General features: G+C 40.1%; 12 protein-coding genes, 2 non-coding genes and 1 pseudogene across 20 annotated transcripts; 9 read left to right on the forward strand and 6 right to left on the reverse strand.

Moving 5' to 3' along the window:
• The first annotated feature begins 6 nt into the window (after positions 1-6).
• On the forward strand, positions 7-2,759 carry psme2 (proteasome activator subunit 2). 2 transcript variants are annotated; one of them, XM_065949045.1, is made up of 12 exons: positions 7-15; positions 112-173; positions 459-491; positions 611-673; positions 918-1,004; positions 1,173-1,221; positions 1,322-1,419; positions 1,567-1,635; positions 1,717-1,784; positions 2,003-2,057; positions 2,273-2,359; positions 2,447-2,759. In XM_065949045.1, the coding sequence occupies exons 2-12, from the start codon at positions 126-128 to the stop codon at positions 2,525-2,527; spliced, it is 738 nt and encodes a 245-aa protein (XP_065805117.1). In that variant the 5' UTR covers positions 7-15; positions 112-125; the 3' UTR covers positions 2,528-2,759. The 2 variants fall into 2 exon arrangements, with proteins under 2 accessions (XP_065805117.1, XP_020503172.1); XM_020647516.3 differs by having other exon boundaries at positions 7-173.
• lsm5 (LSM5 homolog, U6 small nuclear RNA and mRNA degradation associated) lies at positions 2,760-5,254 on the reverse strand. Its single transcript, XM_020647518.3, has 5 exons — positions 5,099-5,254; positions 3,745-3,840; positions 3,604-3,631; positions 3,434-3,506; positions 2,760-2,991 (listed from the first exon to the last, which is right to left on the reverse strand). The coding sequence occupies exons 1-5, from the start codon at positions 5,148-5,150 to the stop codon at positions 2,959-2,961; spliced, it is 282 nt and encodes a 93-aa protein (XP_020503174.1). The 5' UTR covers positions 5,151-5,254; the 3' UTR covers positions 2,760-2,958.
• A 1,901-nt stretch (positions 5,255-7,155) lies between these two features.
• avl9 (AVL9 homolog (S. cerevisiase)) lies at positions 7,156-32,804 on the forward strand. The gene is made up of 16 exons (XM_065948686.1): positions 7,156-7,399; positions 12,459-12,579; positions 17,310-17,395; positions 19,040-19,111; positions 19,710-19,799; positions 19,880-19,946; positions 20,374-20,414; positions 20,526-20,564; positions 20,666-20,735; positions 20,937-21,412; positions 21,924-22,058; positions 22,154-22,373; positions 22,985-23,102; positions 23,496-23,549; positions 29,945-30,033; positions 30,436-32,804. Exons 1-16 carry the CDS (start codon positions 7,316-7,318, stop codon positions 30,561-30,563), a joined length of 1,890 nt encoding a protein of 629 aa, XP_065804758.1. The 5' UTR covers positions 7,156-7,315; the 3' UTR covers positions 30,564-32,804.
• A 1,706-nt stretch (positions 32,805-34,510) lies between these two features.
• Positions 34,511-45,921, reverse strand: kbtbd2 (kelch repeat and BTB (POZ) domain containing 2). The gene is made up of 4 exons (XM_020647575.3): positions 45,761-45,921; positions 40,988-41,516; positions 38,695-38,860; positions 34,511-38,293 (listed from the first exon to the last, which is right to left on the reverse strand). Exons 2-4 carry the CDS (start codon positions 41,158-41,160, stop codon positions 36,734-36,736), a joined length of 1,899 nt encoding a protein of 632 aa, XP_020503231.1. The 5' UTR covers positions 41,161-41,516; positions 45,761-45,921; the 3' UTR covers positions 34,511-36,733.
• A 1,462-nt stretch (positions 45,922-47,383) lies between these two features.
• On the forward strand, positions 47,384-50,957 carry buc (bucky ball). 2 transcript variants are annotated; one of them, XM_020647556.3, is made up of 7 exons: positions 47,384-47,626; positions 47,769-47,921; positions 48,010-49,458; positions 49,550-49,651; positions 50,365-50,454; positions 50,532-50,614; positions 50,697-50,957. In XM_020647556.3, the coding sequence occupies exons 1-6, from the start codon at positions 47,620-47,622 to the stop codon at positions 50,576-50,578; spliced, it is 1,848 nt and encodes a 615-aa protein (XP_020503212.2). In that variant the 5' UTR covers positions 47,384-47,619; the 3' UTR covers positions 50,579-50,614; positions 50,697-50,957. The 2 variants fall into 2 exon arrangements, with proteins under 2 accessions (XP_020503212.2, XP_020503213.2); XM_020647557.3 differs by having other exon boundaries at positions 50,547-50,614.
• A 2,040-nt stretch (positions 50,958-52,997) lies between these two features.
• buc2l (bucky ball 2-like) lies at positions 52,998-57,528 on the forward strand. Its single transcript, XM_020647569.3, has 4 exons — positions 52,998-53,456; positions 53,904-56,024; positions 56,117-56,218; positions 57,350-57,528. Exons 1-4 carry the CDS (start codon positions 53,186-53,188, stop codon positions 57,376-57,378), a joined length of 2,523 nt encoding a protein of 840 aa, XP_020503225.2. The 5' UTR covers positions 52,998-53,185; the 3' UTR covers positions 57,379-57,528.
• A 30,472-nt stretch (positions 57,529-88,000) lies between these two features.
• On the forward strand, positions 88,001-134,919 carry rnf152 (ring finger protein 152). Of its 2 annotated transcripts, XM_020647545.3 has the most exons (4): positions 88,001-88,544; positions 113,224-113,328; positions 119,104-119,175; positions 130,310-134,919. In XM_020647545.3, exon 4 carries the CDS (start codon positions 130,511-130,513, stop codon positions 131,153-131,155), a length of 645 nt encoding a protein of 214 aa, XP_020503201.1. In that variant the 5' UTR covers positions 88,001-88,544; positions 113,224-113,328; positions 119,104-119,175; positions 130,310-130,510; the 3' UTR covers positions 131,156-134,919. The 2 variants fall into 2 exon arrangements, with proteins under 2 accessions (XP_020503201.1, XP_065804952.1); XM_065948880.1 differs by lacking the exon at positions 113,224-113,328.
• A 3,054-nt stretch (positions 134,920-137,973) lies between these two features.
• Positions 137,974-142,570, reverse strand: LOC109994279 (E3 ubiquitin-protein ligase TRIM35). Its single transcript, XM_020647553.3, has 2 exons — positions 142,430-142,570; positions 137,974-140,924 (listed from the first exon to the last, which is right to left on the reverse strand). The coding sequence occupies exon 2, from the start codon at positions 140,905-140,907 to the stop codon at positions 139,525-139,527; it is 1,383 nt and encodes a 460-aa protein (XP_020503209.2). The 5' UTR covers positions 140,908-140,924; positions 142,430-142,570; the 3' UTR covers positions 137,974-139,524.
• Positions 142,571-157,528: 14,958 nt separating this feature from the next.
• Positions 157,529-172,494, reverse strand: LOC109994275 (cadherin-20-like; annotated as a pseudogene).
• Positions 161,614-161,685, forward strand: trnae-uuc (transfer RNA glutamic acid (anticodon UUC)). Its single transcript has one exon. It is a non-coding gene; the product is annotated as a tRNA-Glu (tRNA).
• On the forward strand, positions 162,043-162,114 carry trnae-uuc (transfer RNA glutamic acid (anticodon UUC)). Its single transcript has one exon. It is a non-coding gene; the product is annotated as a tRNA-Glu (tRNA).
• A 1,294-nt stretch (positions 172,495-173,788) lies between the features above and the next one.
• LOC109994280 (E3 ubiquitin-protein ligase RNF31) lies at positions 173,789-203,744 on the forward strand. Its single transcript, XM_065948649.1, has 32 exons — positions 173,789-173,965; positions 175,084-175,289; positions 176,164-176,310; positions 176,519-176,674; positions 176,768-176,824; positions 177,246-177,375; positions 177,503-177,670; positions 178,061-178,211; positions 179,190-179,341; positions 179,723-179,865; positions 180,542-180,787; positions 181,079-181,411; positions 182,474-182,659; positions 182,761-182,970; positions 183,756-183,929; positions 184,619-184,717; positions 185,182-185,271; positions 185,403-185,517; positions 186,157-186,269; positions 186,518-186,631; positions 186,947-186,995; positions 187,301-187,397; positions 189,491-189,671; positions 191,839-191,907; positions 194,046-194,180; positions 194,293-194,473; positions 197,255-197,424; positions 198,120-198,207; positions 198,623-198,682; positions 199,552-199,941; positions 200,188-200,303; positions 201,049-203,744. Exons 2-32 carry the CDS (start codon positions 175,086-175,088, stop codon positions 201,214-201,216), a joined length of 4,692 nt encoding a protein of 1,563 aa, XP_065804721.1. The 5' UTR covers positions 173,789-173,965; positions 175,084-175,085; the 3' UTR covers positions 201,217-203,744.
• Positions 203,483-208,428, reverse strand: emc9 (ER membrane protein complex subunit 9). The gene is made up of 6 exons (XM_020647537.3): positions 208,247-208,428; positions 207,841-208,043; positions 205,557-205,633; positions 205,335-205,404; positions 205,084-205,178; positions 203,483-203,983 (listed from the first exon to the last, which is right to left on the reverse strand). Exons 2-6 carry the CDS (start codon positions 208,033-208,035, stop codon positions 203,803-203,805), a joined length of 618 nt encoding a protein of 205 aa, XP_020503193.1. The 5' UTR covers positions 208,036-208,043; positions 208,247-208,428; the 3' UTR covers positions 203,483-203,802.
• A 999-nt stretch (positions 208,429-209,427) lies between these two features.
• LOC109994264 (putative uncharacterized protein DDB_G0271606) lies at positions 209,428-214,105 on the reverse strand. Of its 4 annotated transcripts, none has more exons than XM_065948650.1 (5): positions 213,984-214,105; positions 213,863-213,906; positions 213,646-213,797; positions 211,474-213,540; positions 209,428-209,635 (listed from the first exon to the last, which is right to left on the reverse strand). In XM_065948650.1, the coding sequence occupies exons 1-4, from the start codon at positions 213,998-214,000 to the stop codon at positions 211,510-211,512; spliced, it is 2,244 nt and encodes a 747-aa protein (XP_065804722.1). In that variant the 5' UTR covers positions 214,001-214,105; the 3' UTR covers positions 209,428-209,635; positions 211,474-211,509. The 4 variants fall into 4 exon arrangements, with proteins under 4 accessions (XP_065804722.1, XP_065804723.1, XP_020503188.2 ...); XM_065948651.1 differs by lacking the exon at positions 209,428-209,635 and having other exon boundaries at positions 211,230-212,108; positions 212,232-213,540; XM_020647532.3 differs by lacking the exon at positions 209,428-209,635 and having other exon boundaries at positions 211,230-213,540.
• A 1,381-nt stretch (positions 214,106-215,486) lies between these two features.
• LOC109994289 (neutral cholesterol ester hydrolase 1) lies at positions 215,487-224,783 on the forward strand. The gene is made up of 5 exons (XM_020647568.3): positions 215,487-215,984; positions 218,813-219,035; positions 219,408-219,477; positions 220,371-220,542; positions 221,218-224,783. Exons 1-5 carry the CDS (start codon positions 215,850-215,852, stop codon positions 221,836-221,838), a joined length of 1,221 nt encoding a protein of 406 aa, XP_020503224.1. The 5' UTR covers positions 215,487-215,849; the 3' UTR covers positions 221,839-224,783.
• Positions 224,784-225,575: the final 792 nt, after the last annotated feature.

Raw genomic sequence — 225,575 nt, forward strand, 5'->3', positions numbered from 1 at the left:
TCCTTCCTAACCTCGAGGGATATTGTTGAATAGGGATCGTTGCTCTTTCTTGCCTGTGCAAACTTCTGTTATTTGAAAAGTTAAACGTCTTTGTTTGTGCTTAACTTCCGAAGTTTCGTTTAGTCATGTCGAAGACGGCAAGCCTGAAAATCAGCAGCTCGGCTGCGGGTAAGGTAAGTTGAATCTGAGAACAAAGAACCATGCTCTGTTTTCACGGCTCACGTAAGCTACCTGTTCAAAGACTTGATATAACATGACATTACTGCAGAGAGTTTCTAAGAGTGTGAAGAACAATGTGTGTTTCAAATAGTCAGAGACATTACTCGTTAGAAGCAGAAAGTCCCCTTGTGGGAGGAGAACGAAAGTGAACGCAACAGACTTTTCTAACATGAGTCAGCATTTCAAATATTTACATCTTTTTTTTACCCTTTTCATCCCTTTTCACAAACATTTTACAGGTGGAAAAGTTCCGCCAGTCGTTGTATCAAGAGGTTTGTTGAGCAACAGTTATTCAACTCCTTCCTTTTAGTATCCACACTGGCACATTTACTGTAAAAACGCTTGAACTCAAGTTTTAAAGAACTTTTTGTGTTTTTTTCACATGTTTCAGGCAGAGAATCTGTTCTCCAGCTACATCCCCCAGAAGGTCACGCTGATGGATGCTCTGCTAAGGGTCAGCAACTTCTCTATTGTAACACATAAGAACATTTTAGCCTAATATTCATAACAGGGATTTATAGCCTACTTTTAAAAATCCATAACAACGCTCTTCCCAACTGCAGTCATTACATGATCAGGGTTTGAAGGTAAACAGATACATTATAGGAAAGAAAATCTAAACTCAAGCCTTTTATATTCATGTGGTTTACCTGGTTGTCGTGATTTCTAACCTGTCATGTGGACCCTTCATTCTTCAGGATGATGCGTTCAGTATCACAGACATGACTTCTCTCCAGGCTCCCCTGGACATCCCCATACCGGACCCTCCCTCTCAGGACGACGAGGTGAGACCCCTCTTCACCCTCCTATCTCTCTTTGACCATCCCATTAGTCTTAGCAGTAATTTGATCTCAAGTGAAACAAGCTAATCAACCAGTAAACACAACTCAAGTCATTCTGTAATCTCTTACACTTGTTACCCCCATTCTGAACGTATTCATCTTTGCTCGCAGGAAATGGAGACGGATACGAATGAAGACGATGACAAGAAAAAGAAGAAAGGTCAACCCTGTTTAATGTATTTGTGTGCAGCTATTTTGAATGATGACAGGCAGCACGTAGCATTGTGTACACATAATAAATGCCGCTCTTTGTTGTACAGCTCCAAAATGTGGCTTCATTAAAGGGAATGAGAAGATTCTGTCACTTCTGGAGCGGGTGAAACCAGAGATTGTCGCTCTAAGAGAGACCATCATTGTTGTAAGTGAATCACTCACTGTAAGGACACATTCTCACGGTTTCTCAAATAAGACAGTCTTGTCTCAAATACAGTGGAAATAAAGTGGAATTATTGACTTGCACGACTAGATTAAGCGATTTCAACTGGCTTCTTCTCTTCTGTTTTAGGTCTCAAGCTGGATTAATCACCTCATTCCAAAAATAGAAGACGGAAATGACTTTGGGGTGGCCATCCAGGTACTTCGCACGTCTGTGCATCGAGGTACGATTCAGTCCAATTCTGTGATTCTCTGACAAATTGTGTCATTTTCACCACAGGAGAAAATCTTGGAGAGAATCACAGCTGTGAGGACCAAAGTTGACGGTTTTCAGACGAACATCAACAAGTAGGTTGGAGATTAATGTTGAAAAAAATGTAGCAATGTTTCCCTCCAAGTGCAACAAGATTGTCTCTAGTTTATCCTGTTTTTTACATAACAGTTTAAAGTGTTTTTTATGATTATAAGACTGTTGTGAAAGTTAGGAAACTTCAGAAAGCTTTGTTTTTTTTCTCGTTTTGTTTTACTTCTTCTGAGAAAAGAAACATTTCTGATGCTCTTTCCAGGTACTTTACAGAGAGGGGAGATGCTGTGGCAAAAGCTTCCAAAGAGACTCATGTGGTGAGTGTCAACAAATCTTATGAAGACCAAAAACATCCCCACTCAGACGGTTGTTTCACACAGGATCTGTAGTCCACAAACTTCATGATGGAAGTCAGAAACTGAGATGTGCATTTTTCATGTTGTAGGACTTTGAGAAATTCAGAATAGCCTTATCATTAGAGCTTAAATGAATGTATTTGAAGTACCTTCAACAGATCTTTCTCTGATTCCAGATGGACTACCGCTCACTGGTCCATGAGAAGGACAAGGACATCTTCTGTGAGATCAGAGTGATCGTTATGGACATTCGTGGCTTCTACGTAAGTCACATATGTCTCCGATATATTAATACCGTGCTGTTGTCATCCTTAAATTCAAACCTCTCTTTTTCTACCTCTTCTCTTTAGGCCGAGCTTTACGACATCATCAGCAAGAATCTCGACAAGGTGACCAATCCCAAAGGAGAGGAGAAGCCCTCCATGTACTGAAGATCAGGAGGGGCAGATTCTACACTCACCTGTTTCTCTCTCTGAGTGGTTTCAGTACTAATCATCTGTGTTCAGTAATACTCATGTTCATCTGAAACAGTTTCTAATTTTCATTATTCTCCATAAACCCAAACAAACAAACAAATGGATGAACGTTTAGCTCTGCTGTGTTAAGATGGCACTTAAGTTTTTGCACTAAAATAAAAATAAACAAAGCTTGTTTTTCTCCAAATGGTTTGATTCTCATTTATTTGTAAAAAACAAAACAAAGTTTAATTGTGAAGTGCAATTCTCACTTATCTCAAACTTTTAATTGGTTAACAAGATAAAAAAAAAAAACATCTTCAAAAAACAATTACATCAACTAAGGAGCGCAACAAAGGAGGTTTGTATACACAACATAAGAATGTTTCCTCTTTGAGCGATGACTCTCATACTTCAGGGCCTTCTCCTCCAGGTATGAGCTGCACAAAACAAAGTGAAAATGTGTTACGTTATGGTCTCACAGTTACATTAAATACAATGCAATATTCATGGTACTGCTCAAACGTGCCAAAGCAATTAAACCACTTTTCTAGTACAAAATAAATCCTCTAGTGGTTGGCTTGAGGAGGATTGAGTAGAAGGAAACACTCGCGCTTCAGCCCCTCCACAGATGGAGGACGGTGATCTCCGAGAAGGACCCAAGACTTCCATACAAAGAGAGTACTGGAGCACACAAGTCAAACTGACTGAGGAGGACAAAGCAGACTTTAGTCCTTTGCACCTTAATTATTTTGCCGTGCGGAATTTGTGCGCTCCAGTACTTTCTTTGGACTTTGCGTGTTTGAAGGAGTCCAGTGAATTATTGCTGAGGTCTCCATAAAGTGAGTTTAATGGCACCAGACTTGGAGAATATCCACATACCATGGTGATGTTATTGCCATTGAGGAGAATCTGGTCCAGTTTGGTTATCCTCCTGCCCTCTGGTGTGATTTCACTAAAGCACAAATATAAGAGAGAGTTTATTCCTCATACAGGTTCAACACTGGGTTCAAATGTTTCTGTACTTCATGCAAAACAAGAGGAGCACTTACAATTCTGTCACATCTTCCAGGACCATATCTGAAACACTGAGTTAAGGGTGAAAACTTGGGACACAATTCAGAGCAAACTATAAATTCAAGCAGTGAGTTAAACACAAGAAGATGGTTTGGTTGTAACTCTTAAAAGGATACTGACGAAGTCATCGAACCCCAACAAGGTGCCGACGATTTCTTTGTCGGTTTTCATGACGATGTGAATTCGGGAGCCGATACATTTATCCACAAGCTCTGAAAAGTGCAAAACATAGAGCAATTACATCAGGTTAGAGATGCACCGACAGAAAACAAGGGCTGATAATGATGTCTAAAAAAACAATTTAGCTGTTCGCTTATACAAATAATGATGTTTCATTACTTCTTCTGAAGTTTGTCCAACAGGTGACTTCTTCTGCTCAATTAAAAAAAACCTCATGCCACATTTTTTACAGATGTGTTGATGTCTGTCAACAGGCTCGATAACGGATGATGCTGATGTTAAACTGATGCATCCCTATTTTAAATCAAAGTAAATTATTATCAAAAGCTTTTCTGACAATGAGGATTTTGTTGAATATTTTTCTCATAAGACAGATGCATCAGTATCAAAAAGTTGGCAAGGTGACTGTATTTTTATTATTCTTATTTATTTATTTGTTAGGGACAGTGCATATTAATGAACAGCTGTAACAATTACATCTGTAAAAATGCCAGATTATAGCAGAAGTGCTAGTTTCCATCTGTAGTCCCCAGGCAGGTAACAGAGAAAGACAAATTACAAATAAAATACAAACACAAATACAAAGGCACAAGTGACACAAGGCAATAATAGAGGTTGTACAAGAACTGTTTTTTGAGTGCGTGGTATTAAAACAGATATTTGATTTGTAGTAAAGTATCAATTCAAATGTTAACATCTGATATCATGACAACCCTTAGACTTTATTTTGGGGATTTTGGACTGTTAGTTCAACAAGTCAAAACATTGTAGAATATGTCAAAATGACATTGAAATTGGCTTTTTATTTTTATTATACAGATTTTTTTTTTTCCATTTCTTTATTCGTTTTCATCTATTTTTAATCGTTCGAAATAAAGAATAAATAAATAGAATAAAATAAAATAAATATTCTCCGACGTATTCAGGAAAAAACCGAACGATTGACTTAACCGGAAAACCGATTAATCGATAATTCGTTCACTATTTTCTAGTTTTAAGTAATACTATAATAAACGGCAAAGAACATACACACATTTATCTGGCATTGGACAAATAGTCTTTAAATGTATTTTGCTGTAAAGTTTTTTTTACAACAACGAGCATGTGTATATGTGTGTGCGTGTGTGTGTGTGTGTGTGTGTGTGTGTACACCTGAAAGCATGATGCAGACACAACATCACTTATATCTAACCTCCCGTCACAGACCCTAACTAACTCACTTTTAGTTTCCACCGTTGTACAAGACGGTATTTAAAACAGAAACTCAAACATTATCGATAATTTACAAACCAAGTGGAAGCAACTGCGAGGGGTTTGTTGCTGGAGTAGCCGCCATCTTCATTCAATGGTTTCCCCTCCAGCCAGAAGCAATCGAAAGAACAACGTCCGTAGCCAGGCTAAAGCAATCGAACACATGTTTATCAATCGAGCAACTGTCTGCGGTTGCCAGGGAACAGTCCATCAGTCCGCCGCAGTTTTGACATTTAACTAAAATATAATTCAGCAAACACACTCAAATTAAACAACTTGATAGAATGCACAATTGGAAAAACATAACAGCAATTGAAAAAACAACTACTCGAAGATAAACTGTAATTCAATCCATGTTTCACAAGGTGGCGCTTGTTTTTTGGTCTTGTGAGTACATTACGTCACTCTTTGATAAAGAGACCATTGTTTAGGTCAAGAGCATTCACCGCCACAGTCTTACCTTTTATGCGAGCTTGTACCGTTTGTATACGTACTTTAGGAGGGCATTTTTGTCCTTTTCTGTTGTTGCACGAAGAGGAATATTGAAATTGGTTAATCGTATTAAATATAACATAGTCTTATAAATTAGTCTAACACATAGACTGTAAAAACTCTTTAAACAGTCTATGGTCTGACCGGGGTCTGACACCAGTGTACCTTGTGTAGAATTTATTACTGTAAATATGATTTATCTATTCAGGTATCTATTTTACCTTATGTTATTTTATCTATTTTACCATATTTTATTTTATATATTTTACCTTATGTTATTTTATCTATTTTACCTTATGTTATTTTATCTATTTTACTTTATTTTATTTTATCTATTTTACCTTATTTTATTTTATCTTATTTTACCTTATGTTATTTTATCTATTTTACCTTGTGTTATTTTATCTATTTTACCTTATGTTATTTTATCTATTTTGCTTTATTTTATTTTATCTAATTTACCTTATTTTATTTTATCTATTTTACCTTATGTTATTTTATCTAATTTACCTTATGTTATTTTATCTATTTTACCTTATGTTATTGTATCTATTTTACTTTATTTTATTTTATCTAATTTACTTTATTTTATTTTATCTATTTTACCTTATGTTATTTTATCTAATTTACCTTATGTTATTTTATCTATTTTACCTTATGTTATTGTATCTATTTTACTTTATTTTATTTTATCTATTTTACCTTATTTTATTTTATCTAATTTACCTTATGTTATTTTATCTATTTTACTTTATTTTATTTTATCTATTTTACCTTATGTTATTTTATCTATTTTACCTTATGTTATTTTATCTATTTTACTTTATTTTATTTTATCTATATTACCTTATGTTATTTGATCTGTTTTACCTTATTTTATTTTATCTATTTCACTTTATGTTATTTTATCTATTTTACCTTATGTTATTTGATCTATTTTACTTTATTTTATTTTATCTATTTTACCTTATGTTATTTGATCTATTTTACCTTATTTTATTTTATCTATTTTACCTTATGTTATTTGATCTATTTTACCTTATTTTATTTGATCTATTTTACCTTATTTTGGTTGTATTGCACCGTGGGACGGAGACAAACGCAATTTCGATTCCACTGTATGTCTGGCATATTTTGAAGTTGACAATAAAGTTGACTTTGACTTTGAAAAAAAATAAGAAAAATGTTGTTTTTTTTGCAAGGGAAAATTGATTTTACTCCCCAACCACGGCGCAACAGTCTAAAAACGGTCTAAATCAGAATATATACATTTTTTGTAGAATTATTATTGGGGCACACAACTATATAAAGATGAATCACATATATCTACCTGACCACAAATACCAAATACACAAAATAAGTAATTAAATAAATAAACATTACAAAGGACACGAAGAAGCAGGAGACAATGATGGTAACTTAATATGTCAAGTCACAAAAGTTAGTAAGACAATTAAATGGTAACACAATTTTAAGCTTTACGGTCATTTTAAATGAGTTATGGTCCTGCAAGGCCAAATAATCTAAATTATAGAAAAGTCGCATGCGGAAGTGCGCAGCAGTGATAGCTCTCGCTTTGTGACGCAGCGAAACGAAGCGGAAGAGAAAAGCATCTCCGCGCTGTGGTTGTGTTGTTGCTCCTGCCTGGCTGTCTGTCCACTGCGGACGGCATCGATTCAGGGGGTTGAAGTCGGCTCTGTTTGTTGTGTTTCTATCACATCCCCGAGTTAAAAAAAAAAACCCTCCCTCACCAGTGAGACGGGAATGGAGTCTCAGGGCAGAGACGAACTGAAGGGTCCGGTGCTGCATATAGTGGTGGTTGGATTTCACCATAAAAAGGGCTGTCAGGTATGTGAACCCTTGCTTGGTCCTAATGAGGCTAACTGAGTGCTAACGCTGGCTTGATGACTCAAAATAAGGCACAACTCCGCTCTATTGTTTATATAATGTGTCTGTTTGTGTAGACGGATTTTAACCCAGAGCATATGGAGTTTATTGCCTCTCATGCAGTGCACACATGAACCCTGCAGGAGGAGAATCGTTGTCCTGGTGCAGTGAGGAGAGGTTGTAGTTAAGATCAGCTGTTGGCTCGGGGCTCATACGGTTACATAACATGTGTTCTGCTGCTGACTTGGGCATCGTTCCCCTTCAGTTCATCCACTGGCAGCGACACTGTGTGTTTTTAAACAGGCTCCATCTTGCTCCTACAGTTCCTGGATTCAGTGTTTACCTTTGCACAGACACTCTACCTGTTATAGATCTACCTGTCAGGTAGAGTTGGCTTATTTACTACCTGGATGTCAAGAATGCGAGGATACTGCTGTTGCTAATTTTAATAATAACTTTAATAGTAATAACTTTATTTATACAGCTCCTTTTAAAAACACAGGTTTACAAAGTGCTTTGACAAACTAAACCAAACACAGAAGAACAAACAAATGGAAAATACTAAAAATAATTAAATACAATTCAACAGAAAAGAACCCATAGTGCACGATACCCAACAGACATATATAACCCGACCATCACAAGAACCATGATAAGAACCCAGGCAACACAAGAACCATGATAAGAACCCAGGCAACACAAGAACCATGATAAGAACCCAACAACACAAGAACCATTAAAGAACCCAGGAAACACAAGAACCATTAAAGAACCCAGGCAACACAAGCACCATTAAAGAACCCAGGAAACACAAGAACCATTAAAGAACTCAGGCAACACAAGAACCATTAAAGAACCCAGGCAACACAAGAACCATTAAGGAACCCAGGAAACACAAGAACCATTAAGGAACCCAGGAAACACAAGAACCATTAAAGAACCCAGGAAATACAAGAACCATTAAAGAACCCATGCAACACAAGAACCATTAAAGAACCCAGGAAACGCAAGAACCATTAAAGAACCCAGGCAACACAAGAACCATTAAAGAACCCAGGAAACACAAGAACCATTAAAGAACCCAGGCAACACAAGAACCATTAAAGAACCCAGGAAACACAAGAACCATTAAAGAACCCAGGCAACACAAGAACCATTAAAGAACCCAGGAAACACAAGAACCATGATAAGAACCCAGGAAACACAAGAACCATTAAAGAACCCAGGCAACACAAGAACCATGATAAGAACCCAGGAAAAACAAGAACCATTAAAGAACCCAACAACACGAGCTGAGAGGAACCAAAGATTTAAAAAGATGTAAGAAACTAAAAGAGCTAAAAGCAAATAAAAAGATAACAGCAATAAGAAGGTAATTTTAAGAAGTCTTTATTAATTGTTTTCAGCCAAACTAATGTTTTCAATGATTAGTATGGTTTAACTTCAATATTTACTCCCCATAGTGATATTACAATAAGCGCTGGATTTAAAAGTTGTTACAGCTCAGATACCTGTCAGGAAACAGTAATATCTAGGGCTGGACGGTATGCACCAAAAATTACATTTCGATATTTTTTAGCTGAATGAAGACGTACGATAAATCTCACTGTTTTCTTTTCTGTAAGGAAAATCAAAAACAAAATACATTCTTAGTAAAATCCACTTGTTATATGTCAGATGCTGTGAGTTTTGAAGAAGTCATGTTTGTGTTTATTATTTGTTCTCAGATTAGCCAAAAGGGAGAGATTGATGTGAATGAAACTTCCCGACAGCTTCAACCTAACCTTTTTTTTCTTCCTGATGTTTTAAACTGCAGCTTTTCAAAGCAAGAAAAGTCAATATTTACACACAGTAATGATTATTACCATATTATTACCATGAAGACTGTTACAAACTTAACGGGAAACTGTGTTCTCTAAATGAGCTAAACAGGAAACTGTGATATCTAAATGATCTACACTGTGGTTTTTATTTGCAGCCATTAATCATTGATTATTTAAGAGATTTAAAATGAACATTCATTATTCCACACCTTACGTTAAATCAATCATAAGAATTGAGTATCTGGGGGTTTTCTTTTGCATATTTTGCTGTTTTCTAAATGTTTTAGACTCAAAATGTAATTTATTAATCCATAGATTTATAAAAACAGTGTACAGATGGATTTATTTTGAGAACAGGCCGTAGTTGTGCCCCATTCGTCTCGGTGTGATCTGTGCAGACTTTTGGTCTCTGTTTGCGACACAGATCTCAATCTCAGGTTGGTTTCCTGAAAGCGCTGAGTAGATTTTATTCTCAGTGTTTCCCAACATTTTTGGCTCATGACATCCCGAAAAACAAACCGGATTTCTTGCAGTTGCGTGATGTAATTGGTCTACGAGTTGAAACAATGACTGATTCTTCCTTTTTTGGCAAAGTTTTTTTTTAGAAGTTGGACCAGAAGTACAGAAAAAAACCACAAGATTATATCTATTTAAGAACAGGAGTGACTAATACCTACAGCACTTTCCATTGAAAGAAAAGAAAGTTCTTGTGTTTTGGTGTGTGGGTCACACTGTGGGCACCTGAGGTTATTTAGGTAAGAATGCAGAAGAGGACCAGCATGCACCTGGGTGGGCCTATGGTTTGTTACCAGCACAGGAGAGGCAGCAGAAGCCATGATTTTCTTACCTTTTGCCTGCGTGCACCACATCCTCAGGGAGCAGCAGTGGCCTTTTAAACAACTTAATAGAAGATGTGAAGTTTTTCTAAAGCTTCTGTACTTTTTTTTAATTCTATGGCCCACCAAATAAACCAGATTACATCATTTTGAAAACACATGGTATCAAACATTTTGTCAGTCTTATGAACTACAAAGTCCTTAAGAAGGCAGATTTAAAAATGAAATAACAAAGAAAATCAACAGGCCACTGATATGTAATAAAGTGAGAATTGAAAAAGTTGAAAAGTAAGAATGAAAATGAGGAACACATGAAATGCAAATGACTGAAATTGCAAAAGGGAGTGTTTGGAGTTATACTGAAACAAGTTAAAGGAGAACATTTAACATGATATAGGAGACAATTCCACTGGCTAGAAGAAATAGTTTGAAAAATGATCAATCCTGTGAAAAACGACCAGAGATCAGGAGAGGCGTCCAGTGCTACAGACGTTTAAAGTCAGTATTTGGTATAAAAGCTCAAGTCTGCCATATCACGATGATATATGCAGGAATCTTTACAGTTAAAATAACAATGAGAAGCTTCAGTTTTCTTTGTGTTTAACTGAATCAGAAACATGTTGCTGGTAGTGTCCCTGTAAACCTGTTTTTCTAAACCGTCCTGCCTGCTGCATGATAAAAGCCGTGTTTAACACCTGCTACTTAGTGAAAGTGTTGTGAGGCATTCTGTTGTACTGCCCCTAATGCATCATCTAATTATGACCCCCCCATCCTCCCCCCCCCCATCCTCCTCTTCGTCTTCAAACTTCATTAAATTTACAGGCCGAGCCGAGCCGAGCCGAGCTGAGCCGGCAGCTATAAAAACACAAACACTCCTCCTACTTGTTGTTGCTAGCTCTCCATCTGTCTCTGCTGCTGAAAGAATGAGGGACTGTCTTTTCTCGGCCTGTTGTGCTCAAGTCAGCAGCTGTTCCATGAAGGGGACGAAGAAAAACAAGCATGTTTTGGTGTGAAAATAAGAGACAGAGCGGACTGAGCTCTCTGTTGCAGCTGATGGGTCAGTTGCCTCTGCTGCAGGAGGAGGTTATCTGATCGGGGTCAGAGATCTCCTGCTGGGTATCAGATTGGGTTCCTGGCTATTTAATTCATCTTTTCTTTCATCCACTCGACCCCCCTCCACACACACACACACACACACACACACACACACACACTTTTATTCACCTGCCATCCATCTGTTTCTCTGGCAGGAAGCTTGTTAAGGAGAAAAGGGCGGGTTTGTATTTGGAGCATCATTTCTGCAGAGTCAGGAGGAGCACCTTGCCCCGAGGGAGTGATCCTGCACGAGTTTAGCCTGAAAGACTGAATCATTGTAGCCGGGGGTGTATTGTGTGTGTGTTTGTGAATATTAGTGTGTATTTGTGGTGTTCAGGTCCAGCAGGTTTCAGGTTAATCTTGTAACAGGCTGGGCTACAATGGCAGCTTCTTTTTGAGATCAGGGGAAACAGAACGAGGCCAAAGATGAGCTTAAAATAGAGCTCGTCATCTCGAAAAGAAAAAGAGAAGCGTGAACAGACTTAAAGCTTCATACTCATGCAGGGCAGGTTGTGTAACTTCAGTCTGGGAGAGGAGATTTAAAGTTTCTGAAGCTTTCTGCATGTTCTGTTTGTCCCCTCGGAGGAATGAGATTGTGGGTGACGGTGTTTAAAAAAAAAAAAAGAGACGGTGAAGAAAACATATACAAAAAAATATATATTTGTGTGCAAAAGTCTTCCATCAGTAGATTGATTGTTTAAGTAATGTTCATTTAATTCATCATGCCATTCATCCCCGAAAGCCCCTGATCGGGAACGTTTTCATTTTTCAGCATGACATCATCGGTACCTGCTCGATAAATCGCAAAATGAGCCCTGGCATCAAACTCATCGCAGAGGTCGGACTTTATCACATCAAATAAGAAAAGAAACAAGCACTGCTCTCCCACTCAGCTTGTGTACATTTAACACACTATCTCAACATTTAGTCAGATAAAACTCAATTCAGCTATCAGCTCCAGAGTAAATGTTGCAGATTTAGTGGGAAATAAAAAAGCTTGATTCATGAGAAGCGTGTTGCAAACAACTTTAACTAAAGCTTTAGCTTAAGCTAAAATGAGAAGATAATAATAAAGGAAGCAGTGACAGAAGGAATACATGAATAAATAAATAAATAGTAGCAGAAAGATGGAATATAAAAATGATAAAAGATGTAAAAGGTCGGAAAGGAAAGAAGGAGCGAGCATGTCGAGGAATAACCCTTGTAAGATTGAGAGCAGGAACTAAAGGGTGAAAGTGCTCATGTCTCCTCTCTCTCCCGTCTCAGGTGGAGTTCTCGTACCCACCTTTGTTGCCCGATGAAGGTCACGACAGCAACCTCCTGCCCGAGGAGTGGAAGTACCTCCCTTTCCTGGCTCTGCCTGACGGAGCGCACAACTACCAGGAAGGTACGTCACACCTGAATAGTTTGAAGGATGTAGATGTTGTTTGTGTATATTCAGGCTATATTACAATGGAGGAATGTTTTAGACGTTTAAATCAGCTGGGTGATTCTAGAGCCTTCTGGGCCCTCATCAAACAAAACTCTGCTGTCAAACGTTTTGATTTGAGTGCAGCGTAACTGTGTTGATTATCTCCTCCCATCACATTTTTTTCTGAGTTGTGGAAAACGGAGTTAGAGGAACACATTACAGAAAGAACTGAAACGTGATTTGTTTTTCTAATAAATTGGTGATACTTAACGAGTAGTGTGCAGGACTTTTTTCTTTTCAGGTGAATAAATTAGGTTGGAAATGGCAAAAGTGAGAATTTGAAAAATGAGGAAGTAGACATTTCTTATTCAGAAGTCTTTGTGGATGTTTTCTTTTTATTAGCTTTAGACAATAAACGGTTGGTGTTGGCCCTCTGTTACACTGTGCTGTGTTTGTTCAGTACACGGCCGGTGTCATGTTTGATCAGAGAAACAGAATCCAGTCTGTAGGAAGAGAGAGCAGGACTCTGCTGGTGTCTGCAGTGACACTGAGCTTCCTGTCAGACCGTCCCGTGTTGTTGTGGCTGTAAGTCATGTGACAGTGTGGTTCACCGCTGCTGTTCAGACCGACCTGGGAAAACAAACAGTCCGAAACTGAGCCAAAGTTCACTTCCAGACTGTTCTACTCAAACTACCGCTGCCACCTCTGTGAATTTACAGTCACAGTTTGCTCCTGTTTGTCTGACTGAGGAGTGGCCATGTTCAATTGCATGAATAAGCAAACACGTCCAAGAGCAGAAAGTTCATCCAAGAAGAATAAATTGTCACTTGAATCTTCAACTTTAAAACTTCAGCTCCCTCTTGCAGACAGCTTTTATGCACATTTTGCATTTGCAGATTTGAACCCATCTCTGACGTCGTTTCTTTATCTTTAGTGTCCTTTGTCTCTGCTGCTCCAGTGTGTGTGGCCGACTTTTAGCTGATTAAAAAAAAAAAAAAAAACAGGGTTGTGAGCGACTCCCTCTGCACTGCGGATCATCAAAACAGCAGCCACATTGATATGACTCTGTGTCTGTTACAGAGGAATACAGTAGAGTTAGCTCTGCTGTCGGAGTAGAGCTAAAGATTAACAGAGTCATCATAGGAGTACACACAGCTTGGTTTTGACCGATTCTTTGGAGACAAAAGACAACAGCAGTCAGATTTTCTTGACGTTGATGTTGCTTTAGATTAGTTCAAACTTCCTACATATTTCATAATAAAAGCATAGTGTGTGTTTTTTCCTGGACCCTGGAGCATAATGTTGTCTTTTTGGAACCACAACTTTTGTCACTTTAACTCGTTTACTTCATAATAATTCTAAACAGGTTAAAATAGTGTTCACAGAGGAAAGAGGGACAAAAGTGTTGAGTGTACTTTGGGTGTTGTCCCACAATGCAATGCTCTCAGGAAATGAAGACGCTTGCAGTTGCACAAGAACAGACGAGAGTAGAGATAAGCAAAGAAAAGTAGAACATAAAAAACATTGAATTTATTATTATGTAATATTAAACTGAGACTGTTGATCTTAGAGGGGAAATTCAGGCGTTGCTGCAGCACAGGGGCAGGGAGGAACACAGAGAGAACACAGTTTATCATCAGTTTATCATCAGTTTATCATCAGTTTATCATCAGTTTATCATCAGTTTATCATCAGTTTATCATCAGTTTATCACCAGTTTAACATCAGTTTATCATCAGTTTAACATCAGTTTATCATCAGTTTATCATCAGTTTATCATCAGTTTATCACCAGTTTAACATCAGTTTATTATCAGTTTAACATCAGTTTAACATCAGTTTATCATCAGTTTATCATCAGTTTATCATCAGTTTAACATCAGTTTAACATCAGTTTATTATCAGTTTAACATCAGTTTATCATCAGTTTATCATCAGTTTATTATCAGTTTATCATCAGTTTAACATCAGTTTATCATCAGTTTATTATCAGTTTATCATCAGTTTAACATCAGTTTATCACCAGTTTATCACCAGTTTATCACCAGTTTAACATCAGTTTAACATCAGTTTATCATCAGTTTAACATCAGTTTATCACCAGTTTAACATCAGTTTATCATCAGTTTATCATCAGTTTATCATCAGTTTAACATCAGTTTAACATCAGTTTATCATCAGTTTAACATCAGTTTATCACCAGTTTAACATCAGTTTATCATCAGTTTATTATCAGTTTATTATCAGTTTATCATCAGTTTAACATCAGTTTAACATCAGTTTATCATCAGTTTAACATCAGTTTATCACCAGTTTAACATCAGTTTATCATCAGTTTATTATCAGTTTATCATCAGTTTAACATCAGTTTATCATCAGTTTATTATCAGTTTATCATCAGTTTAACATCAGTTTATTATCAGTTTAACATCAGTTTATCATCAGTTTATCATCAGTTTAACATCAGTTTATCATCAGTTTATCATCAGTTTAACATCAGTTTATCATCAGTTTAACATCAGTTTATCATCAGTTTATCATCAGTTTAACATCAGTTTATCATCAGTTTATCATCAGTTTAACATCAGTTTAACATCAGTTTATCATCAGTTTATCATCAGTTTATCATCAGTTTAACATCAGTTTATCATCAGTTTATCATCAGTTTAACATCAGTTTATCATCAGTTTAACATCAGTTTAACATCAGTTTATCATCAGTTTATCATCAGTTTAACATCAGTTTATCATCAGTTTATCATCAGTTTAACATCAGTTTATCATCAGTTTATCATCAGTTTAACATCAGTTTATCATCAGTTTAACATCAGTTTATCATCAGTTTATCATCAGTTTAACATCAGTTTATCATCAGTTTATCATCAGTTTAACATCAGTTTAACATCAGTTTATCATCAGTTTATCATCAGTTTATCATCAGTTTAACATCAGTTTATCATCAGTTTATCATCAGTTTAACATCAGTTTATCATCAGTTTAACATCAGTTTAACATCAGTTTATCATCAGTTTATCATCAGTTTAACATCAGTTTATCATCAGTTTATCATCAGTTTAACATCAGTTTATCATCAGTTTAACATCAGTTTATCATCAGTTTATCATCAGTTTATCATCAGTTTAACATCAGTTTATCATCAGTTTAACATCAGTTTAACATCAGTTTATCATCAGTTTATCATCAGTTTATTATCACTTTCAGCAAACATCTGCACATCAGCAAATAATGTGGGATGAACCAGCGTTAGAAGCTGATGTTTATCTGCTGTTTCGAATCGGTTTAATGCTGGCATCAAGCACATAACTACTATTTTGTTATTGGGCAGAGGAAGTCACCTGTTGGACAAACTCTGATCTGTTTTCATGATCAAACATGAGAGAAACTGGGGCGCTGGTGGCGCTGTGGTAGTCCGCGCGCCCATGTACGGAGGCCATGGTTCTCCAAGCGGACATCCCAGGTTCAAATCCCACCTGTGACTCCTTTCCCGCATGTCATACCCTACTCTCTCTCCCTGATTTCCAACTTTATCCACTGTCCCACCTCTCCATTAAAGGCACAAAAAGCCCCCCAAAAAATCGAGAGAAACTATTGGCAGTGTGGGTTATTACAAAGACAAGTAATTCAAAAGAAATTGGTATTGGCAAATGCCTAAATAGCCATTTTCTGTATTCACTGATTATTCACAATCAATTCACACTCTGGTAAAGACAAATGATCAAAACAGAAGAAAATAAATATAAAATATTGTATAAGAAATAAGATCAAACTAGTTTGTATTGATTTTAAAAGGAGAAGTTTCGGTGTAGCAGCCAAGCAAGAATGGATTTCGAGAAAATAAGAGGAAGCATTACTTTTTAAATGCCCAAACCATTATTGTAAAAGTCTTATATTAAAATGAAGTGCGATACATCTGCAGGTGTATTTGCATTATTCTATAATGATTATTTATAAGCATGTAAAAGTTCAGGATCATAGCCATAGATTGCACATCTTCTGACCTTCACAGGAAACAACATATACTGTAGGTGTAAGCACACGAAGCGTTCATATCATACCAGCTAAATCGTCACTGAAAAAAGTCCTGGAAAGTCCTGGTAAATGAACTCCAAAAAAGAATGGGAACCCTGATAAATTAAGACGACAAGAAAATACTCAAATAATTAATAATGTAATACTTCAACGTTTGCAAAAATGTAGAAAATGCATTTGTATTTTTGGGCTAAGCATGCAGAAGATCTGGTTTGAGGATGAAATGAGTGAAAGAGTCATGTTATGAAATAAACAGGTTTGAGGAGTTTGTACATTTCATCCAGTTGAACCAGTTTAGCAGCTTTGAAGCCTCTCTGTGCTGGAGAATAATCACTTAGCTGTTCTGTCTTTAGGTTATTTCTCTCTCGTTTGTACCTTCTCTGTTATGTAATCATTCTGTCTCTGAACCTTTTATTTCACACTGTCAGGTGCATGCAGTGATGCAGCGGCTGAAGATTAGCCTGCAGTGTTGATGCAGTGTACAACCTGCACAAGCTAACCATTAAATTTGATGCATTTGATCTGAATGGCTGTTGGATAGTTAAAATGTCCCTTCTGTGTCCCACTTGTGTGCTCCTCTGGCTGAGAGATGCAGACGTTGCATGAAAAAGAAAGTATGATTCTTTACATGTATGTGACTCATCTTGTTGTTTTTGCAGATACGGTGTATTTCCACCTTCCACCGCTCAGTGGAGACATGAAGTGTGTCTACGGAGTGTCCTGTTATCGACAAATAGAAGCAAAGGTTAGACGTTTTATTTGTCCCTTATTTGATCTTAAGTTTGGATTAATCTGCTATTCTGACCCCGTTCATTCTCATCCAAACCTGGGGGACAAGAACAGATCATCTTTATTCTGAAAGTCTAGATTTCTTTGTACTATCCAATGGAGAAAGAGACATTAAAGATGATGTGCTGACGTCACACCTCATGGTATTGAACTATGAGGCACATGCTCATAGTATTTAGAGTTCAACTTGTTTGGTTTGATTAGTAACTTCACTGTTGTATCAGCAGATTATACTTCGATTTAGAATCACACGTCCCACATCTGAAGGGGATCATTTTCAGGTGCCCACATACCTTTCACTACCAGCACACTTCTTCTTCTCTTCCTCCTCATTTTTTCTCCTCCTCCTCCTCCTCCTCATGCTCCTTTTAATGATTTTTCTCCTCCTCTTCCCCCCTCCTTCTTTTTCCCCTCCTCTCCCTCCTCCTTTTTTCTTCTCCTCCTTCTTCTTTTTCTCCTCCTCATCCTCCTCATCCTCCTTCTTTTTCTCCTCCTCCTCCTCATCCTCCTTTTAATGATTTTTCTCCTCCTCTTCCCCCCTCCTTCTTTTTCTCCTCCTCCTCCTCCTTCTTTTTCTCCTCCTCCTCCCTTTTCTCCTCCTCTTCCCCCTCCTTCTTTTTCTTCTCCTCCTCTTCCTCTTCCTCCTCCTAATTCTTTTTGTCCTCCTCCTCCTGCTTATTTTTCTCCTCCTCCTGCTTATTTTCCTCCTCTTCCTCCTCCTGCTTATTTTTCTCCTCCTCCTCCTCCTCCTCCTGCTTATTTTCCTCCTCCTCCTCCTGCTTATTTTCCTCCTCCTCCTGCTTATTTTTCTCCTCCTGCTTATTTTTCTCCTCCTCTTCCTCCTCCTCCTCCTTCTTTTTCTCCTCCTCATCCTCCTCATCCTCCTTCTTTTTCTCCTCCTCCTCCTCATCCTCCTTTTTAATGATTTTTCTCCTCCTCTTCCCCCCTCCTTCTTTTTCTCCTCCTCCTCCTCCTTCTTTTTCTCCTCCTCCTCCCTTTTCTCCTCCTCTTCCCCCTCCTTCTTTTTCTCCTCCTCCTCTTCCTCTTCCTCCTCCTAATTCTTTTTGTCCTCCTCCTCCTGCTTATTTTCTTCCTCCTCCTCCTGCTTATTTTCCTCCTCCTCCTCTTCCTCCTCCTGTTTATTTTTCTCCTCCTCCTCCTCCTCCTCCTGCTTATTTTCCTCCTCCTCCTCCTGCTTATTTTCCTCCTCCTCCTTCTTCTTTTTCTCCTCCTCATCCTCCTCATCCTCCTTCTTTTTCTCCTCCTCCTCCTCATCCTCCTTTTAATGATTTTTCCCCTCCTCTTCCTGCTTATTTTTCTCCTCCTGCTAATTTTCCTCCTCCTCCTCTTCCTCCTCCTGCTTATTTTTCTCCTCCTGCTTATTTTTCTCCTCCGCCTCCTCCTCCTTATGTTGTTGATTGGATTAGAAGCAGAGGAAGTAGAAAGACATCGTCCCCTGGTCTAATTTAGTCCCTCATGACATCAGTGTCTTCTTCTCATGAGGTCTGTTTCAGGGCGATTGTTCACACGCTGACCTCGCTCTTTTTGCATTTTGGTCTTCAATTTATTTATATATTTTGTGATTTGAATTCACCCTCAGGCCCTGAAGGTCCGACAGGCTGACGTCACCCGAGAGACGGTTCAGAAGAGCGTGTGCGTCCTCAGTCGAGTGGTGAGTCAGTGAGTCAGACCATGAAGATGTTTTAATCTCATCAGAACAAAACAAATCTTGATTTCAGCGCTTCAGGCCGGTGGTTTAGAATTCAAGGGTCAGTCGCTGGACCGTGAAATATCAGCGTTACCGCTCCATGATCATGTGAGAGTGGAGGGAAACAGAAAATATGTCTATCTAACTTTCTGAGGGGAAAAGGCTTCAAATGAAGAACGTTCTGTAACTGCTCTTTATCTTTTCCTTTAATGTTTAAGAATAAATCCTGTGAGGCTTAAAGTGTTCGTGTCATCTTCTCTGAAGTGATAAAAGATTCAACACGAGGAGTCATAGGAGGAGACTAATCTTTTATCTCTATGCACAGAGATTTTCATGAGTTGCTGGCGACATTTTAATGGTAGGAAGATTCACAAAGGGACGTCAGCCTCTGAAATAATGATTTATAAGACACAGAAGGAGACATAATAAACATAAGTTAAGTGTTAACAGTAAAAAGTCATAACTGAGTGAAACTGGCCTTTAAAGGATTTAGAAAATGTCACATCTGTAAATGAGTCAGACACTCACATATGATCTGATGCTGACACTTTGTCTTTTCCAGCCTCTCTACGGTCTGCTTCAGGCTAAGCTGCAGCTCATCACACACGCCTACTTTGAGGAGAAAGACTTCTCACAGATCTCGATTTTAAAGGTTGGAGTGTGAAACCTGTCTGTTAATGTTTAACCTTGCTTTTATCACCTCCGCTCACCTCTTGCTTCCTCCTCCCGCAGGAACTGTACGAGCACATGAACGGCTCCCTGAGGGGCTCCGCCCTAGAAGGCTCACAGGTTTATCTCGGTGGGTTGAACTTAGTCTCAAACACTTTTCTGTATTCATTTCTGAAATAAAGAATAGTTAAGTGTTACAGCTGGTTTCCTCAGGAGTCATGTTGCACTAAGGAGGGTGCACTTCTTGTTAATTTCTGTTTTTTTTTTTTTTTAAATGCAGTCTTCTGCAATTTACCGCAAAGAAATTCTGTGACGAAAGACAAAGAGTTGAATATGAACGCATCCAAATATGTCTTCTCTTATTAATCTGATATGTTTCAGTAGACGTAAACATGTTAAAAAGCAACCCAGAAACTCTCATTTTGAACAGTTTCGTTGGTCCTCTGATGCAAAGTTCCTAATCACAGAACACTTTGTGGTTATTGGGTCTTGACTGGTTTTCTCTACTGAGGATAAATTCTTCATTTGTTAATGCTCCGTTTGTTTTCTTTGCTCAGGGTTATCACCAAGAGATTTAATACTACACTTCAGACACAAGGTAAAAAAAAATCACAGATTGAAGGATAATGTTACGGTTTAGAGCTGTGTGCTTGTTAATGTAAAGTTTTAATTAAAAGTTATTGTCATTCTCGTTATTTTACCTTCACAGGTTCTCATCCTTTTCAAGCTCATTCTGCTGGAGAAGAAGGTAAAACTGGAAACAAGTCTTTTCTCCTTTCCAGAATCTCACAATTTACAGAAAAAAGACTCTTGAGTGTTTGTTTTTCATTTTAATGTTTTTGTCTGCAGGTCCTGTTCTATGTGTCGCCGGTCAACAGACTAGTAGGAGCACTGATGACCGTTTTATCGCTGTTTCCAGGTCAGTATCGCCAAAATAAAAGACTCTTATCATAAACGTATTGTTAGGCAACACTTGGAAGAGTAAAGGAGAGGGGGGGAGGGGATAACATGATATTTGTTATTTGAAGTAAAGAATGTAATGTGAAAGCTTTTTTTAAAATTAAGACTAAAAACCGTGAGATAGAAGTTCTAAAGGTTCTGATATCTTTATCTGGTTCAGGTATGATCGAGCACGGCCTGGTGGACTCGTCTCACTACAGGCCAAAGAGCAGCGTGTCCGAGGACCTGAGTCTGGTGGAGAGCGTCTCAGGAGCCGAGGAGTTCGTCTCCGTGTCAGTCACTGACATCACGCTGGAGGGGGAGGAGCCAGTCCAGCCCACTGCAGAGTCTCTGTCCTCTGGGAACAGCACAGAGGGAGACAACCACCTCCTCAAGCCCCCGTCACGCTCCTCCCCCGAGTCCTCAGAGAGCGACTGGGAGACCCTGGACCCGAGCGTGTTGGAGGAGAGCCCCCTGAAAGACGCAGCCGAGGGGAAGGAGGCGGGGTCTGAGCTCAGAGACGCCTTCGACTCGAAGCCGGGGACGCCCATCACTGTGCAGCCACAGTCCGCCAGCGGTCAGGGAGCGGTCGTCCAGGGTCTGGTGTCCGGTCTAGAGGAGGACCAGTACGGCCTGCCACTCCCCATCTTCACTAAGGTAAAAATCCTAACCCAAAGCAAAAGTCTTTGGTGGTGCTAAAAAAATTAATTAAAACCATCGGATCATGTTTGAATACTAAGATTCGGGAACAAGTTTGAGTTTCTAAAGAAAGATGAAACCTGTTCCTTTAATGGTAGAATCTAATTTCAGCAATACACCTTCACTGTGAGGATTTTAAATTATGGGCTCTACATGGCGTAAAAAGAATGCTATGTTGAGAATATTTGCCTTCATATCAATGCTATGTGTAGTTAGTTACAATATCAACAAAAGAGCATATAGTTTGCGTGCATGCTGTTATTACATCTTTTTTTACATCTAACAATAATCTGTGTTTCAATTTGAGTTCCAGCAGGATGTTAGTTCAGCTTTGAAGCAGCTGTTTGCGTCTGTGTGTGTGTTTACCTCCAAAACCGTCACACCGATCAGAGCGGACAGTGTGTCTGAGACGGAGATAAAACCTTTCTGACAGTCATATGCACAGGTGACCTTTGTCTTTTGTTTCCAGGGTTACCTGTGTCTCCCCTACATGGCCCTGCAGCAGCATCACCTCCTGTCAGATGTGACGGTGCGCGGCTTCGTCGCCGGGGCGACAAACATCCTCTTCCGCCAGCAGAGGCACCTGAGTGATGCTGTCATTGATGTAAATCTAGAATTCATAAATGCAAAATGTGGATATTTATGCTTAAAATAATATTGAAGTCTAAATTTAAACCTCGCATGTGGTTTGTTTTCCAGGTTGAAGAAGGTAGCATCCAGATCCAGGACCCCGAGCTCAGAAAGATCCTGAGCCTGACGACAGCAGACCTGCGGTTTGCCGACTACCTGGTCAAACATGTGACGGAGAACAGAGATGACGTTTTCCTGGACGGGACGGGCTGGGAGGGCGGAGACGAGTGGATCAGAGCTCAGTTCACCCTCTACCTCCACTCTTTACTCTCCTCTGCAATTCAGGAAGGTGAGTTAGTCTCATTTTTGTTTTGGTGAGTCATTCATGTCTTCATTTACTGCAGAAGCAAACATTCAAACACAACCGCTGATATTTATACTGCTGCTTTGTTTTTCCATGTAACTTATGGTACAGCAGCTCTTTCCAATGTTTTGAATTTGGACTGCAGTACCCATTTAAAACACTAGGTGTCAGACTTACATACTGTATTGCTCCTTTAAATACATGTAAAGTAAAATGCTTTAAATGTAAAATAATGGCAATGTATAAGCAGTTAAATGTATTCAGATTAAATTATAAAAACACATTTTATAAATTATTATTTATTATTATTTATGAAATGCATGTATCATTTGATCATTCTTTACAATTATTTAAATGAAATAATACAAATAAATCCATTTATTTCAAATTAAAATCTAGAAATTAAATGTAAAATACACTAAAAGTAAAAGTTTTTGATAATAGAAAAAATTAAGATGACAAAATAAATGATAATGAACACATCTGCATGAATAGTCAAGGTTGAATATTCATTTTCCTAACCACATTGTTAGCAGGAATGTTGTTTAACTCTTTACTCTTAACTTTTGATTGGTGATTGTTTACTATTTCTCCAGATAACGAGAGACTGCTGGCGGACTACGGAGCGCCTTTCGTCTCAGTCTGGAAGATCTCTCACAACTACAGAGTGTGGTACAGCAACAAGCACCCCGCCATGGCTGCCATCACACCGGGGTAGGTGAACAAGAGGGGTGCTGACCCCCAAGTGAAAAGTAATTGGGGCTTTTTTGGTAATTTTTTGCCTTAACGGGATCATACAGCTGAAGAGAGACAGGAATCTTTGGGAAGAGAGATTAGGGGGTGACATGCAGCAAAGGGTAGAGGTCGGATTTGAACCCATGGATGCTGCTACGAGGACTAAAGCCTCTTTACATCGGGTGTGCAACATAACCGTTAGGCTAGCCAGATGGCCTAGTGGTTATGTGGTGCCCCATGTACGGAGACTTTAGTCCTCCATGTGGGCGACCCGGATTGGACACAGACCCGGGACTCCTTCCACTGTCCTGTCAAATAAAGGCAAACGGCCAAAAACAAATCGTAATTGATTTCTTTTCCTCTCTGTTGCAGACATCCGTTCCAGGGTCAGTACAGTGTGGCCGACGTGAAGCTTCGACTCTCACAGTGAGTATCCTCTAGTTCCTCTGCTGTGTCTGCATCATCTCCAGCTGTAAAAACCACCATGTGGCTTTCATATCCACTGACTGTACTAATGAATGCACATGTCTGCAACTATAAGACACAAAAACTGAGAAACGGCAAGAGAGGACCAGAGTGTGCGGCAGAGCTAGGTTTCCTTTTCACTTTTTCCTCAGGTGATTTGCTCACTGTTTCATTCATGCTGCTGCCCTCTTGTGGTAAAAAAGACAGATTCAGGAGCTGAACCGAGTTTTCTTAATTTCTGTGCCATGTTCCTTTAAAAGAAACTGTCAGAAACAACTTTTATGTTGGAAGTAAGAATTGATGCAGGAGGCTCCGTATCACCTGATGAATTGCACGTTCATATCTGAATAGTAGACGTAAAGAAAGCCTTAACCTGTTAACCTTTCGACATGATCTTTGAACGCCTACAGTTGTAAAGGTAAAATGTTTTTCTCTGAAGCCTTCGTTGAAGTTTGCAAAGATGAACACACAAAATCAGCAAATAATTCAAGTTAAATTTATACAAAGATCACTTAAAATAGCGATACACAGCAGGAAGTGTTGACACCGCACTGCTGCTGTCTTGGTATAAAGACCTCACGATGATTTCATTTCCAAAAGTTGTCTTCCTCGTTGCACTTCAAGCTGTGAATACTTCACGACTAGTGTGCGGCCGGGTTTTACCTCCCGCTGTGCTTGCGGGCGGATATACGGCAGCTCTGTGCTCTCATGTTAAAGTTGGAGGATGTTTGAGGGGGCAGCGAGGGTCTCATATTGGCTGAAGTCATTAATTATAAGCGACTTTCATTCTCAAAAACGGAGCTGGAGACTTCTTCGGCCTCAGATCTGCTTTCATTCAGGGAAGTGTGGATGAAAGGCGACTCCGTCCACAGCTGGAGTGCTGCGTTTACTGTTACACGTCTGATAAATGGCCACAACACACACACACACACACACACACACACACACACACACACACACACACACACACACACACACACACACACACACACATAAAACACACACACACACACACACACACACACACACACACACACACACATAAAACACACACTTAGAGCAGAGTGTGTCCCCGTCCCTAACTTAGCTTTACAGTGAGGACGCAGCTGATGTGCTTGGCTGTGATACTCGGAGATCTCGCTTTACCTCCGGGTGTTTGGTGACACGGCCGCTGTGAACTTTTTCGCAAATCCTGCGTAAACAAACACACAGAGAAACAAACTGTGGAGGAACCGTCAGCTGGGGTCGGTGTACCTCTGATATCTGAACAAGAAAAAAACAAAACTTTTTAAACACGATATCTTTAGACATGTTTACAACAAACTATTTCTGCACTAATGCCTAAGATCTGGTTTGAAATTCAACCCAACAATTCTGTTTACAGTTTACAAAATGAACATGAACCAGCTGCAGGTCAGTTACTTTGTAAATGTTGCAACAGTTTTATATTTCCTTCCAGCCCCCTCACTTAAGTTTCAGCCAGAAGTCAGGGTGATGTGATGTGAGAACGCAGCAGGAGATATTCAGAAAAATGCGCAGTGAGCCTCTGGTCCGGGATAATGAAGTTCACACCATGGGACCAGTACACGACTAGTGTGATCTAGTGAAACAGCTTTATACTCAAAAGTTCCCCTCGGGTCATTAAAGTCTAAAATTAGAATTTTTAATATGAGGTCATAAAAAGTCTTATTTTATATCGGGGGGGAGGTCTTACATTTGAGATGGCACTTTGACATGTCTGAATACTTCATCAAATCTGCCCTTTCTAGCTAGTGATGTGTGAATTCGTAATATTTTTTTTGTTCACATGACAATTTACATCAGCTATGTCAGAATATAAAGCACCCATTCACAAACTACAAATTTAAACATGAAGGAGAATAAGAGGGAAAATGCAAATCCAAGAAAAGTTGGCAGAGGCAAATAATGATTATGAAGCAACTTGCAAGAATTATAAAAAAGCTTAGGAATTTAGGAATCAAAGCTGTTGAATCCCACATAAAAGCTCAGACGCTATGCACAGTGACAATTATATATATATATTTTTTTTCTTTGGGTTTAAAAAAAATCTTAAATTGAATTTTAAAAGTGTGCAAGCAACCCTGTGCCCTTTATGTTCTACTTTTCTTTATACTGTGAATACGATCTCTGACATGTCAATGTGAAAACAGGATTTGTCAAGTTAATGAGAAAAATCAGATTAGATGTTGAAGAAAATGACGGACGTGGACTCATTATTGATGGAAAATGAAATTTGTGACATGTGACTGCTTGTCCGCTTCGGGCTCCCTTAGCAGTTTTTAAAACAAAACTCCGAAAATAATCTAGTTCAACTGAGTAGAAAAGGGAACTTCTTTGGACTAAGTACATTTGAATTCTAACGTGGGAATACTTATCAGATTGGTTCTTTGATCAGACTTGAAGATGTGTTTGACGAAGCATGCAAACTTGCAGTGAATAAACCACAAACTCGCTGACACAAACAGTTTGTAATCCGGTTCTGACTCTTCAGATCTCAGATGATTGAGACTCCATATTTGTGCTTCATGAGACTCGTTCAGTTCACAGAGTTCATGGAGCAGCAGGGGGTTAGAGGGGCGGCTCTCCGCTCGCCTCTCTGTGCTATAAAACTCTGGATATAACCGGCATGCTGTGTCGTGTGTGTACGTGTGTGCAGTGTTTGTAAGTTGGTGGTGGTGGTGGTGGTGGTGGTGATGGTGATGGGGGGGGGGAGGGGGGGTGCAGGCAGGAAGTTTGGCTCTCTGCCATTGGAGCTTCTCAGGAATAAACGCGTCTCATTTCCTGCCTCAGCTTTGTGTCACAGGCTCTTAAACAGGAGGGGATTCAGACGCTCTGCTGAACTGTGTGTGTCTGTGTGTGTGTGTGTGTGTGTGTGTGTGTGTGTGTGTGTGTGTGTGTGTGTGTGTGTGTGTGTGTGTGTGTGTGTGTGTGTGTGTGTGTGTGTGTGTGTGTGTGTGTGTGTGTGTGTGTGTGTGTGTGTGTGTGTGTGTGTGTGTGTGTGTGTGTGTGTGTGTGTGTGTGTGTGTGTGTGTGTGTGTGGGTGGTTTTCCTACACGTGTTCGCTGAGCGGAGGCGTGAGGGCATAGTGGCAGATAAACAGCTCAGTCTTCATTTCAACCTTGAACATCAGAGAAGAGTGTTTACTGACCGTCAGAAGATTTGAGCCTCGCAGGAAGTCGAGATGTTCCCATGTTAGATGTTCACACGGACAAACAAGCAATTACTCTAATCAACAAAAAGTCATTACAATAATCTGACATGGAAGTTATTATTTACCTTGGAGGGGGGGGAGGGCCTGCCTTCCAGTTGCTTTTATATACCTGTTAACTTGGTATAAAAGCCTCTGGAAGAACCTATAAAAGGAGCCATGACAGTCAAAGTATTGAGTTTGTGGTACAGCTACTTTTAGGCTTCTTAATCAAAAATGTGTCCTTTACTGTCACTTCTTTTTTGGGAACAAACTAATGTCTATTTAAAAAAAAAACTGTTGTCCTGGAATATTATTCCAACACTCTCCTACAGGGTTGGACATTTTCACCACCACACGTTAATAAAAGTATCTATTAGTTACATTAATCCACAACGCAGATTGAATCGAATTCTATAGATAATGTAATGGCTCCGCCTCCCCCCTCGTGTCAAAAGCCGATATTCATTTACAATTTAGTTGAGAGGATGGAGCGAAAAGATCCTTCATAAAAAGAAAAAGAAAAAACACCATGAGAGTAAATTGTGGCGAAAACTATCAGGTAGACTTGAGTTCTCTCCTCAGTTTGAGGTCAGCACATTAACAGTAGTTAGTTAACATTATTCATGGCGTGCTAGCTTGCACTGAATGTCTCTCTCTTGTTGGTCTTTCTTACTTGGGCTGTGTTCTGCTATGACTTTGTGCCTGACAAAAGTGAGAGTGAATTACAACTATTTCATACGTTTGATAAATGCCAACTGGCAATATTTATAATCTGCAGATCGGGAAAGATAACTACAAAAAAAAGGTTGATTTGCACAATAAATAGGTTCCCGAAGCAGTGGGACATGTGGCTGCAGGAGCTGGGGATCGAACCCCCCAACGTTCTGGTTTAGAGACAACCCACTCTACCACTGAGCCCACAGTGACCCCATATGACAAAAACAAAAAAATATTCCTCGAGAAGGATTCACAGAGACCCTCCTACATGCATTTTTTTTTAATACTGTTCCATTTCTTGCTTCTTCTCCAGATTTTTCTTTATTCTGGAATATCTCTAACAGGTGACAGCTAGCGACATGTTACAGGTATAATGCACTTAAATATTTCAGCCATCTTTACAGTGCATTCATATGTTAAGAAAGCTGATAAAATGTCACATTCATTTCCCCAGGACTAGAGTTTTTAAAAAGGATCATGTTTCACTTTTATTTCTGAGATAGAAAATTCAAATGATAAAAGGGTGATGTGAGGAAGTCCCCTGAAAAAAACAATTCTGAAAACATTTTTTTCCCTTCCTCTAATCCCTGAGCATTTTAGCATATTTAGAATTATTAAACCTCATATTCCTTTTTCTATAACACTTTTCACAAACACAAAGTTCTTTACTGTAAGACATAAAAAGCACACACACGATAACAACGACTTAAAAATGTGAAATATAAGATCTGCTGAGAGACTACTTGATAAAAGAGAAGATGAAGAAACTTTTTCGGACCCTGACCCTGCGGCGTTGCCTTACTTTCTTTCGTCGGTCTGAGACCAAAGAAAACTCAGTTACCCTGTAAACACAGAGCTGTTTTCAGCGGCTCTGCTGCTGAACCACAGAGGGGAACCCGGGGTTAGTGGGACAGACGCTGACTGCTCTGCTGCTGAATGAGAAAGTAAAAAGAGGAAAGCTGAGTCCATCCTGCTCATCACTCTCCGTCCCTCCCCTCTATTTATACTCCTCTGGAAAAAAACTCTAAACTACGCATGACTTCCTTGTGAATGTGCTGTGTTGCATGTGTATTATGGAAGCACTGGGGGGGGGGGGGGGAACACAGCCGACCCCCTTTCATGTTGTCATCAGTGTAGGACAAAGAGCGGCCGGTGGCAGAGAGGGTCTCAGAAAACCGGATTCATGTGACGCGCTGCAGGCAGACGCTCGCTGTTAGAGGGTCTGTCTGTATTGTTAGCGTAGCACACCGAGCGGCGTAAGGAGCTGTTTATTTGGGTCACCCGGCGAGATGGAGAGTGTGTGGTGTCCGCCGGGCTCGTCTCTGAGCCGACAGTGTGCACGGCAGCTCAGGGGAAACACTGCTCTCTGTTACTATGAGAGGACAGGAAGCTTTTTCAGAGGCTGCAGGAAAACCTCAGTCCCAGGAGATTTGTTTCTGATATTCTGTAATTCATTTAGCAGAATTTTAGGCAGTATCTATCTTTAGGAACTAAAGTATTTCAGAGTCCCTGCGGTGCGGGATCAATAAAAAAAGGGGGAGGAGTTCCTAGAACTATAAGAGTTCCTGCAGCCCCCGAAAACGCCATACTTTAATTTCAGGTTATCATAGAATTCACTCCAATTTATGTTCATTTGTAACAGCAGTATATGACTTTCTCTGTGTGGGTCCTGGGAGGGCTCCGTGTTTTCGAGGTAGAATCAGGGGGCTGAAAGGAAAAAAAATGTTGAGAACCAATACTCTTAAGTCAGAGTAAAGTTATCACATACAATGAAAGGTTTTTAACAGCGTTGGATTTTGATCTGAGATTGAGATATTTCTCATGATTACTGTTTAAATACACTCCGACTGTGCGTGTGGTAAACAAAGGTAACCCCCTCCTTTGTGCAGCTGCAGTGTAGTCAAATTCTCAGTGACAGGGTTTATTTCCAGAGGGAATAATTGGCTCATTAGAGGGTGTGAATGCACAGAGTGTCAGCTGCAGACATATATCCACAACGTCTTTTTAATACCGCCGCTGTTCGCCCACACGGTGCAGGAGACAGATTCCTGCTGAATGTCAGGTCAGTGGGGATCCATGTGAAAGGTTGCGGGTTGGACTCGCACCAGGCTGTCGTTCGGATAAAGCCAGGCGGGGCCGCATTTAGCCCAAACACTTGTTGTGAAACGTAGCCGGCTTGTTTCCGCTCTCAGGTCAGCTCCGATCATCAGATACTCCACCTGTGGCCGCTGCTCAGCCTTCTGCTGTTACATAAATCCCTCTAACAGGTCGGCGCAAAATTTAGCAGAGCTACCTTTTTGTGTAGTTTGTTTCCTAGAAAGGAGGAAGAATTTCTTCAGTGTCACACCAGAAACATAGAGGTGAGGGGAACACATGTACTAACCTTTTTGTTTGTTTTTGTTTTTCCTTTCCATCATTTTTTCTGCAGCTCCGTGCAGAACAGCGAGAGAGGCAAGAAGATCGGGAACGCCATGATGACAACTAGCCGCAGCGTGGTGCAGACGGGGAAAGTAGTTGGTGAGACGACTCGGAAAATTTGCAGAAGTTTAAGCAAATATGACACACTCAGTCTTTAGCAATCTGACAATTTTATAATTCAGGTTAGAGCCTGATACAGAAAAAAGCCAGTCGTGGATTTCTTCACTTTACTCCAAATAGATCAACCCCCGAGTTCCTTTCTTCCTGTGGATTGATTTAGCAACTTGTTTTCACAATGTTGTCACGTTATCTACAGACGCAGTACCACACAAACTTTCTACATTCCTTAATTGGAAAAAAAGATAAAAAATGCAGAGTGCGATCCGACCGATTGAGAGCTTGTTGAGTTTTTTCAGGACAGAGTTTAGTTCATCCATTCTCAGAAATCATGATTTACCTGCTTTTTAAGTGAAGTCTCACTGCCTTTGAATCTCCTCCCAGGTCAGTCAGTGGGCGGAGCTTTGACCAGTGCCAAGTCTGCCATGTCCTCCTGGTTCTCCACGCTGGCTCCGCCTGCAGCTGTGACTCCGCCGGCCTATCCAGAGACCGCCGTTGAAGCAAAACCCTGAAACCAAACCTCTCCACTTCTCTCTGACTTTGTCCTCGTCCTCTGATCCTCCGGCTGATGTGAGGCCTGAGGCTCAGCGGAGCGAGAGCTGCTCTTATGAAGGATGTGAGCAGAAAATGAGTCATCTTCAGAATCAAGGAGTCTAAAAATCAAACCTGGTAAGACACTCAGGACAGGAGGCGTTACGCTAACTGTACAGTCCCCATCCACTGTGAGGCAGAAACTGCCGACGATAAGGATCAAAACACGGAAATATTGGCAGGCTGCAGCGTGTGTGACTGTCTGTTTGATCTGGACGCTTTCTTGTTAGACACTACAAGATGCTGTCGTTGGGTTTGCGGTGTTCACTCTTTGCTGCATATTTCTAGAGTTTGTGGATAAAACTGTTTTACTGAGATATTACAAATTTTAATCAGTCTGTCACAGGATTTCACAAAGAAGCATGAGCTGATACCTCTGAAGATTTGAATGGTTTAATTTTAAATTTGTCTCATGTTCAGTGATACCTCTGTGCTTACATTGTGGTCGTCATGGTAACAGCATTACTTGCTCTGTGAGATGTAACTGCATGAAAGTACCTTCCTATATAAAAAAAAAAAAAAAAAGGGTCGTCAGTGTTAGCGCCTTAATCATGATGTGGTTGAGACCTGAACATTACAGAAATGCATTCTTTTTTTTATAACATTAATCACTTGCCTTTTTGTCCCTTTCGGCACACCATAGTTAGCGTCTTCCTGCTCTCACAGTGATGGAAAATAACGACCCAACTGTGCCTTTGAATGGCCCATTTTACTATAAGAGCTCCTGGACCTGAATGGTTGACAAGTCCAAAGTAATATCCACCTTTTGACATCAAACACTTTTTTACTGTTCCTTTTAGCAGATTTCATGACTTCTTGATCTGTCAAGACTTATTTTTTGTTTTTAAATTAATGTCGTACTTAATCTGCCCGAGAGTCTTTATTTACCCTTAGCTTAAGACAGTTCATGTACAAAAATATGATAAATAAAAGCATGAACTTTAAAAGAAATGAAAAATAATGGAATTCCTAACATGGGATTAAGAATGTGATTAATTGTGATTAACTATTAAAATTCAGCGATTAATCAGGTTTTTTAAAAATGTACCGTTTGACCGTCCTAGAAAAAATACATAAAACAATCCAAGCAACTTAAATGAGTCTGTAGGAAGCTTTTATAGATAATGTTGTTTCATTTGATGATAATTTACTGTTATTTGCTTCATTTTGACAGTCACTGAGCTAAAGCTGACAAAACAATCTTATTTTGTTAGATCATTTAAATATCGTATATACAGTATATATACAGGTTTACTGTATATTGGCGCCCCCTGTGGACAAACAGAACATTTCACATTTGAATGCCGTACAGGTAAATGCTGAGATCAACATCATAATCCCTCCACCTGAATGCTGTTACTGTTACAACCACAATGTTCATACTTGAATCCTTGTGTACCTGATTGTGTGCATTGATAAACGTGATGACCCTCCCCTTAATCTGTGAAGGAAACCTGCACCCTGCTGTGTGTTATCAGGGTGCCATTATCTCTCACCCAGGCCTTTTTGTACTGTCAGAAACATATAACATATTGGGAGACCTATATTTAGTAAATCTGAAGCTAGTTTAAAGTCAGATCTCTTTATTTATTTGTCGTGTACTCTCATTGATATCCATGTATCGTCATGACAACACTGGAACAAGTCCTGATCTGTGGACCACTGTGTGTTTTTGCACAAAGCAGCTCTTCTATTCTATTTCTGTGGATCTCTATCTTGTATACGTGTCAGTTTTGAGGTGTTTACAGGATGTTTTTCCCTCCATGATACAAACATTCAACAAGAGTTGAATGAAAGTGGTCCAGTGAGCATGCTCTGTCCAGTCCAGATTTACAGCTGTAACGAGTGTCATCTTTCTCTTTCAAACTTTTCACGTTTTCTTTTTGTTGTCATGATTTTATCTTTCTTTCGCCATCGACTAATTTCTGGAATTTTCTGTTGATTTCTGGATTAAGTTTGATAAAGATATCAGCTGTTAAAAGCTGTTATGTTTTAGTTTTTTTTATCCTCTGATGATGCTTTTTTCATTTTCTATTTAAAAGATTTGAATGTATGGTGAATTGAAAATTCACACAATATTTTCTTGACAGATGCTTTTAACGTATTTGAGAAGAAAGTGATACTATATTATATTGCTGTATTAAAAAGGAATTAAAAACACACCGCAGACTCCTTCTTTGTGTGGTTATAATAGAGGAACTTTTCTTTTATCCTCTCCGGGTTACTGTTGGGTACAAATGTAGGTCAGCCAAACAAAGTTGTTGATGAGCTTGTTGTTGTGGTGTGAGCGCGAGGCCCAGACAAAAACGCACCCGTGTGCTGTTCGACAACAATTCGGCGGCATCACAGCGACACATGAACTCAGTGACCTCATCCTGCAGGAATTCACTCCCAACCGCCACCGACCCTGGATGGAGAGAGAGCAAAGATCCCTTTCATCACAAATTCATGCACTGATTTAAATTTCTTTTGATTTACCGTTTAGCTGATCCTAACATTTCCTTCATTGACTTTTTTATGAGTGGTCAGGACCCCATCTTGTTCAACGCATACTGATGCGGAAGAGAAAAAACAGTACTTTAAGATAGGAAATACTCTGGGAATTATAAAGCTGACATGTTGTCAGTAGTCCGGGCTGTTTCCTCAGAGTGGTTAAATGTAGACTTTGCTTACTGCTGTTGGGTCATACCACTGTAAACAACTGAGACAATAATCTGAGGAGATCACAGCATATGACGTGTTTTTGTAATGTTTAATAACCAGTGTGAGTCTCCTCCTTCGACTTTAGTTTTGGAAACACAATTATATTATAGTTTCTGAATGAGCCAAAACACTTTATTAGGAAACATTTAAGACTTAAGTCTCCTTTAGTTAATTCAGTGGTTCACAGACTTTTTCAGCCGGACTCTTCTTTGGCTTTCACACCCAACACCCAACACACACTGCCAGTCACTCTCATGGCTAACAAATTCCTATATTTTTAGAATTTATCTCAAACTGTGTCTACAATCAATACAGAACAACAACGTCAGTGTGGGGCAACAAAAACCAAACGAGCCACTTTTGAAAAGGAAACAATTAAAAGTGATAATGTATTTGTGACATCTTGTTTGGATTCATTTTCAGCCGTATGTTTACCCGGACGTCCTCTCACCATTTTTGCCGAGCTTTGCTAGCAGTGAAAATGGTATGCATTATTTTTGTCAAACCTTGCTGGGACCCTTCTATGTGTCCCCCATCCCCTTTGGGAATCACTGAGTTTAATTGAACAAAGGTTTGGAATCATAACGACTGTTCATACTTTTAACTTAATCTAAAGGAAATATAAACTGTCAGAATGATCAGTGCAGAATGCGTTTGACTATATGGAATGATACTTCAGAGGAGCGGTATATCTAACATTTCAACTCATCTCCAAGAGAAAACAGAAACCTGGTGGTGTAAAAAAACAACTAATTCTGCTAATTAAAGTGTAAAGTATAGGCTTTTCAGCAAATATTATATATTCATAGCTTTGACTAAATGAAGTATTTTTCAAACAGATAAATGTTTGGTATTATTTCAAATGTTCTCAGTGATTATCAATATATTGAAAGCTGACATTATTTTGCTGCTAAAACTATTGTTTGTATGAAACAGAAGAAAAATCGAACAAATGCTGTTGTTTTTTTTTTTAAAAAGGAAATCTGCTTAAACAAGAAAACAAATTAAAAAAACAGAACTTTTCATACTTCAGTCTACACACATTTTGGTTCTTAAAAGGTTCTGTTGTGCTATACCTTCAATTAAATTCTTTATACCAACAGATTTTTCTTTTTAAGTTGGGCTGCAGTACAAACTAGACTAAAGAAGAGGACCAGGGAGTCAGTTTCAGGAACGTTTTTGGTATGTTTTTTTTTAATAAATTAACGTTCATTCAAAATACAGTGCCAAAGGAATATGATGCAGCCAAACATGCTAGTAAGGTTTGTCATGAAGCACCTGTGCTCATGTTTTTAAGGTAGGAGGAAGACTCCATACCCACCCTCTCCCCTCCCCACCCGCTCCCCTCCCCTCCCCCGATCCACTACTGCTGGCGGTTGCCGGTACGATTTCCTTGACAACAGCCTTGGGCCAGCCCTCTCCTCCTGCAACCAATCAGCAGCAAGATTCCTCAATGTTCACTCGAGAAAAATCAAATCTGATAGGAAAATGGAAATCTACCAACAATCACACTACAGTAATGTCTGATATTAAATTAAAAAAAGACACTAATACAAAATAGACCTGGTTATTTTCCCCACACTAACACAGTTATGAAAAATATATATTTTTATATATATATATATTTCAGCAGCTTGGAAATAAAAAAATGCATGAGCCTGATAACCTTGTGTTTGTACTCAGAGTGGAGCTGTGTGTGTTTGGTGGATAATAAAGGAGTCGTGATCATGAGACGTTGGAGTGAGGTGTAGACTGCCGGCTGTGTGGAAGACCTGTGTGCAAACAGACTGACAGACGAGCTGTGGAGGCTGTGGAGGAGTCATGGTGGAGGGCCCAGGGGTGAGGGAGGAGAGGTGATGGGTGACCGGACCTGCAGTCACCTTTTTTTTTATTTTTTTTTTAAACCCTCCCCCCCTCGTCTCTCGTTTCCCCATCAGCCCTCAAACCACTCCTGAAAAAAACCACAGCCCACTCCACTCATCTGCAGGGTCTTTTAGAGAAAAAAGATGGATCCAGTTTTTTGTTTTTTTAAGAGGAACAATATGCTAAAAGTATATCTTTAGAGTATCAAACACACCTGTGAGCACTAAAAAGTTGGATGTTTGCGCATTAAGAGATTTTAGTCCGTAAACCACAGCAACAAAACCGGTCTGAACACGGTATAAAATGGATAATAAAGTTAAAGATGTGTGGTCGTTGGGGTTGCTTGCTGTCTAACAGTCAAAGACTAAAATGATATCAGATCAGCGTTTATATGGAGAAAATCATGTTTGAAGTTCATAGTGCCCCCTTTTTTTTTTTAACAATTTAAATGCTACTATTCTATCTTTACAGTTCGTAAAACACACGCTAAAAGATGTGTTGATTCATCAAAACCTCTCAAACCCCTGCAGCATTAATTGATTTTGAATGTAAATGACGTGAGTAAAAGGTGTTGTAAAGATATAGTTCAAACAACGCTCCACACTTGATAGTAGTGCAAAAGCTCCTCCAAAAAGTCTCTAATTTAGTGAGGTTTTAAAATGCAGCAGATGTTCAAGAGGTTTCTCCAGATTGTTTTGACACTGGACTGACAGATAGATGATTCAAGCTGATCTAAGGATGTCAGCTTCTGCTGATGACGGTGTGTAACCCTACACAAACACATTACTGAAGCTCTACCAAAGAAGTCATTTATTTAGTGATATTCAAAGAATGGACTTTTAAAGGTTTCTCCAGATTATTCTTATGCTTTGCTTATATTATTTCTATTCTATGACATGATTTGGATCCACTTTTACTGCTGTGACTCGAAGCTGAGCGACTATTCTGCTGTCCCTACAAAAAGAGCAAGCTGAACTTTTCCAGAGCCTCCTGTCAGTACTTTTGATACTCTGACGATATATTTTTAACAGCATTTTCCTTCATCAGTGGTGAGAAGAGAAAGAAAAGAGGAGAAGGTGGGAGTGGGAAGAGAGGGAAGCCATGATGGGAGGGAGAGGAGGGGGATTTTGGTACAGTTGCTATTGTCATTCCTAGAAGGTTTCCCAGTTAAGTGCATCATCACCCTCATCATTATCATCATCACAAGTCTGTTGACGTTTAGATTATCACATTGTAGAAACAGTATGACAGACTTGTAATAATATCTAACAGATGTCACAATTGACAAAATAAGAAAAAAAAAGAACCAAAAACAGAATTTTTTTAGATTACTAGTATTTTTGAGGCGCATCTTTTTCTCTCCAAGCTTGTTTTTTTGCTGCATTGTTCATCAGCTGCAGCGAATGCCAGAGACCCTCCATAACACAGAACACATCAGACCCTTTAGAGATGTGAGCTGCCCCCCCTTCGTGTTCATCCCTCAGCGTTGGCTTCAGTCTGTGAGGTAGGGGAGGGGGGGTAAGAGCTATACATGAGGGAGGGTCACCAGCTCCCCGTTCACCTCAAACTCCTCTGCTCCGTCTGGCGAGAAGAGGTAGGTCGGCGGTTTCCACGGGGATTCTTCTAGGCAGGATGGGTACAGCTTCCCGACCGCACAGCGAAAGTCTTTACCCAGATCCCAGAGCACGCGCTCCGACACCGGCTGCCGCAGGTACCAGCGGTCCAGCTCCAAGTCGTACTGGTAGATGGCGTACTTTGCACGCTCGTTCATGTGGGTTTCACGCATGAAAATACAGAGCGAGTTCAGCAGGACCACCGCCCGTACACATGGGTCCGAGTAACGTTTAGCGGGGATGTTGGCGGCAAGGCGCCACTCGTTCTTGTTCACATCATAAATCTCCACAGTGACAGATGATCCGTCGATGGTGCTGGTAGGGAGGCGGATGCCAGAGTTGCTGACCACGTGGAGGCCACCGATGTAGAAGATGAGGTCACCGAAGGCGGCAGCAGAGGCAAAGCAGCGGCTGGTCTTACGCATGGCCATCTCCACCCAGGTGTCAGCGCGGGGGAAGTAGCAGTACATCAGGTCGTGGGTCATCACGTAGATGCAGTCGTGCGCCACTACTGATGTGCTCCAGTTCCAGGCGAAGGGCAGTGGGCTCATCATGCTCCACTCGTCCTTCTCGCAGTCGTAACGCTCTACTGTTCGCTTGTTCAGCTCTCCTCCGACGTTATCGCCCCCGATTGCATAGATGTAGCCCTCGCAGTAGACCAGCGAGGGCTTGATTCGGGCACACAGCATGGGGGTTTTGGGCACCCAGGCATTCTGCTGGGCATCGAACCAGAAGAAGCTATCGACTGAGCGGAACACGGCCTGTAACTTTCCACTCTTACCGTGGTTAGTGATAGAGTTTTTTAGGGGGATCTGACCTCCAGCGATAAAGACATCGTTGTCAGGTGTAACGAGGGTCCCCACCTTCTGCAGGTCTCCAGGGGGGTTGCTGAGCTTGTACACTTTCTCTGCCTGCGGGCTGTAACAGACTACAGTAGTGGGCAGTAAGCCAGCCATGACATATCCATCGCCCTGTGTTTCCGACATGGCCTCCATGAAGATGAGCATTTCTTCTTTGGTCATGCCTAACCGAGGTTTGAAGAACTTGGGCATGGACTTGTAGAGACCCTGCACCACCACAGACTTGTCGTTTGGAGGCAGACCTTGAAACCAGGCACGCTGCGTCACCTCAGACAGCGCGTCGATGCGGATCTGACTGAGCACCGAGGACAGGTGCTGCGAGCGAGCCTCCATGTTGTACTCCAACCACAGCATGGCCGCCTCGCGCACCGTCTCCTCCTTCTCCACGTTGAGGTTGTCACTGCTCAGGACGTCGATGAGCAGCTCATGGGAGAGCTGCAGGAATGCCTCCTGCCTGTACACTACCGGGAATTTGTGCTCCACCATCCGCTTGGCGCTCTGCTTGAGCTCGCTACAACTGAACAGGTCACCGATGCTCAGCATGCGGACGCAGTTCTCAGCGTTAATCTTCTTCACCAGATAGTCTCTGCACTGTAGCAACACATCTTCCACCTGATGAGACACAAGACAAGAGACGAAAGACAGTCAGGAAAAAAACATCTTGCTTCTTTTGAAGGATTAATCATGTGCTATTTTGTCCTCATAGGCGCACCGTACCACACTCCAGAAATATCATTTTCTTTTATAAAGACATAAAGAAATTTGTTTTTAACTTCTCAGATTTTAGAAAAAGGAATCAACATGTTTGATACTTGTGCTTTTTGCCCAGTTTATTCCACTTAGAATCAATTTGCTTGGCTCAGTATACCTCTAGTATATCATATTATTTTGAACAATGAATCTCTAAGGAGAAGAATGATACTCCTCTAAATAATATAATACAACATATTTTAAAAAACATCTTCTGGACTTTGTATTTTAGTGATGAACTGATGAGGATCTTCCGCACAGACCTGTAGGAAGCAGGCCGTCTCATAGAGCGGCTCCACCGTGCTGTCATTGATGGCCAGGTTTCCCGTGTAGGCGTAGGTGATGATGATCTGCAGGGTGGCCGGGTCCACGTTCCTCAGGTGGACGTGGGTCTGTTTGCTCTCACTGAGGCCGCTCATGAACATCGCCCTGCGGGGGGAGAGAGGACGCGAAAACAACACACAATCATCAGTCAACACATCAAGATCTGACACTGATTGAGATTCACTGATGCCTCCGTAAAGATCACATCCCTATAGGTGAAATATTATTTTCTCAGACTTTTTTTTGTTGGATTTTATGCAAATGATGAAAGAATTAAAATTTTAAAGTTAACAGTCAAATGCAGCTCTACTAGTTGGTAACAGTCTGCAGCACAGCTCTGCCCTCCTGTTTTGGGGGTGTGTGTGTCTGTGTGTTGCTCAGCAGGGGCTGAACCTACCAGGCTGTATTACGCAACCCTGCAGGCAAACTCTTGCACCCCCCCTCCCTCTTTTTCTTCCCCTTTCTCTACAGTTCTCTCACAAGACCTACGTGACCAGACTTTCCCCTCCACACGAGTCTTCCTGCTTCTCTCTCCCCCCAAAGCGGGGCGTGCGAGGAGAGGCAGCAGACAGAAAGCGAGAAGGAAGAAAGGAGTAGCACTTAAAGGAAGCGCTGTGACACCTCGGAAAACATGCAGGGGAAATGCTTTGCATGTTCGCACCCGGATAACAAGTCCGTGGGAAACAGAGGGGAGGATCGCGGGGAGGTTTGTGTGAGAGCGGCATCGAGTTGTCAGGACCTTTTCTTGGAATGCGTGTGTGAGTGTGCAGCCAGGGAGGGAGTGAGGGAGGGGTGAGACAGGGTGTTCAAATGCAGCATGAGCTCCTGTCATGTACAGATGGACTCTTCCCAGAGCCGAGGCTGCAGCTCTGTCATATTCACTGCAGTGCACACACACTTCATTATGCAATGTTGTGCGTACAAATGAGGCCTCCCAAGGGCCTTGAGGGATCCGTGTGTAGGTTAGGGGTTGCTTCATTTATTCCTTGTAGTGTATATCTAAGACGGCGCAGAAGGCGACCCGAGCCCCAGCTTTCAAAGAAACTGCATCCCTGTGTTTCCTGTCCTTCACGTATAGAGTGGGTAGCTTGTGTTGTGCTGCATTATTTATCGTAACTGTAGGAGGTGAGCACCTACATTCCTAACAACGGCGTACCTACACCTCGTCACAATCAGACCGAAGCGAATAAACATCTTTAAACACAAAAGCCCAGCGCTGTATGGTGCATTATTTAGTGAAACTGTAGGAGAGACTCAGAGGAGCTATACCACAAAGCATGCTCGCAGTCAGCCTCAAGTTTTTTTAATACAAATACCGACTAGTGGTAAGTTAAAAATCAGGTTCAGTTATTTTTTTGTTAATCTTGAACTTTGGCACACCAGTTCAGTTTGAGTCCCCTGACATTTTAAGAAATGTAGCAATGGGCAAAAAAAACTGCTAGAGGCATCAATGGGAGCTATCATCGTTTTTCTCCATAACCTGATTTGCTGATGTTTCCAAGTAAACCTTTCAGTTTGACATGTTTTTAAGCTAAGATTGAATAGGTCACATTGAAAAAAGTTTCTACTCTCTGCAATCACTGCAGTGTCCGAGATAATGACCAAAAAGATTCAGGGTTTTGAAGCCCTGAACTTCATACAGATATTATCTTATAGTGAGTAACCTAGATAGAAACAACATTTTTAAATTCACCAATAACTATCTACCTGAACTAAGAGTGTCAAATTTACATTACTTTTAGATATTTTAATGATAGATGGTATTGAAAAATAACAAAGCTTTTTTATTTATTTGCAGATTTTCAGTCATACTTAAGTCAATAGGTGCCAAATGCAGAATAGAAAGAACACAGTTCAAATTCAGACAGTCTGCAGGAGTCTCCCAACAATTTTTTGGTTGTACAAATCTCATACTGTGACAACCCTAACCTGCACAGTTTATGTTTTATAAGATATCATGGCAGTCTATAACCATCAAAGACAGAAACAATTAGGATAGATGCCCCCCTTTTTCAGGCTTATCTTTGATTTCAAAATACATTAGTTGGTTAGGGCAGAAATACAATGGTCATTATCTCAATGAGGAGCTTTTGAGAAGGCTTCATTTCTGAAGAACTCAGGGTCTCAAACTTTACAGGTGTACCAGGTCTCATGCCTCTGAGAGAAGTGAAAATATCTCCTTGACCACAACATACAAGACGAGCACTCTGACAACAGCAGCTTTGCACTCACCTGAAATAGGAGCTACATGTGGCTAGGACCATCTTGTGACACGGGAACTCTGTGTCCTCCACCAGTAGCACGACGTCAGTCAGTAATTTCTGTTCGTAAAAGAACTTGAGCTGCTCCAGCAGGGAGACAGCGTAGTCCGTGTTGACCGGCCTGCGCTCACTGAGATCCGACATGGTTGCATCCCATGAATCGCGCCCCAGTTTTAAAAAGTCACACGGCCGGCAGAACCGGACTCAAACCAACCAGGAGAAATAATAATATTCTTCAAGATTCACAGGGGAAAGTGGGCGTGGGTGAGGCCGCTCTTCAACACCTCCACTGACCTGAGTGGAGGTGTTTAACTCCTATGTGGGAGAATTTTCTTCTGTTCCTTCTGAAAGATGAGATCGTTGTGGGGTGTGTGGCTTCAGAGTGTCACAGTCAGGAGTCCAGAGGAAGGGGGTCCTGTGTGAGGAAAGGGGGTGGTTCCCCTCCTAGATCAGTCTTGAGAGCACTGCGACTGTTGCAACACTGCTACATCAGTGCTCGTCTGGAAAAAAAAAACAGGACAAAAACAAAGAAGAGTTTAAAATCAACAGAAAATAAAATATTTGTACTTTCTAAAACACCCTGATAACCTTTTCTTCAGGTATGTCAGGGAAGCTAACAGCCTGAAACCCTTCACATGAGAAAACAGTAGTTTTAATGACGTGCCTCTTTGCAGATCTCATACTACTCCCTGCATCCTAAGCTAAAAACAGTGAAAGCAAAATCAGAATCAGAAATACTTTATTAATCCCAGAGGTATGTCTGTTGGCAGTTAGCAACACAAAGTTGTTTTGGTGTAAGAGGGCAAATACTTTTTTTTTTTACAATGAGTACAATTATGTTTTGACTAACCTAACATAAAAAGAAACATTATTAATTTGATTCACAATGGCATCAAGTAAAAAGCTTCTTTGTTCTTCAAGTAAACACCACAACAGAGTAAAATCATTAAAATATTCAACACTTTTTGATAGTAGCATGTTTCCAAACGATACAATCTCTTATTTTAATGATCGATGGTACTGAAAAGTACCAAAGCCAGTCATACATAAGCTGCTGCAAGTACAGAGAGATAGAGCACTGTCTAAATTGCACCAATATGTTGCCAATATTTGGGACCTGTCATTTTTGTTAATTAAAAACAAGAGATGACCTAATATAAGTATTCTGTAAATATCATAGACATGCACACTTAGCGGGCATATGTTAACAATATCAGGAACAAAATTCAAATAATTCTACCATTCTTTAATCATAACAAAAAGAAAATACTTAAAATATGAAATGAGTTTATACTGACATTTTTGTCACTAGAAAGACAGAAGACACTTCAGTTCATGACACATAGTCTAAGAAAATCTGATAAACCAACTGCCTTTATAAGAGCACCGGCTGTAATGTTTGTCAGATAATAAAGGGACTAAGGCTGAAATACGCAAATCAAGCAGACAAAAACCTTCCACGCTATCAGCTGCCTTGAGCTCTAACATCCTAAATGACTTCGGGACTTTTTGGAAGGTAACCATCACAGAGAGCCATTTAGCCACCGACTTCCAACACCTTCGCTTGCTTTAACCGTTCAGCTGGACCCAATACCAGTAACATCAACCATAACCACAAAGCACTGCAGATAATGGCATCAGGAAAATTATAAAAATACTAAAACTACCAATAATCTAATAAAGTCAAGTTGTATCAACCTGGCAACCAAACGATCAAACTGTGAGTTGACTATCAGCAAATTTTAATTTGATCTCCATACAACACTGAATGAGACTTCTTGGATACTGACACCAGCAACCATTTGAGAAAACTTCTGATCTGTTGTCAGCTTCTCACTCTAACACCTCTACTGTTAACAGGCCTGTGACAGCTGTCAACATGAGCTTCAGAATATCTTCAATTTCTGTGAATACTTGTCGTGTGTAGTGTTGTCGCATTACCAGAATGTCCTAGGAAAAGTCTTAGGCACCATCCATTGAGTCATTTCTTGTTTTTAATTACCAAAAATGGCAAGCGAAATCCTGAACAGTCTAAATTGCAAAAACAAGTATCAAAAATTTTGACAACCTTACTGGTGTGTGTATGTCAGCAAGACAAGCTACGTAGCATCGTAGCATACCAATGCAACATCTACATGTAATGATTTGTTATCACGTTGTCTACTCTCCAAGTAGTTATACACGCAGTTTACCAATAATGTGTGCTAGAGGTCTCTGGTGTTTCCCACCCCTAATGTGTGCAGACTATTTCAAGACAAACTGAATTGAATGTTTGATTATCTTTTATTGATGCCATTCTTACCAGTGTATAAAAAAACTAAAGTAAATCCAGTAATGTCGAAAAAAAAGAAAAGAAAAAGCCTATGAACAAAGGCTAGTTGTTGAAGCTACAGTTTAGGGAATTCTACTGAGCTAAAATAGAACAGAAACACAAGAATTTGAAGTAAATGTGTTATGTTATATGTACCTGATGAATACCAAAATAGATTGAAAGACACAAGAGGGCAAAATACTAAATCACAATTTTAAAGTGGTACAGAAAACACTCAAATTGTGCATGAAAATCAATCAGAACGCAGGGAAAGACATTTTTGGTGCTAACAATGTTCTGGGGGAGACCTCCAGAACCCGCCTCCTGATGATGGTACAACCAAATATTCAACAATTAAAGGTTGAATGGTGAAGATGAAGACTTTTTTTCCAATGGAAAAAATTTATTATCACAGTTTTTGTGCATTTAAAAACATTATACAGGAACATAAGTATGGCTGAACTGGTCAGTTACTTGCAAATTAGTCTTTATAATAAGTATGAAAAGGGGTTGTGATAAAATCATGATCCTGCCATGAATTTCTTTAATATATTTTTCCATACTGTCCAACTGTATATATTATTTCAGTCACCACAACTGTCTATTTATTTATTTATTATTATTATTATTCATTCACTGAACATCAATTGCTCTGGCCACTTTTTGCATACTTCTCTCTCACATCACCACAAATATATTTTTGTTGTTTTTGTAAACGCTGCTGTTGAAGATTGCTGCTAACAAAGTTTTGATGTGTCCCTGTATACAATAATAATAAAGATTCTATCTATCCATATCACCCACCACTAGGTAGATGTTAGGCCACCATCATCCATCGACTTTGAAAGCACTAGCACTAGAAGCAAAGATATTTTGGACAGAAGTAGCTCAATCTATCTCAGTCATAACAAATACAAAAATCTAACCTTGTCCACAAACTTGTCTACAAGGATATAGGCCTGCAAAGCTGAGGTAAACAAACAAACAAAAAATAGGAAGATAGTAAGACTAGCTTTTTTGCTTGCTAAAAGATTGATTTTGTAAAACTGGGAGACTCAAAAACCAAAAAGATTCAAAAGAAACATCGTCACATCACTCGTTTGATACTGTTTGAATGGAATGAATATTTGATACCATTCGTGACATTGAACACAATTATGGACTGAATCCAATAGATCAAATTTGGGAAAATGTTTCAGCATCGCATGTGAGCAGCCACATGCGTATAACTTACCCCAGGGATGGCCAACTTTGGTCACAGCAAGGGCCACATTCATTTAACTCTCACTGCCAGAGGGGCCAAATTGTAGTATACAAAAACGATTACAGTCAATTTTTTCCTCCAATTTAACTCAACATACACCAGTGATCAAATATTATTATGGACATACTTCTGGTTTTCATGATTTCATGGCAGATTTTGTCATGTTTTCTTCATGTTTCCAATTAATTGACATGTTAAAATAGACCCGAGGGCCACCTTGAGGGGTTGATGGGCCCCTGGGCCGCCAGTTGCCCCACCCATGATTTACACATATGGGACAGACTTCTTTTTAAGGACAATATTATAATATATATATACACACACACAAGAATTTTGAATCGATATGTATAATTTAAAACTTAACTATGACATTATGCACAGTGTAGTCCCATCCTGTGTTTCATGTTGTTGTATAATGTCAACATGTGTTATCCTACATTGTGTTGTTGTCGCAGTTTTTATTTTGCTGTCTGTACGAATTGGTGTTTAATCAATAAAATAAAAAACCAAAGAAGAACGCACGACATGATAAAGATGACAAGATTTAGCATCAAAAACCAACAAAATAACGACTTCTTCCTGTAAATAAAGGCTGACAAATGAAGAGTGGTGATCATGTTAACCACTTCACTTCAGTCCAAAACAAACCCTGTCCTCTGTTCAAAACAAGGCAAAGTAACACCAGACAACCAGGCCTGTTACAAAACACACATTTTGCTACTGTTAGCTCACCTTTAACACCTTAACATCGTCACTGAGGCTGCGTATTTGTTTAAAAGTTCACGTTCAGAAAGGTGGCCATCATCGTCTTTTGATCAACGAACCAATACATCTGATCAGTTAGCATCGATGCTAGCTCAAGTAGCATCACTCGCCACCCGCGGCAACTTAGCAACATTAGCTTCTCTGAGCTCCACAGTTCCGGGGTATCGAGGGTACCCAGCCTGTTGACGCCTACGCCTTGTTGGGTTGACAGTCAAGTATCCTCTACCTTTAGTTAAACTCTAAAACGGTTAAAGAAAGCACATGAACAGGTACAAACATACACGGCAGCCAACCTAGAGAGCGGTCATTCTGCTAGCAGACAGCTAGCCTAACTGAGCTAACTGAGGTAAGCTCGCTACTTCTCAAGTTTACCACTTCAAAAACTGATATTCAAGCTTCCTTACGGTGAGTGTGTGCAGACTCCACACGGGGAAACGTCACGGTGGCTTTTTTCGTTAGCAGAAATTGCCAGGTAAGCGCCTCAAGTCGAAATTGGATATTAAAGTGATGTGTAAAAAGCGCTGAGCAGCGGACAACCTTTCAGCGAATCATAAGCGCCTGAAAGACTAGAGGCCAATTCTGGATACTGCGCATGCGCTTAAACAAAGCGGCCCGCTGTGTGGTTGCAAGAGAAACAGCGACCCCTGCTGGACAGTCGGAGACACAACAGCCCTTGAAGAAAATAAGGATTCTTCTGCACCAGTCTCTTCTGCTAACTTAGTCCTTTAAACTGTGTGTAATTAGCTATGTAATTGATGTATACATGCCTTTCTAGGTTTATATCACGGTGATATGTTCATTTCATTTGGCTGTCTACTCGCCGTTATATTGTATAGTTTCTGCTTGTAATGTGTCTACACTCATGTACTTTAACTTATGTCAGTACTGTCCATTTACGACTCTGTTTTTGCACATTTACATTTAATCTTTCATATTTAATTTACAACCATTTACAACTCTGTTTTTTGCACATTTACATTTAATCTTTCATATTTAATTTACAACCATTTACAACTCTGTTTTTTGCACATTTACATTTAATCTTTCATATTTAATTTACAACCATTTACAACTCTGTTTTTTGCACATTTACATTCAATCTTCCATATTTAATCTTCCTATTTTAGACTAGTAATGCTTAGTTAAATCCTGGTTGTATATATTCACATTCTTATTTTTGATATCTTTTAGTACTTATTCACTTTGTAGTTAATATTATATTGTGTTTAGATTGCTAACATTGTGTTTTTTACTCATATTGTGTGCTGGATAACCTGCTGCTGTAACGCCACAATTTCCCAGTTTGGGATCAATAAAGTAATTTTATTCTATTCTATTCTATTCTATGTTTCATTATCTTTTTTTTCATTTTTTGACACTAATTACATATGATAAACGCACGTCTATAATATCCCTTTCTCCATGTCATTATGAGGGTTTCCCCTGATGTTCAGTGATGTATGGCCTGACTGGAACATCACTGCTGGCCTTTAACTGCTGGATTTCTGTAGGCCTATATTTGCAGTGTACTATGTAGATCTATTATTGTAATGTTTCTACGATTACTATGACTGTCTTATATTTCTATTGTATATTATTTCTTACTTTGTATCACATGACCTCTCTGGTGACCCTAGGGGGTGGAACATCTGGAGGTGTAAGAAAAAGTTAAATGACTTTTTATGAAAGATTATCTATGATGCGTGAAGCACAACATAGGCTTTATTACTGAAACAAACAGTTTGTAAACCTGTAAGTAAACATTTATAAGTAAGCCTGATGACTACCACAATATAATTTCATTGTGAACATTTCTGTCCTCTGTTGAAAAAAAAAAAACTAAAACAAAAAAATCGTTTTCAAATTATGTGGATTAAAAATTAGCGTCCCCCCCGCCTTCATTTTATATTTGCATCCAGTTGTTGTCTCTCTTCATGGGACTTTTTATCAGCTGAGGTGATACGTTGAATTTTACGTGGTTACGCGGAAACTGTCGTAACTTGCTAAATTGTCCTGCGCAGCAGCAACAGGTGTTTCCTATATGAATGATTAGCGGACATGTTTCTGCTTTTGCTTTAGCAAGTGGAGCATCATGTGGACCTGAGAGAGAAGCAATTCTGCTTCTGTTCTATTTGTTTATCGAAGAAGTGACTGTGAAAGTTTGCCTTCTATGATTTTTCGAAGCTGGGGGATGTTTATTTGGTTGTTTTAATCCCTCTGCGGTGTTTTATTTGTAATAGGTTGAGTGAGCACGTGAAGGAAAATGGACGGTAAATATGTCATCTCTTCCTATTTACACCTGGATCGAATTTGAACAATTACATTTCACATTTGTCATTTTTATTAAACAGATGACAAGCGAATTGATCCTTTTTTTTGTCTTTAAATGCTGCTTCTCTTTTTCTGTTTTAGATGGAGGCAAACAACCACACCCATTTGGAGGTGGACAACAGAGAACCCACCACCCTAGACCTTTTTTCTACGTCCAGCCACCATCTCAACCTTACTACCTCTACCAGCAATGGCAGATGAACAATCCATACAATCAGTATGGTTTGCCTGGAGGTAGAAAACGTTTTAAACTCTGCATTTTTGCTGGAATTAGACTGAATTTCTTGCCTGAAATCTAACTGTCTGCATTTATGTTTACAAGGTTTTAACTTTAACCGTCCCTGCATGAACCCGTACCAGTACATGCAGTATCCTGGGTACGCTTTCCCACATGCTCCTGTTTATCCGATGGATTACAGGCGCATGTATGAGCCTCGCTTCCAGGCTCCTCCAACCTGGAACGACATGCCCCGCCAGCAGCATCACCTGCAGCCTCAGGGGCGTCGAGAGATGACGTGTTCGGAGGCTCAAACAGACCCGAGCGACGCCATCAGCAAACTCATCGAGTGCCTGGATAAAATTCGAGCCAAAGAACTGCAGGGCGCAGAGAGGGAGCTCGACTCAGGTGTTGCCTCGCAGTCCTCTGGGATGTTTTCGCCTGCAGAAGAGAAGAAAAGTGAAGGGCAGGGTCTCGTACTACCTTCAGCAGCTAATAGGAGCCATCTGGAGTCCCCAGCTGTGACTTTCAGTGACTCCACAACAGCGGTATACGACGGAGAGTCCAGCCAGAGGAGCTTGGGTGTCCTGAGTCCTCACAGATGCTGGTCTGGAGGTCTGGAAGAGCCTCTTGATAGCTCCTCTGTGCATGAGGAGAGTCCTGAGCTTGAGCAGCCTGACGAGCATTTCCACCCTGTAGAGAAAGAAGAGGTCACGGATATCCAGACAGATATCTTGTTGACCGAGCCGAGTGGTGAGAAATGTGACACAGAAAAGCTCAAGAAGCCTACAGTGGTTGCTAACCTGCCTTCTAAACCATTGATGCCATCTCCTTCTGCTTCCAGAAGTGGTGAGAAATCCTCAAAAACAGAACACAAGAAAGCAGATCCAAACTACCAGATCCTCAAGCTTCCTTTTGAAAGTGTTCTGACGTCGGGAGATGCTGCAGCTGGCAATCTTCCCTCCCCTGCCACCCCCTACTACTACAACTACCTCTCCATGCACAGCACCCATGAGCGCATGAGCGTCCTCAGTCCCTCTCTGGACGAGCTCTCCTCCAGGGACGAGATGTTCTCCACAGATTTAGATGATGCAGAACTCTTCCCCAAACACGTGTATGCAGGCAGGAGGTTTGCAGAGGTTGTCACTAGGTCTCCACCAGATGATGAGAACGTAGAAGAAGTGTGGCTGCCGGGTTCAAAGAGATTCATGTGTGCCTGTTGTGGGAAAAATGTAGCTAAAGGTGTGAGTAAAAGCAAAGTGCACAGCCCAAAGATGTACAGGGAAGAAGCAGGAGACTCTGAGGAGGAAGGCAGGTATGGGAGAGGTTGTGAGCAGCCGGTCAGAGTGGTTGTGAGGAAGCACACAGCACCCAGGAAGACCCATTCTGTCCCACTGAGACATGCTGCAAAATCCTGGTACAAAAGAGGCCAGTACAAAGATCCATCAGATGAAATCAACCAGGAGGAAGGCCATGAGGTGTGCAAGCAGGACGCAGCTGATGGGGAGGGCGGGGAGATAGCTTTTAGCGAGACGCAGTGCATAACATGCCAGGGTAAGTCTGTTTACTTGGGTCAACTTCATGTTTTTTCGTCTTTGCTGTGTTGACGGTGATTTGTTAGTTGAATGTGTGAGCTCTTTCACAGACAGACTCTGCGGAGTAGACCTGAGCACGTCAGAGCAGTGCAGGAAGGGAGACGGTGACGGGATTCCCAGGAGGAGACAAACAAACCTGATGCAACGACAAGGTATCATTTAACCACTTGTATGATTTAATATTTAAATAAAAAGCTCCTGTAAATTTCCTAAAATTGTCGGGGTGAGCTGTAGGCAAGCAGCTGAATTCTTCACCCTATCCTTATCCAGACTTTTTCCTGCCAACAACCTTGTAAAATTTCTTCGTGAAGTCAGGGTGAGCCGATGTGAGGACACACCAGGAAATGTTCAAAATTTGCAACTTTGTGAGTGGGAGGAAGGCATAATGTTGAAATGGTGTAACCGGGACAATCTCCATGCACACAATAGAGCGGTTTCATTATGTGTCGAGTTGGGTACTGACAGCATGTCATTGTCTGGCTGATCACAGTGACCACACTGTTGTTTAGATCGACATAAAATGATTGTGATATGACTAGAGCACAACCTGAGAGAGAAAAACAACCTGAAAATACTTGTGTAACGGTAAAATTATGTTAATAAAATGTGTTTGGCATTTCCGCTTGGGGCTTCTGCACTTAAGCAATTAAGAATTCCAAGAGTGTAAATTCAAATGCATAGATCAATAGGCAGGGAATCAGCAGAGTAAGTGAAACAGGAGAGTAGTGTGGTACAACCATTTACATTTACATACATATTTTTCTTGTGGTCGCTAACACATTACATTATTTTTCCCTCATTCAAATATAGAAAAAAATGCATTTTCCTTGAAGATTTATATTTGTGTGCTTATTCTTTTGGACAGAGATGAGTGCTCAGAGGAAAGTGATGTACCAAAGGTCACGGGATGAGGACAATGATGACGATGAGCTACCACCGCCACACTGGGAGAGAGGTATGGACCTGATTTTGTTCTGCAGAACTGCTCACATGGACTTGGCTCCCACACTGCATTGAATGCATTCATTTCAGTATCCTTTATTTCAGGCTCTACAATGAGAGGAGAACCAAGATGTTGAAGTCCCAGGATTGACTTCGAAACAGTATTTTGAACTGTAAGTGTAATGCTCATGCAGCAACACAATCTTTCATAAGTTATAAAATCAGTTTTAATGAAATTCTTTTCTCTCCCGTCAGGTCCCCCTAAAGGCATATTTGTTCTGGGATAATGTGTTTGGAAGTATTTAGAGCACCAGGTGAAATGCACTGCACAGAAAGCCTCTTTATGTTCAGATAAAAGTAAAAATATATATAAATGTATAAAGTTCCTGCAGTGACTCTGCTGTGCACTATAGATGATTTATGAATTTCACAAAGAGAAGAAATGGGCTGAAGGTTGTGTTGAAGACGAGGGTGTGCCACTGTGTGGGGCCAGTCCAATAAAATGTCAATATTTAAGATTTGTCTTGAATCATTTTATTTCTGTACCTAACATTAATCTGAGATTTATTCTTATTTTACAGTGAAGAAATGTGGAAAATATCAATTGTAATCATGTCTAGGTGATGTATGCATGATCCTTCTTTGTAAATTATGGTTCAAATCTTAACAGTGTAATTCCATTATAGAGTATTACATTTAATATAATACAATAATTACTGATAGGAAGGAATGGTAACATATACCGAATGAAATCAATCAACGTAGGACAGGAACAGTGACGTACCCTGACCTATTAACATGGTAACACAGCAAGATACAAAAGATGATTGATATTTTCCATTTGATTTAGTTGTATTGCATCACTGATAATTGGATTGATACATCCGGACTCCTTTTTGTTCCTTTATCTTTGAGTAAAAAAAAAACAAATTATCAAAATTTAGCACTTTGGGATTTGAATGACCTTAAAACCCTTCAATCTACAGATGACCTGCAAGCATGTCAGTATGTTGTACCTGTACCTGGTTAGATGTCTTGACATTATATCCAGCAACTTTTACATTTATAGAACCGCCAGACCCTCGTCACATGTCGCTTTTTCAGTTGATGTTGGTAAGCTGGAATTAGTTGGATGTTCAACTCATTTCAGTAAATAACTTGTTCGACATTGGATATATTTGAGTCGTGGAATAAACAGAGAAAAAACCCTGCATATGTCTTTTTGAGGCCTTTTTTCTCCCCAGGGCAGGTATGACAGCAGGGCTCAGGCTCTTCCCAAAGTGAGTCCTTCTCAGTGCCTAGAGGGAAGTGGGGTGAGCTGGACGTTTGGTGGATGTGTGAGGTCTTGTTCTATTGAGGTTGCATTGCGTGCCATGGCCCTGTTGAGTTCTGTTAGGTTGGGTGTGGGGAGACCAAATATTCTGGCAGCTGTGGTTGTAATGTGTGTGTGCTTGGCTTTAAACGGATAACATGTTTAAGAAGCAGTGGGAACAGTCTAGTAGGATGGCCTTGACATATCTCTGATATATCAGCAGGAGGAGATGGCGAGGGGGGGCAACATTAAGCCCTTTCAGTTTGCGGATGGCTGACAGTCTTTGATGGCTCCTCTTTTGGATCCCCCTGGTGTGCTGTCTGAAAATGCAAGTCTTGCTTCTTCTTTTTTCTACACTTTTCTGACATAAAATAGTCCCAAGACCCAGTCTAACTTAAACCTCAACACAAGAAAATGCAGGACCAATTAAAAGACAAAAAGAGGGAAACATAAAAGGAAAAAGACCAAAAGGGAGAGCCCTCTCATACTGAGCTAAAACTCAAGGAATAAAATTAAATGACAACAGACAATGTTAGTTGTATCCCTACTACTACTCCACTTTTTGATGCAAAAACAAGAATATTTTGTTCTCTCACCTAGCCTACTTATCTGTATATAATGAGCTAAAGATTTCAAGAATACTTCAGAAAACTAACATTTTAAACTGAAAGCTAACTGACCAGAATCTAAACCTCTAATCAAAAGCACTGATTTAGACTCACGGGTCTCACAGAGCATGTTTATTTATCATGGATAATACAGTCAAAAAATTCTGCTCCAGGCAACAAAACAGGCTCTCATCTAACTTCATAAAGATAAAGATAAACTTTATTGATCCCCCGTGTGGGAAATTTGTGAACTCTTCACAAATAGCTCTTCAGGGGTCAAACCTGTGCAAATGAGACAAACCTCAAGAAATTAAGCATTGAACTGTGGAAGATGCAACAAAGGACAGTATGCATCATTTTGAGCCACATTTTGTAACCTGAGCCAATGATTTGAACAAGCGTCAGAGCTGATTTCCTCCTTCAAAGCCTATCCGTTTCATGAAATCCTACTTTTTCACCTTTCTCTGATCTATTGTCTGTCCATCCTCAGGTGGGTTGAGGCACTGAAGTGGGAGGAAATATGTGGGAAACAAACATTTTTCATTGGCTTTACGAGAAGGTCGTTAAGGTTTCACCTGGAACCCAAAATGAGCCAATCAGGGCAGGACTTTTCAAGCTTACCTGTATCATGATTCCACACCTCTGATTGCCAATTTGAAACATACCTTGAAGGCAGTGTAGCTGCATATAGGTACACTTTTTCAGAAAGTGTTTTGTAGATAAAAAATAAAGTAAAACAAACTGGTATTTTGTAACAACTTTACAGGGGAAAAAAGAACTAAAGGAATTAAATTAATTCAGCCTTTCTCGAGTCTTTGTCTGAAATGGAGGCAGCCAGGTCCAGCTTACAAGAGTCTTTTGGTTTTGGTCCGCGGGGTCCAAACCCTCCACATGGAGCTCAGCATGCCCAGTGTCCTCTCTCAGGGCCTTCAGCAGCAGTACGTCCTGAGGAGCAGCACCAGCAGCAGCAGCACCACAAACCTTTCTTCTACATTCAGCCATCACAGCCATACCTGCCTATGCAGAGTCTGCAGTGGCCTGTGCCCATGCCCATGCCTGTGTCCTACAACCCATACTATGGATACCCGGGTTTAAGTGAGTAGCAAGACTGTGTAATTCTTGCGTTTGTTGTAACAACTGGATTTTGGACTTTGAGACCTTTAAATCACAGAACTTTACGATCAGCACTTTCAAGAAGTTTAATGCAAAAGACCAACAGGGTACCCCATGCACAGCCAACCTACATACTCAGGTGCTGGTTGGTTTGCAGGAATATATTATTAGAAAATGATTAAATTATTTATTGCACACTGAATTTCTTTCACGGTGACTTCATTGTGAGCAAACAATGCATTTTGCCAGCACAGTAGCTTCATGTTCACCAAGTACTGTGTGTTGTTCGCTCAAAATAAAACCACAGTAAAGTATTTTTCACTTAAAAAAACGTCTCTGTTTGCTAAGCTGTATGTATGACTGATGCAATATTCAGAATTGTAACTATTCATTCACAAACTTATGACTACTTTTCTTCTGTTACTTAAGGTTATGGGATGCCAGTTATGCCTCCCTATCAGCCAAATCCTTACATGGAGCCTCCCAGCTTTGTTGTCCCACATACCAACCTCCATTTGGTGGACTACAGAAGAATCCTCAACCCTCAGTATTACCAGAGCATGGCGTACCACTCGCGCAGGTTCCGCTACCAACACAACGGTCAAAACAGAGAAATGACCAGCTCTGAGGTTCAAACTGAGCCACTGTCTGCCACCCAGAGGACCAGCACACCTGGTGCAAGCAACGTCGAGGCCTCCAGAAACCTCTCAGTCAGCAGAAGCGACAACAACGAGAGTGTGCATGCCAGACAACCGCTCACACCTCCATTCGCTGTGAAAACGGGGAACCACTCTCTTGAGCCTAAGGACACGGTGCCTTCTTCTCACAGAACGCCACCGAATGGCAGCTTTGTGATTCAGACAGAGGAAGTACGGATTGAATGTTGCACAACGCCTGTAGGACTACAACTCCTGCACTCCCACGAGACTGCAGAAGTATCCCATAGCTTTTCACAAGATGTGGTCCAGCGAAGCTCTGTCCTCCAGGGTCAAGTTCTGCAGGACAATACACCATGTGCTCCTGCAGACCCGTCTGAGCAGGCTCTCCAAGCTTGTCCTGATATCTTGTTAGTTGGGACACCTAGCAGCAATGAGAAGATCCTTAATCTGGGGGAGTCCAGGAAGCAGACGGAGCCATCTGTTTTTCCATCAGAGGTACAAGTTCACAGTAAAGTTCAGGACGCAGGTAGAGAGAAAGATGTGAGTGCAACATCAAATAACTTTCAATTCAAAGTCGTTCACCTGCCATTCGATTCGAAGTACCTGGATGAACTTAGGAAGATGGAATCAACGGTTTGGTCGATGGAAGACACTTTGATTCCCTCACCCGAGTCTCTGATCCTAAATGGCCACACTGAGTCTGAAAATGAATTGCTGGTTACTGAAGTTCCCTCAGCAAATATTCTGACAATGAGAGAGGAGGATGCAGATGATGCCGTCCCCATGATTGAGATGCCTTCTGTGGCAGAGGATGATCTGGAGGACATGGTCCCAACTTTGGAGGGTCCTGGGCATGTGATGGAGTCTGAAGCTGATATGTACCCTCGGACAGAAGTCCTTGTGGCAGAGGAAGCTCCTGTGACACACAAAGAGGAAGTAGCTCATGTTCCTTATTTGCTGCTGTTGGATAATTCCTCTCCTAAGGCAGAGAGAAACCAAGTTAGAAGAGAGACGAATATCCGGCATCACCAGGACACTTCATTTGAATCATTGCCTGCTTACCTCCCTTCAACCAGCTGGCTAGCTGACTTTGATAACATCTACTACTGTAGCAAGATGCCGCCAACTCCCAAGAAGCAAATCAGACCTTTGAGCCACCATGGTTTAGATGTGCCGTCAAGAAGAAGAAAACTAGATCTCGAGTACAAAGATCAACCTACTGTTCGCAAGGTAAAAAAGAGATACAAACCCAAAGGCAAGGTTGATCGGAGAAGCCTTTCTGACCACGAATGCTGCCTCAGTAGAAGCTTCAACGAGAACGTTTTTACTCCATATGCATCCAAGACAGAGCGACTTTGCTCCAGATGTCTTGCAAAGCACAGAATCTGCACAACTTCCAGTCCAGGACTCGATGGTCGCACCTTAAAGAGAAAAGCTACTCCCTTCCAACAGTGGAATGACGCCTTGTTACCAACATGTGAAGCCTGCAAATCTCACTCAAAGAAACCACTGATGAGAAAAGGTCCCAGTCATGATGTTCGCAGCCTTCACAGCCACGACACTGAAGGAGAATCCTCTGAGAACAGCTCAAGTCGCACAGCTCCAAAATGGCAGCCAGTTGATGATTCCAGGAAGGTGAACAATTTGAAGAGGCCACTCGCATCCAAGCAAAATCTGGATAAAGTTCCTGCAGGGATGTACCCAAAGCTGAGGGAGAAGAACTGTGTGTGTGATGAGCCGCAGCATCAGCCTGCTTCATGGGAGAGGCTGCGACACTGTCCCCACGGCAACACCATCCGAGAAATGGATGAAAACTGCGCCATGCCGTTTTCCCCCCAGGACAAATGGAGGAACATGAATCAGACTTACCTGACACACAGGTGGCACACTGGTAAGCAAATGGTTTTCACTTTGATCTCAGGAGAATTAACCCTCAATGTGCTATGTTTTGTATCTCAAACCTTTCTTTATAACATCCCTCAGAGAAGTCATGGAAAGAAGTGGTGCCTAACATTGACTGCTCCAAGATTGATGCCAGATCACAACACTTGAATAAACACAAGAAATCACAACCACAATCACAAGGTTTGCTTTTGTTTTTTTTAACTTTAATCCACAAATCATAATGAAAAAATATTTCAAAGTACATTTTTACAGAAAATACTGTAGAAAAACAGGAATTTAATAATAATGTTTGCACAAATACTTAATGACATTAAGAGCATTTGAAAAGGCTTGAATCTGCAACTTTGCTGGTTAGTTTCTATAAATGGAGGAAATACAGGCAGAGACTTCAGATAATCTTTTCCATAATTAAATTTAAATTCTGGTCTGAAATCCACTTATGAAAGGTTTTTAGTTTGACCTTTTATGCCTTTGGGGAACAACAGGTGTGAAAGGAGTCTGTTTTGAGAACTGTAGCCTCTGTACATGTACAAACTACTGCGCTCCTGGCGCCCCCTGAAATCCACTTTTTAGAGTTGTCTGCAAAAATTCAAAGCTTTTTTGTGAAGCCTAACTCAAGCATGCTTAAATACATTCTCTACAAACGACTTAACTTGAATTATTGAAAGTTGTATTAATACAGAAAAAAAAAAAGTTGATGACTCTATAAATGCAGAAGAACAAGTATTCAATATGCAGCTTTGTTCACAAATAGAAGCACTAAATGTCTTTAATAGCCTTGACAAAGGCTTGAATTTGTAACTTGCAAGAAAGTGTTCTAATTGTTACATAAAAAAATGCACTCAATGACACTTAAGTTCCATTAGGACTTAAATTTACAGCTTCTGCAGATATGTTTCTATAAATGGAGAAAACTGCTTCATGCAGTTTATCTTGTAAATATTACCCAAATTACATATTCTTATATGCCTATTTAAACTATTACTTACACACTTTCATATGCAATCACACCACATCTTCCACCTGACGTGGAAATATGAATAACTATTTTAAACAAGATTTTAGAGGGTCAAAATCTGTTCTATATTTTCCAAATCCTCCCATTTTCCTTGAATGTGGTCTTATTTTTAAATTCTCTCATACTTCTCATCCATGTACTAATTATAATTTGTTGAACCAGACCTGTAATTGATTTTCAGATCATATTTCATGTTATGATTATACTAAAGGTATTTGATTATGAATACAAAGTGAGAGGCTTGAAAATGATCTTCCTTGCACTAAATATGTTCTCTTTTCCATATTTTGCAGAAATTCGAAGATATGACACAAGATGCTGATTTGCACAAGCGCACAATTCAACAAAGTGAAAAACACGTGTTTTAAAAAATATGTACACTCTATTTAAATTATTTTCCACTTATTTATTACATTATAAATCACAATATTCACTATTTATTAAGGAAAGAATAAACACGGATTTATTATAACCCTTGTGTTTGTCTTTCAGTTGTGTGTAAGGTGTAGTAACTGTATTTCACACTAGATGGAGCTATTTCTATATTAAGTAAACCATACACCGGGTGAAAAAATGTTGAACAAGGCTTTATTTTACTCACGTTATTAAAAGTGCAAATAATGAATACATCATGAAAACTTATAAAATACATTTTCAAAGGAATACAAGTTTTGTTTTAACAGAATTCAAATGAAGTCTTCTGTGTTAAAGTCACTTCTGGAGAGATGAAAATGAAACCTCCTGCAGTCTGACAAATTGCTTCCACAGCTGGACTCTACAGCTGTGTCTTTTATTTTGACTGTTACAACAAACCAGCCTCATCTCTGAAGTCCAAATCTGACAATTTTCATCTCAGGTGTCCACATAATTTATTACACCTGCAGCTTTAATCAAATATTTGCATACAACCTTTTAAACTGACATTATGTTAGAAGAGGACTTGTTGTGGTGTTTTATAATGTTCATGTGATCTCCAGGTTGTTTTCAGGAGATCATACCTGTGACCTCGTGATAACTTTAAGCTATCACTTGCAGTTGGTGTTAGTTTTTCAGGTGACTGACAGTACCAGTAACAAAGATCTGATTCTGAAGAAAATATCTAGAACATGTTTATTTTGATCAAATTATGTTCCCCTGAGCAGAATGTCAATTTCCAAGCATTTTTAAACATTTAAGCAAATAAGAGGCAGTCATTTTAGTTCAGTCTGACAACTGCTGTCTGTATTTGTTTTAAATGTTTACTGCAGCAGCAGAACATATTTGATTTTTTGGCTCCAACCTAATCCCTCCTCCGCAGATTATTCTAAATGCAGATATTTGAGGAGTGATGATATAATATCTTAAACCCTGCAGTTTGAGTCTACAGGTTGATGCTGGTCAGAGCTGGCAGAGAGAGAGCACTGGAAATCTTGCAGCTTTAAATAGGCTGCCAATTAGAAGGAGGTGTCTTCAGGCGATTGTGGATGATGATGCATTCCAAGTGTGACATCGGTTCACCTTGAGTAGTCTGCTTCAACGATCTTGCACTTGATGGCTGCATGAAGTCTTTGTAGTTCCCACAAACCACCTTTTTAAAGTCTGTAAGTCTGCAAAGGCATTAACGTATATTCAGATTCAGCCTACCTGAGCCATTTTAACTGATACCTTTTTAGTTGAGTGTGTTATTTACTAAAACTATAAATGTCAGTAAAAGCAGCTGCAGCTCACTGGACATGAGTTAAATTCCACTGAATATGTTTTGAAGCCAGAAGTGGCCACAGCACTGAACCAAACCTGCTTGTCAGATGGTCAAATGGCGAAGAAAAACCAAGCTGTAGAGTTTACACCTGCGTAACACGAGCATTGTTATTTTGAACATTTTTTGCACACTGATGCTCTAAAAGTGCAGCTGTGCCCGAGTGCAGCGTCACAGTTGTGGGTTTCTGATTATGTCGGCTAAAACATGAAAACACTCAAACACAAAACTGAAATGGCTGACTGGTTTGTTTTGTAAGAAAAAAAAAGTTCCCACACGTTATTGAATATATATTAAAAAAAGGACATTATTAGAATCATATTTCCTGTCAAGCTAAGAAGGCGACCATAAACTCCATTATTTGCCGATAATGTCGCTCCCAAGGGGGAAAAAAAACATGAATGTATTGAATTAATAATGAATTGTGTTGGACGAGACCATTAGAGTTTATGCAGTGTTCAGCAGGCTTCTGAGAGCAGGTAATGAAACCAATCACACTGACATCGCTCCAAATGAAACATGTAACAGCATGAGCAGCAATAATAGCTTTTCTGCCCAGAGGGGAGGTAAATAAGACGATGCAGAGTGTATGTATCTGTAGTGAAAGTCGATGTGTGTATGTTTGATTTTCAATTCTTTTATACATGACTTGTTTTTTTTTAGGATGTTTAACACATAAGCAACAGTTAACTTACAACCCTGTTTCCAAAGAAACGTTGGAAACAGAATATGATGATTGGTAAAACACCAGAACTCTATTGAAATAGCACAAAATATGAATTGTTAAAACTGAGAAATGTCATTGTTTCTGTAAAATGATATGCACATTTTGAGTCAACTTTTTTGGAAAAGGGTTGTAGAAGTAGCAAAACAGAGAAAAGGAGAAATAAATGACGAACTTCAATTGACATACACATAATAAATACATATATAAACAATCTATTGAGATGCTTTCTGACGGATCAGCAACTAAAGACAATGAATCAAAAAAATATTGAAGGATATCTCCAGTTCAATTAATGTACTTGATAACCCATCAGTTACTTTTAGACCACAGCTAAAAGCCTATCAGCATTCACTAGCACTCTCCACTGTGTGATGGTGATACAAGACAGAGTATACAACAGGCACAGCCTGCTAACTTCTGAATAATCTACTGGCTGTATGTTTTGAAGTCACTTTACTCCTTGTTAAACTAACTTCATTTTTTTTGTTTGTACCAATAGATCACTCAATTACTCTGTACTGGGACTTACTTTCTGGAGGCATTGTATGTGTGATTTTCACAGCTTCACAAAAAAAGCCAAAAAAAAGAGAAGAAGCTTACTTTGTCCCGGATTTCTTTGCTTTCTGCGGTTGGTCCTCCACGGAGAGATGTGCACAGAAAGCCCACACAATGAGCCGTCTTCAAAGGGAAGAAAGGCCTGCTTTTGTGCATTGTTTGAAACACAGGCAGTCGAAAGCTTCTGCAATTTGAAACAACCCTCTTAAGTGATTTCTGGCTTTCAGGGGAAGGAGAGGCTCCTTGAAGCTAACAAAGTGTGCTGAGGGAGGCCAGACGGGACGAGGAAAAGTTGCAGCACTGGAGCGCAACACATGATTTCCCCTCAGACCTGTCAGTTTCTGGGCGGAGATGGACGGCGCAGTTTGGACGGTCTCATGGCTCATATATGGTCGACTATTCTCCATGTTGCCGTTCCATCTTCAAGACGCCTGCATTATGGGTAAATGTGAAGGGACTCAGTGTGATTGGCTCCTGAGGGGATTTACAGCACAAGTTTGTGGCAGGATGTCTGATGTGCTGTGTATCACATAAAGCTGGAGGATGCTTATATAAATCATACAGAAAAGGAAGTAAACCATCGGGTCTCTGATGGTAAAACATCCTGCAGTGGTGAGTTCTCCTTAAAGGACGGAAGGCAAATAATGTAGGCCTACTCCAGTGCAAAAACACCAAAATGTCCTCTTTAGGGTAGATCAAGATGATCCTCAGAATTTAGGACATCGCTGATGCAGACTGAACATAATCAATGTATAGGCTACTAAATTATGTTGTTTGTATATTTTCTGGCAGCAGCGGACCTGTATAATTTTTTTTTTTTGGTTTACAATGTAAATAAAGTCTTTTAAATTAGCTAGATTGAATCCTTTTTTGATGTATATATATTCTGTTTAAAGTGTTTTCTATGTGCAGCCTTGTGCAATTGTGTTACCTTGTTGATAATGGCAACCAATGGTAATAATTGTACATGCAAAGTAAACAATCTTCCCTTTGCATGCACAATGTGGACGATATTGGGGCGATGGAATGCCTAGCAGTTATGTCCCAGTTATGTTAAGACTATGGTAAGGGTAAAAGGTTCCATCACTGTGTGTGCATGCATGTTTGAATACATCAGGAATTTTAATGCATGTGTTAATTTCTCCTGTGTGTTTGTTGTTTATATAAACAGATTAATAAAAGATTGCAGCATCTCTTAAACACTTCCCTCGACAACATCTCTGAGTGTGTTCCAGCAGCTTGTGTTAGCATCAGTGTGTTTACCTCTGTATGTGCGTGTGTGTGTGTGTGTGTGTTTGCAGTCTGCGTGGGAGTGTGTAGCTGCATGAGATGCTTTTAAGAGCAGTGGGAGGTTAAGAGCATCCATCCTGCCTCCTTAACTGTTTGCCGTGATTCTGTCAAGCTGTCATGGTGGTTTTCCTGGAAAACAGCAGAGATGGAAGTGTTCTCAAATGTTCATTATGAGGCACGCGTCTCAGAGATGACTACTGGCATCACTATGAAAGTGTCCTCAAGGGCTCCTGTTATGAGATATGAAAATAACACTGTAAATGTCAGCAAGAGTTTATTGCACTTGTGAATAGGAGCATTAGATAGAAGATTTATATCATTGAAAAAACTTCAGAAATTACATTTGATCATCTTTTTTCTTAAATCTAATTTTTGATCATTATTTTATGTCCTTGCATAAAGCTTGACACAAGTTATTTCTTGTTACACAAGCTTTAGGAGTGTCTCAGTGTTTAAATGAAGTGTAAATGACCTAAATAATTTGTTGTAGGCTTATATATTTTAAGCTTGTCCTAACGCTGCAGTGAATATTTACGGCTGACATTATAAAGGACTTGCATTTTATTTTGAAAGGGTAATGTCACCATGAAATAAGGTACAAAACGGCACTCTTCGAAAATGATTAATACGATTGAAAAAAACGGTTATTTAGTTGGTAAAGCACCCATATCAACATAAGGCACACGCAGCACAAGGTTTGCAAATGTCTTTTCTCATTTAGATACCTTTTGAATTATTTTAATGCTCTTAATATAGTTTTGTTACTGTAACTATGACAACCTCAGAGCACTCGGCTGCTAGTCGCCTAGTCGTCCTCAAACCTCAGACCGGCCATGCTCACAAACAAGTAACCTGTTCTGTTGGTATCACCAGTAATGAACTGAGAAATGCTTTTACCTCATGTTTTTTTTTGGTATTTTGGCAAAACTGTGCTTAAATAAGGAATTAAAAAATGCATTTGTTGTTGATTGATTGATTGATTTTGTTTCCTTAAGTTAATTATGCTTACCAGCATTTGTCTATATGAGCTTGTTACTTCATCAACAGTGACATTCATGATAATAAATTGTAATGTTATTTCAAATAAACCCTAAGGTTGATAATATAACGTATCAAAGTTGTGATTGAATGCATCCTTTTAAAGGGCTTAAAGTCTTACATGGTAATATTTGATCTGATGTTCTATTCGGTCTTGTCATGACTCATGTATGTTTAAGGAACTACTGTATTGTCTCTCAAGCTTTGTAAACCACGGGTTGGATAGTTAAACCACCATTTTGTGGGACATACTATTTGAAGAAATAGTTCCCTTTTTTAAAATGTATTTCATGCCAATAAGCTGCTGGCTCTTTATTGTGTTTTTCTTTCTCAGACTTCTCTCATTCGACCAGTGAGTTAGCTCAAGGCCAGCTGAGAGTGTGTGAAGCCAGATAACTTTTATTAAACATTCAGCCACAGAATCACAAGATGAGATGTTGGCCTCGAGAAAGCCCTACAATGACAACACAGAAACCAGGAGACAATTCCACAGCTTTTATGTTCTATTAAGAGTTCAGTTTATATAAAACACATTTCCTATTTTATAATGAATTGCCCCTGGTGCCTCTCTGTTTTAAAAGTTAAATAACCCCCCTTCCTCACATCACTGATGGAAACCAAGTTGAAGTTGACCTTTTGGTCTTTGATCTGTTCATTTCAAATGTGTTTATCGCCTTGTATAATCCTTATTACCCCCTTATTTACATCAGATATACAGTACGTGTGTCAAATGTTCGAGCTGAAGTGGTTCCCCCCTTCATCATATTTAAAAAGAGAGCAGAATGATGATTGGCTTACAGTACATTGACGCCATACTATTGGATGATGAGGCCGGCTGACGAGGCAGCTGATTACCCAATGACAGCCCCAGACAGATGTTTTGTTTTTATGTTGTGTTTGTTGCTCAGTGTGTGTGTGTGTGTGTGTGTGTGTGTGTGTGTGTGTGTGTGTGTGTGTGTGTGTGTGTCCTGTCCTGTCCTGTCAGAAAAGAGTCTATCCCTGAAGCTCTAAGTGTAAAACATGTCTTCCTACATTACCAGCTCCTCACCTCTCCATCAGCTGAAGACAAACACTCGGCCGGTGTTCGGACGGTACCGTCTGCTCTCCTCGTCTCCTGAAGGACATGATGGACGCTTCTTTGAAGGATCCCTTCTGTCATCCAGACGCCCAATTAGAGCCCCGCCACGGCTGGCCACTCTGCACCGAGAGGTAGGGGAGCAGCATCAGTCACTCAGCGGACCACACTGACTTTTTGGCAGTTTTTCCCATCCCGTCATCGGACACTGAAACAAACGCTGCACTGTGAGGTCACTAGAGACTGTAGTTCTCTCCAAAGTACGCCAATGCTTAAGAAGTGTATACTATCTGTACAATGTTTGACATGTACACATGTACAGGAAGAGATTAGCAAAGAGATAAGATGTAGGATTTATTCACAGGTGTTACAACAAGTTTCATAACCCTAAATGTTCTCACAGACGCTATGAAAGATGAAGCACAATGAAACTTACTCCTAACTGTACTCAGAAGTTATTTAAAATAAAAATAAAAAGCCAGTGTGAACCAAGTGGCAACCTCTTAAGTTGAAAAATGAAGCCGATGCAGAAGTGCACAGTCAGGCAGTTTGTTGAGTGTCCGCTTGAGGCTGACTGCTGGAGCACCGGAAGTCACATATACACCCATTTAAAAAAACCTGTTTTTTACAGCAGACATTAACTTGCTTACAACCTGGTTCAAAAAGGCTTAAAACCTGCCTCAGCTGCAGCTCTAAGCCTGTCATAAGGTTCACTGAAAGTTAGGGTGAGACAGCATTTCCAGCATGGTGATAGCCATCGATGGAAGTCAAAAACCCCCGCAGATACAGATGGGTGACGTTACTAAGGCTTCGTCTGAAGTATGAACTTGGAGGAACAGGTATTGAAAACGTAAAATAAAAAAAAATGCAACAAAGATAGAATATTCTTTAGCTGCAGCTTAGAACTTTTTTCGTCTGTCATTTGGTTTTCCTTCTTGTTTAACCCTGAATTTCCTGTACTATTTAATAGTAATCCTCCATACAGACCTTAACATTACTGCTGCTACTTTCATGGTGGAAACCTGTAATACACAAACATCTGGGTACATTTCATTTTTAAATTGGTGCATAACTTTAATCTAAATATCTAAATACAAAAGATTTCAGCAGGAGTGCAGCATGTGCAGAAAAACTGTGTGAGTTACTTTAAAGTGTGTGGTCTTTTTTTTTTTTTTTTTTTAAAGCAGGGAGCCGGCCCTGTGTGGCTCTCATATTGGCAGGGTTTGGGGTTTAATTCCCACTGGGGCGGCCCCACAGTCAGGTGTACGCACTCAATTAAGCAATAACACCGAGCAAGGTCGCCGTGTGCTGCGCTGTGGTTATTGGCAGCAGTGAGCTGCAGCTGGAGGAAATGTAGATCAGGCGGCAGCTACAGTGAAACACGACCTTCACTGTGTTATTGCTTTTTCACAACACCGACTACACTTAGATGGCAGTACTTTTAGTAGTAATACTTTTGGTAGAGAATATAATGTATGTGTGTGATAACCACTGGTGACATTTCACGCAGCAAACGTTATTTAATCAAATGTAAAAACAATGTATGATCAAAAGTCTGCGAGCAGTTGATGTGGATTTCCTTGTTGTTGATATGTTTGATGATGAAGAAATTCGCCGTTGAGACTGACTTGCTTTCAAAGAGTATAATTTTATTTCAGCAAGAAACAGAGTCACTGGTCACGTCTGACCAGGAGGATCAAGAAGCCAAATAATGATCTCTCGTGAACATACAGAGACAATCGCCTATATGCATCTAAACATCTGCTTTTCGTCATGGGTCATAAAAAATATCATGTAACACATCCATATTTGGCAATACTCCTACACAACACCTCAATGTAAACATTCAACTTGAGGGGACTCCTAAATCTCCTTCAGATACAAATTCTCTCCAGATGTACACGTTATAAACTTAAAGGAGCAGTATATTATCTCTGTCCTAGTTACGTCAGACACTTCACAGTAAAATATACATTTAAATCTGCGTATTGAACGTGCCATTCAAACACAATGGGCATACATCTGCACCTTAAATGTGTTGTGTAAGGTTGGCCTATAGGCCAGAGCTCTGGCAACTGCTTCTAAGTGGGAAAAAAAAAAGTCTGGTTATTTGTGCACATAGGCTTTTTTCATCAACAGAAACAGGAAGGACGCAAATTGGAGTCACAAAATTAGATTATTAAAATATTACTGCGATAGTTTTATTTTGCTAAATTTTAACCACTAGATGGAGCCCAAAACAACGAAAGAAAGCTTTGAAATAGAGGTACAAAAATGTAACAAGAGTAGCTACACATTTGTTTTACACGTACTATTCACACACGTGCAGTTCCTTTTGACCACATAGTGCAGTCTGATGTATGCTCTCTATATGTTTATGGTCATTAATGAATATAAAAAATGTTTAACATCCTTTTGTTATACAAGATATTGCCAAGTCCTAAAAAATGCATTAACGGTATTTGCTTCTTTCAGCAGTGGGTGGCAGTGGGTATGAATTGCATTGTTAAATGTGATATTTAAAAAATCTGAAGTTTCCGGGGTTAGTTGCAAGCGTGAACACAACCAGCCAAATTTTTAATTCAGCCTTTATCTGGAGTTTCTCCTGCCAGCTCCCTGGATTTTTATTTTGCGTGACGTCCTCTTGAGCTGATTTTAGAACGCAGCAGGATATTATCAGGAGAATTCTCCTCGAGCGAGTGGTGATGATGCGATGCGTGGGCGACCATAGACGGCCTGCAAGTGAACAATATGATCTTTGTGTACGTAATTAAACTGCTGCATTATAATTTCTGTTCTCCAGAATGTTCTTCTCTCCTCTTTTAAAAAACCCCAAAATAAAACAAGATAAAAACACATGATCTGGCAGATTCTCCTGGATGCCAAGCTATGCAACAAGAAAGCAAAGGAAGCAGATTTTCTTGGTATACTGACATTTTTTTAGTTGGAAGTATGTCTGGTTTTGTCACTTATTGTTTTTAAAACCTAAACTGACAAAAAACTGAACATTTCAATAAAAAGGTACAAGAAACCAGAAAAGCACCTAAAATTTAGAGAAAAGTACATTTTTCACAATTTAATTTTTCCACTGGAGGTCTTACCACAGGAGGGATAAATTATTAAAACTAAAAACCACATCTTGTTTTATATAATCCTTATTTTTAACAAGTGTTTATTAAGAAGGTCAGATTCAAAGCTGGTGATACTCGGCTGCACATGAGCTCCACACGTAAATGTCAGGGGTGCATGTTTTTTGTTTTTTTCCTCATTGGGATGATTCACCATATCATGCAGCTCTTAGCCTGAGGAGTGTTGCCCTCTCAGCCCCCGACCACAAACCACAACATCAGAGCAACAAAAACACTGAGAAATCCTGTCCGCACGTCCTCTTTGACATAAAAACAAAGCCGGAGCGCTGCCTTGCCGGATATTGAGTCAGTGTACTGTGAAAATGAATATGGTGTAAGGTCTCTAGGCGACGTGTACTGTAATGGCCGAGCCTAGAGGGAAAGCAGAAGCAGCAAAGTTCAACGTGTCCACTTGTTAGTTGCACGGAAAGTGGAGCTGTAAAACAGGTCCATCACACAGCCGAGGCAGAGAGAGCGAGCCTCAGCAACCCTCGCTGCAGGCTCAGCATTTCTCCAGCGCCGAGGTGACGCTAGATACATCAGCCCCTGCTCTGCGGTCTTAATACCTGGGGCTTTTACACTTCAATGTCTTTCGTTTGACAAATGACCTGTGTTTACGAAGTGCACCTCACAGGCCTCTGGACTTGTAGAGCAGCCGGTGGCAGTGAACCCTGAGAGGCTGGTCCAGGTTTTTACAGGAAGTGAAGGAAAGTGCTCTGAGAAAAGGAGATTCTAATGGGGCAGGGTTACACCAGAGGGCGATGCTGATGATGTGATGGCAGAGCAGGTATGTTGTGGCAGACGTGCAGCCTTTTTAAAAATGCACAAAACTCTTGAAAATTCCCACAATTTCCAGGGTAAGCTGCATGTATGAACGCAAAAAGCCACAACTTTTACCCTAACTTCTCCCAGCCTGCCTGAATTAAGAGTGAGTCGATGTTTGACATGTAACATAGAAAACTCCCGCGTGACCAGTTCGATCACTGTGCACGTAATGAAGCTGCTTCATTACGTTTTCTGTCTCTGTCGCTTCGTCTTCCATCTTTGTTACGTTGTGAGCATTAAGTTGGTTATGTCATGAGCTCCACATGCAGACACTGAGGTCCAAGAGGCAGGTGGCCTTGATTCTACTCCGATCTTCAGCTCCTTTCCAGTCATTCCCTCTCCACAGTACTCTCCTCTATTCACTGTCCTGTCTCTGGAATAAAGGGGTAAACATGCCTAACCTAAAACACTGTGACTTCTGCAGCATCCTTTTTATGTTACGTCATGGGAGGTCATGGGAGGTCAATCTAAGTGGCCCTGCTCACGTCTCCACTGGAAACACAACTGCATTGCACTGCATTACTTTTTGCAACAGGAAGTATATCTTTCAACATTGATTCTCAGCTAGTCTAGCCCAAAGAGACTGAACAAAACAAACATGTTTAAACAGCTCTTTGGACACAGTTGTTTTCCAGGCACACTAAAAATGGCTCCATGACCCACTTTAATTTACTGACCCACCAGTTGAGAACAAATGTCTTATAAGGTTATGTGTCACATCTTTCCACTGTAAAGGCAAAAAAAAAAATAATCATCGAAATTTCTCCGCTTGAAGCGCACCCTAGAAGGCACACATAAGGTTTAGTGTTACATCAGAATTAAGGTGATGTATTATTGTAAATTTTATTTCTGCATGAACTCAGACACAACAAATGAAATGTCTCTTCTATTACACTAATATTGAAATGGCAGCTTTCTTTTCACAAAATGTAAAGCCACCAAATTACCTTTTTTTTAATTTACATTTTGGAAACCCCTGAAATGTCTTTCATGGTTCTGTTTAGGCAAATCCAAGCCCTGTGTGAAGGTCAGAGAAACATTATGGTTCAGTATAAATGTCAACAGGACATGACATTTTCTTTTTCTAAAACCAAAGCCATGAACATTCCTTAACCTTAACCAGAGTATTTTTGTTACCACTCTCCCAAAACATTTCCAGATGAGTTCGCCAACCTGAAGTGAACCGGCTCCTGGCAGTAGTTTTGTTTACTCCACAACATATTTGGCACAAAAGTTGTATTCAGCATAAGATGCGGGAGAGAGGTTTAGTGTGGCAGCATCACTCTGCTCCAACAGTGTGCAAAGAGTCACACTCCTCCTTTGAATTACATGTGGAAAATCGAACAACTTCAAAATCAATTCAAGTGATGTGTCTGTCGACTGGCACTAATCTGGGGATGTAGGTGGGAGTAAACGAGCTGCCATGGCTAAAGTGACATCTCACTTTCATAAACACACATAGAAGATCTTATGTCAGGCCTCGTGTGATCCCTGAAAACCTGCTTTTTGTTTAATCATACTCATCATATTGTTTTGTTTTCTCAATCTTTATCGATTAATTTGACAATATTTTTTATATACATTTATTCATTTATTATAAAAAACAAAGCCAAACCTTATAAACCTAACTACTGGTTGTATTTTCAACATTTCAGGTCACTTAAAGAGCCCATATTATGCCCTTTTTGGGGTTTGTATATTTAATCTATGTACCTACTTTTGTACGTTCACAATAGCTAAAGTCAGAAAAAAGTGTTTGTTTTCATGTACTGCTCCTCCTTGCTCCCTCTACGCTCTGAGTCCGTCAGCTACACTCTGTTGAGCCCACACTGTTAGACCCCACGTGGGCCAAGTCTGCTCTGATTGATCTGCCGATCCGCTCTGTCGTTATTGGTCAGTTGCTTAGCACGGTTCTCAGAAATGTTCCGCCTCTTTTACCATATTGGTAATGCAGCCACTGGCTCCGTCCGAGGGGAGCATAAACATTAGCACCTTAGCACTACTGTGCTACCGCAGGCTACGGCATATCGTGGGCGTGCTACAGAAGTTAACGGGCGTGCAACATGAGCTGCAGGGCTTGCCACAACGAGCCAATGGGCTTAGATCAGTGATCTCACACTGACAATGACGTCGGACTGACAAATTTGTATCGAGGGGGGCTAGAACCGAGCGTTACATGCAGCTAATGGTACAGCTAACAGGAGGATGTAGGAGAAGCCGCGTTTCCGTGGACTTTGAATTTTTGCACATAGATGTGCCTAAACATGCACAGGACACTTGGAAAACACACTAAAGAGCATATAAAACCAGAAAAAGCATAATATGGGACCTTTAACCCAACACGGCATTGACATTGTAAATGGTCAAATGTAAAAAACATAGATGACATAATGACAGATTTGCTCTTATAGTGTGTGGTTTGGAACAAGATTCATCCACCAACAACTAGAATCTTGACTATCAAACTCGTGAGTAAACAAACATGATGGTTAAGCTAAATGTGGCTAGCTGTTAGCTACCTGGTACATGCATTGTGGTAGCTATTGCTCCCATCTCCCTTTCTTGTCAGTTAGATTGTGGTATGTTTTACAGGACGTTGAATAAACCCTTCTGTTTTTGCCACAAATCAACAAGTCGGTCCTTCATTTCTGACGTCTAACTTTAAGCTTCCTGTTTGCTGTCATCACCATGGCTGTATTTGTTGTGCTTCCTGCTTTCAGCTTGCTTCCTGATTGCTTATTTTACGCTGGTGCGTGCTCGGCTGTGTTTACCCCACACAGCAGGATTTCTGATTGTACATATTTCAAATTAGGGCGGCCAAGGGGTACCCCGCTTAACATGTGTGTGGTTGGATAAAGTCAAGTTAGGGAGTTGGCCAGCTGCATTAGATATGCTTAATATTACAATACTCTTAGTAATGATACCAGGATTCAAATAGGAAACCAACATGTTCAAGTTTGTTTCTGAATTAACATATAAGAATGTTTTCCTTAGCTTTCACCTTGCTGTTTTTAGTTAACATAAAAAAACAGAGCATTTTATGTTAACCAAAGGTTAAATCAATACAAACAGACGTTGCCTGTTCAAGTGGTTTTCTTCATAATTGAATTGATAAAAGGGTCTTTCAATACCAGACTTAGGTTCACAAAAACAAACCAATGCACACACACACTCACGCACACACACCCAAGTTCATCATATACATACAGTCATAATCAGCACATTTTACAGTCCTTGATAAACCTGTTTGCAGTATAAATATTCAGCAGCGGACATAAAATGATCTGCCCACAGGAAGAGAGTAATTTTTATCTGCTGAAAATGCAGTTTAGCCTCCTGGCTGTGGAAATAATCATCTATGCAATTAACGTCACAATATTTACTTGTTTAACAGCTCAGAGGACATACACACACACATGCACACGCACGCACGCACGCACGCACGCACGCACGCACGCACGTTGTATAACAGTTGTTTCTCTGGGCTGAATGCTTGGCAGTGCTGCTGACCCACCCTGAGGTAATCAGTGCTGCATTCAGGGTATTTCAGTCTGACTTTTTCAGAGGGGCGTTTTTTTCCCAAACAAACACCACAGGGGGAATGCTCGTGATGACCAAATTCAGGAAGAGGGTGATTGCAAACTCATGTAGCAGGGGGCCCTCCGCGGGCATGAAGGAACGTCATGTTCCCCTGCAAGCCTAATTGCCAGCAGCGAGTTCCAGATGTGGCTGTCAGAGGCCGAGCCTGCATTTGCAGAAAAGGATTACAGGACGGAGGGATTCAGCAAACAATAACAAGCAGGGTGGAGAAATGAGCTAAGCCTGGTTATGTAAGGTGGTGGAGAAAACACACACACACACACACACGCACGCACACACACCTTTAAGGCTGAGTGTGAAACACAAGGGTAGAGTTAAGAAATCAATATTTTCACTCACCCTTTAATCCCCTTTATTGTTATTAATATTCAGTGATACAAGGTTATATTGTATGTAGTGAGTATGTAGTGATGTGTACCATGAAAGTTCATTATGTATAAGTTGCCTTGCTGTACAAAATCTTTTCTGAGCTAACACACCAATCAAAGGCATGAATGATGCTAAAATGACATCTTTGTGCAACATTTGATATACTCTACTCTGTCCACATACTGTGGATATAATTGTTCATATTATGAGCTATGAATGAGGGTTTTTTGAGGTGTAAATGCCAAGGTTTTTGTTTCTACATTCAATGAAAGCTCAGTGGTACAATGTTATGCTATTTGTAAGGGTCAGCTACTAGGATATTGAGTTTACTTACTTTAATTAGCCTATTTCAGCTAAAATTCATTTCATTTAATACATTGATTCTTACAATGTACTGTACAATTAAAACATTAGATTCTATATTACTAGGCTAAATTAACATTTAGGAGAACATTTTAGTTAATGGAGAACAAGTCATATTTCTGTCGTAAAAAAACTTCTACGACTGTACATCGCTTGCTTGTTGCTGTCAATAATCGTATTGCTCTTTCGCTGACAACCATTGGCTCAGTCGCTCCTGTATTTGACAAGCCCAGTTTGTCAAACTATCTGTTTCGTGTGATTTGCATTTGTGATTGGTCGCACGCTGCTCCTTAAAGATGCAGGTTACAAACAGACAAACTGTCCAGTTGGCTTCCTTTGCTTAGTGCCATTCTTCCTAAGGATTGCCACACAGCCAACCCGGCTCCCACAGTGTTGTAGACAGCCCCGGTTAGCTAAGCTCTCCTCAGTAGTTAAATCACTAAGCCTCACCCAAACTATGTAAGTAACGTGTACCACTGTCACCATATGAGGCAGAAGAAGCTGACACATCAAGCAGTAGACAAAAGGAAAGATAGAGGATGTCACTACAAGTCAAGCTTCAGCATGGTCACAAGCAGAACATTGTATCTGAGTTTTGTGGCCAGTTAAAAATATATTGGCTGGCCATTGGCAGACAGACCAAAAAGTTTGATTTAGACCCTGGTAATGCATGTAAATCTGTAGCAAGATTTGTGTACTTCTATTTTGGCTTGTGTAAGAAATATAAGTACTGTAGGGATGTAACCGGTAACTCTCCTTTGTGAAAAAACCTCCTTCTATAATAGTGAATTATTATGTAATAAAACTGCAGCTCAGACTTACAAAATAGTGAAAACTTTACTCTTTTATCCGCAGCCTTCATACAGTCACACACATAATGTCCTCTCTTCTGCGAGCTCTCTTTGTGCCTCTCCTGTCCTGTGATATAAGCCCTGTTATTTTTCCGCTCAAGATGATGAAACCGAAGCACAGATGGCGTGAAAAGCTTCTACCATGTGGTCTTCACAGAAAACTCTTCCCGGACTTCTACTGTACCCTCCATTCTCATTTTCTGAAAGACTCCTGCTGTGAATAATGGAGCCAGCATCGATACGTCCAAAACATTTCACAACCTAATTAAATCTGTGATACTCAGACCGCAGAGTGATTTATCTCTCAGAGGCTTCTGGTCTGATGTAAAGGCTTCTGAAGCTGATTGTCAAGGTAACCTCTCTGAATTTAACGCCTTTCCCTTTGAATTAGTTTATCCCTTTAACTGCGAAGAATAAACCTCGACAGTGAGGAAAAACTTTCTCTCCTGCTTGCTTTTTTGGGGCCTGTTAACACAAGATATGGAGTTTTTTTTTTTCCCTTCTCCCTTCTTTCCCTCAGATAATCCCTCGTGGAGAGGAAATATCTGACCCAGCCGATGATTCCTGGAGCCCCTGCTGCGCCTCCATCATGGATTAGCGGAGCTGAATAGGAATCAGAGGAGATGGAGCCGATGGGCAGAGGCGCCATCCAGGTGTGAAAGTGCACACATTTACTGTCATGGTTTGGCTCATCTGAAAATGCATGAAATTTCCCCGCTGGAGATCGACTCGTAAGAAGGTCATTAGACCTCCGGACGCTGTACAGAAATTACCAAAAACCTCTGCAGAATATGGTGTGAGTGAGTGTGTGTGTGTGTGTGTGTGTGTGTGGGCTTTTTCTGTATACACAATCTTTAATATATTCATCCATCTCCACTTAGTATTAGAATTGAAGGTCAGCCTTCTGAAATAAGAAACGGTCGGCCTCAAAATTCAATTTCTGCTTCATTTCCAGGCTGCAGCAGAGATGTTAATATATAAATTCAGAGGCAGGTTCATTTCATACACTGCACACCGGGGCCTGCCCACATGCAACCACCACCAACTCTGCAAGATAGCGTCCAAAGCTGCACTGCTAACTACATTAGTGGAATCACTGATCAACCAAAGCATTATAATTACGAGAGAATTATCTGGAAGCAGAGGGATTCAAAAAATGTGAAGAAGAAGACAGGAGGAGAGATAAGAAAGACGAGGGATATTTGGCTGAGAGAAGAAGACGAGACAGAGCAAGACAGAAGAAACTGAGAAACTGAGGAAATGTTCTGAAGCGTGGAGGAAGTGTGTGTCTGCAGAGTGAGATACAGAAGGCTGCTCAGAGGCAGACACTGTGAGGATTTAAAGCTTTTTCAAGACTCCTGGTGTTGTCCTCTGAGGTATTTCATTTGGTGAGCTGTCAGCACAGTTTTCTCTTTACCAAAGTGGAAGAAGCATGTACTGGTTTCATGCAGAGATCAGACCAAACGCAAGATTGAGTTGACTTGTCAGATGTAGTGATAATGACTGAGAGACATGTGAGACTACACTTTGAACCATTGCAACATGCATATGTTACATGGAAAGACATTTGGATAGGAAACCACACAAAAACTCTTTTAGTTGGATTTTGAACTGGAAAAAGAGATGTCTTTACAGCTTCTTTTTTTACAGTGAAGCCAAAAGCAGGCAGTTGCAATGTTGCAGTTAAACACATTTATTCAAATTGAACCAATTGAACCAATCAACTTTTCCACAAATTCAACCTTTTTCCATTTTGGTGTCAACATGTACGCGAGCATCAGAGGGTATGGTTCAGTGTGTCTAATATCTTTGGAACTTCAGTTGCTTCTTTTCAAAAAGCTGTGATGTTGTGAAATCAGGTTTTTATATTTTTTTATTCAACCAGGTAAATAACCCATTGAGATCAGGATCTGAAGGGTGACCTGGCCAAGAGGGCGGCAGCACACGTCATAAAAAGCATTACATGATAAAGAGACAGTTTACAAACAGTAAGTTAAGAGAGAACAACAATTTACAATGTGAATCTTGATCACAGATTACAATTCATAAACACAGGCACTGTCCAATTGTCTTGTGTATTTTATCTTTTAAGATCGAGCCAAAGGCTTCAAGTGAAATGAGAGCCGCCATTTTCAAGTCATTTTGAAGAAAGTTCCATGCGGTGAGAGCAGCAAAAAGACTGTAAAATCATGGAGAGACCTTAAAAGGCAACCCCAGTGTGATTTGACTAAAAACCAAGAATCAAAGGAGGTGTGACATGAGAGACAACAATCATAGTGTTTCCTCTGTTCCTTAACAGTCTAGGTTACTGTAAGTTAGATGCTGACTCAATGCACATTTATGCTAAAAAGTCAACTAAGGGGCACCTGTGGCCTAGTGGTTAGTTTGTGTGCCCCATGTGCATTGGCTGTAGTCCTCAAAGCGGGCTGACCTGTGGCTCCCTGTCTCTCTAAAAAAGGCATAAAATCCACAAAATGATTCTTTAAAAAGTCAATTAAGAGACAACTATGGTTACCGCTTGAAGGATGGTTGAAATAGTTTCATATGTGAAAGTGTTTTCCACAGACTATTGGAAGATGTTATTTCCAACCTTAAGGTACTGTAAGTAACACTAATTCCTTTGGTTCCATTACAATCATTCAAATTTAAAGTAAATAAAGTTTATATTCTTGCTCTTGAAATCTCTTTATACAGTGAAAACAAAATACAGAATATGTCCCAAGCCATTTTAGTACATGTATTCTATGATATGAATCTTCAAAAGTAAAAAGTGACCAAATTGTTCATGAAAGTATTGTTTCTATCCCGCTGCCTCATGGCCAAATGCTGCAAACTCCAAACTTCAAGTTAAGGGAAACTCTGCAGACTGACACAGATTCTTAATGTATGAGAAATATTTTATTCATCTTTTATTTTAATCTTGAAAATATTCCAACTTAGAAGAGATTCAGTTAGTAATTCGCACCTTGCCTGCTTTAAGGAGGCAGCCGCCCGTGTTTGATCTGATCTCTTTTTCCTAAATTTATTTAAATTTGGCTTCAAAGATAAAGAAAATTTGGGCCACCATGGCAATTTAAACTACATCAGAGAGAATTTTACAGTGCAAATTCAACAACTTAATCCACCAGGACCTAGTTATAGGGAGCACTTTATATGCTAAGGGACGACCATAAAAGGTGAGGTTGTTTTTTCTGTAATTCCCTGTAATCAAAGAAAATTCAGAGCACACATGTATTCTCTTTAGCCACATCCTACCTACTTAAAAGTCAGCACACTTAAGTAATACAGCACTTTTGGAGAGAGGAGATGGCAAACACTATCTTACATGGATATTAAACTGGACTATTCTATCAAACGGTTAGTGAGATATTTTTCATTTTAAAAATACAGGGAACATTCAGGGGATTATTACAGACAGAAGGAGAAAAATCATGTCTGCAAAATGTTTTATGGTCATCAATTGCTTTGAGTGTCAGACATTTCATTTTGGGACAAATTGATGGACATTTCTTAATAACCAGATTCACACGGTTCACATTTTCCTCGGTTGTCTGATCAAGGAAGGCAAAAATGAAGCTATTGAGGCGTACCTCTGAAGAAAGTCCATTTAAAGAAACAGACCACAGTTTTCTTTTCACTGCTTGAGCAACTAAAATACGATGGATGGATACAATGTTGGGCAATCTTTCAACATCAACAAAATTTGGTAACCCATTATTAGATAACCGGTAACATTAGCGATCAACCCCCTGGAAAAATTGTGATATTACCTCAGCTTAGCTTTTTCCTAGCTAATGGTATTATTGGTTAGTACAGAAAATGTCATATGTCTTCCCGTGGTTTACGTTAAATCCGCTTGAGATACTTTATTGAATGTTCAGAGTTGGATATTAAAATATTTAACGGTAACTGCTAGATCCCCACTGGAACATTATGTTTAAATATCAAATGTTAAGTGACTAAATTCCCGCTGTTGTCTAACTGTCCTTTGAACCTGCTGTTAGTTTGGTAACATACAAATGACTGAACAGTTTTGTCCTCCTCCATGAATATCCTTTACAGGAGTCAAAACTGAAACCAGAGGATGACGTCTGTGTTTCTTGTGGTGAGCTAACCGCAGGAGCTGCAGTTTAAACGGATTGTTTCTGAGCCCCTTCTGAGTCTCCGTAAACTGATTACTCTCATTCACAAACATCCATCTCAGAGCACAAATCCCAGGAAGAGGGTCAGTCGGGGTCTTTTTTTTATTTCACCTGGGATAAAACTTAATCTAACGTCAGTGTGTATCCAATTATACTGCCTGGCCGGCCTCATTCAGAAGGGGGTCACCTCTATGTCTATCTCTTTCTCATTGAGTGAAGATTGAAAGAGGGGTTTGATTGGGTGATATTGGTTTAGGCTGAAGGTGGAGGGGGGGTATAACAGTTAAATATCTATCAGTCCCCCTTTCCCCTTTTGTCCATTGTGGCAAAAAATGCCTGGGTAATAGAGCCATTTGTAGCGAGAAGTGAAGGCAGCAGTCGGATGGTGAGCTGAAGAATGAGTCGACAGGTTTCTTATCACTTCCGAGCTCCTTTTTTTTGGCTTATGTGTGAGTGGTTGCTTGTAGGTTTGTGTGTCTGAAACAATGCCAGAAGAAGTGTTCAGACTCTCTTTAAGTAATCCAAAAGACTTTCAGTAAAATAAATGGCCCAATCCCAATCTCCACCCTGAAGTCTGAACCTGTGCAGACTTACAAAATAAATGATGTCAGGCATGCAGTGTGTGAACAACATAGCCTGTATAAAATATGGACAGTGACATCACTCATCTGTTCTGGAAGCAAAGGAAGTCCAAGAGTGAAAGTTACCATTTTGGAAATGCTGTGTCAAAGTAACATTTGCACAACATATACAGCAACAGGCAGAGAGGTGGACCTGAGGCGGGCCTTTAAGGTGGCTTTTAGATAGGATGAGGGAGGCACAGCGCTGCTGTAGAACCCATACATTGTGTATGTGTTGTAAGATGCAAGAGTGTATCAGAGTTGCGCCAAGCTGAGTGCAAGGCCTTGAATACCATCCGTTCACGCTGTGCAGAAGATAGAATATTTCAACTTGGGTTCAGTGGTGGCTGTGGCTCAGTTGTTAGAGTCGTCGTCTCTCAACCAGAATGTGAAGGGTTCAATCCCCTGCTGGGCAAAATGTCCGATGTGTCAGACAACCTGGAATTGCTCCTGCTGCTAAGGCAGTGGTGTATGAATGGGATTAGTTACTTCTGATGGATGATACTTCATAGCGATTACTGCCATCAGTGTGTAAATGGGTATGAATGAGTTGGTGTGACATGCGGTGTAAAAGCGCTTTGAGTAATTGGAAGACTGGAAGCGCTATACAAGCTCAAGTCCATTTACCATTACAGTGACGACACCTCATTCTCTTGGTTTAACTCTCCCAAACAGTCAAATTGCTCGCTACTTAGCCTGAAGTACACCTGAAAGCAGTCGTTAGAGATCAGCTTCACCCCCAGACCGGCCCAAACTCCCCCAAATCCTGTAGTGCCCTGAGGATTTCTCCTTTGCTGCTCGTCTTCTACTCCTCAGCAGAAGAAGAAAGACTAGGGCTTTCTTCTGAATAGTGGACAGATGCATTGTGCATCCAGAAAGTAGCTACTTTCTTGACTACCTACTTTAGGTTGAGTAGCAACTTGTGTGGATTATGGATACGATTTGTGCGTGGCCTGTTGGCACCGTTGCTGTAAGGCAATATGTGAAGGGCTGTGAAGGGCTTTTAAGTGTAGGGACTAGGCCAATGTCGGTAGAAAAAACCTTACGCAGAACGGGAAGAATTTGTGTTTTTGTTTGCCGCCCCTCCGGCTTAGAATGATATTTTCTGTAGCATCATCATTTAAATTCCAGTTTACACTCTTCTGGCCACTTGTTTGGTCAGTTTCTGTGTTAGTAAAATGTTAGTTTGTGGATGATACATTGTTCTGTTGATGCAGTTGTAAATACTGTGCATACAGGGTAAAAAGGGCTCCAGTTTATGAAACTGTAAACACATTTGACAGAAGCTTTTATCCTTTACACACAATGAACCATGTGAATAACAGTTATACACTAATCTAATATGCTTATTCATTAGTCAGGCATCAGTTACACATTTCACTGCATCACTATCTGGTTGATTACTTCATCCCAGAGATACAAAGCCTTTAAAACGTATGATGTTGTCTCTCTTTATGTCCAATAACACAACATGAATGTGACCACACTGCAGCAGCTCGGATCATAAAACAAAGAGGGCCGGTGATTCACTCAAGGTCAGCCTCTGCCCTCAGGTCCTGCTGACTGTAAATCACTCTCCATATGAGCATCAGCCAAATGCTTAAAATGTAAATGTCCTCATCATGGAGGATGAACCTGGTGCCAGGCCTGCGGGGTCCGATCAGTCTGCAGGACGAGGCAGCGCAGAGTGGAGTTGGCAGGGAGCAGATGGGGGGACGGGCAGATCCTCTGATGAGCCACTGAGAGAGCTTCACTGATTGCACTCGTTTAACGGATGATCTAAATTTCAGTCTGCTGAATACGAGAACCAACCAGGACGAGTTCCGGATGCTGCCTGACTTTACCTCTGTATCCTATCTGCATCTCTTTTTGTTCAAATGATTTTCATGGCATTTTCTGTGTTCTCTGTTATGCTGCTTCCAGATATTCCCAAAACTGGACATCCGGGCTGTAGCAAGGATTTTAGAAATAGTTCCCTGCAGAATCCTACTATGTTAAGCTATTTATGTTTTCGCCACCAAACAAACGTAGCTCTACTTAACTTAAATATACAGATTTTTCAAGTGGCCATTTTACGACGTATCAACTTTTATGCAACCAAGTCCTAATGCATGCCCTTACATTTTTTCTTCACCCTCAAACTGACCTTCAAGTACAAAAAATAACAACATGATTCTTCGTTCAAAAAACAAAAAAAATGTAATTAATGTAACAAATCAACATAGAAGTAGGGTCATTTTCTCATAGACCTCCATCTAATTACATTACTTTTTGAAACAAGATGAGTTGCCCCCTGCCCCTGCAACTCTAACCCTTTTCTGGGGCAAAATTATAACCCCTCCGCATACACTTCTTGTACCGCCTCCCTCCATGTATACTTCTTTCATATAGTAGATTATAGTCTACACTGCTGCGTGATTTTATTTCACCAGCAAAAACATTCTTTGCACACTTGAATCATAAACATTGCCTGCAAAATTTTAAAGTTCCTCTGTTTTCATTTTTGAGGGTGAAAAATGAAAACCATTTCTCTTTTTTGCTCGTAGTAAATTACTTGGATTTGTGAGAAACTCTTTTTTAAAACCGTCTTTTTCTTTTCCACTCCGAGTGTATCACTGACATCCTTCTGCACAGATAATAACAAGCTTCTTCTCCCACTCTCTCTTTTGTCTTTCCTTCCCTGACTTCCCGACTCATCTGAGTGGAAACAGAAAAACGTCTCACAGCTTCTGTTCTGAGATCAACTTTGAACAAACTTCTGCAGCAAGAACAACCGACAAATTGCTCAACTTTTCTTTTCACACCGTTGCCCTGGGAATGAGGCTTCGCATGCTCACTTTCCACTCGACATACATTACACTTCCACTTGACATACACTTTTACATTATGAGAGACAACTGGGTGAGTGGGAGGAGGAGGAGAAGGGTGACAGACGTGTGTGGGAGAGAAATCATGTGAGAGTCGGATAAAGCTTTTCTCGGATATCCTCAGGAGGACGCTTCATTTTTTTTTTTTTTTTGTGAGGATGCTGCTTGTCTCGGCACATCACCCAGACAGCTGAGCAGCGAGCACAACAGGCAATTAGAAGCTCCCATGGAAGCACAGGAAACAATGTCTATGTGATGGGGAGAGAGGGGGAGGAACGGGGGCTAGATTGTTGCATCCCTGCAGGTGAAAAATAAAAAATGCTGTTTAAAAAAAAAAATGCACACTTGAGGAATTTCACTTTGTGCCATTTGTGCTCATGAACACAATTACAGAAGAGTCACACACTCTGAGATGATGCTTCCAATTCTGCAGAGGAAAACGCCCCCCCCCCCCCCCCCCCCGAATGCTGTTTTTTCAGCCTGGAGTGGTACCAGGTGCTGGGTGCTTTGTGATGCAAAAAGAAGTCGACAGGAGCCGTGAAAATTTCCACAGAAGTGTTCCTGCTCTTATTTCCCACATGGAGTCTCTGTTCAAAAGCTGACCCAATTTTTCCAGGAATTGAAGTGCAGCGTGTTTTCAGCATTCATTCATATTCAGAACAGGAAAGGGAAGAGGGTTGTATGAGGGGGGGAAAAGTCAACGCAGAAGTCTTTTAAGTGTTTCGTCTCTTTTCCTGGTTCATTAGAAGATCATTTACACGTGGCTGTAATCTTCTGTGCCCACATGTAATATAATGTAATGACATATTTATAGAAAAGTTGGATCTCTTAACACTAGAACGACCGGCATTCTATATCACTACTAGAAAGGCCATAGCGGTCATTTTGACTGTTTACAAATTATTTGCATATCATTTCAATAATCAATATCAAATATAAGAATAAATGGATCTGTAATGTTGTGAAAGGTATAATAAACTTCAGGACACAAACATTAAATTCTAATGAATTTGAAATTTTAATAGCCAGCATTTTTTGCGAATGGAAATGATCTCTGTATCATTCTCAGGTTCAATCTCAGAGCCAGTGTCAGATGAAGAGAGACCAGGAGACATCACTTTCCATATCCGAACCTGCGCCTCCATCAGACTCTGCCTCATCAAGGCTCTGGAGACTCTGTGGCAGTCATCCTCCTCCTTCCTGACATTTCGTTCTATTCTGTTCTAAATCAGATCCTAATTCACTCTATTCTGCCTTTTAAATGTTGATTTATTCAAATGTACATCTCCTATTCTTCCTATATGGTTTTAGGCGGGTAAGCTTTCTTTCCTCCTTGGCTCGAGCGCTATAAACAATAGTTGACAGCGATGCGCACCTTCAAGTAGTGGTGGGCGATATAACGATCTTAGATCGTGAAGGATTTTAACTTGCTGACGATCTGCCAAAGCAGAGAGATCGTAGAACCGGGCTTATGTGTTTATTTTCTCATTCTGCAGTTTATGCTCCGACACAGACGCGTGTCTCCCCCCCCACCGGTGAAAACGAAACTTAAAAGTAAAGTCCACAAAAACAACTCCATCCCGGTTATATGCAACTGTTCTGATATTTTTCCAAACCGACACGCTGTGAGCAACAGTTAACTTATCTGCATAGTGTGCACAGTTAAGATTAGTCTACATCTCAGATAGCGACACGGAGAGACGCTAACACTCAGAGACAGACAGGGCGTAGCTCAGACAGTCAGTGGAGATATAACCCCGGTGTTTAAAATGTTGCTGTCGGTGTTTTTGCTCTCTCTCAGTTTTGAAAAGTTACTATCATCCTCTCCACCTGAAGCTCACCTGTTGTGATAACTGAATTTATAGGGATTAGGCTAAACAATGTTACAAAGCAGCAGGCAGGTGAGAGTGAGTAACCGTGGTGACTGTCTGTCTGTCAATCAACGATGTCCCGCCCCCTCTATGTATTAAACTCTTCTGTCAGTAAAACTTACTTTGATCATGTGTCACAGAATGAACACATTCTGTATTATGTTTGATTATATATAAACTAAACTAAAGTTAGTCCAGTGATGTCATAAAAACAACAAATGCTGCAGAGCCTGTATGAAGCTCCAGCTGTAGGAACTCTGCAGGGCTAAAATAGAACAGAAACACAAGAACTTGAATTCTACATGTTTTTAAATGAATGCATCACTGCGTGAAAATGTTCCTGATGAACTGGAAAAGAGGACACATAACTAAATCATCATTTCAAAGTGGTGAGGAAAACCTTCAAATTGTGCATAAATATTGATCAAATTGATGGAAAGACATTTCTGTTGCTTAAGATGTTCTGCATGAGACCTCCAGATCTCCTACAAAGATGTTTTTCAAATAGATTAAACTTGTCTGTGCAGTTTTTGTGCATTTAAAAAACATTAATAAGTTTGGTTGAACTGGTCAGCAACTTACAAATTTGTCTAAACAGTATGAAAAACATTGTGATAAAATCGTGAACGTGATTTTGCCAAAAGAAATCGTGATATGATATTTTTCCCATATCGCCCACCTCTACCTTCAAGAGTGGGAAAAAGTAGTAAATACTGAAATGATACACTGGCTATAATACATGCAGTCAATATGACCGCTATGGACTTTCAAGGTAGAAATACTCAAAACTATTTTGTGTTTTTGATAAAATAACAATGCTAGAATAAAGTATAGATACATTTAGGAAAAGTCATGGTCCTGCAGTTACATAGGTTTTATTTTAAGTAAGTTATTACATTGCAAAATCAAAAAACAGTCAAAATGACTGCCTTGGTCTTTCTAGTGTTAACAAGGTGCCATATTTGATGAGTTCATTGTGAGAATGGATTTAGAGCTGAACTTGTTAAAAAGTTGGTCAGAATTATGCGACTTCAGGACGATCATTTGGATGTCAGCTTTCCTGATTTTATGTAAAAAAAAAAAAGGAAAGCATACAAAGTTTAGGGATTCTTTGATTCAGAAACAAAACACGTTCAATCAGTTTTATTTTATTCATAACTATCAGAGCCTCGGTTGGTGATGTTACTCCTGTTTTTCAACAGTTTGCTTAATGGAGAAAATTACACATCAGTCACACACTCAGCTTTCAAACTCTGCAACTCTACAACTTTATAATACAATTTGCACAACAGGTGTCTGACTCCTTTTATTGTCCAGTCTGATCAGCTCACCAGTCAATGGGCAGATTCTGAAAGCAGAGATCCACTGAAAAAATGTCTGCTTATAAAGACAATTGGTTTTGTCATTTCCCAAAATGAATTCAATCAACATCCAGGGGGGCTTTGCATTATGCTGACTCATGATTACTCACTTCCTCTCTTTCTGTGACCAGAAAAAATGTCCCCCATCTAAAACTGTCATCATCGTCAAAAAAGGGCGCTTCTGTAGGAGCTTAGTGTAAAGTGTTGTGTTAATTGGTTTAATAATAAACCTCCACTGTTGGCACACAGTTTGACCTAGCTAACGTCAAGGCCTTAATGACCCCCATAGCCTTCATAGTACAAGAATGTAGTCTCAGTAATGTCATACCCATTGGTTTCTGGACGGGGGTTTTGAAGCCCAATGATGGCGGCCGCCATATTGGAAATGCTGACTCCCACTAACTACCAATCTAGAAACAGACAGTTGGAGCTGAGGTGGGACTTAAGCCTCCTGGCAAACAGCTACAACAGCCAACCTGTCAACTTAGCCACACCACTAAGGAACCGATCACCAAGACGCGTTGCTAGGAAAGCATCGCCAGCAAAACAGTTGTTTTCCTATGGTACAGTGCGCTTTTCTCTGCTGCAGCAGGACACATTTTTCAAGCAGTTTTTGGGGCGAGCATAAAAGTTAAAGCATTTTCAACTTCTCAGCTCATGATGCACATGTTAAAGTGCATGTCAGTGTCATTTTTGGCCAAAGCAGCCAATCAAATCAATGACAGTAGGAGGCTTTCCCCCTCCTCGTCTTGGAGTAAAGCAACAGAGAGAACTCTGTTTGTCCTCAAATCCATTTTTTCCAACTTATTTCATTTGGTCACCCATATGCACACACAGTCACGGGCGCTCAAAGCATTAGCTGTAAGAGTAGCATCCAAGAAGGACCCAGTTCTCCCACATATTCAAGCAAAATGTTAAAATCACACGCTAAAATACCTTCAAACTGGAAACAGGGTTCAAACTCTTTGAATTCAAACTTTTAAACTAGAAGAGATTTTTAATTATTTCCGTGTTTGTGTCTAAAAATACATACCTTCTGCTGAATTTAAAAACTCTCCTGCAGCTGTGTCTCGCTGTCAGAGGTGGTGTCGGAGGTTTATTGATCAAGAGAAATGAGGAGTGAAGGTTGCATCCTGCCCGTCTGTGTGTTTATTTAGCCTACAGTGAGGAGGAGAGAGTGTCCTCCGAATGCCAATTAAGCCGGTGATGGTCAGATCATTGTCACAGCGTTCTGATGACTGGCAGCTCTGACAGGCCGTGCATGTCGTTGCTTTAATTAATTGCCGTCGGCTCAGCTGCACGTGGGCGAACGACGCGGATATGGATGTTGACGGAGAGCAGAACTTGTGCCTTCGGATTATTGTATTTGTAGGACAAAAGGTGAGAAATTGAGGCAGATTGAAGTTGCTGACTGTCTTATTTGTTTGAGGAGAAAATGTTCTGAGAAGCACAATTTGTTTTTGTGAGCTAAGAACAGAATAAACAAGAAAGAACATTCGCTTAAATTTGGCGTCACACAGCCAGACAATATTCAAACAAACACACTGAAGTTATGGCTCTCATTTTGTGTGATTTTCTTCTACATTTATATGTTTCCACACACAGCACAATCTGTTGTTTGTGTTATGTAATAAATATAGAATATAAAATATTTAACTAAATGATAGTTTTGAGATTAGCGTTACTCTCCGCAAATAATATTCAAAGAAAAAGACAAAATTTAAGCCAAAACGTATCAATGGTCATCAATCATGAGACTCAGGTTTCCGGGCAGACTTTGTTGGTATGAGTTTGGTTGTGCCAAGCTGGACATTGATCATCTGTGGTAGAGGGACTGGTATGAGCTGGGATGACAAGGAGCTCAGTCTTCGAAAGGTTGAGCTGAAGGTGACATTAGTTCATTCATTTAGAAATATCTGCAAGCCATGCTGAGACTGTAACGTTGTCTGGCGGAATGACAGGAAGAGCTGGGTATTGTCAGCATAGCAGTGGTATGAGAAGCCCTGAGAGCTGATTGTTGCACCAAGTGAAGTGCTGTATATGGAGAAGAGAAGGGGGCAGAGCACTGACCCTTGAGACACCCCTGTCTTTAAGTTAAGAATAAGGAGTCTGTACATTGTGTTTGTTTATGAAATTGACCAGATGCTCCGTGTACCCTTGTCTGACTTAAACAAGGTTTGTTAATTTGCTTGATTTTATATTACAGCTGCATGATTGATCATTTTGTGATTGAGGAGCAACATTTATAGCATTAGCCAAGGGTTAGCGTTATTCTCCGTCGAAAAAGTGCTGTAAATACAACATACTGTTACTGAAGCAAGATTCAGACGCCAAAAGTCAACATTAGCATTTCAGAGGCTAATCTATTTCCATCGTCTCAATCTCGTAAGATTTCCCAAACTCCCCTGGAGAAGCCTGGAGTGGTATCAGGCATTTGCGGCCTCCAGGGGCGAGTTGCCATTTCAGCGCCTTGATGCATCACAAATTTAAATTCATTATCCTCAATAATTAAAGCAAATATATCAAAGAGCACTAACACTGCAGCGATACTGTCAGTGGACTCCATAGGCACTGAGGCTCGGGCCTGCAGCACAGGTGGCTTCTAAGATATTCAAACACATACACACTAACACACACATAGATAAATATAGTATCTTGTTAAACGCATCCTCAGGGTTCCCATCAATAATTTAACCCAAAACTGTGAGACTTCGCAGCCGTATTCCTGCAAAATTTAATTGCCACTGCTTTTAATTATACTCTGGTCACCACATTTAATTATAGTGTTCGCTCTGGTGGCGGTGAAATCATTTTTAGAGAGAATCGGAGCTCCTTCACGGGCAGGAGATCGTTATGATCCTCCTGAAATACTCTCAGGGGAGCCGTGAGTATGTTTCTGTAGAGCTCAGGAGAGAAGTGATACAGACTTTGTCATAAAATATGCTATTTTTTATTCATTTGAGGATTTAAGGATATGGCAATAATCTACTCTGGTCTAGTCTGTTATATTAAAGTGCATCCCTGAGCTTTATGTCTCAAAGGGAGGAGTTTATACACCACGGGACAGAAAAAGGAAGAGTATTATGGTTGAGCGATAATCAGCCCAAATATGGCAAATCTGTCGTAAGTTGAATTCTCACTAAGGAAACACACACTGGAAAAATCTATCTGTAAAGGTCAGTATTGAGCTCCTTTTAGATCTGCATGCTTTGCTAACAAGATGAAGCTGGGATACATGTTTTCTTTGATATTCTTTTATAGATTTCTGCTTCATTGGAAATGCATTTAAGCCACAAAATCACCTTGGGCACTGGAAATGAGTGCATTTGCTTTTTCTTACCAGATAGAATATTATATCAGTAAAGGGTCCAAAACATATCGTGGCAACACATCAGAAATTGCTTTGTGCCAAATAATCTGATCAAAAATGTTGCTTCCTTGACTTAAAATCGTGAGTACCTTATGAGTATCTGTTTCACCAGCTTATATTATTATTAATGGACAGGAACTTGGATGAACTAGACCAGAGGGGCAACTTGTTGACTGTAAAAGCACTTGTTAGGTGACTTTAAGGGCAAATGAACCGAGGAAGGAAGTTTGTCAAAACGAAAATGATGAGGACAAAGTTTGTGCTGGCCCAAGATGGGAACACTATTATCTGACCATATAGCCTCTGGGAGTGACTGCAAACTTTTCAGGGCCTCCAGTGTAGCCAGTGACTAGCCATGATGCACTTTTGGACAAGACTCCCTTTAGCTAGAAGATTTCCTGTTTGAAAAAAATGCATCTGTTAACTAAAGAGTTGTTGATATCCTTTTTTGTGATGACTTACTTTCTTGAGATCTTGAGAAAAGGGCTGAAATCAACTTGTTATCACAGAGAAAATAGCGTTATTTTCCTGTTATAATGAGATAAACGATTCAAGCTCTAAAAAAAGAGAGAAAATGTACTGATGCATGTCCGCTTAGGGCTTCTGTACAGCTGAATGGTTCCAAGATTGCATCAAGGCAGATTTCTTTACGCACCTTTTCCCTCTGCCACATCGCATGCAGCCAAGGCCCCTAAATGACTCTTTGTACTTCAGTCAGAAACCAAACATACAAATACCAAAATTCCATCCTGCCCTGTCAGATTCTGAATTTTTTTTTTAAATAAAAGATCAAGGCTGATCAGAAGGACATTGCTACAAACCACAAGCATTTCAGTGATGCTAAAGAGGTCACAGGAGGGGTATTTTGGTTAAATGAGTGACTCTCAGATGAATCAGATGGACAGTTAGATCACAGGAGGACATGTGGGTAATTAGAAAGACGTTTTGGCCCAAACATGGAGAAATTGGGTCAACCAGAGGGGAAACATGTGAAAACAGGAGGGAATCTGCTGGACTGAATAAGAACACAAAGCCTGCAAGTGTCTAATGAGGCTAATCACAGTTGCACAAATAGGTACATGGAGAAACAGGTCAGACTGTGCCCCCTCTGCACACGCCCCTATCCTGGCTGTAAAACTGTGTCACAGTCCACAAAGTCAGCTCAGGTTAGACATTTTTTACAGTGCAGCCGGAGCCACCAAATCCAGCGGAGCGCAGCGGTGCAGCAGGACTCCCTACTGCCTGCTCGAGCTGCTCACAGCCGGCCAGACATCACATCACATCAGCCAGCCCAGCCTGTGGTGGTGACACGGTTTGATTCTCACTCTGAAGCCTGTTATGTGTGAATGACATTTTTCTTTACAGTGAGAGGGCGTATCCGCTTTGAGAGAGGAGAGAGAGAGAGAGAGAGAGAGAGAGAAAGAGGCTGGGTCAGGACGGAGCGAGCAGTGGGAGGAGGATTGTGTGTGTGTGTGTGAGTGTGTGTGTGTGTGTGTGTATGTGTGTGTGTGTTTTCGCTGGTTTGAAACGCAGGAAGAAAACAGCGAGCACGCCGCCCACCAAACAAGGCGAAGCGCGCATCAACAATTTCGCAATCACTTCTGCTGTGACCCGATTAAATGTGTGGAGGAGCCGGAGGAGAGCACACAGACACAGACACAGACAGGGCTGCTGCTGCTGCTGCACTGGAACTAACAAAAGGTAAGCTCCGGATTTCTCACAGTGTCTTACAACGAGTGATTTATTGAACGGAGTCTGGTTGGAGATCTGCAGAGCGTGCAGGAAACACAACAAAGTTATTTCCGAGGGCAGGATTGCTTTGTTTTGTCGTGAAAGGTGAGGGCAGCATCCCTTCTCACGGGACTATTGTCTGCACACTTTTACATGTGCATCGTGTCCAGGTGTGTTTTTACCTCTTTAATCAGGTCTTTTGAACTGAATTCGAATACATTTTGAGCGTTTTATTATGTAGTACATCTGCGTTTTTAATGATTTTACGAACTTATATTTAATTTCTTCCCTATCGGTACTTTGTCTTTTCTGTTTCTCTTCAATGCTGCACATCTTCAAATTGATCCATCTGATCGATTCCCTTTGTTGGTTCTCTATCAGACGCCCTTTGTGTTGTTATCTTAAGTCCTGCTCCCTCGTCAGACAGCTTACAGTTGGGAGTTCCTGCTTGCTGCTCTAATATCATTGTCACCCATTGTTACAGTAAAATAGAAGTGTGGTTAAAATGCAGGAAAAGCCCACCTCTACATTCTCATCATCAGAAATAAGTGCCTTTTTGTGCTTGAGAGACACTCAGAGTGCACTTCCAGCCACCTCCTTCCATTAACATGTGTTTTTTTTCTTTAAAAAGCTGATTTCTTTGACCTCAAACCACATTTGGAGTGAACATGCAGGGCGTTAATACGATGCAAAGTGGCTTGTTTACTCTCTGGCTGGTGTTCTTTCATATGCAAAGTTGTAAGCAGGCTGTGAAATGCAAAAAATTGAGAGAGAAAAAGGATATCAGTGATTTGTCACAGAACTAGACATTTAAGGTTTGTTCTTTCACTGGTTTTTATGCATGTCTTCTCCACCGTTCATGAATTTGACAAACCTTATAGTCCATCTTTTTTTTTAATTCACTGCTTGGACTTCATCTTACAGTCAGAATGTGTCAGCTCTTTTATTCTTGCCTAATTTAAATGCCTGCAGGATTACTGCGTTCGGATCTGTTTGATTTCTTCTTCTGTGAGCAGTAAACCTTTATGGCTTTGTGAGCGGTTTTCTCTGGTCTATAAAATCACTTCCTGCAGTCTTTTTTGATGATGACTTAAAGGAGATGATTGGCTGGTTATTTCTGTGTGTGCCGTGTGCATTGCAACTTATCATCACCCATTGTCCGCTTTGTTTCCTGTTCAGTGTCACTGCAGCTGATTTAAGCATCATATCTACTGTGGACTTGTGATTTGTATACAGCAACACGGCAAGGCAATCATGGCCATTAGTCTTTGATCATTTAGAAACAAATCTGCCTTTCTGTTTTGTGTAGTTGTTGACTGAACGGCTTTGGGTGTTTCTGTGTCTTTTGGACCAAACAAGGAAGTTAATGATTGTATTCGTGGCTGGACAAACCGGCTCAGGAGGCCTGGGGGCAAACAATTAGCTACAGGATCTGTATATATCTCTAGTTCTTCTGCTCTTATGCAATGTGTGTTGTGTTCTGTCATTGCTGGAACAATTCATGACTCCAGATTTGTTCCAATTAAAGTTATAATTTATGACTTTCAGAGAAGATGTCTCTCTTTAGCACCAGTCTCTCAAACCAAGACAAAGCTTTCCCTTCAGCACACTGCTTCCCCTCCTCCCTTGAGCCCTATTCAGACTGCTTGTTCAAGGTGTGATATTAACCTACCTGTGATGTTTCACCTTTAATATGAATGTGGTGGAGGGGACGAGTGATCTGTACCGTCTTCTGAGGTAGCAGAGGCGTTAAAGTGGCAGAGTCAGTGGAGCACAGCTTAGTGTGTATGTGCATTTCTGGGTGTGTTTGTGTTTGGAGCTCCTGCTGTGCTGTGCTCTCAAGCTTCCCCAAATGAAATGCAACTTGAATTCATAGTGCAGCTTTGTCACAGCGCTGAAGTCTTTCAAACTGAGTGCAACTGTTTCTATGACTGATCTCCATTCTATAGAGCCCAAAGTTGATTCAGTTCTTTTTTCTTTTTAAGTATTTGAGACCAAAATAAATATTTTCTTCGGTTTGGAAAGTTTGTTGGTTGTCCTCGAATTGTACTCTTGCAATGAATCTCTATACATATAGCGTCCCTGAGTGGAAGGGGCAATGTCTCTTACCCCACCTGGTAGCAGGGTTAAAGGTTGGGCGGGGAGGGGGTCACATAAATGAAACATTAAAAAACACATAAAGGGATTGTAAAAGGGGCTCGATGAGTAAAATCCACTCATCGTTGAGGAGAGCTTCCTCGTCATCTTATTGTGCACCCTTTAGTGTATCACAACAACATGGAGTCTGTAAGATAAGCACGTTTAAGAGACCTGAGCGTGTTTACAAGGGCCCTAATATCTCACTAAACATCCACCTAATAAACTAATGAGAATAAAATGCAATCATGTCACCACCTTATACCAGAGACTGGCTCGATAGGAAGGGATTAATAACAAGGTTTAGGAAGGGTTGAAGTAAACCTCAGATAATCCATCCAACAGGAAAGTATTAGTGCCTAATAACCACATAAATGTTTAATCTGATGGTTTCTCTCTGGGTGGAATAAATGTATTCTCTCTCTGCGCATGTTTGCACCACGCTGGGGTTACGTTCGGTGATGTGAAGGAAGAACAGTTATCTGTTGTTTTTATTGTTGATGAATTCTTTGCAGTTGGTGGATTTGCTTTGCACAGGTCACATTCATCTTCTGATGATTACATTTTGGGGAATTATACTCGGAGCTATAAATGGAGGATCTAACCAGAAATAATGGTCTGTTGCATCATGGGAAATGTAGGCTCACGATAGTTGTATGCAGACTTAGGGCGCGGTCATCTCTACCGTGCCGTACTCAAGCGTACCGTGCCTGAGCACGGCACGGAGCCGTCACACTGGCCAAACGAACTGGACGTCAGGGTTGAAGCGTGCTTGGGCACGGTACGGATGGCCAGTGTGACCGCGCCCTGAGGCTGGATTTCCCAGCATTAGAAGCACAATTACTTTCCACAATCTTTGTCCTCCAACCTAACTGGTAGAAAATATATACTCCAACTATTTTACACTTTTATCATGTTGATTCATTTTGTGCTTCAGGGTTGTGTCTCTCATACTTGTTTACTTAAATTAAGGTAAAGTAGGGGACACAAAGTACACCTGGAGCCTTTACAGCACTAGATTTTCCTTGGCTGACACCAACTTACCATGTTGGGTAGTTGGTGTCTTTGGCTGGATGTAGAAACAGGAACAAACAGCTCCACATGGTGCAGGAACAACAGCAACAACACCAAGGATGAAGGAGGACAAATAGTTCACGTGCACATACGGGTTTAGTAGGTGCAGTTGCTCTGGTAACATGTTGTTCCTCCATTAGTAAGACATAAAACTAAATATCCAAACAAAGTACACACGTCTCCTCCAGGGGCCTTGAACTGCTCCGTTTTTGTTTGAGTCCTCCAAACAGCAACCACATGAATTCACACATTGCTTATTTATTGGACAGAATTGTGTAAACCTGTCAATGTGCCAGGGTGGATCATTTGGCTGTAAGACATGTAATCAAACATATCTGATTACACTGAGAAGCTGGGTTTTACCCAGAGAACTCTATCAAATTTCTCAGTTTGTTGGATCGTGATTACAAGCTGGACCTGCACAGATTGTGAACCTCTTCCATTTTTATGTGGGAAATAAGCAGAGGTAGTCATTACTTCATTGAAAGTTATACAATCAAATGCCAAATCTGCAACACATTGCTGTCAGTAGGGGCTGCGAGCTGAGCTACAGCAAATGACTTGAGCTCAGTTTTTGGGAAGGGTTCTTTAATAAGGTTTAACTGTTTTGAGAATTATTGATGTTCCTCTGAACCTGGTAATTGAAACTGGTAAAAATATACAAAAGTTTTATGTTTAAACAACTATCCAATGCCATTTTGTAGAAAGGATGTCAGTAGTGCTTTGAGCCGAGCAACTGCTCACAATGCAATCTATATGTTGTTAGTTTAGGATTCCTCAGTGTTGATCATTCAGCATGTGAGCCAAATTACACTCAAAAGGTTCCACTCCCTCAAAACAAATGGATTTCCCAATTCCCAATTTGATGTGGAAGAAGTTGACTGACTGGCACTCAGCCCTGACCTCCAGCCCAATACTTTGGGATGAAGTGGAAAACCAACTCTCAGCCAGACGTTATCACCAAACATCAGTGACTGACCTCTAAATGCTTTTACAGCGTGTAATCTGTTTGAAAGCCCGAAACAAGAGGCCATTTACAGCACATTAATAACTGTTTCTGGGAATAAGATTTATGACTTTTGTCCATATTGTTTGGAAATGATAGTCAATGATAGATATGGCCGTTCCAAGATGCACTATCAACACTGAAAGTACTTTTCTCCAGGAGAGGGTCAAAATATCTTAAATTGCTATTCATTTTGTCCTCTCCTTGAACATAGAAATCTACCTGAGCTTTGAAGTTAATATTGCATATTTTAAGCAACAGTAATATCCCTGCCTTGCTTTCATTTTCATGCAGTCTTATTAAGAACACCCCGTTATGCAGATGCCTTGAATTCAGCTGTTGCAGCCTGTGCGGCTCAATCTCCGGGGGAATATGTCGCCTTATATCACCTACACTTACCAATATTTACTCGGCTTTATCTAACAGCTGCCTCATGCCTTGTGGGAGCAGTCGGAGGGAATGAAGGTAAACATTGCCTTTGAGTTTGCTGAGGCACGGAGCTTTAGACGCGTTCAAAGCTTTGAATTTGTCCTCAGGAGCGTAACTTGTCCTGGCATCTTATTCCAGCCCCCATTTTTCTCTCTCTTTTACTTTGAAGGGATGTGAGAGATTTGAATTGTGATGCCAAGAGTGTGTTCTCAAAAAGGTTGCAGCTTTATTCTGTGTCAAATTGAAAAAGGCAGCTTATTTTTGTAAGTCCCTTGCAGGTTTTGGGATTATCCTTTGGATTCTGTGGCTGTGAAAACCTTGGTTCTCCAAATTTGGTGTTTTTAATGGTGTCAGATAAGTTCAAAGATTTGTTGTCAAGCTCTTCTGATTGAAATCTTTTTCCATTACAGGGATGATTCACAATTATACTTTTACTCTTCGAATACCAAAAGAGACTGATATATGCAAATGTCCAACAAGACTCTACAGAAATACTAGCTGACGCGCATGGTACTTTAAGCTACGGTGTGCTCACTTAAATATATTTACGTGAATGAAATAAAGATGCTAACACCCTGATGTTTGGCTGCTCACCATCTGGGTTCACCTCACAGCTGCTTGCGATAGGAAAATAACCATTATGTTATATGTTTATCGGCTAACTCATAGGAACATTACATCGGCTTTAAAGGTGTCCAACCAAAGTTTTATAGATAAATGGACCTTTTGATCTAATGGTTGTTCATTGTTTTTGATGGATTGAAATTCAAGACAACGATTAAGCAATTAACTCAGACTAGGAAAAATGATCACAAACTATTCTACACTGCAAAACAACAAAGTATATATGTCTTATTTGTTGTCAGAAAAATCTTCTTACATTTAATTATTAAAGCTATATTCATCTCATAAGGCCAGCTAAACATCTTATTTCAACATATTTCAAGAAGAAAAAAGAAGGCCTGAATTGATTGTAATGAGTAAAACTGGCTGCCAATGCTGCTAGCGAAATGTACTTCTTCAGTTTTCCTGAAATGAATCGATATCTTATTTCAAGAAATCTCGACTTGTCAGGTGAATGTGGGTTTTAATAAGATATATTTCAATAGAGTTAACAGGAATACTTTCTAAGATTTGAGTTTGTGCAGTCAGTGTAAGAAATACTTCTTGAAACTCTCACAGTTTTGCTAAAATGTTTTGCCCTGTTAACAGCTTTACTGTCTTGAGCATTAGCGTACCTGAGAGTGCAGCAAGGTTAGCGGCCATTTTCTCCCAAATTTGTGAATGAGAGTCATGATGTTCTGCAGTGCGGTCTCCTCAGTGAATCAGTTAAACAAACATGACAAGATGTTCATTAACTAGATCAATGATTCTGTGTTAGCCTCAAATTGAATATGTCGAGCTGATGTCGATTTTGGCTGATGGAGCATTCGCCGCCTACAGGATTAGCCGACGCTCTCCATCAACAGATACTTTCGCCCTCCGCTCGTTGTTTCTGTTACCTCTTCGGGGACCTTGAGTCCGGCTCTGCGCGCCCTCAATACATCATTTCCCACTTTATTCCCTCTTCCATTTTCCAAATCTGCACCTCCGCTGTCTCCTTCATTAATTTCTGCTCTCCCAGGACGTCGGCAGGTCCGCATCCACCTTTCCCTCTGCTTCATTTGCATCTCGGCTCCACGCGGCTGCCCAAGTGTTTTCTGGGAGTCAGGTGGCTAATTGGTTCCCATCTGTTGGGACAAAGCGGCCTTTACGGGATCTTAGGTAATTTGTGTCACCAGTTTTACCGTATTTAGTTTTTTACTGTTACACAGTATTTTCTCTCCACAGTTATGGTCGCAGTGTGTGTTTCTCAGATTTTCCTTCACAAAAATAAGACTTTAAACATCTTTTTGGTTATTGTTCAACACAAAGAGTTTGGAGTCTGGTTTCTCTGTCATGTGTGAAGGTAAGAAGAAGGACAATGATGCAATAAAGTCATTTGTTCCCTGAAGCAGCAACACTTTATTTTAAACATCTTGTAGCGTCTCCTAAACATCTCTTTGCTGCTGTTTGGATCCCATGCTACAAAACAGGAAGTGTGTCGTTTCTACTTAAAATACCTGAGGTTTGAACTGCAGCATGTGTTGTTTCTGTGTGAAGATAAGCTCTAAAAGGAGGAAGTGGCAAGGTTTAGCAAGCGCTGAGCAAATCCAAACAGGAAGTGACAAGTAGCTCGAAACATGAGAAGCACAATCTGTTTACTTATTTTCAACCTGAGGTAAACAGTCAGCGGAGCGCCGTGCCAGTGTCGGCCCATGAGACCGTTGGCTCTTATCCACACAGCATTTTTACAGCAAGTATTTAACACGCAGTCTCAACACAGAGAAGACTATTTGTTCTCTGAGGGACATTTATGGGAAGACTAGGCTCCTTTATGTGGAAGCAAGATAAAAAAAAAAAAAAAAAAAAAAAAAAAAAAAAAAGCCTGTTGATAATTACTGGTGTAATACATTTGATTAAAAAAAAATACTTGGCCTCTTCATTTGCATTTATGTTCAATTTTAAATACCAGTTTTTCTTTTAGGCCATTTATCAAAAAGAAATATCAAAAGTTATCTGATTCCAGATTCTTCAATGTGAGGATTTGCTGTTTTTCACTGTTTTATACCATTAAAAACTGGATATCTCTGGTCAGGTAAAATCAGGTACGATTCTGTCACTGTATAGCGTATTGGAAAACGAAGGCTTCAGGCAACTGCTTCATTATTGTGAGCCAGGCTATTCAATCCCAGCTCATTCACTAAAGAAACTGCTGTGCCTAAGTTGTGTGCAGATGTAAAGCAAAAAGACGTCCTTTAGATACAAGTGGACTCATAGTTAAGTAAAACCAGAGTATTGAATGTGTTGTATTTGTGATCATAAACAAGAAATACAAATTCATTCGGGGGACCTGAAGTTGTAGGATCCTTTAAAATCGATGTATTTGCTGTTATTCTCGACAACAAAGAACAGCTGTTGTAGTGTATTCTGTGTAGGACATGTTCATTACATGGGATTCTTGGGACCGATATCGATATTTGGGAGAGAGAGAAAATGGTACTGATATATTGGCCGATATCTTTCGTAGATCTTTTTAAGATCTATAGAGACAAATATCAAGATATACGTATATTGATTGCATTGATCCCTCAAATGCAGTTATCAAACACACTTGTGGAAAAGATATATAATGAAGACAAGACTGTGCATGTACGTGGATCACCGCTTGACACTCTGGAGAGTGATAATGCTTGTTATAATCCATACAGCACACTCTGCTGATGAAAGAGAACTGAAATCTTATTGGCTAGATTTTGATGTATTGATGACTCGTGATATTTCTGGCTGGAGAGTGGGTGTGTTTCCTCCGCCAATGACAGCGTGTAGGTAAGTTTGGGAGTGGATAGAATTCAGTGATTGGACGCCATTGAGCTGCATAAAGAAACATTTCAACATCATTGTAAAACATCATATCTAGGTATATTTTATCCCATTCTTCCTATGTTTCCTCACGTTGTATCTTTGCCTTTTTTTCTGCATAATGTTTGTCACTTGATCTTCCTGACAACTGATGGGTTGGGCCGCTGTTGACCTTCTGTAATTAGTTTAGGTCTACGTGTGTGCCGGCGGGGGTTCCTCCTCAGACGAAGGCTGAAGTACGGGCTGACTGAAACACACGCCGGCGTTGCTCTGCTAAATTTAATTTGCTGCAATAAAAAAAAAAAAAAGGAAACCGTAGAGATGAGAAGAGATTGAGGTTTAAAGTGGCAATCGAGGGAAGATGACATAAGTATCTGGCAGTGTTGGACCTCCAAGGTTATCCAGGAAATTGAGCCTCTTTGGTGAGGATTGCACACATGAGTAGACGTGTTTTTAATGCAGTTGTGCTTTTAGTTTCCTGATATCAACATTTTGATTGTCTGCAGGAGGCTTTGGAGCTGATACCGCCGTGTTTTTCCTTCCTGCTGCCTGACACTCCATTTGTTTAGCTGCTCTATCTAAAATGAGGACTGTGGGCATGCAAACAGGCATATTTATACCCCACCTGACCGTCCATCCATCCTTAACGACATTATTTAATGCTCTTCGTTGGCTGGCAAGCCATGAACCTGTGGCTTCTGGCTCCAGTATTCCTGAAAAGGATCCAATTTGAATCAATCATCGTCTCTGCGGTGTTCCGTTGTTTTGTGGTTGTCTCCTCTGATGATAGATGCGGTTATTTTCCTTTCGCAGGATGAATTGTAAACGGTGACGAATGGTGACAGCTAATGCATCGGATGTTGTCAGTGGAAAATCATTTACCTCACTTTCAACATCCATTAAGTCGACTAAAAGAAGAAAACTTGAATCTGCAGATGCTGCACACGACACTGACAGAATATAGGCTAGATTAAATCAGTGAATTCTGCATGTCGTGTCATTTGAACCATTATTTTCCGCTTCAGTCGAGAAAAGTTTAACAAGCCGCATCTGTTACAATTGGTCTAGTTTATTAGCCATGTTGGCAGCTTTACCTGCCATCATTCTCAGGTCAGATTAAGACTAATCTTTAGGCTGTAAAACACCATCCCATCCGGCAGACATTTTGGATGAAGATTACGAAAAACAACAATCTTTGAACTTGAACTTTGCATGAATCTTTTGTTATTTTGGGGGAAAGGAGTCTTTTAATGCAGAAACTTTCTGGAACAACCACAAATAATTAACTGAAGCATTTATAAAACAGCCAGAGAGCAAGTGTAGTGTAAGAAAGCAAAGAGTGCAGATAAATCATAGCTGGAGAAACAGTTAGAAAATAATCATCATAATAATGTTGAATTCACTTTTTGATTAGGTTTCTTGGCTTGTTAAAGACTAAAGTAAATTCTTCAACTTTGTAGTAATACATTTAGCAACCAACGATTATTTGAGTCATTGATACATTTATTGATTTGTTTTAAGAGTTTTCTGGTTTGTCTGTTAAGGCCAGTCGCCCCCTGCTGGCCATTAGTAAGATTGCAGGTTAGGTTACTTCTGTATTGGCTTCAGAGTTCAGATGCAAAGTCCTAACAAAACAGCAACAGATTTTTGGAAAGCCATGCTGAACAGTGCCACTTCCCCCTCACCGACCAATCAAAATCAAGAAGGGGCGGGACTTGATATGAACTTTGTCAAAAACAATGGTGGAGAAAGAAACTCATATTACTCGTCTTTTCAAGGCAACAATTTCCAAGTCTGCTGCATGACGATGTAGGACGGAATTATTTTGTATTGTTTACATGTTCTCTTATATATTTCCTTGAATAATGGAAAATATTAAGCACATTAAGTACTGTCACTACTGAGGGAAGGAGAAGTTAAATGTCTGTAACCTTAAGTAACAGAAAGCGCTGGTGAGAAGCGCACAATCGGAGGTCGTGGGCGCTGCCTGCGCAATAAGCGCCGTCATTGGACAGACGCCCTGTGACACCTGAATAGTAGATTCATTACGTAACAATAAGGGAAGCAAGTTTAAAAAACTGAATCTAGAAAATGTTTCTCTTAAAAACGGCTTCTTTAGTAGTTCTTGTTTTGCAAGATGTAACCTCTTAACATGAGCAATGACTGGGTTTTATGTTTTTGTAAATAATTTCAGTTTGCATGTGCAACACCCAGCCTTGAGATATATCTTAAATTAAAACTCATGTAAGATATCTCACCTGTGCATTTCCTTCTCTCCTCTTCTCCCTTCTAGTCCATTTGGTTTCTTCAGTACATAAAAACACTTGAATGAATGGAAAAAGCTTGATGTGCAATTATGTGAAACAAACAGAGTAAAGGCTCCAGCATTCACTGCATGAGTGAGCAATTACATAAAAAAGACCTTGCTGCAGGCCTCTTGAAATCAGTGTGGTCTGTGGACGTGCCAGCTGCATGAAGCGCCGCTGATTACATCATTGTGTGCCGTTGGAAACACAGCTGCAGGAATAACAACACCACAGACGGAAGAGACTCATTTTTAATATATATATATTTTTAAAGACTTATTTTTGGGCTTTTCGTGCCTTTAATGCAGAGAGAGGACAGTGGATAGAGTCGGAAACCAAGGAGAGAGAGCGGGGAATGACATGCGGAAAGGGGCCACGGGTGGAAGCGAACCCGGGCCTGCCGCTCGAGACGAGAGTCTCAACACATGGGACGCGTGCCCTTAACCATTGCGCCACCAGCGCGACCCGATATTTTTTAACATGACTGTTCAGATCAGCAAGGCAGGGAAGGTTTTAGAGCACTTAGAGTATCCTTTATGTAAACTCAGAAAACAAAGACAACCGAAGCTTTCTCCATTTTAAAAGACAAAGATTGATGTGTAGTAAATGTGTACCTCAGTGGGTGTGGATGTTTTTTTGTGCCCACAAGTGTTTCAGCCTTCAGGATGAAGGTCTCTGCTCCTCTGGGACACCTGCAGTCTGGTGTCAGACACGCGCCATTGAGCGCTGCTGCAAGGTGCCATCACACCTCACTACTCCTGGTTTTTTAGTATTTCACTCCAACACCTGAAAATCCATCTGACTCTGTCACAGTGACTTCAAAAGGTCACATGTGGAGAAAAGCAGATGGAGTCATCTCAAAACACAGAAGAGAGAGCCCAGAATTCAAGATATTTTTTTAAAAGATTTTAGATTAAAGCTCCTGTGAGGTGCTTAATGCTCGTTATGAAACAAACCAAAATGAGTTGCTTTATGAGCTGCAAAAGCAAACAAGACCATCACCTACAAGACTGATCATTTCTCTATAGGTATTATTAATTCCTGAAGCTGTTGCGACGGGGAGGTGTCGCTGCAAAAACAGCCTTTGTTGATATTTTTCGCAGCAAAGATGAGTCATACGATTGACTGTTCAAATGAGATTTTCATCTGACAACTTAACCTATGCATGTAGGAAAGAAACAAAAGGTGCACCCTGATTCTGACCTTAAAAGTTCATATATAATATATTAGAAGACACTTGGAAAATGTCTTGAAACACACCTTGCCTGTTGGAGTAGAAATTATGGGGAAACTTTTTTTGTATGTGATGTTACATTCACACACTGTTTTGTTGTTTGAGTCTGACTTTGAGCTAAGGCTGATAGTTGCAAGTAATGAACAAATGTTGGGCTATGAATTGGTACCATTTTCAAATCAGCGATTTGAAGTGTTGCTTTCAGTTTTTTAATTGAAAGTTGTGTTGAAGAAGAGGATTATGAAAATAATTTTTCCGACCATTATGCATTGTTCAGTTCTGATGAAGCTTGCAGAGGTTTTAAGGCTATTTGACGATTGGGTGAAATGTGGAAACTCTCCAGTCAAAGTATCTTCACTGTGCTTTTGATGTTCGGTTTCTTAGTGTTGATGCTTTCGGTCACTGTTGAACTTTGCAAAATTGAATCAAAAGCCATCATGCAATAATGACATTACCCAGTGTTGTAAAGTTTAACATCATTGTAATTATTAACTGATATGCAGACGTGTTTCTGTGTTTGACCTCCTGCAAGAAATTTATGCAAAAAAAAACAACAACCTCAGAGTGAACTTTTGCATGAGTATTTAGTTATAAAAGGAGTTTCCCCATGCAGGCAAATTGTGTGACGTCCACAAATAATTAACTGTAGTGTTTATAAAACATGAAGAGAACCAGTGTAGTGTAAGAAAGAGTGCAGATGAATCATAGAATAGAATCAAGAAGGTAGGACAATATGGTCATGATGATGTAGTATTAACTTTCTAATTTGCTGTCTTGACTTAACAAGGATCAGAGAAGGCTCTTTAACTTTGTTTTTTTATGAACAGTTAATATTCAGGATAAGGAGGAGTGACGTGACGAGGGCGCCCTGCTGCAAATGGCCCAGTTATGATTAACGAGCTGGATTGTTTTATGGTCGATTTACAGCGGGAGAGGAAGCCTCCCGTCGTAAACACATTGGACATGCATGATGATCGCATGTCAGCTCGAGGAGGAGGATTTTTTTTTTTTCTCTTCCCAGCGTTTGTTGACGTTTGTCTGTCACTTCTGATCAGCTGCCAGTGTGATGCTGGAGGTGTGGTTGTTTGTTCGGTTGGTGGGTGTGGTGGTGGTCATGGAGGTTGTTACACATGTGGGTGAGACATGGAGGGTGATGGATGTGCTTTGTTTTAGATGAATGAGCTTGTGTGACGTCATTGAGCTGTGAAGGTCTACTTTCCCCCCCTCTTAGCAAAGTGACTGATGTATAGACAGAGATGGATGAGACCCCTGCGAGTCATTTTACAACCAACTCTGCACCTGACCCCTTCACCTTTCAACCACACAGACGATAGACGACATCCAGCGAGAGTCATCATGTTCAGGTGGAACCGACAGCTGTGGGGACCAGATAGCCACACAGATTTTTTTTAAATCGATCTTTATGATCTGCTCTGACCTGATCCTTCTGCTTATTGACTGAGCTTCTTAGTTTTTGAGGACACTGAAACAAGCTAAAATCCAAATGTTAACACTTGCAGACTTGTGTAAGTGCAGAGAAGGTTTAAAGGTTAAATCATGACAAATTGTTACTGAGCTTCAGCCAGACAAGTGACCCACTTTTCTTTTAACTCAAACATCTGGCTCTGTCTGCGTTTATTATTTATTACAGGGACATGACACGATGTGAGACACACCCTCCTTATGAAAGCATCATGAGGTGAGGAATTACAGCAGCATAAGGTGACTTAATGATTGTTCAGAGGCTATAAAACATAAATCTCTTGTCATTGTTTTTTTTTTAAATCTATTTCCAGCCTTTGTCCTTTCCTCCTTGCTGGACAGTTTAGCAAATATTTTCTTGGCTATGCCAACACTTCCTCGCCACCGGTGTCTAATTAAACTTGCAGATTTGACTTGGGGATTGAATTTGAAAGCTTGTAAAAAAATGGGCGTGCGTAGGTGGCTCGGTTGAAGGAGTTCATGGGGTCTATTTTTTTTTTGTCCTGTCAGGGTCTGGCAGGCATTTTGGACCCGCGAGGTGGGTTGTTAATGTGTGTTTGTTATCCCGAGAGGCGAAGGTCTGTGTGAGTTTTATTTTATTTTTTTCAGGGTGACCTCCCCTTTTGAACCAGTCTGTTTGGGGACACTGTGGGAAAGGCCACACGCTGTGTTGTGTCTGTAGGGTAAAGGAGTCACAACACACGCATGCCGTGATTGAGATTTTTATTTTCTTGTTGCACGAGGACACGACCCCTAAAGGGAAGTGTGCTGATGGAGTCTTGGCAATGAGGAGGAAGAGAAGAAGGAGAGGAAGAGGAGGACGGCAGATTACAGAGAGGCAACATGAAGCTCAAAGGCAGGAGAGCAACAGGGGAATTTATTAGATTTTTTTCTAACCATGCTGGAGGCTCAGCACGGAGTCCGTCAGAGCAACACTTTGGTCCCGAGTTAAATATCGCAAAAACTATGCTATGTTTGAAATGAAACTTTGATGAATCCCGAAGGAAACATCTGAACAGCTTAATTGAACATCTGGATTGTATTTAGCCGTAGATACAGGTGAAAACTTCCAATATGTCACAACAAATTGAGAAACTACTTACAGGGCCTGAATTTTGGAACAGGATTGATGGAATCACTCAAAAGATAATTTGCGGGAAAATCCTGCATATATTGCATCGTTCATGTGGATACAGTCCAAGTTAAAAGTACTTCATTGCAAACATTTCAAACTGCATTTCTCCCACCTGTATAACACGGCAGTTTTGAGCAACTTCTTTTCATCTTTCCCCATAAATGATCTGTAGAAGATTTTCAAATTTTTCTTTTATTTTAGCCACCATGTATAACCAAGTGACCTGTTGGACATGACATATCTTCAATGTCAGATGAAAAACTTCAAATTTGAATGTAACTCTGTAAAGTCCCTTTTGAGTGTTTTTAAAAGCACCATATAAATGCAATCATATTATTCTTATTATATTATTTTTTTTTATTTTTTGTTGCTACATCCTTCACCTCAGAGATTCAATCCAGTCCTCCTTGTCGCTCTGTACATCCACACAGTATATAAAGGCATATTGTGTTTGGATTCACCACAGCTCATTCTGCTCAGCTCTGCCAACGTCGTAGCCAAAAGTATCTGTTTGGCAGCTGTTGTGCAGATCATTGCTGGGTGTGAAAAACAAGCCATGGGTTACGGGGATGAAGATGAAAGGAATGATTTTCAATTCTTCTACGCTTCAGGTTTCAACACCGATAGAATCCGTCTTCAAAACATGGCAGTTATTTGAAATGCCATCCTCACTCTTTAAAAAGGTTTTCTATGATATTCTGTCTGCTCTTCAGAAGATAACTAACATAAAATTTGTCCTCATATCCTCATGGTCACCAGGGAGTCTGCAGCAGCATCCCATTTCCTTCATCCATCACAAATCCTCTGCTGGGACTCTAATGTGTCTTCACTGCTGTGCGGGAACGCTTCACTGACTTTACCTCCCCCAACCTGCTTTTGCTTTTGACTTTACCTGTTTTTAAGTCTGAATCTGTTTACAAAACATGAAGACAAACTGGGCCAGCCAGCTTCCTCTTGTGCTGCATTAAAAGTCTCTGTCTGAAAGACTCCAGGGCAGCATTTTTATCAGTTCAGCACAACAACAAACCCCTGATATCAGCCGACAAGATTCTCTTTTTTTTTTTTCTTTTTTTCTTTTACATCTATCAGAGGTATATAGAGGCGCCGGCTGTCAGCTAAACATATTATTTCAAATAGACTATTTTGTTGGTGTTTCAAGTCACATCATTGTCTTCTTTGCCTGTTAATTTCCACTAGTTTTATGATTTTAGGTAAGGTTAGCAGCAGCTCAGCTCACAGCCCCCTTAGCCTAACCAAAGACTGTTGAAGAAACACTTAATTTTGTAGATGGTTTGGCTGCTAGTAAAATGACATTGTCTTTTTGTTTTTGAGAGGTCAAGAACTCAGCTCAGCATGCAGACCCTCCTGACAACCATTTGCTGCTAAAGAAAAGCTTTGAAGAAAGTTTTTCACAGAAACTGCTTAATTAAGTGTTTTTATTCATTAGAATCAACAGGTCTGTTTGTTCTAGAGAGGTGGAAAATTCTAATTGGGTAAAACACGTCATGTTTGATGGACCTGCCATTCTGTTGCTCCTGCATTGCATGCATCCTGCATTGTGTAAAGTAATGCAGTTAAAATAACAAAAGTGAATAGACTGACAAAATGTAAGTGGTATTGGGGTCTTTTCAAATGTTAATTTAAATTTTTGATTTGTGTGGCGCAGCACTTTCAACACTAAATGTCATTACAATATTTTTAAAAAGGGGACAATTTTCATTTCTTTAAAGATCCCCTTTATTGTTGCATCAGTAGTGAATCAGCAAAAACAGCATGTCAAACACATCAAGCCCCCTCCCCTCCCCTCCTCCCATGTTCTGCTTCCAACCCCGTTTGTCTTGGCCTTAATGGGACAGCCGATTGTTTTCCTCCTTGTGAGCATGTTTCCACACAATTTGAATTAATTGGATTGTAAATTGATCCCACTTTGGAGCCGAAACCCTGGAAGCCGGAGCGTTGGCTGCATACACCAGTTTAATCTGAATACTAAATGTTATTAAAAGCCTCCCTTGCCTTGCCCGTGTAGGACACTGTGTACCTGGTAATGAGAAAAAAGCCCCGAGGGCCCATTGCATTCATTGTGCAGCAGCGTGGTATAATTCAGTAATTAATTGCCTTAGTGCCTGGACGGTGCTGTAATGGTTTGAAGATAACCAATATGACTTCACAAGGCTGCTGTCCTCATGTTTTAGTGCAGAAAGGTAAGCAGGAGGACAACCAGGAATGTTTTTATAATGAATGATAAAAGCTTTTGGATTCCAACAAAACAGTTTCTCATGTATTGGCTTTGGATTCAGATGTTCCCTGAATGTGGCTTTAAGAAGGGGGGCAATTCTAGGTCAGCCACGAATAATTCTTTTCATAATCAAAGAACTTTGTTAAATTAATTAATTTACAATTGAGGCTGTAAAATGTTAATGCTCATCCCAAGTTCCATTCAGTCCAATGTGACATCTTTAAATGTCTACTTTTCGCCAGCAGTCCAAACCCCTTAAAACGTTACATCAAAAAAGAAAAACAAGTGGGCTGAAACTTCTGTCTCATTCAGAAGCTCAACTGGCCCAAAGTAAGTCTAATTTATGACTTAACTGTTGTTGATTTCCCGTCAGTCAATCAGTGTTTTGTCACCAAACTGTTGGCCTGTGACTCATTTAACTGACTGTACAGGGGCGACTCATTTCAGAACTTTCATTTAAACAAGACATCTTTAATTAAAAAAAAACCCTGATTTATCCCCATTTAAGTGTCGTCATTCTGTTTTAAATTAGACAATCCTTTTCAAAGCCAGAGATATCTCATTTTGCTCCACTGTTAGCAGAATTTTAAATCCCATCCAGCATTTGTGCATTTCTATTCACCGTGCAGCACCTCTGCTCCTCTCCTCGCCTGCTCTGCTTACACAGCGGAGGCTCAGAGGAGCCGGCAGACGCTCCCCACAATGTAGATGACAGGATAAAAAGAGAAAGAGACAGAGTGGAGGAGAATGAATGTGGGGAGCGGAGCGGGGAGCGAGAAGAATGGAGGGAGCGATAGAACGAGAAGCGAAAAAGGCCAGAGAGAGAGGATAAGCCACGTCGCTCTTGTCTTGACATTTCTCCCTGTCTCTCCTGGGAATGAAAACCCCGATATAAATGTTCCAAACTGGTGACAGAGTGGGACAGGAGTAGGAGGATGACGAGGAGAGGGAGGCTTGTTTGATGTGCATTAGTTATTACACGCAGCAGAGTCGGCCGATAATTTGGTTTTCAGGTTGATGTAATTAAAGGGTTCGGGCCTCAGCAGTTTTCTCGGGGCTAATTTGTTTAGGAAGCGCTGAGTCCCCGCCGGCTGCTGGTGACGATGGCGCTACAGTGAGCCTGCTGCTGATGCTGCTGCTGGTGGTCATGGCAACAGGGGGCCCACAGGTGCACATATTGGTATCTTTGTCAAGCTCCCTCAGCAGGCTGGATTTCATTGAGCGCTCTGCACCAGGTGCTGTGAATCCACCCCGAAGGGGAAGTTCGCCTGGGATGGCTTCTTAACAACAAAACCACATTTTGCTGAAATTAATACACATTTATTCCCGTTACACGTGATATCACCAAAATGTGTCTGCAAGGTCAAAGTAAAACTTGATTGTTTGGAAAGTATGTCCTACCTTTATTAGCAGATTTATTGATCCTGCTTTATGTCTGATTGTTAGCTTTGAAGCCACAGGAGGCAATTAGCTTAGCGGTACACATTTAAAAAAACAAATATGAGGTTATTTTAAGCTTGTAGCAGTAGCCTGTAGCCTCGAAACTATAGCAACAACATACACAACTGTCAAATCAATCACACCCATTGTTTTTAGCTGAATGAACCCGGCTGTAAACACGTTTATTTCTGATGTAAATGTTGACTTTTTAATATGGGACCTAATGGGGATTCCAAGGCTTTTGGAAACAGCCTCTAGTGGACACTTGAGGAACTGCAGTTTTTAGCACTTCCCAATGGTTTCATTTTCATATTCATTTGTCAAGATTTGAGGAGCGGACTGGCGATGATGACAACGGTTTACTGTTAAGTTGACTAAACACACACATTCCTAGATTCAACGGTAATTCTTTTTTTAATACACATTTTAATACAGGAACCATTCGGCTTACACAACAGAAATACAAATTGGTTAACTTTTGTTTAGACGTTGAAGAGTTTTAAAAAAGTTTACTTTAAAACCTTTAAGAATATGTGGTTTTGTCGTTACATTTTATTTATAAAGTGCTTTTCAGGAACTCAAAGACACTGTAATTTGTAAAAAAAAAAAAAGCTCAAGACAACTATATGTTAGTTTTTCTGTTCAGATAAGCTATTGTTAGCACAAATTGTTGAATTGACAGTTAGAAATACTGAAATAACTGAAATGAAAGCAAGTGCAACAGTACAGATAATGAAGAAATGCACATTAAAATGTAAATAAAATGCTAATACTAGAAAATACATGTTGGCACAAACTCATATTAACTTAGTTTATCTGGATCCCCACTAGCCCCCGCTGTATTCACTTCATGAGCTGCAGAGTGAGTTTAAAATGAAAAAATGAAGCTGGTTTATCAGCATTACAGCACAGCGGTGGTCTCATTCATTTCCACTAACTGAGTCAACATGGATCGCCTCCAAATCAAATTCTGGCGTCTGTTGTTAACACATCCTCGCTCGCAGGAAAAGGATGAATTGGATTAACAGAGCTGTGAGAAAGATGTCCTTCCAGAGAAAGCTGGATTTGCCAGCGTCAGATGTGTTACCCCTTGTGCTTCCCGGAACGTTTTGTCTTTTGGTTTAAAGACTGAAGACGGCAAACACCAGCGTGTGTCTGTCTGGAGTCTAACTATTTCAGGTTTAGGAAGGCGAGATGAAACGGTATTTTAAATCCTAAATTCTCTGTATTTAAATGTGTGACAATCTGTTTCAAAAACTGGATGTCTTTTTGGAAGATGATTTATTTTAAAGGTGTTCATAAAGTCTCGGATTATAACCAGACTATTTCTCAAGTCTTGGAGCAGTTTGACTATCATTTAAAAAAAAAAAACTAATTTTTTCCAAGGTGCCCTTTGAAAAGACTGCTGTTATCTGTGTAAATTCAACCCGGAGTGTGCAGCATTAGGTCGACATTTCTGGCGCACCACTCTGCAGCATTTGGGACCGCTTTTCTCCACACGGTGTTTGATTTAAAAAAAAAAAAGCAAGCGCTTTATCTGCATCCAGAGGCCTGACCTCTGCGGGTTGCGGACCGATCCTGCAGCACACACAGCCGATGATAATCTGTCCACTCCTCAGGTGGTCTGGGTGAAAGCACGAGCTGGCTGTCGGATCAAACAAACTGTCCCTGTTCCTCCCTACCCACTTTTCCTGAGAAATAAATAATATTTCTATCTTTGTGGCCAAAAACACACAGGTGGAGAACAGCAGTTAGCGGTGAGCAGGTGGCGTTTTCTTTTAGCGAGCTGCAGGTCACAGACTCTCTAAGTGACATGGAGAGCTTTTTCTTGATTTCTTAGAGGAATGGACTGCTTCCTCTTGGCTGCCCTTGCCTTATTAAATGTCTTAAAGGCAGGATTTTTATGGGATTGCATCTTCTGATGTCTGCAGTTAGCCTTGAAATGAGTGCTTCATGTCTCCTGTGGCTGTGTTTACTTAATTCCAGACTAGACAGGCTTTTCATGTATAATTATGCACATTTGATCAAACTAAATTCCAAACTAGGACTGCAGACGGAGGGGATGGATGTGGGTTATTATTAATGGGGGATGCATTTGCTGTTTTTTGGATGTCATTTCTGACGTGTGGACCTTTTCACCCAGTGTTCACTCCATCCTCAGAAAGCTAGGTCACAATTGTTAATTGATCAGTCCTGCTTGTTTCAAGGAATTTCTGACTCACCATCAGTTAAAAACCAAGTTTACTATTTGTAGTTTAAACATTTTGACATTTGGAGGTTTTACCATTCCAGTTTTGAAGATTCAATTTTATTTATATTGCACTTTTCACAGACATTCGCTACAAAGTGCTTTACAAAGACATAAAATACAATAAACAGTAGTAATTAAAACCGCAAGCGGTGATGAAGGGCCCTCGCACCCCGGTGCATGTCGGGGTGTGTCGCTACTGCGGGAGTGCAGCAGCAGCAGGATTTGGCTAAGCACCCGGCCGCACAGTTCGATTTGTGTAATGGCAAGTTCAAAAAGGCAACGCTATGAGATTCAGAGAATATTGGTATGCAGAGAGGTTCATACCGGAACTGTCATGATGCACAGCTGCAGTGTGCTGCTGCATTGGCGTCTTCTGCCGTTTCCACATATGCACCCCTGAAAATATGCAGATAAAATAAGCCACAAAAACTGCATGCTATGACGTAGGAATCTGCAAAGGTGAACATAACACATCAAGGAAACACAGAACGTTACATGGTATACGAGATAAGGAAGTGTTTGAAAGACGGCAAAAGGGCAGAAAATGTCCCCAACATGACGAGGCAGAAAACCTCATTCAGTCTTGCTGATTCATGACGATCAGTTCACCTTTTCTCACTTCCCCATCAGTGGAAATGTTCAGTTTAATGTGAGAAAGAACTGCTTGTTTGGCTCATTATATGAAGGTTACAGCCTGTTAATACAGACACAGCTCTAACTGTAGATTCCAACAGACTATTTCTTTCAGCAAAGGAAGTAAATCATTGTTAAACAGTGTGCAAGTCAATATTTTGTTTCAAATAGTTGATTTCCTTACAAAGTAGTCGTGTATTAAGAAGGATAATGTACGGTGAGCTGGTTATTATTATGGAGACCCTCTTCCACTTCACGTCTGCTTTTCTCATCCTGTCAGCGTTCCATTCTGATAACAACCAGCTCACCAAACATTATCTCTGACATATTATCTCCAAAAACAGACCATGTTTACTCTTTTTTTATGACGATATAAATGTATGATTTTTTTGTGTATGAACACTTAGCAGTATCTTTAATTATTTCCTGAAGGTTTATCGAAGGTAAAAGAGACAAAAAGTAGCTTCATACTCCTCATCATCCACAACTTTCTGATAATTTATACCTCGTATAGAGTGTTGTCCCTTCCTTAACTACCAGCCTGCTGAACATTATCATTTACTACTACAAACTACCCTCTACACTGAACAAAGCCGTCTTTGTTGTCTGAATTATTAAAGCTCAATGTTTTTTTTTTTCTTTTTCTAAGCACATAATTGGCTTCTGACCTGTACGGAAAAATAATGTTCAAAAATGGATTTTCAAAGCCGATATGGAGCCAATTAAAGCTGCAAAAGTGCTTCACAATGGAGACATTTGTTTTGTTCGACCGATCAAAGGTCAAATAGGAGCTTTCATCTTCAGCAATGATTTATCTCTTTCCTGCTGAATTGTATTTTTTTAAATATCTAACAATTCTTTCAGTCAAAATCTCCCTTTTTCCCATCCTTTGATCATTTGTGACCGCATGATTAAAGTTGCCTTGTTGTGGCCAGAGTTCAGACGGAAGCGAATCTTCTTCTTGAGGGGAACATTGATCAAAAGAGAGATGGACATAAGGGTCAGTGTGAAAGCTTATTTATGAGACTATAAGCCTGTACTTTACTGAATATGTCACCACAAGTCTTTTTTTTTCAGTTTTGAAAAGGTAACTTGACCTCGTTGTCCTGTATGTATAGGTACTCCTCGAACATCATGTCTTGAAGCTGCTCTCTACATTGTTTCAAGGAAGCCTGACAGCCTGTCCTAACAGCATGCAACACAAGCGAGCGTCAGGGACAAAAGCAGCCTGATTCTATTGTTAACTATTGAAATGTCCCTCGAGCAACACAGCGTGTTTTAAACCTGACATCCTGTTTCTATTTTTCTCCTGTAGACATGATTTAGGAACAAGGAAGAAGGTGGCCTTGCTTTTCTTACTTTTTTTAATTGATTTAAATTTGATTTACTTCTTCCACCAAGAGCTAATATTATCCATATCCATGACTGAAATGTGATGATTTGACTTATGTCAACACCAAGAAAAAGCTGTTCTATTGACGCGCCTTTGAGTGTTGTGATTTGTGATAACAGCTCGCACCACACTTTTCATTTTTCCCACCATCGCTGTCCACACCGCATCCGTTACATAATTGATTCTTTGCTTTCTGAATTTGAGTTTTTCCCCCTTCCAAACGGTAAGACCTGCGCTGCTTTTCAATTGAAGGTGGACAAACGGATGTGCTGTGCTGTATTGACGAGCTAATGACTCAAATCACAACACTCAAAGGTTCGTCAATAAGTGGCTCTTGGTGAGCCGAGTAAGGTTTATCTCCACTTTTTAAAACAAGCTAACAAGTTAAGTTGAGTGAGAAAAGCAGTTGTTTGCGGGCAGTAAGGATACTCCAACAGGAAACAATAGTCAAGCTGGTGTTGTCACTAATACTCGCTTGCGTTGCATGCTGTTAGGACAGGCTGTAAGCCCTCCAGGAGCCAAACTGACACTGGAGTGGCACCTAAGTCGTCACATTTTGAAGTTTAATGCCGAAGAACAAGCTACCATTTTTGACAAGTTTTGTCGAGGAATGCATCTTAAAAAGATGTCTGTCTTTTTTTTTTAAAGGTTGACATATGTCATTCTTTCAGGTGTCTCATATCTCACCTGGGTTGGTAGTAGTCTTTTAGCACTTGGAAGGTTTTTCTTATCTCTCCTGCTGTCAGTTTGTCTGTTTTCCTGGTGACTGAAACACGTCGAGTCTGACTCTGCTGCCTGAATGCAGACACAAACGTGTGATTTATGACCTCTGTAGCACACTCCCTCCCTCCCTGTGAAACTCCTCTTCCAGCTGCTTCCATTTGAGGAGTACTAGATATTTTCCCACAGGGGAGTCGGTGTATTTCACTCGACATTGACCCTGTAAAAGTGGATTCCCCCCCCCCCCCTTAATGCTGGAGGCTGTTCCGCTCTCTTGCTGAGTTTGCAGTGTGCACTTCATTGACTGAGCTCCGGGTGCTCTTTGCTTCCCATTGACTGCATCTTTGTTTTGTTTTTCTGGGTCCTTTATCGCCATCTCCTCGGATGTCACTGCCATTGATTAACTCCTCGGGCCTCATCAGAGCTTGTTATCCTGTCAATTTGCTCACCAACTGCTCGAGTCATTAACATGTAGGGTTACTGTGCAAAATGTTCCACCAGGTGTTCCTGTAGCTCATTTCAGCTCAGCGGAGACGGTGCACACCTGTGCCGCTGTCAGAGAACAGAGTGTGATGTTTAAATACGATGGAAAGAAGCAGGGAACACAAAAAAACTCAAGACTGCAAGAGATTTTTTTTTTTTTAAGCTAACTTCAAGCCAAACTACATATTCAGTCTCTCTATTTCAAATTGCATCCTGATCTCTGCAGCCCTGTAGCATCGGCTGCAGCTAAATGCTGATGAAGTGTTGAAGTGTGTTTTAATTCAAGAAAACTTTGTCAGGTCCAGCCGAATGAAACTCAAAAACAAGCCTGCAAACAACTGAACCAGGCTGGATTACTGTTAACCATCATGGTTGAAGGTGATGGACAGAGACAGCTGTCAATCAAACCAGCACAGCACCAACCATAACCCACTTTCAGTCTTATGGGAAGTGTGGTTTGCAAATCACAATAGACATCTATTAAAACGGAAATGATAGAAAATGTCTGCTGGTTCTCCTTCAGCTACGATGTTATGATCATACGTTGTTATGATCCTAGACGCGGCGTCCCTGAGTGGGCGGGGCCGTCTCTCTTTCCTCATGTTGTGGCAGGGCTACAATTATAGAGGTAGCAGTTAATGTGTAAAAAAAAACAAAAAAAAACATGTAAGGAACATGTTTGAGCCTCATATAGGGAAACACAAACAAGCCGACGGAAGCGCCGTCACTCCAATGTGAACACAGAGCTGAGATCAACAAACCCAGAGGGAGTTTGACTTCGCTCTCAGGAAGTCATTACTCCATCGTTTATTTACATAGAAGCTGGAAACAGAATGATTAAATGTTACGCTCAGAAATACAAGAACGATAAATCTCTCAAGAGGAAAAGAATCTTACGGCTCCTCCTCGCCGTCGTTAGACTCCGATGTGTTGATTGCTGCTTGGTCTGTAATGAGATTTGCTCTGACAGCTCCTGTAATGAATTCATCTGACAAAATAGCTCTGTGTCACAGTGTGTAGGTAGAAGTGCTGGATTAAAACCAAGCTCAATCTCTTTGCATAATATCAGCATTGTTTTGTAACCTCTGCAGGCGGAGGACAGCATATCTCATGGGTGTGTTTGTGTGTGTGTGCTGATGTTTCTTTAATGTTGTCCACCATCTCAATAAAAGCCCTCGCTGTCAGCTGCAGGTCTGACGGCTTTGTGGAAACCAATTGCTTTATTTTTCTGTCTTTTTTTTTTTAACCAGCCGAATCCTGCGCAGAAAGAGAGCATTGTGAAGCTGAACCAATTTCATGAGAGGGAGGTTGAAAGCGTGTGCTGAAGGCCGTCAGGGATCTCTGCTTGAACACAGGTAGCCTTTCACATGTTTGGCCTCAGGAGATGCTGCTGAAGGTCAGGCATGTGCGCGGTGTGTGTGTACAGTGTGTGTGTTTTATGTTTGACATTTGTCTTTTTTTGGGGGGGGGGGGGGGTTCTGCTGCAGGGCTCTTGTATGAGGCAGCATGTGTTTGAGTGTGTGTGTGTGTGTATCTGTGTGTGGAGGTTCAAAGAGGCAGATGATGCTGCAGGAGAGCGAGGTGTTGGAGACGGAGAGGGAGGTAATCACGGGTCCGTCAGTGATGGTGTCTGATTGAAGTCTGTGCAGGCTGAAGGGCATCCTTCAGTTCATGTGGATACAGAGACAATAACACAAACCTCTCTTGAGTCTGTTTGGTGTTTTCTTTCTCTATTTTCTCCGCCCACAGCTCTTCTCAATCCTCTTCATACTGAACACAAGGGATGCATTGTATTGGATTTTTGTACGTCCCATATGTTCATATTCTCCATCTGTTTTTTGTCTAGTTCCCGTGCTGATATAGATTCATAAAGGTAGTTTTTCCAACTTATTGCAGACTACATCTACACTCTTCTGTATTGGAAATAACATATTGTCATTGCTACTCTTATCTAGATGGCCAACATGCAGCTGCAGACATAAAATACAATGCTTTTATATTCTTCTTGCATAATAAGAAAAACACTTAAATTACTTAAGACAGGCGCAGGTATTTTAAGTTTTCTTCTTCTCTGCTCTTGTTTGTTCATGGACAGTGTTTAAGTGTTTTGAGAAAAAGTGTGTGATGCGTTATTTTGTTGGGAATCGTGAGCAAATCAACCAATTCTGAACATTTTTTTCCAACTTCAGAGTTTTTAAACATGATGGCAGAATAAAGCTGCTAAGTTCTAAGCCAGTCAGGAATGTTCAGCTGCTGCAAGTACAACCCCAAAGTTACATTAATTTTGAAAGTAGTTCTGGAGCAGTGAAATAATATTCCTTTAACTTAATTAAGATAATTTTTCCTGCTTTGGAAATTCAAAGAATCAAGTTTAACTCTCGATCAGTTCATGTTACTCTTTCATTTCAACACAGGAGCTGCGTTGTCCGAGTGTTCAGTTCATGTTTCTCACATGCCAATCAAAGAAAGATGCTGAGTATTAAATTTGTATTCCATAGATTTAACACACAACAACTATTAGAACTGTATCAGTTGTATAACCATTTTTCTACGAGACAGACGACACATAACATTTGAAACCCACATTCAAGTTCTTTTTCTGTTTTTATAAATGCACCCTGAATGTCACAAACAGACAAATAGCAAAATTGGGAAAATGTTTTGCAAAAATCTCAAACCTCAAATGTCTAAAAGTGAAGAAAACATGTAGTCAGATTGACCCATGAACTTGTACGAAGCCTCAGATGACCCCAGGGTGTGCGCGGAGCAACACTCTGATCCCCTGACAACCTTGGAGTAATGAACAACACCTGACACTGTGACCACACACACACACACACACATTGACAGACAGTATCCAGCTTTAATCCTGACAAATTGCCACCGCGGGTACTGTAGTGTCCCTTTCCAAAGCCCTTTATCTGCCGTGTCTGCCCATTCAGCTGCTCAGAGAAGCTCCTAGATTCATCCTCCAATCTTTATCCTCCCTGCAGGCCCATTATCTTAAGTGAGTGTCGATAGGATGCTCAGAGTCGCTCTCGTTCCCTTCCTCATGTACAAATGAGCTGTGGGAGTCATTTCAGAGCAGCACTATGTATGCACATGACTCGTAACCTCGCTCTCGTAAATACTGATGAATAACTGGCCTTGGTAATCTGCTGCAAATGTCCCTTTTCATGTGTGTCAATGTGTGTGTTAGTGTGTGCATATGTGTGTGTGTGTCAGTGGTGCAGGGCTTTGATGTCGGCGCTTCTGTTGTCGTCCCTCATGTTGTTACAGCATCACAGGGTCCCACTCAGCTGTCAGACGCACCAACGCCACGCTGCCTTTAAAGAGTGTGAGCATGCCAGCCGGGGATGAGCTTGTAGGAATATCAAAGCCTGTTTATTTGGCAACACGTGGAGACATTTTGTGGAGGAAGATAGGGGGGGAAAAAAATTATTAAAGCATGTCCTAAAAGTGAGAATAATCAAGCCAAGGTACATCCAAAGAGAAGTGATCCCTTTTTTTCAAAGTGTTTATAAAAAGTTCAGAGCTGATTTACAGCTTCAAACATCACAAAGGATTCTGTTCTCACTTTTTCTCTGAAGAGTCATCAGATTCTTTAATAAACATCGAGAAACATATGGAGAGAATAATCACATGTTCACACCTGCAGCTCCTTGTCTTATTGTCTTTGGTCGAAACCATCGAGGAAAACATAATTAGATTAGGATGGGATCAAAACAGATTTTAGTCCCTCAGTCTGAAGCTTAAGTTCTTTATTGCTGGATTAATAACTGGATTGTTTTTTTTTTCTGTATACTACAACGATCATTTCATTTAGAATTATATTTCTCCTTAAAACATAGGAGCAATTTAAAGTTTGTTATCTTATGAACAAACAAGGATCAACTTATTTCTGATTTTGAAACCAACTGCAATATCAATTTTAGTAAAAGAAGAAATTTACAGATGACTGATGGGGTTTCTGATATAGAACTGCCCAGTATAAGAAAAATATGAAATTTGCGAGAACATAGTACAGTATAGTATATTGTGATAATATGTAGTACGATGTATTAGTCAATAATAGCTATAAGTCACTATGTTTGTAGTCCCTGTCACTCTAGACACTATATTTGTTTGACAAAGAAATTGGACCAGCTAACTTTAATCCATGGAGTTATATGTTTTAAATCAAAACGTCAACAGTTTCATTTAAGAATTAGCTTTTGTTTTCCATCTTGTGCTGATTGGAGAATGACTGATGCATCTGATTTGGTTGAAATGTGTTTCAATCTTAATGTTATTTAAGGATTCCCCGCTTCCACTGAACAAGTGTCAGTACAGTGACTGTGAGGTTACCTCAGTAGGAATGTAAATTTAGGCGAGGCCGCCAGCAGCCGTAGTATCAGTATGTGGACAGTCCTGATGGATTTGTCTCGGTCCATCGGAGGAAGAGGACCTGACCTGCGACTTACCAGCGACTTGCCAATCAGAGTATCGACCCACTTGTGTTTTTTTCTTCTGCTTGAGGCGTCCACACCGACATCCGTCTGGGTGAAATATTCCTCTCCTTGGCTGAGCGTCAAATGTGTCCTCACCCTCAGAGCTGTCTGTCTCACTAAAGGAGATGAGCAGGGGGGGAGGAGGAGGAGGAGGACGGGTGTGAAAATAGCCGATGGAAGACATCATGGTCATTTCTCAAATCAGGAGTGTAGTAGCAGGTGGCCTGGCAGCAGGAAACCTCACTTGGCTATGCAGTTTACAGCACATACAGTAAATCCTCCTGCTTACTTTACTCTAGTTTACAGCCTTTATAATGAAAACTGCAAGTTAGTCCTTCATTTGCTCCATTTAGCGTTCCTTTTTAATGAATATTTAACAACCTTACCAGCTCCTTTTTGTCCTTCCAAGGACACTACAGCTGTTACTTAATGATTTCTGCTATCTACGCTGCTGTTTCCCAAAGTCGTCCTTGTTTTTAGGATTTTAATTGCACTTGAAACAGAAGGATTAAATAGTCTTAATTGGTTTGTTCTTTAAAGGATTTAGGAATGTAATGAAAATTTGCTTTAATGTAGGCATGATTAGAAAGTCTCCAAGGACAGTAAACTTGGACTGAGACGAGCAGAAAGAGTGTACACTCGCTGCTTAAGAGCACTATTGATTGAAAATCACAGGGCGGTGATTTAGACTCAGTTTTGGATCCAATTTTTGCACAATAAACTAAATTGAATTATGAGGCTATCTGGTATTAACAGCCCTATAAAACATCCTTTATATCTTGAGATGGACTTTTTACTGTTCCTGCTGATCATATTAATCATCCTTTGTGTTCGTCCAGTGTGCGGAGATAAAAAGAGCTTACATCGTCCTAATGCGGCTGATCTCAGATCTGATAGTAAGCAGGATAAATGTTGACTATGTGTGTCTCTGTAATGACTGCAGGCGGACTGTTTAGTGTTTACACACTGTGTGGATTACTGTCATCGATGCAGCGTGCTGCTTGTTCTTGTAGTTGCTCCAAGTTTCTCAGGTTTTGTTTTTAAATGTGATTGTTGTTTGGCAGTATAAGGCTCAGTTGTGTGAACAGGATTTTCAGCCTCTTATTGTCTGGCAACAGCATCAAAACACTTCATCACCCAACAGCTTGGTGGTGGTACTTGAACCCTTCACGAGTCCTTTGATAATCATGTGTTTAATTAGCATCCCCAAAACTTAATTGCATTAAAAGGAAAGTAGCTGTTTGGAATCAGGTTTAGAGGGGTTTGAGACAATCAGAGCTAATATGAGAGAGTGTGTCAGTCCAAAATGAAAACAACCCATCACTGAAATAAGATTTTCACCAGGGAGGAAGTAAATACATAAAGGTTAAACAAGTGTATAAAACACAGTAGTGCTGCTAAATCAAAGGTCAAGGATATCTTTACTAGGGCTGTCTGCGTTAACCTGTTAATCGATCGTCTGTAAGGTCAGAAATGAATGCATATTTCTTTTGAATTTGCATTAATCATGTGCGTTTTTGTCCCCTCAGAAGCCTGTAGGTAAATATCTCACTGTAGTCAAAGTAATGTAAAGAACGACACTGCGGCACCTCTATATGGCTCATTTCACTTTAAAACTCTCAGACAGCTCAGACGTCGAGTCCAACATCATATCCTCCTTATGACATCAAACATTTCACTTTTTTTTTTAAACTCTTCCCTGTACCTGAAGTTCATTATTTTCTTTCAAAATAAAAGCATGTTGGTATCCAAACAGGACGTAAAGTGCTCTTAGTGCTTCGGACAGTACAAACATACAAACGTTTCAACATGAAATTACAAATGTGATTAATTTCGATTAACTATGGAAATGCAGGAATTAATCATGATTTTAAAGATGTATCATTTGACAGCCCTAATTTATACTAAACAATCTAAAGAGGTTTTGTTACCAATTTTCCTTCCTAATCCCGATTCTGATTCCAGATTTGCAAATAGGCAGGTTTTTGAGGCAGTCTCTCTTGAGCCCACAGAAGAGTGAACAAGAGACATTATTTCTTAATGTCAAGCTGCTTTATTCCATTTTTATGCTTCCACTACACAGCTATGCCATGGTGATAATATAACATCCTTTAATCAGAGAAAGTCGCTGAGTAGATTTGTGGCCTTAACCCCAGTTTAAACTTTTAAAGCAGCCCATGACATCTTGGGACATCTTTCGAACTGTTTTCTTTTCTGGTAATGCCTTACACAATTTAAATGGCGACCTTAGGGAGATTTAAACATGTGAATAAAAACAGTAATCTCTGGGTTTGAATGAAGCGGATTCAATTGATTGTTTATTAGTTTTTTAGACAGGAATAGGGCATCTTCATTTAAATGCAAAACAACTCATTTCTGCAGACAAAGAGTTCATGCTATTTAATTTAGTAACTTTTTTGGACACATTTAGTGGGCAATAGTGAGACCACTGTGTGGAAAATGCACAAAACGGTCTCTAACATAGAGATCTGTAATGTGCACCTAAAGACATCAACGTGTCAGACCCAACATCTCAGAGAGCCTCTGGTCTGCCCCAGGCCTCTATAAAATGTTGTTGCAGAGTAAAGAACACTTTATGGTGGTTGTTAACATGTTGCCTCTTCGTTTCCTTTTCCACAGGCTGGATACTGCCGTCCCATCATTGTTGGAAAGACGATCGGACCAAGTTGAGCTGAGTTTGTTCCAGTCTGGGTGAGTTCCTTTGTGTGTAAAATCCTCTTCTACTAATTAAGAGAACTTTAAAAACTGTTTTTTTTTTTTAAATTGTCTGCATTAAGTGTTGTATAAGTTAGTTGATAGGACTGTTTCTTTCTGTTTTGGTCCTCCTTAAGTTAGCTAGCATTTTAATATTTTGTCCAACTATCCTCATTGATGCGCTCCGAACATCAAGGCTAACTGTTCTACCAAACTAAAATGGGGACCGGCTTCTTACCTTCGGCTTTCTCACAATTAGATCAACATGACAACAACAGCCTCTGTACATTGGGCGCACAAACCAACTGCTAGGCCAACCAGTGCCCCCAATACATACAAAAATAGATCTATTTTTGTGTATGAGCAGCAATTCTCAACAGCACTATCCCAGGGTATACCGCTCTCGAGTGCTGTGATGAGTGCTCACACCATTTTAAAACCGTACAGAAAAGCTCACATTTAAATATCTGCTACAAATGAAGACTTTGTGAGAAATTGAGTTGTCAGAAAGTGAGAAAAGACTCAAAAATAGGCATTTCAACAAACAAATATTGCTTCAGGGAGGCGTATCTGTTGTTTCCTCAGGCTTGTTTCTGATTCACCTGACAACTTACTTTTCCTTGTTAAATAACACGCATATTGGTGTGTGTTTGTGTGTGTGTGTGTGTGTGGGAGAGACTGCTTTGTGAAGTAGATGTTGTCATTTCTCTTGGATTGCCTGTAATTAAGATGTCAAAGTGCCAGCTGAAGACATCGAGGTGTTAACGGTGACAGGCTGACATGAAACAGTTTGAGGGCAACTCTAAAAATGAACCTCGCCGTCGTCTCGTCACTCTCTCTCTCTCTCTCTCTCTCTCTCGCTCTCTCTCTCGCTCTCTCTCTCTCTCTCTCTCTCTCTCTCTCTCTCTCTCTCTCGCTCTCTCTCTCTCTCTCTCTCTCTCTCTCTCTCGCTCTCTCTCTCTCTCTCTCTCTCTCTCGCTCTCTCTCTCTCTCTCTCTCTCTCTCGCTCTCTCTCTCTCTCTCTCGCTCTCTCTCTCTCTCTCTCTCCACCTCCGGCCTTTTTTTCTCGGAGAACCTGGGAGCGAGGTTGTGACCGAGCAGTCGCTATATGACGCCGTCTGTCCCCTAGCAGTGTTCAAGATCTCTCGCCTGTGTTTCAAATTGAGTGAGAGACTCTTGAAAGCGTTGGCTGGAAGCGTTGCCGTGAGACGAGGTGAAGGTTGAGCAGAGGATAGTGCATTGTGATGAATGTGTAATCGTCTGTTTTTGAGCAACCGGCGGACGGGTTTTTACTGCTTTTTTTTTTCCCCCCGAATGTTTACCTGCTGAGCTTCTTAAAACTCAAGCTGGGTCTGTTTTATGACTCGTCTTAGTGTTCCCCTCGCACAAATTCATGCACATGTACATCCACGCACACACTCTCCTGCTGTGCTGCTTGTTGATGTGCAAATGATCTCATCCTCAGTCAGGGGAACTCGGGTCGGGTTGCGTTTGCTACCTGCTGCGTTTGCTACCTGCTGCGTCGCTCCGCTCGCTGATAGACTTCAGCAGCTGCGAAAAAGATGCACGATATTAAAACCTGTCTTCTCAGGTGCCTCCTCGCTGGGAGTGAGTCTTATTTACCGCCTACAAAAAGCACAAACTCAGACAGCCGCGCAGATTCAGCAAAGCAGATGAAAATCTGAGAAAACACATCTAAACCCGTCTCTTCTGCAGAAACAGAGCCCCGAGGCCTGTCCTCAGCAGTACATTTTTATCACCCTCTCTGTGGTGAACTCACTTATTTAATAAGTGAACCAAAGTGTTTCAGTCTTCAGATTTACTCCATTTGAAGGAGCAAGAGCCGCTCTTTCAAAATGATTTCTGGCATGAGAGGGAAAAAAGCACATTACAGCCTCCAGTGAAAGTTGTGAGTCATCTAAAGACCACTTTCACTTCTCATCTTTGTTTTGAAATGTGTTGAGCTGAAAATGGACACAGAATGTTGACACCGTTCTCTCTTACAGTAGTTTATAAATTCTCCACATTTCCATAGTTTTACAGATTGGCTTAATTAAAAATGTCAGTGTTGTTTGAAGTTTTCGGAGCAGAGCCGCGATGCTCCTCCTTTTGTCTCAGGTCTCCGGGATCTTCATTTGAATCTGTAGATGCAGATCGCTCCTCCGGCGGCAGAACTCAAAGCGCTCACCTCTTTCATCTGCTCTGAAAAATCGCACATTTTCTCCGCGTAGAGACGCCTTTCATCAAAGAGCGCGGGGAGGGACGGTGATTTGCTTAGCTGATGAGAGTTTTTGCACTCTGTGTGACCTCGTGCAGGATTTATGGTCTAATGTGCAATAATTCACACATCTCCTACAGTAATAGAGAAACATTAAAAATTGGAAAAAAGAACAACAACTCAAGAAATCGTATAATAAGACATAGTTCTCTGATGCTAATCTTGATGTTTTTACACAGGACTTACGGTGGTTTTTTCCCATGTATCTCTTTTATTTTTTGGACCTTTTTGCTTTTATTAGAGAGGACAGCTGAACAGAGACAGGAGATGTTGGGAGTAGAGTGTGGGGGAGGACATGCAGCGCAAAGGGCCGAGGTCGGATTCAAACCCACGCCCGCTGCGCTGAGGACTATTACCTCTGTATACAGTGCACGCATCACAACTGCTATCTGTTGCAGATGAAATTATCAAAACACCTTAGCATACTGCTTGTTAAAATATGGATATATAAATTCAAAATAAAGAATAATTTCTAGTTTTTTAAGCTTATTCTGATGATAACACAAGTCATTTTTTATGACAAAATATCAATACTTTTAGCAGTTTTCACCTTTTATTGATTTAGAAAACGACATAGTTTAGGTCGTACAGACTATACTGTAGGTATGGAGAACTTGAACATTAAGGCACTTGTGAATCGTTTCCATCACAGAGCTCTGAGGTTTAAATAAATTTGGGCTCTTGAGAAAACAGGGCAGACTCCTAATAGTACCTTAAACTTTTTCAATTGTGTTGGCCAAATAAGGTCTTTTGGTAAAGTGTGATTTGTGTGTGTGTAATGTGTGTGTGTGTTTGAGGACAGTCTGACCAGAGAGGAAATTCAATCAGCGCTGCCTCTCTGTCTCTTTCCATTTCCCCTCGTGCATTCATTGTTAAGTCAGGAAACGGTCTTCTTTAGTCAAATATTGGCTTTAGAGAAAGAAACCGATTACCTGGAGAGTTGTACTGGATGAACCCAACTGTCCTCTGCCTACCTTTCCTTCAACGGGTTTGGGCGTCGTCCCAGCGGTGCAGGCGTTGGCGTCACGCTCGGCTGGATTTGTGGGGTCGAGTTCATCGAACAGCCTCGCCAGCTCTGACGCTCGCTGGCTCTTCAGGCTGGAAATTGCCATAATGTGTCCTGCAGTGGTCGGCTGCACAGGCCCTCTATCAGGGGCTCCATCTGTGCTGAGACCACACACACACACACACACACACACACACTCACTAACACAATGCATCATTTGTCATACACTGTGGTGGTGAATACACAAGCAAACTCAATTAGGACCATAAACAAAAGAGCACTTAGTTTATAAGAACATCAACAGAAGCTAAAAACACACAAATACACCAGCAGTGAAAAATGTAAGTGGACACAATAACATTCTAATGTACTTCCCTTAATGACCATTATTCTCTTTAATATAATTTTACTGTAGACTTTTGTTCCCTTGAACTTCTATTTCCCTTTAATACAAAACAAATCTCAGAGTCTAACAGTCCACAAGCTTTAAGTCACAGAGTTTAGTCATAAACAATCTCTTACCATCACGTGCACCGTCATGATTTTCTAACGCGCATGTCCGGTCGGAAGTTCAATCCATGGATTTTATGGTTCAGACAGATGATGATGATGCTGATGATGATGATGACGGCCCCCCTGCAATAGACTGACTTAATACAAGTTAGCGTGACATAAAGGCGTGTGTGTGTGGCTTTAGATTTGTGTCATTTGTGTGATTCTCACACTCCATGTATGTGAGAGTTGGCAGCCCTCGATCCAGTTATTAAAGACATAAATCCTAAAATTTAAGAACACACAGAAACTGGTTCAGTAGATGAGGGTATTTTTTGCTAGCTTGCTTCTGTAATAAAAACCTGTTGGAATAGTTGAAGTGTTGTTGGAGCTGCCAAGCTGACGGGCTAACTCTTGATGCAAACCGATTCTACAAGAGTTTATACTCCAAAGAGGAGATGTGATGAAAGTAAACGGTGCAACAATGCTAATATGTTTGCTTCGTCCAATTTGGACCTTTTTTTAACTCTTGTTTCCTTAAAAGTCTGCCATGTCAAGACACAAGATTTGGAGATATCTCTTTTTTTGTGACGACTACATTCTGATTGATAGAAGGTAGTTACAGTCCTTTGCTTTCCTCTGATTCTAATTCACCTTTTCGCCTAGTCCCTTTTCTGTGATCTGTGTCCAAATAGTGTGTTTGAAGAAGTGATGATCAGCACATAGGTACACATTTCCAGACTTGGCACTGTAACCTCAGTCAAGGACAGACGTTCTCTGCCCTTCTCGCCTGAGCAGTTATCATTAAACGAATATGAAAAATGAGCTGCGGTCTTAAGTTAATTGATGGAGGTGACTGTGGTGCGTAAAAAGCAGCCTGGCTCTCGCTAAAGAAGCTGCTGCTCTTCTTTAGTCTCAGGCTGCAGAAATGCTAAATGTAGCTGCTAGGTTTACTTCTAGAGATGTTGATTGCTGTCCTAATTGTTGATGTGTAGGTGAGGAAATAAGGACACAGTCTAATATGCAGATGCTGGCTCAGCAGGACTTAAAGGAGAGCCCAGTTGATTTGACATGTTTGTTTTTGCTGGAAAATTTATGGTGCTCACGTCTGAAACATGCATCACAATAAAAAATCAATTTCATTTACTGATGAAATGTTGTCATCCCAAGTATAAAGGGAGGATAATAAGATCAATTGTATGTTTTAAAAATACATTAAATTAGCATAATACCAACACATGCAACCCCTTCATCACATCACAAGGCATTTAACTGCCATCTGAAAAGAATGAATGTTGGATTATAATGGAATTCATACATACATGATGCCATAAATTGCTCGGATAGACTTTAAAGTGTGCCGTTTAATTCAGTTGTTTGCTATATTAAAAGTGAGGTAAAGGAAATACGTTTATACCTTTTCAGTGTTTCTGGTGTTTTATCATCTGATGAGAGAAAGCTTGCAGAAAATAGCTGCTAATGAAGCGACAGGAATGAAAACAGAAATAGGCTGTCGGGGGAAAAAATTGTGCGGTGCGTTATCCTGTTTCGCGCTGTGTCGCTCTGGTGCTGTTGGGACAACAATTTAATCAAAATGATTTTTCACTGATGCTCGCTCACTGTTAAAAAAGCCACAGCCTTAAACACTTAATGTGCTTGTGCATCTTTTAAAATTAGAATTGAATGCTTACAAATGAATCTGGTTCTTCAGGCTGACAACATTATCAGTATACTTATTAAACTGACAAAATGATCAAGTTATATTAATCAATGTGAGAACAAATATTCTGATATCGCTTTAACATCTCATCCACAAACAGGTAGATATTTTCACAAAGTCCAGACATTATTTGTCACTGCCTCTGATTTCTTCGTCCTTTTTTTTTTTCTTTCTTTTTTTCTGTATGTTGTGGTTTGTAAAGAAATATCTATTCTTGGCAACAAATGTCAATGCAATTTACTTGAATGATTGGCTTTGGACCAAGGACCACTTAGTGCCACTCCAATAATTGTGAGAGAATTTATCGTCATCTCCAGAGAAAGACTGCATCCAAAAAGTCCTACATACTCGTACTTTTGTGATGCAAGGGGATAAAATGTGCAGTAAAAATCATCATCAAACCTCAGTTATTATTGCAGGTTTAACCAATGCAGAGACCAGTAATCAGGCAGTTTTTCTAAATGGTTCTGCACAGATTTCATGTAGGCTGCTTGTGTTCAGTGTCAAGCCTCCAACTGATGTATACTTCACAAATGATGAAATGAAATGTCCTCTACATGTTCACGTTTATTAGTGGTAGTTTTTTTTTTTTTTGCTTTAAATTGGAGTGCATGAAGTTTATAGTTTTGCAAGTACAAGAGTGTCCTTGTGACCTTATGTAGTGGAAGAGCAATTACTTAAAAGGGGAAAAAACAGGCATATGTCGGGTATTCACACAGCAATAGACAGGGAACTTTACGTCTATCAAATTCAGTTGCGTTAACAGGATATTGGCTTTTCACTGCCTTATTAATAATCCACTGACTTACCATTTTTTTGTCAGGTGTGCAAAAATAATAGCTGCATTTCAGCTTTAACAGTTATCATAGAATAATGCTCTTTAACGCTGTTTTTTTTGGCGCACATTTTCAATACAAAACCAGTGCAGTTCAGTGTTTTCAGCACTCGGCGTCCCGAGTGCAAAACAGAAAACCTCCATGGATGTGCTTCTGTCTGTGGTTATTTTTAACTTCTGTCTGCGAGGACAAGTGAACTCACTCCTCAGCCGATTGTGTGTGGCGCTCCCGAGGGAATGAATGAATGTGTGTGTTTTCAGTTTGGGAACTCTCAGTGGACCGGGGGCATGTTGGTGTGTTGGAGGACGCCGCTCGGTCACTCTGCATCATTACTTAATCATACGTCCTTCCCTGAACCCCTGATGACTCCACAAAAAGACTGGTAGAATTATTAAGAGGCACGCTTTCACTGAAACAGACAAAAAAAGAGCTCAATAGAAACTTTAACTTCACTGCAAATGATTCTCTTGTTTTTGATACTTAAAAAGAAAAATCTTTAAAAACCAACCAACTCGAGTCAAACTGTTCCAATCTGCTCCTGCATCTTCTCATGGCTGTATGTTGTTGTGTTCCTCTGTAGCTGTGATAGAAAATGGGTCACAATCTGAGCTTTTATTCAGGTTGCTCAGTTGAACCGATTAATCATATTGTTAAGATGCAGCAGAGGTTGCTCCTCGTGTTGTTGTTTCATGATCTCAGAATGTTCCTCAAAATCACGAGTGCTGTTTTTTTTTTCACCTTCTGAGAAAAAAATGAAACCACGGTACTTGACTAGGCTTTCGTCTTTTTTTACCTCAAACAATCACCTTCAATCTGAGTGACTACTTTGTATTCAAGGAGGTGAAGAGAAAACGTGGAAAGCAGCACTGAAAGTGTTTGATATATTTTGGACTAATCTTTCACTTAATCATAAGAACTAATCAATACATACTTCAATATTAACAGATAATTAAAATTTAGAGCCATAATACAACATAGCATTATATCTCATTAGTGGTGTACTGTAAAGAAAGAGATTCATTGCACGTGTATCCGGCATGATGAATCGTTTTCCTCTTAAAAACATATTGTGGGCAAATATAAGGGTACTTTGCCCATTTTGAGTAATAACAGCACTTTGTTCAACAGACAACTTAACACCTGGGATTTTGTTAACATATCATTAACTTGTTTAAAAGTTTTGATTGACTTTCCCTGCAGTACAAAATGTTGCCTCTTGTGAATTGGTAATTGCTGTGGTTTGTATTTGTAATGTAGCTTTTTTCTGGTATTTTGCACGTAGAAAACAACAAAGAAATTGAGAGGAAAGACGAAGGGGGAAAGAGTAAAGGAATAAGCTGTTTAAAGATGCGAGGAATTGATGTAAAGCAAAAGAGGAAAGGCTTCTGAGTCAGAAGAGAAGAAGGTAGAAGGAAAGAGAGAGAGAGGGAGACTGTGTATGGAAATATTGAGCCACAAAGCATTTATGTCAGATCAAAGCTAATCCTTATCTTAGGGAAAAGGATTCAGTAATTCTCAGGGCTGTCTCGCCCCCTCAAGGGCAGGTTTCTTTCTTTCTGCTCTCGTCTCCCTGTGCTTGCATCCCTCTCTTCTCCCTTCTTCATAAAACTGCCTGGATGTCTCTGCTCTCTTGCTCTTTGACACGGTAACGGTATGGAGAAACTAGGTCAGCTTGTGCAGAGGAGAGTGCAGAGCGAGGAGCAGGGTTCCCACGCGTCCTGGAAAACCTGACAGTTGACCAATTTCATATCTGACTTCCCAAAAAAAGAGGAAATTGTCATCTGAAGGGACAAAATGATGTTAAGGATTATATCAAATAGTGAAGGCAGTTCATGGACAATAGTTTTAGGATTAGCCTAAATGCTGTAAACACTCCAAGTCACCTGCAGGCTGACATTAAGGTAACATAAGTTTCAGATCATGAGGCTAATTCTTTTGGACATCTCTTACACAGGCTCTCTTCTCCTAGTACTGGAGAGCAGTCCTGCCCTGCAGCCCTGTTACATTCTGCCCTACGGAAGGCTTCCAGTCAGCTGTCCAATCAGAACAAAGCTGGCACATGGGAAGGTGGGCCTTAAAGAGGCAGAAGCTGAAACGAACTGTTTCAGGCAGAGGCGGATATTAGGGTTTTTACTGACGCCAGTAGAAGAGAATTAAGGAGTTTTTATAGCTTTAAATCATGCAAAACTACACCATTGGTTTCACAGAATGATAACATCAAAGGTGAAAATTAGTTTAATATGGGATCTTCAAGTACAATCTGCGTTAACACTTTGACAACTTGATCAAAACTCACTTGCCATTATGCAAATAAGAGCCTGTACATGAATTCTGTTCAAATGGACCGAATGTACATCGGTGGGAGGCAGTTGATTACTTACAGACTACCCCAAATTACATTGGCTAAGGGGGTTGTCCCAGGACATGAGCATTCACTCCTTGAGAGTAGCTTGAGAGTTTGGTGTTGAACTGATCTTCTTAACCCTGAAAAGAAATACTTGAAATCGCTTGGACTGCCAATCAGGATGCCTCCTGGAAGCCGCCCAAGCAGGTATTCATTTAGGAAACCTCTGGGCAGTCCCATAACTTTGCTTGCTTAGCTGCAATGACTTTTTAGACTTAAACATTTTTTGGATCAATCGATAGAATGCTTTCAGGAGAGGATTCTGGTTTGTTAAGAAGTGTCTTTGTGGGATTTCAATTCGATAAGCACTATCAAAATCTAAACCTCGTCTTGTTGATGTTATTTACCACCTCCTCGAGTAGAATGTGATCCTACTCTCTCCTCCAAATGGACCAGAAAAAAGGGGCTTCAGACTGAATAAACTGCTCTGAGCCTGCCTGGTGTGAAAACAGTCTTATCTCTCATTGCCACATCTGTTTCCCCACAGGGTACCATGAGCAGTTTAATTGCCTGAGATCTTGTTTTTGATATAGGACAGAGATGTATGGTGTCGCAGGGCAATCAGTGGTCACCTTTCCCTGTTTTTATCACCTCTTTTTCTCTGCATCTCTCTCTCCTCCGTTTGTCTCACTCTTCACTCTTGCTGTCTGCCCACGTTCTCGCCTGGAGGGACATTGGCTCTGTCGAGATTGCAGAAAGAGAGAGGCAAAAAATCTAGTCGTCTTTCGTCCTCAGCAGTTTTCACACTTGACAATTTGGGTTAAAAAAAAATACAATATAAAATCAGCAGGGCCCTGTTTGGTATTCATTGTTTCCATGGTGCTATTTCGACAGGGTTTAATCATCTGTAAAAGCCAACCATCACCGCTTCCGCATGGATTAACACGGTAGAAGTGATTATGCAAGGAGTAGGAGGAGGAAGAAATTGTTTATTATGGAGCCTGTGGCCCGAAGGAGACGGTTAAAGGTACTTATCAAAGACACAGAGGCCAAGGGTCTCATGAACTCGCCCTGACTTCAGGCAGCAGAAATGTACGACGAGCTGTACATAAACAATGACTCTCATTAGGTTGTTAGTTATTCATTTTTTGACCAGTGTACTTCCCTCAATCAGGGCTGAACCATAGCTTACTGAGGTGAAAACAGTTGTCTGTGATGCAAATCATGTACGGTATACTTCTATTTTTGCTGAATATTTTGAAACACTGGAGGGGACCAAGACCTGCAAAGTGAATGTTTGTGTCAATGTATGTAAATATTTCGTGTTGCATTTCCATAATCATAATCCTTATTCAAAAAGGAACACAGCATCTGTTTCTTTTTTTTGTGTGTGCTTGTTTTTGTGAGTTTTCACCTTAAGACTGAGGATCATTTCATTGGGTTGACTTGGAAACAATGACTTCAACTTGGTTCCATATTAGAGCGGTATCCCAAATAACAAGTTGGAAGTTTATTTCTTCTTATTGGTTCCTAAAAGTGATTACCATTTATTGTAGGAAAAGGCTTCATATCTGTAAAAAAAAAAAAAAAATGTAGCTTTCTGTTGGGACTATTTTAAATTGAAAATGATTGTCAGTTTCTTGAGATACCAGCTAACATCAGAGGCAGAGCCAGAGAGGTGGCATGAACCCCCTTTGAAATCTGATTGGCCACCTAAGGTGCCACCCCAAACTCTTGATTTATGTTTAGTTATTTGTCTAATTAGAGGCGGGACCTAAGTTAAATTCAACAATTCGGGCCATGTTCAACAGACTGCTGGTAGTTTTCTTACCGTGTCAATGTGGTATTCCTTTTTCTGTTATTGTGATAACATGTGGTTGTGCTTATCGTCCAGACTAGTTTACAATAATACATTTCTTAGTTCCTTGTTTAGACACCTGCTAGCTTGTGCTGCTGAAATCACAACAGTTTGAAATTGATAAAGACAGACTGTGTTGAATGGTGAAGTATTGCTGAAAAGAAAAGTGACAAGGAATTACATTTTAATTGAATACATTGCTTATTTGTGATCAATTTTGGAATTAAATGGGGAAACGATATTAAAGCTATTCAAGTACAGTAATGGGGGATGGATATTAGTGTGGGGTTGAAGACAAATAAGGTCAATATTTGTGTCTATATTTAGTTGGTTTTGTTAATGCTGTTGGAAGGCAATATGAGACCACTTGTTAACAATCCACTGGTAATATTTGGTGCCAGAATTTCGTTGCAGTTTCTGTACAAAAAAACTTACTTCAAGTCAAGAGTAAAATTCGAGTTGGCCTTTCTTATTTCAGAGTTCGTTTCTAACCTAATTTCTTGAACTAAATACCAACAGGTGCTACTAACTGTGAACATTTTTTTTTAATGTTGCCTTCATTTCCTCATCAGTGTTGTACTTTCTCTTGTCTTTCAGGTGATTGACCACGTTTCCACCAAATTGCTGTGACGTCATTGAAATGTCGTGGACAAAGGTTGCCGATGAATTGGCCCATTTGTAGCTTCATTTGGAGTCGTGCAACCTTTCTAAAAAGTCTGATCCCTTCAGATAAAAATAGCTGTTTGCTTGTAATTAGGTCTAATAAAGGACCACCTACCGATCTTTAAAAAAAAAAAAATGGAGACTCTTTCCCAAGATTCAATCCTGGAGTGCCAGATCTGCTTTAACTACTACAGTCCCCGTCGGCGGCCAAAGCTCTTGGATTGCAGACACACGTGCTGCTCGGTGTGTTTGACCCAGATGCGCAGCAGCCAGAAAGAGATCCGTTGTCCCTGGTGCCGTGGCGTCACTAAGCTTCCGCCTGGCCTGTCCGTCTCCCAGCTCCCCGATGACCCGGACATCATCACTGTCATCGCCATCCCTCACGCGTCCGAGCACACACCCGTCTTCATCCGACTCCCCAGTAACGGCTGCTACATGCTGCCGCTGCCCATCGCCAAAGAGCGGGCGCTGGGCCTCCCCGGGGAGCTGGGATGTCGATTCCTGCCTGGCAGCCAGCAGAAGGGGGTGACAGTGGTGACGGTCCCCGAGCAGCAGCCTCTGGGCTTGGGTATCAGTCTGGAGAGCATGGGGATGGGGCTTGAGGGAGGTGAGAGCGAGAGGCGAGTTAGTCACCCGGTGGGAGCAGGAGGGAAAGGCTCCACGTGGTCCGGTGTGTGCACGGTTATACTTGTGGCGTGCGTGCTGCTCTTCCTCCTGGGCATCGTGCTGCATAACATGTCCTGCATCTCCAAACGCTTCACTGTCATTTCCTGCGGCTGAGGGTTAGGGAGGAAGGCTGAACAGACTCCCGCGGACTCCCCTGGACCCCCACGAATAGCCCTGCCTCTTCTCAGAGCTGGACTCTGCTGAGGAGAGGGGACACATGACGGGCATCCAAGGAAACAACAGAGCATCATAGTGAGAAACGGATAAAGAAGAGGGCAGGGTGGAGATCCTCAAATGGTCTGCCGTTGTGCCCCCATTTTTTTTACATTTTGAAGACTGAAGTAAAAATGGAAATAACGATTTGAACCGTCACTGTCCCTGAAACTCCCTTCCTCTTTGTGTCCTTCCATTTTCTTTAAAGAACACTTTGGAAATGACTCCTGAAAAAGTTTTTGGCAAAGGTCCGACGTGACACTCAGTCACACTCACAGCCTTTTGGATCGCCTGTTTCGTCTGTGATTGGTAGAAGTACATCTGTTATCATAGTGTTGTTTAGCTGAGTGTCTGTTCCGAGTGCAGCGTCTCCAGCTGGTGCAGCAGTACAAAGAGTTTGGACTTGGCTGCTCTCTGTTCTCTGATGCTGCAGGAATTAAGTGTGCAGGATCCACGTCTGGCTCTGTTTGAATCATCTGGGAAACTTAAAATCAGCACAGCTTTTTGTTGATTTTTTTTTTTCTCCTGCACACAACCTGTTCTTTTTCAGAATACATTTTGTATTATAATGGATTTGTGTGATGAAGCGATAGTTTGAAAAAAAAAAAAAAAGTTTAACTGTGGATTGTATTGTTCTTTCATGCCAGCAGTGTAGGCTACAAGCCAAAAATAGATACATTAGAGCTAAATGACAATTGAAACTTCAGAATGAGACCTGAAAAAGTTAGAGAAATGTGTCATAAATCCAGCATGACTCACCTTTTTGTTTTCAACCTCGCCAATTGGAGCATTTGTTGTTTTTTTTCTTCTGTTTTATATTATTTTCTATTCAAAATATTTTTGTGTTCTTAGAACTTGCTAAAGTCACTCGGAACGACAATTTCTTTATTAAATGATTAATCACTTAAAGTATAAAAAACAAACCGAGATCTACTTCTATCTGAAAGTTATCACCGTTCCTATCTTTGAAAGAGATTTTGCTGAGCCTTCTTGTACGATGCTAACTGTCTAAAAGCTAACTTAAGGACAGGAAATTTGCTATTGCCATTATTTAGTATTAAGAACTGGATGAGAAATTGAAATTGAAAAAGAAATGGTATTCATTTTGGAAAATATGTGCAGTTTTGTTGTCACACAGTTGCAAAGTTTGTTAACTGTCTTATGTTCACTCTGCCCTGCTGACCACCATCATCATAACACACCTCCAGCTTTAACCAGGCCCTCACCAGCCCACCCATTATCACCCCCCCCCCCCCCAATCTTAATAACGTCATTCATTTAGAAAACCGGGTGGCTTTGGGCTCCACAGTTCGATGGTGTGTGTTTTGCGTGTGTGAGTAACAGGTGGGTGCTGCAGGGTTCCAGTTAATGACGACCATATCGATTAATCTGCTTTTGAATATCTCCTACAATCCTAAGAGATGGATGTTGCTCTTTCTTTTCCACTTTTTATACATCGAGGCAAGCAATGTGTCTGTTTACTGTGTGGTTAAAGCAATGGAGTGTACAGCACACACAAACAGGGTGAACTCTTTTGTACAGCAGTCTTGTCATGTACAGAATGATTGTAATTTCTTTTGTTTATAACTTTTTTTTTTTTCCTTTTTACATGTTTTGCTTTGTTGATATATACATTCTGGTTGAGATTAAAATATATAAATATGTTATTCAGGGCACTCAGAGTGGACATGACACACCAATCACACAAAATAAGGAAAGTTAAATAATAACTAGTAGATAAATATGCTGTGCCAAAATGTTTTACAATATCTCTAAATACATTGGATTTCTTACAAATAATCCCCAATTCATGAAATACATCTACGTGATAGATAAATTAGCCATTGGCAGTTCATTGGTGACCTTTTGTCTTTTGATTTTGTTTAAATATAGGCTTTTTCAATCTAGTTTGATTCCTCATTTAGCATAATTTTGCTGCATTTAAACAAAAGTCTGTTTCATTTTTTTTTTTTTTTTTGACTGAACCTTTTTCAAAAAACAAGTTCTTATTTGGTCTCCTGCATTAGCATCAGTTTACCACTTCCTGTACCGAAAACAGGAACATTTTTTGACAACTAACTGGATTAAATTGAGTCTTTTTGCAGCGCAAAGCTTCCTGAAGACAAATATTCTGTGGTGAAAGTGTTCAGGCTACAATAGGGAAAACATTTGTTTTGCAAAAATTGTAGTGCAGTGAAAGAGGAGAGTTACGTTGAGAAGACATGGCCCACGAGGGACACGCTGCTGCTCCTTCAGTTGCTATGAGACTGTGTAGAAAGCCCTTTCAAAGTGAGATGCTCCTTCACTAAAATATATTTAGCTCAGAGTACTCTAAGGTCTTTGGGCTCTCAAAAATCAAACTTGCAAATTTTCTCAGAACTTCAGTTTGAAAATGTTTCATGGGAGGTCAAACCGACAAGAACACTATGACATTAAGATAAAAATATTATTTTAAAAGGCCATGAAACTTCATCTTTGTACATTATGATGACAACAATCTTATAACATGAATATACTTTACTCTTGGTTTAAAAGAACTATACTATAAAAATCAGAAATCAAGAATGTAGAGGAACTTTCTTTGTTGTCTAAAATGTGTTTTGTGGATGTATCTCCCTCACCATGAAACACTTAAACTCAGCAGTAGACAGTGGAATCAAACTGGTGACTCAACAAGCTTGTTTTAACCCCTTTTTTTTTTTTTAACCATAAATAGACACCGACAGATTTGGTTGCAGTATTTCTGACACAAGCGTCCAGTGAGCTGTGGATCTCCCCAGTAGGAAACGTCACCAATGTGTCTCCTAAGTCCTTCTTCTCTAGTTCACACCACCGACTCACCTCTTGTGTGTGGCAAGGATGTAACCCAAACACTGCGAAAGCCATGTTGTAAGAAAAGTGAACTTTTTTTTTGTTTCAGGGATTTTGTAGAAATCAAATAGGACAGTATGAGGAAATCCTAGCTAATATATTTAAAATTGTAGATGTTTTGCGGGGAAAAAAAAAAAAATCAAAACCAGCTTTAACAGTTCTAACATGCTCTTAGTGTGATTACCCACACATGATGTAAGAGGGTTTTTAGTCGTTTTCCCACCCGTATAGTGTCTGTTGAATGATGATCTATTGGATTATTGATCTGGTGGTGAATTCCCATCATTATTTGGAGGCACAAACACTGTCATGCCTAAAACCTAGGATGTTCAAAGGTGTACCAGCCTTATTGGTTTTTCTTTGCTTTTCATATGTTTCCCTGCAAAATGAAATATTCTCCACTAAAAGGTCAAAAAGGATTAGATATTCCTAACACCTGGTCTTCAGTGTAAAGGTCTGTTCCTGTTCATCGTTTCAGCTACATGACATTTTCCTGTGATTCAAGAGAATTACATACATCTGAATCTCCTCCTTGTCCTTTGTAAAGATTGTTTTTTTTTTTATTATTTCGAATCAAAAACTGCCCTGTTAAACATTTTTCACACAGCGATGACTGTAGAAGTTTAGAGAGGAGGCTTGTCATTTCTGTGCCTGTGTGTTTGTAAAAAAAAAAAAATACCGTGAAGTTCCTGTTGTAGTTTCCTGTTTGTGTCTGGTCAACGGCAGCTGACGACACAAGCAGCAGCTGTTCTTTTTGGTGCAAAAAATAAAGCAAACCTTCTTTATTCAAACAAGGACTCCTGAAGCCTTTATTTTAGAATTACAGTCGTTTCATTGGGTTGTTAATGAATGTTTTTCAGCTTAAATATTAATGTTGTCTTTTAAGTAAGCCTCCACTTCCACTGGTGGTATTAGAAAAAGTCCTCACCAAAGAGAAGCGTTAAAAAAAAAAGCATATTTCCTGTAGTCCTATTCATCAAAGTCACATATTGCATGGGTGAGTGAACTTGGTGAAGAGCAGGCTCTCTCTGTTTACCCTCAGGAACTTCTTTTCGCCTCAAATATTTATTGATAAAGTGTGCAGGAGGTAATTAACGCTCCCCGGGGAATGGATGCAGCTGGGCCTCTCTGCAGCAAAACACCTCTATTTCTCCCAGGCAGCTGCTAATGATGACCAGCACACTCATCATGGACTGCACAGCCTCAACCAGCCGGCTCTATCTGCTCTTAATGATGGCTCCTTTACTTTAACGACCACAGAACTCGAGTGCAGTATGGACCTCTCGATTTCCAGATTTCATCATGAATCCATCATTTGTATTATTTTCCAGCGTGTGTAAAACTCTGCTTTATTTCTGTGTGCTGAAATGTCCATTTTACTTTCATTTCCTTGGACTGAAAATATGTGAATAGCAGAATTTCTCAAATCTTTAGACACTTCTTTTTCCTAGAAGCGTCTGAAGATCTGAGAAATTCTGCTGCCGAAGCTTTGATTTGAGTTTCTTCTCAGCTCAAATAAACAACAGTAAGCTTCAGTAAATGATAAATGGACTTGAGCCTGTATACAGCTTTTCTAGTCTTCTGACTACTCAAAGCGTTTTTACACCGCATGTCACACCTACCCATTCACACAGTGATGGCAGAGGCTGCTGTGTAAAGAGACCATCAGAAGTAACTAATCCCGGGTCGGTCTTTCCCAAAGACACATCGGACATGTTGCTGCAGGAGCTGGAGATCGAACCCCCGACCTCCCGGTTCAGAGACAACAGACTCCCAGCCGCCTTGTTGCTCAGTCTGCACCTTGTCAGCATGTAGGACATAAAAGTGAGTGCAACTTTTTCCTTGTGACTCAATTTATCTTCCTAGATGACAAGATTTAAACTCGTACATTACTTTTTATCATATCATTTTTTTATTATTATGTTTTTAAATCAAACGCACGTTTTGTTACTTAAACCTGCATGGCTGATTATTTGCACGATTGATTCAAGTCACATTCATGAATTCGAGCGTTTCCTCTGGAACAAGATATGAAACAGCAGGTTTGTCGCAGGAACTGTTCTCTCGTATCACTACAGCATTATGCTCTCGAGGATGTTTCATGAATTCTTGGCGTAATCTTCGGGGACGGTCGTCTGTTTAAGCCCTGCAGCAGATGAGACTTCTTTTCCTCTCGCTGAGAAAAAAAAGAAGTTATGGTTCCTATTTGTAGGAGGCAGTGTTGGATGACAGTGTGCAACAGAGTGAGTAAAAGCAATATCAATTTTTCAGAGAACAGTCCTACAGTATGTCAGGCAGCTGAAACTTAAATATTTGAAAGGATTAGAGGACACAGTTCTTTGTTGCAACTTTACAAAGATAGATTCCAAAACAGCAGGAGAGGAATACTGAAGTCAGAGTAGGGCTGGGCGAAATGGAGCAAAACTCTCGATACTCGATATATATCGATATGTTTTTTTTTATTAACAGTGAAAACAGATGGAAAAATAAACTACCTGTTTGTGAATTTAAAAAGTAATATTATAAAATAAAAATGTTCCTTAAATACAATAAAAGACGTTATTTTAATGCAACATAAACTATATCAATATTAACGATATTGTCTTACCCTATATCTTGTTTGAAAATATATCGATATATCTTAAAAACTCAATATATTTCCCAGCCCTAAGTCAGAGAAGTGGTCGTCTTTACCAACAGAGCAACATTTCCAATCGGAGCCCTAAACAGAGCAGGTACTACAGTCAGAAAACAACAGGCATTAAGGGAAATTTAACGGCGATTGTGAGTCTTCTAAATAATGATGAGTTTGAGCATGGCCCTGTCGATGAACTTAGCTACCTACAGATCAATTTATCGAAGATTTAGGACACAACTGATTTTTGTAGGTCACCCAGTCCAGTGTTACTGATTGAGGATATGGATTTTGAGATTGTTCCTCAGCATTTAGGAACCATTATTTATAATTCTTTAAGTTTTGAACTGAACACTGTTTGTAAAAAAGGTCCAGCAGTGACTACATTTCTTAAATTAGATGAACACTTTCAAAGGGTGCAATGTCTTAATGACTTTGTTTTACGGGTGTTTTATAGAAAGTGTCCTCACATAATACCCTGTGGCATGGTTTGGTTGTTTCATGTGAAATAAGAACAGACGAGCAAAAGCTGGTCAAAGTGGCAAAGAAGGTGATCGGGGTGCAGCAATCTCAGCTGCAGGACATTTACAGGGAGAGCGTGTCATCAATGAGGCTCAAAAAATCATTAACTTGTCCTGAGGTTGATCTCCTTTCTTCTGGCTGTGGTTAGAAAATGCCTCGAACCAAAACAACACTTGCCAGAGTTTCTTTTATCCCTGTTGCCATTGAAAAGCTTAACTTTGTATCTGGGTTAGTCAGATGTTTAGATTACAGTTTTAGGTTCGCAAAATCAGCTCGTGGCTCTGTTCTGACAGTGTGGTTGTGTGTATTCGTACAACCAAAATATCAAACATGTCATAAATGCATCTGACCTGTCAGGAGCAGCTGATCAGGCCGTGATGGGTTGTTGTTCTTCAGTGCACGCTGCATGCCTAAAGGTGCGCGATCAGGTTAAAATTCAATCCAACTGGGGTCTAAATCAGCCTGAAGTCATACAGTGTACGCCTGGCTTTAGCTGGGTCCAAATTAGCTTCACATAACATGGTTATATACAGAATATTGTGCATTTTTTAATAGGCTTAGGTGTGAACAGTGGGTGGGAAAAGCTTGGTTCCTGCAGCAACACATGGAGTTCTGTTCACATGAAACCAGTAAAATAAACTTTGAGATTAGAATTCCCATCCAGTGATAAAGACGAGTAGCTTCCACAAACTTAAATCTGAACACAGTTTTATTAACTTTAGATACAAGCTTGCAGTTGTAGACCTTTCAGTGGTTAAGAATGCACAGAGTGTTTTATAAAATGTATGTACGGTGCATTCCAATCAGTGACCCCAATGCAAAACACTTTTGCATCCCTGACACAAGATCTCCCTTAAGAGTACTGCAGAACCACAGGCTGTGTAGGATGCAAAGATAATACATTATATGTGTAGGATGAGAAATAAAAGACACACAGAATATTTATATTCCATCCTCAATAAACAATATGTGGAGACTTTTGACCACCCTTAAATAAATATGAGAAATCAGCAGAAGTTGAGTATGTGGGAGCTTAGTGAACTTTTGTAGAGGTAAGCATTATAGATAAGTTAACTTTCATGGAGTTAGGGAACTCAGAAAAAGAAACAAAGGTTGATATGGTGATTTTCAGTACCTTCAATTTCTCCTACTTTTCCCATCATGCAACCTAAAAGCATTGGTTACAAGACTCCTCCTCCTTTCTAAAGTCCCTGACACACCAAGCAGACGGCAAAGAACTAGTGGTGACGAAGGCCGCCTGTGGCTCCGCATCAAGTCACGGCCAAAAAGTTGCACTAGAACACACGGCAAAGACTACAGCTGACTGCCAACCACCATGCACATTATGCACATGTGCAACTCTCCATGCCAGCAGGCGGCGGTAGTCCATTTTCACACCGCTGTCGCGCACCACTCGTATTACATGAAGCCTACTAATCCAGAATAATGTCTGATCAAAAGTTGAAAATGGCGCTGGCGTTGTCAGCCCTTTATCTTTAAGTGGAAAAAGAAAAGAAGAAGGAGAGGAGAAGCCGCACTTAAAGGTGAAATCATGGATACTACAGCGCAGTGTTTCCCCTAACATTATATTAGGGTGGCGGCCTCTGAACAGCCAATCGGAGAGATTCCTCTCACCGCCAACGATTAAACATGTCGAATCGGTCAAAAAAAGGCCGACGGGTAGTGACGGAGCCGGACACACCACAAAAACTAGGGCGACAACAGTTCACCGACCGTCAGCCGACGATCTCCTTGATGTGACAGTGACTTAAATAATTTTTTATACTTTATATACTTTACACTTTATAACAAAAGCTTTCTTAAAAAATACAAACAAATCCTATCCAAGGTGTGACATTTGACCTGCGTTTTCACAGTGATGTCATCTTTGTCTTTGAATAATGAACAGTTCAGTAAGGTCATTTTCATGACAGAGAAACACTTTTCTAGCCATGACAGTTTTAAGTATTTATACTGTTTTTATGCACTGAGTGGGTTACCAGGTAACGTTGTCAAAAAAGGATTCTGCATTTTTTTTTTTTTTCAATTAAAATTGAAACTGAGGACTAAATGTTTAATGTGTGTTTTGATTAGCTGAAGGGGCGGGACATCTATACTGCACGCTGTCTAAGGGGTTATGGTTGGCCTTGGCAGTTAAATACAATCTCTTAACTCTTACCCCCCTAAGAATCCCTTTGGCTCAACGTGGTACAAACACTTCAAATGATTTAACCTTTAGGATCTATCGGATCTGTTGTGTCACACTGATCTTCAGAGGTAATATCCTCAGCTCACCAGCAGTACAAAAGAAAGGAAACACCTTACGAGTGAAAGTGTGTGTGATGGTGTGTATGTGTTTGTTAGTATCAGGATCAGAGAACGACAGCTGTCCTGCGGTCCAGTCCATATTCACTCTGATCCTCTGGACTGGATTCTGGACTGTGAAAGGAGAGGTGGAAGCTAATGAGCATGCTTTGTATGTGTCTTCTTTGAACATTACCCCTAAAAAATGCAACCGCACGCTTCTCTTCATCTGATGCGAGTCTTCAAACACACCCAGTAACCAGAACTTATTGCCTCCAACGTATACGTCCCAGCTGTGAGTCCCTGAGGTGAAACCCTCGGAGCCCAGGGTGCAGATGGAGGACTTGAACCTTTCTGGATTATCAGGAACATGCTGACTCACTGCTCCTCTCACACCGGTCAGATCTTCAGACAGGATCAATTTAATACCAGCCGTGTTTGGATCCAGAATCACAGGTGAGTAGGAGACCACGTCCTTCATCTTAATCCAGATGTTGAAGCTCAGGTTGCCCAGATGTTTGGCCGCATCTATGAGAGCTCCTTGAGGCATCTGTGGCCCAGCCTGCAGGCGGCGCAGCTGGACTCTTTCCACAGCAGCCTTGTACTTTTTTAAAAAAGAGAGATCTGCAGCTCTGAGCTCTTCCTCTGTGGCTCTGATTGTGTCTGAAAGAGCTGACATCTCTCTGCTCAGAGCCTCCACCTCCTCCTTCATCTTCTGACCTTTCTGCTCCTCCTCCTCCCTCAGCGCAGACAGCCTGGCCTGCTCTTCCCCTTCTAGAAACTGACGAAGCTTCTTAAATTGCTCCTTAATCTGCGTCTCATAGTGTCGGGCTTGGACTTTAATATCTACTGATGTTAGTTCAAATTTTATTTTAGCTTTTTCAAAATCCTTTAACTTCTCTTTTAAGGGCTGCAGAGTTTCCTGAAGTTTCTCCCTTGGTTCTCGTGCAGCTTCATCAACGGGTCTGAATCTGTGGCTGTTGTGTGTTTCTGAATCTCTACATTTGAGACACACCGGCTCCTGATGGTCCAGACAGTAGAGTTTGAGTTTCTCGTTGTGCAGGCTGCAGGGAGCCTCTGAAGTCCCCTGGTCTCTCTCCAGTAAGAAGGCTTCACACAGGTTCTTTAACACCAGACTGACAGGAGGATTTTTCTTTGAACATACCGTCTTACAAACTGGACATTCTCTTATTGGTTTGTGTTTCCACCACCTCAGCAGACAGTGTCTACAGAGACTGTGGCTGCATGTCAAAACCACAGGATCTTTGAAGACGTCCGTACAGATCGGACAGCAGAGATCCTCCTCTGATCGTGACGCCATTTCATCTCTGAGGGAATCTGAAAAAAAAAAACAGCAGACAGCATGTTAAAATATGAAGCTGTGTTTCCCCTCCCTGCCGTAGAATGCTGCCTCACTCACAGTAAGCTGAGTTAGGTGTATTTTGAAATGAAGCCCCTTATATACATCATTTCAACTCTTTTAAAGTATTAAAAATGACTTTCCAACCATTATTAAAATGTTGTCAGGTACGTTTTTGAAAACTTCTGACTTGAAGTGGGTGGGGTTACTTCTGAGATTTAATACATAACACATTTCAAACCAATTATTAAAAATACACACATGTCCCTCACGATCAAGTGCAACCAAACTACTCTGCTCCTCTCAACCTGGAGAGTCTGAGCCAACTCCTCCTCACTGCACCGCCTTTTGCAATTAGCCAACCAGCTAACTTTCTCACACACTCCTGCACCAACCCCCTACCTTCATAACCTCGCCTGGCTTCCCACACCCCTGCGTATCCACATTAGACTCCTTATTATCGCCAACAAAGCCGCCTCCACAACCTTGCTCCCCCCTACCCGAGCTCCTCCACTGGCATGCTCCCACCCGCATTTTGATTGACAATGCCAGTGTGGTGGACACAGTGGGTAGTTATAGAATAGAATAGAATATCTTCATTGTCATTATGCAATTGTACAACGAAATGATTTGGCTTCACCTTAAAGTGCACACACATACAAGCATCCACAGCTAAAAAATAAAAAAGAAGAAATAAAAAAAAGGAACTCTCATTCAGGTAAGATGGGCAATGTAGGGTAGGAGTTATTTACAGGTAGTAGCATAACAGAATATAAATAGATATTGCAGAAATATAAAATAAAGTATGAAATGTAAAATATTACAGAAATATAAATACAAATAAATATTGCACAGATCGAAATGTAAATATTGCAGAAATATAAATAAATACAGCAGTCTGAAATGTAAATGTTGCAGAAAAACCTTCTGATGGCGAGTCTGCACCTACATGGGCTTACTGAACAAGTTACATCTTTTATTGTTTGTCATGGGAGACGCTCTGTACATTCCAGGTAAGGACATGCACAAACTTAACTTAAGAAACACCTTTAAAAAAATATATAAATAGTAGTATCATAAAGATGTAAAAGAAAAAACATTATAATCAGCTTCTAATTTATTCTTTTTTTTTAGTCTTGAAAGGTTACATGTATTCATTTGACTGTTAAGTGTTTACAAGGACTTCAAGAAACATCTACACATCTGATTGAAATGACCACATATGTAGTGAGTCTGCCGTTACTTATGTGGACAACTTATCATTAGCGTGAACGTAAGGTTCATGGTTATGTAAAGTTTCTGCTTGGGTGGTAGTTAGTAGTTCATCCCAAAGCTTGCTGCTTGTATTTATCACCTCCGAAGAGCAGGCTACGTCAGCTGTGTGCGTGACGTCAGATGGAGTTCCCCCACCACGCGCGCAGTTAAAGAAAGGCCCCGGCTCTTTATGTTGCGCACTCAAACTAGTAAAGTTGTCATATTTTACCTTTTCTAGAAGTTCTGCGGTAGCCCTCTTTAATAGGCTATGTTTATAAAGACATCAAATGTTACTCCAGTTCTCTGTCCTCTAGCTGCTTTGTAATGAAGGAAAACATCACCGTCTGCCTGTGCGACTGTCTCTCACAGAGGAGGGAACAACACGGTTTCGGTTTTCATCTTCTTCTTATAATTTTTCCGGCAGTATAGACACACCTAGGCATATTACTGCCCTCCACAGGTAGACGGGAACTAAGTCATTCTTCAAAGCATAACTTTAGATTATTGAAAACAATTTTGTAGCATGTAAAAAATTAATAACTGCTTTTGCAATCAATGTTTTCACTGAAAAACAAGTTATCCGCGGGTCAGACAATCTTTTTTTTAAAGAATGCCTTTCTTTGTAAGGTGTCATTTTTACATTGTAATAATATGTATGTATGTATGACTGTTTCTTGGTTTGTCTCTGATGATGTCATCAAAGGGGTGGAGCTTTCCCTTAAAGTCAACACAAGCTTATTTAAGGAGCACAACTCAAAAGTGCTTTACCAGATTAAAAAACGAACACTATAATTATTATTATTATTATTATTATTATTATTATTAAGCAAAAATAACACATTAAAATAACGTTATTAAAATATATGCGCAACATCTGTTGGTTTTTTTAACCTAGAAAATGCCAACAACTCTCCTGCTCAGGCTTAAGTCTTCTCCTTAGGTCGCTTTATACCATCCAAAATATTCAAAAGTGTCAACTTGTCGGTTGCACTTATTTGTTTGTGGCCTCAAACCCTGTATGTGGTGTTCACACATGCAGCTCACCCCCAAACTTCAGGAGTGTTTTAAGTCAAGTGTGAAAGCACCCTATGTCATAAGTACGTTCTGGCTGTAGCCAAACAAACAACAATACTTTTTCCAAGGGACAACTCACTTGTCAGGCACATCAGGTGTGGGGAAAAACAAATATAATAGGTTGATATTAATTGCTGCCAACTGCACAGAAGTGTTACAAAAGGTTCAAAAGGTAAACCGTCTCCCACGTGTTTGTCTCATTTCTTCACAGAGAATGCCCACAAGGTAAAGGCGCCGAATAAACAACAGATGGCTTGCTTTATCAACAGCAAACACTCGACTCCTCTGCTCAGCCCTCATGCTATTTTTTAAACTTGACTGTTGTTGCTTTAAGTGGCGCTTCAACCGGCTTCCTTCGTCCCCAAGCTGAACCTGTAAGAACACACAGTCGTTTCCCTTCAGCTCCACTCCTGGAAATCCCTCACTGACGCCCAACAATACACTGATTCCCTTGTGCAGTTACACATCAAGGTCACAAACATTGACACTCACTGCTTTTATTGCTCCTGGATTTTCTCCTCATTTTTTCCTCTTTGATTGATTCCTTTGCTCTGACTTTATTCCTGATTTAATAGACGTGGTTTTTCCCTCCTCGTCGTTCTCATCATGCATGTCAGTGTCGTTTTATCTTCTAGGAGGGGTGTTAAGGATCACAGAGATGCCCGTTAAGAGAAGGCATAACTAGGAATTTTTTAGACAGCCAGTCTGATGAGGATGAAGACATATAGGAAGACAACAATATTGTTTCAGTTTGGTTTTCCTGCAGGTCTATCTGACTGAAAGTCTTTACCTTGATTGACCTTCTTATGTAATGTTCTACATCCCTTTTTTTACCACAAGATGTTAATGCTTTAAAAGTACAAAAGTGCCAAAAAAAATAATTCTAAAAGTTGAATAATTATTGAATCCTTTTGAAGTACCTTATCACATAAAAAAGGCAAAACATTTGTGAGATTCCTGTTTCCCCAATGTGAGGATTTGTAGCTTTTATCTTTCTTGTATCATCAAAGACTAAATGTTTAAAGATCTTTAAATGCAGCACAGATTTAAAAAAAAAAAGCTAATGAAAGATGACACCTTGGGCTCTTGGGAAAACTTCATCTTAGAATTAAGAAAAAAAAAGCTTTGCTCTTGAAATATTTTGCAAAGCTAAAGCAGCATTTCAATAGACCAAGATTCAGTTGTATGCATGTAAAACAGCTCTGTAAAGCTGTATTTAGCGACAGCAGTTCTTTAAGCTGAATGCTCATGGTTAGCATGTTAAAATGCTAGCATTGACAATGCTACTAACCTGATGTCAAGAAGGAATAAGGTATTCTATCAATCCGTCTAATCAATACTTTAAGTCTTACTATGCAACTTCCAGTGCAGTTTAAAGACCAAAACAAATGTTCCTCTTTGGACACACCTCCATCATCCCTCAGCTTCCCCCTCCCCTTCTGTGCTTATTATGTCTGCAAAAGTATCTCTGAATTTGGCTTCACTTGCATAGGTACTGTAAAGGATCAGAAACAAAATCAAGTAAATATGGAGATTTTCCACCAGAAAAATGAAATCTGACACCTGTTGTAAGTGTTAATATGAATAAAAAGTCACCAATAGACTTCCATGTGGGTAACATTAACAAATGAAACAAACTGAAATGCTAGCAATCCAATTTTTAGAAAGAAATTTAACTCAAAACTACACATTTGAAGCTCAAACTTATATCAGTGGATCCAATCAAGTCATTTGGATTTATCCTCTTGGGACCATGAGTGATGAACAAACGATGAGTGCCAAATTTGTCAATTATAAATGCTGAAGTATTTCATCAGATAAGTGAAATGTTTGACCCTCTGGCAACACAAGATGAAAGATCAAGGGAAACAACAATGTCAGTTGAATTCCTCTGGGGATAATGAATGTTTGTACCGGATTCTTTGCAATTCATCCATAAGTTGTTGAGATATTTCAGTCTGAATCAAACCGATTGACCTTACTTACATCCTGATTGATGGCAGAGCTGTCAATTCATGCCATAGAGCCAGACGACAGGAATAATGGCAGTAAAACTACATTTTCATATATTACTCTCATCTATTTCATCTATACTCTCTCACACATACACAAACACACACCCTTCTTGGAGTCTTTCCAGGAGGTTTTTTTTTTTTTTTTTGATGCAAACCCCAGAAGAGCTGAGTGGCTTGTTTCAGTCTGACCTTTGTGGTTTGGAGAGTAAACCATCAATTGGCGTCCGTCTCTCCAGATGACAATGAGGCGAGTAAACAAACAGTAAGCAGTTTGGAAAGAGCAGACTCATGCACTCCAAGACCAGGCGGCCATTATTCCCATCCTGACACTTTACTTCATTTAGTCACATTCTTCAGAGATGTTTACATATGGATTGTTTTCTAAAGAAACGTCTCGTAATTATTTTGTAGGAGACACAGAGATTAAGATACGGATGATGAAACGTGAAGAATTGAGAAAACTGAACAAAAAAAAAATCTAAACGTCATGAGATTTTTGTATTCCCTAGCTTGTTGTTGTATAATATTACAAAAGAGCAGGAAGAAGACCTCAGTCACTGTTATGTTACAAAGACCCAACATTAATCCATCATGAAGCACTAAGCTGTCTGATATGCTCATATACTGAGGTAGGGGGCGCCTTCCACTTTGTGTGTAAGAATATGGTCCAGACTGATGTATGCCATCAACAATAAGGAAATGATCTGGATTGCAAAGCCCTCAACATGTTTGTTTTTTAATAACAGCACTTGTCCATTTTCTCTTGATTTGACCTCCTCAGATTAATCTTGGTCTTGACTTTGAAGCTGCTTCAAGGGCTCAGTTGTCCAAACTGAAGTGCTCACTTATTTCGCCCCGACTGTTTCAGCCCATCAAATGTCCGGTAATCTCCCCCGACACCAGACATCCCAGCCAGCTTTTCATTCATGGCCGTCCACTCAGAATGACAAACTGTTTTCCCACCGCGACTGTAATCGCTCACATCGCTGCTCTTCCACCCTGACCTGATCGGCCCTCAGACAAGTCCACTTATTCTTTTCAGTCTCCTCAGACAGAAGTCCCACTGTGCACCAGACCTCATCCATTTGTATCACCATTGTACCCAGTTATTCATGGAGAGACACATTTATCTTGTTTATATTGCCTTTTATTGATAAAGCACCCAATCACAAATTTGATATCAGGTCACTTCACTAATAAAGAGCAAAGTCTTTGTTACATTTTTTTTTACTTGACCCAACATTAATGAGGCAATAATCTGATCTATGATTTTGATATCATTTTATAAACTCTCATAATTTAAGTAGGCTAGATGCTTGATTTTGCAGAATGTTTGGTGTATAAACCTTGAATAGAAATACTGAACATTATTACATTTTGAAAGAAGAAAGAAAAGAAAGAGTTTTTTTTTTTTTTTTTTTATCTCTATAACATTTCAATGTTCCTAGTTCTCTAACAAAGAGTAAGTCAGTTCTTGATAATATGTTTAATAAATTAATGAATACACTCAAGACACATGGATTGATTACATTTGACAGAAATAATCAGATACAAAGTGTCAGTTCTGTTGTCAAACATAATTTGTTTGCTGGATCTTATTGTAGTTTCATGTAAGAAGGAAAAGTTTTAAAATCATTTTAAACAAAAATGGCACAGGATCGCTAGTTTGCCCTAAAAAAATAAATAAACTAACTTTTATTTTTCTCACTCATTCACTTTAAGGATTTGGCTCTTCACTTGTTCGTGAATGGCATATCACAATAGTCTTCACTCTTCTGCATTATAAGTAAAAAAATATATCAAATATTTTCTTACATTTTCTGTGTTTTTATCAAGAGCTCACAAACCCAGTGTAGACAATATTGAGCCTCGCTGGTCCCATGAGGGTGTCCAATAGTATTTTTCCTGCAGGGAACACTTCATTCTTAAATCAGCCTATTTCTTAATTAGATTTGTGGCAAAGATAATTCGCTATTGCTGGTGACAGCGCTGTAAAACGAGCTAATAACATGTGGCAGGATCAATAATCAGCAGGAGGTGACCTCTGCCGCAGGTGCTGGGAGCGTACATTTGCATATTTTTACATCACAAACATGTTTCTGGATTTAGTTTGCTCTCCCAACACATTCTTAACAGCATCAAGTGTTTGGATAGTACAAAGAGGCAAATTAATTCTGCCGGTGCAAGTGGATGAGCAAAGTGCTTGCTCTCTCCATTTCACTGACGTTTATGCCATTTGGTGGTATATTTCCTCGATCGTCCCGTAGCTAGTTTAATTTATTTTCCCGCTTATTGATTCAGATAGTTCCCAGCGATGCATAGCCCTGTGCAAATTATTGGACTGGAGTATTGACTGTAGAAAACCTTTATTGTGCCATCATCACAGGCATGCAAGCCAATTCCTGCAAGCGATGCATTTTTTATGCTCACAATCATAAAGGCAGACAAGCAAAATTATGCACACACACACACACACACACACACACACACCCAAAGTCACACACAGACAGGGGCAAACACACACTCACAAACATAGATGCAAACACCTGCACTTGCTCAGCAGGAGACAGGATGCTTTTCTTTGCAGTCCTGCTCCAGCTTGTCTAATCCATCAGTTGTGGAGAAAGCGCCAGGGCAGCCGTTTTTAAAATAAATCCTCCTCCGTCAAAGTCATCAGCCCGCCTGCCTGTCCACATCTAGGATCCCTGAAAGATTTTAACTCTGCATACACTCTTTTTAACAATGTTTTTGTCACCTGCAATACAAAAGTCCTCAACTTAGAGGGTCAGTTTGCCTCAAAACAGCCATACATTTTGACTCCCATACACATTTGTATTCTGCAAAAGACAGACCAGTGTTTACTCCCACATTTGGACTTGATTAGAGAGCAGACAGGCCATACTTACAGCAGTGACAGGTGTGTGTATTTGGAGAACATAGAAACTTGCTTGTGGGGACCCGCTTGTGTAGTGCCCACAATGCTGCCTAAGCAAGAATGTGGTTTCATACAGCCATACATTTTGACCCACATGCACATTTTGTTTTCTCCAAAAGACAGTAATAGCAGTCTGTTTCCAAGCAGTCAGTGTTTTGGCGCACAAAAAGAAAGTAAAACCTTGTGGGGACCAGTTTCTATACGGGTTGTAGTCCCCACAGTGTTGTCTTGACAAGTACAAGGTTTCACACACAGCGATACATTTTGTCTCTCATACATTTGTTTTTTTTCCAAATACACTCTCGTGTTACCGCTGTCAGTGTGGCCTATTGGCTCTGATGTCATCAGGTCTGACTGCTTAGAAACAGACTCTTCTGACATTTAACCACCTTATAACCCACCCAGACCTGTGTGTTTTCAACAAAATGGGGATATACCATTGTTGTGCAATCCTATCTTTTTCTTTAAATTAAATCAACTATTTTGCTAAAGTCATTATTTAAAATGCATCACGTTTCATTCTAGTCACAGACTTGTTTATTTCTTTGTTTGTTTACGTCACACAGAAAAGTATCTAAAGCGTTTCTAAACAGGTAAATCTGAGTTTTGGTGTACAACTTTGAAGACAAATGAATCGATTAGAATAATGTTAATGTCAAAAATGGTCAACAGCTGCAGACTGAGAAAAAGCCATCTTGAAAATACAGTGGCAGCTATTTATCTATTTCATTAAGTGGATCCATTCGGGTATCAAAAAAATCATCAACCCATCAAGATCAGCTAGTTTATCATCAGTGTCTTTAATAACTTACTGACTCACAAAAAAGGGAAGATAACAACCAGAAGTATTTGAATTTAAGTTTGTATTTCATTATAGCTGTTGCGGTTGATGATAAATTAAAAGGGCTTTCAAATGAGATGACATCTTAACATTTCATTAGACATCAAAGGCAAATTTTAATACAATTTGAAAGATGTCAGAATTCATTTCCAGCGTTGCCTTCTGCTTTTGAGCAACACAGCCCCCAGGAGAAAAATGTGATATTGTATGTGTATGTATGCATGTATTGGAGCGGACTAAGTTAATGAAAATATTTAATGAACTGAAGCAAGAATCCCAACTGGACGATCAGGGATGTCATCTGTGGATTAAAAATTGAATTTTACAATTTGAACAAGCCCTCAATTACAGTAAGGCTATTTGAAAATGTCTCGCCATAACTGCTCCTGTTTCCCCGCCCCCACTCTAACGAGACAAACATTTGTGTAGGCAGGTTATTTTTTACTATAATACAGGACATGTACAGTAATCTTAAATTTCCACACTGGGGATCAATCAAGGATTATCATATCTAAATTAAACTTCTCTATGAAAATAGGTTTAGTTTCACAAAACATACAAGTACGGTCATATATTTAAAAGGATCTATAACATTTATGAACTTGAAGTTTGTCAGATAGAGACAGCTCCATAGTTAACACAATCATTCCTCCATGTTTCATCATCATGACAGTTGCTAATGTTAGCATGATCATTCCATCATTATACTTAGGTGTATCAATCTTATTCATTTTTGTTGTTGCTCTGTTTCTCTCTATCCTTCTACTCTGACCTTTCTTCCAGAGACGTACCTACATTCATGATTATTTTTGTTGATGTTTTTATACATAAACAGAGACTGTATTTGATCCTGTTTGAAGCTCCATTTTCTACCTGTTCAGTTGCTATTGATCTGTTTATGCCGCTCAGCCTTAATAAATGCACCGGGGAGGCTGGAGAGGCGGCATGACGGATTAAAGGAGGTCATACTCATCTCAAAACAAATGTGTCTAATCCTGGGAATATGCATCCTGCTGTTCTGTGTGACCCGAGGAAGATGCATTCTCACGATTTTCACGTCTGCCCAAATCCACCATCAACCTCACACATGCTTTGGTTTTGACTTTCAAGGTACACTGCGGTGCCCTTGAGATTTCTATAACCGCTGGAGACTTATGTGGAAGGAAATAACTTTAAAATAATTGTTATAATAACTCCCCCCTGGGCAGGAAATAAAGGTCACAAATTGCTTAATGCGCCTTTAAATTGGGGATATAATGACAAAGCTACTTCCAGTCCAAGGAGTTTGTACTGGCTCCTTTCGTCCTCCTCATTTATCACAGAAGCTCGGTCAGGGGGGCTGTGACACGACACACGACTCTCCCTCCTTGTGTCGGTTGGCTGGAGAGATGCAGAGTCAGAGGTGAAGAGAGATGCTTTGCTTCACTGAGAGGAGGAAGTCTCACATGGTCAGCGTGAGGCTATGAGTCTGCCTGTAGGACTGCAGTTACAGTACAGAGTTAGAGAGCATAGACAGTGTGTGGGCATACACACTGTAAATATACAGAATATGTATTTTTGGACTTGTTTTATTGATTTAATGTTTCAATGCAATTGAGAATGATGTGGTTTGCTGTGCCAACAGGCTTGCAGGATAATTGAAAAAATGTCAGCAATACATTACATATTCCTATTTGTTACGAATTGAGTCCTTCTTTAGAGAAGCTTTAATAAAAGAAAATTATCTATTATTATTATCTGGCCAAAACTATTAGTTTGATAAGACGTACTACATGACATTTTGTAGCTTATTTGGCCTCTTTTTTATGTTATCTGTGTGCCTGACCCAACTGAGTAGTTACTCTACCTGCAGCACACTAATACCCATTTAAAATGTTTAGAAATGCTACATTTTTCAGAAAAAACTGAGATAAAACAACAATGTCTTTGTCAAATTTAAGATGTGCCTTTCATACAAAAAGGCCACTCAATGGCATTATGTAATATACAAAGCTACAGGCAGCAAAATACAATAATATACTGTAATGTAGAAAAAGACATGCTCTGCAACAGGTGTGATAAAGAAAAACAGAGGGGATTTAAAGGACAAGTTGTGTGTGTATATATATTTTTGTACATCTTTCTTTGAACTTGTATGTCATTGTTGAGCCTTTCTCTCTTTCAGACAGTTCTTAGTAGATTAACTAGCCGGCAGGTATAACCAGACAGTCACAGCTGCTCCTCACTCACATGGCTGGATCTCTGTGAAGTGCGTCGATGAGTGATGTATGCTGGCAGCTCCTGTGATGCATCGAGCTCAGGCCGAGCTTTCTCACAAGTAATCCAGGACTGATTATGACAGTCCGTGCTCTCCATCCCTGTCTCTCCTGACGACATAGCCTGAGGCGTGCCCTTCACCACTCGCCCATCAAAGCTCCGCCGTCTTCCCCACCTGAGGATGTGGATGTTGGAGCTAGTCAGTGATGACCTCTGAAGCCCTGTGTCAAGGGGAAACAGTAACTCTTTACTTCCTCCCCTACCAGGCACCCCTGGTAGGTTTGAAACATCCTTCTTTCTGATACAGAGATTGGCTGTTAATAATCTAGTTAACCCATCCCTTAATCAAACGAGATAACAGGCCTTATTGTAGATAAAAACAAGCTTTCAATTTCGTTTCAGATGTAAAGAGATGCTTTGTGTCTGATGAGGCCTCAGTTGAGATTTTTCAAAATGACAATGACATAATAAGACTTATTCGACTGCTTTTTTCTTTCTAAGGATTTTTCTGAACACTAATAAACGGACAGCTGTAGAGAAATGTGAACTGTATATACATGTTTTTGTATGTCTGATTGAGTTTAGTTATCGTACATTTAAAAGTAAAATGAAGCATCAACAAAAAGTTGTCTGAGCCTAAAGTTTACAGATAATGTTTTCTTAAATTCCCTTCCAGTTGGGCCTAACTTTTGATACCAAGACATTTTGTCCTCTTCTTGTATGTAGTCAACAGTCCACATAATTCGTGTTTAAATAAGAAACACAATTTACATCCAGAGTAGCACTTACTAACTGACCTCTGTCTATACTAACATGCCTGAGAGTGCATATCGCATGAATGCAAACCGGCAGTGGTGTGTCAGTCTAAACAGGCACTGCTGTGATTACACCCTAAACTTCCAAAATGAGTGCGAATTGAGAGGAAAACAGCTGTTGTCATATACGGTGAATTGTGTCCTAAAGTCTCTGTTCTGATGGTAAACACTCAAACTAAATCCTAGGGTTTTTAAACAGAAACATTTGTAGATCTAATAATGCATTTGTGCGTCTGTGTAAGCATCTGTAAATCTATTTGTAGATCTAATTATCCATTTGTGCGTCTGTGTAAGCATCTGTAAATCTATTTTACATTTTTAGATCTATTTATGCATTTCTTGGATCAGTGTACCAATGTGTGGCTCTTTTTAAGTGTTTGTGGATCGTTGTACACATTTGTGTCTCTGTGTATGCATTCGTAAATAGTTTTGCTTCAGTAATAGCTCCATAAGCATCAACCAAACTAAACTGAAAGGGAAAAAAAACTATTTATCGGATGCAAAGTTAAGAGTTTCAGGGTTGTGTCTGTCTTGATGAACATATTTATAATGTAATTCAGATCCATTTTAATATAATTTCCCTTTACCTGCTGTCGTGATTTAATGAACTCTCATTATACATGTGTGCATGCAAGTCCCACATCTGTCATGAAGTGCTTTCACTGCAGCATGCAAACGGACAGCTGGTGTTACATGTATATGCGTGACTGGATGCACAGAAGTCGTCGGGTGTTTTTTGTGTGTGGAGTGCACGGTGACTTTTCCCTCCAGGGATGGACAATCATGTGTGATGTGAAAGATGAGAGTGTGCAGGATTTAATTGAAACCAAAGACTCCACCTGCTGATTCCACTGATAAACACACCTTCAGTGAAATGAAAACCTGCAGACTGTTGGCTCACGACCAACATACTACACAACATGATTGTCCTTCCCAGATGCTGTGATTGGTCCAAAGCAGATTATCATGGTAATTCATTGTTTTTTTTTCTTTTTTTTCCCCTGCAGGTGCTTATATGGTTGAAAATGTGCTCTTGACCTTCACATATTAGGGTTAATTGTTACCGCTGAGGGATGCTGCAGGATTTAATGCATCGCTTCCAAACCTGTGGCTTCAGGCCTGAAAAAAGGTAGGAGGACAGATCTTAGCGGTCCCAAAATGATAAAACGGCTAGGGACACTACAGATGAATCTGCAACATAGGTTATAGTATATTGTTTTACTTTTAAAGGCTTTTTAAAAGTATTATCTACTGAACATACTTCTTCATTAAGAAAACCTCATAGACATTCAGCATTATGGTAATAAGTGATAAATATTGGCTTCAACTCTCATTGTGCTGAATTACACAACCTAACTCTGGGTTGTTTATTTAATTTCACCAAAAAGTGACAGATTTCAAAATTCAACAAAATAGCACAGTTGGAATACAAAAATGATCAAATTAAAAGCATCAGATGTTGTGATATTCTGATCTTTAGTCCCTTATATGCTGTAAATTCACCAGAGCCTACATCTCCCATAATGCAAATAGTTTTGGTCTAAGTTATGCAGAATTCAAAACTTTTTTGTTATCTACTGTTTTAGTTAGATTCCAAAATGAGAAAATTAATTGGGACTTTTAATATGTTGAGTTTGATTGAAAGAGAAAGTGAATAACAAAAATTAAAATTCATATCTTAGTTCGTGAGTCCTGAATTTAAATCAACTATGACAGTTCAAGAAAGAAAGAAGAAAGAAGTCAAATCCACAAGTACTTTTCTCTGACAAAATAAAGAAGCTCGGTGAACAAACAGTCCTGCTGGGATTCTTTGGATTGGCAGCTCCATAAGAGCAAATCACAGAGACAAAAACCAGCTCTGTATCCAGATCCCACTCCAGCTCTGATTTGACAAACTTTTCATATCAGCTCTTCCATCACTTTCCCCCCAGTCCCCTCTTGTGCTTTTTTTCTATTTGTTGAAAGTGACATTCATCGAAAGGGTCCTGCGTACCTAATACGCCTTTTGCCAAGTCCAATTTGTCAGATCCAGTTTGTGTTACTATGCATCCTCTCCCTTTTTGTTGTCAAAGCAGAATGTAGAGTTGGTTTTCCTCTCTCGGGATGCAGTTCCTGCAGGAATTTTTTTAATTTAGCCTCCTCTTTCTAATCCATTGCCTTTTGACAACTGTAGCCAACACCTCCCGGATCACTTCTCACATATGTAGGCTCCCAGACTCAGGTGACTGTCAGTGCCATTAATAATGAAAAGTGCAAAGCAGACAGGAGTGAGACAAATCTCACAGGATCCAGAAAGCACTCTGAAGTGCAGAATAACACATCTCCCCCTGCCTTGAGTCATTTTCACTCGATGTACAACTGAAAACAGAATGTGTTCTTGTGTTTCTCTGTCATGTTGTTGTCATTGTTACCTCAGGAGTACTTTATACCATTGCATTGTCTCCTGTATGTGTCTCGTGGTTGAGGACGCTGCAGTGCTGTGTCTCTGTTATTTTGTTCAGGAAGTGAAGAGGATGAGAGTCGCTTTGATGCTGCCGCTTCTGATTCTGCCGTTTCTGATTCTTCTGTTTTTATGTGTTTCCAGGAAATAGCTTTTACTGAAAATAGTACCAATTGAAAAATAAATCCATGAAATTCTTCCTTTGAAATGTCAGATTTTCTGCCCATCACTTCAGATTTCATACAATTATTATTCTTATTAAATATTAGAAACAAAATGTGTTATCGGATTCAGGCAAATGATACTGAAGATATAGCTTTAGATATTGTAATTTTTATCCTGAGTCATGAAAAAAACGTTAGGCTAAATCATACTCACATTACATCACATTAAGAGGCTCTGCAGTTTGAGGCTAACAATTACAGAGGACCTACATGGACACGCTGCCATTTTTATGAATGCTTTTATCCTGAAAATTCCCAAATCATGTCCCTATGTTCCTCTTAATCCTATAGGATAAGATCCACAACCGTTGTTCGTCAGGCATTGTGCACTTTGTCATTCCCAAAGTCTGGACTGAGTTGGAGAGGAAAGCTTTTAGGTTTCTTGCACCATTAGCTTGAAACAATCTACAGTCTGATATTAACTGCAATACTTACCCAAAATGTTTAAAATTCTTAGTGAAAAGTGTTAGTATGGTTCAACATTTGTCAAGGAGGTTAGCACATCAAAAGTGGCAGAGCCAGATAAAAACGTATAGGTGGCCAGACAGAGGCTAGTAGGATAGTTATTAGACAAGAAATGGAGAACAAACATTAAACGAAAGAAGAAGAAAACAACTGAAATGAGAAGATCATGTCTTAACTGTGTAGCTAGAGCTGAGCTACTGTAATACGCTGATGATGCACCGCTCTCTGTTAAAGCTGTAAAGACCCTGTCGGCATGAGCTGATGTTCTGCAGCAGCTTAGAGCTGAAATAACCCGCTGCTGCCCTCATAAGCAGGGCTGAAAAGAGGACGAGGACGTAAAGACAAATTAAAAAGAGAAAGAAACTAGTGAGGAAAGACACAGAGGGCATTTGTGTGAGAAAGACAGAGTAGGAGTTGCAGGAAGAGGTAGAAAGAGAGAGATAAGAAGAGGATCAGGGGGGGGAAAGCCAAGCAGTGATTTGAGTCTGTATATACGTCTCGCTCTCTAACTCCACATGTCAAATGGGTTGGATCGGCTACTCTCTCTCAGGGCCGCAAGTTTGCCTTGCTTTCCAGCCCCCGATTTCCAGCCGAGCAGAGTGTGTTTTTCCACTCCGCATTAGGGGATGATTCACTGGGTCTGCTGCGGTTTACCCTCAGCAGGATTAGAGCTGGAAGCCTTCTTATTATCTTCCACAGTTTGAGCCCCGTCGTCTGCTGGAAAGAGCAGTGGAGCTTAAGACAAATTACCCCCTCAGTGCCTTTCGGATGGCACTGCTCTGGCCTGGAAACAGCACTGGGAGAGGCTGGAGATGGGGCAAATAGGGCAGAGGAGGAGAGAGAGAGAGGCTGCGATTGGGTGTCTGTGTGATTTTGAGGGGTTTGTTGGGATTATAATTTATAATGTAGGATTGGGCAAAAAGTAGAGAAGGGCACCGAGGAGGAAAGAGACGAGAGGACAGGAGCTCTGTATGCTGACAAATGCTCCTGACAAGAGATTTATGGTGAGGAGTGATGGGAGTAAGGTCACAGCGAGCGCAGATCCTGACGGAGGGCTTGAAGAGTTTGGGAGCCAACAGAGTAACTTTCAAAGAATAACAAAACCCTTAAACTGTGTTCCAAAGTAGCAGTCAAAACATAAAAGTTTCTCCTCCTCAAGGACTTTTATAGTGGATCAACCAACATAGCTGCTGTTCTTATCTTTGTCTCTTAATCATGTGAACTTGTTGATGCTACTGTAGAGGTTTTACTTTTTTTTAAAGCTGTTTACAGCTTTTTTTGACCACTAGAGGGCAGACATAAAGCTACATTTGACCACTTCAGGGCAGTAAATCACATATAACATTGAAAAATAATATAAAGCTGTAGGTAACAAAGTGTTTCTGTAAAATCCAGACAAGGAGCAGGTGTGATGTGATGCAAGACGGGGAAACCTAAAACCTTTGTGGAACTTTTGAGTGTCAAAACAAAGAGAAACAAATTAGAGAGAAGTCCTGAGTCAGTAATTGAAGTGCTCTGCTCAGTATGCCAGAGGATATAAATGTATTTATGTGAAAACTTAAATCATGGGAGAATTATGGGATCATCTTCTGTGCAATTTCACTGTTGAATGCCACCCAGCAGGTGAGCCAGAGCCGATGATTTGAGGGTTAGGTCTTTGTTATTTGTTGTGACAGTTGGAATGGATTTTCATGGTTGTGGAAAAATATTATCCGAGGTAGATTATCACTTTGATTCTTCTGATTTTCTTCCTTTCACTCGTTTTCTTTTCTCTTTCTTCTCTTTCCTTGGTATCCTTTTGATTGACATAAGCAATTAAGTTAAGCCTCTTGTTTATAATTGATTAATCCCTATTGGCAAATGTTCTGCTCGCTCTCGTAAGTGTTACAGTGAAAGCAATGAGATGGAACCATTTTGCGAGGTGCTACCGAGACTCAGGTACGGCGTGCAGCGAGGAGGGGATGAACTTTTAATCAGCGCTGCAAAAACAAAATAAGTCAAGCATATGAAGTTCTTTGAGGGAAACTGTAATGAAAAGTGAATCAACTGCAATAACACTTTGGAGGACAATTCAGCATGTGATTGAAAATTTAAAAAGCTACTTAATCTTTTGAATGCTTCGGGGACTTGCTCTTCACCATGAAAAGAAGCACTTTATTAATGTGAGACACTCTGCAGATTTCAAAGTATAATTTTAGAGTGTGAGTATTGTGATAAAAAAAAAAAAAAATTCTGAAATCAAGGTGGTTTCAGGACACAAGAGCAGCCGCATTGCTTTTGTCTTTTTATTAGCAAGAATACAAAAATTATCTACTGTCACACACCACTTACTGTAGCATGACTCAACACATTGATTCAAGTAAAATTAAATCAAATTATCAAAAACTGTTCCTTTCACTTCTCTCCCAATTTGAAAAATCCTTTTTTGTCTTTTGGTTTTTGTGTTCTTTTCTTTTCATCCAGAACAGGTTTTTCTTTTTTGTCCTTTTTACATTTGGCACTTGATGCAGATTATCGATGTCTCTGAAGTCCACAGGATTTGGAGATTTAAGCCACATTTGTGTGGTGGCAGAAAAGCAACACAGTTTCTCTGAAAGGACAGATCAAGCCTCATTTGCTGTCCGACACTGGCTGGCACGGTGGTGGATGGATCTGAAAATTCAAAGGCGACTCCAATTTCCGTGTAACATTTAACCTTCTGCTGGGAAAAATCTCCAGTTCATCAAAAGATTGTTTTTGGAAATGGCTTCCTTCTCATCCTTGGGAATAGATAACTGCTCTATGTTTTGGAGGATTTACAATACAAAGAGCTCAAAAATGATACAAAAAACAAGAATACAACAAACATATCAACCTGGAGAAACTCACATGGGATTATACATCTCGTCTGTGTATGTCGTGTGATGTGCAGAGATGACAAATCCCACAAACAGACAAAAACAAGGGCAGTTGCATCATTTATGTTACAACATAGAAGTGATCTTTTAAAGATTTCCTCACACAGCTGCAGTTTTAAGTATAGTGTTGGTTTGAAGTACCCGGATAATTCAGCAAAAAATATAAATACAGCACGAGAAACAAAGGAATAAATTAAGACCTGCCACTGATGGAACGGAGAAAAAAAAGACACCTCTGTTTGCAGCAATGACGTGTCTCTTTCATCATGTTGTGGCTGAGTCGTAGGAAAGCTCAAACTCAGAAGAATGGATCAGCTTTCAGGGGTTTTATCTCCCTCTGTAAGAAAAGTAGTCCCTCTTTCTGGCATAAATCAGTCGTCACTTTGAACAGAGTGGCTCTGCCCGTGGCAGGGTCAGGCAGGAGAGTTAACATGTGCTTTGAAGCTGTTCCTTTTCTAGACCTCGCGGGGCTGCCAATCCAACCCGACTCTGAAGTCCGTCTCAGGGGGAGATTTAAAAACCAGCGCACAGTGCTGCTGCTGCGGGCATCCCAGGCCATCACCGCCGTGGAGAATCGTGGCTTCGGCAGGAATTCAAGTGCTAACAGTCACGGATGAGAGCGTGAGCACATCCTGGCTTTATTGTGTCTTTCCTGGCACACAGTTTGTGTCTTTTCTCTGATATTTTCTCTGTCCTTTTTTTCGTTTTATTTGCGTATTTAATTTCTGGTCAAAAAAAAGCAAACGGTTCTGTTGTTCTACCACATTGGGGGACTGTTTGTCTCCAGCACACCGTACATCTCGGCAAGCTTTTTAAAGCGAGGCCCCCAGTCGTTGAGGTAGTCGTACTTGTGGTCCGTGTTGGACGCCACCTGACTGGAGCGAGCTGAGTGACTGAACCCTCTCCTTCATAGGCATAGGTCTGTAGGGAGTCATCTTACCGGGGTGGTGGCGCGCATCGGTTCCACATGGCACCGATGTCAAAGGCCTCTGTGTCGTCCTCACCGCCGCCCTCGTCGCCGAATCGCAAAATGTTCTCATGGACGTTCTGCTCCTCGTCACACAGGTACGGCTTCTTACCGTGAGTCCGCAGTGACAGCATGAGCAGAATCATCACTGTAAGAGGACATGAAATACATTCAGCACAGATGTAGCGGCATGTTGTAGTTCGTGTTGTATTATGAACAGAGTTTATTCAGTGTCTCATGTGGATCTAAGCACGACTTTATTTTGAAAGTCATAGGTTAACATTTCTGCTATTATCCTTTTTGCACATGAAATATTCTTTGGAAGTTACAAATTCTCACCACAATCTGCACTTTATATTTGTGAATCAGACCCAGAAGGTATAATGTCTTAAGTCGTTTTGAATCTTAAAAATATATTCCTATATAAAGGGAAAAATAACTCGATTTAGCTAAATAATAATCATAGATTTTTTTAAATAGTACCTTTCAAGGGACCCAAGGACATGTCTTTTGTGTAAAAGAAATGTAGCTTATTTCAGTTTTATATAAAAGCAAATTTGATACATTTTGGAACGTTGCACAAATCCAACATAAAGAACAGATTTTTCTCGACGATTTCACTCTTTTCTTCTGAACTTTGGAAAGCACCAGGATCATGTGACTTTCAGAGCAGATTTTCCAACCGAAACAAACGCTCTCTTCAGACACGCCTCCTTCAGCCCTCCTGCCTAATCACTGCTGTTTCACGAGCAAGTGTCTGTGAGACAGAGAGCGGCAGATGAGTGTGTATATAAATTTGAAAACGAGATTCTGCAATGACTTTAAAGAGAAGTTATGCAGCTCACATTTATTCTTGCATAAAGTCTCTGCGGTTTGGAAGGTCTGTTGACTAGTCGTACTCTTGCTACGACTCTCCTTTACTATGTCCCTTGACACAGCGTCCCTGAGTGGGCGGGGCCGTTTCTCTTCTCACTCATGCTAGCAGGACTAACATTTGGAGAGGGTGGAGTTCACATAAAAAAACACGTATTAAACATGCTAGATCCTCTGAATAAAACATATGGAAGTTGAAGGAAGCCCCACACTGTCAGTGTAAACCCAGCGCTCAGAACAACAAACCCAGAGGGAGTTTGACTTCACTCTCTTTTAAAGAAAAGATTACTCTGTAACGTATTTACACAGGGTATGTTTGATTTTTGAAATATTCAGATATCGTATATCTTTCCAATAGTTGGACAAAGTTTAAGCAGTTGTTATCAAGCTACTAAAAGTGAGTTAGTTTTATCCATTTCTGAGGCAGATTTTTTTCACCTCATGACTGCACATGGTTTTAAGAAGTTATCAAGCAGTTGATGTAAAGTAGAAATTCTCTCTTGGTAAAACATGCTTCCTACTCAGAAAACTTTTAAATCTTTATGAGTGGAATGTTCAAATACTGACCAAGGGCGAGCCTCAGGGCAGCCGGACATGATTAAAATCTCTGCAGCACTTTTACTCCCTGACCTTTCTGCTTGTGACTTTTCTACCTTGAGGTATTCTTTCTTTAAGAAGTCTGCTTTCGGGTATTGATAAGTCTCCTTAGGACATAGGAATATATGCAAATTCAATAAACATAATATCTGCAGAATGTTATGACCTCAGAAGGGGCTTATGTCCTCACTTGTCATAAAGACGTTTCCCCCAATAAAATCAGCAGAGGAGAGGTTGTTTTGAATCGAGATGTACATTTCTTAAACTCTTAAACTCTTAGTCCTGTCCTCAACACTTCACAGTAGATATTCTCAACTTGAAATAGGAGACAGCTCCGGGTTATTAGAAGCAGCCAGCTGAGGATTAAATATGACTTTGTCTTGTGCGTCTTGGCCAGCGTTCATTAGCACCAGCTTCCCTGTAGCATCACTCTGTCTCATCCCTGGAGGCTGATATGGAAGCTCTTTATCTCTCCCTGCAGACCTGTGAATGTGAAGACGAGGGCTCAGCTGGGTAACTCCCTCTGCTCCACCAGGAGGAAGCAATCAATTCAATTAAAACGTCTCCCGTTATGATCTTATTGTTTTTGAATAGACGTCTTCACTCTGATTTCACAGAAGGGGTTTTGTTCTAAATGATGTGAATCCGTGTTAGCAGAGCACATTTTCAACAAGGTGTTGACGATATATTAAAAATGCAACCAAGTGATGATGCAACCAACCACTTTTTTAACATAGATAATGTTGATTTGAATAGTAATAAAGGTTATTATGTTCTACCTGAAGTCTCATCTGCAGTGACTTTATTACAGCAGCATTACTACAATGTGAGCTCACTTTTCCTCCTGTCATCTTCCCCCTAACAAATATACATAAATATGTACATACATACTGTTGGTTTAAATGCATTTATATGAATATGCTCAGTCATGTATGTATTTTAATCACTAGAAACCTAGAAAGCATTATCTCCATTAGTTATCATGAAGCAGTAGTCACAGCAATGTCATAAGAGTCCCATATGGTCTAGCGGTTAGGATTCCTGGTTTTCACCCAGGCGGCCCGGGTTCGACTCCCGGTATGGGAACAGAGATTTTCCTTGAAGTCCCTACTTCTCTGCAATGGAATTATGCTCAATTTGTTCTGTTTACTATTAAACCTACTGTTTATTTGTAAAGCACATGTTTACACATTAGTTCCCAACCTGGGGTCCATTGTCCCCTTAGAGGGGCGGAAAAGATCTCGGGGGGGAGGACAAAGTTCAAAATGGTTGGTAAACAGGATGGTAAACAGATAAAGCCTTTTAAATCTTTTCCATATCATTCATGTCTTTCTGCCACTACAAACTCTTAGATGTTGCTAATTTACACGTGAAGAAAAATACCTTTAAAATGGGAAATCAAACTTCTGAAGAAATCACTTCGGGATCTTTTGGCACAGCAAGTCCCATATGGTCTAGCGGTTAGGATTCCTGGTTTTCACCCAGGCGGCCCGGGTTCAACTCCCGGTATGGGAATGCATTTCTTTGTTGTTCCATTTGAACTTTGTACCAAATTGTCTGCAGTCTTCTGTTAGTGCTGTTTAACAGAACGTAAATCAGTCTGTGTTCCAGTTTAGATTGTGCTGTGAGGATACTCAAGTTCAGCACAGGAACAGATTTATCCCTCAAGAGTTCTTTCCTCTTGTAAAAGCACTTTTTGAAAGTAATTGGACTTTGGAGGGGGGACTTAAAGACCTGAACAAATTATATTGGTTGAACACTTGCAGAAGAACAAGTTGCCTGATTATGACTGATCTTCCTAATGATCTTCATGTTCATTAGACCTCTGTGGAAGAGTAGACAGCAGTGGTTTGGATGAACTTTTTAATCCTTTATGAGCTCCTCCTCTGACTAAAAGTTCTGGATATTTTTTAATTTTTGGTTTGAGAATTCAGGTGATAATGGAATACTATTAAAAATGAGATCTAACAATCTTGAGTTGTGGGTACTTTTGGTTTAAACCCGGCCTAAAACATGTAATTTTAGCAGTCATAGTTTCAGTCAGCAGGAAATGGCTCACCTAGCAGGACAAAGATACAGGCGAGGATGGCGATGAGCGCTCCTCTGCTGAGGCTCGCCGGCAGACTGTACGCCTCTGCTTTACACGACATGACGTTTCCCTCCTGGTCGCAGCTGCACACTCGGATGGTAAGCGTGCTCGTGCTTGTCTGGACCGGCTGCTCGCCTTCAGAGATGAAGATGGGCAGGTAGAAGACGGTCTGGTCCTGCTGAGACCAGCCCCCTCGCCGAGATAGGATCCACGCTGTGTTTGTGTGTGGAAAGAGAAGAACATGTCAGGGAAAGGTTGAGTACGACAGAGAAAACCTTTTTTGAGTGTTTGAGCTGAAATGTCTTCTTCTTCAACAGCTGACTTTTAAAGAAAACAGTGATCCCATACTGCACCCACTGTATGTGCTTGGGGTGGGTAAAATATGAATTAGGTGATATATCAAAATCGTGTGTGCAAAATGTACATATGCATGTATTTTTTTATAAATACAGCACTGTACACAGACTCATTTGACTCACTGCATCACTACTTCATTACTCCTCAAGGTGGCGCTGATTACATAAATGAGGGTTACATGAACAGAAGCTAACTGACCAAAGCTTGTTAATGTCAGACAGCGGTGAAAAGGAGTTAAAGGATGAAGCTTGATAAAATGTGAAACTGACACCATATTGCAAAGAAAAAGACACATGTATCCTACACTTTAATATTTTGTATCCCTCAGTACATCAAATATTGTGATGCAGCATTATTTACTGATTATCAGAGAACCGTTTTACCGTGATGTTATCGTTATCATGCAGAACATGACTGTGCATTTTGAGTTAACAAGTTAAAGTTGGTGTTCACATACCGGGAGTCGGATCCGGGCCACCCAGGTGAAAAGGAATCCTAATCTTAATCCTAAACACAGCCAAAAGGCATCTACAGAACAGAAGCTTTATAGAGATGGAATCACTTTATTTCAAGGATTATTACCGTGTTTAAGAAATACAAGATTGTATGGCCGTGTGAGAGAGAATAAATACTGACAAACACCAATCCAATCCCATATCTGGAGTTGATTTGGACCATATTGTTTTCAACCATAAGGGACATTCAGTCACTCCTGAACATTTTGTGACATTAAGTCAGAAATGAATGGTTTTATGAAATGAAGGGTTTTTAAAAAAGGAGCTGATCTCCTCACAACTGACCAAATGTACAAAATCCACACTCAACTGAATACATGCATTTTAAAACAAAGACTGATTTTGTTATTGGTTAGTATTTAACTAGAAGTAGATGAGAGCACATAGAATGGAGGACAAATTATTGCCAAGCATTGTTCTGAATTGTTTGATCGTTTGCATTACAATGGATCTTAAAGACCAGGGACTAATCAAACAGAAGTATCACAAAGGTAAGACTTTCATTCCTATACCAGGAGTTGAACCTGGGACACAACCAGAAATCCTAACCACTAGACCATATGGGACGTAGGTATTGTCGTAGGTATTATAAATAATCAAGGGCACTTCTGCAGTACTTCGGAAGTGACCTGGCAGCTCTCCAGCTACCGAACCAACTTAAAAAATGGTCATCCTCTTCCATGAGAGAAAACAGACTTTTTTATTTCAACAGTGTAGTTGTATAATCATCTAAGACTTATATGGGTGGTTATTAGAGTGCAGGTTGTGTATAAACCCTGATCTGTGCAGAGCAGCCCGACTGTGCACATGCTTTATTCACATTGGTTGTCTCTTAGGGTGAAGTTGGGGTTGTTTGCAGCCTCTGGAGCCAGACTGTAGTAGAAGTGTTGTCCACCCAGCGGCTCGTCTGGATCCAGGGCTGTGACTGTCTGGATCAGCTGCATTACATCAACAAGCATTAGAGTTAGTGTATTACTGGGAAGTCTATTTAGGAAGAAAAAGGAATTTCTTTACAGGAATATTTTTGATTTAAAAAAATCTTCATCTGCAAGATAATAAGTAGCCTAGCGTAGCTTTAGCAGTTAAATAAATACAAGGGAGCTAAAAGTTTGTTTATTTCCTCTGGAGTTTGGTGGAGGCGAGGTATTTAACTTTGCAAACGTTCTTGAAGTTGAGACCACTTGTGGATTGTGTTTTTCTGCATGCTGGGGTGTTAAAAGTTGTCTGTGTCTCGGTACCTGTCCTGCTTTGGCGTTTTCACACACATAAGCCTCCAGGTAGTGCATCAGCGAGGGAGGATTATCGTTCACATCCAGGACCCTCACGGCCACAGGCACACTCGCCACCTTTGTACGGTCATCTGCAGAGACACACACACACACACACAGAGGAGGTCAAATGCATCAATTGCCTCAGATAAACGGCTCTGACGAACCTGCTGAGCTCAGTTTGTGCCTCTCTTAATCCTCGGCTCGTTTACAGCGAGCCGGCGGCACATTAGAGCTCCTCGAGCTCACATTACGATTCTATTATTCTCCATTAACAAGCACACATTTGCATTTCTTAACCAGCTGTGTAATAGGCAATAGAAACGCAATTAGTGACTGGTAACTACTTTCTCAGGTTTCATCACATGATCGATCAATCAATGAGGTGACTTTGGCTCTTGAGGTCGAAGCTCCACGCAGCCTTGAGTATATGTTAGTGTGTGTGTGTGTGTGTGTGTGTGTGTGTGTGTGTGTGTGTGTGTGTGTGTGTGTGGGTCAATGAGGAGTTCTTACACTGAGCTCTGCTGACGGTTTGAACAGTGAATGTAAATCTATTCATTCAGACAAAAAGTAAAACTCTTCTGAATGAAAGTTTATCATCAAAATGTCTGGGTATGATTTGTATTCACTGCACCTTTACTTAAAAAAAGATTAATTTATTTGGTGTAAAATCAGTTTATGTGTTTTACAGAGTTATAAAAAAATACATAATAGAATAAAAACCATATGAAAGTTGATCATAGGAAAACAGAGAGGAAGGAAACATTCACTGGTTTTGAGTCTTTTGTACTGTTCTATTAATTCAATCAGTTGTGTTGTCCTCCACACTGTTTCTCTCTCTCTCTCTCTCTCTCTCTCTCTCCACCCCTTCTCACCTGTGCCCCCTCTCTCGCCCTCTCTGCCTGCGTCATTTCTTTGATCAGCCTCCGTGTGAAAACTTGGTTAATTAGTTGTTCATTTGATTGTGTTTGTATATCAAACAGAGAGTCGCAGACAAACAGCAGAGGGGAGGAGGGTGAAGGTGACTTTCAGAGCCAGCAGCTGTGTGCAGATCTGCAGGGTTTCTGTGCTCCACGTTATGTAACTCTGCAGGCGATGTTTTCCAACATCACTGCTTCTGTTTTTCTGCAAATATCTTCTCCCATCTGTTTGTCTGGGCTCTTCTTTGTCTCATCGAATCCTCCCTTTGTTGTTTATAACTTTAAGAGTTTTGAGAAAAAAACAAAAAAGTTAATTTCTTCTCATGGAAATCATTCAGATTAAGTCTCATAATGTGACCACCACGTGTTTTAAGTTCAGTTTCCTCCAAAGTTTTCATTTTGGCTAACTAGATTCAGCTTACAGAGAGAAAGCTTGTTGAATGTTTCCACAAAAACTGTAAAACTACAAATGTGACTGCTCTATCCTTTCAGTTTATTACATCTTTCAGACAAAAACTAATTTATATTTTTCCCAGAATTCTTTTCTCTCCTAAAACTAGCGTGCACCCAAATGAGAAGTTTTCTTACTAAATGAGGCTTATTCCCTGATTCTGGATAAACTAAATGTCGACTATTTCCTTAATTCAATGCAGATTCAGACTTTTTCAAAGTGTGACACCAGAGTTTAAATTTGACTTCAATAAGGTCGTTCTTTAGGGTAAGACATTTTCTTACTCTGGTAGAGCACTCTACGTGTAGCTTCAATCACTCTTTGAATCCTACATGTCGTTTTTTATTTATTCATGTATTTATTTTACTTTATAGACCGTTAAACTATAGGTGCAATCGTTGCTATAGAATGATAAAAATGGTTGTTAAGAAATGAAATGGCACTGAAATGTTCAGACGTTTCGATAAGATATGTCTTTGTTTTGTTTCATGTGTGTTTTTAAAATGAAATACATTCAATAAATGGGTGATAAAGACAAATATCTCCTTCTGTCTTTGATTATTGGTAACAGATACCATTCATAAAGTCAAGACAATTGCAGTTCTCTGGACTTTGATTGATTTTGTGGTATCAAGAGATTGTGTGCAGGAAAGGTTGTCTGCTAGTGTGTATCTGCTGGTGTGTGTTTGTGTGTGTGGGACATATTCATCTCCATGGCGAGGACGGTGATGTTGTGCCAGCCGAGCTCCTCTCGGTCCAGTGAACGCACCGTCATCAGCGACCCTGAAGTGATATCAATGTAGAAGAACTTGTCGGGGTCACTGGACCTCTCGATGGAATACCTGGGGACATGAAGAAAACCACACGGGAAATGTATGTGTTATGTAAAGTGATTCTAGGAGCTTGTACACACAATCCAGCTGATATGCAGTGTGTCTGTATCTGTGTCTGTGTGTGTGTGTGTGTGTGTGTGTGTGTGTGTGTGTGTGTGTGTGTGTGTGTGATAAGGCGTCAGGCTGGCAGCGTCTGAAGGCACACAAGGAAGAAGATAAGACTTCATCAGAGTATCTGCCGCCTCTGCCAAAGACGGCGGGGACACACAGACCTGCAGCGTGACGCTTTGGCTCGTGTGATGCCACTGCAGGCCTCTTTCCAAAACACTCCTCAGAGAGCGACATACAGCAGCCAGACACACAAACACACTCACAACACACACACACACACACACACACACACACACACACACACACACACACACACACACACACACACACAGAAAGAACCCAGCTCATCCTCTTCCAGGCTGCAGAGCAAAAACTTCTTTACGTAACCATGAAGGGACCTGTGTACACGTGCAGTCACTTTACTCTGGAGATGCACAGGGGTGTGTCTCTGTATGTGTCTGTTTTCTCTTGGTTACTTCCAAGAGGAGGATCAAATATACAACTTTATCATTTGTTTTAGTTCTCAGGTAAGGCAAACCGTTATGCCGCTTATAAAATGTAAAAAAGTTTCATTTTTGTCATTTGCATATCTTTGTTAGTTATTTTTCAGTTTTCCTGTATCAAGCAGATAATCTCTTTCAAAACATGTTTTCAATAGATTCTTATACGGATCATATTCATTAAACCCATAAGTATTATTTTATCTCATAATGTGACGTGATTGAAGTATAAGGGACGTTTTAATCTCTAGTATTCAACCTAAGTTGTTCAAATTCAATGTGTTGAGCTTCAAATTTTTCGACTTCTGGTTATCTTGTGAAGCTGGAATAGCCTCAAACGTTATTAGAAACATCACACAACATTTAAACACTTACATTCTCAATCCAAACCGAGTTATCTATAATTTACTGAGACTTGAGATGAGAATTTATAGAAACTGACCTGCCTTTGAATGGCTAATAAACACAAAAACCTCATTATAAATCATTGAATAGAAGCAAACTGATGTAACAGAGTAATTTAGCAGTATGACGAGTGTGTGTTCAGTGTGTGTTTTGAAGTGTGTGTGTGCAGGAAACAGTCGTGATCAGCACCTCCACGTCTGGCGAGGGTCTCCCTGAAGGATCTCTATTAATATCACTGAGGAGGGGCCACTGTGTGTGTGTGTGCATGTGTGTGGGCCGTGTGTTTTTGTGTCTCTGCCAGTCCTGCAGTAAAGGACAGAGAGCTGTGAGCCTGAAACGAGACGGACAGGCTGAAGGTTGTTGTTATCTGTCATCTGATGTTGCTGCTGCTGCTGCTGCTGCTGCGGCTGCAGATTTTGGCCTCAGCTCTTCCTCACCGACTCACCCTCCAATCATTCCTCAGCTTTCTGCTCCGTTTGTTGTAACGCTGCTCAGTCTACAAACAGGATTCTTGAGAAATCTCAACCTGATTCAGAGCCAGACTTTTAGCACCAGCTCTGAGGATTTAACAGCATCACTGGCTCTGATTCCAGCTCTCTTCAGGAATCGAGAGAGTTGTCGATTATTGTCATCACTGGAGAGTTTAAAGATGATCCCAAAGTTAAGGGACTGACTATCACAACAACATGTATGACGAAGTTTTGACAGAAAACCGAGACGAGCGCTAAAGAGTCTAAAATGGCCGAAAAAAATCTAAAGGTTTTAGTAGTCTGAGTTTCTGATATCATCAAAGATTGTATCACTGTGACATTGCACCAAGAAGAACAGAATGTTCCAGGCGCACATGGTAATTTTCAGCCTTAAATGAAAATTTACACTGTGGTCTCGACTGCTCAGTAATTTCAGTTTAGCTTTTTAAATCATCTCTGATAAAGGAAATCTACCCAACAGCAGCAGCTCTCTAAAAGCTGAACTAACACTAAACACAATTGTCCGCCCTTTAAGCTACTGAGAACTTCATATGTCCATCCTTGAAGCTCCTGTGAACAATGCAGCACGCTGTATCTCTTTGCTGATCCTGTCCTGCATGCATGTTTGTTTTACTGTAAAGAAAAATCTCCTGTCGTGGAGATATCTACAAAGGCTGCTTCAATTTCCATGCTGTGAATCATTTGGTCGGATTACATTTTAGTGACTGCTGTGGCAGACATGCATGTATTTATTGAACCTAATAATGCAGCAGGTTTACATTTAATCTGTTTTGCAACCAGTTAAAAACTCCAGACAGTACATTTATGTTTTGCCTCATAAACAAAAGTCTTACAAATGTCATAAATTTCCACAATGCAGCATGAAGTATTATCCACAGCGTGTGCCCTGCTTGTTTTGCACACAAAAAAAATCCCATAACACAAAGATTTTTTCAAGATTTTATAACACTTTATCTGTCAAGGATGGTAAAATTAAGGAGGATCCATAAGTGTTCCTGCTCAGTATTGGCTGTAAACAATCGAGAATGAGGAGGACATTTTTCAGACGCAGCACTTGAGATAAACAGCTGAGTGTCCACACACACACACACACACACACACACACACACACACACACACACACACACAGGAGCAACTACCTTGTCAACTACATCCACTTCTCGTGCTCTTCTTTTGGCCCTAATCGAGGTTGTAAAAAACGGACAGCTGGGACGCGGTGCAGCCCGTGCAGTGTGCATCCACCGCCACAGTCATTGATTCCCTCACATGATTAATGTGCTAATTAAAGGCTTTATGTCTAATTAGTTTATGAGAGGTGCAGTCTGGACAGTAAACCCAGCAAGCAACATCTGTTCTGTCAGAACACAACAAACATACACCTCCATAATTGAGAGAAGTCCTCAGCTTTCAGTCTCTGGGTGCTGACTAATTGCTGGAGCTCTAAACCTGTCAGATTTGTTTTTAACGTTATCACGTTTGTCCTTCTCCTCCTCCTCTTCATTACTGTCACATGTGTTACCATGGAGATCTCAAACACACAGGTTGTTAAATTGTGCCTTCTAAATATGTTGTAATGCTGCCCCCTGCTGGTGATCAGGTGGCATCACACACAAGAAGAGCCACATTCTAAAACGTGTTACCACTGACTGTAAACTTCAACATATTGGTATATCCAGCTTAATTTAATTATCTAATCACTGTATATTTACAAAAAGTCACACTTGCTTTGCAGGTGTTACAGCCTTACCCAGCATGCATTGGGAAATAAACAAGAAATATGACTTATTCTGAATGAACGAGGTCATTCAAATCCCAGAATCTGCTGATGTGTTTTGTGTATTATTAACATTGTTTGCACTCATTTCATTTCAATTAAAATGAGACAAATTCTCAAACTAGTTCCTTTTGTTGTACAATTGTATTATTTGTTTCATTGTTTCTGCCATCCAACAGTGAGATAGTAAAATGTGTTCCATGCACATTTTCTGCTGTATTACGAAAATAACAACATTTATTACGTTTCATGATTCCCTTAAAAGTGTTTTTGTTATGAATATGATGGAGCATTTTTGGTGAGAGAGGCACTGACGGCTTGTATTTTAAAATACTAGAATAGAATATTTAGAGAATTCTGAAGCACCACATGAAGTCAGAGCAGTGTTTGTCGTTGTCGTCCTCACCTCACAGTGTTGTTGGCAGCATCAGGATCCCTTGCTGACACCGTCTTCAACACCGTCCCTATTTCTGCAGCCTCTGTGAGCTCGATGATGTACGCCTTCAAGTCGAACAGCTGGGGCTCGACCACATCCTCGTCCTCCACGCTCACATGCACAATGGTGACGTCCTTGAGTGGCATAAAGTCGGGTCCAGGTTAATGTTGGCGCCCTCCACCTTCAGAGTGTAACTGGGCTTACTCTCAAAGTTCAGCGGCTGGACGGTGAACAAGCCTTTCAGGGTGACATACTTTTTACTGCAGTTTTTATCACAAGAAACAACTTTAAACTCCCTGAAGTTTGATTTCTTCGCTATTTTGATGCCGAAGAAAGAAGTTCTTGCAGTGCTATACTGACATGATGTGCCCTTTCATTCAAACTGAACTGGGAGGCAAGAGAAACTCCATGTCAATCAAGTCTTGTAACTTTTATGAGAACAATGTCAAGGCTTTTCTGGGGTTGCAAAAGAGCCCATCTTGGAGGTACCTTTGTAAGAACCCTCTTTGTAATTATAGTCAGACAAAGAGAAGAACAATCTGAGCCTCTCAGTGAGAAGACAAACTTTTAGTAGATGCATTTTTTGAGTGAGCAAAATTGTCCCAAAGGAATGCATTAAAGTCATTACTGCCAGCTTCCACAGGAGCCAAAACCTTTGGATGAATTAATCATTTTGACCCCAAACAACACAAGTAGGGACCATGTTTAAATGTACCAGGAATAACCTTTAAGTTCAAACATTTTTCCAAAAGGTTTCTCTAACTTTCTCCCTATATCTTGAAGTATCTTTTCAGGGATGTAGCAGGTTTGTAATAAAATAAAAAAAGTATAAACTCAAGCTGTTTTTCCTGTCATTTATAATACACCACAAGTTTTATTTGTTTGAAAAGAATTAAAGGCCTAGTACGTGTTGTCGCCTGTCCTAAATCAAGGTAGGACAATTCCTACAATTTAAATGACATTAATAAAAATCTGGGCTATTCATTGTATGTTTCACAGTAACAAACACCATCAAATCTGTCGACTGGTAGAATAAAACTAATATATGGATTTTTGACAAAACGATAAATGAACACTGAACTGATTCACACTATTTTTGACCTCTAACTTGTAACACCGATCTTACACTTACATGTATAACCTTTCTTTATAAAGCTCTGTAGCTTTTTCACTGTAATGATGCCAAACAGGTTGGTGGGGTCGGTGCTGATATCAAACGTGTCCCTCCCGTCTCTGTCGATGCTGTAAAAAATCAGAACCAACTTTTTTTTCTCAGTGGCCCTAATCCTCTTCCGTACAAAAGCATGTGTAGTTTCATATCTGCATAAGTAGGCCTAAAGCCCCAACACAACTATTTGTGTCTGTTATCGGTCTGCCTTGCTAAAGTGTCTCATGTGCAAAGCCAGTCTGTGTCCTGTTCATCATTTTACAGATAAACAAGGTCTTCAAGTTGAAGTGAAAACTTCTCTTGAACAAACTGGTTTTACCGACTACACAAGGAAGTAGCCTATTTCCTTATTAGTGAAACCTTTAGGACAAGATGCTCCATGTTTGTCATCTAAGAACAGGATGCTGCTGCTCTTCTGATATAGACTAAAATAACGACTTTATTCTTCTATCATCATTTTCACGCAGGCTGGTCTCAAACTTAATTTACGACTTTAATCTCGAAATAAAATTAAAAACAAGATTTTTTTTTTTAAATGTGGCCCTAATCCTCCGTCGTACTTTTGGCACATCGTCATCTTCACATTGTCATAAAATATCAGGAACCTGAAAAGATACAGCAAGACACTGTGGCTTTTCTGAAGAAAGAACAACACTGACTTGGAGGAAGTTGTGTCTGCAGAGGAAAATGCTTTAAAGAGTTCTACTTTTATCATTTTTGCACAGGCTGGTCTCGAACTCATTAATTTACGACTTTATTCTTGTAAATTTACAATTTTAATCTCGAAATAAAAAATGAAAAACATTTTTAACATGCCCTAATCCTCTGTTGTAATTCTGTTGAAATTACTTGTCTGCTAAAGTTTGCAAAGGATTATAGGCTAATACAACTGAAATATTTACATTGGTGCAAACTAAAGATTTGTCAAGAAGCTCAGTGGTGGAAGAGTTTATTAGTTATTTTATTTGATTAAAAGTCGGCTACAAAAGCCACACTGTAAGAAATATTTAACTAGAAGTACAAGTTCTGTATGGCCCATTTTGAAATGTCAATTTTTACAGCATCTTTAGAGCCTGGTAAAAAAAAGAAAAAATCAGGAAAGCAAGGAAAAAAGTCTACACAATACTATTAAATCTATAGGTTGGCTGTAAGTGAGTTTGAGACAGACTTTTCAATATGGCAACTGCCATTGTTGATTTTCAAAACTTGTCCTCAGAAACCAATGGGGGACGTCAATGTGACTATATTTATCTTTTATGCAGTCTATGATGAAAACACACATATACACACACACTCTGTAGTAGCTCAGTCTGTAGGGACTTGGGTTGGGAACTGGAGGGTCGCCGGTTGAAGTCCCGGTGCGGACCAAATATGAAAGTTGGTCTGGTAGCTGGAGAGGTGCCAGATCCCCTCCTGAGCACTGTCGAGGTGCCCTTGAGCAAGGCACCACACCAGCTCAGGAGTGCCCTCTGCAGGCCGCTCTGTCACTCTGACATCTCTCCCCTTAGTGCATGTCCATAGGATCCTCTTTGTGCATGTGTGTGTATATTTCAGCCTATGTGTGTGTTCATAACTTACAGAGTGTAAAAACTGAAATGTCCCCTTCAATAAAAGTAAATCTTAATCTGACTTTTATCTTTACACTGTCCCCCAAATCATCTCAACTCCCAGGCTTTCCTCACACAAATCAATTAAATTAAATTTAAACAGCTTTATTAATCCCTCTTGGGGCAAATAGTTTGGAGCAGCCTGTACACAGAACAACATAAACAAAGACACAGTTACGTGCAAACAACAATTTCCGCTCTTATTTTGAAGGACGAAGTCGGAGCGGAAGTAACACCGTCAGTAAAAAAAGCGTCAAACTTGACTTCCGTATTTAAAGCTAACGTCAGAGCCCTAGACACTGTAACACCAGTGTTGGAGATTAAATAACTACAGAAAGGATCATTAAGACGTTACATTTTTATTAATGACAACACAAAGGCTTACACGGAAAGGACGGAGTAAGTGTCGCAACTCGTCCAGACGTTAACTTTATTCAGCAGGTATGTGGCTGTTACGTCTGTTTGTCAGTAACTGAAAGTTTCGGTTTCAAGTAACGTTTAGCTTCTGCTATCAAAGTTTCCTGCCGGCGTGAGATTCAAAACTAACACCTCTGAAGTAAATTAGATCTTATTTTAATCACGAAAAGCATCACGGGTTGTGTGGCGTTTGGTTCTGCTGTAATTTCACATTCAGCCTCTTGTGACTGTAAACAGTGAAAAGCTATGATTAGCCTTGTACTTTCCTTATGACGTCATGAGTTAAAGTGAAAGAGGAATTGTTTAAGACAATAATAATAATAATAATAATAATAATAATAACAATAATAATAATAATAATAATAATAATAATTACTTATTGCTCAGAAATAACTCAGCATCTCCCTCTATCCCCTCTCACCTCAAACACAGTCTCATCAGAGGTTTCTGTCTCATTTAAACTTTTCTGAATGTTGCTCATGGTGCATTAATGTTGGGTCTTGGTTATGTGAGTGTCTTGAGATACCATCTGTTATGAATTGACTCTATAAAAAGATTGATTGATTGTTCCCTTAACCCTGTTCTAAAACTAAAACCCTGTCCCAAACTTTTTCTGCCAGGGACAACAAATGTCAACATACACTGAACACACCGTCAGTCACACTCTAGGTGAACAAATTCATTTTTTTTTTAGAGTTTATCTCAAACATTGTCTACAAAAAGCACAGGATAGCAACTTCAGTGTGTGACAACAGACGGGGGGAAAAAACTAACAAGCCACTTTTGAAGAGGATGTGACTTTAAAATACAAAATATTTCAACATTTAAAATCCAAAAAGAACAAAATATGACATTAAGCAAGAAAAAGAAAAGGCATTTGATTTAGGGCAAAGATGAGTCATTTAAATACCAAATATAATTAATTATCTACATTTTCATTTTTCTTTTTTGTGCTGTAATTTCTTGTTGTGTGTGCTTGGTTTTTATTGGAAGCATTAACGTAACTGATTTCTTGTTCTTGTTTTTGATTGTGTTCTCACCTTCTGTTTGGCCTGACCATCGATATGTTTTATTCCTGAATTCCTGCCCCTGCTTTGCACTTTATTAGTACCTGTTTTAAGCACTTCCTCTCCTTTTGGCAGCTATGAGCGGCGGCTCAGCTTCTGACCAGCTTGAGGAGGTGAGGAGGAGAGGCCAGTCCATCCTCTCCTCCTCAGGTTCAGCCCAGGATGTGAAGACTGAGGTCCAGATTATGGCCAGCGTCCCCCTGCCTCTGTCAGAGAAGTACTGTCACGTGGGCGCCGACGAAATGCTGAGGGAGAACGTTGTGGGCCACAGTAGGCAGGAGGTGAAGCTTTCTTTGACTGATGCGTGTTCATAACTGCAACCTTAAGTTTGTATTCTCTCCTAAACCTTTGAAGAGTGACCAGTGACCTATGACTCTTAAACCTTGGCCCTCTTATTTGAATCAAGCTTGTTATTTGTGCGTCCGACAGCTGAAAGAAATTATCATAGTGTGTTAATTAAATGTTTATTCATTGTCAAATGATGAATTAATACAATCTGTTCTGATACAATTAGAACTGAGGACTTTTCAAATAGATAGGGGCCTTGACGGTCCCCCGCTGTTAAAGACATTCAAACAAAACACAGAAAACTCAGTGTCAAGTTTGAGTTTGAAAAAGTCCAAATTTAAAGGCACAGCAACACGAAGTCTCACTACAGAGATTACACAAAGTCATTTTGGATTTTATAACTAAAAGGTTTGAAATCATTTGAAATCCTCTCGAGGACTTGAGCCTTTGTACATGGGGTGCGTGCACTAACGCTTACTTACCCTCTTGCGTCATTTCTTAACAACAGACACAGACTTGTTATCTTAGTTGGGGTCAAATGTTTCTCCTTGTGTTGTAAGGTTGCACTATGTTGGAAAAAAACTGGCTCTGCATTATTTTTTCTTTCTGTGGTAGACAGTATTTTGGGATATGAGGAAAAAGTAGAAATGTGTATTCAGATAAATGTGTTTTTATATACATTATTTCAAATTTCTAACACACAATCATACTTCTTATTATTTGAGTCTTTGATCATTTTCTGCAGCCCTGTGCCCGCTGCTCTCACTCACACATGGACATGTAGAGACAACAGATACAGAGCCCCTTTTATCTGAACAAATCATAAATAAGCTCCTAACTCCAGCATTGAATTTGCTTCTACTTCAGGTTCTGGAGTCCTTGAGTAGACTGGTCAAGGCCTTGAGTGTCCTTGAGAAGTACGGCTGTAACCTGACGAATCCTGCTAGGCCCAAATACTGGAGGAACGTCAAACACAACAACCCCACGTTCAAAAGGACGGTGGACGCAATCAAAGTGAGCAAAAGTCTCAGAACCTCGTGCACTCAGAGTGGATTTAACAATGAATCTTCAGTTAGGCAGATCATTTAGCAGAATTCAACCTATTAAAGTATTGCAGACCTTTGCATTTACATAAATGATAAACTTTCTGTCGCATGTTGTGCCAAGACAATCTCTGGCGGGTGTTCAAGGTCTCGATTTGATTTGTTTTTGTCCCTTTTAGGGCGGCCGAAAAGTTTTGTATCTGTACGGCTACACCAATCAGCAGATAGACGGCCTCAGTTTCCCAGAGGAAGTCACTGAACCGGACGCTAATAAGGTTGCTGCACTGACACTTGAGGTCATGAGCTTACGGGCTGAGGTGGACATGCTCATACAGGTATTTGTACGCAGACATTTGATTACCTAAAACATCCGAGTGAGCTGCGTTTGTGTCAGAAATTCATACACAGTACTCTGTCTGTTTGTTTAGGGCACCCATCCACAGCCTGAGTACATCCAAGACATCTTCCCATTAATCATCCAGCAGGTGTGTACAAACATTTCCACTGGCTTTTATCAACGGTCTTCAATTGCTTTATTAAAAAGTTGTGGAAAAAAGACATTTAATTTTGCAGCTCTGCTTTATTCGATCAAATCATACGTTGAAAAAAGGAACCTGTGTTGGAATTCAGCAGACCTCTCTACTTACACATAGAGATCATGATTTAAGGACAACTTGGAGTGGTTTCGAAATCCTTCAATGTTTTTTTTCACTGATGATGAAAGAAAGGAACGCTGGTTTGATTTGAATGATTTCTAGACCTTAAACGTAAAGGTGTTTTTTATGATCTTCGTGTCCTCTCAGGTTTCTGGTTCCTTTTATTTTTAATAATGGTGTTTTGAAAAACATTTTTTCAGGCTGAGCACATCATGTACAGAGGGCTGATTGTGATTTCTCTTCTCCTCAGGACACGCTGGTGAGTGACTCGGCGCCCTTTCTGCCTGGAGAGGAGAAGCAGCAGGGAATCAACCAGCAGCTTCTGTCTCCTTCACCCACTCAGAGCACCGGAGGACAACAACCTCTGACCCCAACAACAGGTCAGCTGCCACCACACCTCTCTACCTGCTCTTGGTATTCTTTTATAAGCTTTTCCACTGTAACCAGTAGAATTGAAGGAGTCTATAAAAGCCTAAATGAATTCACCATCTCTCCTTTTCCCTTCAGGCACATTCTCTCCTGCAGTCGGTGAGTGTCATTTGTGCGGTGGACCTTCGTCTCTGGTTTGCCCGTCTTGTAACAAGCAGCCTTTCTGCGCCGCATGCGATGACTTTTTCCACCGCCACCCTGAGAGAACCAATCACAAGAGAGACAAAATACAGAAAACCAAAGAAGGTATGTCAATTTTCCATCTAAGTCGTATTTGAACATAGGTCTAAATGATTAGTGGATACAAGATGTTTTGGAATATTGCTTTAGCCTTCAGCAGGAAGATGGACTTTAATAACTGAGATGAAATCTTTGCACTCAAAGTTCTTCCAATTAGTGACTGATGCCAGACACAGGCTTTTAGTTTTATGCAAAGTGTCAAAAGGACCAAACAAGCCCAACAGAGATATATATTTTTTTTATTATTGAAGAGTTGGACATTTTTAAAATTAGAAATACAACATCACTCTTCTCGCTCAATTCACCTGACAAATGTCTTAATTTGACCTTGTTCGAATAACAATAATATCCAGAAGGTCGTGTTCATTTTCATGTTTTCTGGTTGTTTGTCTGCAGACACCTGCGGCATCTGTGGGATTTCTTCTGTGCACGTTCATTGCTTCACCTGTCCACAGAGGTTGTGCCTGCACTGTGACAAGCTCTTCCACTCTCACCACGACCGCCAAGGACACAACAGAAACGTCATCACACCGGCCAAAACATCCAGGTGAGGAGAAAAAGACTCTTCATAATGCAGTCAGTGATAAGAAAGAGTAGCAATAAGAATGAGAGGCCACCAGGTTTGATTTGTCGCTCCTGAAACTGTTTCATGTGGAGAACAGGAGTAAGAGAGCTAAACTATATGTACAAGAATCCTTTAGAGGAAATACATTTGTAAAACACCTTTACATGTTTGCTGCAGTCAAACTTTACTTGATTTTGTTTACAGATTTTTAATTTTTAGACCAAGATCTCGAGTGTAAACACTCTACCTGTTATGAGTGTCGAGTAGATTTTTCATATTGTTTTTGTTCTGGGAGAACAATCTTAATATTGTGCTACTGACACATTTGATCCTGCAGTGACCTGTCTGACGTGCCTTTACTGTAGTTTGCAGACAACGTTTAAAGGAACTGAGATGTTGTATATCGGCAGTCAGACCTGATTGCGGTTTACACAATTCAGTTCAGTAATCATTATTATTAGAGAATTATGCCCATAACTGTGAAAACAAGATGCATGCTTCAGACTTTCAATGACAAGCACTTTGCGCTTCATCTTTCAGGGATCACACAGCCGATCCAGACTGTGACTTCCTAAAGTGTAATTCAGTCTGTAGTCACACAGCGACACCCACAGTCAATACAAAAGCTATAATAAGGGTTATTTAAGACGCCTCTATTTGGCTCCATTACAATCGTGTTACAGATTTAGTTTGATGCCCCTTCTCTCTTTTATTATTTTAATTTTATTTACAGTCTTTTAAGTTTTCTGTTTACTGTGGAATTCTTTGCTGCTATTATTGTCCTGTGGGCACAGAGTGAGCTTAAATAACCTGTCCATGAATTGCTCTCATTCCCCAAGCCTTTTTTATTATCGGTTATATCGATGCATCATTTATCAAGATCCATGCTGTTAAAGAAAAGACAGGAGCAGCTACACAAACTTTTACATCATTTTTCTGCCTTTTCTGGTTGTCTTTCAGTCCGTCTCTGTCACCTTGGGAGTGCTCTCACTGCACCACAGTTAACGAGATGCAGGCCGTCCTCTGCGCGACCTGTGAACGACCCCGACTCGCCACGGCTGCCTCCAATGTTCAGGAAAGCCTGTCGTCAATCCCAACATCTCTCAACACGGGTGAGACTCACAACACAACACAAAGATATAAAGCACTTCAAAAGGAGAAAAGATCATTTAAACACTTACAATAAGTAAACCTCGCAACCTATATGTATTTTAATGTGAACTGTTTCCTCATTTAAATTCCTTCTTTTTTTTTTTCCTTTATATCAACTTACATGAGACCATTATTTATCAGCCTTATGTTTGCTTTACATATTAATTTAAAATAAAACACTTCTGGAAAACAGGTATAATGCTCATGGCATGTGCAATAATATAATTCTTCCAAAAGATTTAAACTAACACATCTCAGCTTTTTAAAAGCGACCCCTCTAAATTAAGATATTGTGACAGATTGTGATGTCGACAGTAGAATGTGTGTTTCTGATCCCTCAGAGTGGCAGTGCAAGAGCTGCACTGTTGTGAATCAAGGCAGCAGCATCCTCTGTGAGGTGTGTGAGCGCCCTCGTCTGGCCACCCGCCCGCCGGTCACACCGGTTCTGTCCAGTCCAGGATCTCTGTCTGACTCTGGAACAAAGGTCTGTCTCACTGCTGCTGAGAAATCTCTCAATCTTTGTTATTTTAGGCAATAATACTTAGTATTAAGAGGAGTCTGTTTTACACTTGGCCAGCAGCAACTTTAACTGTTTTTGTTCACTCTGAGAGCTCCCATAGAATACATTTCAATGAAAAAAGTTTACAAAATGGAGCCTGTAGCATCTGAAGAGCCAAGTGTTTTCTTCAAACAGGAGACCTAAGACAGAGCTACAACGAGTGAAATGTACCTTAGATTCATTAGAGGGCACAAACAGGACTCCAAATAGATCACGTTGCTCCTCAGATGTGTTAAAAAGTAACTTTTTGTAAAAATATTTAAGTTGTTTTCACAGCTTGTTTTTGCTGTTTCAAAGAAACCTAAACAGATTTTTCTCTCTCAGGATTAAAGACCAAACTTTGATGACAGACTTTGATTTACTGTACATCTTTAAGTTTACTTCTTTCAGTCATTATTCAGAGTTGACTTTTGCTTTTCTTCCTCCAATTGAGAGAATATTTTAGCATTTGTAATTTTGATACTCTTGCTCTAAAAATCAAAATTTGATTGCTGTTTTGCTTTTCTAAAGAAATAATATGTTGATTGAACTTATCTCATTTGTTTGTCATGTTTTCTAAATGTAATTTAGTCTTTTTATTCTCTTATTTTTTTCCCCCCAGTGGATGTGCCAGTTCTGCACCTTTGAAAACACAAAGCCCGCTCTGGTGTGTGTGATGTGCAACCAGGCCTGTAAAGACTCCACTAGAGTTTCTTTGCCCCAGTCCCCCCAACAGACCCCGACATCCGCAGCTAAAGAGCAACCCCAGCCGAGGATCAAACCCCAACCGAAACCCAGAGTCAACCTGGAGCTTAAGAGACAGAAGATGATGAGGGATGACGGCCTCAGGCTCGTCAACCAGATCAGAGTAAGTTAAAGCTGATATGTTTTATTTTGAAAGACAGCAGCAGGAACTCTTGAGTTTGTTATAAGAATGACAGCTCATGTGATCAGGGGGGAGAATAAAACTGTTGCCAAAATAATAGCTATAAATTAATTAACTGGTCTAAAGAACCAAAATCTTCCCAATAACTTCCCTCCAATGATATATGAAAATGATCTTTTTGCTCATTGTTGTTTATTTACTTATACACCTGCGTAGTGTTCGAGTCAGCTCATTAGAAGAAGAAATCAGACTCACCCTGTTTCTCCCTCGCAGGAAGCAGAAAAGCGCGGCGTCAGTCCTGAGGAGGTGTACGCAGCCATCTGCATGTGCGGTGGCAGCAACACAAACCCCTGTGATTGGCTGACGTCAGAGCTGCCTCACCTGCTGGATGAAATCTGCGCCATGGCGGCTTCCGTCCAGCTAAACTACAAAGCAGAGGATTCTGGGATGCTCCTTGAGTTGCAGAGAGACGAAGAGGCGACTGGTCTGACCGTCACAGGTGGAGGTGTGAAGCTGTCCCGGGCGGAGGCCAAGCTGGCGTGGTTAGCTGCAGGAGGAGACACAGAGAGAGCCGTGAGACAGCTGCTGAGAGACAGACAGGTCAAGGTAGGAATGGGTTCAAATCCGACCTTTGGCTCCTTCTTGCATGTCGTTCTCCACTCTCTCTCTGTCCCTGATCTCTGTCTCTGAATAAAGGTGCAAAAACAACAACGATGCTACAGAGGGAACCTTTCAAAGCACAATGTTATTTAATATCTCTTCTTATCATTTAATACTTTGAATATCCGGAAAAAGAGTTAAAAACAGAGCATTAAGCAAAAACAGGACTTTCAAATACTAAATACATGAAAATATAAACAAAAAAAAACAAGCCCAACACCAACTGTTTCATGAAAACAGTTCTCCTGCTGAGGTCCGAGTCTTCTCCTAAAGTTGCTTCATGACACAAAATATTCCAAACATCTTTGTGAGTAACGACAGTTGTACTTACATGTTTGTGTTGGGCCTCAAACCCTGTAGGTTTCTTTCTGAATAAGCTGTTATTTAGCCTTGAACTCTTCACACTTTTTATTTTACGAGGCTTTGAATCTGCTGAATAAAAACACCGAGTCTTTATTCAGTGAACCTTGCAAGAGGGGGAGCAGAGTCTCATTAATGTAACCCAGCTGATGTTGATAAGCAGCTTCCCACAGATGAAATCAAGAAGTTAGAAATCAGGATGTTTTCAGTATCTCCCGGCTCTCTGACCTTGAAAGATAACAGCTGAAAAAAGAGCGTCTGTGATGTGCAGGGAGGGGAATGTCGGAGTGCTGTTCAACCCTCTTAAACTCCTCCTGACCCTGGTTCATGAGCCTGATGTAGAAACTAGATAGCAAATAGAAACTTTTAAACCGTGGGAACGAGATGTATGTATGCAACTTAAGTAGGGAAGCAAACGAGTCATTTTAATGTCTTGAAATAACACATTTAAGTAATGTGTTTTTAATTTGTATCTGGGGCTTTTATTTCCCTTTGTAGCCTTCAAGCAGTCCAGTTCAGTTCGGTTTGGTCTGGTTTGTCATTTTTTTCCAGACAGTTTCCATCACACAGTCCTCGTATTTGCTGCAGACAGTGAGCCATTGTTTGATCCCTGCTTTGTGTGTGTGTTCGATGTGTGTGTGTGTGCAGATGAAGGAGTTGCACTCTCTGGGCTTCAGGGACGTGTCCCAGTGTGAGGAGGCGCTGCGTCAGAGCGGAGGAGAGGTGAAGGGCGCTCTGTCTCTGCTGCAGCGCCCCCTCCTGGAGCACTTTCACCAGCAGATCTGGGCAGACCAGCCTGAGCCTCCAATTGATCCCAAACACCCTGACAAACAGGTAAGACTGCAGCCGAAACCACCTGTGGGCTGTTTGTGTATTAAATTCAGGTGTGGCGTTACCTTTAATATCAGGTTAACTCTTTGTTTGCTGCTCCACAGAGGATGTGCAGACGTCTGCTGGCGCTGTACGATCTGCCCAGCTGGGGGCGCTGCGAGCTCGTCCTCGCTCTGCTTCAGGAGTCAGAGGTCACGTGCTCTCTGGAGGACGTGGTGCAAGCTGTGAAAGAGTCCCCCCCCGACAAAGATTTCATCAGACGTCTCCTCAACAACGAGTGTCCCTGCTGCTTCAGCATCTTCCCTCGAAGCAAGGTGAGCAGGGCGGGATTGGGTCAGACTTTATACCTGCAGCATCTTCTTCAGTGTTGTTTCATACATTTCACTCAGCAGGTTTTATTTTTAGAAGTACTTTTTCTTTCTGTAAGGAACCATTTACCATTTACACAGAACTATAGTCAAGCTATAAATAATGATGAGATGAAAAGTGGGATGAAGCTTGTATGTACGTGTTAATGGAGGAAAAGAGGGGAAGACATGTGAATTACTTAAAGAAATGGAATTTAGGGTGGTAAATAACTTAACTTATATTCAGAAATTTGTCAAAAAAATTCTGAACAAAAGGCTTTCTAAGCCAGGTTGCAGAAATAAACAGGAAAGAAAAAGGAGTTAAGGGATACAGAAAAGAATCATATTTGCAGCATTTCTTCCCAAATACAGAATGTGATGATTTATTATCCTTCTTCACTTCAATTTAAGCTCCTCTGAGAAGTTTTTAGCTGTTTAAGAAAGAGACTGAAATTAGTACAGATAACCTTTTATGAGCTAAAAAAGCAAAGTAGACTATCTGTATAAAGATTTATTATTTCCATACACTTGTTTTTAATGTCTTAAACCACTGTAGGTGTCTGACAAAGTGTGTTAAAGCATTCACATTTTCCACAGCAAAATATTCCCAATGAGTGATATATCTTAAGGTTAAAAGGATGAGATTTTATCAAAGAAAACACTAAGATATTTACAGGACAATTCAGCAAAGTGGTGCATGGTTCCACTTTCCAAAATCAACACATAATCAACAAAATATGTGGTTTTTTTAGATGCAGTCCCTGACCTCCTGTCAGTGCTCAGTGTGTCACGACTGCTTCAGGCAGCACTTCACCATCGCTGTGAGAGACAAACACATCCGAGAAATGGTGTGTCCCGTCTGCAGCGGGCCGGACATCAACGACCCCGAACAAATGGACAGCTACTTCTCCACATTGGACATCCAGGTACACAGAGACAAAAACATCCACGGTTATTTTCAAAGAAACTCCCTTTTAAAATGTTGATCTCTTCTTTCACATTTTCATTTAAATGCTAAAACAATCTTTAGTAGCGCTGGTTAAAAACAAAGTCATCATTTTCATCAGGTCAGTTATTAAGCAATATGTGTATATGTACACACACACACACACATATATATATATATATATATATGTATGTATGTATGTATGTATGTATGTATTTAAAGTCAGGAGAAAAGGGGACAGGGGATGGACTTGTGGCTCCAGTCACCAGTGTGTGTGGTCATGTGACCAAAATATCAAACATGACAGAAAATCATCTGACCAGTGGGAAGTTGATGATCGAGCCGTCATCGGCCGCCCTGCCGCAGTGTTCACTGCACGTCTGACGATGCCATCAATCGTACCACTCGAAATCGTACAGTGTACCCCCAGCTTAATATTGCTGCACAAGACTGCATGCAAAATATAACTTTATATTCTCTTTTTATAGTAAATAAAATCATTTAGAGTCATTTAAAATGGCAGAATGGGAATTTATGTCCCTTTATTAGTTAACATAAAATCTGTTCCCTGTTTAATGTATTTAACATTATAGTTGTTTTTCTCCTTTGTTTTATTTCTTGGTGTGTATGCATGCAGGTATGAAGTTTATTTGTTTGATTATTTTGCAGCTGCGGGGCTGCTTGGAGCCAGTTGTGTACGACCTGTTTCATAAAAAGCTGACGGAGCAGGCTCTGATGAAAGACCCAAAGTTCCTCTGGTGTTATCACGTAAGTTTAATTCCCTGACACTGTGTCAGCTCTCAATACGATGTTCTCCTCTTGACTGTTCGGGAAATCTTAACACTGATTGGCTTTCGTTATGCAGCGTCAAATAGATTTGTCTTTCGGGTTGAACATTTTTGATCTTGGTAGAATTGTAAAAACAAGGAAAAGCGTCAAATAATGTCAAAACATGGATCAAACACAAATGGATTTTGAAGTAGAGACTAATGCAGATAATAAAACAATATAGAAACGTAATTAAAACAATTAAAAGGTCAAAATAAGTTAAAGCTTAAAAAAAGGGTAAAATATCAAAAAAAGTTTAAGATAAAGAGTTATAGCAGCAGGAAGTCAGCAACAAGAATAAAAAAAAGGATGAAATTAGAATAACATTCATAATCACAAGGGGAAAAAAAGCTTTGGTTTCTAAAGTTGGTTTTAAATGTACATCATGACCGTGTCTCCCTCAGTGCGTCAGCGGCTTCATTAATGAAGAAGACCAGCTGAAGGTCACCTGTCTGTCCTGCAAGAAGAGTTTCTGCGCTCAGTGTAAGAAGCCTGTGAGTATAAGACCATCACTTTTAGTACTTACTTATCTCAGGTTTCAGCCTTGAAACTTTGGCTGCTCTTTAAAGAAACCATGTGTGTAGGAGTTTGTCTCCTTTAACCCTCCTCTCCTCTGTGGTGTCAGTGGGAGGCTCAGCATCAGGATCTGTCCTGTGAGCAGTTCCAGCAGTGGAAGCGTGAGAACGATCCCGAGTATCAGCGGCAGGGCCTGGCCGGGTTCCTGAGAGACAACGGCATCAGTGAGGACACGGAAACTTTACTCACAACAACAAACACAAGTTTTATTTCAGTTTCTTACCTTCATAGCTGCACCTGCACCTGCAGAACTGCAGGTTCATGCTCTCAAACCAAAATGTTTATTTAAGGCTTTTTTTCTATTCTTGTTACGAAGTTAACAAACTTATTAAGTAACTTAATAAGGTCATCCTTAAACACACTTCATTCCCCTTATTTTAAACCATAAGATGTGATATTTACACACAAAAAACAATACATATCCATCCATGATTAAAATATTATAAATGATTGGGCGTTAGTAAAATAGTGGTTAGTTAATGTGGCCCATGTGCATCTGAAGTCCTCGGGGCAGGTGGGCCAGGTTCAGGTCCGACCTGTGGCTCCTTTCCTGCATGTCATTCCCCACTCTCTCTATATATTATTCTCTATAATATTCTTATGATTGATGAACCGTTGCAGCTCTACTGTGCAGATCTATCAAAGGCAGTGGTGTTAGGTAGCATTAGAAAATAACTAATACATTTATTGAAGTAATCATTTTAAGAGTATTCTTGAACTTTCTACCACTTTAAAGCTGAACTCTTTCAAGTATTCACTGTCTGAAACAAAGAGATGAACTTGTATCTGTTGTCGTCTTGCAGCCTGTCCTGGCTGCAGGTTCCAGTACGCTCTGACCAAAGGCGGCTGCATGCACTTCACCTGCTCCCAGTGCAGGTACCAGTTCTGCAGTGGCTGCAACAATCCCTACCACAAGGTGAGAAACATGTGGCTCACCTTCAGGAGAATGTTCACAGTGTGTGTTTCAAAATGAACATAATCCAGGTTTTAACAGGGCACAAATACAAATATCAGCAAAATGAGAAATCATTCGTTTTTTCAGTTTTCACACTTTTTGTAGGTCAAAGATGCACACAGATTATTTTCTGGGAGGATGTAGTTGATTTAAATGTAACATGCTCTTCTCCTGTGTTTTCCCTCTATTTGTTTTCTTCGCTCTCACAGACTGTTTGTCGGACTCCCCAGTGCAATTTTTCCGGCCTGCATGCTCATCATCCCAGAGACTGTCTGTTCTATCTCAGAGACTGGGAGCCGCCCAGGCTGCAGGAACTTCTGCAGGTGGAAACACTCTTTGTTTTTCTGTTTTTATACACGTCAAGTAAAGTCAGCTGTGTTCCTTGTGGTGGGAGGGATGAAACCGACAAACAGATCAATCTGTTGATTGTTGTGCTTTCAAACTTGCACAAAGCCTGCTGAAGTTGACAGGATGAGCTGCATGCATGAACACACACAGACAACATTTTCACTTTATCCAGAGTTTCTCCTGCCAATTATTACACATCTAAGACAGGGCTACAATATTTACACAAACATAGACGGAGCAAGAATAAATATATTGTTGGATGTTTATATATGTTCTGTTTGTCTCCTCAGAGGAGTGGCGTGGAGTTCAACACAGACCCTTCAGACGGAGCTCAAAGTGGTAAAAGAAGAAATCCTTTTCTTCTTATCTGACTGTTTTCATCCATTTCAAGAAGCAAAGAAACAGAAACATGACTTTTATAAATGTTTTTATCTCAAATGTCATATTCTGAAAATCCAGGAATAAGTTCGGAAATATTTTATAAACACAATCTGTGAAGTTCAAATTTAAATTCAGGATCACTTGAACCTCTTTTAACATTTTGTCTTTCCATATATCTGGAAGTTTCCACAAGTTTTTTTTTTTGACTGTTTTCAATAATCTAATGATGAATCTTTGACTTTGTTTCCTCGTCTGTGTGTCAGTCACATGCTGTGTGATGGAGCAGAAAGATGACGACGGTCTGCAGACTGATTCCCCGTGTGGAACCCAAACTCAGCCGGGACAGGCCGGACTCTGCGAGTGAGTTACTGTGTGTGTGTGTGTGTGTGTGTGTGTGTGTGTGTGTGTGTGTGTGTGTGTGTGTGTGTGTGTGTGTGTGTGTGTGTGTGTGTGTGTGTGTGTGTGTGTGTGTGTGTGTGTGTGTGTGTGTGTGTGTGTGTGTGTGTGTGTGTGTGTGTGTGTGTTGAGCTGTACTGTTTTTCTCTGAAAATATATTTTAACAGTTTTGATCCTCACCTTCCCTTAAATATAGCCATTGTCAGCAGTCAGCACGATAACAATGCATTGGTAAACCAACGCCTGAGCCTTAAACTTCACAGTGACAGTGTCGTCTGAGCTGAGCTGTGGACACAGACAGGTTTCAAGTCAAACATCAGCTGATATGGATGTGAAGGAGAATTGAACTCAAATATTTAGTTAAAAACTGCTGATTGCTAATTATATCTTATCACGAGTTAATTCATTCAGTTTCTTTTAGGCCAACTAATGTGTAACAGTTTGTGTGTAAATCATTTTTTATTCTTTTAATTTTATTCTGATTCTAATTATCATGAAAAATAATAATAATGAGCAAAGGAATGCAGAATATGTTTCCATTGCTGACAAAAAAAATAATTTATTAATGAACTCGTCTACACCTGTGTCTCTGTTTTAGGGCTGTCCCCTCAGATGTGATGATCTCATAAATCAAAAACACCCCGGGTCCTCTCAGATCTATACAATAGAATATCTGCACATTGTTTCATGAGCTGCTTCCCTGCATAAAAATAAAGTAATGAACAAACAGAGCGTACTCTGTTGACTTTAAAAAAACAGTGTTTATCATCTGATTGAAGACAGAGAGCAAAAGAGGACACCATACCTCCAAGCTGAAACAGCTCTTATAGTAATTATTTAATGACACCACTGCTCTCCTTTGAAGTTCTGAGGTGTGTGTGTGTGTGTGTGTGTGTGTGTGTGTGTGTGTGTGTGTGTTGAGCTGTACTGTTTTTCTCTGAAAATATATATTAACAGTTTTGATCCTCACCTTCCCTTAAATATAGCCATTGTCAGCAGTCAGCACGATAACAATGCACTTCGGCAGAGTGCAGCGTCCCTCTGTGGATATTTTGAATCTTTGAACCTCTAAGAACTTGACTATCCGAGAGCCAACAACAAGAGCCAGTTAAAACTGGTTTCTTACAGTTCCTGTTGAGGGGTTCACGAGGGGCTGGAAGCTCTAAAAAGAGAAGAACAATAAATACAGCTAAAGCATTCAATCAATCAGCAATCAGAAGAAGACATCACATTAAAGCAAGTCTGCTGTGGCTCAGTGTTAGAGTTTTCATGGAACTTGAAAAGCAGCATCTCTACCAAAATGATGACGTCTTTACTAGTCAAAGGAGAAAGAAGCTTTGTACTGAGCTGTAGTTTGATTCTGGTCGATCGTCTTTAAATAAAACTGAACCATATTTACCCAGAAGGCCTTGACTCTTCCACCCTGCAGATGTTTTATTGCACTGAGTCACTTTGCTGAATCAGAGTTAACAATCAGACTGAAAGAATGCAAACTTTCCTGTTTAATCTTTTTGAAGCAGAGACGGAAATATCCCTGCTCTCTCCTGGGGATCCTAAATTCTTGCTTTGTGCTTTTGGACTTGTTGCCTCTTTGAGGGAGGTCTGCTGTCAGGCCGCTCTCTGGAAACAAAATGCACATTCTTCATTTATTAGGTCATTCTGGAGGCTGTGGGTTACATTTGTGCTGCCAGTTGTTTTGGAGACAGGCTGAAAAATCTGTTGACTTAATTATCGTGCTTCAGTGAAGTGTGCTGTAATCTCTAGTGTCTCCTAACACTATGCTCCTCGAAGTCAATCTACCGATTTAAAACCGAGAACACGTGGAAATATATCCTTAAATCAGTTTGTCATTTAAGTTTAAAGCAGCTACAACATTTACTATAACAGTGAGATGATAGAACAGATCAGTTAAAAATATTAGCCACATTTTACTTGTTGAGTGTCTTGAAATATAATGTACTGACTAATTAAGATAGTGTATCATATTTTAAGACACTCAAGGGAAATTTGCTCTGGCAGATGTTTTTTTACTTATTACGGTCATGTTGTCCCTGCAGGAAGCACTACAGGGAGTACTTGGTGAGTCTGATAAACGCTCACTCTCTGGACCCGGCTCTGCTCTACGACCTCCAGGAGCTGACCCGGGCCTGCGACAGACACCAGGTGGACCATCAGAGAGGAGAGAACGAGGACGAAAACGTCTACCACGCTCGACTGCTCAAGGTGAGATACCTCAGGGTTTTGTTTCTAGGAATCCATGTTTGTGTGTGTGTGTGTGTATGTATGTACAGTGTATGTTATTTTTCTTTTCTCTGTGAACACTGCATCTGTCCCGGCCAAATAAACCCCAAAAAAAGGACACTGTACTTTTTCCTTCTGGAAGTATTGAAAAATAACACTTTAAATTTGCAGAGCATAATGTGAAGCATCAACAGTAAGATTTAGTTTAAAGAACTTTTCTGTGTTTGTCACTCTCACAGAAACTGATGGAGGTTCCTCTTGGAGAAAAAGTTCCCCGGAACCAAACAAGAATTCTGCCTGAAGAACAATCATCGGACGTCGAATAAAGCTGGACATTCATTAAAAACATGAACAGAACTGACTAAACTCCTGACCCCGACAGCTGAGTGACAAGATGAAGAAACTAATACAGCGGCTTTGGATCTGTATTTATTCAACGTTATGATAGATGTATATCGACAGAATGAATCTGTCAGAACACGTCCTCCTGATCGTGTTTGAGTTTCGTCTCTTCTTTTTTTAACTTTAGAACTTGTTCTCCATTTGTCTTCACATCTCAATGAATCATAAACTCTCTTAATTAACTTTTATTTTGGATTACATTTGATGCTGCACAAAAACAAAGGTTTATTGATTTTTTATTCTCTTGAAAGCAAAAATGTGTGTTGAAATGATTCATCTGTGAATAAAGCTATGTGGGCAGAATAATATATATATATAATAATAAATCATATATAAATCAAAAACCTTTATTGGGGTAAATATTTTGTCAAACATTGAGTTCATTCGCTGCTGTCTCGGTTTCTGATTGATTGTGGTTTACATATGATGAACAAATCAAAGGCAATAAAAAAATGTTTTTGAAAAGTTGATTTATTCATGAACTTGCGGAGACAAAATCTATAAATAAAAAACTTCTTAAGTCTTGGTAGTCCTTTATGTCTCATTTCTGATTTTAAAATTTTAATAGAAATAGAACAAAATAATGCACTAAAAAATAAGACACTAGTGCTTCTTTTATTAATCTTTTTCATTTGAATTATTGCTATTTTTACATCAAACTCTACTTTAGTCATGTAACGTGAAATAAGCTTTGTATCCCAGTTGACAGTTTTAGATTTTCAGGGTTTTTTGAAAAGTCTTAAAAGGTTTTAAATAAAATTTAAAAAGCCTTATTTGATGGATTATGTGATAATTCATGGCTTTTATAGCAGTTTGAAGATGAAACACAGGGAATAGATGGCGGAGGCAAACACAGTTATTAGGCAACTTGCAAAATATTTAATTCAATCTTTTAATTTGGGAGATTGAGAATCAAAGCTGCTGAGTCCCACATGAATCCAGAAAACTCATGATACATGGTACTAAATGATCACTCATTTTTCTTTGTCTGGGTCTTAAAAAGTCTTAGATTTGATTTTAAAATCTCTGCTGCGACTCGTATTTTTACTTTGCAGAGGATATTACCTTTAAAACACTTAAAGGCTTCTTAAAAGAGATCCACTTTTCTCTCTGAAATCCTCCAGCTTTCATTCATACACTACAAATGAATTGTTTTTGTCTGTATTTATGTATGTAAGAGTGTATGTATGTGTGAGTACATACATGTTTATATATGCATGTTGTGTATGTATCTGTGTGTGTATATGTTTATGTATGTATGAATGCATACATTGAATTATCTATTATTTATCGTTTCAGTAATATTTGCAACCAACGTCCATTTTTTCTTACAATCCAGCTTACATTTTTCAGTGTGGTTTTAATATTTCTGTGTTGTACTACATTTACTAATGGCAACAGATACACACACAAAAGAATAGTGCATTAAGTCAAATAAATAGTAACAATCCAAAATCAAGCTAAGATCCACAAGACAACAAAGATGAATCAAAAATGAATCAAGGTATACAATCTAAAAACCTATCTATCCCACATACACATTAAAAAAAACAGCAAACTTGGTTCTACCACTGACATTTAACGCTGCAAACTTGATTTTAATATTAATATATTTTTTTACATGACTTAATTAATTTTGATAAACGTGACGTGAAGACATTTGATAAAAGGAAGAGAACATAGATTTAAAATAATGTGTTTTGGGTGTGTTTGTTTAAATAATGTCTCTGTCCGCTGTCGCCCCCTGGTGGCCGACTCGCAGGCCGTTTCTGTAAAGTCACGTGATTTCTGGGAAAAGGGGCGACTTCTGTTGCTTAGTCTGCAGCTCAGAGCCGAACAGACACACTAGAGTCAGCAAACACCACGGAGGAAACGCAACTGAGGTAAACGAAACTCAAATCCGCTTCCTTAATTTAACACCTTTACCGTCTATTTTTGATAAACCTAAAAATATCCCTACATCAGGTTGTAGCGCCAGGAGAGCAGCTGCTGATTTATGTTTTTAAACCAAAGTAAATTAAAAAAAATTGCATGATTTAATTAAGAAATGATGGCTTGTGTTTGTAACGATGTTCCGGGTTGAGCTGAACGTGTTCACACGAGTCTTACAACTGAATTTATGTGAAAAAGTTCAAATTGCATGTTTGACGTATTTATGTGCCTGTTATTGAGGTTTTTATTCACCTTTCATTGTGAAGAAAGCGTATCAAAGTGTATGAGGGGCGGGACGTATTGAGACAAGTATCTGATGGTGGATTTGTTGTTTTTTGTTTGTGTTTTTTTGTCCGTGTCTGTGCTGTTTTAAGTTCTTTATAGAGACATGGCAGGAGGGAAAATGCGCTCCACTCGCAGACTGCGCTCCTGGATCGTCGAGCAGGTGTGTGTCTGTCTTTAAACTGTGTGTATGTTTGTTCGTGCGTGTGTGTGTGTGCGTGTCTGCCTGTGTGTTTGTGTGTGTGTGTGTGTGTGAGTGAGGTAACGAGAGAAGGGGTGAGGAAAACAGAAAGGGAGGGGGGGAGAAGGAAAGGAAAACGGAAAATGAATGAACTCCAGAGAGATTAGAAAAGCAAATACTTTTACATCCTACAGAAATAATTCAGACTCTGGTCATGTTTAACTTAACCAACTTTAAATAATAAATCTTTGCACTGAAAATGTTCCTTAATTAAGAGTAGGAAAGTATTATCATGTGTTAAAAAGTATGGTTGTCATACTAGTAAAAAACAACAGACTGATACCTGTTTGTCTGGATGACACAGTTAAATAAATAGAAGTCGTAGGCAAAAATTGGAAACGTGGAGGAGATAACTTTCCATTTTTCTTGACTAAAAACAAAAAAATATTTTTTTTTGCCATGGTATCGGAACAGGCAAGCGATATGGTTTGATTTTTACTAGAATTATATTGAACCTTAAAATTCTGGTATTGTCACACCAACCTTTACAGTGTTTCTTTTATCCAACCCACATCAAAAGTTGAAGGACTGTGACCTGAGAAACCTGTGCAAATGAGACAAAAAAAAAACCACTGGAAATTCACAAAACACATGCAAAGGTTTATTTGCATCTGAAACTTCATTTCAAAGCAAAATATGCTGTTTCTGTATTTGTGGCAAAATTAGGCCATTTTAATGCAAATCAACCTCAGGGCAACATTCACTTCACACACACGGGTGGTGATAGCTATGTGCATTTAGAAAGAAATATTTGACCTTCTGCAGCGAGGCGGTGGTAACGGTAACTGGTAAGGGACGTTGTGCTCAAACTTTACACTGATCATGGCAAGCATTTCATCTCTGTATGACCCCTACTTAAAGACAAAGGGCTCAAACATAAAAACTCATAAAGTCAAAGCCAAAAACAAATAAACATGTAATAAAAATTGTAATAATAATTTAAAGGAAAAGCAGCAAATTTTCCAATCTAGAAGCTGGAACCATGAAAAGTTAGAATTTAAAATACCTGTAACTAAATCATTACAAGTACTCTAAAACTTGAGTAATGACACTTTGTACATTTCACACCTGCCTATAAGTACAATACAAGGCTAACGGTCTGAAATGTATCATTTATAATAAAAATCTTCTTGTTTTTATGTGTTAACTTGCTGTATCCTGTTATAAAAGAAAAGGTTAAGAGTTAGAAAGGAAAGGTTGTAAAAACTCAGATCTATGAGTAGAATTTAAAAAGCAGATTCAAAATGATGAATTATTAGTTTCTATCATTAAATTTAAAACTAAACTAATCATTTTATTCCCCAAAACACACGCAGATCAGGAGATTTTTTCTGTCAGCTCTGATTAGTGTCTGCAGGTATTACACTTTTCTTTGGCCTAATGTTGTAGCCTGCGAGGTAAAACTCAGGGTTAACATCGCTATGGATTCATGTGACCACACGGTCTACGGACAGAGGTTACAGAACTTAAGGTTTCTGATAAACAATGTGGTTGTGGTTGTGTTTTTTCTTTTCCGGCTGCTGCAGGTCAGCAGTGGAAAATACCCAGGGCTGGTGTGGGATGACGACGCCAAAACCATGTTTCGCATCCCTTGGAAACACGCCGGGAAACAGGACTTCCGTAAAGACGAGGATGCCGCCATCTTTAAGGTCTTTACACTTCCTTATCCGATTTTCAAAACACAACACTTTCAAATCGCCAAGAAAACAGAATGAAACCGCTGCAAAATCCCTCCTGACCGAACACCTTTGTCCTCCTCAGGCGTGGGCGGAGTTTAAAGGTAAGCTGGCCGAAGGGGGGAAAGACAACCCGGCGTTCTGGAAGACCCGCCTCCGCTGCGCCCTCAACAAGAGTCCAGAGTTTGAGGAGGTCGGGGAGCGAGCTCAGCTGGACATCTCAGAGCCGTACAAGGTTTACCGCCTGGTCCCCCTCAGCGAGCAGGGTGAGCGCTCACACATCTACTAAACACACACACACAGCCGTAAACACACACACACACACACACACACACACTAGTTAGATTTAAATATGGCCGACTACCTGCCCCTCAGGGATGGAAATTAAGCTCACAAAAGTCTCCAGGCACTGAATGGTTTTGCATGTGGTGAATAAAGATGGTTTGTTGTGTGTATCAGATCCAAACAGACTCACCGCTGTGACTGTCACCCAAAACACGACGTCACAGCTTGTTGGCCGTCCATCACTAATAAACTCAGATTCAATAAACTCAATAAACAAAGTGTGCAAAATATAATCATCGTCAATCATCACCTCTTGGGCTCAGGTAGAAAATACTTTAGTTGAACCCACTCGTTTCACACCGTGTTAACCTGAACACTCATCGAGTTCACTCTGTGGTCTCATGATGAGTTTGGTGTTAAACACATTCATAGATGTCACAAGTCAATATTCACACCGTGTTTTCATTCTTTCTCTTCATATTTGGAGAGTTATCCTTCCTTGATCTTCCCCTGTCTAAATATGCCACACTCAGCACATGTTTCCTTGACATCCTGTGTTTTTTTAAGGACGGATAAAAGGCGGCTGCTTTGCTGGGTTTTTTTTTTTTATCTGTGAGGATGAGGACACAGGCCTGCCGGCTGAATTATTCTGATAAGTTTATCAGCAGTGACAAGGCGACTCAAAATGTAATATGTATGCCAAAAAAAAAAAAAAAAGATACAATCCTCACTGCGTTTTATAAAATGACTCAACTTGTTGTCCAGCGGATTAAAAAAGTTCTAATGCCCGCTTCAGCTACAACAACTGACGATTCCTACGTCGATTCCTACGTCGATTCCTACGTCGCTCACATGGCAACCAAATAATTAAAGTGTTTATTCATCCACTTTTAATTCTAATTCATGAGACAAACCTCAAAGTGACAGTTTTAATTACAGTTTGTTTGGATTTTCTTTATGTTCTCTGACGTTACATTGAAGACGAAATTATGAGAAAAATTATTTTTATTGTGTTGTTTTAACATTCATGAAACAAACTTCTAATTGCTGTTTTAAAGTTGGCTGGGAATTGTTCACAAGAACAGAAAAATATATATAAGCGTGTTGATATTTTACCAAATAATATAAATAAATAATAAGGGGATAGAGGGGAAGAGATACTATAACACATGTAAACATTAAATATTTGATGGGATTATAAAATCATAAGTTTGCATATGATGTAGTCATTCTCTTTCATTAAAGTCACACATTTATGAGAAAAGAAAATGAATTTATGGGAATAAAAAGTTGTTTAGGTTGAGGTTTGTTTTTTCAGTTAGTAAATGTGTTAGCAGGCTAATGGTAGCACTCTTTAGTTTGCTCGTAGCTTCACATGTACCGGTAAATTGTCACAAAATGACCATGATCTAAAAACACAAACAAGCCGTGAGTAGGCTGTTATTCTTCTTTTCTTAGGTCCCTCATTCAAACAGCTTTTATACGCAAGGGGATAAGCTGGCAACCGCCCCGTCCATGTAAACACGATATAAATACGGCTCAGACAACATCACAGAGAGAGAACTTTTTGGTGTTTTGACTGTTAGTCAGACAAAACAAGACAATTTAAAGATGCTCTCCAGAGAATTGACTTTTTTCCCCCCATAAACGCAAAATGTTTCTGAGAGAAAAATAACACACGTATTGTTTATGAAGGCTGAGGGATTATGGGTCAGTGTCAGCTCTGATCAGGTTTACAGTTAATGAGAAAAAGGTTTGTCACTGCAGCTTGAAGGGCTTCAAGTAACATTTCTACCACTTGAGTTTAAATCTGTTACTTCAAATATTATCTTCAAGTTATTAGCACTTAAACACACACACACACCCTCAGGCCTGGCACGATTACATGTTACACAACATGACGTCACAAACCCACAGTGAACTTTCCTCCCCGTCTTCTCCCTCACCTTTTTTTTTTTTTTCATTTTGATCTCTTTCTTTAGTGTTTGTCTTTCTCTTACAGCTTCATGAATAAAGCCTGCTCCTTCTCGGCTTTGTTTCTCTCATGCCTGTCGTGTTTGTCCAGGTCATCGGTGTACTTAAGTCCAGTGTTTTTCCTCATTTGAAGAATCAACTAAACACCTATGATGGCAAATCTCAGCTGACCTTCAGTCTGACTGATATCAGCTGCATGATTTCTACAAGCTTTACTCTTTGCTCTCATTGTTTTTCTGCATTTAGAATCATCACGACTAGATTTATAGACATGTTTGATTAAATGTATTTTCTGCATGTTGGTCACTTTCTATCAAATGTGAGTAGCTTCCTCTACCTGCACTCTGTGGTGCCTTTAAATGCTGTTTTATTGAGTTTACATAAGACAGTTTTGTGTGTAAAGCCGCTACACAAATAACACACCTTACTGTTCCTGCTGACCCAACCAGAAATGACCAAAGAACATTCTTATAGTCGCCTGGTGTTTATTTATTTTAATGTTTTGATAGCTTTCTGCCAATCTATTGGAGGATCAAAACATCCATGACAGCTGTTTAAAGTGAAAGTTTATTTTCTTTTAGAGATACAGTACACAGAGATACTCAAAATAAACATTGCTTGTTGTCATACCTTGTTCACCACCTATAACAGATCACGCACCATGTTTCTGTTTGCAAAGTCTGCAGGGAGCATCGAGTTCAGAACAACATCACTGTAATAACTGGGACGAGAACTTTAACCCTGACAAGTCAGATGTTTTATGAGGTTCCTTTTCTTTGTGCTTTCAGGTGTGGTGGTTCCTGAAAAGAAATGCAAAGTTAAAGTTAAAGCCAGCAAGAGGCCGAAGAGGAGGAGTAGGAGGAGGAGGAGCAGCAGCAGCAGCAGCAGCAGTGAATCTGACAGCGATGACGGCGGACAGATCAAGCAGATAAAGACGGAGGAGGTCACCTCACAGCTGGTGAGTTTAACGCTGCGAAAAGTATGAAGCCTAAATGAAAATGTGAGCAGCACAGAGCAAGAAAAATGAATCTGATTTGTCCACAACAAAAAGTGAATTATTTGATGCAATACAGCAACAATAAAAGCACTAATTCAAAGTCAGTTAATGCTCATTTCACACTTATTAAAAATGATTTATTTTGTTTTACACCACCACTTTAAAGTTAGAAGAAGTGAGACAATACTTCGGCTGAATTCACCGTCAAATCTGACATTTTAGAGGTTGTTTTGTTGTTTTATCACCATTCAAGTTATTTCCATTATTTCTTGTACAATGTGGGAAAAACAGTATCGGCAGAAAGTAAAAAAATACATTTAGAGGTGAAAATGTAATGGCACTAATGTGTTGCTCTGTTATAAAGCCCTCATATTCGTATACATAACTTTTGTTATAACCTCTTCCTCTCAGGCACCATTTCTTCAGCATCGAGTTGTAAATGTAGCTTGTACAGATAAGAAGTCAAATAAAAACTGTGACTAAGTGAATCTGAATATGACCTGCACGTGGAATTTAACGAAACATCATCAGACTAGTGAGACAAAAAAATCTGAAAATGAAAAAATCTGACTTGGTTTCTGTTCCTAACAGACTGTTGATTGTAATCTGTCAGGGCCGGAAATATGTTAATCTTCTGTAAACATTCTGATCCTCAGTGTGTTGACGAGTCTCTGCTGCACGGCGACATCTGCATCCTGACAGACGAACCCACCCAGCACACGACCATAACCATACAGAGAAACAGTGAGTTTCAGCAGCCGCATCGGAGGGTACTGATAATGGAGTCAGTCAATTCAAGGAGACAGTCTGATATGTCTGCCCTGAGTCAATAAACCTCCTGAACTAAACTGAATAAACCAGGAACCTGAAATAAACGCCTGAGTAAATTGTTCACCTACTAGTTGCAGATATCATGTTGCAACATTACTTTCTGTCTCTCTGACTGAAAGTGAAACTCACAGTCAGACAAATCACAATCTGATATAAACACCGAGCTGCTCCATTGGTTGCTTCAGTTCATATGAATGTGTCCTGGTGCAAACAAAGCAAAGTGTGGGTTTGAGGTTTTAGTGCAGAGAGAATTGACTGTGACAGCTAACACCTGGCTGAACACCTGACTGAACATTTATCACCTTTTTTTATTTCCATCTGTCTGCAGTGGATGAAGAGATCACGTTAGATGTGAGGATCGAGGAGAGCGTCTCCGCTCCAACAGGAGGTATGACCCAAGAAAACATGAGAATTAGACTGTATATAACAGGTCTTTATTTTTGAGTTTTAACTGCAGTCCCTCAGAAACGCTGCAGTGTTTCCAAACCGTCTCTGGTTGAGTTGGGAGGCTTGGTTGACTGTTTTAAATATTACTACAGTTTTTACATCACTTTTTGTTTTGATTTTTAAAATGTATCATCTGATTATAGCCTTGAACCAACAGAGGTGGCAATCCCAAACGTTATAAGAATAAAGTATTATCATAAGAAGAAAATACATTTTAGTGTGATTGAATTCCTAAATTCCCTAACATGTGAAAAAAAAAAAAGACTTTAATGAGTAATAAAGGACTGCTAATGCAGAAAGCTCATCAAATGCAACCAGTAAATATTTGCTTGTGTTATTTACAGATATTTTTACTCATTACAACACTTCAGGCCTAATCCGTGCTTTGAATGTCTCTAAATAAGATGTGTGAATGTGGCTTTTATTAAGTGTATTGAGATATTTTTTTTACTAGAGATTAGACGAATACACTTGCTAAAATTATATTATTAAAACCATTTATCATTATGCTGAGAAGAAAGGGGAAACACATGTTGCAAATAATAATGTAGTTTCACACAGAAAAAAAAAAAACTCAACACCTGTTTGGTCTAAAAAGATTAAGAGTTCTCAGTCGGATCTTTTCAGCTTTGATAGCAGAAAATCAACGTCATGCTGAAAGAGATGTTTTGAACTGTGCAACTTGTTCAGTACAAAGAATGTTTTGGTGTCCGTGTAAAAATAGAAAACTGCCACACAAAGGACAATGGCCTCTGTACATGGGGCACGCCCACTAACCAATTGGTCTCTACTCTGTGTTTGTGTCTCCAGTCCAGGACTCCTTCAGAGTGCAGGTTTATTATTTAGGACAGGAGGTGCTCCAACATCAGATCCAGGGCTCTGATGCCAGGATTATGTACCTGCCCTCCTCTCCTGCCCCCCCGACACCGGCCATCATGAAAAGCAGGTTTCCACGCATCCCTCTGCCGGAGCCTCCTCAATCACTGCAGGCCCGCCCGGAGCTGCAGGCCCTGTTCACCCTGCTACCCTTTATGGAGAAAGGGGTGCTGCTGACCTCCACGCCGCAGGGGGTGTACGGGAAACGCTTCTGTCAGGGGCGGGTCTTCTGGACGGGGCCGCACACGACCATGACGGGGCTGCACAAGATGGAAAGAAACATGTCGCCGGTTCTGCTCTTCAGTAAAGACGTGTTCAAGCAGCGTGAGTGTTTTTGTTTGTCATGAATGATTACAAACTACAAACAACTGGACTGTTTGTAACGTTTAAAAAAGGAATCTGTCAACCTTAAGTTTGACCTTGTTATGGCCATTTTATTAGATTTCTTGCATTGTTTGGACAAATCACTTCAGAAACTTAATGTTTGTTTGAAAATGATACAAGGCTGAAAACAAAGCGTCTATAATGTGAAAAGTGACGGTGTGTTTAACTGTTTCCCTTCACAATCAGAACTGGACAACTTTCGTTTAAACAGCGGCGAGCCTCCTCAGTGCGGTGTCACTCTTTGTTTTGGAGAAGAGCTGAACAACACTGAAGACCCGTCCACAAAACTCATCATTGTTCAGGTGAATGTGCTGCAAAATCCTCTCTGTAGAAAAACGTCTTCACATGCTTTATGAAGAAGTGAAGTCGCATATTGTGGTGTAGTAATACAAATTGTTTTTGTTTTGATTTTTGAAATGTCTCATTTAAATGAGGGTCATCACGATACCAGATTTTTGAACGTCGAATACGATTCTAGCGGTGTTGATACCTGCTAAGATACTTCAGAAACAAAAATAAAAGAACATTTTGGGTCATTTCTTATTTTCAGTCACCAAAAGTAGCAGACAAACTGTTGCACATGGTTTAAACTGCACATATATATTTGCTTTATTAATTTTTGTATTATAGACAGTCCTCTCTCTTTCACTCGAGGCTGCCTTTGGTTATAAATATGACTAAAGTTCTTTGATTATTTCAAGATTCCCTACAGTTAGAATCCATCGTTCATTGCAATAACAAGATTTTATTGATTATAAAAGAAGCATGTGTTAGCGCTCTTTAGTTAACTCACAGCTTCATATTGCAGATAACACAGAATGACCGTGATCTAAACATTTTGACAACCTCACAGCACTGTGGGTTCTTTGTTTCTGTAAGTTATTTGGAATAATATGTGCAGTATTGATTTTGCAAATGGTGTAGCAAACATTCCTGTTTTGCTCTCAAATAATCAGTGACAAAGTGTCTTACAGGCAAAGTGCTGTAAGAGCCTTTAAAGAAGCTACTAAGTGATTGAACATAATAACACCTTTACGTCCCCTGCAGATCTCGTTCCCGTGGGCCGAGCAGCAGGTCCAGAACGCTCAGTCCATCTTTGACTCCATCAGCATCCTCCAGTCTCTGGCCAATCAGTCTCCAGTGGGTGAAGTAACTCTGAACCTCGTTCCTCTACCCTCGCCGACACCCGAGACCATCGCCTGCGGGTCTGTCTGAGCACTTTGTCCACCGGGAGAGGGGTTTTTGTTTTGTTTTTTCAAATAAGAGACTTTTCCACACCACTTTGAAAGCCAAATGTACAAAAATAGTTTGTAAAGGGCTGACAGTGGATAAATCAAACATGGTCTAAAAGTAGGAACAAAGAGCGCTGAAATCAGAGCGGCAGATATCACGGACGTCGAGTTAAAGCCTCTAGTTAACTCATTCGTGTTCATATGGCTCAGTCCTAACAGATAGTTTGTAATGTAACCAAACAGCAAACCGAAGTAGTTGCCAAACACACTTCTTGGGTTTGACTTTAGCAATTTTGAAATGATTCATCGTTCTGAAAACACTAAAATTTAAATCGACACTGAATGTCATCTCTAGAGCTGCCACCATTTGTCAGTTGACAATTTCAGCAAATGTTTTGATACTTGATTCTGTAATTTCTTACAGAAAATGCACAAAAACTTTTCAATACCACGATACAATCTCCGTTATTAATAATCCATTAATGATCCACGGCGCAAAGTACCAAAGATTTGACAAAAAAACTACACATCTTCTGTTGTATATTTGAGCGAGAGAGATGTTGCCAACATATTTGTGCAATTTAGAGACTGTGCAGGAGTCTGCCTCCTTTTATTTGGATGGTTAAATACAGGAAATGATCAGTTATTTTAGGTGATAGGATTTGTGTTTTTGTTGCTGTAGTATTGAAATAGGTATCTATGTCAGTTGATTTCTACTAAAAATCATGTAAGTTTAAAAATCTGGTGTTGTGCCAACCCTATCGCCACCACCTCTCCAGTTCAAGCTTCTCAAATGAGATGATCTGTTATTTTTTCCTCAGTCGAGAAAAACAAGGGAAAGAATGAACTTTTTTATTTTGTGGTTCTCTGATTGGATTTAGAAACTAATCGGTAGAAGCAGCTCAGGTTTCTGGATGTTCTGAAATCATGGCTGCATGTCTGCTTTCTATTAGAGCCAGTGCTTCCCAACCTGTGGGTCGAGACCCCCGATAAAAGGTCACAAGTTTTCTTCAGTGGTGGGCAGGAGAGCTGTCCAATACGTACTTGTTATAAAATCCCCTCTTCGCCTCTGTGACTTGCTGGATAATTTTAGAGGTTTTATTCCTTTTAAAGTGAATATCACTAAAACAAAGAGAAATGGTTGAGCTGGTTTCAATCCTTACATCTGTGATCAGAAACAAGTCACATCGGTTTGTCTTAAAAGAAAACAAGAGTAAAAGGTTGAGAACCATAGCTTCTTGCACTGATTAATGTGTTTCTGATTTACTCTGGTGCATGTTGTCCTGTTGAATAATCAATATCGATATAAGGATCCTAAAACCCTAAATAGAGCTTTGAGTAGCTGTAGTTAGCAGTTATTTTTCACGTTTTTCTACATGTCAAACCTGTTAATCTACTCATCCAACTCTAAAGTAGTCAGAGATAGTAGTTTTGTCTTTGTTAAACTCGTACAATATGCATTTAAAAATGTGTGAACACTCGTGTTTAGATTCTATGCAACAGTAGTTTATCCACTTTAAGTCATTCTTCTGCATCTTAGGATTCGTCTTGTGACCCGAATACCGATTTATAAATGTTTTACTTTTAAGCCATGTTAGATGTGTAAGGAGCAAACAGAAGTACGAACATCTCATTTCAATACTGAAGTCCTGCAGTTAAAATGATCTGTTGATGTTTTAAATATTTGTTTCTGTTGAGGTTGTCAGAGGAGTATACACAATTTTAATTTTCAGCAAAAACCTCTCTATTGGATTTTTGTTCCTTGTGTCTTTTTCAGAAGTTGATTTGAATCTTTTAAAATTTTCTCATTAAATCACTTTTGTGATTTTTTGTTTTCATTGAACAACCTGTTTTAACACAAGGTGATAGTCCTTACTGCAGAAGTCGTGGATTATCGGCACTTTGCTGCATGTCATTAACTTGTAAAAAAAAAAAAAAAAAAAAACAGGTTTTACTTTCCGATGCTCACAGGAGGAGCTCTAGTTGATAACAAAAACAATAATGAACACTTTCCTCTGCATAGAAAACACTTTTTATCGTTAATGTGTTGTTTAGAAATGTTTTACCAATTTAAAAAAAAAATACTAGTGTTTTTTGTAAGATAGCAACAAAACAAAGACATTTCTACTGCAGGACTTTTGTATTATTTTTTTGTTGTTATTTTCTCCAACCCCATGAAGCTTGTTCTGTACATATTTATAACAATAATACAGCAAATGGAAGGAAAAACAGACCAGAGATACAAGAGGTGGGTTGTAATAGTGTTAAAGTGTGTTTAAGGTGGATTTTCATGTAAATCAACAGGGTGTTGGGCTGAGCCACAACGCACACTGTGGGGGAGGTGGGGTGGGGGGTGGAAGACAGACATTTATTAAACTGTAAATATTTTGTTATTTATGCATGTCGTATGTCCATGTTCAGTCAACACAATGCATTAAAGTGAACATATTCCTAAACTCTGTGTGGTTGTACGAGGTTATAAAAGTTATCATTAATAAAACAGGATGATGATGTCGTGTCAGAACATAAATTAATCTGGATTTAGTACAAACTGATGCTACTTAAGACTCTACATGCTCCCGTTAGCTGGTGAGGCCAGCTCTGCTATCTTGTTGTTTAGTTTCTGATTGGTCCAGTCCTTTGTTATGTCGTTCAAGTGGCTGTCAAAATCCACCAACAGCGTGTGATCACCCGACTCCAGCATCTGGCTGGCTATCTCCCGGGTCTCCTCCCACTGTCGCAGCATTATCCTGAAGAGAGGGAGAAGATGAGGAGAGATTTTTGTTATGGTCGGCTAATTCAAAGAAAAGGAGGAAATTAGCTCCAGAACATGGAGCTACAAACTTCATCGACTCCGTCTTTCCATAAAATCAAGTTTATTGTGAAAATCTTTATCAAACTATTTCACCTGTGCTGGTTTCATGATTGGATAAAAGAGGTCCCAAGACAACAGTAGAAATACTTGTTTGGTGTTTCTCTGGTTTTTGGGCCTCACTGTAGAAATTCCACTGGGGTTTTTTCTGACACGATGGAAAAACTGTGTTTCACTCTGAATCTGTTTTCGTGGTTTTAAACCATGTGGGATGTTGTTCACTATGATTAATGTTAGAAAAAAAAAAAAGAAAAAAACCTTTCCATTCTGAATCACCAATAATTAGTGTAGAAACCTGAGGACAGCTCTGGAGCTATAGACCCTAACCCTTATTAAAAGAGTTTAATTAGGCTGCATGTTATTTTCAAATCTGTAAATGAAGATGTTATTGTGCATCATTATAACTGAAACACTGTAAAACAGTTTTAGATTCTAGCCATCCAATAATTGCAACAACAAAATGTTTCCTGACTGAAATCATGCTCGTGTGTGCTTTCGTGCATCATGGATAATTATAGATGACTCTTCGTAGTGTAGTTTTTGTTTCTTGGGAAAAACCTCACTTATTGCTCTGTTCTAAGTTTCACAGATCATTGGTCTAAACAACCTTTACAGTTAAAACAGTGATTTAACCCTGTATGTCTCATCTGGTAGGTTGGGACCCAAAAGTGGGTCCCGGAGCCATTTTCAGTGGGTCGCTAATCTGTGCCTAGAAAAAAATATTGCGCCAAAAAGTCTATGAAGCGTTTTTTTTGTTTCGACATGTTTGTTTTGTTTCTCTTCTGTCACGTTTCGTCCTGTCCGACGTCCAAGCTGCACAATTTTTCTTTGTACAAATCGGATTTCTTGGGAGTTGGTGGTGGGTCCTGAGGCTGGACCAGTTGAGAACCACTGATTTAAACAGAAAACTGAGATATCTTCTTTGACAGCTAGAGCTTCTGAGAGGCTCCACTCCTGACAGAAATGGCCGTCTCTTACGTGTGTTTGTCCTTGAGTGTCCATCTGGAATCTTTGCGCTCGTACATCACGATGGGAGGAACCCGACAATCTGGAGACATTTTACTGCCATCAAGCTGTGGAGCAAAGCAAACACAAATCACCACTACACATTATTCAGAAGCATAAATAATGAGTATCAAGTATTCAAGTCCGACACAGTTATTAATATGACTGTGTTTGTTCACCACTTGAGGACAGCGTTGGAACACTGTAGATTCAGTTGTTCTTACCATTAACAAAACTGCGTTGTCAAACTGCTCAGAAATCTTGTCGGCTATCTTCATCGCACATGATGTCGGGCTGTGGAGGTCAAATCATGAACACGAATTAAACAAAATGTTTTAAGGTTGATGTCACAAAATTGCATTTTTAAAAAAAATTTTAAACATAATGAGTTGTCTAATCGAATGGGTTTGAAGAGACGTTTGGGAGGGGCATCCCAGGAAACCCACCTACTGTCCGATACGCAGGCGTTGGCTTGATAGTACCCCACTATCCTCTGCTGAGTCTGTGAACACCAAACATCCACCTGGAACAAGAAAACAGGCTCTCATTTAAAACTTCATTTACCTACTCACATGCAAAATTGTAATCTCTTCCAGCAGGAGCACAGATGCAGTTGCCAAAACCAGGCAAGCTTTCTTTGTAGCTGTTACAGGCCAAGTCCTGTTTGCTTCAGTGTGAATTATAAGTTAATTCTGCCGTTTAGTTTATGCTCAAATTTGAGCAGATATTGGTTGGAGTCCTGAGCGCCTAATGCAAAACAAAACCTACCGTCTGGTCTTGAGAAAATTATTTAAATTTTTTCATAAATTGAGGGAGAAGTCATTTATGGCTTTTTATTTTGGCTAAAAACTGTCAAAAGGTCACCATTCCCCTTTTATATTCCAAACCCTAAGAGCACTAGATTTAAATGTTCACAATCTGATAATTGTTTAACAATAAATTCAGTAATAAAGAGCATTAATTTCTGCAAACATGAACCTCTTGTTTAGACATTTATAACTCAGTCAACAGGGTTTCAAGATTTTTTTTAATCCGCCAGATTTTGAAGCTAACAGAAAAGAAATCAAAATCTTTATTGTCCGTTGTACCCTGTGCAAAAATACAATTTGATATGACTTCCCCATTGAGAATCAAACATTTTTCATTAGTCGTCTCATTTGATTGTCAGCATTTGTCTCATTGATATACCTCCACTTTCAGGCTACATTTAAGCTTTTTGATAACTTCAGTTTTGGGCTGTGGACAAAAGAAAAAATGTGAAGACTTCATCTCTGGCTCATTTTTCTTGACAATATATAAACTAAGACATTCATCTATTAACAGTAAAAATACACTGAAGATGAATCAATGATGAAGATAACTGTGGGATGCAGCCCTACTGCAGATATTTTCTGTGAGCATGCACAGCCGGAACGATACAATTCCCTTGCCATTTAAGTTAATAAAAACCAAGAAATGAAATGACACGATAGGATGCCTACGAGGACTTCTACTTTTGTCACTTTCGTATTAAACAAGGTTTGATCTTGTTAGATTTTTTACTAGAGTCGTATAAAAGTTTTAAAATTCTATCATTGTGACAACCGTTCAAGACACAGATCCTCAAAGAGTTCTGAGATATAACAGAGATGGGTTTTGTCACAAACCAAACACTCATTCCCTTCTCCCTACATAAGGGGTTCTCTAGAGTGGACTTTACCATGTAGTGCACTCATTTAGCACTGGAAAAACATTTCAAACACTACTACTTAGGTTCTACATTTTATTATAAAAGTGTCCAAATATGAACTTGTGTGTTTCTATGTTGCGTGTTCATGTTGGCCTCTCCACTAGTCCAAACTCTTCATTTGGCTGTGCAGTTATATTGTATAGTTTCTGCTTATAATATGTCTACACTCATGGACTTTAACTTATGTCAACACTGTCCATTTAGAAGAAGATTTTACTTTATTGATCCCTGCAAGGGGAAATTTCAGTTTTTACACTCTGTAGTCATGCAACACACACATAGGCTGAAGTATATATACACACACATGCACACAAACAGGATCCTATGGACATGCACTAATGGAGAGATGTCAGAGTGACGGAGCGGCCCACAGCGGGCGCTCCTGAGCTGGTGGTGGTGAGGGGGTTTGGTGCCTTGCTCAAGGGCACCTCGGCAGTGCTCAGGAGGTGATCTGGCACCTCTCCAGCTACCAGACCAACATCCATACTTGGTCTGCACTGGGACTTCAACCGGCGACCCTCCGGTTCCCAACCGAAGTCCCTACAGACCGAGTACAACTCTGTTTTTTGCACATTCACATTCAATCTTCCATATTTAATCTTCCTATTTAAGACTAGTAATGTTTAGTTAAATCCTGGTTGTATATATTCACATTCTCAGTTTTTATATTTTTAGTACTTATTTACTTTGTAGTTAATATTATTTTGTGTTTCGATTGCTAACATTGTGTTGTTTATTCATAATGTGTGTTGGATACCCTGCTGCTGTAACGCCACAATTTCCCAGTTTGGGATCAATAAAGTTATTCTATAAACTCATAAAGGAGCTTTGAGCCACACTGTGCATGATGGTATTGCTTAGATAGTGACTGTATCCCACAACAGTGCGTCCACCATGTAGAGTATATGATCATCATGCTCAATCAGAATTCAGACACCTCTATAAGTGGTGTATTCTCGATGCAGTGCAGAGAAAGTAGTGTGTACTGTCGGTCCTTCTACCTGTGTGAGGGCCAGCTGAGTGATAGGAGCCAGGGACAGGTGTGAGTGCAGCAGCGGGACACAGTCTGTCACACAGACAGCGCCACCTGCCGATGAGGACGACAACAGCAGCCCGTTGATGCTGCACCTCGGGAACAAACAGGAGTGAAGGTACATCTTCACAAAAGCTCGACATGACAGCTCCACTTCGCCCATGACGACCACTGGGAGGACACAGAGAGACAAAGGCAATCAAAACTGACGACATGCACAAGTTAGCCGTCCAAAAGTATCACATATGAACAAGCAATGGCGAGAAAATGTGACGTTTTCGCACTACATAGCTCCGTCGCGAATTGTTGTTGCTGCATCTATATATTAGCATTAGCATAGTAGCCAGCCACGGAACGGTTGAATGAATTCTTACCTTAAGAGGATTTTAATTCACTAAATGTAGCTTCGACAAACAAATGCGTATTCTCTGACTTTGAAAAATATCGAGTCACACACGTTTTTAAACAGTTTAAGTGTTTAAAGTGAGCTTTATCCGTCTCATCTGACAGCTCCTGGAAAGCGTCTATGGTCTGTACAGCTACTTCCGGTCCCGCCCACAAGTGGTATATGTAACGATCTGATTGGCTAAAGCTTCGATCAGTGCAACAAGCTGAGTTTTTCCATTCTTCTTCGGATGTTGTGTCATACGTCCAGGCTTTAGCAGGGCTGCCTCTAATGGAGATGATGTGGCATGTAATATAGTCTGCAGGTACAGTTTGGTAAGAAGGAATTATTAAAGAAAGGATGTAATTTAAAAAAAAAAGATAAACCCTCTTTTTACACTTCAAAAAAAAAAAAAAATTTCCTAACATTCCTGGGTTAAATGTTAATTTATCTGCCAAATATTTCAATAAAGCATTATCCAAGTAGGCTGTGTTTTCTTATCTTTAAACCCCACATACAGATTTTTTCACAATCTGTTGCGTGTATTAACAAGGCTGCTGTGTTTGGGAATAAAGTTGCACAACCTACAATGAAGACATGCCTGCAACCTTCGACAGAGATCAACTTTTGAGAATATCAAGGGTATTCAACATTTATGTTTAAACAGAGACTGTTATGCTGGTCAGGAAAAAAAAAATATGAAGACATACCTGAATTCTTTTTTAAATCCCTGGATTCATTTTACAGCCTCAATAGATAACAGCTATGTGACGAAGAATAGTAAGACCACAGTAAGCCAACACTTAGTTATTTCAGACCCAAAACTATATCAAGAAATGAATACCGTTATAACCTTAGTAGCTGATCTTTATTTAGCAGGACCATTAAATCATTGGTAAATATCAATGTCATTTGCAATCTAGACATGTAGAAATGTAGTGTTTATTTTACAAAACATAGTTCAGTTGAATGTGGTCTTGAGTAAAGCAGCTTCAGTGGTGTAGGACTTAAAACAACACAGTTTCAAATGAGTGTGACTTAATCTAAATGCTTTGACACACTTTGTTCAGTGTCTATCCATTCCCTATGAAACCACTCCTTCAATACCTGGAAGAAAGTAAAGATGGCCATTGTACAAAAAAAAAAAAAAAAAAATATATATATATATATAATGCAATTATATCTTACCCATCTCAAACCATTAGGGGACTGATGTCTTGGGTCAAAGTTGGTAGGATTATTGTTGTGGCTTCCATGACAATTGGGGCTTTTGCCAGGGTATGAAAACAGGCCGCTGAGACACCTGGGGCCTTTGGTCAGCTGGGAACAATGGCTTCTTGGGTACCTGGGGCAGCTTTTGCTGTGGGATTTCAGGATGCTGCTTGTGGGGGGGGGGGGGGGGGGGGAAGAGCCTGTTAAGGAAGTGGGAGCTTTAGGGAGTCAAGCTGCTTTTTTGAGTGGGAATTTGATGACAAGAGAACCCAAGGAAAGGACCAACATAAGGATGACCAATACGAAATTTTGAAAGGGCAGTGGCATGTCCACACTTTTGGTTGGGGTGGCCCCAAGTGGGGCACTCACTAATGACAGGAAGTTTGCATGCATACAGGAGTTAATATTGTTTATTTACCCTTTTTAGATTCATCCATCCCATGTATTTTGACAAAATGCTAAAGTAATGAGTGAGTCACAGTACTGGAAAGGGGCGAGCAGCTTCCTGCCAAAACCAGTCACGTTCACACCTTCAGCAAGAAAACAAATCTAATGTCATGTCATCTGAACATCACTTTGTTTTGATCTGGGATGGAGGGAGCCCAGCTGCCTTTCAGGAATGCCACTAAAGAGTGAGTGTCGGCCAGCGTGCTGTCCAGAGCTGTGGTGTTTGGGCATGCAAGAATCTATCAAGTAAATGTGTAGCAGAATAACGAACGTTTCGGTTTGTTCCAACAATTCGTCTAAGAAATCTAGCATAGCATATTTCTGTTATATTTGGATATCAGGTTAACTTTTTGAAAATAAAGCCAAAATGGCTTTTGCATGGTCATTTACTCCAAACAGTTGTACAACTTATTTAGCAGGGCAGTGTTTTTCCTCAGATTTATTTTACAGATTCTAGATAAATACGGAGGATTAGGGCCATGTTATATTTTTTTAAATTTCGAGATTAAACTCGTAAATTTACGACTTTAAGTTCGAGGCCAGCCTGCACAAAAATTAAGGTAGCACTTTAGAAGTCTTTAAAGAATACATATTATAGTCTAGCCTATATCAGAAGAGCACCAGCATCCTGTTCTCAAATGACAAACATGGAGCATCTTGTCCTAAAGATTTCACTAATAAGGAAATAGGCTGCTTCCTTGTGAAGTCGGTAAAAACAGTTAGTTCAAGAGAAGTTCTCACTTCAACTTGCAAGACCTTGTTTATCTGTAAAATGATGAACAGGACACAAACCGTCTCTGCCCATGAGACACTTACACAAGTGCAGATAACAGACAAAAATAGTTGTGTTTGGGCTTTACTTGCAAATATGAATTTACACATGCTTTTGGCACATCATCATATTCACATTGTCATAAAATATCAGTACCCTGAAAAGATACTGCAAGAGACTGTAGCTTTTCTGAAGAAAGAACCACACTGACTTGGAGGAAGTTGTGTCTGCAGAGTAAAAGACTTTCATCCTTTCTGTGCAGGCTGGTCTCGTAAATTTACGACTTTATTCTTAAAATTAAAAAAATAATTTTTAACATGGCCCTAACCCTCCGTCGTAATTAAGCGCATGTAAACTGGAATTTAAGCCCACAGTAAGCTAGCAAACAGTTATTTCAGATCCTAAACTATATTAAGAAATACATGTATAACCTTAGCTGATATTTAACTAGCAATATTGAACAGAACTATAGAACCATGCTAGATATCCATTTGGAAAAAAAAAAAAAAAAAAAAAAAAAAAATTGTCAAGAAACTTCTAGACATGTAGAATGTAATATTTATTTACAATCAAAACATGGTTCAGTTTAATGAAGTCTGAGTGAAACACAAAGCAGTTTCAAATGATAGTAATAGAAACTAAATCAAAGTGCTTTGAAACTTTGCCCTGTGTCTCTCTATTTCCTATGAAAACATTACTTCAATACCTCGAAGAAAGTAAAGATGGCCATATTCATAACTAATACTGTAAATTGGACCAAAAATAATAATAAAGTCATAGCTTACCACTTTGAATCAATTAGTGGAATGATGTCTTGATAGTCATTGCTGGGGAACCCACTTGGCAGGAGAGCGTGGTTGCTGGGGAACCCACTTGCCATGGAAGTGTGGCTGCTGCTTGGGTGGGAAGCTTAGCCATTTAGGCTTCTGTGGTACTTGACGATGCTGCTTGGGTAGAAGGAAAGCTTTTTCAGGAACTAGGGGCTCTTGGTAGCCAAGCTGCTGTTGATTGGGTTGAAAGCTGGGCTGCTGGGGCATCATCTGATGCAGCTGTTGCTTGGGTGGAAAGCTGGGATGTTGAGGCATCTGAGGCAGCAGTTGCTGTCGCTTAGGTGGCAAGTTGGGCATCTGTGCAAGCTCCTGCTGCTTAGATGGAAAGCTAGGCTGCTGGGGCATCATCTGATGCTGCGGTTGCTTGGGTGGAAAGCTGGGCTGCTGAGGCAGCTGCTGCTGTTGCTTTGGTTGATAGTTGGGCTGCTGGGGCATCTGAGCAAGCTGCTGCTGCTGCTGCTGCTGCTGCTGCTGCTGCTGCTGCTGCTGCTGCTGCTGCTTTGGTTGATAGTTGGGCTGCTGGGGCATCTGAGCAAGCTGCTGCTGCTGCTGCTGCTGCTGCTGCTTGGGTGGACAGTTGGGCTGCTGAGGCATCTGTGCAAGTTGCTGCTGGGGTGGAAAACTGGGCATCTGTGCAAGCTGCTGCTGGGGTGGAAAACTGGGCTGCTGGGGCATCTGCTGCTGTTTCTTGGGTAGAAAGCTGGGCTGCTGAGGCATCTGCTGCTGTTGCTTCGGTTGATAGTTAGGCATCTGAGGGAGATGCTGCTGTTTCCTGGGTGGAAAGCTGGGCTGCTGAGGCATCTGTGCAAGTTGCTGCTGGGGTGGAAAGCTGGGCTGCCGGGGCATCTGTGCAAGTTGTTGCTTGGATGGAAAGCTGGGCTGCTGGGGCATCTGTGCAAGCTGCTGCAGGGGTGGAAAACTGTGCTGCTGGGGCATCTTTGCCAGCTGCTGCTGGGGTGGAAAGCTGGGCTGCTGGGGCATCTGTGCAAGCTGCTGCTGCTGCTGCTGCTGCTGCTGCTGCTGCTTGGGTGGACAGTTGGGCTGCTGAGGCATCTGTGCAAGTTGCTGCTGGGGTGGAAAACTGGGCTGCTGGGGCATCGGTAAAAGCTGCTGCTGGGGTGGAAAACTGGGCTGCTGGGGCATCTGCTGCTCTTGCTTGGATTGAAAGCTGGGCTGCTGGGGCATCTGTGCAAGCTGCTGCTTGGGCAGAAAACTGGGCTGCTGGGGCATCTGTGCAAGCTGCTGCTTGGGCAGAAAACTGGGCTGCTGGGGCATCTGTGCAAGCTGCTGCTTGGGCAGAAAACTGGGCTTCTGGGGCATCTGCTGCTCTTGCTTAGATTGAAAGCTGGGCTGCTGGGGCATCTGTGCAAGCTGCTGCTTTGGCAGAAAACTGGGCTGCTGGGGCGGAAAACTGGGCTGCTGGGGCATCTGCTGCTCTTGCTTGGATGTAAAGCTGGGCTGATGTTGGGGCATCTGAGCAATCTGCTGCTGGGGCATCATCTGATGCTGCTGTTGCTTGGGTGGAAAGTTGGGTTGCTGCTGGGGCACCTGTGCAAGCTGCTGCTCTTTGGATGGAAAGCTAGGCTGCCGAGTCATCTGCTGCATCAGTGGCAAGCTGGGCTTCTGAGGCAGCTGCTGCTGTTGCTTGGAAGGAAAGCTGGACTGCTGGGGCAAATGAGCAGGCTGCTCAGGCATCTGAGGCAGCTGCTGCTGCTGCTGCTGCTGCTGCTGCTTGGGTGGAAAGCTGGGCTGCTGGGGCATCTGAGCAATCTGCTGCTGCATCTGAGCAATCTGCTGCTGCATCTGTTGTGGCATCTGAGCAATTTGCTTCGGCGGCATCTGCTGCTGCTTTGGTGGAACCTGTGGCTGCAGCTCAGGTGAAAAGCTAGGCTGCTGGGACATGTGCTGAGACTTTTGGGGAGCCTCCTTCATTGACTGCTGGGGCAATTGCAATTGTTCATCCTCCTGTTCCTTGAAGCTAGATCCTTGAAGTTGCTTTAGCTGATAAGCAGACTGCTCAATCTATGGTGCAGGAAGGCAAAGGAACACTTGACTCAGACAAATTTTATTCGTTGTTGTTTCAGAATTGATATAGCATCCTGGAAAATGTATGTTGCAAGTACTTGCCAATTTAGTATTTGAGGTTGAATCATAACCACCAAGTGCCCCTATGCTCCATGAAGAATCATCCCCAGTGGTAAAGCTGTTTGAATCTGGTTGATAACCCGTAGTGACACCATCACCTTCTCCATACTTCTGAGTAGATCCAGTCCTGAAAGCTGGAGCGCAAATATTTTAGCAAATGTATAACTAATCAAAGGCTTCAGATATAGACTGAACTTACAAATTGCTTGGCATCCCACAGCTAGCAAGGAAAACAGCAACCATCTAGACAAGACATCAACAAGTTATAATACAATTTGAGTTTAACAATCAATAGGAAGGTTTTTTTTTTTTAAACTTACCTCAATAGAGACCCCATGGCTTTAGCCACTGTTTACAACCAGTAAAGCAACAAACCAAACAACTGAACCAGTCTGAGAACAACAAGTCACTAAAGAACATTGAAACTGGAGCTATGTTTTCCCTCTTACCTTTTCTGATTAACTGGACACAGGTGTGAGTAGTTGTAGGTAGGTTTGGTTAATTAACCAACAATCAATTAATCTTTATGTGTATAGCGCCAATTCATTACAAATGTTATCTTAAGACACTTTACAAAAGAGCAGATAAAATACCTTACTCTTTGTTATATTATATTACAGAAGAGAAGGAATACCTTACTCTTTATCACATTATTTACAAATACCCAACATTAATCCATCATGAGCACCAGACAAAAATCTATCAAAACTTTATTATAGACACAGGATCCAGATAAGACAATACATAAATTACAAAGTATACAAACATGCAACATAAATGGTAAGGTATGGTATAAAATATTGCCCTCTGACGATAGCCTACAACTTTAACAGAGTTTCCATATCTTGGATTGAAAGTGTGCTGGGGCCGTATTCACGAAGCCTCCAAAGTACTAAGAGTTGCCCCTAGTGACAAAATTCTAGAATCAGGACATTTTCTAAGAATTTGCCCTCAAAGTTCAGACTAGACCCTTTTAAAATGAGAGTTATTCACAAAGCATCGTAGCCCTTCAGAGAGCTCCTAAGGTGTAACAATGTGAGGAGGACTTCTAACAGGCTTAAGACTTCCTCAAACTGAGGATAAAACAGGGAAATGTTTATCAAACACTACATGAAGAGTATTTTTAAATCATAGTTGGGCCCAACAGACAAAAATTATTTGTGCACACATTTCAATCCATCTTTGACTTTATGCAGTTCAAAGTGAGAAATGCATGTTGAGCTTCTCTACATGGTGTTACCTCCACAGGTGCATCCAATCACTAATTAAGGCTCTTCACCTGCTGATGTAACGATCAGCAGGTCAAGAAGCTGCTGCACAAGTGGACATGTTATTTCAAACATCTTGTAGGCTGTATACTTTTAAAGTAGTCTATATTATTACACAGATACTAATTTCATAGTGTTCATAATTACACAAATGTCTGACTATTTTTCTATACGACTTCAATTTTTTTTAGATTAACCAATACAGCTTCTGAAAAAATTTAAAAGTTTCTACTGTCTCTTCCTTGCTCAGAGTTGCTCTGAAAACTTTCCTAAATCACTCTTAAGCTATAAATACTCGCAAGGTTTTTTTTTAAGCTAAGTTAGGAGCTCTCTGAGAGGATTCTAAGAAAGTTTTTGAATACGGGCCCATCACTGATCACCACATTAAGGACCAGAAGATCATCTGCATACATGAAATGGTTCACCATAGTATTTCCTATCATACATCCTGTGTCACAGGTTTTCAGAATTTACAGTATACAGTAATATTGAACTTTTGATTAACATCGTTTGTTAGCCTAAGGTTGGGTTATAAAACAGTGTAAAAATATTTACATATATTAAATTATCTTTATCACAATATTTGAGCCCAAGAACCAAACTCTTAAACAAACCATTTGCAACAGGCTAAATATATTCGTCGTATTATGACCACCATCAGAAAAAAAAACTACACTTCCCGTCAGCAACCTCCTTACACAATGCCGTCACTACTTCCTCTTTTACTTTTCAAAATAAGAGCATTCCGTGTGTCGTTCGCTATGATATAGACGTAAAACCTCGAGCTCGGGGTTTATTTCGAAATCAAGGTCAATCCTCTGTATTTCGTTGATCTCTGGCGGAGCTTCCAATTCCCTTGGACCGGGGAGGGTAATAACCGTATTACCGGTTGGCATTAGGCAGGTACAGTCTGCCGCCATGAGGCTCCGTTTGGCCGGAGCCGTGCTGCTGTCGGCGGCTGCTTACTACGTCTACTTGCCGCTACCGACAGGAGTGTGCGAGCCGTGGAAGCTGATGCTGCTGGACGCGCTGTTCCGGAGCTTCATGAAGGCGGTGAGGATGCAGTGAGGGGGAGAGAGGTGGAGGACAGGTTGATGGGAAAATACAGGAGCTGTCAGGGTTAGATAGTTAGAGAAAATATAGATAATATTATTAAATGTTTACAATGGCAATAACAAAGAGTCAAAGCAAAAAAATAAATATTAATTGAGCAGAGTGTTGAAACATGTGACAATCAATAAACAATAACATTAAACAGGACAACCAGTAGATTTATGGGAGAAAATAAGAGAATCTTGTTATTATTAAATTTAAGGCTTTTACAAAAATGTACAGAATAGATTTGGAAATGATTCAATTCAATATGCAATAATAAATATTAAACAACATTCAAAAATAGAATCAATTATCTGAGTGTATACAGCAGAGTAGAATATAACTGAAGAAAAAAGATGACCAAGAAGAAACATGATACTGTAATGAAGCACACTGTGCAGCCGTAAGAGTGTTACAATACAGGACAGACTATGAAGTAAATGACCAGTAACAAACCAGTAGTGTACTGGAGTAGAATTGATTGAAATAGAATGTTAAATCTTTTGTCAAATACTAAACCATGGTGGAAAAGAGTAGAAAATAACATAATACACTTGAGCAGAATGCTACACCTTTGACCAAACTGTATCATAATATAATACAATTACAGTAAGAATGGTATGGATTATAACATACTGCACTGATTAGAGTAGAATAAAGAAGATTAGATTTAAGACGATTACAACATTCTGTACCAAACTAATTCATTATATATTGTGCTGCTAAATTAGAATAGATAGATTCAAATAAATTAAACCTAAAGTTACATTAAAAACTGTACTTGTGTGGGGGAGAGTAGAATTAATATGAGTATATCTGGATATTGCACAATGTTGCACTTTAGAAAAAAAGTGAGTTTCTGTCTCTGCTTTCTAAGTGGGGATTCAAACAACAGTTTAAAAAAGGTGGAGCAGTCCCCCGAACAGCTGCAGAGAGGGAGAGAGGTCAGGCGTGAAAAACCTGTCTCATGCAGGAAGTGTGTGTGTGTGTGTGCGCGTGAAACTTGTTGCCCTGCAGAGACACAGTTTATTCAACTGTTCCATTCTACTCGTATAATAAATATAAGACAGCTTGTCTTATATTTAATCCTTTTATATTTTGTGATTTCATGTTTTTGATTTCAGTTAAAGAATTAAGATTTTCTCCTTTCTTCTCACGATGAAGATTTTCCTTCATTGAGAGCAAAATAAAGCGTTTCGGTAAGACGTTGTAAATATCTGAAAAAAGCATATAATACCTTTTTTCTTTTTTGAAACATTTTGCAGTATCCGTCTTCCCAGTCAAGTTAAATCAGGACACAATCAGGTAGATTAGAACTGGACACAACAGAAAAGACTGTAATCCTATTGGCAGGACGCTTCTATAGAAACTAGAAATTAAGCAGGTACTGGAGTGATGATGCAACATGTCAAATGACCTCTGACCCTGCTGCCCTGTAGCCCTCACCTGTTTGATACAGTGTTGGCCTTGTTGTACACATGTGACAGAGCTGCTGTTGTTAACATAAGCTCCTGATTAGCTCACAATGGCAGAGTTCACACACCCAAATCTTATAAACCTGCGTCACTACAGTGCAACACGTTTTTTTACTCACACTAACACACTCCCTGCAGGAGATGAGTTTTCCACACCTGAACTTTCTCTCCCTGCATCCATCCTCAGGATGTTTCTGTTCCACTGTTCGTTAAATCTGCACACAGACAGCAGAGAGAGTTAAACACTGATTTAAAGGGGCAAATGGAGGCAGGAAGTGACAAAGTATAGTTACTCAATTTCTACTTGAAAACATTTGTTGCCACTGTAAACTTTTATTTTTATACATTTTAGAGGCAAACGCTGCAGTTTTTACTTCATTACATTTATTAGTTTAGAATTTAGCGTTGATTCTTAGTTAAAGAAAAAACAAAATAATCAACCAATTCATGATGATTGAGTATGGAAAAAACATGACTGAACGATTAGAAAGTAACTTAAATCACATTTAATTAATGTTTTGTTTATGTTGTTTTGAGTTGGTTTAGTTTCATGTGGATTTATTCTTATGGCATTTATACTTTTGTCCCTGCTCATAAAAAAAAAATGTGTTTCCATATTTATTTATTGTTTTGTGTATATCATCATATCTTCAACCTAAAAAAGTGAGAAAGAAAACAGTTCATCTTAGCTGAACTCATCTTGAGAAGAGAGAGGATCAAAATGAGGAAGTGCTGGTATTTTAAGAACCTGATGTTATTTATCTTTTTAGATTTGTTTTGGACTTTATTTGACGATATTGATTGTTTTATTTTGAATGTGAATGATGTTGAATATTATCTTTTTATGGCTTTTTGTGTGTGTGTGTGTGTGTGTGTGTGTGTGTGTGTGTGTGTGTGTGTGTGTGTGTGTGTGTGTGTGTGTGTGTGTGTGTGTGTGTGTGTGTGTGTGTGTGTGTGTGTATATATTTGTCACCTTGTGGGACAAATAAAGTTAATCTTTAGACAGTTGTAAACATACATATAAAACTGGGCATTGTGTATTTTGTTCTTCTTTTTACGTATCTGACTCTGTTTTTTTAAGTGTGCCTGAAGTGAGGAGTAAAGCATTTCGCTCCCATGTATGCTGAGCGTATATTATGGAAGATACAGTTAACTGCATCTTGAATCTTGTAATCAAACAGTGTTTGTTGGTTAATTAAGATTCCCATTAGCTTCTGTGTTAAACAGTCTCCATATCTTCATTCAATCCTCACAGGTATAATATAAGGTACACAGGTATGTATAATAATAACAACTATATTTGTATTTCAGAGTGACGTGGCTCACGCTCTCGGTGTGTGTCACCGGCTCCACCTGTTGAACCAGGTGGTGTCGTGGTTGGAGGTGATCGAGGCTCGGTCCAGCCCGGTCTTACACGTGACAGACTCCACCCTGGGCGGCATCCCCACCCGCGTCTTCCAGCCCAAGGGAGGGAAGCGGATGAAAAGAGGGATCATATATTTCCACGGGGGAGGATGGGCCCTCGGCAGCGGACGTGAGTGTGAAAAGTTCAACTCTGAAAAGTCCTGGAAGCAGGAAGCCCAGGCCTCTCTCTCTCTCTCTCTCTCTCTCTCTCTCTCTCTGTCCCTGATACCTACTCTATGCACTGTCCTATCTCTATACATTTACTACATCTTTGAAATGTTAATAAAAAAGCCTCAAAGAAGAAAACGAAGTCAAGGTCTGGACTCAATCGAAACAAAGCTAAAAACACATTTTGTTTTGTTTAAAAATGATTTCTATTTTAGCCTTAAAGTTGCTTGGACTATCCGTGTTAAAACTTTTGTTAACACTGATGTACTTCTTTTAAAATGTTGGATTTTACATTCATGGCTGTTGAACACAAACATGTCCTTCTTCTCCTCAGGGATGCGATCGTACGACCGTCTTTGTCGGAAAATGGCCGAGGACCTGGACTCTGTCGTCATGTCTGTTGAGTAAGTTTTCTCAAAGTACAACAGATTTAGAACTAAAAGTACGTTAAAGTTATAAAGATATTATCTCTCTAATGTTTTGAATTTGAACTTTGACACGAAGCATTTTTAATTGGAACCAGACATACATATTGTTCCTTCAAAATAGTGTGTTTGAAAATATCCATAGAACTCTTCCCAAAGTTTGCTCATGTTTGAACGTTTGAACGTTTGTTGTAAAAAATAAAGTTAAGATTCAGACTTTACAAAACAATCTAAACTATTTAACTTTGAAACTATAGTTTTCAGTTTTAATAACGACTGTTTTAAGTTTATTTAAGGCCATTAGATGTGACTTAAATGTGTTTTTAAACAAGTTGTTTTTGATGAAGAATTTTAGTTCTGGTAGACAAACCTTCATTATAAAATAAAATCTGAGCTTTTGTTGCAACAGTCACTGCAGGGAAACATATACTATCAATCATACCAAGTCACTTTAATCATCACTTCTCACTTTATCTTGCCATTCACTGCACATAATGTCTAATTGCCCTGTTAACTTCACCATTTATATTGTACTTGTATATACCTCCTATTTTTATCTAAATTTATCTTATCTATTGTGTTTACATTTTTTTTCTTCTACTGTCTTTGTGCTGCTGCAACGCCCAAATTTCCCCTCGATCAATAAAGTATTATCTTATCCTATATATCTGTATATATCACAGTTCTTACATGAGAATTTCAATTGAACACTTTAACATTCGATTCCCTCTTCAATGAATAAAACTAAAAACTGAACGTGTTAAGCCTTCTATGCTGCAGTGAAGCACCCACACTGTCCATCCTTTATTTGAGTTTTACAGTGTTATGCAAGAGGAATAATTTTGTCTTCCTTCGGTGTCCTGTTGCCATAGTTACCGTCTAGCTCCAGAAGCGGTATTCCCGGATCAGTACCACGATGCGTTGGGGGCGGCGCGGGCCTTCCTGTCCTCTCAGGTTCTGGAGCGTTACAGCATCGACCCACAGAGAGTGTGTGTGTCGGGAGACAGCGCGGGGGGGAACCTGGCTGCAGCTGTGGCACAGGAGGTACGGAAACAGACAAACACACACACACACACACACACACACACACACACAAACACAAACACACACGCACACACACACACACACACACCTCAGAACTTCAAAGGAGAGCAGTGGTGTCATTAAATAATTACTATAAGAGCTGTTTCAGCTTGGAGGTATGGTGTCCTCTTTTGCTCTCTGTCTTCAATCAGATGATAAACACTGTTTTTTTAAAGTCAACAGAGTACGCTCTGTTTGTTCATTACTTTATTTTTATGCAGGGAAGCAGCTCATGAAACAATGTGCAGATATTCTATTGTATAGATCTGAGAGGACCCGGGGTGTTTTTGATTTATGAGATCATCACATCTGAGGGGACAGCCCTAAAACAGAGACACAGGTGTAGACGAGTTCATTAATAAATTATTTTTTTTGTCAGCAATGGAAACATATTCTGCATTCCTTGGCTCATTATTATTATTTTTCATTATAATTAGAATCAGAATAAAATTAAAAGAATAAAAAATGATTTACACACAAACTGTTACACATTAGTTGGCCTAAAAGAAACTGAATGAATTAACTCGTGATAAGATATAATTAGCAATCAGCAGTTTTTAACTAAATATTTGAGTTCAATTCTCCTTCAGATCCATATCAGCTGATGTTTGACTTGAAACCTGTCTGTGTCCACAGCTCAGCTCAGACGACACTGTCACTGTGAAGTTTAAGGCTCAGGCGTTGGTTTACCCCGTGCTGCAAGCGCTCGACTTCTACACCCCGTCCTATCAGCAGAACCAGGCTGTGCCCATCCTCTACAGGCACTACATGGCTCGCTTCTGGCTGGAGTACCTTGGTGCTGACCGCTCCCTGGAGAGCCTCCTGCTCGCCAACAACCACAGCTCCCTGGACCAGCCGGCTATCGGCGCCAGCGCCCGCTCCAAACTGGACTGGACCGCTTTACTCCCGCCTGAACGCAGGAAACACTTTAGACCTGTTTTAAAAGAAACAGGGACGCTGGGGGTGATGGGTGTCGTACCAGGGCTGATGGACGTGAGGGCGGCGCCGTTGCTGGCGGAGCAAGAGGTTCTGGGTAGGACACCGAAAGCGTACGTGATGACCTGTGAGTTTGACGTTCTAAGAGATGACGGGTTGATGTACGTGAGGCGTCTGCAGGACGCTGGCGTCTCGGTGACCAACGATCACTACGAGGATGGCTTTCACGGCTGCATGGTTTTCGCTTTCCTGCCGATGATGTCTGGCGTCGGACAGAGGAGCATGGACAACTACATACGCTGGCTGGACCAGAATCTGTAGCCAATCAGAGCACCGCAGATCCTCCACAGTCTGCTAGAAGAGTGTGTGCGGCACCAAAGATGTCCCGAAGGAGAAAGTCTGGTACTTCAGAGAGCTCCTCATTGGATCTGTAGAGAGGAGAAGAGTCTTTGTGGGGACAAAAGTGGTTTAAAAATGTTTTTGATCTGTGATACTGTCTGTGGTACACCTGAAGCATTTATAATTATCTCCACTAGGGGGCGAACTAAACCAAATCATGCAGAAAATCGTCGTTTAAGAAATTCTGATTTTGCAAACAAAAAAAACATTGCAACATCCAATGAGCTTATCATCAAAACGTTTTAATAATGTTGTCACCATTTAGTCTGCAACAATGTGCAAACCAGCCATTTAAAGCTCAGTATATGAAAACAGTGAAGCTGGAAATCACTGAACATGAACACTAAATTAAACCACAGAGCTTCCTCACTGAAACCAAACATTTACGATCAAATACAACCAAAGAAAGAGATGCTGTTATACTAATGTTTATAGAATGATGGTGTACTTAATGCTTATTATTTCTAAAAGAAACAGCAGATTTGGAATTCCAGGTCCAAAATGTCTTTCATAGCATATTTGCTAAAGTACACATTATTAAAACTCAGCTGCTGATGATTAGCTTAAGGCAATTTAAATACACAAACGGCATTGACGACGGATTAAAAGAAAACAATTTAAGAGGGTTACCCACGATTTTGAGCTGCATTTCTACATAGACTGTGCACCAATATGTCAATGCACAGGCTGTTTCCTTTAATTAAGACAACATTGTATGTTAAGTACAAAAAAGTTATATATTTTTAAAGAAATATTCTCAACCACTTATGCCCTGCCTCGATTCTCTGCAACAAGAGCTGCAGACAGTGCTGATAGGCATGTTAACAAACAAGTTAGAGCGCCGTCTGCTGGACAAACTATGTAATGACACTGTTTAAATCATCAAAAGGCAACATGCAATTACTACTGAATACTATTGCTTTAGGTATCAGGGATACTCATGAGATCTATTCTTTGAAATGTATTTATTTATGCATTCATTTATGGATAAATTGTAACAATACAACCTAAATCTGAAACTATAAGAAAATAACAGTGACACCTAGTGGTAAAACTGTAAAACTGTTTTGAATAAATAAGATGAAAGTTATTTAACGCAACATATATTCATGCAAACACTTTAACATTAGAGCCAAATGTCATGTTAAGTTACCTCATCATGTTTTTTTTGAAGGTAGTTGGTGTCATTAATACACCAATAATTGAATATTCTGGTGTCATTTGTTCATCTTCCATGTAATCACAGCTTTCAAAGCGGTGCACTATGCCCACCAATGTTTTACTGTAGACTATTCTCCTCCTTAAGGCGAGGCGTGAGATTTACATCGGTGCTTTTTCCGCAAGGGCAGTCGCCCAGAAAATGTTCCAGGTTGTAAACAACTGATGTTATATATGATTCTTAAACTAGGCTAGTTTGAAATTTACACGTGGCTTATGTGACCCGGTTCAGTATCTTTGTTTAGAAATAATGAGCCTGTGTTTTCTGTCGCCTAATCTGACTAGTTTTCGAGGTCAAAGTCACTCTTTAGCTTTCATTCTTTTACGATGTACTGAGACACTGGAACACACACACACACACACACACACACACACACACACACACACACACACACACACACAATGTTGCTGTGTGTGTTTCTGTACTAAAAGTATGCCAGAGTTCACATCTGTATATATTCACTGGATTGTGCAATATTGTGTGTTTGACAGCATCCCTCACTCTCTGTAACTTCACCCTCTGATGACCACTGCACACGCACAGCCAATGCAAAGCTGATGATGATGAGAGCTGTGAAATACACACGAGAATCACTGTATCACCACCACAGAAGACGTCCCAAAAGGACTCTCATGTTTCCCTCCTGACCGCTGCTGGCCCAAAACTAATATAATGAACTGACGACAGCGGCCGTCAGACAGACTCGGCTTTGACTCACGGCCCTGAAGTGGCAGCGATCCAAACAGTGTTACAGAAACAATGAGCTGAGTGTGGTCATTAAAACACTGGCTATCAGGAGATTTTCTGTTTCGAGGAGATTATTCCAGACAGTTAATTCCTAATATGTGGTTTTCTGTAAGCAATGCAAAGTCTGTATGCACACGTTTTTGTATGCTTTCTAGGAGAATAAATAAATCACTTTTAAACAAGGCAATATGGAGATTGAGATTAGATATGGACTCCAGAGAGAGACTTTGAATGTTTCTAAGTGCTGTAAATTTATTCAAATGATGCATTAAATAGTTTTGTATTGTATAAACAAGGTTTTAATATATGTGGCGTTATGCAACTGATTGTTTCAGCCAGGAAAATAAACACAACTGGCCCCAGATGTACTTCTGCAGCACCTATGAGTCCTCAAGTAGCTGTTTTTATTGGCTCCTGTGATACTCTGGTGGCATGCAGGGAGCATGATAACGATGATGTTTTCTTTATGTCATTGTTTTTCCTCTTGCACGCTTTGGATGTTATCATGTGTGTGAGTGTGAATGTGTAACATTCCTGGACAGTGTTTCAATGTGATTATGAAAATAGGAGATATGCTGCAGCAACTACCGGGGGCGAGCTCGGGCGGCCATATTTGTGGTTTAAGCTTTTAACAGATAATTGAGTTGATGTAAGACACTGAACACGGTTTTTAATTAGATTATGTCGCAAAAAAAAAAAAAAAAGAAGGAAAAAAGTTTGAAGAAAGAGGATTTGTTGAGTCACGTTTGCTAAATTCAAAATGTTTTCTACAGATATGTTTGGGAATCAGAAAAACAAAACCACAGTGTCTTTGTTAAAATGGAAGCGAGTGGTTATATATACTGTTGATACGGATATCTGTAAAAATATACAAATAAATACACCAAACATCTTTCATGCATGTAGAGTTTGTCATTTTCTTTCTGCTGCTCGAGAAAAACCCACATGTCATTCTGTCACATGCTGAGAGTCTGACTGATCAAGAAAAACGTTCTTAAAAGTTTTCTGGATCTAAACTCCTCTGACTTTTTTTCTTTTCTTTGATGTTTCTTTATTAGGATCACCATTAGCACCAGCGTAAATTCGCTTTTCTGTTTGAAAGTATTTTAAATAACTAGAGGTTGTGAACTGATGGTCAGAAATTAATTTATAATCTCCGGAAAACCAGTGTTGTTTTCTCAACACATAGGCCTACATGACATAAATAAACTGAGATCTTGAGAAAACAGACTGGCGATACAGCTTGGTGGGTTAGTGTCTTTTTTTTTAGAAGACACAGGAGATGGCGCCAAATCCCCCATCTGGGCACTAATCTCAAACCCTTGATTCAGCAAATCAAACATGAGTTTTTGAGTCTGTTATTCATTTTCTTTTCCTTTTTTTTAGTTTTTTTTAAATCACTGGATTTAGCAATTTAGCCTCTTCGTTTGATTCATGCCTGTGGTCTGTCATCCTGTGAAATGTGAGAGGAATTAAAAAACAGAGCAAAAGATTCCTGCCACACTTTCTCCTGTCCATCATCGTAACTGGTTAACTCTCTACCTCCCTCTGGATATCAAAGAAACCAGTCTCTGTGTCTGTCTTTTCTTTGTCCTTGCTTCACTTTCTTCTCTCCTCCTGACACAAACACTCGAGTTCTTCAAGTCAAAGCCTGCAGAGAAACAGAAACCTGTGACAGAGCGTAACATACCTG

This window comes from Labrus bergylta, chromosome 20, assembly GCF_963930695.1.
Source record: "Labrus bergylta chromosome 20, fLabBer1.1, whole genome shotgun sequence".
Classification (NCBI taxonomy): domain Eukaryota; kingdom Metazoa; phylum Chordata; class Actinopteri; order Labriformes; family Labridae; genus Labrus; species Labrus bergylta.

What these genes read in the sequence shown, in the direction of transcription:
- LOC109994289 (XM_020647568.3), top strand. Translation starts at nt 215,850, where the DNA reads ATGAGGCTCCGTTTGGCCGGAGCCGTGCTGCTGTCGGCGGCTGCTTAC. An exon ending in TCCGGAGCTTCATGAAGGCG is followed by an intron (nt 215,985 to 218,812) that starts GTGAGGATGCAG and finishes TTTGTATTTCAG; the next exon opens with AGTGACGTGGCTCACGCTCT. An exon ending in ATGGGCCCTCGGCAGCGGAC is followed by an intron (nt 219,036 to 219,407) that starts GTGAGTGTGAAA and finishes TCTTCTCCTCAG; the next exon opens with GGATGCGATCGTACGACCGT.
- lsm5 (XM_020647518.3), bottom strand. Translation starts at nt 5,150, where the DNA reads ATGAAGATGGCGGCTACTCCAGCAACAAACCCCTCGCAGTTGCTTCCA. An exon ending in CTCGCAGTTGCTTCCACTTG is followed by an intron (nt 3,841 to 5,098) that starts GTTTGTAAATTA and finishes TGCACTTTTCAG; the next exon opens with AGCTTGTGGATAAATGTATC. An exon ending in ATGGCAATAACATCACCATG is followed by an intron (nt 2,992 to 3,433) that starts GTATGTGGATAT and finishes TGTTTTGTGCAG; the next exon opens with CTCATACCTGGAGGAGAAGG.
- LOC109994264 (XM_065948650.1), bottom strand. An exon ending in TGTGGGATGCCAAGCAATTT is followed by an intron (nt 213,798 to 213,862) that starts GTAAGTTCAGTC and finishes TTTGCGCTCCAG; the next exon opens with CTTTCAGGACTGGATCTACT. An exon ending in CAACCTCAAATACTAAATTG is followed by an intron (nt 213,541 to 213,645) that starts GCAAGTACTTGC and finishes CCTGCACCATAG; the next exon opens with ATTGAGCAGTCTGCTTATCA.
- buc (XM_020647556.3), top strand. An exon ending in GCAGTGCATAACATGCCAGG is followed by an intron (nt 49,459 to 49,549) that starts GTAAGTCTGTTT and finishes GCTCTTTCACAG; the next exon opens with ACAGACTCTGCGGAGTAGAC. An exon ending in AAACCTGATGCAACGACAAG is followed by an intron (nt 49,652 to 50,364) that starts GTATCATTTAAC and finishes TCTTTTGGACAG; the next exon opens with AGATGAGTGCTCAGAGGAAA.
- LOC109994280 (XM_065948649.1), top strand. Translation starts at nt 175,086, where the DNA reads ATGAGCGGCGGCTCAGCTTCTGACCAGCTTGAGGAGGTGAGGAGGAGA. An exon ending in ACACCGGCCAAAACATCCAG is followed by an intron (nt 178,212 to 179,189) that starts GTGAGGAGAAAA and finishes GTTGTCTTTCAG; the next exon opens with TCCGTCTCTGTCACCTTGGG. An exon ending in TGCTTAGTCTGCAGCTCAGA is followed by an intron (nt 191,908 to 194,045) that starts GCCGAACAGACA and finishes TTTTTTCTTTTC; the next exon opens with CGGCTGCTGCAGGTCAGCAG.
- avl9 (XM_065948686.1), top strand. Translation starts at nt 7,316, where the DNA reads ATGGAGTCTCAGGGCAGAGACGAACTGAAGGGTCCGGTGCTGCATATA. An exon ending in AGCGCACAACTACCAGGAAG is followed by an intron (nt 12,580 to 17,309) that starts GTACGTCACACC and finishes TTGTTTTTGCAG; the next exon opens with ATACGGTGTATTTCCACCTT. An exon ending in CGTTTTATCGCTGTTTCCAG is followed by an intron (nt 20,736 to 20,936) that starts GTCAGTATCGCC and finishes TATCTGGTTCAG; the next exon opens with GTATGATCGAGCACGGCCTG.
- buc2l (XM_020647569.3), top strand. Translation starts at nt 53,186, where the DNA reads ATGGAGGCAGCCAGGTCCAGCTTACAAGAGTCTTTTGGTTTTGGTCCG. An exon ending in GACACACAGGTGGCACACTG is followed by an intron (nt 56,025 to 56,116) that starts GTAAGCAAATGG and finishes AACATCCCTCAG; the next exon opens with AGAAGTCATGGAAAGAAGTG. An exon ending in ATCACAACCACAATCACAAG is followed by an intron (nt 56,219 to 57,349) that starts GTTTGCTTTTGT and finishes CATATTTTGCAG; the next exon opens with AAATTCGAAGATATGACACA.
- psme2 (XM_020647516.3), top strand. Translation starts at nt 126, where the DNA reads ATGTCGAAGACGGCAAGCCTGAAAATCAGCAGCTCGGCTGCGGGTAAG. An exon ending in CTCCCTCTCAGGACGACGAG is followed by an intron (nt 1,005 to 1,172) that starts GTGAGACCCCTC and finishes CTTTGCTCGCAG; the next exon opens with GAAATGGAGACGGATACGAA. An exon ending in TGGACATTCGTGGCTTCTAC is followed by an intron (nt 2,360 to 2,446) that starts GTAAGTCACATA and finishes TCTTCTCTTTAG; the next exon opens with GCCGAGCTTTACGACATCAT.
- LOC109994279 (XM_020647553.3), bottom strand. Translation starts at nt 140,907, where the DNA reads ATGGCGTCACGATCAGAGGAGGATCTCTGCTGTCCGATCTGTACGGAC.
- rnf152 (XM_020647545.3), top strand. Translation starts at nt 130,511, where the DNA reads ATGGAGACTCTTTCCCAAGATTCAATCCTGGAGTGCCAGATCTGCTTT.
- kbtbd2 (XM_020647575.3), bottom strand. Translation starts at nt 41,160, where the DNA reads ATGTCGGATCTCAGTGAGCGCAGGCCGGTCAACACGGACTACGCTGTC. An exon ending in ACATGTAGCTCCTATTTCAG is followed by an intron (nt 38,861 to 40,987) that starts GTGAGTGCAAAG and finishes CTCCCCCCGCAG; the next exon opens with GGCGATGTTCATGAGCGGCC. An exon ending in AGACGGCCTGCTTCCTACAG is followed by an intron (nt 38,294 to 38,694) that starts GTCTGTGCGGAA and finishes GTGTCTCATCAG; the next exon opens with GTGGAAGATGTGTTGCTACA.
- emc9 (XM_020647537.3), bottom strand. Translation starts at nt 208,035, where the DNA reads ATGGGCGAAGTGGAGCTGTCATGTCGAGCTTTTGTGAAGATGTACCTT. An exon ending in GCCTGCGTATCGGACAGTAG is followed by an intron (nt 205,405 to 205,556) that starts GTGGGTTTCCTG and finishes TGACCTCCACAG; the next exon opens with CCCGACATCATGTGCGATGA. An exon ending in ACACTCAAGGACAAACACAC is followed by an intron (nt 203,984 to 205,083) that starts GTAAGAGACGGC and finishes CCCTCTCTTCAG; the next exon opens with GATAATGCTGCGACAGTGGG.